This window comes from Corvus hawaiiensis, chromosome 3, assembly GCF_020740725.1.
Source record: "Corvus hawaiiensis isolate bCorHaw1 chromosome 3, bCorHaw1.pri.cur, whole genome shotgun sequence".
NCBI lineage: Eukaryota > Metazoa > Chordata > Aves > Passeriformes > Corvidae > Corvus > Corvus hawaiiensis.
Window position 1 is genome coordinate 38,420,667 of NC_063215.1, and position 267,921 is coordinate 38,688,587.

Genomic DNA, 267,921 nt, shown 5'->3' on the forward strand with positions numbered 1-267,921 from the left:
CACAAACAGTCCCCGCTAGACCCCATGTCCTGCTTGTGGTAATAGCATCCGAAGCTGTTGTAATTTCTTCTTTCCTTTCTGGCTTTTCTGCTAATGGTCCATGGCACAGGTTTCCTCTTTCAGAGAGGAACACTACAGAGATTTTTCAGCTATGTTTTGTTTCTACAGAAAACTCTCTAAGTTTCTCTCACGTTTTCCTTAAAGGGGAAACAAACCTCAGCCTCTTCCCTTACCTTCCAATAAGAACACTGGCTCTTCAGAAGACCAAAACAAAGACTGAGCAGAATTGCCTGAAGTCATGCACTAGGGGAATGCATATAGATACAGCTTATTTGATTTTCCAAAAAAACTTATTTCACGTTTGCAAAGGAACACCCTGGGCTGTTCCTGCAGATCAAAGGTAACTGGATCCCTGGATCAAAGACTACTAGTGAATTAGCAGTGGGACCACGTGAGTAGAAGTCTCTTCATCAGTCTAGAGATTCACCTGGCAGTAACAAGCACACCCAACCTACCCTCCTGAATCTCACCTACAATCTACGTGTTAGCCGAGCCCTGCAACATTGATTTCAGAGTCAAGATGAGGCGATTTACAATACATAATGATATGTCTTTATTTCATCAACAGAAATGGTGTCTAGACAAAATTCAGTTAACACTAGCAATTCAAATGAATGAAAAGGGTTGGGTGGTTTTTTTTCATTTTTGTTTTTTTGCACAATACTGTATTTACAATGAGTAAATGACATTTTAAATTCATTAGTTCATAGCAATGCTTTCTTCCAAAAAGGTAAAAATTCTTAGTAACAGAGAGTAAGCATCAACAGCCACCTCATTTATTTATACAATAAAAATCACAAGAAACCACAGTCACCTAGAAAAAAAAATAAAGACAAGCTTAAGAACTAGTACAATAAAATGATGCATTGAATTAAGTTACATTAATCGCATAGAATTTGTGTAAAAAGTATGTAGAAAAAACACCTGATGTAACCTGTTACAGTCATTGACCAGTTATGAGAGGTACAGAGGGTTATACAGGTAGATATGTGTGAAAACTGTCCATACTGTTTGACCTGGGGAGGAAGAGAAGAGGGGTTGCACCCCCTTGCATACACTGATAAAACCCTGTTTTGAATATGGCCTCTGAAGTTTGTAAGGCATATATAAGAGGTGCACTTGTAACCAACTGGTTCTGGAACAAACTCTTAGGGCATCCCCACCCTTGAAATCAAAGGTGATGCTTGGAACTTTGAGTAAACAACCACGCACCGAATATCACCAAAGTGTTTAGTATCATTCCTGCTGGTCTGAGGGATCCAGAGAGCTTCAGGCAGAGCGAACGCAGTAGTGGGAACAGGACATGCACATTTCTCTCGGGTACATCACAGATGCAGGGTACCACTGGCCTGGGCACGGGGTGCCAGCCACAGCTCCCAGCACGGGGCAGCTGCTCCCTCCTCTGCCCACATCCCAGAGTGTGGGCTCCTCTGGCTGCAGGGATGAGCCCACCGTCGACTGCAGCCCCTGCTTGGCTCCCTCCAAAACGGGGGGGAGTCATTTGGGTTTGTAGCCTGGGACGATCTCTGCTTCTAAGCAATCAATGAAATCAAACACTGCCAGTTGCCATTTCTATTTTGGGATGCTAGTTTTTTTCTGCATGCCCTTAATTAGCCAAAAGGGACAACAGTGGCACTGCATGAACCACACAGTGACTTTCACTTACGGCAAGGGCTCTGCCCACAGTCTCTTAAGTTTGTACAAGAACAGGAGTCATCTAACTGGCTTTTTAGCAGTTGTTTGGTTGGGGTAATGAGCTCATAAAAAGATATTTTTATTATTCTTTCCTGCCCAAAAGTGATTTTGTTTGCAAAAATGGCAATATTATCCGTGTAATACCTTAAAATGCATATCAATAATTGACTTCGATATAAATAATACCTATCTTGGTGGAGTGTAGGAAAATACTGTACACTTAGTCTTTGCAAGTAATGCCATTAAAATTTTGAGAGTAAAGGGAATAATTATTCTACAGACCACCAACAATAGATCTTTTAAATATACACACAGTATTTGAACATATGCATATACACATATATTGTATTCTACAGCATCAGACCTGATGCCTGAGTCATAAAATACTCCAGGGAGTATTATAAATATACATATATGTATTATAAACAGGAAAATACACAAACACACACTCTGACTAGAATTATAGATGTATGTATACATACATACACATATCTTATATATGGATGCAAAATTAACTTGGACTGTGTTGGCAGAGACAAAACTGAAATGAAGTAAAAATCTGTTGAGAAAATTTCTAACAGGAAAGAGAGCAGAAATTCTTTATGTTAATAGTTTTAGTTTCACCTCACTTCTGATAAAAATAAAACTGCTCCATACTTAGCAGATCCCCTCCTTATGCAAAGACGCTGCTCATACTGAGCTAAAACTTCTCAAGGCAGCCCTAAAATAGAGACTTTTAAAATGATGTAGCCATAGGCTACAACATTCACCCAGAGGCACCTTCAAAATCATCTCAGATCAGGAAAAAAAAAGGTGGAAGCAGCACTCCATGTTGCAATGGTAGAGGATGTGAAGTGGAGCAAAATGTAAGCCTGTGGAAACCTGGCAAAAGTTCACTTTATCTCACTGCAAAATTCACTGTGGGTCTCCTATTCTGCAAGTGCACCCCTTGCTCTCTCTTCACCATCACAGCAGTGGATTACAAGACACAGGTGAGGATGTGGTGTTGATTCTGGAATCGCAACACTTCACCATGCTTTCTCCGCGTGGATCAGTCTTCATTTTATTACAGGATTATAGTGAGTCCAGCATGCAGATTTGTTTTATTTACTAGGCAATCATGAAGTCACATATTAAAAAAATTAAACATATATCTAGGCATTTTAACTTCTATGTAAGCACTCTTTAGGATACAGACTTGACGAAGTGTCGCATTCCAGATTAACAACCACACTATCAGCATTAATCATTTCTCTGGCAGGACTTAATCCACTTAGCAAAGTTATGTATCTCGTTCCCACTCTCCTTTTTAAAGAGAAGTAGCAGTTAGCATACTAATCACTGTGGCTTGCTTTTGCAGCACATTTTACTTCCTTGGGAAAAAAATAATACAGGGATTAGATCCAAAAATATAGTGCATCTTAAAAGCAGCATATACCCTTAGAAAGACATTTAATAAATTACTTGTACAATATATAAAATAATAGTTTTATACTGCAGCATCAAACTCTTGACGCCTGAGTCATCACGTTAGGAAGTCAGTGATATAAATACTGGGATCTCCTGGTAACACAGCCAACATTTTTGCTTTTGTTTTGCTTGTTTTCTGTTTTGTTTTCCATTTTGATTTTCCTCTCTCTCTTTTTTTTTTTTTAAAATATATTTTTTCACTACCTTTTTGTTCCAGAATCAGCTTGCAATGAGCTTTAATTGTGTTCAAGGCACCCCCAGAGAACGCAGAGAAACAAACACATTATATAGTGTAGTACTCACCTGACAAAGCATAACAAGCCTAAATGAAATGAGGTTTCCTGGCAATACAAGTATAGCAATAGCAGAGGAAAAGGAGGACTAGATACAGACTGGACAGAGCTCCAAGGACTCACATGCCCATGGGAGCAGTACAGTGCTCAGCGGGGAGATGGGGTCTCACCACGCCATTCCCAAGCAACGCCCGGCAAGATGGATGCTGCATGTATCCTCTTGGACAAATGCAAAGAGATTCTTAAGATCACAGTGACCACTGGCCAAACTCTTAAAATTCTGCTGTCAGATTTTTTTCGCTCTTCCCAATGATATTTTGTGGTCACTTGGTTTGTCTTTGTGAGAAAAGAATGGTTGGGTATGTAAACTGGCGTCCAGGTCTGAAACTAATTCTCCCAGTATCTTCCTTTAATGTTAGCCCAGAAACTGCTTTGAAAGCCACATGGTTCAAAATAGCAAAAAAACCCCTCAAAACAAAATAGAAACAAACAGCAACCACCACCACCACCAAAAAAACCCCACTGAAAAACCATGATACATGTAAATATAGGAAGCAATGACACAAAATCAGCCACTTCTAATGGGAAAGAATGAAATCAAACATCCAGAAAAGCTTGCAGGGGAGGGAAAGAGAGAGACGAGCGAAAGGTTGAGGAAGAGACACTTATTTGAGCAGTGGTTTTAAATATCAGTTCCCAAGGTAGAGGAAATCAAGAGACCCAGCACCAGTATGAGGCCAGGTCAAACCTAAGAGCTGCAGCGCAATGGGTTGTGTGGGTGGGTTTTTTAAACCGTTGGAATGAGGTCAAGAGTACCAGTTGCACATGAGTTGTTAGTAGAGTAAATCTTCATGTCAGGAAGCAAGTTAAAACTTGGTTTTATACTCATAAAACATTCTATCTATTCATATATATAGGAGGTCACTTAAAAATAAAAAAGGCAACAGAAAAACATCTTTAAAATACTGTGTCAGTTGACCCTTCCCTCCCGCCCGCCCCCAGCCCCCCCAAGTAGCTATGACTCTATAATGTGATTCACATTTAGTTTTAAATTCTAGCTTTCAACATGGTCTCATAGAAACAAAACTTCTCTGCGAAGCACAGAACTGCTTTGCAACGTCAACGAATTCAAAGGAAAATCAAATCCCACCCCCCCGCCAAAGAGCTTCTCAGTGAAGTTACCTGCAAAGGATGGCTGGGAGGGGGTTCAGATATTTTTAGGTTAAGCTCTTCTAAAAAGATAGGACAACTCCTCCCCCTTTTTCAACCATGTGAACTAGGAGTTTATGGCATTTGTATATTTTTGAACATTTAAAGGTAAGGATTTTGTACAGTAATGATTAATACTTAAACATAAATATTTTCCTACATTATATACTAGTTTTTCTTTGTACATGCGGGGAAAAAAGTATTTTCAACAAACATGGCACATGCTATATGCATTTCCTCCTCAGTAGCTTGGCTACAATAGTTTGGATGAAGAGGATAAAAGCAAGACTTTGTGGCGAGTGGGCGACAGTCCATGAGCACAGTCTGAAGATGGAAGAAAGTGGAGAGAGGGAGCTGATTCCTCCTCCAGGGTTCAAGATGCTGATCTACTTGAGTGCCTCAAAAAACCACCAGCGCACACCTCTAGTGTAAACGTTAGCACAGAAGACCACATTATCATTTAGTGCTTCTGAGAAGCTGCTTCCCCACACTTCCTTTTTTTTTAACAGGTGTGAACAGCTGGTCATTTTTTTTTCAGCAAGAACAAACAATATCAGCCAATAAAGCACATGACAGTTGTCGTCGATAAAGCCACACAACCTGGCACACATAGGGCAAAGAACCACAAAATAAAAACTCAGTACACTTAGAATAGTAATAATTATTAAAAAAGCATTAGGAGGTTGTTCTTCTGTCTACACTGTACATACAGATGTTATGCTTGGAAAGCTGCTGTCTCACACAGTCATAACATGAGTCAACATTAAGATACAAGTCCAATACAGTTACAACTAAGCCAATTCACTGAGTAGTCTCCTTTGAGACAGCATTCTTTTAGCTGCAGCTTGTGCTGAGGGCAATGCTGCAGGATGAGAGGATCCTGGAACACAAGAATTTGATGGGTAAGTGACCAAATCGGGTGTTGGCAAACGTATGTTTTGCTCTTAGAGGATACAGTGCTAGCTGGACTTCCATAAGGAAGCCAAAGTTAACAACTAGGGGTGTGATCCTGCAACTCCGCCTACCTAGGCAGGGTCACAGATTTCACCAGACCCACCTCTGCAACTTGGGTCTGGTGGGGAGAACAGGTAATGTCTGAGGACAGCTGAGGTCAGGCTCTGGGGACTAGCCGGAGCAGCAGTTGCTTCCATGAGTAAAGGATGCAGAGTGGGGCTGGAGAAAAAGCCCCCAAGTATATTGATGAGATCTCTGTTTGCCTTACTTCGTGGAACATATGATGAATTGATCCAGTTGTCAAATACACTTTTCTCTAAAGAGTGAAATATACTTTCCCCTATAAGACTCCAAAAGCATCATTAACAGCACTTAAACTTGGCTTGTGAAACAGAAAGAAGTCTAAATATAAAAATAATTCAAGCAGATTCTCTTTACAAATTGTATAGTGAATTCAGTATTTGGCAAGACCGTTTTTACTACATAATGAGCTCCTGAGTGTTTGTCTATTAGCTAAAAATTTTCTATTTCCTTTAAGCCATAAAGCAAAGAAAACCATATACTCAAGTTATTCTGAAGTCGTGACTTCATTTATGAAAAGAGGTTTGACCAGAAACTCAGTGCAAGTGGCAAAGTTGACCATTACTGTACAGTATCTGCAAGAAAATAAAATAACTCCACATTGCTCAAGTGGCACAAAATGGCTGTGCCAAAAAAATTGTCTATAATAAAATCTCAAATAAGTTTCCAACATTAAAATTTTATAAATAAGTACAAATTGAATGCTATTGCTGAACTGCGAACTGAGGAAAAAATTATCATGTAACAAGTTACCAAACTAGTTCTAGCATCGAAGACAAAAAGGAATGTTGGAACTTGTTTATACAATAGAAATGAAAGCTTCCAGTTTGTAGGATGAGAAAAACTGAGGCATGCAGGGACTCTTGCATATGGATATATATATTTTATATATATTATATATAATATGTACAGTTTAGCTATAAAACTTTGATGTGTAAAGAAGCTGTCTTCAATGAAAAATTGAACATTCAGAGGAAATTCCTGAGTTAGGGTTTTGTGACATGGGCCACTGAGAAAAAAGCTGTGGTTGGGTCCTCAGAGGTGTTATGTCCATCCCTGTTAAGATTGAAATCAACATACAAAAACAGACAGTGTTGCCACTGCTTCGTTCCCTGCCTGAGCAAGGGATAGCACCATTGTGAAGAGAACTCCTGCTTGTAGAGAGGAGGGAATACTTAAAAACAGTATTGCTGCTAAGACCACTGTAGTGTGCACCAAATACGTTCTTCTAGACAACGAATGAACACTGCCACTGGCTGACTGAAGAACACCTGACCAGGTGTAATGTTAAGGTTACGAGTCACTAGGTGTAATCTTTCCTAGGCTGCTCATCTGTTGTACATTTATCAGTCATTTCCTGACAGAAGTCTACCGTGACCGTTTGGCTGCTCTGCTCTGGTGGAAGCTCTCTCTCGGGGTAAGTACCTGCGTCAGCTCCATCCAACCCCCCGCCAGCTGAACAATTTTCCGAGATGTTGTTGGGCAGCCAGGGTGCTCCCAGTTGCACTGAGCCTTGCTCCGAGCAGCACTGCATGCTCTCCCCGACGCACTGGGAGGTCACCAGGCTCTGCTCCACACCAGCTGGGGTGGGGCTGATGGTGGTGACTGGCTGTAGATCCATGGGTCTGAGAACGGGGCAGTATCGGTGGAGAGCTTGGATCTGTTCCGGGCTCTGCATGTCTCTACACACTTCTTGGGAAAGACACGAGAAGTTGTCTAACAATTCTCCCATGCTTGCTTTCAGCTGGTTCCTTTCGGAGAGCAATTTCTCTTTCTCACACACCTGAAAAAGAAAGAAGGCATCTTAGGCTGGGGAAGGTACATCCACTGCATGCTCATTCTGGGCATGTATGAACAGAACCCAAGAACACCAACATGTCACAGTTGTTTTCATATGGCCAGAAGAAAAGTCACAAATACATCAAGTATTTGACCACCACGAGGTCTGCGTGGACTGTAGTTTGGGAAGCATCTGGAGAAAAACATTTGAACTGGAAGAGGATAGAATCACAAGTTATTCCCACAGAACTGTTCCCCGTATAAACTAAGGCTGCCTGACAGATGATACAAAAGAACTCTGAAAAAACCATTTCGATGGAGAAGTGCCATTTCCCATCTAATCAGCAAGAACACAGGGGTTAATTCCTGAAGTGAGGATAAGCTGCCAATGTTTGGTTTACCCTTGAACTGCTGGGTTGGCTGCTTAGGCTGGGGTGCACCCCCTGGAGCCCTGTTACCACTGAGAGAGGTGCGTTTATTCAGAAGAGAGGACCTAAGTGTGCTCTGTGGACTGCACCACGGCTTGTTTTCTTACGTCCTGGTGCTCAATGGTTTGGGCTTGATCTAATACAGATATTTTTATGATCTAATACAGATATTTTTATGAACCCAGCCTAAGGTTTCACCTCTAAAAAATGGTGTTGACTCAGTGTAGACTGACTGGGATGGTCCTGCTGCGTCTCCTTCTGTCTCAGGCAGGTGGGCATACTGCTCAAGAGAGTCGATGAGATTTTGTAGAGTACCAGAACTATTTCCAGAGCTGAGCTGGCCCCAAAAGCAGCACAGCCACGTATCTCACCTAGTAACACTGCTAAACCCAAGATGTCTCGGCATCTGAGGTGTGAAAGCTCCACAACTCAGATAATCCAGCTCTGGGTAGTTGTTGACAGCTGATAGTATTGTCCTGGGTCCAGAGCCCACACTGGAAGCATACAGCTGTGCGAATGCGAAAGAGAGCAGTGCACATGAAAAGAACGAACTGCTAAAATATTGATAAATCTATCAAGAAAGCATAAAAATAATAAAAAAATAAACAGATGCTCAAGTACATCTTGAGATGATGAATTATGGAGGAGAATATGCTGTGAGTTTGCAGGGAAAAAAGGGAATGTGAGTGGGTAGATGAATGAGTGAGAGAAAGCAGGCAAAAAATATTACCTATCAAACTCTGAGGATACAACCATTTCACTCACTGTCTGCTGTGAAACCATCTGTGTCAAGAAGATGGGTGACTTACAGTAAGTAACTACAGGGGGAAAAGGGGTCTTTCATAAAAAAGACCCAGCCAAGTGAAAAACCCTTAAACCACAGCACCTTTATATAATTCACGAGACTGGAAACTGCTGATCACAAAGTGAACAGAAGATAACAAAGGAAATTCCAGTGATCACGTATTGTGTGTTTATTCTTCTCCCTGTCCCTGTCTTCCAGCTCAGGGGGCTGGGTACCCAGAGAACAACAGGTCTCACTATTGAGTAAGACGGAGGCAAGGAAGGCATTAAGCACCTCAGCCTTTTCCTCCTTCTTTGTCACTATGTTTCTCCTGCATTCAATAAAGGATGGAGATTCTCCTTGGCCTTCCTTTTGTTACTGGTCTGTTTTTAAAAACATTTTTATTGTCTTCTACAGCAGTAGTCAGATTAAGTTCTAGTTGGACTTCTACCCTTCTAATTTTCTCCCTGCATAACTTCATGACATCCTTGTAGTCCTCCTGAGTCGCTGCACCTTCTTCCAAAGACAATAAACTCTTTTTTTTCCTTGAGTTTCAGCCAAAACTCTCCGTTCATCCAGGCTGGTCTTCCCAGTGGCTCGTCTTTTGGCGCATGGGGTCAGCCCGCTCCCATGCCTGTAAGATTTCCTTCTTGAAGAATGTCCAGCCTTCCTCGACTCCTCTGCCCTTCAGTACTGCCTCCTTAGGGATTTAGCCTCCTAAACAGGCCAAAGTCTGCATTCTGGAAGTCCAAGGTGGCAGTTCTGCTGACCCTCCTCCTTAGCTCTCCAACAAGCAAAAACTCCATCATTTTGTGATCACTGTGCCCAAAAACGCCTCCAGCCATCACTTCACCCACCAGCCCTTCACTGTTTGCAAACATGTCCATTGGAGTGCCTTCCCTACTTGGCTCACTCACTGCATATTGCCACATATCCAAGTCCCTTTCGCTAAATAGAAAGTCAGTGTTTTTTTGGGAAAAATCCTGCACCTCCAATGGTTTTTGATTCCTCAAAAGCAGGGATCAAGCCCACAAGGCCTCTCATATGCCATTCATTCATTCATTCCCTGAGATGCGTGTTTGTGCTGGGGAGAGGACTTAAAATTTTTATTTTCTCTATCCACAGTTGATTACGTCAGACAATAAAGGCAATGTCACAGGATTGCATGAAATCAATGAACCCAAATTAATTTTCAAGTGAAGGCTACAGGTTAAAGGCTGAATCACCCCTTGCTGGTAGTCCAGCCCTGGGAGAGCTACTCCTGGGGCTCTGGAGAGTGAGAGATGGGAACTCTTCCCCATCACCAGCTCAGTGCAGAGGGACAGGCATGTGCAGCTAAGACTGGACCTGCTTCTTTTGACAACCTGATGAGAATCCATCTACTCTTTCACTGTGCAGAACCTCTGACTCATCCTGTACACACTGTGCATTATACTCAGCGCAGGAAGCAGTTGCTCACTATTTTGTTTATCTTTGTTATGTTGTTTGTTTTGCATCAGTGGAGCACTACTCTGAACAATGTTTTGATTTTTCTTTTTTCCCCCCAGGGCTTCAGCAGCACAGCATCTGAAGGCTTCACAAGCCTTGATGATTTAAGCCTTGCAACCATCTTGCGAGGTCAGTGTCATCTCCCTGTTACAGACAGGAAGCAGACAGGCACAAGGAGCAGTGAGTAACCCAAAGTCACGCGGCTTTCTGCCATTTGTGAGGTGATGGCAACTCAGCTTCTTCCAACAGATCCCTGCTTCTTTCACACTATGTTTGCTACAGCTTGTGCAGAGAACAAAGCACCACGAAGCACAAAAAACCACACCTGAGTTGTCCATACCATGATTGAGAGAGGAATTTTCTGAGCAGCCACTTGGCCTCACTCCAGTCACCTCACTCCCTTAAAATGTGGTAGCACTGTCTTACAGTACATTCTGCTTATGAATGTACAAACTGACTGAACCCACTGAAGTCTGGAGTGGAATTGCTGTCAATGACCTGCAGGCTGCAGTGGGTGGAGCTGGGCTGCGGCGAGAGCACGGAACTCACCAACTTGCGGATTTCACATTCGAGGTTCTGAATACAGTCCAGTTTCCTCTTGCGGCAGCGCTGAGCTGCAATCCGGTTCTTGCTGCGCCGACGGACATCGTGGATGAACTCGAGCTGCTCTGAGGTTAGCTTGTGCATCTTTATCATCATCTGGAAATCATTCCTTGGAAGATCTGTGATTTGATCAACAGGAAAAGGAAGTTTCACCTAAAACAAACAAACACAAGACAAGAACAAAGAGTCATATTTTGCTTGCTCAATGCAAGCTGAACAACAGTGAGCGGAAGGACGATCATCTTTGCTGCCACCCCCTCAATAAACAACAAACCAAGTTTTACATTGAGCAAGTTCTTAACACTCCCTTGTGGCACACTGTGGAGGTCCAGATGGTAAGGATAAGATGATAATTGTACTTAAAGCAGCAACATATACGAATCTCGGACAAAAATTTCATCTTTCAACAAAGACCTAATAACTGATGTCATTGCATTAAAAGAAGGTTCTGTCCACTAGGAGACATGGCCTTTTGGAAAGAGTGAAGTACCTTGCTGCTATTAAATTCAAACTAGTTTCAAGGAAGGGGCTATTACCACAGCAGGAAATGTGTCTCTGGTTGGACTGCAGGACTGGAAGTTTGATTAAGTGTGAGGTTAAAAATGCAACTGACACCTCAAGGGGATGAAAAATACTGTATTGCAATTAGGAAAGGTCACCTAAGCAGCATTTCAACTGAACAGTACACCACGTAAGAAGAAAGGGTCAGAGGAGTGTGATGCAGCGTATCCTACCCTGCTAAAATATATATATTTTAAAATAAACCAATATATGTTGACACTGTAATCTTGCAGATTTTAAGAGCACTGAAATTGTATTTCTTGAAAAAGTCAGGGTCTGGCTTCAGGAATTCTTCCAATTATGCATTAAAGCAGAGCAAAATACAAAGCTCCCAGCAGTCTGAAGCAATGAACACACACTGTGTCAAAAGCTGGAGAAGGGTGGATGTGCTCAAAGACTTTAGCTTTTTTTTCCCAAAATCTATCAGCTTGCTCAAATCAAGGTAAGCACCTCTCCTTAGAAACCTTGCTCGATGTAGATGATGTAGAGCCTCGGACTGATAACTATCAAAAAACTGATGTTCCTCGGCCAACTGTTATATTTGGTGGTCAAATAAGAATCAGCTGACAAAGCTGAAGGAGATGCAGAGTAATTCAATTGACCCCTTCTTTTTATGAGTCATACCCTCACTGCCCAAAAGATGGCAGTAAATATTTATGTTTCTGTCCCTGTTTGGTACAATCGAACCTCTGGAACAAGGAGACTATTCTGCACACGGGCTATCAAAGAAAGTAAAGTTGCTCCAGCCAAATGAAAGATATGGGTTGAAAATGTTCCTTTGATATTTAAAATGTGCATTGTCTTCAAATGGTGCACTTCAAAATTACTTGGAGATAAAGAAAGTACAATATGGATTATAAGTAAGTTATCTTTATCAAAGAGCTGAGTTGTTCAAGCAGAACAGTTTGCTGAGGACACACGTACACCAACACACAGCGGTGGCCTCTGGCATCGACAGTCATGGACCCTCACCAGGCACCTGAACCTGCCAGTAAGCAGCTCCTCACCTTGTCTATGAGTGTTCTTGGGTGTTTTCTTGTACCCTTTCTATCATTGCCCTGTGCATTGCCAAGCCTGAGGTATGTAAAGTTCCGTGCAAACACGTGCAAACACCTACCACATTCTTTCAGATGGCTTCATGCCCTGAATGTTCATTCATGCCCCTCTGCCCCATGTGTCCAGGCACTGCTTCATAACACACTACTTGACAGGTCAATTTATACCAGCAAGGAATGCCAAACACTGCCCAAACCCTCCCAAATTCTTGCTTGTACACACAAAGGCTGACCTTCGGCACAGTGATGTGGACTACCTTGTTTACAGACTGCCAGCTAATGACAAGAAACCTGTTTGATTTCCCCTCCTGAGCCTTTGGATGGTCAACATAAACTCAGTGTCACCTGCTTTTCTCTCAAGCTTCAACCAGGGTCTGAAAATGAAAACAGCCCATGCTTTCCTCTGAAAGACACCACAGTTTCACTGCAAAACCAGCCCTTTCATGTTTCCAGTTTTTCCTTATTTTTTTAAGACCAAAACAGAAAGCAGCATTACCTTTATTTCTCCCTACCTCTCCCTTTCAAAACATATTTACTTGCAAGGAGGAGATGTGCTTGCAGCTGGAATGGGAATGAAAGAGAAGCAACTTAAATATGTCAGGTAGAAGTTGCTGAAGGGAAATGGGAAAATAAATAAAACCAGATTCATTAAAAAAAAAAGGGATTGAAAATAAAACCATCTACACAGCAGACCAGAGACTGCTATCAGTAATCCCAGCATAATCCCACTCATGTCACAGGCAGCACTGCACAGGATTAAAAATGTGAAAGGGAAAGTGGAAGTGAGTCAGACTCATTTCCTTCACCATTCACAGCATTTTTATTGCCTGTCTCCCTCTTCGAAATCAGCTGTCAACTGAAAAAAAAATACCAACCCACCAAGCTTTTGGCACGGACACAGTGAATAACTGCACCAGGGTGTTGCTGCAGTGAGAGGCTAAAGTGTTTTACATCTGCACAGGGCAAGACTCTCAGCTGGTATTTATCATAACAGAGTGGTGAGTCATTTTGCAAGAGCCTGCAACTGTGCAGTGGGTGGGATTCATGTGACTCACCCAGAGCTGCCTGAAATGATGGGTTGGGACTACCTAGTATCTGGGTCCCTTCAGATGGCAATGCATCCTGCGCGGCTTCTCCCCGCTTCTGGCTGCAGAAGGAGTGGACTTAAGACTCAGAAAAGATTCTGCATCTTACATTATCTATAAGGAGGCGAGAGAAACCTTACCTGAGGTGTCTGAAAAAGACAGTCAATCTTTTCTAAGATGCAAAAGAAAATCCCAGCGAGTATACTTTCTCGAAAAGTTTTCTTTCTAATAACCATGACTTTTTGGTTCAAACTATTTCAAGTTAAAAATATAAGTGGGATCCCTGCTCCTTCCAGGAGTTACTCCAGCCAGAGCTAACCTCACAGAGCTCCAGAATCTTCCCTTATCAGCACAATTACTCTTTCCATGCATTTTTACACCAGCAGCACAAGCTCATTATCCACCACACAACAAACAACCTGGCACCTTCTACCACCACTGCAGACTCTATTGCCCCAACTCTGGCTGATGACACCCAATCCACCCTGGTGAAAAAGGAAATCTGGTTAGGATTTTGTGGCATTTTCCCCCCCATATCAATATTAGGATACCAGTGTAAATGTCAATGCTTTGAGTGGCTAAGTCAGAGCAGCGATGTAGACAGACAGGGACAGTGACTGACTCAGCACTTGCAAGGCCCATATATTACCAATTCCTTCAAGCTTCACTAGTTAGTGCCAGCTTGGATCATATGCTAGTTACTGCTGTCCTGCTCATCTACTGTACTAGTTACTGCTGCTGCTGCTGCTCTCCTGCCTCTCCTTTTTGTCTGGAATAAAGGAAGGAGTCTAGGACCTGTATTCACTCACATTAAAATATAAATGTCAACTGTTGGGAATTTCTTTATCCTATGCCTAACCTTAGCTTTTTCATTCTTCCTTTGTATCTATATTAAGACATCATCTTCCCTGAGCTGCTAAGTGCTAATAAAGGCAATGAACTTTCCAAGCCTGACTTTAACATCACAGAAACTAAAAGGACTAATATATTATCCATAAGAAAAAACAACCATTATGCAGTGGGTATGGGAAGGTGGAACTCATCATACCAGTTGGTCAGTTGCTCCAGAGCTATAAGAAAAAAACCTGCTGCCTTAGTGCCCTCAAATCCTGAAAGCCTCTGACACTTAAAATTGCTGTCCTTGGAAGGCTCTCAGGACCCACCCAAGCAACCCAGCACAGGGGCTCAATCATACTAATGCCTTTTTTATATGCAGAAATGGGTACTTTGCTTCACACAAAAGAGCCCAAGATATCAATGTTGTTTTTCCAAGTACTTTCCTTAGCATGCAAGTCTGTCTTCCACAAACACTCAAGAAGAAATTAATTCCAGGACAGGAGCTGAGGTACGTCCACCTGCATTAGGGGCTCAGTTGCCTACATGGTATTTCAGGCACCACTTGTGGTCCTACAGAATAGGGACCTATTCCTGTCCTGGTTTCACTTGGACAGAGACTATCTAAGAAGCACAAAGACAATGGGCCATCATTTGTGTAAGAGATAGCCAAGATGCCCTCCCACTCATTTTCTTATCCCACTGTCTACTGGCACAGGTAAAGCTTCAAAACACCTCCTTTTTCCAGGTGTCAACTACACCAAGATGGCAAAGGACTGCAAAAGGAGAATGGTGAGCCCAGGCAGTGAAGATCTACTATTCTGTCAATAAACCAGGCTCTAAATTGTCCCATTTCAGATCAGCAGGTCCCACTGCAGACAGTGAGTTCCATCTGACACAAGACACCTGATGGCCCTGTAGTGGCATGGGGTCAACTCCAGCCTCACCTTGTGAGGGCCATGAGAGGCATTTGGGTCAGCAAAAGCTGCCTGAGAGGGCACTGCAATGGACCTAGTGGAGGCAGCCTGGGTAACCTTTTGATTTGCTACCTGCCTCACAGACATAGGGGACGAGGCTAATCCCATGGCTGAGTGCTTTAATGCAACAATCAGGAGATGTGGATGGGGTTCTCATCCTTTAGCCCGTGACTTGGACTTGTATTCAGATCACACACTGCTGGTGCTCAGAATGCTGGGCTGACCTCTTCCCATTCACGTCTTGCAGTGTCCCCAGCTTTCAGCTCTTCAAAGGGCACAACAGTACGATACTTCTGCCCTTTAACAGGCTTCTCTGAGACCAGGGATAGCACAGAAACACAGACAGAAGCCACAGGTGCACTTAAGAATGGAAGATCAGGCAGTGAAATGAGAGGGGTTAAAGTACAGTATTTCTCTGAAAGGTTTGCTTTTGCAGCTCAAGAACTGGAGTCCTTTAAGAGCTCATGCAAGGTCTTCAGATCAGGGTATAAAAGAACTGGTTGTAGGGCTCCACGAAATAATACAGTGTTTAAAAGGACCCTCCTGAAATTTCAGGCTCTCGGTGTTGTTGTAATCCAGAAATTCTTTGCTACCAGTATGGAGACCATTCCTACTGAAGAGAGGAAAGAAAACAAAACTCCCATGAAGTTTATCTTACAAGACTGATGTTTGACAAACCCCATTTAAACAGACATTGAGAAACAATTCCCAGTGCTCTGCTGATGCCATCCTAGTCAGGAGAACATCTACCAGAAAATGATCTGGAGACCAATTTTTCTCACTTTCAAATTTGCAAACCTAGTAAAATCAGGAATGCTGGGGTGACTGCTCATCAAATTCTGGGGAGGTATCACATACCACAGCAAATTAAACCCTTCACATGTATTTTTCTTGGTTGCCCTTCTTTCCATGTAACATTCTTCACTGGGTAGGAATATTAAGCAGTGAAGCAGACTCAGATTAGGTAACTCAGCACAGTTCCAGTAGATTCCTGGTGGAGCAACATTGGTTTACTCTTTTCTGGGGCTCTGACTTGCAGTATTTTGCTAAGCACCAGCAGATGAACAGAGAAAGGGTGGCTGCCTGTCACGTAACATGGAGGGGTTTTGACTCTTGCTGAAGGTTATTTACCAACAATATCCTCAAAGGTCTAATTGCATTAGCTTTGCTTTTATGAAAATTTCCTTTGAAAAGTGACTCACTAACCCAGGCGGGAAATTCTTTTGAAATATGGATGAAAAGACATTGAATGCAATTCTCTAGATAGTTCTTGGAAAACTCCACCTCTTACCTCCTCTTGCCCTTGTTTATTTTTTTCCTCAGAAAACTCACTTATCAGATTAGACTGAGCTGAGATTTCTTTTTAACTGGTTTAGTAGTACAATATTTTTTACAAATTTTCTATCAGAAAATTAAGTACTCTTAAGTACTTGATGAAGAAAAAGAATACCAAGAAAAGTAGGTAGTGCAGAAGTTTCTGTTCCTAAGTAGGTTAACAGATTGACAGACTACTTCCTTCTCAACAATTCATTATTTCAGGGCTTATTGTTTTGTTGTTGCTATTTTAAGCAGGATTGTCAGAACCTGCCTGTAAGCACTGAGCTTTAAGTCTTCTCTCTAGTATTATATCTCAGTAATTGATTTTTCACAACCTGTGGAGGCCTGAGAGAGCTGAGTGAAAAGAGCAACACAAACTATTAAATATTTCTGTGAAGTCCCAATAGCTCAAGGAACAGCCCTGTTCCTGCAAGTCTGTACCATGGGTACACCCCACACTGCACTTGCTGCCTCTATCAGGAAGCCTTAACAAAGGGAGATTGCAGAAGAGTCTTGGTGGCTCCAGGAAGGGAAGCAATAGGCAAGCACATCCTGGAGAGGATTTACCAGTGGTGTTACAGGACTGCCACCTCCTCTGACAATTGTGACTGCCATCTGCACCCCCAATAAGACAGAGGCTCGTCACAAGGTGGGGTCACCTTCACCCACATGACATCATGCTGAGCCCTAGCACCCCATTTCTGGCACCAAACAACTTTGTCTATGTGCTCCTGAATGGCATCTGACTGTGGGAAAGCAGAATGCCTGAAAAAAGCAGAGAGAAGCCTTTTACCTAGTTCTCACACAATCAATACATCAGCAAATGATGGTTTGTGACATTAATTCTGGCAGCGACAGCACTCTGGGAGCCAAATTAAGACCAACTAGGTCCAAATTCCAGGGGAACTGAGCAGCCCTGTGAGATAACTGATGGTCAGAGTCCGCCAGGCTTATTCCCATCAGGCCATCCCACCCCGATGGAAGCTGACCTGCAGCAGAAGAACCTGCATGGCCACTCTCCAGAAGGGCAAGCATGTCACCCCCAGATATCTTATCAGGTGCTTTTTGAATAGAAGCCCAGAAAACACTGTGTGCTCTGATATGGAGGGGGAAAGGGACCCCATCTGTGAAGTCATCGGGACAGGAAGGGCAAAGCAACAATTTCAAGAATGGAGAAAGATTCCCATGCAGCTTGCAGAGAGGTGAAGAGCAGAAAGCTGTCCATTTCAGACAGCTGTGAGTCTCTCCTGCTGTTTTCATCACAGCCAAACTGCTAAAAGTAGGTAGAGCAAGTTATACAAGAACTTCCTGCTGCTGTTACATATTTTCTGGTGTCTGGTTTAAGATACCCTTTACTGAGGTTTCCACAGCAGCAGATCTTGCAGGATTGCAGGATACACACCCCAAGTCACTGTGTAAATACAGTATTGTTTAATGAGGCTGCAGTCTGTTCTTGTATTGGTAACAACCTTCAAAAGATCATTTTTGAGACAAAATCTCTACCAAAGTACTGGTGTGATCTGTTTACCCTTGGCTTGTTCAGGATAGTGCAGTGCAACCTCATGGAGCATTAATTCCTCACCACATTTTTAATGCCTAGCAGTCCTAATCAAAATGCCCTGGGTATAAAAAAAAAAAAAAAGCAAAAAAAAAAAAAGCGCCTTATCAGCAGTCCCAGGGAGAAAACTTGCTCAGCACAGTTCAGAAAATCTTCCCCAGAGGAAACCAGCAGCAAAACCAGGAGTGGCGCAAACCTCTCCTAGCACTGTCTCAGAGCCAGATGTCTGCCTGCCAGCAGCACACCCAGACGGCCTCCTGTAGCTGCCTGTTTGCTCCTTCTGTGTCCCCCCTCTCATCCATGGTCTCCTGCACATATTCACATACCTTTTTTCTGGGAAACCACCACCAGTCCCCTATAACCCTCTAATTTCACTCTTCCAGGCTCATTTCTGCTGCAGCATATCTCCGCACAATTAGGTAATTATGACAGCTAATTAATTATCAAACCTCAAAAGACTCACCTCTGCCCTCTGTGCTGCCTCATGCTGAGCAAGCAGCACACATGGGTGGAGATGGATGGTCCCCGGTCCCTGATGCCCTCTGCCCCTCGTAAAAGCAGGACTTCACTGAGAACCCAGCTGTGGCCAAACTGAGCTGCTGCAGAGCTTCCCAAATGAGATCTCCTGCACAGTATCCCAGGCAGCCTCCCAAAGAGACTCCTCTCCCTTCTGCATTGTCCCCTGCTTACGACATGGGGATGAAGAAGAACTGTCCTCTCAGAATCACTGGTCCAGTGTTACCAGGGTTTAGGACATCAGAGGCTCCCCAGGCTCTTCAGCCCTTCCTTAAAGCTAAGCAGCTAATTAAAGGAAGCACCCACATCCGTCGGAAAAAAGAAAGCCTGGAATGTAGCTGGAATAAAGACTGAGGGATAGAATTAAGTTCAGTCTTTTCATCCCTACTCCATAAGTAAGCCCACATGGCTCTGAACTGGGTGCTCTGAGAATATGAACCCCCCAAAGTTGCACTCGTTTCTCCCCACACTGAAGCACAAGCTCTCAGTGGAGTTTTTCAGCATTACTAGAGGAACCTGATATGTGATTTCACCCAGATGTTCTCTAGGTCATGCAGTTTCCTAATGAAACCCTGTGAATCAACAATAAACAGCCCAGCCACTTTCTGGGCTCCACAAAACGTCTCCTTGATTTAAGTCTGCCCTCTCACTAGTGACTTCACACAGACAGTTTATTTGGTTATGGTTAGCCAGTTATCACTGCAGCATCTTCAGCTGGCCCATCTCTAGCTTTAAAGAGGGCCCCTCTTTCTCCTGCCTCTCCTGGCAGAACGATATGGAAATTGACAGCTTGCTTTTCAGCCCCAGATCATTCTGTTGTCATTCCCTGAACAGTCCTGGAAATTAAAGGATAACTTCTCTCTGAAACCATTTGTGCCATGGCTGCTAGAGCTCACCACCAAACCAAATGTCACAGGCCGGGAACATGATCTCAAGCTGTCACATAATAGAGGCAAAACCCAGTACCTGAACATTCAACACACACACACACACACACACACACACACGGGAAGATGACTTGAATGCCATTCCCACAGCACAGGGTGGCCAGCTATGCAATTGTTTAAGTAATTTTACACCTCTGCTGGCAACATGCAGCATTGGCTCTTCGAGTAGGCTGCCCAACCCTCCGTGTCAGGAAAGGCACAGCTTGAGGTTGCTCCAACACACCCGCAGCAATAACGAGTGGAGCAGGAACCACCTCAGCAAATTAAGAATAAGGAGCAGTGCTTTGTGCCACGAAAGTAGGTGAGGGAGGGAGGAAGACAGAACATTGCTTGGAGACTTCTAAGCACATCAATGCACTCTCATCATTCAGCAGTTTGCTATTTTCCCATACCCAAATTTTTACAAGTGCAGAACATCTCAGAGGTCAAGCAGACCTATAAGTCAACCATGTGCACTCAGCTGATGAGGGAACAACCAGAAGTTACTCTTTGCCTTTATAAACAAACAAAGAAAGTGCTGGGAAAATGCAAAGTCATTTGAGAGAATCAAGGAGTGATTAATTGGGTCATAACAACTGTGATATATGTACTTATCTTAAATCCCTACCTCATGCCCTCTGTCTTGCACAGGACATGATTCACTGTCTGCTTCTGAGAATGACCCAGACTCATCGCTGGAGTTTGTTCCATAGGATGGCTCACATTTAATCTGGGCTCGGACTGGGTTGTACAATCCATCCCCCACCACGCCGGGCTCCTGGTGCTCGGGCGCCAGGAATCGAGGGCCTTGGGAACAAGGGGAAGAGGAGAGCTCACAAAGACGCAGACTGCAGGGAGAGCCGCCGCTGCCATCCTCTGCGTACGAGTATGAAGAGCATGAGCTGGAGGTCCTGGTTCTGGTTTCCAGAGGAGGAGAGCGAGGGCAAACTTTAATTGGCACTGGACAGCTGGTGTTCGGCCGCATCCTTCCCGGCAAGTGATCAGCTGTCAGACCGCTGTGCGAATAGGTCTGAGAGCTGGGGAGAGACTGGCTGCCACCAGCCCACAGACCCTTTGGCACAGTCTCAGTGAGGTCTTTGTCCAAGCTGCTCACACCAGAATATGAATGCACTGAAGTGTTTACTTGGTCACAAGCATTTGAAGAGAATATAACACTCCTCCTGTCCAGTTCCCCTTCTTGCTTACAGAGAGTTTCAAAGCCGGGCCCCCTGAGTGGTGATCCCACTGTGAAGCTGGAAGCATCCTTCTGCATGGCATGGGACTGTCCATAGTTCCCTGTGAAAGGGACATAATCAGTTTTGTGGTCACCCTGAGTTGTCCCTTTTTCAAAAGGGCATGCTGGACTCCTGCCAAAGTGCTGTTGGGAAGTGCTGGGGAAGCCAACCAAATCTATGCTTTTTGTTCTGTTGAAGAAAGACCGCAAGCAAGAAGGAGAAGACCCACTTTTTGGCCTGTCAACACAAGTGGGGCTTGGCTGTTTCCTGTCCATTTCAACATCCCCTTCTTTATCCCTGATGTCAGGTTCATCTCCAGACAGGCAAAGTGTGATGCTTTCTTCATCGTTCTCTTCATTCTGAGGCTCACTTTTTATCTGCCCCATAGCAAGTCCTGATTTGAGGCCATTTCCAGAGCTCTCTTCGCTGAATGTGCTTGCAAAACCTGAGGTACTGATGTGTGATGTGTTGTAGACATTCTTGGTACAAGCAAGCTGGTATTTCTTGTATCTGGGGTACCGTGTTACTGCATCTTTATCCAAATTGTCCTTGCTATCTCTCAGCATGTCAGAGTCAGGCAGCATCCCTTCGCCTTTTTCTGCTCCAGCAACAGTGGTTTCAAAATTGAAGGGCTCTTGGTGCATCCTCTCCCTTGGGCAAGATATTTTTGACGTCTCCGATTCCATCGTCTCCTCCTCGTCTCCATCGGAGTTCTCCTCATCGTGCATGCGCTGACAGGTGGTATCTTTCTTGCACAGAAACAGGCCATCTTCGTTGTTCAGCAGTTGTGTCTGAAGGAAGCTGAAGCAGGAGTCCTCCAGGTTGTGCATGCGCAGGAATTCAGCGCAGTGGATGACCTCCTGGATGTTTTCTCTGCTGAGTAACAGCTTAGCAGTGTAGGCGAACTGTAACAATGGACCAAATCCCCTGACAGTGACCTGCAAAAAGAGAGAGGGAAATTGCCAGCATTACCATCAGCTCTTGCTATCATCCCAAGTCCTTCATCATGTGGTTAGATAAACTAACAGATCTGGCATTCAGAAATAAATGCTGCTCAACACCAGCTGTTCTTCTGTCACACCAGCAATGATGCTACATCCAGCAACTAGCACTGCTCCCTTTATGTTGCTCCTGTACATCACGGCACAGGTTGAACAGAGCACTATTTTTCCCATGTATCTTGAGGACCTATGAACTAAGTCTCTGCCCTAATAAAAGACTGACAAAACCAGCCTGGTGTGGACACTGCTAAGTCTTACGTGGATCTCATTTTAACTGTGCTACAGCACCCTACCATGAAAGCACCACTTAAATTTTGATTCTTCTGCCCTGATGGAAAATCCAATGAACAGTGGTTTCAATCTTAAGACATCACTTAAATCCAAAAAGTGTTTTGGGAAGGAAACACTTAGTCTTACAGCAAAATTCAACAGAAAGCATCTTTCTGCCTCTTTCGAAAGCAAACCATTTCCTTTTTTTCTTCTCAAATTTTTTTGCAAGCCATTGCTGAATACATAATAGGTAAGTACTGACTGCATAGCTTTCCTCCATCCCATGGAGATTATTCTCCTCATACTGTTCCTGATTTTAGTGAGCCTGAGGTACAGCTAACAGAAAATAAATTAATATTTATAGTTCAAATGATAGAAATTATGCTGAGTCCCACCTCAGTACTTAATTTTCCACCGTTTTCTTTGTAGAAAGAGTAAAAACTATTTCCAGGAGAGTGATCTCCAGTCAGCTGTTCCAGGTCTGAGTTATGCACTGCTACTCATCTTGTTTTCTTACCATACCATCTATGTTTTACATTAATATGCCATATATTTAAAAATACGCACTTTCCCCCTCTCCCCATTTTTTCAGTGGTATCTTTACATACAGCTATTAAATAAGTTGCCACATGGTAAACTAAAGATATTGTCTGTCTTTGACAAAAATGCACTGCCACTAACTTCCGTTAAAATTTTTTCTCCCAATGGGCATGAAACAAGGGGATTGGAAAAACTCTACTCTTCATAAAGCAGCAAGAGGCTGCTTCAGAACCAGAACTCAGCAACAAGGATTAAGGTTTCTGCACAAGAAAATTCAGTGGTTTGGCCACAAGGTTGAGATTTGGAAGACCACAACTCAATTTCCCATTGCACCAACCATCTACTACATGACCCTGCTAAGTCACTTCAGTGTCAATTCACTGAGATGCTTTCTTGGCTTTCTTGCAAGTAGCACTCATTTATCCGAGTTCCCTGTGCTTTGCTTACCAGAGAAAGGCCTCTAGATGGGATTCAGCATGCCAACACCTGCATGCCTGTGTGAGGTTGGGATGCACGGCCTGCAACCTCCTTCTGGATGCAGAGGTCTCTGGCAGGCATCCCCAGCTCAGTTTCTTCTTTTAAAACAAACAGGAAGAGGAAGCACTGCTGTCTCCTTTTTTTGCAAAATGGCCTAAACACTAGCAAGTAGGAGACCAGGTCCCTTCCCCGGGCTGTGGGGACTGAAACTCCCATTTCCCAGCTCCTCAGAAGGGTGTATCTGGGATGGCATGGGATACGCTCAAGGTGAGTAGCTTTTTACTATTCTTCCAATTGAATTAATGCCACCGAGCAAAGAAGCTGCTCAAGAGGCTGGTGAGCCATGAGGCCACAAATTTGCGATGGTCTAATTCATGACTAGTGTGTATCTGAGTGAATAATTTGGTTCATCTCAATGAAAAGCCTATAAATCCCTATACTGCCTCAGGAACAGTGGTGGAGTTCCCAGATTTTTATAGAAAATCCTGACTTCCAGAAACAAGCCTTTGTTATTCATAGATCTGTACTTATGATGGCGGATTATGAAGACACCACAAGTGGTGCAGATTTTGATGGGGAGAAAAATATTTTAAAACACCTCTAAAATTGCTCCCAATAGCTATTCCATCCATAACATTACTCTCTATCTGCTATTTTAAGAAGCAGTGCATTTTCATGCACATACTTACACACTTGCACGTTCCTGTTTTACAATACGCCTCTGGTACAGAACTGCCAAGATTTACAGCTGGCTATTAAACCAATCTCTGCTTTATCTGTGTTACACTTTCTGCCTATTTGTTAGATTATCAGCTCACTAAAGGCCTATCTGCATTTTATCTATGCAGCATGATTAACAAAATTGCTCGGGAACTTAATGAGCTACTCGCAGGCTGATGGTAAGATCTTCAGTGTGGGGGCTTACATATTGCTGCATATCTTGTAAGCTCGGCAGCAGCATAGGTCTGCAGGGGCTCTGGAGCACAAACCCAGCTCTCCTGGCAGTGGTGTCACTTGGCCACTAGGTGGAATGGCTGGAAAGCAAATTAAAATAATTTCCTGTGCTGGGCCAGGGTTTCACCTGCCTGCCTGCCACCCCAGCGCAGGCACTCTGCACAGCCTCGGGCTGACTCATACAACCCCACAGCAAGGCTGTCTCCCACGCTGACACAGGCTTTTGCTCCAGGTAAATCACCACGATAACAAACAGCAGCAAGGCAGCTGTTGGAGCTGCTCTGCGCTGGATGTATCGGAAGCAGAGCCTGAGACTGTGCCGTGGGCTCCCCACGATGCCCAGCAGATGCCTCACGTGAAGGACAATGAAAACACCGAGCAAATGTGTGCCTTGACTTCCTTAGGAGATATTACCCAGTGACACAACCTTCACTCTCACAATCTTCAGATCCAAAGGGAGAAAGTTTCTTTTCAAGCACCCGGCGCTTGTCATTGCCCTCAGGCAGAAATCTCTCAAGTGCCAATTCTTGAAACTGCACAAACAATAACTTTGGAAACAAACGGGTGCAAAGCTTGTTGCCAAGTGTGAAAGCCAGCGCAAGCTCTGCAGCCTGAAGCTGTCTAAATATTGATTCGGCTCCCGTGGCAGGTTCCCTGCCTCGGCCCCACCAGTTTTGGGACTGCTTGCATCTGATGTATTCTGGCAGGAAGGCTGCAATAGAGCCGCTGGAGCGTGACTATGAACACCGCACACTGGGAAAGAAAAGGCTTTGAAGCTGCATGTACTACCACCACACAGGCATTTCTCTAGGAACAGATAAGGACAGTCTTTTAAAATTATTTAATCTGACTGATGCATCCCAGTGAAAAAAGCTAGTGAAAACAAGTTGATCTACATTTGCAGAAGGAAAGAGGTAATTTCTCTGATATAACAGTCTTCATTTACATGCGACAGAAACTTTTGTTGGATGTGTAAAACCCATGCCAGCAACAATCCCAGGGGTTTTTTTCCCCTATTGAAAGTAAGATGTCCAAAAGTTGTTTGCTTTAAAACCTTATTTTCTGTCTAACTGATGTTTAAGCAGGCAGGTCAGTTTGTGAGAGCCTCCACTGGGCACCCTGTCCAAGCTCATATGCCAAGTCACTGTCTTTCAATCCTTTACCTTATTCCAATTTCTACCCATCTCTATTGTCTAAATGGAATTGACTGGCTACTAGAAAACTGGGCAGAGAAAACGTAAAGCATACATATAAAACAATGCCCACACAGAGAGAAAAGCAAAGCAAAGATCACAGCTTCTTGGAGGTATGATTTCTTTCCCTTATATTTCAAGGCAGGGTAGGAGAGGACTTCTTCTGTGTTCTTGGAGCATGCCAAACAGTCCACCAAGACTAAGCATAAAGCACTTTATTTGTCTTGCTTCTGTCCCCAGCTGGTCTTGTAGGCATTAAAACCCGTCTAGTGCACAGAGAGCACGGGTACTGCAGCCCTACCTAAGGAACCTGGCACACCTCCTTGCTCTACAGCAATCCGAGACCAAGTCCATGTGCAGCTTCTGCCTCTGCTATGCTGCCATAGGTACACCGTGCTCAGTGTGCAGTAGGGAGGTCTGTGTCAATTCAGCTTTGTGGTGATAACAAGCCTGACCACTGCTAAGGTGAGAGAAAACAACTCCTGCCCTTTATCTCCTTGTCTTTCAGACTGAGCTAGCTGAGCTGGGGGATTTGTGTTTTGTATGGCCATGCCCTTGTGAGTTTGTGATATTGAGGAACAGGCTGGAAACAATGCAATGATATGATCACCATCAAGAGATGTTAATCAGCATTAGCCATATTGAATTTACCAGCAAAATACAGACAGCAGCCCTGCAGAAAATAAGCACGCAAAGTCTATTTTAGTTCAGTTCGACATTGCTTTTCTCCTTACAGACTCCCGGGGAGTGCAATGCTCTGGTTAGTCCTAATTGATTTAAGTGACCAGACTTCCACTACTTCCTTTGGGAGATCATTGCCAGACTCTACTTAAAACCTCCTTGTGAGGAAATATTTCCCTTATTTTCCTCCATCATCTCTCATTATATTTCCTTGATGCATTCCGGGTAATGTTTTTTCCTTTTGGAGAAATAGTTGTATTGTTTTTAGACTCTCTGCCTTCCCTTTTTGGTTGGTCATTACCGAAAAACTGGCTAATTCAAGGAAAAGAATATTGATCACTGTCGGATGGGAGAATAAGAAGCTGAGAAGACAGTCAGAAATAAATGCTAGTAAAGGAGGCAGCATTACAGATGCAAACAGAGCATGTTTAGCAAAGCATTCTTCTAGTTCTGTACTATTCTAAAATTAGGAGGAGGGTTAGCTCGCTTCCACATTGGGAACAGCATCTTTTTGTAAGGGACTTCTAGGTCAGAAATTCTATTTTAAATGTAGCTGTACACACACAGGCACCGTGGGAGACACAGTACCGTGGGTGAACTCCCTCTGGCTCCCCACTGTATCCGTGTCCTCAGTGAGGGCTGATCAGGCATGCCATGGAGGCCTCTGTGCTGTTCTGAACACACGGGATATGGCCTCGGAGCACACGCAGAGGGCTGACATTTCTGCCAATGGGCCGGACTCACTGTGCACCGCAGAGTTCATCAGTGCACGCTCATTAGTGAGCTGCCCAGACTTCCAGATGTCTCAAAATCCCAGACAAATAGACAAAATCCTCCAATTCTGCACAGACAGTATTTCTTATGGGGGGTGGGAGGGAAGGTTATTTCCAAAGGAAACACGGATGTCTGGTAACCCTGCTTGGAATGGCATCTGTATGAAAAGCTGCATCTGGAGCAGGGAAAGTCAACCCCTGCAAAATGCCAGCAAAGTCTGACTTCAATTTAAAGAGGGGAAGAGTGACTAAGGGCAAAAAAAGATCACTGTAAACATGTAGGAATGTAAAACTTGGCAAGGCAATATCTAAAATGAAGCAAGGGAATGTTTACAGTAATCTGATGCAAACTAACATCAAGAACAGAGAAGAACTGTCTAGTTTGCTATGGGACGCTACTGGCATTTGCAGTGAGAAGAAATTAAAATGTAGGGATTTTTTTCCTGACTCTTAACCTAACAGTCAATTCAGAGCGATCTTGGAAGGCTTTCCAGGGAAGATGATGGATACTTTATGTCTGAGTAGTGCAAAGGAAAACTAACAAAGCACAACCTTGTTCTGGAGAGCTGGGCTCTGGGCTTTAATTTAGTAGACTTTTCCAGGGCTAATTTCCGTGCTAATGAGGGCACAGTGCCAATGATCTGCTAGAAAAGAGCAATAAAGTTCAACAGCAAATGTACACGCAATTGTTCCTTTCCAAATAAAGCATACGTGGGGCACATGCAAAGAACAAGCTCATTGGTGGTGGTGTGAGAGGGCAGAACCCTCTCCTCCCCTCCAGGGATATAACAAAATCTGCAGCACATTAGTTGCTAAATCCTACTGAATTGGGGGTAATTTAGGTGGTGAGACCTTCAGACCCACTGAGAATGCACAAGTCCTGACAGAGCAGCGCAGGCACACGTTATTATCTTTACACATTTGAGTAGACTTCTTAAAACTCAGTAGAAGCACTGATAGGTTTGTTGTGAAGCACTCAAGCTGCTTGTAGGTTAATGGTTTATATTTTTAGTATTTTGGTTTTCAGGTTAAATTCATCATCAGGCACCTAAGAACAGTTAGAAACCCCTCATCTCTAATTTCCAATCATGGATTCAATTAAGCCATTTTGTGGGGAAGGAAGAAAGAAAAATTGAATCAAACCTCACATGCTGAATATCAAATCTCTTAAAAAAACTGGGTAGAAACATAGCAGAAATGTAACTGTTTCTTGCAGAACTCCAAATGAATCAGTTATTCGCACACTGTTTCATAGCAGGTCTACTGTGGCACCCCCTCTACTGGCCCTTTCAGCATTGCTACTGTAGTCTAAAGGCACGTGTAGAGCCTTTTAAATCCATCTCAGCCCTGACGTTGTCTAATATGCCCAAGCATGTAGCCAACAAACTACCAACTTCTCTCTCAGCCAGCATGTTCCCAGCACTACAAGTTATATAATCAAACACATGCTAGAAAAATAAGAGATAAGATTAGTGACAGTTAACTGCTGCTATTTTTTTTCCACAGCCTGAAGAAGGTCTCTGGGATTAAATATTATCTCTAATCTTATTTGCTAAAATTAGCACACGGTGTATTCTTTTTCTTCTACAGCCAATTGCAAGTATAGCACAGGAGTTTTTTTCAGAGTGCAATCTGATAACCAAAATCAGTTGCCAAAGCTGTTATTCCATTAAGAATTAAGAGACTTCCTGGTTATTTACTTGGTTATTTTTACCTGGGATGGTGAAGCCTGGCTTTTTCCTAGCTTGGGCTTACTTGGTTTTGGAAAACTCTCTGAAAGATTTAAGTATATTACTAGGCTCAAACAGGTCAGTCACACGTGCAAAACCAACAGTGTTAAGACATCACAGTTTGTTCCTATATATGCACACAGGCAGGAATTGTTTTGAAACCCTGATCCTTTTACATAAGGTGGGAACATGCAGGATGCAGGAAAAAATCAGAAGAGATGATAAACAGCAGAGTACTTTTGTAAGGCAATGCTACATCAATATTTTACTGTATTTCCCCTCTTTGATTTAACAGCATTTAAATGTTCTCTCGCCAACAGCTAATAGATGTATTTCCTTTGTTTGCTCATAAGGCTAAAGTGAGTGATCACTCTTTAAAAATTCCACTTGGGTGAGAAGCATCAGATGCTGGTATTTGTATTATGTAAGCTTTTAAACAACAAAGGAATGTACAAGTTGCTGATAGAGAAGACCAACAAAGAGAGGACTTTGTTTTCACCCTAAAAACACTTTTAAAATTAAGTGGATACCCTGCCAGCCCTAGTTTAACATCCTGCCTCTTCTGGTAGTGCATACAAATTTAGTGCAGGAGAGTAACCTGAAGTCCAAGTGGCAGTGTGGCCTCTCTCACATGGCATCACGTTGCAGGGGTGGGAGGCCACCACACCATCACCACGCATTCCCTGGGCATGAACCAGGGGAACAGAGAAACTGGACACACAGCTTCTTTCTTTAGGAGGCCCATTACCTAATCATTAATTTCAAAAGTCCCCCTGGAAAAATTGCCATCTGCAAAGCCACACCCTGAGTGGTCTAAGGGTATCCTGGTATCTTTCCAGCACATCTTCCACAACAGCCTCTTGAGGCTGTCAGACTGAGAGCTTCAAGAAGATGCTTACCTGCCCTTAGTGGTGCTTTTACAGAATATGTCACACTGGAAGTGCTTGTCCAGCTTTCGGTTTTGTGCTTTCAAAAGATAAAACCCTATGAGTGCCCCCCTCAGCCTTCCCCCCTGAAATCCCAGCTGCTGGCCAGACAACAAATTTACACTAGAAGCCCTGATTGCCTGTGTGAGTGTAGAGGGAAACCAAGTGACTTCTCATTTTCCTCTCTCTGGCATAATGAACACGTCCAGGGGCACCACGAGCACTTCAAAGAGCCTCCTCCCTCAGCACCCAAAAGGGCTGCAGAGACCAATATCCCTTAGTGCCCACAGAGCATTCCAATGTGGCAGGTGTGACTGCAGGAGGTGAGCCGGGGAGGAAGGAGAAGTCATTCATGCTAGACTCGCCTCGAGGATGGGAAGCAATAATTGCAAACTGTGTCCAGTGCTCCGTGAGAAGTGCGTCAGCGCTGATGGCGGGGCAAGTGGCTTGGAATTGATTGCCAAGGGCAAAGATGGTGTAAACAGCCGCTGGATCGATGACCATGTTATCGGTTATGTCAGCGTTCGGCCACACGTGATTCATGGGTGGAGTGTGAGAGTTGAGGCACCCACATACTTGGGCTTGTCTGAATCAAATTCACCGTGGCAATGGCCCCAGCTTTGAAGTATTCTCAAAACCCCAAGGCCTTAAGCCTGGGGCCAATAATGTCAGAGGAACCAAAGGGGAAGAGAGAATCAGAACATATTTAAGAAATTAAAAAAATAAACTAGAGTGTAATAGAAGTAAAAATAGTCTCTGATCCAAATGCAATGCTTATTTTAATCCACAACTTCTAGTTTTATTTCCTCTCAGAGTTACTGAAGCCAAATCGAAATTCTTTCAACCTTTCAAAAGTGAGACTGGTTTCAAATCAAAGCAAAGAATTTAGTTTTGGAAATTATGACAGTATCCCTGCACATATTCAGCACCTCTGAAAATTCTGAGGGGAAAGTAATTTTCTGAATTTGCCACACCTTTCAGAAAATACACTGTTTATTGAGAAGGAAGGTAGAAATCATCAGGCACAAGCCTCAATACTTTGCTGCAGACACATCTCAGTGCAGGAAACAGCAGGCGTCTTACAAAACATCGAGGAATACACTTGGAAAACTGAAAGGTTATGGGACTGGAAGATGCAGTGCTCTTCCATAGCAGGGATGCACTGCCTGCATCACATCTGCTCTGAACACTGGTCACTGCCAGATGCACCCACTGGGGAGCCCTAGGTTTTACCATTCACAGCAGTCTTCTGAGCAGAAGGGGACATTTGCCCGCATGGCTGGTCCTCTGGGCCACAGAGAAGCTCTGCCATGAGAAGCTGGGCAGCTAAGGGAGGCAGGTCTGTGCTTCACCTCCCTCTGCCACCTCACAGCAGCACAACACCTTCAGCAAAACAGCTCTTGGACTGGAGGGGGAAACCTCTTAAACTCCTGCAAGCAAACCTCCCACATGATACCTGTCAGAGTCCTTATTTTAAAATCTCACTTAGTAACCTGTTTTGAAGTCAAATACAATTTTGTTATTTTTTCCTAACTAATTCTGTGGCTTGGGGTATGTTGTTGATGTCAGAGGATGTCTGGAACATAACAAGAACACAGAAAATTCCAAGTTATGGCCAAGAGAGTACTTGCAGGCAAGCCTAGGTGAAAAGACTTTGGGAGAAGAACTTGGAGGCTGCTAAGGTGAGACTCTGGGTGAAGGTGTTAAAAAGAAAATTAGAGATGAGGATGTTTCAAACAACCGTTTCTCTAAAGGGACAACATAGCCACAACATTACTCAATCAACAAAGAGCATGTAAAGAAGTGGCACTAATTAGCAGTTTAAACACTCACTCATGAACTGGAAGATACAGAAAAGGGAGACATGGCTGTGATATCTGGCTGTTTCAAATACTTTTGTTTTTTCCAGTGCTACATGCATCTTAAGAAACCTAGAACACAGTAACAAAGGATGACACAAGAAGGTGGCTCAGCAGAAATGCTGCCTTCTCTCCCTGGGTGCCTGTGCAAGCCATGCTGAAACCAGTGGGGAAGAAACAAGCAGAAATGAACAGATTTTAACTGAAAAGAATCATCAGAATTAAAGTACAACTCTAATTTAAAATTAAAATTAGTTCCACATTTTTGCAAAAGGAAAATTAAACTGACCTCAAGATTAAAAAAGAAAAAAAAAAAAAAAAAAGAGAAAGTGTTAGCAGTAAGGAGGGGTGAGGAAGGAGTGGGAAAGCTTTCACAGAATATAAATTGTGAGAGAAGAGTCTGTGAAAGATCTGTTTAGGTGCATATCATGAGCCAAAGGGGTAGAAAAAGAGAAAACAAAAGCAGTTTAAGAACTTTTAGAATGAGGAAAGAATCTCTAAAAGCCTCCAAATTACATTAGGAAATATCAAAATAGGCAGAAAATGAAGATGCATGTAGAAATTTGCTAATTCAGAAGGTGCTTAGAGGAGTGGCTCAGAGTTTCTGAAGCTGTAATTAATACACAAGTAAACACAACAACACTGAAAAATTACCAAGATTTGTAAACTTACCAATACTCCTCTTTCCCAGGCATAGCAGAATGTATTTATTTATGCACACGAACTATGTAATAGTGTATTAAATACACAGTGCATTAAATACACTGTAATTACTTTATAAAAACAAGGAGTACTTCACAGCAAGCCACCTCACTACAAGCCCTACTATTATACTCCATGCAGTGTAGGAGAGGAAGAAGCACGCTCTGTCAGATATGATTTAAAAAACCACAAGGCTGCACTCTGAGGAAGAGCACTAAATCAGAAGACAAAGGAGCTAGAGGAGAAGCAGGCTCAGGAGACCGGGCTGGGTAACATCCGAAGCAGCTCGCGGATGCTCTGCCATGGTTTCCACGGGGCTGACAACACCCGTGCTTCTGGCACTGCCTGTCACCATGTGCTGGCATGGCACAGCAGATAAAATCACTGGCATCCTTACACTGGGGCAGCAGACAGTGCTGCCCAGCAAATACCATAATGCTTCAAATCCAGAGATGCTCTTGCTGGGCTGTGGATGGAAATGAATGTAAAAGGCTTTACTATTGCAATTCATGAGGTAACCAAGCAATTACAACTATTAACTGGTAGGCTGAAACCCTGTAAAAGTGACCCAGCTTCCTACAAGCACCTGATTTTTTAAAACCCTGCCAAATTCTGCATTCGTTCCAGTTTTCCTTCTCCTGCCCTGCCTTGCCATTTAATTTCCGGTATTCAGATGTGCAATTTTTCTGCCATCACCTTGTTTTTGTTCTTGCATGGCTACAACAGATCTGAGGATTATGGTGGCTTTTGTTCCACTGCTTGGTGTTCACATTTCATCAATGACATCTGCTCAGCTCAGCAATGCAGGTTTGCAAGGAGAACCAGCCACTGCTGAGCTGGCAAAGTTGGTCCCCTCCCATCCTCCACAAGGAGCAGTTAACTCTTCTCTCAGTGGCCCCAAAGGTTAACTAGGCTCTGTAAATCCCACCAGAAAAAATCATAGGCATTTGCCTTTTTGCTGAGATTTCATGTCTGCTATGAGCAAAAGGTAAATGGCTCTTTTAGTCCCTAAAGAGTGCAGGCTTAGCAGGAGTGACCCATAGTAAAGAGGTCAAAGGCAGGGAAAGATGGGAAGGTTGGGCAACAGCATCCCAGTGCAGCCACAACCTTGTGTCCAGCTCTAGGCTGTTCCTAAGGACAGGACTTTCCCCTTTCTGCTTCATACATGATATTTTTAAGATCTACCCAGAAACCGAGGGGTAGAAAATGCCATCTACCCTAGAAGCCCCAGAAAGACTCTTCACACAGAAAAATTATGGCATTTCCAGCATGACTTCCTCAGAGGGTGGAAGGTGGGACTTTACAGCTATTTGTGCGTGTGTGTGTGTGACTACATATGCTCACGTGCACCCACGCATGCTAGTGTGAGAAAGAGACTAGATAACGTGAATGTGTGTGAAAGGGATTGAATTAGCCCCATCTGCTCTGAAAAGATCGTTTTTTCCTTGGATTTCTATTACCATCGTATCATTGCCACACTGGAGTGATTCTAAAAGGCTACAGCTCTGGCAGCCAGCATCATTACAGCTGCTCAGATTATTAACAGCATAAATAAACTCTCAGAGACACTACTAAGAAAATATTAACTACAATTATCACTGTCTGATAAAATAATGAACAGCAAAGTGTTACTCTGCTGCCTCAGTCACCAGCGTGTATTTATGTGTGCTGTGAGCAACAAAAACCAGTTTATGTGCATACTGAAGCACTCTGGAATTGGTTCTTGCTATTTTATTTTATTTTACTTGTATTTTTCTAAAGATCAAGCAGCACAGGCTGAAGCTCTGTATTTGCAGGATTCGGTGTACCCCGCCTCCTTTCCCGCTGTATATAATCCCATTAATTCCAAGTGAACAGAAAGCCATGCCTGTAGCCATGCACACGTCTGTTGGAGGAGGGACATGGGCAGCGTGCAAGCTACCAGCAGCAACTCTAAAACCTCTTGATGGATTTTTACTCTTGGGCCTCGCCCTTTTTTTCCCTAGATGAGGAGCAAGGGCCCACACGATGTCAATGCTGTGTTTGGTGCATAGATACTCCTCACCTTCATCTTTTCCACTGGCCTGCACCACTTTGGCTTTGTGAGCTTGTTTTTCCTCCCATTCCTCAGTAATACTCTTGAGTCCTGTTCTTTCTTGAGTGCACTGGGGAGATTTGGCTTGGTTTCTAATTAATAGAAATTATTAATTCCCTGCAAGCACTGGGGAAAAAAGTTTTTAATCACATAGAGAGAAGGGCATGGGAGCAGGAGCCTCTTGCCCCATGTCCCCAGGCTGGCCTCCAGCCCCAGCGCCCAAGCAACACCCTCCTTAGCAGTCATCTCATCTTCTTCACTGTCTGTTGTTTGTTGGAGCTCACCAAAAAGAGGAGAAAGAAGCTACTTGGTCCTGAAACCAGTCACTGTGGGGCAGACAGGGTGCTGAAGCTCCAGCCTGGGCAGATGGTTCTCATGGCCCCAGGGCAGGAGAGGCTGCCCTCCTCTGAGTGGGATCCTGTGGGTCAGTGACCACCCTGCCCTCCGACAGCTTCCATGTCTTCCCAGGAAGGAAGGGTGATGGTGGCAGGGTGACACAGGAATAACAGGCATGTTACTGAGCTGAACATGCACACTGGGACCTTTCGGCCTGAGCATGTGAGGCCAGGCCAGGGTGAGAGCTTCTGTCAGACTCCTGGGAAAAGAGCCACATCCCTGCCTGGTGTGAAGGAAAATTAGGAAGATGATGGAGAGGGCAGCTGCAACTAAATACAGCTGGAAAGGAAGGCAAAACCGCTATGCTGGGTGAGAGAAAAGGGAAGGGGGAATTTTCTAAAACAGCTTCCCTCAATCTAAGACAAAAAAATCATGCACTGTACCTTTAGTGTTTTTATCCCACTGCCCTTTTTAATAATTTCTGCAGCATCTCACACTCCTTGCCTGCTCTCTTTTTCTCCTCTGCAAGCCTTTTGTTCCACCAACCCCCACTCCAGTGCTTACTGCCAGCTTCCAGCAGCCGCGGCGGGACCACCTTTTCATTTGTGCACCCCGGCGCTTTCCCTGCCTGCATTGCCACGATAGTGACAGATGAAGAAAAGTGGGGTGCAGAGGCAGGAGGAAACATCATCTTCGAGTGTCTCTCTGCCAGCTGTGAGGGAAGGACAGCAAGGAGGAGGTGGCCTTCTCCCTTCATAGAAATCACTGTGAGAATGAACCTTTGCTCCTGGGAGGGGAAGAGTCGAGCCACAGCCCTCCTCACTGTTTTCCCTCCAGCATCCTCCCTCTCTTCCTTCTCAGCAATCGGCCTCTTCTGGCCACTAAAGCAGGTTAGCTGTGGCTTGCCCTGAATAAGTGACCTACATTAATTTTTCCTCTGTAATTAAAGTAGTCTTCTGTGAAACAATTTATAAGAACTCTGGGAAAGAAAACAGTGTATTGTTCCATACACATTTTCAAAGACAAATTTGTTCTCTTCAAATGAACTTTGTCCCCCAAAAAGCCTCTATGGAAGGTAAAACACAGAGAATGGTAAAGGATTCGCTGAAGAAGAACTGAAGTTCATTTTAAATCAGTGTACCATGTACAAATGCTGTCTTACAAATAGGATTATTTAACTTAAACCTTAGATCTGTCAAGTTCCATTACTTCAAATGGAGCCTGTCATTTCTTGACTTCATTATAAATCAGGATTATATTACAATTTATGTTAGGTAAAGTCTCTGCTTCCATAGGAGACGGTGAAAAAAAAAAAAATTACACAGCAGTCAGTAAATAGAGCAAAGTCACTGCACTGTTCTTGAAAGGCAAAAAGTCATCTTGCTAAATGAGGGTCCGAGCTGTCCTGTACGAAGACTGTTCCTAATAAATAAAAGACCTCTGGGAAAAGTGCTGAGCATACGCTGGATCTATTTTCAGCTTGCATCAGCAGCTGCTGCCCCTGGGATCGCATCCTTGCTCATACCCTACACCATATGTAATCACTCCAGTGCTGCAACCAGTAAGATAATGAAAGAGCATGGCATAAATCTATACTTGAGTGGAATGCTAAATGAGAAAAATAATACAAAAAAGGGGGAAATAAACCACATTTTCAAGTCATTAGGAAGAAAGACTTTGACATATGAAGTGTTGCAACCATTAATAGCACTTATCATATAGAGTGGAGACAAAGAGACAAATTAATCAAACTGACAGAACTGGGACATTTTATGCTAATGCAGGCTCCTGGGTTTTCGTTTGTATTCCTCTGTGTCTGGAAAACTGATACCATTACAGGGCAGGAAATTGCATGAATAACATGCAACAGATCATAAAAATTCGCACACCAAGTGCAGAAACACTGCCAAAAGCACTGTAAAAACAAGGCTAGAGACCTCAACAGAGGAGCTCCCAACAGCTAATGAATGCAAATAAGTATAGGAATATTTCCCATCCATGCATAACAATGAGACATAGGCTGTGACTCCAGAGTCTCCAATAGTGTAGGTAAAATAAATCCTGGAGAGCAAACATGCAGATAGCTGGGGGGAACTGTTGGCCAAGCCAGGGTCTGAATGTGTTTGCAGTATTGCAGCCAGCAGTTTAAAGCCACCAGGGAACTGGCACAGCCAAGTGTCGCCTCCGTCTGAAAGTACTGCTATGTTAGATTTAATTTACTGTTTCAGGTACAAGAGAGAGGGAAGGAGGATGTAAGAGGAAATAAAACAGAGTCACAAAACAGCACATAATCACACAAACCAAAAATCCCCCTGCCCCTGTGCAAATGCACTGCACACTGTAAAACCCTCACAAATAAAGACATTTAAAACATTAGTTTAGGAAATACAGAATGTGCTTGCTGTCCAAAGCCACAGCCATGTTGTAAGAGGCAGGAAATAGAAAGAACTACAGGAATGCTGGGCAGGGCATGGTGTAATGCAGGATCTTGCCAAGCTTCCTTCATTTGCTGTAGAGGCTTCCCAGGGACCTTTAAAAACCCCTGGCAAAGCAGAGCACTGCTGAAGTGCAGAGAACTCCTCAGCCATATAAACTCCAAAGGACAAATGCTTTCACTTGATGGGCAACCATGGCATTTCTCATGGCTGTTCTCTAAAAAACTGATGTTTCCCCCTTGTACGGTAGCTACCGCACAAACCTAAAGCAAGGAACAACTCTGGGGGGTAAAAGGAGTAAAGCTGATACCTTTTGGAGCTGAGTCATTTCCAGCACTGCTTTCACCTTCCCCAGAATAGAATGATATGCAGCTGACAGGATTGAGCAAGAGCATTTATGTGCCAGTACTATGTGCATAAAGAGGGTGTGGAAATGCCAGCCTGTCCAGGGGTTGCTGCTTTCCCAAGTCCTTCCCACATTTGGTGCTGGAGAACCCCATGTTCAGAGGTGGCAGGGTAGCAGCTGGTTCACCTCAGCAGGGATGGGCATGGGGAGCACACAATACAGAGCCCAGCTCTCCATCACTCTCCAGCAGATCATTGTGGTGGATTTACAGAGTTTTAGCCATGTGAACAGGTTTATCCTCAAAACTCCTTCTGTTCCTTTGGTCACTACTAGAGCCCCAACAGGGTACTCAGCATTGTACCAAAAAAAGGGCACGCACACACCAAAGCAAGCTAGTCCAAAAGCTCCCTGAGGACAATGACAGAGTGACCTTTGTTTTAGCAGGAGAAATCAGAAACAGGCATTCATCTTGTAAATACACACCCATCTGACAGATGGACAAGGGCTGCAATCTGCAAATGGAATTACTTTCTCCCTTAAATGTAAAAAAAAAATGATAGCACAGACAACTAATTACAGAAAGGCCTCATGAAAACCTTGGCTTTAAGAAAACAGTAGCATTGGAAGGAAAACAGTTTGGTCAAATTGTTATAACCATTTATATTTCTTCTGCTTTTTACAATAGCAAAGACACCTTTGAAGTCTCCTGAGGACATATATGACACTGACCTTTTCTTTTCTTTTACCCATAATCAGAGCAGTTTGGGAAAAGAAAAGCCTAGATATGAGTAAAACATCCATTCCTGAAAGAGAATATTTAGAGAGGTCTTTATTACCACCTTATCATTCAACCAAGGGGTTGAAAGCACAGTGACAAGAAACAACCATAAATTCTCACAGCCTTTTAGCTAAGCAATTCCTCTGCAGAAAAGCAGTTCTAAAATCAAACTGTAACTTGGTCCAGTAATTCAGATTAAAACCATATCTGAGAACTAAGATGAGTGCAAGAGCAGATGATGCAAACAGTCTGGTTCTCCAAGGCTGGGATTGACTTGAAACCCCCTGAAGAGCAGTTTATGTGTGCAATGCCTGTCTGCCCTACAGAGATGCTTGCAGAGGTCCAGTGCAGCTCCTGCTAGGATCACCATACCTGAATAACACCAGATAAAGACAAAGGCCAGAAACACGATCAAACGTTTGTCTTTAACGATTTACCTGCATAGGCCCTCTCAACTGAGTTTTCCAATTGGATAGTTCATGCATAATAGTGAAATAAAACCTGAATAAAAGGGAATAAAAGGGAAGGATTAGGCTCACATTTGAAAAGGAAGCAAAACTAAACCAAGTCTGAGGTAGCCCTTACTGGGTGGTCTTCTCAGTCCTCCAACTGCAAGATACATTGAAGACAAGGAAAGAAGTAAAGGAGCTAGTGATTTAAAGGCTTCTGCCACTACTGAAAGCAATTCTTTCTGCTTTTTGAATGCTATGATGACTTTGTAAATGTGAACAAGTTTCTTTGTAGAATGCCCAGTGCTTATATATGTCAGGGACATCTCTTCATTCTTCACTTCCTTGGACAATGGTATAGATATTATGTGACCTCAATGGCTACTGCTTATATAAATGGAGCAAAAATGACAAGGGTAGATGGCTCTTACAAAAGTCAGGCAACTCTCCATTTTTTGTGCCTTGCATTTGACAAATCAATTCTGACATTTAAAACATACCCATTAAAACGTGGTTTGATGTGTTCAGTCTCCTGAAAACTAGCAAATTCAAGGAATAGACAGAAACTGCTTGATTTGGCTTTATGTCCAAATAAAAGTGCCATATGCAGAAAGCCATCCATGGTACAACAAGAAAATCTGCAGTCAGACAAAAATAAGGTTAAAAGATAGTTGAATTCAACAGGCAGATGGAATGGCTGCAGACCTATCTACCTCAAGTCCAGCTTCCCCTTCCAGAAACAGAAATGAGCACTAGTCCTCTACGGAGATCAGACGGGAAGTTGTCAGGTTTTGTGTCTCCACAGCTTTTTCCTGTCTTGAAAGGTTACTGGCTCCAACATCATCCTTTGAAGGAAACAGGAAACAACTCAAACCTTTTCTGTTTTTACTTGACCAGGAATCCTCTGACAGGCAAATTTTCTCTGAAGGCTGCCTGTGTATCTGGGGAGAGAGGTGGCTAGGCATGCTGTGTGGTCAGAGATGGAAAGATTTTTGCTTTCAGAGTTGTTTAAGACTTGTTTCTTACTAGCTGCAGGCCCTTGAAACAGAGAACCACAGGTCTGAATTTCAAAGGTAAGTGAAAACCCAAGACACTTCTCAGATGCAAAAGTTTTCTTTACACAGTCAGAAATGTACTCTCAGCCTCCTAGATGACAGTCTCACAAAAATCCAGGACCACTTCATCAAAAGTATTTTTTCCAGAAACTAAGAACTGTACTGGTAAAGTTTGCACGGACAATCCCTTTTTCTTTTTATCTGCTTTCTACACCTTGAAACATCAACACAAACTGCATTCCCATCCATTCTGGAAACATAAAGTAAGAGGTATATGCAGAGATGAGGAAATTTGGTCCTATCACAATTCAAAGCAAGCAAATTTCAAGCAGAGTATTACCATGTGTTTGAAGTACAATACAATGGATGCCCACATGTCTTCGAACTATTATCCCTGTTCAGGTCCCTTTCTGGGCCAATTCATTTATTTAGATGGTCTCCTTTCTCTTTTACTACCCTCATAAACCCACCTCAGCCCTGGCTTTGGGAAGCACATCTAACACTGCAGGAACAGAAGGAAGCACTGAGAACACAACAGTGCCCATGAATCCATCCTGGCTCACACTTGCCAAATCTCTCTGCTATCCTTACAGTAAGTCTGTACACTTCCATTTCTCTGAAGTGTTGCTCTGAAATGATGAGCAGATGCTGCAGGGAATGATGTGGACCAGGTGCAATATATACTCAACTAAATATGGTTCCTTCAACACTAAGAGAAAGATGCCTTGTTTTTGATGTCCTGAAAACCTACAGCTCCCATTTGCCAAGAATGATTAGCTCTTTTTGGAAGAGATTAAGTCTTGCTAGGAACCTGCTCACCTATTGTTTGGGATATATGGAATGGTCTGCAACTGCTGTGACTTAAGCAAAATTTCCTAATTAAGCATCCCCAAAGTGTCCCTGGTGAGGGACAAGAAGCCTGTAGCAATTCACAGGCTCTTTCTGATCTGCTCCATGCCTCCAAGTCTACTTTCTTCTTGGATGTGGTAATTTCAGCAGTTGTTGTCAATGGCAGTGCACAGGACCTCAGGAGTGATGCAAGAGGAACAGGCAGAGGACACAGAGCAGAGCCCATCTGTCACCCAGGACCAGTCACCCAGGTAAGGTGAGCAGCTCCATCCTATCCTGATCATCCTGAGAAATGCTGCAGCTAGTCCAACAAGATCCTCAATGCCTTGTACAGAGGGAAGGAAATAAAACTGAAGCTCTGGGTCAGGTGTGTGAGATGGTCTGGGACCAGCAGCTGTGCCAGCTGTGGGTCAGTCTGTTCACCTCCATGTGAGGTAATGTGAACCAGAGCATTTAGAGAGAGATAAACATTGCTGAGGGGTTCACACAAGGTGATTTAATCTTCACTGACCTGATGCACAGACCTGTGCTGTAATTCCCATCTGATGCATCAACTCCCACTCCAGCATGTGCAGAGAGGTGATGACAGTATTTTATTTGGTCACAAGAGACCTCAGAAATCTACATCTGAAGGTTTTATATTACCATTATTTAACTTCAGAGCTGATACCTCTCAATTCCAGCTGTTTGGTGACACCTTGTTTATATATTGGTTTTACTGAAAGCTTTTGTATTGCAGTTTTCTGCCATTCTGAGTTCAGCTATGATTATTTTGACTGTGGACCCGCAGCAAGGAGCAGGGTGCCATTTCAATTACAAATCAACCTTCTCCACAACATCTTTTAAAGGCTTCTAAATTAAAAAAAAAAAAAAAAAAAAGGAAATATTTCAACTACTTTTGTGTGCGGGAAACAGACAATTACACTTAAATGCACACTTTGATGCCATCAGCTCTTAGAAGGTCAGATTAAACAAAGCGAGAGAAGAAAGGTTTATTAGCAAATCTGATCCATCTTCTTCTAGGATATTAAATTCCACTGAACTACATCAGTACTGAGCACCAAATTTCTTAAAGGGGTGCCTAAATTTTGTCCCTCTCGAAGGCCATTTGCCTTACAGTTATGAAACAATGTGCAGTCATACATATCACTGAACAGTTTGTTGCTAAAAACCCATGCCAAATTTTTCAGTTGATTTTAATCTGGCTTCAAAACAACTGCCAGTGGCTCTCTTGATATCTTTCCCCAGTAAATTACAACACGCTTCCTAGAGATATGCCTGATACTTTCTTTTCATTTAAGTCTTTAAACAACCACACAAGCCTCCACTCAAATTCTTTCAGAGAAATTAAAACTCACTTTTTAAAAGAAACCAAGCCTGGGCTAGACAGAGCTGTAGTTTGACCAACTACAGCTGCTCCTATTTATTTATTTTATTAAAGTAAATAAAGTGCCCAAGGACAAAGCTTTGAGTAGTGTTAGACTGCACTGGGACTCAGAGGTGTTTGCTGGCTGTCTCTTGTCAAAATGGGATAGATGAAAATTCATTACAACACAAAAATCCTGGAATAAACCAACCATTTTGCTCTTCAGTTTCCATCAAATTTAACAGAATGTGTGTGTTTACTTCTTCCTCTAAAAAAACAACCCTGTAAAACTCACAAAGAGCACCTCATTCCCACATCCTAGTACCATTCAATTGCCTTCTGCTCACCTAAAACCCGTACTTCACTTCCAAACTGAACCATACTTCCTAGGCTTAATGTTTGTTGACTGCTGCAATGCATCATTTGAATACATAGCATATTCCACCCCATAACATGCTCAATTTCACTAGTAGCTGAGAAAAACAGTCAGTCTGACAATATTCACCAGGGAATCCTTGTCAGAAAGTGCTGTATGAAGAGTAAAAATTTTTTTTTTTTTGGGTCTTGGGAACAAAACTTGGTATTGGAATCAGAAAGTCTCTTGAAGGTTGTGGTGTCTGATACTGTGAAGCTGACAGGTGTCTTCACTTGACCTTACCTGTCTGTTTAGTCAAATGCTCAGCCTGTATTTCTGGACTCTTTAAAGAGCAGATACCTGGTTTGAAGTCATTAAAGAAATTGAAAGGGATTTTTAGAGAGAGAGAAAGCAAAGGTAAGAGAATTGTAAGTGTAGAGGGAGGAGAGGGAGAGATCTTTCAGTCTGCAGGGCCAGAGTGCTCAGAGAGCTGAGGCACAGTCATGGCTCATCCATCTCATTTTCATTAATATATATTTGAATACAGCAAATAAAACCAAAAAACTAAAAAATCCCAAACACAACAAACAAAACCAACCCACCTCCTGTTACACATCCTTATTGCTTCTTCTCATGCCCTTAACGTAGGACATACTATTCAAGATATCTTTTACAACTTAAATTATGTTTGTTATATTTGACCAAGAAAGTTTCCACGCTGCAAACTGCCTTTACACCAGCAAGTGCAATCACAGTCAATCAGGCCAATTGAACAGTAGAGGCAGGCAGGGGTCTAACAAAGTCCACTTATTGCAGCGGTGAATTTTGTTCTGCACATTCATCTCCCTATCTCCTTTGACAGTACACTTTTATATGCCTACTTGAATAAATAAATATATTGTACAGCTACTGCTGAAGGGGGGGAAAGGAGCTATTGCAAGATTTTCTCTACTTAACATGCATGTATACATGACTTCTGTTTTGCTTTTTGAAGCCTAGCTCTCACCACAACATAGAGGTATTTTGCTTTTCTCCACCTGAAAAGATCAGAGAATGTTATAAATAGCAAGACAGCCCTCATCAGAAAATAATGGAAGTTACATTATGCGGAATGAAAAGTATGGGGCTAGTTTCTTCACCACACTTGAGGCATGAAAAATTAAGCAGTGCTGGAAGCCTTTGCAGTGATACATGGATGGAATTTCATATCACATCTTGAAGATCTTGTTTCTATTTTATTGCTCACCTGCTAGAAACAAAGTACATCATTTGCACCTTGTACTGTGCTACATAAGCATCACACATAAAACAACATCCAATTCTGCCTCATGGTTTCCCCTGAATTAGTGTCCTGTCATGTCAGACTTCAAAGAGTACCCAAATGCTCAGTTTTAGTCTCACTACAGAGCTGCAGCCTCCAGTCATCCCTCTGTGTGGTCAGTGCTGGCACTGTGAGGCAGCATGAAAAATAACAAATTCCCTAGGAGGAATTTAGAGAACCAAAGACCCAACCTTCTATCCATATGGACTGACTGAAGTGGCATTACTGAGGTAAGGTTGAAGCATGACTAAGTTTGAAGTTCGACTTTATTAGAAGCCTGATGGATATAACCCTTTGCCACTACAAAAAGCTCTGCAGATGAAGGGAATAATGGCTTTCAGGTTCTTGCCACCTCCTGAGCCAAAGCAGAAATAATTCTGGCCAGTGCTGCAATCTGTGAGGAACATCAATGGCCAATACAGTCATATAAAGAGAAAACCACATTACTGCTTTCCATTCTCTAAGAGCTAGCCTTAGCTACTCCTAATATATCTCCAGGATGCCAATGAAAAAGGGTCTTTTGTTGTTCCCTACTGTGTTAAACATCCCTCCAGCTGGGAAAGAAACTTCTTGCCCTCTTGCTCCTCTTTTCCACATTTATCACCTCTTTCACTCTATGCTCCTGTGCAGAGCACTCCCAGCTCAGTCCCTATACTCTTCAAAGATATTATATTTATATATACAGAGAATACAAAGAAAGGAAAAAAGACAAAGTAAGAGAACACTGTTTATTTTTAGGGAGATTAAAAGGAATAGTAAGTGCCTTTATCCAGCAGAGTATATAATAGTTGACCTCCTGCATCCTGCCTTTGATTTTCTCCTCATCACAATCATCTCTCGTTGGCTAATTCCCAGCATTTTTCCCTCAGGCTGGCAGGTTGGCATGGATGGTTAGCAGCTGCCATTATTTCTCCTCCCTGTCAGCTACGAACCATGCTAATGTTAGATGCCTGGCTCAGTCCCACCCAGGGTGCTGCTGCATGCCTTCGCTTCCAACATACTCAGCTTTTGCCAGCCTTGAATCCCAAATCTGAGGTCCTGTCCTGCCTTTCTCCCTGCAAAGCTTAACCAACCGTGTGAGGGAGTTAACCCATGCCAACCAAAGAAGCAGATGACAAAATTCACAAGACTAGACCCTGTGGGGAAAAGGGAGGTTTTGCAGCAGTAAAGGTGATGCCTTAGGTTTTAACTTTTATATTTTTCAAATCCTGTACTAGTGTGTAACTCTGAAGTTTCTTGTAGCCTGTTAACTTCTCCTCTCTCATGCTGGTTAGACATAACAAAGCCTCTCCAAGCTTGCTCTCCAAGGACACCCAGATTGTCCTAGACCCAAAATGTGTAAACTAGCATCTTAAGAAGGGGAGTAAACTTGGGGAAATTGCATAATTAACTGAAGTTTTAATTGGAGAATTGATCCTGATATGCAAATGAACCAAACTAATAAAAGTGTGAAGCACTCGTGACGTGGGGTCCATCTTGGGTGTAGCCTTTTTGACTGCCCAGGGTGTACCTCTGAAGGCCCTTCAAATAAATACCTACCTCTGTTCCCTTATTCTTGTCTAGCCTCTGTTTTTAGGTGGCCACCCCAGGCATCAAAGGAGAGAGAACGTGGAGAAATTCAGCCTTTGGTGTGTGCTTACATCTACTTTGAACATCATTCTCTTAACAGCAAAGGAAAGAGCTGTGTGGATAAATCCCACAACCTCATCTTAAAAGAGATGCTGCTTCCTTTTGCCCCTTGGAAGGCTTGGACACCACAGATAGCTCAGTTTAATCCTTTTGGAAGAAAACATTTCCAGCAGACAGTTCATTGCACTAAGAAAAGGTCATCACTCTGAAACAGATTCATGAAATCTGTGCGCTACAGGTAAAATGAACCAACCTACTGGAGAAGCAAGTTTCTAAAACTTGAAACAGAAAGGCTGGTATCAGACCAGTGCTAAAGAAAGCTTGGTCTGCTGTTTCAGAAGACTTTTGATTAGCTTCATCTGAGAGGAAGGCATTTGGTGCTCTCATGGATGGTGAAAGTTCTTTTCAATTGTAAGCCCCCAAATCAAAAAAATGCAAGCAAGGTTGAGAATCTCTATTTCCAACCTGTAAGAATCTAATGCCACTGAGGAGTTTTACTTGTTGCTGTTTCTATTTCTGTCTTTTCACCATGTAACTGCACCCCCAGCTTTCAAAAGAGTGAGTGAATAAGGTATTTGAACAGAAGATGTTCCCCTGTTCGGTGCCCAGTTTTCAGCTTGCCCATGCAGACTCACCGTGCACTTCCATTAGCAGAGTTAGGCAGGTAATAATAGCAAATAAAATAATAGCAAATAAAAAGCCCATTCGATGAAGCACTGGCTCCTTCTCAAGTAAAGTTGAGTACCACTACAGCATGAATGACTCAATCATCTACTCGAGAGCTATTACTTGCAGCGATGAAGCAATGTTAATTGGATAACGGCCTGCTGCCAGCTAATATTGGCATGACCTACAAAACCCCTGGCTGACAGCCCTGTCTCTCTCCATCACACCTTTTTTTGTAGTCTGGATGGGAAGTGGAAACCATTAAAAAAGCCTCATAAGTGCCATTTAACTTCTTATCATAAATTAAAAACTTAATTAAGTGCCTTGTTAGAGGAAGGAAGACCAGTTTTTGTGATTAAATAAAACAAAACAACAGTTAGGGGTATGGAGTGAATAACAAACTTTACAGCTTCAAACTCAGTTCTTTGAAAGTATTAATTCTGGGTTGCATTTACCAGCACCTGCTAGAGGAAAACTGCATAATTGCTGAAAAATACCCCGGGTGAAAAGCAGGCAAGGTTCTAGTTGTTTGGCAAAATGCAAATGAAGAAAAAAGCATAGAAGTTAAGAGCTAATGGGGCCCTCTTTTATGAGCTGTAGGCAGCTGAAACACTCCATTCCTCTAACTGGATCTGAGGGTTGATAGTTCACACACCACTCTGAGTTCACATCAGATAGTTCACAAGGCCACATCTGAGCCCTTGCTATTATGCAGCTGCTCTGTGCAGCTTGTCTACACACTGAAATATGTTGCTTTAACAAAAGGTGTGGTATGAAATCAAATTACCAAGACCAGCACAGAAGGGTTTATGGAAACTCTTCAATCAGTGCAGAATTAGCTCCATCCTGACTTTGTTTAAGTTGATTAAGGAAAGGTTTGAACTGAGGCACATTAAGACATGCTTGAACTAACCTGAAATGTCTAACACAAGGTTTTGCAGTGGTTTAAAACCCTCTAAATCCAACTAGTCCCAATTCTGTGTGTGCACAATGTCTCCCTACTGAAATGACTGGTGTATTGGAAAGACTGCTCTCACTTGTAACTGGATATAAACAAGAAATAATGTAAAAAACATCTGTTCCCTGTTTAGCTAGACAAGAGTTAACAATGTCTGGATGCCAGATTAACGAAATGACCCCAACATGCTATGAAGTAAAAAAAAAGTCTGCAGTTTAGACTTCAGAGGCAGATTTACTGCTTTGAATAATCAGAAATAAGTTATTTTCTTTGATGTTAAGCTTCCTCACACCAACATAACATGAATGTAAAAGCTTTATATATAAAGCTTTATCCAGATCCAACATGAAACCTTTGAGAAATAATAGTAACAACAGTGCCCTTTCTCTGCAATGTACTTCAACAGTTTTCAAACTACGCCAGAATTTAAAATACAGTGTTTTTGTGGTTGACTTAAAAACAGCTCTGTGAATTTATGAACGATTGTCACCTTCAGAAAAGTTTTGAACAGTGAAGACTATATTTAAAAATTATTTTCAGTATCTGTTTTTCTATAATATTACACACCAACATAAATTGTCTCTAAGCACAAAAAAAAGTATTCACTCAGGATATTCACTTTCAACTTTTGTTTGAAATTTTTCCACTGGAAGAATAACCCCTACATTGACAGAGTAAGTCAGTTTTCACAGATACCTTAAGAAATAACTCACTGCTCCCAGAGGTCTGCAGACCACAGACTGAAAACAGTAGCCTTGGGAAGCGTCCTTAGCTTGTGAACCAAAGATGACCCTGCTAACTTCTTTAAATGCAGTATAACTAAGATGGTATTTCCTCTGCTTTTCAGCTCTAAAAACCAGGAGTGTTTCAGTTCCTCTTGCAGGGAGCTCTGACACTCTTGGAGGCACTTCCCGTATCTCTCCACAGGCACCTACCGAAGTGCCCAGCGCTGTGAAGCCAAGTAACACTAGAAGCAGAGATGTGCATCTTAACCAAGAAGTAACTGAGAAACAGCAAGGTGCATCAGGCAGCTTTCCTTATCCCAAGTGACTAGCTTTGTGAGGAAATTATTTAGCTGACCACCTCACACACAGCTGTTCAAGTAAAGTAGCCACCAAGAAAACTAAGATGCAATGCATTTAGCAGCAATTAATTTGCATGTGGAAAATATCTGTACAAGTAAGCATTGGTAACTGTCATTATCTTTTTTAATAGGCCAAGAGAGCTCTTTTCCAGGATGAGAAAGTTAAAGCCCTTGTACTCTGCAACTAATAGAAGCACATGGCAAAGTAGCAGTGGTGGTCTTAGGAGAGGCATAACAATTTCAGAGCTCTTGGAAAAACCATAAGAACTAGATTCACTACTTCTGCAACTCCATGAGCTTCACTGGAGCCATAAGAGCAGCCAGTGTAACCCTAAGTCACTAAAATGTTTTGATCTTTCATTGAGATGCATTCTAAAATGTAAAACTCCAATACTTCATTTATTCAAAGGGGATTTGCTTAAATAGAAATAATTTATGGTTGAACTGGAGGATTTTTTCTTAGACAGTATCTCATATAAAACACATAGAAAGACAAACCTTTGTATTTTAAATCTTTAGTGTCATATTAATATAGGACTGGGTGACCAAGTGCAGACACATCATGACCCCTCCACTAGCCAGCAGCTCAGCACCTCACTGCTGCTGAAATTAGAAATCTTCTAATTTTCAATCTACTTTTACTGAAAGCCAGTTGAAATCAATCAGTGCTTGAGTCAACAGTGTCTTTTAGCATTGAAGAGAAAATCTTCCATTCAGCTGTTTCAGCTCCTCTGCCTAACTAGAGCTGCAGCACACTCAGTTGTCATACCAGCAGTATGAACCTGCCATGGTCCTTTCTTCTCCTCCTTTAGGCCAGGCTCATTCTTCTGAACATCTCAGTCACTTTTCTACATGCTTATTTGAATTTCTATTATTTTTCTTTATGTAACAGGACCTGAATTATATACAGGTGTTTCACTAAGGCTTCGATAGTCTCCTGCCATTTCATACCTGTGTACCCTTGGGCATGTTTTGTCACCTCTCTGCTCCTACCCCTGCTTTGTGGCAAGAAAGCAATGTGACACTGACTGAGACTCAATTCTTCCACTGGAAATTATTAGCGGACAGTGCAGAATCAAAGTGTGCATCCTAGTGCGTCCTCTGCGATATCTCTAAACTCCTATGTCTGGGTTGAAGTGTCTTCATGAGTAATATCCAGTGTCAGGACTCATGAAGTCGCAGCCAGTGACCTACTTCTAATGCTCTCCAACTTGTGCTGTGACAACATCACGATGCTGCTGAAGTCTCTGGAGAACTAAACCAGAGGGGGAAAAATGATGTGTGACACTTTGGGACCTGTCATCATTTAAAAACCCACCATGCCTCTTCAAGGGCATTTAGCAAATGATGGTGAAAAACCTTCTGAATGCCAGAGTACCTTCCCACTGAGCAACTGCTGTGCTGTGCCCTGGGTACATTGCCGCTCTTCTCATGCCACCTTTCCCAGCCGGAGACACCAGGCAGGCAGTGCCGAGGCAGCAGGTGATGGCAGCCCTAGCCATCAGGCATGCACCTCCCCTCTGTGGGCAACAAAGCCACCAGCATGCCCTATGGTAGCTGTGCTGTCATGGCTGTATGGCTGTGAGGAAATTACAGTGGGGGTGGAAGCCAGCCAGTGAGATTCTGTGATAAAATAAACTTTCCAGTGAGGTATGTTTTCTACGTCCCTTGGCTTCCTGCTGTGGGAGTCACACTGCATGACAAAACCTCTGCTTTCTGACAGACTGTGTTCATGGTTTCTCAGTGGAAAACACAGTTAAATCCCAAACTCTTTATGAGGGGAGGTGTGAGGAAGCCAGTCTGAATAAGGTGCAGGAGAGCGTAAAGAAGTGGAATAAAGATATGAGCTGCCAGAGAGGGGTGGACAGCAATGAAACTCCCAATAACATGACAGCTCAAATGATTTTTCAACAATAACCTGCCATGTAGCTGTCGCATCACTCCTTTCAAATTTCCTGTCTAGAAGAGCAGAGGAATATCAGGGTCCTAATACTGCCCTGAATGAGGCTATGGTAATTAAACGTTTGGGTACAATTCCTTCAGCAGCAGTGACAAAGGCGAGCTGAAGCATCTTAAAGCTTTGCCTCCATAATAAGGCTGGCGTGGTGTGAACACGTCCATCCTTCAGCGATTCGCAACCCACCCAAACACAAAAAGCACATCCTGAGCCGTGCTGGGGCAGCCACCGACACCTGTGCCATGCTCCCTTTGGCCACCACGCGGGAAGAAGGGGCGCGTTGTTACGGCGGGGGCACGGCGACATACTGTACCTCTTCCGGCAGGCTGACCACCAGGTCATTTTCCGTCTGCCCTACCAAGGCCTGCAAGAAGTACTCGCTGCAGGCAGCCAGCACAGCCCGGTGGGCGCGGAACTCCTTCCCCTCCACAATCAGCGTCACGTCACAGAGAATGTCCTGCTTCCGCTGGTCATTTAAGCAGAGGAGAATATTGGTACAGTGCACCGTTGACTCATACACATACATGGGGGAGTCAGTCTTCTCATCCACAGACATGCCGTTCACACCCTGCAGGGGACAAGGGAGAAGAAAGCAGAAACAAGGCGGTGAGGAGCAGCACGGTCCCTGCATGAATGCGGTATGGTGAGATTCAGCCCAATATCGGGATAACTCAGGACCATGGCCAAGCAGCCCATTAATGCTTAAATCCAAGAAAATTCCTAGGGAAAGATATCGCGATTGATACTGGTTTGATGCCACCAGATTTCACCCTGTCATGCTTGGATTACCTACTTGCCCCACCAACTTCCCCCCTCAAAACCAAAATAGGGTTTGGATGGGCTGCAAAGTGCTTTTCTTCGACCACCTACTATGCGTCTCCAATTTCCAATTTAGTAATGGCAATAACATGGGGACATTGGAAATTTTAGAAGATTTTAGAAAAAAAAGATGCTAGAGTTACTGTTGGGTTTTCTAATGGTGAAAAAAAAGGGCTTTGCGCTTGCTTCTGATATTTTCAGATCAAAGGGAAAAAGCCCTCAACCCCCCCAGTCTACTCTCTGAAGACCTTGGCTCAAGTAAAAGGCAAGGTGGAACTGCACCTGATGAAGACAAGCCAAGACTAACTACAGCAACTTAATTTCTCAATCAGAATTTTAGGCCTTAAGAGGGAGAGATATTTAGCGGCTCCAGAAGAAATCTGTTTCCATGTATGGCTAAAGCAACACACCTTCATCAGTTGCTTAACGCCATTTACAGAAGAGTAGATGTTTCTGAATTCCACACCCACAGACCCAAGAAAATCCCTTGACCTGTATGGATGTCTGGCTCCAGGCAGCACATGGGTGCTGGGGCTACTTCTGCCTGCAGGTCTCCCCCTCCTTCTGACAGCAAAGCAGAGGTTGGAATGATGTAAGACACCCATTACACACCCATTACTACTGTCTGAGTCAGGGAAATTCTCTGCCTGATGTTCTGCAATTTCTGACACATGTAGAACTGGGAAAGCCTCTGAACACTGGGACTGGATTTGTGATGGTGGAAGGAAACACCTTCCCCCAATACCCCACACTGCATGAACCCCCTTTGCACCTGAACACATTGAAGTAATTAATTTACTCAAAACTTCTTCCCTAGTGTTAGACTGAATCCTCTTTTCATTATTTTCCCATTTCAACTTCTCTGAGTAGGAAGGTGTAAAAGCCTGTATTGTGACTGAACATACCATGTATCCCAAACCAAACCCTCTTGTTTTCAGGCTTACATGGGGAAAAGGATTATTTGTATGTATTACTCTATCTGTTGTTGAAGGGAAAGTTCTGCAAATGCACAAACCTGCATTTTTAAGGAATTATTTCTCCTTCTTGAGAATAACAACTGCCTTCTGAGAGGTAAAATTCAGAGGCATCAAGGGCTAAGGGTAAGATGATGGTATTTTGGTATAGTATTGCTGCATTGCAAATATCTGACTACTGTATCAAGTAAAAGCAAAATTCCTCTTCTGCTGCTTTCCAATGTGGATCATTGCAGCATTCTCCTTTGCTAGTGCAATATACAGGCACATTGCTAGACCCAACATGACTTCAAACTATTTCTCTTGCCGTGAGTTCAAACTAGGTTACCATTTTCCTACAGTGCCATTTGAAAGACACTAATCATCTAGACAAGAATGGACTTAAAAGGACGCACTTGTTACTTACATTTACTAGACTTCTCAATTGTAACTTCATCTTCCCACCTTTATACAAGTATTTTTAAGCCAGTGGCTACAATGACTCTGTACAAAACAGGTATTTTTGCCAACAGTGCAAAACTGTACTGTTACTGGAAGTCTTAATGGAATGCTTACAGATTCCCTTTTACTGGTATTTTCAATCTTTATGCTGACTCACGCTACACTTTTGAGCACTCAGCTGAAATGCTTACATGAACAGAAAAAACCCCACAACCAACCAGCACAGATTAGCCCTTCAACAACTTAACATCTAGACAGAAGATACATAGCTGCTAATTGATCTGCATACAGGCAGGGGAGGGAGACATTTCGGGGGGTGGGTTATACCAGCTGGATTTCTTGACTAGAAAAAAAAAATTTTTTTCTCTGTATAAATTGAGACTAATGAGGAGAATTGACAGCAATCATGTTATTAGCACTCCACCAAGGTAGAAAAGAAAATGACACTTAGCTCATCTCACTCACAGCTTTCTGTATAACTAAACCCCGATGCTAATGATAGCGCTATAATGATGTTCTAAGTGGTCACTCTTGCGTGCTATGAAATGAAAGAGTTTACAAGAACAATCTAGTGGGAAAACCTGAGAGTTGCAAATGACAATGCAAAGGGGAAAGCAGTAAGCTTTTTTTTTCCCTTTATTTTCCAGGCATGTCTTATGCCTGTAATATCTCAGATGACAAAAAAAAGGACAAGAAACCTGAAACCCAGCAGATAATGAATAGAACATCAATTATATTTTCAGTGCCTTAGAAAAATCCCACCAAACCCCAGCTAGCCTGAAATTGCAATCCTCTCTTACAGTAATAGTGCAATTTGTGTGAATCAAACCCTGAATTACTTGGTTACTAATTAGTAATTTCTCACTTTTTAACTACAGCTCTCATCAAGTGTATTTTTTTAAAAAATTTGCTGCATGGGCTGTGAAGTGCTGAAAATACCATGATGTATTTCCCCACTGGTGAGCAAGCCTGCCTTCTCTGCTAGGAAACCAGAGCGGTGCAGTCCTGGGCTGCTGGGGCTATAAACTGCACCATCCTCTCCAGCGGATCCCCACCTGCGCTCTTGGGAAGGACCTCCACCCAGCTGCCTATAACATCGTACTTTCCCAGGGCTACTGTTGTGACTCCAGGGGCTTCCTGAAGGTGGACCCATGCTGTTCCCCTTCCCACAGCCCCTGAGGATCCATGTGGATGCCCTGTCTGGCAGCTGCAATCTCAGCCTTCCACAGACTTCCCCCTGACCATGCCCCTGACCCCTTTAGGAAGCACCCCAAGCCCTGCATTGCGCACAGGGAAACTGGGTCTGGGCTACAGCTCAGGACCACCTATTTATCAGCTTTTAATGTTTCAACACAAGTGATTTACAGTCTTTCCTTTTCCACCATCTGCCATCGACCAAATGACCTCCAGACATGAGGTGTTTCCTCTCCAAGAGGGCTTTATCCTGCAGGAAAGGTGCAAGATGGTGAAACCCTTCACTGGGAAGTATATTGTTCATTTTCACAGGGAAAGGGTTTAGAGGGCAAAGAGAAAAGGTCACTGTAGGACTTTGGCATGTAGTAGCACGAAAATTAGCAGAATTCAACTCTTTTTTTTTCCCTCTCCTTGGAAGAAAAAGGCCCAGGGATCTGGTATTATCTCTGAACTCTGAGGCAAGCTGGGCTGCAAGCCTTTTACACAGTGTTAATTCAAACTGCATCATTTTTTGCTGAATTCAGTATTATGCTGAGTTTGCAGAACCTTATTCATGGAAATCATTGCTACACACTTGGTATTTCTTCAGACTGAAAAGAGAATGTCTTAGCAAGCCTTTCTCTGGCTCAAAAGAACATGCTGTGCATTTGTTTGCATATAGGTCACCATGCTGCCAGAAAAAGCCTCTATGAAACAAAAGTTTCCAGAAACTGGCATGAGCTACTGTGGGCAAGAAAAGCACCATTGAAACCTAGGCAGAAAAGTTGCTGGTAAAGGCCAGCAACTGCAGTGAAGTGAACTGAAAGGTTGCTTACACGTTCCTTCCATGGTGATGGGTGGAAGATCCCACCAAACCCTTCTGCACAGGCAGCATGGAGGAAGCATGCAAAACCTCAGGAGACCAAAAATGTTGCTCATGGAACATCCGAATCACTCTGTGCGCGCTGTCTGCACTGGCTGGCGCTCATCCAAAACTCTCCAGGAACTCATGAACACATTGACTGAGCTGCTACCAAAAATACATTACCTATCACAGAAAAACAGCTCCTGCCTCACAAGACTGGAGCACACGCAATGTGGTGTCTGTTTTTAAAGGGAAACGTGAGGGGAGAGAAAATCTTATCAAGACAGACCAGAAAGTCCTGCATCAGAACTGGGCTAATTATGTGAAAAGGTAAATCTCTATCATGGCAGAGCTACAGAGCACTTAACCAGGCAAATTATCATCGTGACAAAGCAGCATGGCTTCTTCAAGGGGAAGTCATGTCTCTGATGGGCTCTATTAGAATTCCTGAAGTGTGTCAAATTAGCAGTGAGGAACACTGGTAAGTGTAATTAGTGTTGACTTTCAGAAATCCTTTGAAAAAAACCTTTAAAAATGGCTGTTAGAGAAACTCAGTTGTCATAAGCTGAGAAGTTGCATCAGACTGGAAATCACTTAGGATAAACTGTATTCTACAGAGGAGGAATGCAGGGGCAATTTTCAGCAGGTTAGCAGTGAAATTTCTCCAGAAACTGGCTTACGTCTGGCTGTGGTCACACTGTTCAACATGCCCGAGTTCCTCTGATCTCTGGAGCTACAGCAAGGCTGGGCACACTTAGTTCTTGCATGGCAGACTGCCTGTATGTACAGGCAGGGTCCTCACAGCAGCCTGCCCACTCTTCCTGCAACGTCATTGATAAGGTTGAGCCAGACACTGGGAACAATTTGAAACAACAGAGGTTTAGACTGAACATAAGGAAAAACTGAGGAACAGGATGCCTGGACAGGCTGTGATTCCTGACTATTGAAATGAACCAAAATTGTACCCTGTCCTCATAGCAGGATGCTTGTTTAGTTTTCCTTGAGAGATTTCACAGTCACTGCAATAAACCGTATGTACAACTGACCACTGCTGCATGTTACTGGGCAAAGAACTCACTGCATATGTCAAAGGATGAGTTACTTCTAATAAAAATACCCAGAGCCACATTACTGAGAGTACAAGTTTACATGGGATGAATATTTACACGCTGCAGCATGTATATTCCACTGTCCAATATTCCACAGACAATATTCCACTGTCCAACAACAAATGTGCTTATATTATCCTTCCTGACCTACTAACCAGTGCCTCAGAAACAAATTATTTGATGGATGTCAACGCAGATAAAACTCCAAATCGATTGTTTCCTAGACCTCCTCAACCCCTGTGTCCCCAGCTGTGGGAGACAGCAATGGACATGCTGGCTGGTGCTCCCCTTTCTTGAACGGAAACTGAAGTTGTGTGGGACCAAGTTGCTGCAGGCAAGCAGTAGAAAACATCTGTCACTGATACCAGGGACTCCTGCTCCCACTGGTTCCAGCAGAGCAGCTGGTTTAGGACATGAGTAGCCACACAATGCTAAATTCAATTCATAAAAGGTGCATAAACTGCAGCAGAAGCATCTTTGTAGTCTGTCCACGGCAAACCACCAGCAAGGATGGGGGAAAAGAGGGACCCAACGGCACCATCTCATCCCCCTCCTTGTCCCCTAGGAGATGTTAACAGGAATCACATCTGCAACAGTGCACAGAGGACTCCCAACAACTTCACTGAGAAGGCCTAAAAAGGTTTATCAGTATCTCCTCATTATGCCTGTAATGCTACATTGTAATAAAGAAGCCAACAGATAACACTGTGATTCCTCATTTAGGAATTGCAGTACCTGACCTGTTGTAAAATGAACCACAGGTTTTGCTTGGAAGCATAAGCTGGAGATCACATTTTATATCCTACTACTCAAGGTGACTCCCGACTTTCTCCTTATTGCATTAAGAGAGGATCAATACTCAACTGGGACTATTTTTAGTTCCAGTTCACATTCTCTCAATCAGCTCCACTAACAGTAAAAGAAATATTCTTAGGAATAATTTGAAGTGGCCAGCTTGAACACATCTAAGGCTCTTTGGTCAGCAGTAGCTGGAGTCTGCATCACAGATTTGCACGTAAACATCTCACAGAATTTCTGTTCAACAGGATTCAGGCAGAGAAGGTGAAAAAATGCTCTTTTTTTCTGACATTTTCTATTGTTTTTTCCTCCTAACAATTTAGCAAAAGGTACTCAGAAAAAAAATGGGGAGAATGATGATAAAATAATGAAAAAAAGTTCAGAGCAACTTGTCCTTCTGACAAATGGCAGCAGAAGCACATCAGACTTGACAGTTTTTAGGGATAAACATGCACTGTTTTTAAGTGGCAAGTGGGAGGAAAATAATTTTCCAGGCTTCCTTCCCCATCTCCTAATATTTTTTCTACAAAAAGACTTGTTCTGTGTAATCAACACTTTGTTTTTAAAGAAAGTTATCAATAACTGACACTTCAGAGCTCCTAAAATGACCATGATTGTAATTGGTTATTACATTCTCTCAATTATAGCTATAACAACAAAGGATATGATTATATTGTCACTGCTTTCCTTTAAAAAGAAACTATTGAAAGGCCTAATGATTAATTCACCATTTTTGAGAGCTCATTGTAATGACAGCAGACTATATACAAAGGTCTCTTCAGTGAGCCCATTATTCAATTAATAAATGCTGAATACTGAGCAGTCATAGTCATATGAAACTCCCAAGAATTCTGTGAATTTTTAACCAATTAATTATCAATTACAACATCATAAAACACCAGCACAAAAATAGAAACAACGAAATTTAATTATAGCTTATTCTTCTTAGTTGCCGCAAATACTATACAAGACTGATTTTGATTAATAATTCATACAGCAATAAAGTATCAGGAAAGATAATTATACTGTGCCACAATTCTCACACTGATTTCTGTAATTACAGATTACAACAGTGTTAGCAATTTAAAAAGGTTAGGGAGCAGTAGTAATTTGCTATGTCATCCTCAGCAATATTAATGTCTTCTCCTCTGAGCACCCCAGATAATTGAAAATAGACTCGCAGGCCGCCAGGCTACATGGACTTTCCTCCTGCCAAACATACTGTGGGTGCCAGGGCCATTAGCAAGATTGTCCTAAGAAATGAGCTTTTCACATTGATCAAGTAGCTTCTGCTGTAAAGCAGAAGGTACATGGACAACTGGAAAAGACACTGTAGAGCATTCCTGGCTGGCAGCTGCAGACGTGTTGCTGCCAAGAGTGATGGCTGGTGCTCCTGACCATAGTGCCTTGAAGCACGACCTTCACTGGACTGTGAGTGGGAAAGGGGACAGCTAAGAGAAAGCCAAGGGAGAATTAAACCACAGGCCTTCTAGACAGGCAGGTCTGGCTGGGCACACAGCAGGGCCCTGCAGACATTTGCTAACATCTCCTAAAGGCAAGAATTCCTGCTGCTGAGGAGGCTGCATGGCTCCAACACATTGAGCGTCCACAGCCCAGGGAGTACCCTTGGAAATGCTGAGCAGCTGCACGTGGTTCAAGGGTCACAAACCAGTCCCCATTAGTTACACCACAGGCACTGAGCAGAAGCATCAGTGCCTGGGCTGGCTGCTGGGCTGGGCCTTGAGCCCCTTTTCTGGCAAGCTTCAGGTGGATTCCAAATGGAGATGAGAACACTGGAAATTCCTTCCTTAGCTAAACTGACAGGAACAGGGATGTATCCTGCAGACTGTTTTTGAACAGCTCATATGCCATCACAGCGCAGAGGCTTTGATGTTGGAATTAAGTCCCACTGCAAAGTCATTCACTGCTTTTGTTATACTGGACCTAGACCCTACAGCACAACTGGATAGATACTGGGCAAAAAAAAAAAAAAAAAAAAAAGAATAAAAAAAGAGGGACTCTGATCCTGCAGACCTTTAAAGAGAACTGCTGAATATAACTTCAATCTGTAGCATTTTGGTTACTCACAATGATTTTGCTATTGGCAGAATGCACACATGAGCAAAAATGTACCACAGCTTCATTTCTACAATGAAGGTTGTTTTTTTTAAAAGTACTGTCAGGATGCCCGTAGTCTCCATGATGAATGTTTATTTAAACCCCAGGTGTCTACTCTAAAGAAATTGTGCTTCAGGTTGTTCAGAGATCGGTACCACAAGGAGTCAGGGATTCCCAGTGGAGGTTGCTTTGAAGAGTCCAAACAGATTTATGCTCCACATAGAGATAAAACCTATTTCTTGACTTCAGAGGGTTGTGTTGCTATTGTTTCTTGAGAGAGTAACCCAGATGAACAAGGTAATGAGAGCTCACATTCTTTAGGGACTTTAGTTAACATGCAAATAATGTTTACACATGGCACATGCATTGACATATACATTCTATACAGGCCTACTAGGCAAAGAATACACATGAATATTTTTATGACTCAGTAAAAATTATATAATTATACTACTAATTTTCCACACTGAGTGAATCACGCTTAGTTTAACATGCATTTTCAATGTTCTGTAAATAAACTGATGATGGCCTCAGGAAAGAGGCATGGTAGATGCGTGAAGGAAGACAGATTCATAGAATGGTTTGGGTTGGAAGGGACCTTAAAAGTCATCTAGTTCCAACCCTCCTGCCATGGGCACGGACACCTTCTGCATAGACCAGGCAGGAAAACAGGAGGAGCAACAGAAAAACTGTCCTCTATCCTTATTTCTCAGGAGCTACTTAACTGACATATATGAACATGGAAAATAAGAAACACAGAACTCTTTCCTGACAAAATCTCCTCTCACAGTTTTCACATTGCTCTTTACAGTAGTTGGCTACGGTGAAGGGGACCGGAACTAAGTCTGCTACTCAAAATAGCTTATTCAAAGCAGAATGGGGAATGCCCAACACTGAAACACTGCCAGGAAACCACCAAGCACAACAAACAACATATTATGTTCTTCTGAAGCAGTCAATGGTTTCAGGACCTTTTGGATTGTTCTTGGGTGAGCTGGATTGCCGGATTAAAGAAACTGAGAGGGAAAAATGAAGTAGTAATTTACCTTTATTTTGCCTTCCAGCTTGGTAAACTCTCTGAGAAAGTTAAAGGTCTCCACACAAACAGGGGCTGGAAATTCTGGCAAAAGCCCACTACATTCCTTGCTTTAATTGAGTGTTTGGGGGGGGGGGGGGGGGGTTGCTTGAGGAATGATACAGTGTTATGGCTCCTCCCTTTTTCCTAAAACACTATATACTTTATGTGTACCTCTGCGGGCATATGTGTACATGATATTGCCCTAATGCCACCAATATTTGGAAGCTACAAATTATGAACAACAGCACTGTGCAGCTCCTTTTAGCAGCCTTTGAATGTCAAAGATTATGCTAACAAGTTATTTGAGTAAAAGCTATTAATTTCCTTTATGTTCTCTTCTCAACTTTAAAGCTCCAGTGGAATTCAGTGCTGAAGCTCTGTACTTGAAATTTTGATTGCTATCAAATGAGCATTGCTTTCACTTTTTAAAAAAAAGAAAGAAACACCAAACACACAAAAAACCCCCCCAAAAACCAACAAAGAAACAACCCCACAAAAAAAGCAGACAGGAAAGTTCTCTCTCAAAATTGTATTTTTTTTTCACTAAGCTGTACTAATTACTGCTTTTCCAGCCTATCTGCAGAACTGGTGGAAGCAGTTCTATCTGCTTGAGAGGCTATGGCCAAAACCATGCAAACATCTTTGACTACACAAATTGCAGAGGCTGCGAAAGCAACCCAATTCCATTTTCTCCTGTCATACTGCATAGCTGTTATGGGAAAAATCTGCTCTCTTTGTTTTACCCCCTAAAATGCAAGCTTTTCGTCTTTCCTGCAAGTTAGCAGGTGGTCAAAACATCCTTCATCTTTCCTTGGGACACAAACTGGCATGTCCTTTGGAACATGTCTGTTGTGATTAATGTGTGAAGAGCAGGGACGCATGCAGTAGGTCACTGGGTTAAATTTGGGACAGACTTGTGTAGGGTGTAACTTCGCACCTTCTGCTCTCGGGAAAGAATACAGGTGTTGCCTTCTCCTTGGAGAGTGGGACACTATCTGTCTGTGCAGCATTTTCCACAACCAAAGGGATACCAACAATAATGTTCTCCTTTGAAAACTGAAGGAAAAATGTTTCTTTACAGCTAGATCATAGATTTTGACTGATCTATAACTAAGTAACTAAACAAACGAATAAATAAATATATTCTAGTGACAACTGCATTATGACCCACAGATTTACACATCTGAATCTTGGAAGTACTATTAATACATGCAAAAAGCAATTTTCATGTGTTTTTCTAGTGATCAAATGATCAGAAGATCACTGGAACGACTATTTAGAAACTCAGAGCAAGTGTCAAGGGGATACCTGGATTACATCAAGGGATTCTGACTGTGGTTTTGATCCTGCAAAGATCTGAGAATTTCCCTTTTGTTATCAGAAGGTTTAAGCAGGAATTGCAAGCCTTTCCACTACTCTCAGAGTCTGACATATGCCTAGATGCCTATTTAAAGTCCCTTTATCCATGGACTGGCCCTTATTCTGGAACTTGACTGCCTTTCCTGTTGTAGACAATAAATCGTCCCATGGAGAAAGGTGCACGGAAAGCAATCAATTCTGCTGCCAACACCTACCAGACTACAGCCAAGGTAAGGAGAGGATGTGAGACAGAAATGGGCAGTTGGACTCAGTACAATTGCAGTCTGAAGGAGCCCAGAGAAAAAGAAAAGATTTGATGTATTTGGGTAGTGGTTCTGAGGACAAGTAAAACCAATGTAGCATTTGCATCTGTAGTGTCTTACAGGTCTGCAAAGACAGCAGAAGGCAAACACAAGCTTTCCTTCTCCTGTAAGATCCAGAGGAGCTTATGAAATCTTCTTTGCCATGGTAAAGAACAAGGGATTAAAGCTACAGAGACTGCTATAAGAAGAACTTGGATTTTATCTTTCTTTGAGAACACTTGTATTATTTGTTGAGCTTTTCATGAAGCTTTTCGAAGCTTGTTTTTTTCTTTACCCCCACAGAACTACAAGGTACTCAAACACACTTAAAGCTGCAAAAGCCATCAAATCAAATCAAATAGGAGATTAACGCCCCAAACTCAAAACTAAGCCATGCTTTATCCCAGGGAAACAGAGTGGTTTGATTATTTTTGTTTGAAACTCTGTCATGGGAGTTTTAATCTCAGGGCATTCCTTATATGGTTCACAAACCTGAAAGGCAGAAAGGACCACCTACTCTGGCCTCCTAAAGGCAAATCAACCACTGCCTTTATCACACAGACTTGCAATCCTGACAGAGCAATGAAATCCAGCGGGTTTTTTTTTTTGACAAGCTCTCTCTTCGACTGTTACTGGAATTATCTGTACCTTTAGCCTCCAAGTTCTCTTTTGACAGATTCTGAAATAGCTGTTCCACTATTTTACCCTGGACTGACATCAAGCAAAACCAGCCATCAGCTCCCCGGGACATCCCTTTTATCTTTTTGAAATATTGGAAATACAGTTGGCATCCCTCCAATTTTCTGGAATTTCCCATTTCCCAAGATTTATTATAAATTACCAGCCACTTAACAGAGTTTTTTGGCTACTTCCTTTAAAATTCCTGGATGTAAAATTAGTAGGATGTGAGAATGTTTAATTTCAACCACTCTTGCCTCTCAGATCCTCCTCTGCTATAAGCAGCAAACTTTCTCTTCTTTCCATATTACTGCACAGGATGGACATATCTTCTTCCACAGTTTCAAATACAAAAAACACCTGGGGAACACTTCTGCCTTTTCTATTTTCCCTTTTTGGATATTAAATTAGTAAATGTTTTATCATGACTTGTATTTCTTCGTTTAACCAGAATGGCTTCTCATTAGAGTAACTTTTTTGTTATTGATGGCAGTGTAAAATCATAATTTTGAGAGCTGGCAGAATATTCTTCAACAATTCCCAGTGCGTTCAACGCTTTTTACTTTAAATGCAATGTTATGCCAACACAACAGATTCTAACTTTGGAAAACATCTTTTTCAATTCTGAGTACAGCGTATGCATAAATTCATAATCTCCTAGTATATGATGTACCCTGATTGCACAAGGTCACTGTACGGGATTTGAGACCCCGTGATTCATGTTATTTAAGACTGTCCACAAATAATACTGTTTGACAAATTGCTTCCCTTCTTGCTTCATTTTCTCATGTATCAAGTCGCAAAGTTGTATTTTCCAGTCCATTTTTAAGAGAACCACTCCCACTGAAAATCCCACAGCTCATGTACCACTCTCTCCAATGCCTCTGCTATAATGCTAGAAACCTGGCTAATAAAACGCCAAACAGTGTGATTCTTGTGCAATCCTAATGGTTTAGACTTACATATACCGGTTTAGAGTTACACCAGACTTACGCAAGGCTGGTTGATGTGGTTGGGTATTCACTGATGTCACTCTCTACCTCTATGGTTATTTACAGCCCTCGTCTGCTCATTTGTCTTCAAGAGGAATGTACTGTTGGTAGAGAAAGAGGCCACTGAAACCAGACATTCCCACAGTCTCTGCAGATCTTAGCTTGGAGATCCACAAAATCCCAAGCCTTGTCCACCCTCAGCAGCATGGTGGGTGCCACCTGCTGCTACTTTCTCCCTTTCTTCTCCATTCACAAGGGGACAGACACTCCAGGACACCTTGGCTGTATCATATCTGAGGACAACACAAAAGAAATTAATGAGGTCCTTGTCTGCACAGTGGGAATCATCACTGCCACGCTACCTTCAGGACCATGGCACATTTGGTCAGGGCTGTATTTTGGGCAGCTGTGACCTGAGGAAGCTTTGCCTGGCTGATGAGATGTACGCCCATACCTACAGTCTGGACAATCTTTAAGAGAGAATGCTTTTTTTTCCTGAGAAGAAAAGTCTGTATGATTTTTCTGATGTGAATTGAGAAGCTATATTCTCCACAGATCTTGGAGACATGCAATTAAAGACTGTCAAATTTGCATGCACGCAGAATTCAATTGAAGGCTGAGCAGGCGATGTTATAACATTTCTCACTTGACTTGACAACCTTATATTCTTTTAACAGCTTTTGTGCATAATTTCCTTGCTTTAAACAAACTGAAGGTGCCATTGTATAACCTGACCCCTGAGCCCATGAGGGTGAGGATGAGGGTAGTAGCCAGGAGATTCCTGCTTCCCAAGCAGAACTGGCTGACAATCACTGGTCTGCAAAATCCCACCTGAACAGTCTGCAGAACCGCACCAAATGCAGATGGAGCAAGCAGAGCACAGCTCTGCAGGTCCCCCTGTTTTGTCAGAAACCTGACTTTCGAGGAAGAATTGAGCAGAAACTGCTAGCTGCCCTGGGCTTTCCTCAGCAAACTTTCTGGTTGGTCAGATGGATTTCCAGCAACGGCTGCAGCATGTCCCCAGCCCACTCTCCAGCTGAGATCTCATGTCTTTGCTCCACAGCATGAGGGCACCAGAGCTTTAGAGGAGCTCAAAAAAATGCTGAACGTTGGGAAATCAACACATAATTTCAAGCTTTATTTTCCTTTTTATTTCCCCCTTAGCTGAAACATTTCGGCGGTGGTTTTCCAACGACAGTCTGAGAAAACATCACAGCAAGAAAACTACGACTCTGTGCACCTGAAGTCTGGCAAACCTGCTGTGGTTCAAGATAAGTTTTCATAGAGGGAAATTAGAAGACACAAGACAGCCAGTCCTGTTTCTGCTGCGCACATAGAGTAAGAAGCATCAGGAGGTCTGCATGCAACGAGACGTAGCTTGCACATTCCAGCACTTACTTATGAAGGTGTTGAGTGCCATTAATCCACGCTCTTTAATTAGATTTGGGATCGCTTGCAACAAGTGGGATCAAGCCATAAAAGCATGAGGACAAGGAGATTAAACTACAGATTAATAATTATATAGTATAAACAATCTGGGATAAAATAAAACTCTTACACTCCACTGGAAATTGGCATATGTCCAGTTTAAGTATAAAGCGGGAGATCTATAAAGCTCATTGATTAGTATTTCAAACAAAACTAATCTAAAAGCATTACTAATTATTAACTGAAATATGTAATACAAACAGCATGCTAGCAAACAATCAATACTTCTCCGTGCTTGCAAACCCCTACAGCAATTTTTGTGCTATAAAGGGGACCAGACTAGATGGCAAGCTCTAGTGCTTGCCAGGGAGTTTGTCTCATGGAAAAGAGAACAGTCCGCAATGTAAAAACAAGCATGCTTTTTTCTTACTTCTTCCCCCTCAACTTCTGCCTAACCTAAATGTACCTAACCTATATTGTAGACTGCAATAAAAAAAATAAACTAGTTAAAAAATCACTCCACAAGTCTTTCTAACTAAATCAATGAACTTTGTTTCTTGGACTGTCATAAGAATGCAATCATTGTTATGCAGGACCCAATCCAATCTTTTTAGACAAACTTGACCACATAGAGACATAGCTTCAGAAAAGGAAGAGACAATTTTCAGCTATCAGACTAAATGAAGATTTTGCCATTAGGACAGTTCAAGTCTTGTAGAAATAGGCTCAGTTAATTTGTATTTATCAGAGGTCAAGATCAGGTAAGTCCATCCACAGATTCATGCCATTACCTCAAGAATTTAAAGTGCTAGTAAGACACAGTTTGGTTATATGTCCTAGGGAATGTCAAAATGCTTTAAATAAATACCTGTTGCTTGATGAAATACAGGACAGCCACCACTGGATTATGAATGACACGATGCTATTCCATCACAGCATACTGTTCTCCAATATAGTGTCTTTAAAGCAGACACATATGTGCATGTGCCTATAGTTATAAATGTGTGTAATGCATATACCCACACATATATATGTGCATATATATATGCACACACATAGACATGTATCTGTATACCTGTGCAAACATATGCACAACATTCAATTGCTATCTCTTAAAAAATATGTATTATTATCATTGTGTGCTTCATGTCACCTGGCATGAGCTTTTCAAACATTAAAAAATGACATGTCTCTGTTAAGAGTCCTATCAACAAAGCTACCCATCCTTACATCAAGAAAGAAATGCTCCTTTTACTCTACAAATTAGGTGTCTCAGTATTATTTGTAGCCTTTATACCATGCATTTCTCACCTGAAGTACATATGCACACATGCATTCTTCTCTGCTACACGTGGCAAGAATTTTTTCCAAAAAGAGTACAAGAAAGAGAAGAAATTAAAATCCTGAAAAAGATGTTTGTGCAAATGTTTTTAGTAATAATAAAGGAGGATAGAGGCATGAAAAAAACCCTCTGAAATGGGACAATGCAGAAGTGATGGTGAAAAGTTGAAAGGATAGGGAAGAGCCAGGAGCAACATCCACAAGGATGTTAAGAATTGTGTTATTATGGATGTATGGAAGGGTTCAAGAAAAAAGAAGAGAAAGGACCTGGGTTACTTTGGAGAAACAGAGTCCTGAAGAGGCTAGGGCTCATGGATCAAGAGCTGCTCAGATGGAAAGGCAGAGGAGGGATGGCTGGAGACGTTTCTAGGGAGAAAGGTCTGTAGTAAGGCGGCAGGAGCCCAGTCCTGGCTCCATTGCTTCCAGGGAGGCAGAGGGGCTGGAGTGAGAACAGGGAAATGAATGGTGAGAAAGAGTGGCTATTGTCCAGTGTTTTCAGTGAGCAAAAAGAAATTGAAGAAGCTGAAGATAAAGCATTGCATACTACAGTGAGTATGTAAGGCTGTTGGGAGGGAGCAGAAGAAAAGAGGGCGCAGGCGGCAGAGAGAGAAATGTTTCACTGCCCAGAACAGAGAGGGGAGCGACTGCCAAGGAGCTTGAAAGAACAGTGGGAATGAAGGCAATGCCGAGAAAGAAGATTCATGGAAATTGTCTGTTCTCCCTCTGGGAGGTAGGATGATGCTGGGAGGTGAGGGGAGAGAAAAGTCTCAGGCACTCAGAGAAGCAAACAGGGAGAAATGTCAGAGTGGAGAAGAGATGAGAGGGGAGAGGTAATCACTGGTGAGAGGCTAGAGAGTGGGTGAGGACACGGTGCCAAGAGATGATAATCCATCTGATTAGAGAATTAGGCACAAGAGATGTCAAGCAAAAGGCAGAGAGCAGAAGAGGCTATGGATGTGGCAAGAAGACCCTGAGCTTAAAATAAAACTGTCAAGCAGTCCAAATACACCAGCCATGCACTTCCCCTCTGCCTGCCCCCTTTCTCCATCGCACCATCAGGGATCAACTACCTTATTACTGCAGGGAACAAACAAAAATCCAGCTGCCCTCAGGCTGATCCTGGAGGAGCAACAGAATAGGAATGAGGAGAAATAAAAGCTGGCTGGCAGTAGCTGCCCGTGGATAAAAAGGAGACCTTTATCAGAGCTGTGCGGCTGTATTTGATTTATGAGGGCTTCTTCTTGCAAAACAGAGGCACAGCAGTGTAAATGGCTTCCTAAAGAAAGCCTTGTGGACAGCACCTCCCACAGATCAGAAAGAAAGGAAATGCGGATGTCCTGGGCTAGCCCGGGATGGCTTGGGAGCTGGGGCTCCTGGCTCAGGCATTCAGCACAAAGCTACTGGCACTGCGCCGTGCCCACGCAGGAACAGCTACGCCCCACGGCACCAGGATTCGGCTACATTGCGCCCCCAGCACTTTCTACGGTGGCTGTCACTATTTTGATTGTGAATGTAACATCCCCTTGTAATGAAAAGGCTCGGCTCCTCAGGAAAAGGACTACCAAGCACTGTAAAAATCCCTCTCTTTTTGACAAAGATGTCTGCTTCCAATTTAAGGAACAAAACACTGTAGTCTGGATTGCACACTACACATTTTTGTAAATGTTCTTTTGTAGTAGCAAGTAATTAATCTTGTGTTAGCACCCAAAAAGTGCCCACGAGTTTTTGAACTTGCAAACAGCTGGAAAATGCCTACTTAGGCTAGTGTGCACATCTTTGAGTAATTCCTATTTGTTAATTACTCTTCCAGAAGCTGCCAACAGCTATTCTAACATTTTTCTAACCAGGGAGGGATATCACATCACATAATCATGTGAATTAACAATGAGACAGTGGTGAAGCAATGGGATAAAAATCAGAGAGTTGAGAAAGAAATTAAAGCTTATTGATTTGCACCAAAAAAAATTGCAGTATATAAACACCATTTCAGAAACAAAGGACATGGCTGGGGAACAAATAAACAAAAGTGAAACCAGCATTTGCAGAAGTTGTCAGAGTAGATTCCTTCTCTCAGTGACAGATGAGATGAGACTTAAGCCCAGGACCCCTTACAAATGAGACTTGCTAGTACTCCACTAACCCACTGCAACCAAAGCAATATTCCCCTCTGCAACACAACAGATGTGATTCAAACTGGCAAGCCATGGCACATAAAAGCATGATGCCCTCCCCTGCTCAGTGCAGTTTTTTGCAATATTCATTGCAATGGCCCAGAGGGAATTCCAGCTCACAGTGTGCAGAAAGCTCGCTGATGCTCCTGCACAGCAGAGAGGACCCCCACATGGCTGAAGGGGCACCAAAGGGCAACAAGCAGCGCTGTTGGAGGAACCACCTCGAGATGGAGCTGCCGATGAGCCGATGGGGCTCCCTTGGGCCTGTGTGGGAGGCGGGGGGAGGCAGAAGAGGAAAATCAAAGAGGTACCTTTAGATATGTGTGTGCACATTTAACTGTGGCAAGCTAATGCAGGATTTGCAATAGAACGCCTGCTCTGAAAATGGCAAAGGCAAGTTATTACCAGGATGAACATCCTTATTCACCATCTCAGGGGAAGCTCTGGCCATCTTCAAGCAAATGTCTTTTTCTTGGAATGCTGTTAAGCTGTGGTCATCAATCCTATTTAAGGAATGGGAGGAATGGCTTCATATCACTGCTTCCCCTCCTCACTTGATGTGACATAAAATACCAGCACATTAGAACAGGCAAAAGAAATGGAGCTTGGCTGGTAATGGCCACACTCGTGTATTTATTAAGCTGCTCAGGGAAGGAGGCACCAGGCTCAGAAGGCACAGCTCCTTCATCGAATGCCTAGAGCAGCAGCTTCCTGCTACCAAGAGGTTTCCTTGAAATCCCTCCAGAATCACTCTGCAACCCAAGTGTAAAAGAAGCCACTTGCTGTGCTCTGATTGCCCACTTGAACTTTTTGAGAAGGTTGTGTGTATTTACTGTCAATCTTCAGCACTGTGTTGCCAACTGACTTGCAGTGGAAAGGCTGCAAAACCGGACGGTTGCACTTACACGACCCACACGCTGCTCTGCCCCTACGCCTCAGAAGGGCATGTAGAGAGATGGGGCAGCACCCTCATGTGCTGGTGGGCCACAGGGGCACAGGCAAACCCCCTGATTTAGGAGCTTGTGTTGCCACTGCTGCGGCAGTAAGAAGAAATGATTCCCCTGACTTGGCTGCTCAACCAGATTGGCAAAATCTGTTAAAAGACAAGGTGATTTTCCTAATCATTACAGCCTAGACAGGAGCTGGAATTTGGCTCACATTGGCTGTTCAAATGCTTCACTTCTGGGCACTGCTAGAGGGTTTAGCATCACCACCTTTGTTATCTCTCCCTGGCTTCATCTTGTCTGTGCTGTGTATACATAAGGACACATGGACCATGAGACTCCCAATGAACTCTTGTAATACCAGCTGTCAGCAGCCACCTCGGAGTCAGGAAAAACATGCTTCAGCAAGAGATTGTGTCTATAAACATGGCAAAACTAATCATCCCAAGAAGGGTTCCCCTTCCTCTTAAAATTAGTAGTGTATACAGTCAGATAGCTCAATGTAAACACATCACTCTGAATTTCACCAGCTTCACTATCAAGCACTGTTCCACTGCTATGGAAGGAAAAGTATGAATCCTGTAGGAAGTCTCTGCTATAACAGATACTAAATCTGACATGTGAAGAGTTTTATTGTAGTGTTTCTAAAGGAGTGAAAAGGGAGAGAAAACATGCGAAGACTAAAACCATCAACACACCAAAGGTTACAAGAGAACTGTTAAATGCGTGTCCCTGTGAGAAATGGAGAGGATAGCTGAAGCCCCTCCTGTGACTAAGGCAGTGGACAAGCTCCAGTGAAGAGTCCAGGAGAGAAAAGAGGAAGGTAGTCGTTAGATAGGACATCCCGGGTTCGAGAACAGGAAGGTTTTCCAGAAAAACTGCTCTAGGTAATTTAAGCAATCATTTGTAAAACACAGGACAAGAAAGAGCCCCCAGGACCAGCCATGGTCTGAGGACTATGCAAGCCACATCTCTCAAGCCAGAAGAGCTCAGATGGTTTGAAGTAAGTATTTCAATTCTTACAGATATTCTTAAATCTCATCTAGTTGTCCCTTTTTTCAGAGACAAAAGCAAAGTACTACATTCTGTTAAGTATGGTTGTTCCTCAAAACAGTGAACAGGATGCCTCCCGCAGCGCCCAGTGGTGCTGCACAGCTCAGCAGTAGCACCAGGATAATGGGATGCATACACCCTTGTATTCTATGAAGGAGCCTGTACAAAAGAGATGTCTTCAGTGACCACTGCAAGACTGGAGACCCCTGTAGCATGAAATAGGAGGGCGGAAAGAAGGGCTGAATGAATCATGAGCTAGGAAAAAAGGGTTGTGGCACACCCCCACACTTTTCCATTTCAGGTCTGTAAAATTCAGCTACATTGAGGTGATGCTGCTGACACCACTGCTCAGAGAGAAGCGAGTCTGAATCAATCAGAATCTGTCTAAGACCTGAGCAAAACCCTCCAGCACAACAGAGGACAGAGAAGTTGTCATCATTTACACAGGAATAACAAAGAGAGGTGAGTCCAGCAACCTTACCCTGAGCAAAGGAATCATCAGGAAAGCCTCGCCCAGTGCAGCTGCTGAGAGAAAAGGTCAGGAGGAACACAGCCAGATTTCGAGCAAAAAATCCACTCATCTTGCAAACCATTTCCATGTCCATGGGTGCAAAGGCACTGCAAGCTTCTGCAGACACAGCCTGCCCTGGAGCCCCACTGGAGCAGAGGGGGGACATGAAAAGTGCCACAGGCCAGTCTTTCAAGCAAAGGAGCAGCAACCATTTAACGGATGCAAAGCGACAGCCTCAAACGCTCGCGCAACAACGAAGCATCAGCAAAAGCCAAATGGAGATGAACAGAAACATGCTCTCGTATCCACAGCCATCTGTCCCTCTTTGCTCGTTGTTTTACAAATTGACCTACTGTTCCAAATCCCAGATTTTCAGAAATAGCTCTGGATGAAGGTATTACCAAGAAAAACGATCAGTGTCAGCTAACCAGTGTAACTGAGGAGTTCTTTCCAGGAGGCTGAGGCAGTGATGACAGAAGCTGGAAAACCAAAATCCCAGAGAGGGGGAAGCACAAGCCACTCAGATACATAGGCAAGGAGCAACAGCAGCAACATTTGACAGTGCAAGTGATGTTCTCTTCCGCCAAAGGCAGGTGAGAAGCTTAACAAAGACCTTTTCTGTTTTCTGGTGCAAATGATGCATCTCAGAGAACAACCAACCACACTGGCCTTGGAGTAAAGGAGACCAGAAAACCAAGGGGATTCCTAAAATCTATTACTGTACCAAATACACAGCTAGCATTCTCCCATGAACTGAAAATCCCTTCAACTACTCCCAAACAACTACTGCCTCCTCATTTTGTACAAAGATAAATTTCCTCTCCAATATAATTTTTAATACTATAAGTAGGCTTGGTAACGCAACCCCGTTAATTTAATATCCTCCGAGATCTTTACCATCTCTCCCTGTTGAGGTTTTCTGCAAAGCACCATCCTCATAATTTTTCAGTCTTTTGAGCCCTTAATTTCCTATTAACTTGGCATATTTGTACTGGCCTGACTGGTTTTATTGTGTGCTTTCACCAGTGGTAAGTGAATAACCTCCTCACATGGCTTTTGGGGGGGATTTCCTCCCAGCACTGCCAAGGGAGCCACGACTTGCCATGCGTCCTCCCCCACCTCAGCGCTCCCTCTCCCTCTGAAATGGGGAAAGATGAAAACTAGAAAACGCAACAGATGGTCTGAAATCCTCTTTCTGCGAAACCCATCACTACGGCACTGAGCTTAGGCAATATTTCAAATATTTCCGCATGTGCCAACAGCGGTATCCATGACTAGGGATGATGAGGAGACTGCTTGTGAAACTCCCCCATAGACATTGTTTGCAACAGCCTCTTGTTGAAGGCTCTCTTCCCTACTCCAAATCCAATGAGAAAACTAATCTCCAGATTTAAAGCTGACAGGTGGTACATGCATAATTAAAGATGACCTAACAGAGAATGCTCTCATTTCTGGCATATTATCAGACACTTAAGCAAAGCAATTATCAGTAGGCAATCTTTTCTGTCAACAGAGATTGGATGAAACATTTTGCCAGTCAGGAAGATATTATAACGATGATACATATGTATTTGCAGATACTCCAGCAATATAATATAGACTTAAATCTCTCCTGTCTCAGACAAATGTCTTCATCACCTATGGAGGACCACATCTTCTCACATTTTCATGTTCCCCTGTGCCATTTCCACAGACTCACCAGACAAAGTACACAGACTCCACCTTGCTCCTACTCATGTCAACCTTTTCCTTCAATCCATCTGGACTAGAGGCCCTGCCACTCCTCTCCACCAAGGGAAGGACAGTCTTACTGTCCTCTCTAGCTCCTGCACTTTTTCCACCTGCACTACCTGGTAGATGGTTGATCTGTGGGCCAGGAAACCTTGTTCTTCTGCCTTTTTTCCCCTCCCAAAGCAAGCAAAACCCCAGGAAATGTGTCCTCCCCCTTTCTTACTCAAACACCAACAAGAAGTCAGCTCCTCCAACACAACCCATCCAAGTCTCCCCCAAATACCTTCTTCTTCATCCACAGGTAGCAGTCACCTGTGGCACATCAGGGGCTGGGCATGATATTGCTCTTTTACTCCTTGTCATAACTTTTGTGACATAAACACCTGCAGGGAAGGATTAGGGCCCCCATACGTCATGATGGACTGTGTCTGTTGTGAACAACCATGCCTTACTCAGGACCACAAGCTGAGCATCTTTATCTTGGGAGCTGTGAAAGTGGAAGAGATGAGTGGCCTTGTTCTCCTTAGCTTATAGAGGGGGCAAACACAAGCGGAGATCAGTTGGGAATTTTATGTGGAATCAACCCAAAAATCTATACTAGAACTAGGAATATCTTCCCTGCTTTTTGGTTAACAAGCAGATGGTATGGTCTCCCAAAATAGCAGTGTCACCCATGTAGTTTGAAAGAAGCAGAAACTTTTTAACCTAAACTCTTAAAATGCTTCCTTCAAGCAGTGTTTTGCAATGAATCCAGAGAGCGTTCTGTGCCTTTTTTTTTTTTTTTTTCTCCTGAGCAGGGATTTTAAAAAAAGAATTTTTTGTGGAAGAAAGACAGGGAGAACAAAAAACAATTAGGAAAAGGAAAGCCTAAAAAGGTTAGTGGTTTTCTTAATTTTGGGAAAATTAGGGCTGTGAGAAGTATTATAAACCGCAATTACATACACACATGGGACTGCATTTTACCTTACGAAAGAGCTGCTCTTAGGGTATAAAATTGCTTTAATACTGCACTACGACAAACGTTTTTTTTTTAAAAAAGGCTTATGATAATGGATTTTCAAAGCAAAAGTAAAGCTGCTTTTCCCTGAGAACAGGGCTTTAGAGAAGGGAAACTTCACAATGCCAGTGGTGTGCGTTTTGCTGCATTTCACAAGATCTCTCATTATTTAAATTCCGATGTATTTATGTCATACATGGATAAACGATCTTATTGTTCAGAACATGTCTTTATATGAACATCTCCGCTGTTAGAACTAGTGTTATTTAGCTGGTTTTTTTCCTCTCTCCTTACCAAGTCAGAACAAAAGTGTCTTTTATTGCAGTTTTGTGAACTTCATGCAAATGGCAGTTTTTACACATCAATCGTCAGTTTAATAACACTAATGATAACAGGGGAATTGAAAGTAATAGGCTGATTTTTTGGCAAGCAAATCAGAATTTATAGAGAAGTTTCTACGATGTCAAATTTTATAGCCCTGTGTTATCAAAAGCACGAGGAGTGAGAATTAAGATTAAACCACTGACTTGTTAGCAAGCTACACTTACTAAACCACAGCCTTCCTGCACCAAGATTGATTATTCAGAAATCCACTGTACAAGATAGGAAGAGATAGGGATAGTCTTCTGGGACCTCAGGGAAACATTTATACAACAAAATACATTTGCCAGGGGGTACCGACCTGACTGAGCAGGCTCAATATTTCTCTCGGTTAAAGCAATACTGTTCAGTCTCCCAGTCTTCTCTAAGGCATAGTTTGGTCATTCCTTCTCCTGCTCTATCCCACTCTTGCAATCACAACACTTTGAGGCATTTAAAGTCCAGTTTTGCACCTATCACTCATCCAAGTGGCCCTGGTGACTTCACAGGTGCTGGTTATAGGCTTTCATGCCACAGGACCAAGCATGGGAAGAGGAAAAAAGCCTCATATGAGTAGCTAGAGCTGTGAGAACTAATGGACTTTCTGTGGATTGTGGATGGATGACTACAAAGAACCACATTTTGAAAACACAGCTTGATCATGATCACAGGAGTAACACTAAATATAAGAAAAAAGCATTTGCTTTCCCAACACGCAAAAAACCAGATGTGGCAAAATGCCAGTTTTTGACACAAAATACCACAGGAGAAGTGAGTGACAGTGGATTTTTAATACTACTACGAACAGGTGCTTAAGCAGGCATAGTAGTTTCCCATGACAGTGACGGTCTGAGGACAAATTTTATATCTCTAATGTCTGAATTCCCCTTTTAATCCAGACAGACAGACAGACACAGTCCTACACCCTGGACCACTCCGACCCAGTTCTAATGCAGGAGGTATAGACGGAAATTGCACTTTGCTTCCTCCCACTCACATTTGGCTATGATCAGGACCCACTGCTAAATTGCTCTACTATTGAATCCCATCCCACACAGGGCATCTTCTTTTCCACAGATGCCTGACTGCTTTTCCACATGGTCTGTGGGTTTGATGCTTTGGTTTCCAGCTACAGGCTCTAGGGGCTGAATCCTTTTCATGGGAGCATTTGAACTGCTACCTTCCTAGAGTCAGCACCCTTCAGTTTGGCCATATTTCCTGGTTAATGCTCCCACAACTTGAACCACCATTTCCACATGAAGAAGCCTGTTTCATGGACTGCTAAAACTGCGTTCCATGTCCATCCTCCTGCCTTGTGTGGGCTTTGCCAAAAATCAAGTTTTGGAGAGGAGGAATGAAGCCTGCTCCCTTATCATTACTTATAGCATGTACTCTCAGTGATGTTTTTTATCAGTAGACAAGTGGGAAAATATGTTTTAAGAAGGACAAAGACTGCTACCGTTTTACAAAAAGCCCCAAAACAAGCAGAGCTTATTATGTACCACAGGATGAAATGCAGCATCTTCGGGGAACAGATGTTTTATCATCAAGCAGCAGTTTGGGAGGACTGTGGGAGCTGGGCTGTCTCACCCATGAGCAAACTAGGAAATTACAGGAGCTTGTAGGTGTTGTCTGTGTGTGAGGTCAGAGACAGAGAAGCAGTTAAACCCCATCTCTAAGGTACTGTCCCTGTGCGGGTGGATGTAGTAGGTTGTTACAGAGAATAAAATGGTGGGAAATAACTATTTCACTCAACACCATCACTGTGGCTGGGACTGGCATTAGCAGTGGGGTTTGGTGGGCAAAAAGCAGAACAGTGTGAGGAACACACTGCGATGCATTAGTGCATGCATGTTGAAAGGGTAAATCTCTGGATTTTTGCTGTCTTGTCAGGATGACATCATGCTCCTACCTGCCCGCATCATGGACCTCACCACGCCTCTAAACGAGACCTTAAAGTTTGTGTCCCGTGATCTGCTGCTGCTCACCACAGTCCAGCCCCTCACTGCTAGTGAGAACAGTAACAACCCCTGTCTCCCTACAAATTTATGCTAGAATTACCCTGTAAGGAAAATCCAGGCCAAAAAGGAAGTCCTCAGTGAAATGAAGCAATGCATTAAAAAACAGTTTGAGCTTGGAACATGATTAGATTTTCCTCAAGTCTGAAGGAGTCCCAATTCCTAATGGAAAAATGGGAGCTGTGCATGCTAACACCTTTTGCTGCAGGTTGGTATCCACTCCAAACACCATCTCAAAAATACTTTCGCTTCATCAATACATTTCTAATTCAACCAAAAATAAATTAAAATAGCATCAGAAAAGCTTTGCATGGTAAACATCAGAAAAACACTGGTTTCCAAGCCTGCAGCCAGTTGTTCTATAATATCTTCTGCTTTGTGCTGACAACCTTTTTTCCCTCCAATCATTCAGACACAATGCCTTCAGGTCTGTCTAAGTAATGTAATTTACTGGAGTGGAATTCCCTTGATACCTTCTGCAGCACTCAGTGACAGTATCATTTATACTCTACACTGTCATGCCATGACACTGATACATTGGCTTTCATCCCTCATTCAGCACAGAGGGTGCAATTTCACCTTCCATTGTGCCCTTCTGCAGACTGCGTGTACAAATTCCCTCCATTCATTCCTAATTACAAACCTCTGCTGAAATACTCTCATTAGATTTATATTTCTCACTCCAAAGTGTCAATCTTATTTCAAAATTCCAATTTTCTGGGAGATTCATCCATTAGCAGCAACCTCCAAAGCATTCCTTAACCGAGTGCATTAAAAGTGAAGCTGGCAGAGCAGAGACGCACTTAAAATACACCATTACAGCAAATCTCCATTGCTAATGTTTTCACATTATTCGAGCAATGCAATAAGGAGCCTGTGACTAGCCAGCCTTGCTCCTCCAGCAGTGATGGGCCGAAGCCCCCAGTCTACTGCTGTGTCCAGCTCTGCTCGCACTGTGAGACTGCACCACATCCCAAAGCATCTGCTGCTGTCCCCGCCTCACAGGACCTCCTGTACAGCATGAGGTGGCTGTTCAAAGGACCCCAGAAGCTGAGAGCCACAGAAAGAGTCTATGACAACTGTAAAAAGGCCCGAGTACAGCTTGTTTTCTGTGGTAAAGTTAAAAAAAAACCCAACAAAAACAAGCTTGGGGTTTCCCAAGGTAGCAGTTCTGCTCTGCAACCCAAAAGGTTGCTAGAGGTCTTCAGCTGAAAATCTCAACCACATTGTTTGTGTCACTTACACTAATCCTAATTTAGTGGCCACATGTAGGACTGTTCCCTTCTAACTGTGTACAGGAAACACAACTTCACAGATTCCCCAGAGCAGCTCTACAAGTAGTTAAAAAAAATCAAAAGAGATCCTTCTACGTCTTCAAGAGAAAGTCAAACACCTTACAAACCTCATCACCATACAAGGGAAAAAAATGAAGAGCACAGCAGGGGTACTGATAGTTGCACAATGCGCCCGATGTGCCATCGCTAAAAATAGCCCGTGTGGCGATACCCCTGGAAGAGTCCAGCACGTCTCATCCCGCTGGAAAGAGCAGCAGCAGTGATCAGCGCAGGAGTGCTGCTGCCACATGACACACGTGTTGCACTCTCTCCTGTCATTATCTTCAAAGCCATCAGGTTTGAACTCACTTGCAGCTGGCACAGCAGTAGAAAAGAAGGCTGGGTGGGGAGAAAAAAACCACCTCTACAACTGTACTGAAAAAGGGAAAATTCCACAGAAAAATATTACAGCAAATGATTACGCTCCTTGTCAGCATCTGGGCACCTACAGGACTGAGGCATGCAGGTGATTATAACAGAGGTAATGTAATTCCCTGCAGCAACCACTGTGGGGGAAACTAATAATTGCTGAAGTTTTGCCCGTTCCCATCTGAAATATTTGAAGCCTCGATTACCGCATCAGCTCTCTTGCCATTTGTACTTTGTATCAAGGCAAGAGCTGGTCCAACAAGCAGGCACAGATGTAAGAGCAGAAAGGCACATTTCAGCAAAAAGGCAAAAGTAAGGCAGCAATGACAGGCATGAGCCCTCCTAGGAAGAGAGGGAGGACTACACCAAGCTAATTTAAAGGGATTTCATATTGCCTAATGAAAGACTCACCATTGACAGCGTGACTAGTCCATGGAACAAGCGCGTGTGCTTCTAAGTGCCCCCAGTACCGCACATCCTCCTCACCACGTGGTGTTAGTCAGAGTGAAAACGTATTGTCTTACAAAGCCCGATTTTCAAGACCAACACCTCTGCTACTCTGCCAAGCCTGGCAAAGCTGGGAAGGTCATGAAGTGACAAGAAAGCAGTGATGCTTAAGCTGCCACACAGCAGAAAGCAAGTTTTCAGCCTCTACCTCTGGTCCTGCAGCTCTTGGATAGATGCTCTCTCCTCTCATCCATCACAAGAATGACATCAGACCAAGAAGCCTGACATGCACAGGCACACTCATTCTCTGGAAATGCCACAGCTACTAATGAGTGAAGCTGGGACAGCACCAAAGCTGACACCATGAAGCTACAAATTTCCCTGCATATACTGACATCTCTCTTTAATATTTCTCTTGGCCACGAGCTGACATATCAATTAATGTGGTCAGAATACATTTAGTAGTTCAAGATACTGCAACTGGTTTAGTGGATTCCTAACCAGTGCAACTACCTGGAAAAGTATCAGACAGTGTATTTCAATAGTCACCCTAAAAAGCAAACCAAAAGGATTTTATCTGCCAAAAGTTAACCCTGAGAATTTGTTTCTCAAGCTCAGCAGATTTGTATAGATTTCCATTTTTTTTTCTCCTTCACTTTTTCTCTGCCAGAAGATGAAATTCCAGATCAACAACGCAAGGTACACCAGTGAAGTTTTGAAAGTTTTAACTTTAAAGATCTTCCCGTCCTCTCCAAAGCTGCTTTTTCCAGACAGCAGAATAATTCTGCTTCCAAAATTCTTTCATCACCACCTTTTACTTATGTACTATGCCTAACTACTTTTTCTTTTTTTTTTTTTCCAGTAAGAAGTTGATGAATTAACACAGCCAGACCACACCACAAGTAAGCTCTGACTCTCCTTTCAACACAGACCCATTTACAAGCATTAAAACCTAGGACTCACCCACCAGACAGAGCCGAAGCTGCAGGCAAGCCAGTCATCAGAGCTAAGAGAAATATTATGCTTGCTCTACAAATGCTGAAGCATTTGAATCTTATTTTTAGTTGTACACAAAGGGCAATAAATGGAAAATCTTATTGTAACCACTGCTTTTTCGTGGCCACCCACACTTCCAACACCTACAGCAAAAGTATATAAATGCAAAAGCCCCAAAACTCATGGCTCATCTTAACAAGGGATGTAAACTAGCTAGTTGCTGTTAACTTTTTTTCCAGTTTATATCTAGTGGGCCATTATATTCTGTTAAACTTTGAAGACAATTTTCACATGCTGTGCGTATCTACTGTCCAGGACTCTGTTGGATTTTCATACATTTTTCCCAGTACCAGCATGCCTGGTAAAGTCCTTCTCTAAGTTAGCTGACCACTGACTGATTTTCAAATTATGAAGTAGAGAAGGTGCTTCCCCCTAACTCTCAGTTTCTTCCCCTGCTGCCCAAACTACTGAGGTACAAGGAGTTAATGCTTCACTTACCTGTGAGAAATTATGCTGAATACTCTACCCAGAAACTGGCAATTAAAAAAAAAATCCCTTTACACTCATAACAGTAGAAGAACTTCAAACAAATTGCTGTCAAGGATGATTTCATTGTGTTTAAATCCACTTTATTTCAAGTCACTTTGCAAATTACTCTTTAATTTTATACCTAAAACTCTCAGGTCTACTATGATGCCAGTTTGCTCTCCTGTATGTCCTATGCCTGATTCTTTCAATTTACAGAAAGTAACACAAGCGTGAACCTAATTATCATTTGAAAACCCGCAGAAAACTAATTCAACTGACTGAGTAAAAAAGAAATAAAGGAAAAAAGGTCCGTCTCAAGACCAGACCCAACAGGAGGGTGATGCCAGGTCTGGAGATGATGAGAGTGAACAATCTCATGCCATTAATCATCTTGCTGTCACTGAATGTGCAGGTTATTATAGCAAGAAAACGATCCAATACAACGCTTTTACGTCTCAACTCTTTGTAAATCATAACAGGAAACATGTCCTACCAGCTAGCAATCAATATTTAACTAAATGATCGAAGACCAAGTGCTGGCTCCAGAAAAATGTACCTTTACCTGCCCTTGCTTATCAATTGCCCGCTAGACCCAAAAGCGCGTCACCTTCCTGCAGCTCCTGACAAGGCAAAGGCAGAGCCGGCTGCTCTCCACGCACGCTGCTGAAATCAGGTGTGTGCTTTCCTGCCAAGGATTTAGGTCGCAGGACCTGTGTGCTGAACGCCGCAGAAACACGGGTATCTAAGTATTATGAAAATAAATGGGTCATACACCGCTGAGCTAACAACCACACCACCCCCAAGCCGGGCACTGAATGACTGTGCAGAGCTCTGCCAGAGGGAGAGGAGAGGTTGAGCCAGCAGTGAAAACAAAACTGATGTGGTGAGATGGATTTTACTTTTCACTGGTTACAGAGAAAGTTAGTCTTGCTGTCACCATCTCTCAGGCTTTTCTGTGGAAAAAAAAAAATAAAGCAATGTGCAGGCTGGTAAGATGTCCTGTGGAGACAGGCTGGCATCTCACCCCACCGGGAAAGGGGAAGCGCCACTGGCCCCGGGCAGAGGGAGGGCTGTGACTCAGTCCCTGGGGCTGACACACACACACACACCCGCGCTGTCACCTGCCACGGCGAAAAATAAAAGTTCTCGCCACAACACGGCGGCCACATGGGAAACGCCGAGTAAACAGATCAATGACGCCGCGCGTCCACGCAGCCCGTGGCACCGCTGGGGTGACGAACAAACAAACCTTCGGCCAATGGCAACAGGCCGAGAGGTGTCACAGTAATTCGAGTTCATGTGGCACGCTACACTGCAACAAACACCGCTGTCCTTCGCTGCTGTTACCAGCTAAACATGAGCAGAGTGCTCTTCCTGGCCACACAGCCTGTGGTCATCGCGTGTGCCTGGGTGGGGATGCCTCCAACACCGGGGTCTTGGTCAGAAACCTCCAGGAAAGGACACTGGCTCACCACCCACACACATGTGCCCTGCCTGAAGCCACACCAGCGCTTTTCAGACCATACATTTGTCCAGATACATATTTTATTTTAGAAAACATACACATGCATATATATATAAGTTTTATAAATATTTAAGTTTCATTTATATATATATACACACATCTGCACATATAAATAAAATTATATTTAGTCATCAGATGTACTTGTATCAAAAGCTGTCCCCGGCCACTCAGCCTGGTTGAGGTACAGAGGCACTGATGATGCTGAGAAGCCCCTGATCACATTGAGGGACTGACACAGTGCTGCTGGCAGTGGTCAGTGGAAAGGATGCCATGGGAGGCTGTAAAGGTCCCCAAGGTGGAAGACACTCCACACCCTCTGGTGGCATGAGGTACAGAGTCCTGATACGCCAGTACCATAAAGTAGGTAACAAAGTGTCTTTGCCCCTGTTGAGAACAGCACTCCAACAGAAAAATGTACCAGAGAAATCATGAAATGCAGACATGGCCACATCTCTCATCCAGTAAGATAAACCTGCCAATGTCCTCATTGGTCCTGGCACTTGGGAAGAGGGTTTGGTACTGATAGTTAGGAGTGTTTGATAAGTCAATGTCCAAAGTGATACAATTTTGCCTTCAGAAATCTGATTTCCTTCTGAATTCTGTCAAGTTATCTGACCTTTAAGTGCAGATTTTAAAAAAGATACATTTTTCCCAGGCTGTGGTGGTAGGCAGGTGACAGACATTTAACCATCAATATCTGCATATTTAAAATTTTACATTATTTACATCTGCCTAGAGGTGGCCATAGGACAGATTTCAAGAAATCTTTCTAAAATTTTTTTTAATACTCCGAAGAACTCATACCTAGCAAATATGAAATTTTTGTACAGAAGTTTCTGACTTTTGAGTTGACTTATTTTTTCATCCTGTATAAAGCACTTATAGGCATTTGATAAGCAGTACAAATCTGGTCTTTTTATGAGATGCAGAAAGACATTAATTGGGATGTTATTTTTGCTGCTTTTAGAGGAAAACACACAGGGCTAAAACAAAGCAGGAAATGTGAGCAGAGTATGGACACTGCTAGGAATAGTCACCTGCCTCCTCTAGGATGCCAGCAGCCCTGCCCCAGGAGCTGCTCCAAGGCACAGCTCTGTACATTCTCTGTCATTCATGATTGTTTGGGATAACAAACGGAGAGAGCCTCTCAGCAGAGAGCATAGCTTCTCCCCAGCTGCTGTATTCCCACACTACAGTACACTCAGTCTAACCTAGCCAGGATTAATTCCCTGAGAACCTAGAGAAATGGGGTTTTTTTTTTACTATCCTGGCACATGCACCATAACAGTGTTTTGCAATATGCTTCATCAGAATGAGCAAGGGACTTTCTGCTCTGAACTCACATATCAGTATTTTTATGGAAATTTTATCAATCAGCATCCAAGTAGTATTATAAAAATGAAATAATAAATGCACGGGGGGGAAGGCATATTGCTTATCCCACTGTACCCTGGGAAAAGCAACAAGAACGCAGTTGTTGCAGCTGGGTCAACCCTGTGCAACTGCTTTTTCCAGCAGGGCTAATTAACAAGTGAAAGTCTGCTTCTTTCTATGGAAATTGCTATAACAAGGTAATTGTTACAAGCAGTCTGTCATCAAAAATAGCCAGACAGTGGGAAACACTGAGAAATCAAATAGGCAACGAGCAGCTTGCCCTCATGTCTACCTGTGCCGGCGTGGATCTGCACACACAGCGGGTGCAACCCCAGCCAACAGCCTGTGAGGTGGTGCATGGGTTTTCTAGGAGCTAGAGTACACACCATGTTTTAAAAATGATGCATAGCTCAAGCACATAACCACAGTTAAAAGAGAAAGAAGAAAGAAAAAAATGGAAAAGCACATATTTGATGATGGCTCCTATATCCTCACACTGGTTTTCAAGTTCATTTGGTCCTCAGACTTGATTTTGTTCCTTGAAAAGGAGACGTGATCATACGTAGCACAACAAGAAACAAGACAAAACTTCCTATTCACTTCTTGGAATGAGAGAGGCTTTTTCTCCCATTTCTGTCTGCTTTTTCAAGTCCCTCAACAAGGATGATATTTTTGAAGTTAGTTCCTCTGGAAGTGTTTTTAATAGTGAATTTGCAAGATGCCTAATGATGAGCTTTTTAAACATCATGAGAAAACCCTGCAAAAAATTGTGAATAAGCCTTCCAAACCTCATGGGAGTAGTGCTAAGTAGGACTAATGAAAAACAAGCTTTTTCTGCCTGCCTAGCTGTTACAACTCATATCAAGTCTTCTTCCCTTAAGACAAGCACTAAAAACAAATTTCAAGCCAGATCCAAAATTTTCCTGTAGTCAGACGATTCCTGCTAAAGGGGATTTGATTAATAACTGCACCAGATAATGCCAAACCCTAAAGGAAATGGCAACACTCTCCCTTTTTTTTTGGAAAATGAAATCAAACTCACACCCTGTAAGGCCTCTTTGACAGTGAATTCTGTTACTACCCAGACTGTCTCCACTGCATACGGCTTCACCATTGTTTTTTCTGATACTCATCACACCAGAAAAAAAAATTTCCTCTCTTTAAAAACTGAATTTCCATATGCATTAAAGAACACTGTCCTCCATTTGCAATAGACTTCTCTTGCTTTAAATAAATCTTCTAGTGTCACACAAGCAAATAAAGTACTTCAAAAAAAGGTATATTTCTAATGTAAAAGCTTTGGTTCCAAAACACTCATACTTTTTTAGAAGTAGTATTACAGATCAGTTTCTAAGATTAAAAATGGTGTTAGTAAGCATTCAAGAAAAACTGACCAGTAAGGAGTGCTGCTTCACTGACCTGTTCTGATTAAACTGCACCATATGCATTTGTCACTGCAGTGAACAAATACAGGCAGTAACATGCACAGTGCCACACTCTGAACCACAATTTTGTATTATCTCCTTTTGCCAAGCTGCTCTATACCACCATCTCAAAGATAAAAACCTCTAAACCACAAAAATATTTGGTTTTGTTTTAAAAATTAATGAAATTAGGTTGTGCTCTAGCCTTTCCCCAAACGCGTCATCTCTGGGGTGTCCCGTCCTCTGTAGAGCACGGGCCATCACATCCATGCCATCCTTACAATGGTCCAGAAGCTTCTCCTATCTCAGAACACAGAATTAGGGTTAGAACTGCTGACAAACTGCAAAGGGTTAAACAAGCTTCTCCCCGCTGATTCTATGTCAGGCTGTGCTACGGAATGTTTCACAGGAAGACTCAGCCATCACGAGATTAGGGATGAAATACATGCACAGCACCATAAGCTGCTCCCCCTCTTGGGAGAAAAATCAAAGCACTACAAGCGCTGGGAACTACTACCCAGGTTGAGGAGACAGGAAGGGGTCCCCTCAATCTGCCCCTAGTAGATGAGTGCACAGCTTTCTTTACCCTCCCACAGTCAGGCGGAGCACTTAATTCCACCTGGAAGGAGCTGGAGGTAGCCGTGAAGATCCTGCTGATGCTTACAGAGCCTTTTGGGGCAGCAGGCTGAAGGACAAAGCAGCACCAGGGCTCCTGCAAGGGAAATAGTCCAGGAACCCGAAAGGAGAAGGATGTGGATTTCATCATGTGAGAAATAGAAGGGTGCCTGCAGTCTTGTTGGGCAGGTGATGGCCTCCAAGCTCACACGGAGCACGTGCAGCTTTGGCAGAGCACACCAAGGTAAGCGTACACGCACGTAGCCAGGTGCCGAGGAAAACAAAGCGCAGTTGGAGCAGTGGGGCGAACAGAGCTATTTTAAGTACTTCTCGCTATGGTTTACTGTAGTAGCAGAACACTTAGGAAAGCCGTCAAAATGACAATCACTATTTAGGTTAAAAAAGCAAGTAACTACTTCAATAACAATTTATTCACCACCTAATGTTTGCAGTTGAATTACAGCTTTTACAGTGTTTTTCTAAAGTGTGATATTTACTGCCTCCACCTTGCCTCCCCAAGATCTTTTTTCTTCTTTTTTTCCTTTCGTTTTTTCTTTAAATAGAAAGGAATTGGAATAATAACTTACATGTAACTTTTCTAGGTTCTGTGCTGGCTAAAATGTTCTCACGATGCAGGGAACAGGATCAATGGAGAAATTAAGAGGCTGCAGCAATCCATTAAGAAGTGACCCTCCAAAATTCTGTAGGGCAGTGCTCAGGCAACTCAGTTGTAGCAACCTAAAACAAAATAAAGGCAAGAGTTAAAAAAAAAATGAAGCACTGAATCTTCACAAACAGCTCTTTGTTTATTCCTTTGAATTCTAAAAAAAAATTGGGGTGTCTTTTTTATTAAATATAGATGGTCTTTATGCCAAACATGACAATTACTTTATGCCCATTTCACACTTCCTCCAAGCTTTAAGCTGTAGATACCTTCCAACAAAGACCATGCTTTCCTTGCATTTGTATAGTATGAGGCCTCTGAGAAGAACTGTTGAGCAGATAAACTAACACTTCTGTGATTATTTTACCAGATCATACCACAGATAGGTGCATCCTTATGCATACATACTAAGGAATTCTTTACTGTGATGGTGGTGAGGCACTGGAGCAGGTTGCACAGAGAAACTGTGGATGCTCCATCCCTGGAAGTGTTCTAGGTCAAGGTTGGATGGCCCTTTGAGCAACCTGGTCTAGTGACAGCTGTCCCTGCCCACAGCAGATGGGTTGGAACCAGATTAGCTTTAAAGCTCAACCTAAACCACCCTGTGATTCTATGAAACTGCACACCACACCAGAAAGGAGTTCCAACAAAACCAGCAAATTTATCTAGTGAGATTTAAATAATAATTAATACTGGATTTTGTCAAAGCTTTGCACTGATTTTATCAAGGAATTAAAGTTAGGAACACAAAATTTGTTCCTTTGTTTCTCCTTTTCTCTGGGGAGCTTCAGAGAAGAACCACCGTCAGCGTAGTTTGGTATCCCTGGTTGACGTGGTGTGTGCCATAATCCTGCAGCCACCCTAAAGCAAAGCTACCTGTCACGCCAGTCCATGTCAAAAGAAAACTGGAGAGACAACAAAATGTTCAGCTGCCCACAGGAAATTCTTTGCGCTGTCACGTCTGTGCAAGGGGCTCAGTCCCTGGAGGGGAGGCACTCCAGGATGGGGACAGCTGGTGAGAGCAGGGCTGGGGCCAGGGGGCTGGAGGAGGTGAGATGAAACCCCCAGCACCCAAATCCCAGCATCGCCACACAGCCCAGATCCCACAGTGCACACAGGCCCAATCCCAGACTCCGGAAAAGGCTTCCCCCATCTACCAAGGAAGTGGTTACACTCTGAAGTGGATGAGGAGAAAATACTTGTGGAAAGAGAAGTAATTAGCTTCAAGCTACAGAGGTTCTCAAGTCGAGGTTTTCAGGTTGCCAGCACCCAACACTTTACTGTGTTCCTGGAAAAAAACGTTGGAATGCTTAACTACTATTTACTTGAGTAAAGTTGGCAACTGGGAGTGGAAAGGAAGATGGTTTTCTTTTGAACAGAAGGGGACAGCAACAGTACAAGCAGTGGCATGTATCTATCTTCATAGGATCACTGCAAAGGCTGTGTCTGCAGAATTACCACACACTAAAGCTAGATAAAGGGGGAGGTGAGAAAGAGGAAAATAAACCCTTGAAGTTTAGATTTTTTAAAAACGCCTCTTATTTTTTACAAACTTGCAAAATTAACTCTTCAGTAAAAAGATCTGGTTTCCCAAGAGATGTCTGCTATGTCTATTTGTGACCAATGACTGTTTATGACTCTGTAAAAAATGAAAAGAATAATAAAATGCAGTGAAAAGAAGAGAGATTTGGTGGTTATTTTTCTAAGTATGCTGTGCTGGTAAAAAAAGTTCAATATTTTCTGAGCACTGATCCTACTGCATTTTACTCCAAGTTTTGCAGAGAACTGGTTCACTTAAGAAAAGTAGGTTATTCCCTCTGGATGGCACCCTCCTAGATGGTTTACCAACAGAAGCTCAAACTCTTGCTACCTTTAAGGATTACCTAATTTGGTACTTGAAAAGAATCATGAGGCTATGCTAGGAACACAATGCTTGTGTCTCTTCAGTTTATACAGTTTTCTCCAATTGGGCATAACATTAATTGACAGACTGTAAGAGTACCAAATATTTAGGGTCCCAAATACACATTATCTAAATTGCCCATAAACCTGAAAATATACACTCTAAATCTGTTCAGTCATAAATCACTGGGAGAACAAAAATAACTGTTGCTTACTCAATGGCCAAAGGACTAAAACCAGGCAAGGCTCTGTGTTTTCAAGGATAAGTCAGTTTCCTGAGCAAAAATTGCACTTGCCACAATGTATCAGAAGAAAAAGAGAAGAAACAGAAGTTGCGAATAGAGAAATAAGAAAAAAAAAAAGGGGCGGGGGAGGGAAAAGAAGATTTTCAGCACCACTGAAGCTTTTCTGAGAAGGTCTGATTGATGTTCACTGCTGTAGAAAGCATGAGGCTGCATCCCAAACATTTCATTCCCTTCTGCAAATGTCTCACTCCATACCTCTCCCCATGTCCCCCAGATATTCTTGCCCTATGCGGGATGATCCAGCCAGCATCAGGTTTTACACATGATCTGAAAGACTAAAGCAGGAATCTCTCTGCCCAGGGGTCAGCTTAGGGTAGAATGAAACCTAACCCCTGTCCACGCTCAGCCCAAGGGCTTCTTCATGCTTTCCATTTGACAAATGACTTTCCCTAAAACAGGCAAATTATTAAAGGCAAAACTGTTACTACAGCTGCAAACTTACAGGAATACATAAAAATTGAGTTCATATGAAGAGCCAGCAGTGCACCTACTGAAGAGAAATTTCAGCAGTTTAACATGCTGATCAGCCAGGTTTACAGCATCGGGAAGAGCTGGATCTTAGGCAGGGGAAATGCACTCTCTGCTCCAAGGCTTGCTCACATCAAGGTCTCAGCTCTCAGCACAGACCTGCACACGCAGGACATCAGTTACAGGGTCATGGGAGGCCATAAAATCACTGTCCTACACCAGCTTGAAGACCCAGCTCCTGGAGTCTTGGAGGTTGCAAGAAAACCTTATATTTATTCTAAAAAAAGCATCCCCCTTAACAGATTGCAAAGAAATCTAGAAAAATAACAATACTTCAAACTGCACTTTGCAAATCTGTTTGATTTTTTTAAAACTTATATTGTTTCACAACCTCTTGTACATTTTTGAACCAGGTCAACTTTTTTCTCCCCCTTTCTGATGGCTTCCAGTACCGCCTGGCAGCTGAAATTAGCACTGAGGAACGCAAGTGTAAAGGAAGACACACCAGACACCCTAACTGGCAGAAGAATGCATGAAGTTGAAAAACCATTTGCTTCAATAAAACACCTTCCAGTTTGGATTTCTGTTGTACAGAGAGAGCATTCAAAGGAGAGGTTTTGTTTTTAATAGAACTTTAATGCTTAAGAGGAGGAAAATTGGCAAGTTCTTCTGTTTGCAACGAACAAAACAAGAAAGGTGAATTGAGAAGGGCATGATGAATGTACCTGGGTATTACTCCAGTTATCATGAAAGATGTTTCAGACTGAAAATCGTGTAGTTGTGCTCAAGAAAACTGGAGATGCTGGGTGGGCCCTGAGGGAGGTGAACAACAAATACACAAGTGCGACAAATACATAGTGGGTGGTTTACCCTGATGTTCAGCATGGGTGGGTAAAATGAAGGCTAAGTAAAAGGAGCCACACAAGGTGACAAGCTGGTGAACTTCTCTCAGATGTGGACAGGAGAAAAAATATTTAAGGAACTCTGTGCACCTGCGAGCCAGGAGAGGTGAGCACAGGTGTGCAAACAGAGATGGTGTTTTCTGAAGCAGTGCCTCACTTGGTGGAGTGCAATGATGCTACTTACACAAATACGTGCAGAAATTGATCCCAGTGAAGTCAAGGATCCCTCTTTGTCACATGCAATACCATCAGAGATTAGCAAATGTGTTTTGTTTACGTTTTGTGTGTAATTTCTTTCTGGTTGAAATAGCTTCATAGGAACATTTGTAGCTTGAAGGGTCGCCTGAGGCTGGGAAGGCATTTGCAGTGTTCCTGACATGTAGTGCATGATCTATCCCTGAAATCTGTAAATTAAACCCAAGATGATATGGATACCTATGTCACAAAAGACACATGGTCTGCTTCACCCTCAGTGCATTTAATTTCCTCATAATAACCTGCGTAGTTCTTCCGAAGGGAAAGAACATGCTCATCCATCACTCCTGCTTCTTCCCACACTCACTGTTTAACCAGGGGCAGCCAAAACAGGAGTCAGAAGGACACAGCAGCTTCTTCCCCAGTGCCCAGAGGTGGGATGCAGAAAACCAACACAACCAAGGAGGTGTGGACCAGAAACAGGGAGGTACTCACCCATCCCAGGGCTGCGATAACCAGCTCTGCAGTGCATCCCTATCTGGGTGAGCTGTGTCAACAGTCAGAGGAGATGAGATTGAGCTGTTCCCACAGATGTGGGAAAATGGCAAAACTATGTGAGGAACCACTCTGGCTAGAAACTATGACTGAAGTCACCAGGAGAACCATAAAGACAACCATGGCTGGCTGGCTGGCTGCAGGGGAAGGCAGCTGCTGCTGCCCTGTGCTGGCCAGGGGAGTGCTCTGGAGTCTGCAAACTGGATTTTTACCAGCTACACTTAACAAAACCAATCAGGCTTAAACAGAAAACCTTCAGAGTAGCTGGGGAATGTGCACAGGGAGAATTTTCCACCCCTCTTTGTCCTCTGGTTGCAGTTAGGTCTGTGACACACCAACCAGGCAGGACTAGGAGAGGCATAAGGCTGTAGTTCAAGAGTATTGCCACAGGAACTTATGAATCTTTTTATGTAAATCCTGAATGATTTTCTCATTGGAATATACTTGACTTAAAGCCACCACCGAAAATATTTTATCTTGGGGTTATGACTCATGAAAGAATGGCTAGGTGTGAAAGGAAAGTTAACACATTCTGTGAGAAAAAAACCCTCCCCAGTAACCTTATGACACGAATTGAATATTTATGTCCTATGCAGTAAAGCCAACAGCAAAAGCCGCAGACTAATATTTTGTGTCAGATCTGATGAAAATTCAGATACCTACCTTATTTCCCCTTAAGGGCTGGAAATTATGGTTAACACACATGCAAACAGGAGAAAATGAGATGGTGCAGTGATGAGGATGAAACTGCTGTCCCTTAGTCTGGCATGTTGGAAGATGATACCTGACTAGCCAGCGCTGGTTCTCTTGGACAAGGATGCTTCCCAGGTCATCATGAAATGACACCGCTCACTGGGTTAATGCTCCAGGACTCCTGACACAACACACATGACCCACAAAAACACACACTTGCCATGCAAAAAAGATGTTCCCGTGTTGAATGATTATCACAGTTAGACTTTTACTGCTAAATTCTTTTAAAAACTGCAAATTGAGAAACCAGTTAACATCCAGAATGAAAGAACAGGCCACAGTCAACCACAAAAACTGCCCATAAGGTTCAGCATGTGGGAAAGAGATAAGTAAATGCTGCAAAAGATGAACAATATTTAAGTATTAACACAAATGTTTGTTTTGGGAAGGTTTATCTGGCATCTCTACCGGTTTTCCTCCAAGCTCTAATACAAAAATAACTACGTCTAACTGCAACTGGGAAGAGATGGCAGCAGCTCAACATTGCTCCCTTTTTTTTCCTCTGTACTCAGAAAAAAACCCCAACTGTCTTACAATGTTACACAAACTAATTTTAAGGTGATTTAGGATGAAGTCAGTTGCACATTTGGAAGTTCAGAAAGTTCAGTCAGTGGTCTTGTTTTCATCAGCCCGTGGAATGAGGACATACGTGTGCAACATAAGGGCAGGAGAAACAGTCTTGCTCCAGCTGTACAGCTGGTCCCCCACGTTACAGCATGAAGTGAGGAAAATATCCTTTAGGTCGTATAAATTCTGGATGCAACAGTTGCTCACCAAACTATGAAGAGGTAGATGTGTACATCCATGTTGATGGAGGTACACACCTACCCTAAGCCTGTGAAAACTGATAGGGCTGAAAGTGGGCAAGTGCTGCATCTCCCATGAAAGACCTGCCTCTTAGCTTCTCTGTCTCCACCCCTTTCTCCAGGGGAAAGTCAAAAGACCCGAAATTGTTTTGTGGGTAACCTTCAGTGGTTGTTAAAAATACAAAAAGAGAAAGGCAGAATGGTGATGGGAAAGAGCTTCAAAAATGTGTTCCCTCTTGGGTGAACTCAGGTCTGTTTAACAAGAAAAGCCAGAGAGGCCACGCACAGTAATGTTGAGAAAAAGGAAATGGTGCTTCATTTTAGCCAGTCATAAATCTTACCAGTGAGTCTCTAACGGCAAACCGGCGAGCAGGGGAATTTTTATACAGATAATTAGTTGTGAGCTAATATCAGGTTTACTGTGCTGTACACTCTGTGTGTGCAACATGTTCTCAACCTGCAAAAACCCACACGAGGCTCTGGCTGCCTTGCTGCCGCTGACTTTGCCAGAAGGCGTGCAGCTGAAACTCCCAGAAACCCTTAGGAAAAAGAGGTGAAGATGGAAATGGATATTTCTGCTCCACAGAAATCTTGTCTGTAGCCCAGAAATATTCTTTTGATGGGGAAAAATGCACCATGTTTAAAAAACCACACCCCTCTGCTACAGGGGAGATGGACCAACAGGACACCTTGTGCCACCATTAGCACTCTCGTCTTCTGGGATACAGACACCATTCACAGATCCTGTAGAGCAGGCAGATGGGTCAGGAAAAAAGGTTTATCCATTGAAGTGAGTAACAAAACGTGGTGGAGGTAATTTATCAGCCAGAAAGAACCAGCTGTGAAGATGCCTCACAAGAACCAAAGTCAACGGGACATTCCCTCCGCCTGTGCTGGGAGCAAGACAGCCCATCCGCCAGTGCTTGTTCCTCGACATTTTGCTCTATTTCAGAGACAGCAAGAGACTTGCACTAGTGACTGACATAAGCGAGGACTCCACCACATCTAATAGTCAGACCGCACTTCCAGTCTAAGAGAAGCCACTTTTCAGTTTCTAGATGAGAGGGAGTCCAGGAGACACATGGCAGCAGCACGCCGGGTATGCTAGGTGCCAGCAAGCATCCTAGCACTTGGGAAGCTACTTTAGAAGAGACCAATTTGGTCTAGATGAGGGGGTCTGGAAGCCTTCATCCCCAAAAGATGCCCAAGCTAGGAAATGGCCCGGAGAGGCCAGACAACTTTCAAAGAGACAGCTCGATAAGAAAAGAGAGCCCACCCCAGCTGCACAAGGAGCTTTGAGGCTACTGGTCCTCACAGGCTACCTTGGTGCTCCCTACCTGCTTTCTGCCTGTCCTCTATTTTCTTTTTCAGCCCCAACCTAGTGCAACAGGACAGATACACCCATTGCTCGACCACACTCCTCTGCTAGCCCAAAATAGCTGGGGGCAGGTGGGGCTGGGGGAAGACCAGCTTTGTCTGCATGGGGTTAAAGCAGCGGGTCTTTTGTCAAAGGCTCAGTTCGCCTGCTACCGTATGTTAAACTGAAAGACCAATCTGTATCTACTGCGCTGCACTGCAATTATGGGGGTTTTTTAATCATTCAACCTAATGGTACACAGCTGTCACAAGAATCTTTGAACACATCACTGGCTCTCTTTGATCTGATTAACCAGATAAGGAACCACAGCCAAACGATATGAAAGGATGAGTCCAAATTTCAAACTCTCAGCCGAGCAAAGAATTTCATTCAAAGGAATGTGCAAAATGAGGAGGGAGGAGGCTCACAATGCAAATGAAGGTTTTATTTACTACTGATGTAAGAAGGTGAAATACTCTCCATTGTGTGGTTTAAGAATCAATGGACCCCAGCCTCAAAGTGGTGCAGATAGGTGTTACATCTGCTACACTAATCTGTGTGGATGCCAATATTTGTGTTATCCTTTTTCCAGACTGGAAATGAGGGGCTTTCTTCCACAGGGATGGCTTTTTATACTGAAGAAGCCTCCCTGTGATACTGAAGAGCTCCAAGGGCACGTCCCTCACATACCCAAACTGCTTCTGTTCAGCATGTTTCTTCAGATGGCATAGTATTTATTTTTTTTAAATTCAAGACAGCTTTGTTTATTTGCTTTTATTTCTAGCATAATGTTTACTATTCCAATCAGAACATTCTGTAATCTCATCTAAATGTTTTATTATTAATTGCTGCACCCCACACCCCGCCCTTAATAATTATCCTCGGGAGAGGTAAACATTTCAACATGACTTACTCTAGTTAAAGCCATGAATATGCATTATTTATTTATTTAGGTAAACAGTAATTAAGAAAAAATCACCAAACCGCCTTCTCTTTGAAATGAGCTCTACTTTACCAGCCTTGCCGTGGGAATTGCAAGTCTCTTAAACACATCTATTACTTTGTCCTCCTCCACCATGATTTACAATGATGGGCCTCAGACCACACTACAGCTGCCAGGAAAGCAGTCAGTCCTTACGCTGTCTGAGGCTGGGTGACAAGTCCAAAGCATCCAGACTCAGTCTCAAGGATAAGCAAGAGGTACCAAGATGTCAGCAGAGAAGAAAGGTGCAGGATGAGGAAAAGAATATTGCTATCTATCACTCAATACACTGATTTTTAAGTTTTTTCTCAGCAAGACAACCACTACTGACTTGAAAATGTTCATGACCCCCTTCTGCCCTCTCCCTATAGACAGAGGGCTATGTCCTGACAGAGGAGCTTGTGACCACTGAAGCTCCCCATGCTAAGCTGGGGAGCAGCCAGCCCCAAACCAAGGAGTTTTTGGTGCCAGAACAGTCAGATAGCCCCATGTGCCACATATATATACACAGCTTATGCACTGGGTAATAAGCAGCTGAGTGACTCCACTCAATTCCCCTGGTCTTCTTCCTCAGTATTACATTAACTCAAATATTACAACATCCCATCCTGCCTTATACTTCCACCACAAGCCATGACAGAATATGGCAGCACCACAGACAATGAAGACACTAACAGGGCACCCAATTCTTTAAACCAAAAAATTAAGACACACCAAGATAGTCCTGACATGGCAGATCATCCAGCCTAAGGATCGCACCAGCACTACAAGAGAGGAATCGAAATGTGTCCTAAAGACAAAGGGATTTTCACAGGTCTAAAACTGTTAGGTAAATAGATAAAACTGTGGTTGGGGCTTTGTTTCAGTTTTCAAAGCTAATTTCCGGCCACTGTTCAGAGAAATGCTTTGCATTTCCATTTCTGACTCACCTGCTTTAACAAGCGCACTCGCTGGAATTACTAAGCATGGGATCTCATGAAAACATTTCGCTTTCTGAATCAAAGTGCTTTTTTTACCGATGTGAACTTATCTATAAAGTTTACCTTGGTAACAACACTGGTGATGTGCAGGTACGAGTGCACAGTGCGATGGGTCAGAGGACCCTTCTCCCACTGGGCATCCCATCAAGGTACAGGAATGCCTCCCAAATTCTGCCCAGCCACTCGGAGCACGCTGACACCAGTGTCTCACATCCCCATCACAAAGTGATATGCGCTCCCAGAGACACATTCAAACAGCAGGTATCAATGAAAAGCATTCCTGAAAAGAACCTGTTATGAAACCGAAAATCGGAGATTGCCGCAGCGCTGTGCCCAAGTTGAGTCATCAGTTCCCTTTACAGCCTAATAATTGACACTGCCTTGATCAGAATGACTGATCTGAATGTTGCTTTGTGTTTGTGTGTTTTTGTTGGTTTTTCTTCTTTTTAATTAGAAAAAAAAGAAAAATTCTTATGTAAACAAGCCGTCTGTCACCTTGCAGGAGTATTTGTATTCTTCAGATCATGGGAAACATCTGTCAGAACCAGATTTTGCTCTCCTCAGTCAACTTGATACAGTCTTAATCAGACTGTACTACAAAGAAACTAAAAACTGGTCTTGTTACAGAAAAAATTCGCTACCAACTCTCAGTGGAAGCACTGATTTTATTGCGCTTTTTTGGGATTAAATGCTGCAAAGATTATTAAAAGAGTTCCCTCCTTCCCCTGCGGGATCTCTCCCCCAAAGGAAATCCTGGGAATTTACATGCTGCTTTTCTCCTCTCTTTGTGCACTTTTCCAAAATTAACTACCTTCCAGGAAGAGATAGCTAGGAGAAGAATCAAGGTAAAGTGAAACTTCAGAGCATGCCGATTTCCCACCTTTTGACATGGGTACTTGGATAACGGAGTGATTCCCCTTCTGATGCTTTCAACAAATAAACGCTCCCACGCGTCTGCATCCCGCAGGTCACACCTCCCCAAAATGATTCATTAAGTATTTTCACATCTTCTACATAGGGAAAGATCAAGTAAGGCTGCAACTGCCTCTAGCGGTGTTTTCTGAAGAAAAGGTGACACAAAATAGGGTGGCTGCTACTACCAGGATAAGGGTGATGTTAGACTGCCATGCTGCGAGTCTTCTGCCAGGGAATCTGCCCTGGAATAGCAAAGTCATTACAATGAAAGAAAAAAGAAGCCAATTCGAGAAACAATGTGAGATTATAACAGAGAGAGCAGGCTATTCCATTAGCAAGTAAATGAAGAGGAGATGACTGTAGCAGTGGGGATCCTGCAACACGCATATATCAAACCAGGAGTCCCGTGGAAAGGAAATATATATGGACAAACAGATTCTTGCTAGATGTTTCAGAGATGTTTATTCCTCCAGCCGCATGGCCGGAGCTCTGCCGAGGAACTGTTCCAGTCACGGGACCAAGGGTCCTTCTGCCCGCGCAGGGAACACAAACCAACCAACGGGAACGAGGCTGAGCAGGGGCAGGGAAGCCCCGTGTCTGTGCCCTCAGGGCCCCTCTCCCAGGGCTACACGGCAGGGGAGGGACCCCAACAGATGACTGTGGCAGGAGGACCAGGATCAGTGGGTACCAGGCAGGTGTCTGAGCTGGGACTGTATGCAGAGCCCTATTAAATGGACCAATAATTTATAGATTGAGGGGATAGTACCAGAAACATTCAATAGTGTATGCATGGTCTTAATTAGAAGTACGCCCCTGGAGGGGTGAGAAATTAATGGCTATGTCTGTATTAGCTTTTACCCTTAGACCTAAACCATTCCACTGGAACTGTGTTGCTGATATGATGCCCAATTTTTGTATTTTATCTGGCAGTAACTCCAGCCTGGTGCTGCAGACTGAGCACCCACCAGAAGCTGGAGTACATCACCAGCACAGCTGGAGGCACAACTCTCAACTTGTATCAGTAACTCATGGATTACACATCATGCCACTAATTCTTAAATACAAGGCATGAGATAGGAGAACCTTGGTATACTTTGGAGAAGGTGGAGGACGACCCATCTAAGCACTGTGTACTGAGAGTAATACAACAGCAGATTTTAAAACAAGAAGACAGACAAAATCCAAAGCTGTGCAGGAGGAGAAAAGCTAAAACAAATGGCATAAAAGAGGAAAAGGAAATGATCTACTGGCTGAAGAAGACATTAGATTTTATTTTCCTTAACTGTGGCAGATAGCTGGACATGAAACTAGTATAAGACATATCTGCAAAATACTGTACTCTTTTGAATGGAGTGGAACTGTTCTTGAAAGTCTTGCTTTAAAAAAATCTTCATGCATGCAATTTTTTTGAAATAAGAAATTACTGCAGAAACAATCCTATGACAATACTAAACAAGATGGAATTTCAACTGTAGTTTAGATATAATGTCCAGAAATCATATGGATTTAGCCCTGCTCAGCACAGAATCCAAGGAGTATCATCAACCTTGCAACATCTTGGGGAATCTTGCATTTTTCTGAAAAACACTTTTACCAGCTTCAGCTATTTTAGAGAGAAATGGACTGCCACATTCCCAAAATGTGAGGTGAAACACTATTTTGGCCAGATTTGAGAAGAGACTGGACCTAGTTAGCACTGGTTTCATCTACCTGACCTAAGATAACGCATGTTTTTGACTGTGACTTTCATAAACTCTTCCAAGTTTCATTTTATTATTCCAAGGTACGAGGGTGGCAATATAAAGACAGAGGAAGCAGAAAAAAACTGGATAGGAATTAAAAGCACTTTTCACTGTCGAGCCAGCAAGTGTAAGAATTGTATTTGGCTTCATGAGAGCACTGCCAACACTAACAAACCATTTGCTGTCTGCTGCTGCATACCAGCAGGTAATGTGCACAAGCTTACATTAGTATTTTGATGCATGCAAAGTGGACAAATTTTGAAGTGCCCCCTGCATTTGCTTCTTAGTTAATTTTGCACCAACTCTTGAATGTCCCAATGAAAAAAATAAAGGCGTGGGAAACAAAGAGAAACAGGGTTTATCACCTCATAAAGGTAACCAAAACAGCAAAGACTATTTCAATGTCTATCTAGTTCTCCCTGACAGTTCAACTCCAACTGAAAACTTAGATATGACATGAATTTCTTCTTCAGTTTCCTGTCACCTGAAAACAGAAGTTTAATATCAGTATTATCACCATCCCAGTTAACTATCACCTAAAGAAGTAGTAAGAACCAGCAATCATTAGGCCACAAGCAAAGCCAACTCCATAACAGAAAAAAAAAAAAAAAATTCTTATCAATCTCTCTTCTCTGCTCTCAAAATGTGACAGCAGCAGCTTCAGGGACATCCTGCATGGTCCATTCTCACCACTTGTTCCTGTAGAAAAGATGTTCTCTGCACTCAGTAATTATAGCTTAACATTGTCAGGTGAAAAGAGCTGCTTTCTACAGTTCACATGGCTTTCGGAGGTGGGGTTTTTTTTGTTTTGTTTTTAGCTTGTATGACAAAACCTACCTGTTCTGCCATTATTATCTTGTTTTATTACTCCCTGTAGTCCTGGCATCTGTTTAAAATGATGTAAAAAGTAGGCAGTTGCACAGAGAATGATTAGTACAGCACGTGCTGCAGCAAGCAATGTTACATATTTTATTGCTCATGAAGTCAGTGTACTGGAACTGGCCAAATGTGTTACTTCGGTCTGAAAGTACACTTTTCCTTTTCTGCTTGCACCAGGATAATTAATAACTGGAAGAAATAATAGTGAAAGTAAGCATGGTGTTAGGTAAGCACTAATGACACAAGCTTATGTTTGGATCAAGGATTGTTGTTTGGGATGTCTCTCTACAAGAGAACAACAAAGTTTGCACCTCATGTTTGTCACAAGGACACTTGCCACACCGTCTGCTCAGCCATCATCCCAAATTACTCGCTACCTGTGCCAGTGTCCTCATCCCACTTAAAAGTGCTTTTCCCTGAACCTCTGCAAGTGAAAAATTAAATCTAATGCTTCCCCATTTGTTCAGTGGCTGATGAAAACCTCATTAATGAATACTTGGGCAAAAAGGCTCTCTACAATTGCAGCACACCGTCATAAAGCCAATGCACGATGGCCAGCAAATGTTTCCCAGTAGCAATTGGCTTTACACAGCTTCTTACTTGGTAAATAGTGACAGGAAATACTGAAAAGATATTTGTTTTCCTGTATTTATTTCTACACCGGGTGAGGCAAGACAAAAGGATGTTTAGGCACTGAACTGATTTCAGGCCTCGTCCTCTGTGAATGACTTGGCCTGCAATGTTATAGGGCTTTTAATCTCACATACCTCATGGATCCTATTATCATCACCATCATAATGAAACCAGACATCGCTTACTTCCCGTTCCCCCAGCCTGCCTTAGGCTGGGCACATAGAAATGAGAGCATCACTCACACAGAGCTGACTGAAGAAGGCCACCCATCATTTCACCTGCTTGGCTTCACCTCCCCGTGCCAAACAGTGCCACCTCAAGCTGCTCCTGCCAGTGGGCAGGTCAAGGAACAGCGTAACCCAAACCATAAGGATCAGAAGACATCCAGCTCACCTTGTTCATGGGAAAGGCAGAAAGCAATCCCCAGGTGTTTCTATAATTCCTGTTGCTCTCAGCACAATTAGATTTTATTGAACTGTAATCCTAGGTAAGTGTATTGAATCTTACAGCTGAAGCCAATTACACTGTGTTAAATAGCCTTCCTGATTTGCAAGACGAAGAACACTTCTCTATAAAACTAAATTAGCTCAATAACTCATTATTTGTAGCTTGGGCAAAGGGCTGAAACAGCACTGGACAACTAAGCAGCTGCTGCATTTTCAGGCACTAATCCTTTAGAGCTGTAAGCAGACTGAATTCCCAGTTTGTTGGGGAAAGGGACAAGCACTGCAGGCAGAGAGGCGACATCCAATGTCAACAGCACTACATCTCAAACCGTCCCTGTTTCCTCATGGCAAAGGACTCTGAGCTGACCAGCCTCAGAGGGAACGAGACATTGCTTTTCCTGTACTGAGAAGTCCTCACACTTAGAGGTTTAACTCCCAACCCAAAGGAGATAAAAGGGCACATCAAAAGGCATGTGACTTGTCATTTCTGATTCCTTACTCAGAATTAGCATCAGCACCAAGTGAGAATATATAAAAATCCCTTAAATGAGTATTTCTGCTTATTAGGGATTGAGTGGAGGAGCAGAGGGGCTGAAGGCCAGTGGTGGTGATGGGCTATGTGGACATCTTTAGCAGCCACACCTTGGCAGGAGTCCATGAGTGTGGCATTCCACTGCCTCGCACCACCTTCCTCAGCTGCTAGGGTCACTTTTGGTGCCCCTCCAACCAGCCTCAAGCACTCTTTGGTTTCTTTCTTACACACAACCGTGTTTACGTGTTAGGAGATCTCCACGTAAGTTGGGAGACGACAGAAGCTGTGTTTCTGATCCCATTGGGTTGTGCCAGGTGCACGTATTGAGCAGACAGGAGTGACTCAAAGCCATAAGCAGACAGACTGAGCAGAGAAAGGTGAGAGACAGGGAATATTCCAAATGCCTGCTGCTGCACTGGGGCAGCCAAACTCCACAAAAAAATAGGCCTGAAAGACTTGGAAAGAAAAAAAATCAACCCTTTTGAGATCTAGAAATAATTTCCTTTACTCCTTAACACAAAAATGCAAGCAGCATGGGTGACTATCCCCTGTGAGGAAGCACACCTATCTCGCTCTGGTCTCCAGGGTGGCTCTTCCCATCGCAACATACATGTCCTTCAGCAACATCAGTAGTCTTTGTGCTCACAATGAACGTGAGGAAGATAATCTCCACTGCACAAATGAGGAAGTCAGTCATGGGGCAAATGAAGGAGGTTGCCTGAGAACACACAGGAAACCTGTGACTGAGGCAGGGAACTGAACCCAGACCATGAGTTCCAGTTGGGTGCCCAGTCCAAGCTGGGTGGCTGACAGACCACCTCTTCTTATGGGGCTTTGAAATTGAAGTTTGGTGGGTTTTATAATGAACATTTTCTTTTTTTTTCATTTGTCTAGTCACTACGTTTCATTACACTCACACTTCTGCTTTGTGAAGGCTTTTTATCCTGCTTCTTTTCTGTTTTGGCTTAAAAAACCAACACAGCTGAACATCAAATAGAATTTACCCTTGACGGTTTGGTCTTCTGCCCTACCAACATCGTCCTCTCCCTAGTGCTCAGTGTTGTGTCCTTTGTGCACCCTGTGGCTGCCTGTGGCTTCACCAAAACACACCAGTGATATTTAGAAGGAGATGTCTTACTCGTAGCTTCACAGACTTACAGCAACTGCTTATGCGAACTGCAGTGCTGTGAGGCAGCAGAGCAGACCTGGTGGGAAAACCAGAGAAAAGAGATGCACAAAAAAGGTCAGTTCCAAAGTGAGTGTTCTGACGCTGCTATGCATCATGTCAGTGTGAGCAATCATCTGAAGAACAGCTACCAGTAAGCCACAGTGTCAGACTGCATAGGATGTTTTACTGGCTTGGCTAATGAATCACTGGGAAAATGTGAGCCATGTGCTCACTGCCAGGGCAGTTGCCACAGCGGGTGAAAACAATGTCTCTTTCACTATCATCATGACCTGTGGTTTAATTGATAGTTTAAAATGTTTTAAGATCTTTCTGTGTAAGGCACATAATATGCACTTCCAAGACAAAATTCTTTGGTATTATACTATTTGCAAGGAGGTGCAACGAATCACACCACTATTTCATGAAATAATTCACACTGGCTGAATCCCTCACAGAATGTCTCAAGATCTTGAAAAGGAAAAAATAACTAATTTCCACCTGTGTAATAACAGTGGGAAAGAAAAAGATTTCACATTTTTGTGAGAAAATGTTGCAAAACCACAGACTTTTGAAAGTGCCCAATATGGTATTTTCAGCTTATCTGGATGAAGCCCAAACTATCCACAGCTAACCAAGGTGCATCAGAAGATTGTAATCATTCCACTCCCACCACAGGCTTTTTGTCCCACTGTGCATCCAAGGCTGTCAAGCCCTACAAAATAACATAGGACTTTCATGCTTAAAGCAGCCGAACAGCTGCAAAAATAACTCTGTAAAAATATTGAATAGTTGGTCCCACTCAGCAGCTGGAAAAACAATTACTGACTGAAAAATTCAGTGTTTGATATTACTTAATAGTTGGGGAAAAACTATTTGTGAATCATAATTAACGTTTATTTAACTATTTAAAAGCATGCATCTACTGTTTGAGGCTTCACAGAGAGCAAATATGTGGCCTTCTGGCATCATTAAACAGACTAATACAGTTGAAATGGAAGGACATGAGGCAGAAAACCACACTGGAATAGTGAATCCTTCAAGGAACTGGTGTAACTGTGATTGCCTCAGTAGTGTGCACACTACAACACCAGGTTTGAACCAAATCAGTAGCAACTACCCTGGGGTAAATTAAATGAATGCACAACTCTAGCTCCTGGTGCCAGAGCAATGCAAACATCATGATATAAACTGGATGAAAATCCATCACTAACAGTGACAGAGAAAACATTCCCCTTCAAACTGCCTCAGGGGTTGATGGGCAACTCTGTGGTGGCATCAGCCAAGGGCCAAGTGACAGAGGGGCTTCCTGCGAACAACTGCTGCAGAGCCCTGCAAGAAAGGACCAGAAGTGCTCATCACCCCCAGAGGAGCCAGGGGCCTGCTTCCCATGCTGAAAGTGTGGCCAGCGGGACTAAGGCAGCAATCATCCACCTGTATTCTGTACTGGTGAGGCCACACCTCAAATCCTGTGTTCAGTTTTGGGCCCCTCACTACGAGAAAGACACTGAGGTGCTGGAACATGTCCAGAGAAGGGCAATCACACTGGTGAGAGGTCTGGAGCACAAGTCTGATGAGGAGCAGCTGAGGGAGCTGGGTTTGTTTAGCCTGGAGAAAAGAGGGTTCAGGGAGGACCTTACCACTTTCTACAACTGCCTGAAAGGAGGCTGTAGCCAGGTGGGAGTCAGCCTCCTCTCCCAAGTGACAAGATCAGAGGCAGCAGCCTCAAGTTGCTCCAGGAGAGATTTATATTGGACACTAGGAAAAATTTCTTCACAGAAAGGATTGTCAAGCATTGAACAGGCTGCCCAGGGAAGTGGTTGGGTCCCCATCCCTGGAGGTATTTAAAAGCCACGTAGATATGGCACTTAGGGACATGGCTTAGTGGTGGACTTGCCAGTGCTGGGCTAGCAGTTGGATTTGATGGTCTTGAAGGTACTTTCCAACCTAAACAACTGTGCTTGTATGATTCTTAGTGATTTTATGGTTCCATGAAAGCAACAGTGGCTTAGGTCAGGATGTAAGTTACACAAGCAGATGAAACATTTACAGGCATTATGCTGAAAACAAACATTATGCCTTGTTTTAAACTTCTAATTGGAAAACTGCTTGAATTCGGACTTTTCGAAGTCCTAATTTCCCCCAAACAATTCCCTCACTTGTTCTCTGCACATATGACATGGCTGAAATGTCCCATCACTGACAGCAACCAGTCCTTTCTTCATCTCATTCAACTTCACCCATGCAGAATTGGGCTGAGCCCCTCATGGGTCCAGCAGGCATGAAGCAAGGACAAAAGAGCAGTTACTGTATCTGGCAGATAACTGCAAGCAGGGCCGAGCCAAAGATTCCTGTCCAGCACAACCTCACCTAGAGAGTGACCCAGGTGTGCCAGTTCACTGTACAGAGTAAAGATTCACAAAAAAGAAACCTATGGCAAAAAACTGACTTGGCCGCTGTGTTTGAAGGACTTGGCGACAGGTTTAGCATAAGTATATATATATTTTATACATAGTATATGTATGCAAATGTCACCTGTAGGGAATATTCTGTAAGGTGCTGAGGAATGTGAGCAGCCTGTATAAATAAATGTGCTTAACTAAGTGATTTGGACTCTAAGTCACCAACTCTCCCACCACTGCTCTCTCAAGTGACCATGGTATCAGAGGCCATTTCAAGGGAAATGCACTTATGTCATACAATACTTCTCATATCATACTTCTCATAACCAGCAGCAGCAGGAAAATGAAGGCAATATAAAAAAAAATAAAAGTTATAAAATTTCAGGAGACAAACATCCCTGAATGGATTATGCTTTCAAAACAAACTGCATAAATAGCATAATAAGGTTTTTTTGGTGTACATCTCAAAGTTTTCTAGGATGATATTATTTGTTCTAAATGTAAACACATTCTCAACGCCATATGCAATGCAATTGGCTTGCAACCTGAAATAGGGCCCTTTTCATTGAGACTCACTCATCACTAGGATGATCTCAATTTATCACTGTGGGTCCCCTTCAATTCAGGATGTTCTGTGATTCCATGATCACAGAAACAGATGCAGCTGACCAAATTCACCTCCATTCACAGCCTGCTGAGGTTTCCTAGCTATATCCCCTGCATGGTCAAAGGGACAAAGCAATGCTCTTTTTGGATCAGACAGGGCAACTATTCATGGACCATTTCAAACTGAGTTAGGCCAGACCACAGGTTACGAAAATCTCCACACAGCATTTGCTCTAGCAAGGCTACACCAGCATAGCTAAAATGCTGAAGTGCAGGCTGGGATGAACACTCAAAAAACATGTATGCCATAGAGCTAATGACAAAACAGACCAATATGTACTCGGTCAGATTTCTTTCTAGGCTTCTATGTAGCTGCCTGTTCTCAGAAGTGTTCAGGTAGTATGCTGGGGAGTTCTAGAGCAATGCAGCAAAAAGCCTTGAAAGGACCTTAGCTTTATGCTATGCACAGATACGGGGGTGCTTGAGTTCCCACATGCATTGCTAGTCTTACTAGATGTTAGAGTAAAAATGTGAAGTTAAAAGAAACAACCAAAACATCTCAAAACCACCCCAAACCTGAAGAAACCACTTGATGATGCTTTTGTAAAAACACTTACTTACAATGCAGTCCTGGAAGTGATTTCCAAGCAAGCCAACTGCTGCTCTAGTTTACTGGATGGTGTGGCTCAGCTCTTTCATACAGGCAGCACTTACAGTTGTATCTAGAAAAGGAAATATAACCAAAATTCTTTATGAGCAAATACACAAGTAAAGTCATCTTTCTCTTTAAAACTATGACCAGGTTAAAACTAGCTTTAGCAGGTCTCAATAGCTCTTGTGCCTAGCTTCACATGTGCTGCCTGCTCACAGGAACAAGCCCCAAGGTGCAGCCAAAGCCACCCTACAGTATGTAAGCCAAGAGCGACTGTGCCTGAGGAAAAAACCCCACACCGAGTGCATCAAAGCAGCAAACAAATGCTCCCAGCTGTTTTTCTCATCTAGTTCTACTTAAAACATTTGCAGGAAATGCAAGATGAATTAGTGCCAAAAAAATGTAGGTGATTTCAGTAAGGCCAGGAATTCCAGGCACCAACCTCTATTTTCTCTCTCTTGAGTGGGTGTTCACTTGTAAATTGTAGACATGTTAGCAATTCAACGACTGAGCGAATTAACATTCAACTTAACAGTCATTGTTAGGTTGGGAGGTTATTACTGCTTGTTCTGCTAAAGTGACAAGCTAAAATAGGTTTGTATCTGAAAAGTTGTTTTCTACAATACATATTCCCTGTCTTTTCGTACCAAATAATTTTCTTCCATCATGTCAACTCCTATTGTATGCACCACCACTGCCAGCTCCACCACAGCAGATGGGATAGGCAAGGAGAAACAGCAAGGGGACAGGTGAGGAGGAGAGAGCACTCAGCCCCCCCCATTTCTCTTTGGGCTGCCATATTAATTTTTTCCCAGGCATTTTATGTGGTTGATTCAAGATTTCTCAGCAAAAGAGCATACTTGCATTTGCAGGATATTCTGCTTTTAAAGCAAGCAAGCAAAGGCAAAACCCAAGAGCAAAGAGAGGGCTCTACTTCACCAAGTCATGAGCCTGAGAAAGCTGGTTGTTATCAGGCACTCTTTGGGGCACAGAATTGAGAGTTGTGATTTCCCAGCCTTGCAGGTGATTATTATTAATGGAAAAAATAAGTTTTCAAGGTTCAGTCAACATACCACCACATGTTTAATTTTTGCAGACTCAGATCCATTTTGTACTAGTAAACGAGCTTGCATCCTTTCCTCTGTGCTTTTTTTTTCTTTATTTTTTTATTTTAGGGTAGCTCACAAGCTGCTGACAACTCACACTGTACTAGGAGCTGTTCACACTGCACAAAGTGTTTACCACTCACAAGTGATGCTAAAAATTAATTTACAGTACCGCTACAGCAAGCTTTGACAAATTGTCATGTGTTGACACAGTCATAAGTTGTTGGTTAAAAAAAGTAACACTTCCCTCTTCTGCCACTTCATGTTTGAGATGGGCACATTATGCAAAGTTTGAGGGTTTGTAAGCTTCACAAATGTTTGGGCTTCACAAAACAAGCTTGGTTGTGAAAGTTTTTTCTCTTACAGTTAGGCATGTGTTTATTGCCAAAAAGACTCTAGTAAGAAAAAAAAATCCTTTCCCATCTACCAAGATCTGTGTGTTGTGCAAAACTAGAATAAAAGGCTGTAAAATAAATAACCTTGCACTATACTTGTTCTAGATAAGATCACAGCAGTGACAAATAGCCTGGATCAACTCCTCAGAGCTGCAAACACCACCCTCCTGTTGTAGAAAGGAAGGAAGAAAAATATAGCTACGAGTAAGAGTTTTAATTGTTCTCAGCTGTCACACAATGTTATCTTAAGTGAACGCATTTATTTCTCGATTCTCATATATAGCTCTATATGGAAAAGAAAGAACTCCAGCTGTGGCATTCATCAGACAAGGTTCAAATTGATTTCTGTGTACTCAAGATAGTAGGTGTTAGTCAGCACTCATGCCCACCAGTGGCAGCTCTTAAATTTTAACTCCTTCTCCTCAGGGCAGGACAAATAAACTATCTAGTTTACACTCTGGAATCAGTAATGGACAAAACAGTGCTGCCAGCTGACATGAGCAGTGTTTTGGTGGTGATGCAAACTTGAAACATTAACCCCAAACTAGCCTAAATCCAGGGAAAGAAACAAAGCCAAGCAAAATGAGCACTCACAGCACCTGCCAAATGGGCTTCACGAGGAGCATGTAAAAGCCACTGCTTTACATTGTGCACCAGTGACCTGGACAGCCAGTGCTCCAGTAGCTCTCCCTAGGATGACCAAATCTCAGAGCACAGACCACACAAGAAAGCAGAATAAATTCATTCCAAAAATTAGCTTGGCAATACAAGGAATTAATTTTCTCTTTTTTCCCCACTCCTTAACACCTGTACAAAGTAGAGATGCTTTGAGTGCTTCCAAAGTCCTGAGGAGAGGCAACGTTTTACCTTTGTAGAACTCACCCTATGCCTGCATCAGTGCAAGAATGACCCACCTAATTTCTCTACAAAAGTCACAACATGTTACTTCAAGCAAAAAGAGCTCCTGCAAAACATTAGGGAGGGATGAAATTTCATACAGACTCTTCACTTGCTCCCACTTTACACACCCTGTATAGAATTTCAACATCTGAGATGCTACTCTGATATACTCTCAGACAGATCTAAGGAAAGCAAAGGACATTTATATCATTATAGTCAGGATGGACATTGCCTTGTGCTGTTGACTGAAATTATATCATCCATGCTTAATTAGCATAGATCACTGTACATTCAGAAAAGCACTAAAGTGGCAACTCCTACTTTCCTCCCCCAAGTAACAAAAACTTATAAATATTTTCAGTGCATCATATGAAATGCATTATTTCACTAGACGCAGTTTAAGAGTCAGCAGGGTTGGAATAAAGATGATTCAACTATTAATTCAAAAACTTCAGCTGTTGAGTTAGCTAGAAGGCAAAACCAATTCTACTCCACCTTGGAAGAAAACAAATAAAATCTTAAGTTTTACTGTAAGTTATCTCAACTGCCAAAGCACGATTTCTCCTGTACCTTTTTACTTCTTTGCTGTATAGAAGGGAACAAACAACTTAAATTCCTGAAGTTCTAACTTTGGGATGGAAAAAGCCCAAGATATCCAAGTCACTAATCTAGTTAAGAATACTATGAGGGAAAAAGTGGGACCTGGGGTTTTCTGAAGTGTTTTTTAGTTGTTTTTGTTTGTTTGGGGGATTTTTTTTTATTTTGAGACAAAGTATCTGTTCACTTTTCGCAAGTTTTATCCTGATGGATTCAACTTGTGAGTGTGAAGAAACCACCCCCAAGCAGAAGGGCCATTCTTGCCAAAGTCCCTTGTGTGAGTTTGAGCTTGCTCTACCCAACACAGGGCCAATGCAGCAAGGTTCAGCATTGGGGAAATGCAGACCCAGGATCTCCCGTGGCCTCTGCATCACACCTCTCCACTCTGCCCTTCAGTTTCATCATAGGGAGGAAGGCAGAGTCTTGGCTGATCCCACAGCCACACTCCCTCACACTGCTATCTGCAGGGCATCAGAACAAAGCCATAGAGGTGACATTCATCCCAGGCAAGCCGTCACCAGGATTTCAAAAGCAAAAGGGAACATACAAAGGTGTCCTGATCCTTGATGATGCATGCACACAACTGAAGGGGTAAATTGATGTATTGAATAGTTATACCAAGTATGCACTGGGTAGTCACTGCTTGCATGGGATGCAGACCGTGAAACAAATTCCCCCGGCTAGAAATTAAAAAGAAAAGGAGGATTGCAGCTTCCTTATTCCATGGGGAGTGCTTTTCCAACCACTGAGACAGGACACTAGCCCAAAGGCAAGTGACACCTGTGAGTGCCTACACCATGGGCAATCTTCCTGTCCCAGTTCTACGCCTGTCTTCACTTTGCTGCAAAGGCCATGTCACCTCTGTTACACAGAGCTCTGCCACCTACGAGCAGTGGGGAAGCAGCTTAACTGCCCAACCTGGCAGGACCTCCTGTGAGCATTTGGGGGTGGGAGGAAACTTACCAGCTCCCCACTTTTGTGTGTGTGGGCACTTTAAAAGTGGTTCCAGTTCTTAAACCTTAAGAGATGCTCAAATTGCCTTGAACTGAAAGGATTTCAGTATTGGAATACTGGAGGTCATTAAAAGATGTATAGATATGGTGCTTAGGGACATGGTTTCAGGGTGGACTTGGCAGTCTTGGGTTAATGGTTGGACTCGATGATCTTAGAAGTCTAAAGTTGCTGTTTCCTTCCTGACTCCCTACCCCCAGTGCAGGAGGGAGCAAAGGGAAGCAGTATCTCTGCAAGCATGAAACACTGGGAAAAAGCATTAGATCTTTGTCTTCACCTGGAGCACACCTTGCACTTCCAGCCCTTTCAAGCAGAGGAAACCTGGTGGCCCCATGGACCCATCACCCAGGGCTCCATAGCAGGGGGAGGGACCCCAACACCTGGTGGCCCCATGGAGAGTATAATGACTTGAAAGCCAGCATCTGTGTCCCACTTTGTTGCTCCAGCAGAAAGGAAGCGCTAAGATCCCTCAGGAGGCAGTTCGGGAACTGCCTGCCCCACACAAAGTGCACTCACACACACGTACATGGGCACTCCTCTCCTTTGCCTTTTATTTTTTTTAACTGTATACACTAGTATATTTTTCACTACTCTCTTAGCATGACATCCATTGCATGGTATGTAACAATCAATGCCAACATTATGTCTATAGCATTAGCACAGAAACATGTAATTCATTGAAACAGGACTTTCTTCTTCCCCAGCTTCTCATAGCTGATTTTGTTATATAAATCCATATGACTTCTTGCTTGATTTGCATCTATTCAGATCAAATCTTTACTAAACCCAGAAGCATTTTGTTTTTAACAAATATATTCCCATCCTTCCAAATCAAATCTCTACTTCTAGCTGAGACAATGTCATCAAACTCTTACTGTAGTGTACTACTTCTAAGCAAATGAACTTAAAAATTCAGTTAAATGGCAATGTACAGCTAAAGGGCTCTGAAGGTTTATCTATCACGTGGCAAAAATCATTCTTTGTACAGCATCTGTATATATACCCATAGGATTCTCTAGATGTTTTTGAGCCACCTCAGGCCAGAAGAGTAACTAGGTAATGAAGAAAATCATGTCAAGTTTTATGAGATCCTTAGCAAAATGGTTTAAATTGAACCAGGTTGGCTAATACATCCTGAAATCCTCCTCTATATATTCCACATGGCAGTATCTTGTCTGTGCAACCTGGTTACAAGTCAGAAGGATACAGGTGAAAACCTTGCACGACCTTTTGATCCACAGTGATTTCCACAGGAGAAATCACTGCAGGAAAGGTACAAGCGAAACTAGTTAACTAGTGGTGTTCACTCCACCTTTAATACCTGCTGATAATGACAACTCAATGAAAAGATGAACGTATTCCCATGCCTTCTGAGGCAATTATTCTTTATGGGTTGTTCAAGGAACTACCACCCCATTTATACACACTTTGCTACTTCACCCAAAATTGCAAAACATCCCAGTTTCAGGAGCTGCTGGGCTGCAGTGAAGACGTGTTCAAAGTACTGTCTGTTCAGCAACATGGACACCAACACTGGCAACATAAACATTGAAGAGGCACGTGGGTATATGCAAAAATTTCATTCAGCACAAAGAAAAGCAACACTAGGACAGAAGGATCCGAAATTAATCCAGTTTCTGTCTTCCCACTGACTTCCCTCACTATTGGAAAGACTTTGGTTTGGATTTTAGTCAAGTCTGGTTTACAGTGCCCAACTTCGTGTGTCATAAAAAAACACCGACCCTGCTGGAACGCCTTACTCATTACACAGCCCTGCAAAAATTATTAGCTACGATATAAGGCATTTCCCTTTGGGGACCAGAAAGGGTGAAGAAAGGGGACGGAGAGTGACAGATTGTGGTTTCTAATGCAGCAGCAAAAAAATAAATAAGCAAGAGGAATTCAGGATATAACGTGTTTACATTTGTCAAAACAAGTTTCCTGGAGACATGGAGGGTCCACGCTGCTGAGCTGTCACTTCTGCTTGAAACTGCTGCCTCATGCTATCAGGAGGTCAGCCACTGACCTACTTTCTGATAGGACTGAATTAATTTGCTACTTCTGTACACAAACCTTTTTTGTTTTTTTTTAAAGGAATACTTAACAAACCCAGAAAAAGCTGCCTTTTATCCAACTTGGAGTTTCAACTGGTGCTGTGCAAGGCTATTACATACCCTGGCATGGGGCCCAGTGTGCTTGGGCTGCTTATTCTTTTGGAAAAATCTGTACAGAGTATTTTTAATGAGTTGACGCTGCAAATAACGTCTTTCCTTTTTGAACTCCTACACTACACTAATACCGGTGATTTAACCCCCTACACACAATAAGGGAGGCCAGCACTCGAATAGGCTGTGCTTTGTCTAGGCTGCTCCTGAAATAGATGCCTTCCACTACAAGATTAGCTCCCCAAATAGACAGATGCATGGCGCGATATACTTACAGGATTAAAACATAAAGTTATTAATAGAAACAAGACGAGTAGGTGAAACTTATGAACTAAACACCTACCAATCCAATCATTCCCTGCACAGAGCCAGCTAAGCAGTGCTCACCAGGAGATGATGGTATGCTAGGAGCCCATAAACTAAAAAGCATTCTTCTCAGAAAGGTTTATCAGGCAGAAGTAGCAGCAAAAGAGGTGCCACCTACTTCCCCTCTTTGCTTAATGGCTACCTACATGCACATAGCACTAATGTCCCTACACAAAGCCTTCCATTTAAATAAATCCATGGTGGAGGGTTTCACAGATCTTTCAAATACCTGGACTACCGAAATATGAGAAGTCAGCTCTTGAAATCCTCCTTAACAATGCCATCCGTTGAAAGCTTCACTGCTTGGGTGGGCTCCTCTTCCCAGGTCTCTCGTGGGTAGCAGCACTGCTGTTTGGAAACAGGACAGCCATGTACCAATCCGCTAAAGCAGAGCCATTCTGCTTTAAGGCTCTGGACTAACATTTGGAAGACGAGACCTCTTTAGCAGTTGGTCTCATACACTATGAGATACAGTATGGTCTCATACACTCACCTCACCCTCCATCTGCTAAGCAAAGATAAGGATCTTCTCCAAGTGCTTGGCTTGCTTAGTACCAAAACACTGTGGGTGAGACTCACACTTTCCTTTGCATTTCCTCAGGGTCCAATCTAATAATAGAGGAGGTAGTACTGACTACCGTAATACAAGACGACTATGGGTATCACAACAGATTTATGATCACTCGAGTTCCTGGACTTGATTAGGCTCACGTTGCCAAAGATAACTATGCCAAACCTAGCACTTGCAACTGCAAATGCATTCTTGTCAACCTTTTTAGCTTTCATCTGTGCATATTTACAAGCCCTGGATCTGATGTTCAAATAAATCCAGTAATTCACTCAAACCCACCAGGATTCGAACACATTAGGGAAGTGTCAAGATGTCATTGAGCTTGTTCAGCAGAAAAGAGTGCTTTATAGTTTCAGAAAGAAATAGAAAAGGGAGTTATTTAATGAGATGGTGGCATATTGAAACATGGATAGATAAGTAATTAATAGCTACCTTCTCTAAGTGAAAACTTTTCTGAGTGAAAAATCAGCTTATATGAAAAACTACAAGTCAACTGCTGCCATTTTTGGATGGATAAGAACTGTCATGCATGTTAGCATCTCCATTACCATGAAGGATTTTACTCCTTTAAGCAATTCACAAAGACTTTCACATAGAACAGCATGTGGGAAGCAAGGAACTAACAGAAGGAGACACCAAAGAAATGTTGATATTCGCAACTAGAATTCTAATGAAAAATGTTATCAGGAATACATGAAAACAGGAGAGAACTTCTGCCATGAGAAGCAGAAGCTTTAGTCCCTTAGGATCAAGAGTAACTACATAGTTGTATAGGTGCTATCATTAGTGTACAAAATATTGGCCAAATAGCCTCTTTATGTTGGTATCTCAAAACATTTTCTTATTTCAGAGGTCCAGTATTCAACTAGCAGATCACCTTGTTAAGAACTGTCTTAACCCTGGTGTGAAGGTTTCTTTAGCAAATTTCTATACAGCTTCAAGTGGAACATATGGCACCTTAAAGTAAACAAAACAGGAGAAGGGGAAAAGAGTCATGTTCCAAGAAATAGGAAGTATAAACCTATTAATTAAGCATTTAATTCCTTTTATCCCTCATGTCTGTCTTCACAGGCTCTCTCGGCAATCAACCAATTTTAGGATTCACTGCTGTCATGCCAATCGTGGCAGTACTTCAGCTAAAAAGGCGCTGTCAAACATAATGAAGTTTCCCTTCAGCTTGTTCCCACACTGGTGCTGCGTACAGCACACACGCTGCCTGGCGAGGGGAGGTGGGGGCAAGGCTTGATCTGTCCTAGTTCCCAAAAACTGCAGACCCGTCCTAGGTGGCAATGGCACAACAGAATCACACCAGTGGTTGAGATTATATGCTACAGAAACCACCTCACACCCTCCTATGCAACACACAAATAGCACCCAGTGGTGCATTTTTGTCCAACTTAGAGGTGGACTTGGCAGTGCTGAGCTAAAAATTGGACTTGATGATCTTAAAGGTCTTTTCCAACCTAAACAATTGTATGACTCTTCTCCAACCTGCACATGCCTTGGACTGAGGCATTCTATAAACATGAAAAAATTTCCCAGCATTTCACTATTACAGCTCAGTCTCTCACTTGAACCATGGACACCATCCCCTGTACTTCAGCCAGTGATGCTGCACACAGAGCACAGGGAAGAAGAATATGGCAGAGAGATTCCCCCTTGTGAAGGAGAATATACATGCCTCTGTTTCTAACAGTTTGTTTTCAGCATGGCACTGCGTTCCTGTGGGAACTGGTGTTGGCAGAGATCAAATTGTAGTTCAGGGCTTATAAGGCTTTGAAATCTATGAGGATAGTCACTGACAACGAGCTGTGTGTTTGTAGGTGCTGACTTGGGCAAAGAAGGTACTAGTGATGTCCTGACTATAAACTGCATTTAAAACGCACATTTGGCTGCCTCACCTGAATTATCCCTGCTTTCTGTCTCTAGTAAGCTCTGGCCTGGCAGCTGATGCTCCCAAGCAGCTTGTGGCAGTGGCCATCTGAAGCCAGTGACCCAGGCTACTGGCTCCTGGGGCAGGGACTGTCACCCAGCACACAGCGCAGTGGGGCCCTGACTCGCTCAGCCTCTGGGCATCACAGCAGCATAAATGAGGATAACCTAAATGCCACAGAAGGGCAGCTACTCAGCCCTGCAACAGCAGCACACTTTACAGCAAACACCTCATATCCCAGAGCTTGAAATAGAAATCTCTGTGAAAAAAACTGCACGACGTGAAAGTCTGTATTAAAAACCCAGCAAGCTGCACTGTTTGGCATCTTGTTTTTCCAACCCTTGTGAGAAGTCCAAATAGATCAAATGCAAATCTGTAATACTGCTCTCTGAGTAACAGCTATTTTAAACCAATTTTGGCAGACACTAAGAGTCGTAAGCAGGATGCCAGTTGTATGGTTCCTTGTGTCCTTCTCCCGGATCCAGCCAGCCAGCCAGCAGAGGTGAGGGGACCCTCCTGCTCTGCTAAGGAAGCTCTGACACCTTCACCTTCCTTTCAGCCCAAGTGTGCTGAGTTCCTGCAGAAAGGAGAGCTTGCCTTTGCTGCTCCAAGGATAGAGGAATATCACCAATAAAAATCAGAATTTTCCAAGTTTCAAAAGTTCCCTTTCCACAAAACAACCCTTAAAAAGAGAATAGATAATGAGCTGCAAAACATTTGTTCACAGGCACTCACTTGAGATGACCCACATAATTCACTTGGCCACTTCACATTTCCTAAGTTACAGCAATAAGTAGTATAAAAGCTTTTACAGTCATGCACAGTCATATCCCTTTTTTTGCTTTATGTATAAAAGTGCCTACTGTAGTTTGTCTTTTATCAGCAAAAATTAACATCCCCACATAAATACATGGACTGTGATATCCATTAACAGATACCTGAACATCTAACACTTGCTGCTGATCCTGGTCACTTCCCTGCTCCTCTTTACCTTTCCCAACAGCCTCCTCTGAAATCTCCCAGCATTCACCAGCCTTCCAAGCACCAGCCAACCCAGAAGTGCCACTGGTACACAACTTGCCATTTAGCAGAGTTTCCTTTCCCTGGATCTCCAGGTTGCATAAAGCTCCCATCCCAGACTCCTATCTGGGAATTCATGATGGGGGGTAAGATTATGCCTTGTGACCACACAGCACAAGCTACAGTGCATTAAAGTAAATATAACAAAATATAAGTAAAAATAAGGAAAGGTCTACAATAAGTAAATCCCACTTTTTCAGTGCACACCACAGGAACATACATATCCCACAAAAGGGATTAGGTACTACGTCCATGTTGGATGGAGGGAGGTGGAGAGGTCAAGCCAGAAAACCTGAGAAGTAAAAGCAGAAATATTCAACATAGCGATGGCACTGAAGAAAGAAGGAATTTTTTTTGCACAACTGCAGCAAGGCTTGCAGGGACAGGGGGAAGCAGTGGGGGTGGGAAGGGATGATGTTCAAACAGCAGTGCTGGCAGAGCGTGAGGTCAGTCAAAGGAGGTCATGCCATTTCAGCAGAAAACCCTGCTGGAATTATCCTACTGGGCAAGAATGATCATACTCACGGAAAGACTGCAACGCGCAGTCTTGGTCAAACTAAGTAACCCAGGATTCCAGCTATGGAAAAACAAATCCCAGGAAGCAAGGCCATTCCCAACAAACTGGACACAGACAGACTGCAGCTGCTGAAACACATAAGCGGAGTGACATAATATTAGAACATATTTTTATGCTTACTAGGACAACAACAAACCCAAGTCTGAAGCTGTATTTTGGGCACACTAGCTCAAACTATCTTTAGACAGGAAAAGTGTGTGTGTGTGTACAGATGTTCCAGCAGGCACGGAGACCAGAGAGCTGGAAAAAGCATTTGCTCACTTCCGAACCTTATAAAAATTGTCTGTTGCAAATAAGGGTGGGGATAAATACACCAGGCAATGCTGAAACAAAATAAAAACAAAAACCAGGCAAGAAGCCAGTAGTTGGTCAGGGATTGGTGCGGTATAGTGGCTCCATGCCTTCTCCAACTTTACTTCTCCCAACAGATGTTTCCAGGTGTTATCCCCTCCTGCAGTCCCCCCGCTATGTTTTACTCCTCCTGCCAGCTCCTTCATCCAGCTTTCTATCTATCTCACTTTCACAGCTGCTCTCTTGGAAGCACAATTGAAGCTATAAATTCACATCTGTAATAAAAATAGTTTTTCTAACAGCTATTCTTCTTCCCTATCGATGGTGACATAAATGATACAGAATCGCTGGCAATTCAGGGGTGTCACTGCAGCTTTAATCACTGATCAAAACAGAGAGCAATACTCTGTCTCACAAGGAAAACAGCAATAACTGAACTTTTAAATTTATTTATCTATCTATCTATACATATATCTTGGAATTATTTCTATTTGTGAAGAACTGAAAAATACAAGAAATGGCCTCAAAGCTCTTTTCCATAGAGCAGCTATTATTTTTTGAAGTAAAACATAATTATCACCTTGTTCCAGAAAACACATCTAGATGCCTTCTCCTTTGCCCTCTTGGATGTAAGGGAATCCTTGGGGCCACAACCAAAGCAAGCAATGCTTTCATGGTCTCTAAAGTGACTCAAGTGAGCCAACAATACAAAAGACTCTGCTCATCTCATAACCTCCAAATCTTTCTTAATCTTCAGCCTGTGGCAAAACAGAAACCCCAAACTTTGTGCTTTGGGCATGATACAGAAGTGACCATTCCTGCAAGCAGTGCTTGTACAAGAAAACTGTGATTTGCATGGAAGACACATCTCCTTTGCGCTCAACTTGCCTTTAAAGCAAATAAATCAGCCATGGGCAAGCATTGGGTTAATATTGGCAGGGCAAATTCCAGGCATGAAGCCCTAGGAGAAGAAGCATAGCTTTGGGTGATGGAGATTGGCCACCAGCCTGCTGTTGGTAGGGTAATGGAGGAACCAAATAAAGAAACACAAAATTGCACTGACAGGAGCAAAAAAAGATCACAAAGAGATTGATTAAAAAAATCCAAAAAAACGAGAAAGAGCCAAAGCAGGGAAGTTTGACAAACAGGGACAGTGTCTGTGCAAGAAGCTCTATATAGCATTTTTATAACAAGGGCAGGGTTTAGCACTGGACCTGGAGGGGACTGGTCCGCCCTGGTGACTGCCTCTGCCTCCAGGAAAGGCTGGGAGCTTTCCTAAGCTCCTTAGCGCTGTGTGTGACCAGCACAACAGGGCTCTGCCTGCAATGAGTGTGCTGTGCCACTGCTACTACAGCGTGACAGCAGCTTCCCAACAGGTAACGGGGTGCCCGTGATTCCAGTGCTGCAGTGGTATTTGCTGTAATTTTTGTTAAGGTTTTCATAGTTAGCCAAGCCACTATTGTTTTTATTGACATTCACACATGCACACAGTGCTTAAGAGAGAGAAGGGGGGCAAAAATAGAAGCTTAATTGAAAGTTCAGCTTCTTTCAACTTAATTTGTTAGTAGGTTCATCATCATTTTTTGACAGAATAATCTTTCCACGGTGAATTATTTTCACTGGAAAAAAAGAGGAGACCAACAAATTGCTGGATATAATTTGTGCTTTAAATAATGAAGCAATTAATGGCATTTTAGCAAGAACACATTCTTCTCCCCAGAAATAAAATCCCTATTTCATCTCATCTAAATTGCATGGTCAGCTTCAAATAAGCGCAATATAAATCTCCTTCCCATACTGCTGCTGTTATCTATGATAAAGGGAAGAGACAGAAAGTAATCTTGTGTTCTGTATTCACTGACACATCATTTTCATGCTACACTACACTGTAATTTATTTCTAATGGGATAAACCTCTTGTAGTCTCCCTGCATTGTTCAGCCACACACACATCCCCAACTGGTACCAAGATTGTGGGACTGGCAGGTGCAACACCCAGGGACCCCGCTTGGTGGATTTAGGATGTCTACTGCACATTTCAGCAAAGCTACAGCTGTGAAAATAAACAGAGAGACTGTATAATTAAGGTACGTTTTTCTTCTTTCCCACCCACTGCCTCCTGCAAGAAAGGCAGTCAAAGAGTATGACACTTTTCAGTACTTCTTGTAATTTCCAACTAAACTTTTCATTTTTTATTTAATCGGTTTGAGATGATGCAAAAAGACATGTGGAGCTGTGAGAGATTAAAGGGCATGGAAACCAGTTGAAAGTGAGAAGTCCTTATGGTTTAGCCACAGCAGAGGTATCGTTTCATACAAAGGAAAATATCTTTGAAGCTCTTTCTGCTGTCCTCATCAAGAGTTATACAACAAATGTATACCTCTTGCAATGTATGAAAATCAAGCTGGGGCCATGAAGAGCTACATGTATTATTTTTGTTTGCAATGTTTTCATAGGATTTTGCAGAAGAAGGTAAAACCTATGGCTCAAGGCTTACAAAAACTTCCTTCAAATTAAAAGTTTGGACTGAAGACCCAGTTACTCCTGATACAATCCTGAAATGGATAGGTGCAAACAGAAGGCTACCTATGATATTCCTGCAGAAATTAATATATTTTAGAGAACATCCCCATTAATTTGTACAACACTTTTCTCTGTCAAAATGTGCAAGACCACTACAGATACTTAAGCTTCTGCCAGTTAATAAACACGATCATCAAGCACCATGACTTAACAAGATAACAATCTCAGTTTTACTGCGCCTCTCACACCCACCTCTCCAGCTCTGCTGATTGCTACACTCACATACAGTGGACATCTTACAAAGTAAAATATTGTCTAATTAGCTGCCTACTATCTGGCTACTTCTGTGGCCCAATCACTCCAGCAGTCTACAGCAGGATTAATCCTGTCTGGTTCAGATGCAATGTAGAAACTTGCAGCTGTGACAGTCAACTCCCCCAATTCCCTTTACTGTCAATGCAAAGTGACAGTCCCTTCCAGGGCACATGTCACACCACTGCAGGTACCCATCTTTGAGGCAGTGAATGAACGCCTTGCTGCCTAGGGAAGGCACTAAGAGCTCCACTGTGGCCACCTCCACATGGACAAACTCCTGCTCAAAGCGGCCTGGCGGCAGGAGAGCTGGGTCTGGTCTCCTGAGCAAAGGTCACTCCAGATGCTTTGCCATCTCCATCTGGACTGGGGTCCTCAGTGCACCCCACGCCCCTGGGAAGGATGGTGACAACAACAGCCAGTCTGCAGAGAACGGGCAGGAGGAATGCAGTCCCAGGCACCAGCAGCAGGGCTGCAGCTGCTTTATATTGCTTCTTGCTGCAGATTATGAATGTTAGCTCTGGTTTACCAACAACTCATGCTTCAAAAATTTGATAAAATACCCCAAAGGCTAATTCCTGCTGAACTCCATCCCTGCTGCCACAATCAATTTGTACTATGACTTTGTTCTGGGGATATGTCTGCAACCACTTATGCGAGGAGCCCAAATGCCTTGATCCAGCCCAGCCTACGCAGGCAGTGCTGCTCACGTCCACGTTGGGTCACGGGTGAAGGGAAGCGGTCCCAACAAGGCTGGCTACTACTTTAACAGGGATTCCAGCTGAGATCCTGCGAGTGAAGCTCCTTGTGGAAACCACCAAGCAGCCCTGCCAGATGCTCCTGGGGCTCTGCAGAGCACTGGCCAAGGAAACCCTCAGGCAACCCCACAGCAAGGCCCAAGCTCTCACAACCGGCCTCTGCTGCATCCCAACCTACCTACAGTGTTTGCTACCAGTCTGTATTCTGATGTCTGCTGATGTCAAAATTGCAAATATAGCAGATCCTGGGTTCATTTACATTTTACTCGTCTGAAACTCCCTCTTAAATGCAATCCAGATGAGCTCCTTGGAGAGGACAGTGGCCCTTGCTGTCTCCAGCCCCACTTAGCAGACTGTTTTCAAAAGGGAGCAGAATCATTTTAGATAGACTGCCTTTCACTGTGGTTGGAAAGGGAATCCTTGATCATGCTCCTAAGGTCAGACCCTGCTTTCTGAGCATCTTTGGAGAGGGATGGCTGCATAACGCACAGCACCAGCTCAGGAAAGCACTATGTGCGACTTTACTGAGCTGCTTGTGATGCCTAGCAGTTCTTGAAGGCAAAATGCAAGGCTTAGCTCTCCCTGGCAAATAGGTGACTTTGTACTTTGTCACCTGGCCATAGACACAAAAAGATGGTATCATGTGAAGTGTGCAGGTGTGCCTGCACCTACTGCCATGGCTCACCCTGCTGCTGCAGAGGGGTCTGCTGCATGAAACAGGGCAGGCTGAAAGCAAACCCTCAAAAGAGATGCTTGGCCCCAGATTTGTAGTGCCTGGGAGCCACAGCTATCTTACAAGGCTACCGAGGAAGAATCGGAAGGGCTAAACCTGGCTAGCTAGGAAGTTCATGGTAAATGGTAAAAAATGCCTTTGAGGCAGGCGCAAGTAAAACAGCAAGCTTAAATCTGGGAGGAAGACATTGGGATTCTCACTCCAAACACAGCAGAAAGCTTTGGTTTGGATGCTAGAACAGTCTCCCTAGGCACAGGGCCGGGATCTTCTTGCCTCAACCTTTCAAAGCTAGGCTGAATGAAAAATAGTAAGAGTTTGGCTGGAAAAGCATGAGCAGATGATAGAATCAGTCTTTTTTGCTTTAAATTTTTAACTCTCTGAAAAATCAGCTTCTCATCCAATAGGCAGGTGACACTGCCACTAGGAATAATCATTTGACAGCTGTACCCCAGCACAGATGTCAAAAGAGAAGCAGCAGAAGTGATGTAGCACAACTGGCCTAGCAAGAGGGGTGCAAACTGCTTCAACCCTGACACACAAGGTGCTAAGATGCAGTGACAAAAGCAGGGAGAATGAATAGGGTCCGGTAACTTTTCTAAGAAAGCAGGGTTTTCATACAGGAACCAGAATTATAAAGAACAAACAACTGAAGATCTATTTGTACTATTGATTAAAAAATAGCATGGGATGTTACTTTTGTCCCTATGTTCTACAAACTGGTCTAAAATTCCAGAACCTAAACATTTTTTCTTTGCTCTGGTAACTGCCATCAGCTAAAACACCAGCTGAAATAAACTCATAAAACTGCATTAAGTCTAATGCACAGGCACTTTGTACATACAGTACAAAGGTAAGGGCTACCCTTCACCTCTGAAGACAATCTGTAGCTACACTTACACCATCTTAGGCCATTTATAGATAAAGCTACAAGCAACTTCTTTATTCTCAGTGCAGCGTGTGAAACGTGGGGGTTTTTTTCCATTTCCACAGAAATTTACTTCACCTACAAGCCCCTCAGGACAGCTTGTGAAACTAGAAAAGGTAGTGTACTGTCCACTGCTTCTAATTAAAATCTTAGTCCTGTGGTGAGGTCACGTGATTTCCTTGAGGTCAGACAGAAAAAGCCCACTAGACCAGAGACGACAGATATCTTGGCTCGTCCATGCAGTGCAGCCCTCCGCAGCCTGGGCCAGAAATGCTGTCATTGGGAAGCTCTGGCTCCTCTCAGTAACCTGACTTTAAATAGTCTAGATCTTTAAAGGAGAAAATGCCATGGAAAATCCCATGTAAAGTCCCATGCTCCGTCCCACCACTCCCCCGAGGGTACCAAGAGTAACTTTTTCCCCCAAAGCCTTCTTGCACCTGCAGATGTTGCTCTGGGAGTCAATGTGGCTCCAAAGCCTGTGCCAGTCTTCAGCTGCTCTCTGCAGTTTTTCTGTATCCTTGAGTGCCAGTAAGTGTTCACACTCCAAGTAATATCTGGTCTGACCATTTCCGTGTTCCTCCAGCTGCTTGAGAGCCCATCTGCTCAGACAGGCTTGCTGGCTTCACTCACTGCACACAACCCAATGTTTCCACCGCTTACCCTGGAGAACTTGGGGGACACACTGGTGAGGAAGTGACAGATCTTTGCATTTGTGACACATTCACTCCGTCTGTTACCTAGTATTTTCCCCAGGTATTTACCTCTGGAGGCATGAGATGTCTGTGCCTCTGGTGAGTTTCCAATACTCACATCCACATGTTAAAATGGAAATAACATCTGAGTGGAAGACTCCTAGTTTGGTCTTTACATTTGTATTTTCAATGACTAATTTTGTTTAAGTTGGTAAACGCAGCTGTTGCCTTGCCAGTTGGTGACATTTCCTTTTGGACTTCCCCCCCTGGTTGGTGTGTCTTTGCCAAGACATGAAAATTGACTCATTCCTTGTATTCCTTTGCCTGTTTATACAGATCTCTATACAGGTCTCTTGAGATTTGTTTCCTTAAATAATTATTAGCCCTGAAATGCCAGACAGTCTTTTCTTACATGTTTTCTGAATTGTCACTTAAGCATCCCAAGCTCAGGATGCTGGATTTAACTGATGTACCAGCTCATTATAATACATCCAGGTGTACTTTTTCTTACGGTGACTTGGTCATGTCACCATCTATTCAACAGCAACCGTAGAGAGGTGAAAGAATGCAGGTTGGTTTTACACCAGCATTATCCATGATGAACCATCCACTCAGCTTTCTACTTGGTTCAATGGCTTGAGCTTGTCAGTGACTTCATAGCCATTACAAATAACACATACTTGAAAAGAATAGATTAGTCTCCTGAAAAAGGTAATAAAAATATCCTCCCCAAGAGCTCCAAACAAACAACCGCATCAAACTGGCAGGTGATCTGCCTCAAGCCAGGGAGCAGGAGGCTATCCAAAATCTTGATAGCAGAGGCTATCCAAAAATCTGGCCATTGCTTTATCTCCTGAATTGAAATGTCTGAGCTGAAGCTGTAAGAGAAAAAAACCCAGAATCTCTGTTTTTCATTGTGGTTTGGGATTTTTTCATTTCTGATGATTGTACCAGTGAAAGGAACAGAACTTCTCTTCCACTCTTGCAATTGCTTGCATCACTTTCTAAAATACTTTATCTGGAATGCAATTTTTTTGTATCAGTTGGATTATTAATTTTTTCATATTCCTGGATTTCTTGAAGAGCGCAGCAACTGCTTATTCAATGATTTTTCAACAATGGTCTCTACCTCCAGCTACTCCAAATTGTGGTTTTAGAGAGCTTTTCACATCTGCCTTTTTACTATGAGACAGCATCTCTACTCTGGGATTTTCAGTTCCTTTGGCAAAGTCACAGCGCTCCTCCCACCGTCATCATCCTTCTCCTGTCACTAAATAGCTTTCACTTGCTAACCTCAGACAGGCCTACTGGGTGGTAGAACCCGGCCTGTTGAGCAAAGGAAATAGCTTTTTCAGGAACTAGACCAGCTTCTTGGACAAGGCTATCTTCTTTATTTCTCTTGGGGTCTCTATTCTTGTTCTGGAATTGATTTTCCTGCTGATTTTGCTGTGTGCATTCAAATGTCCAGTGTTGGCCTTGGTATTTCCATCCTTGGAAAGCCCACTATCTGGGATTGCTCAGCTGAAAACCAGTTACATTTTTAGCCACATATGGCATGTTCACTTCAGTAGTAAAACTAATTTACTAGCTCTTCTGCACTTTTTTCCCTTTTCTTTTTCTTTTTCATATTGTTACAAAAAAAGAATCGCTTCTATTGCCTGCTAAGATGTGCTAAAGATAAACACTGTGTTTGCCTCCAATATACTCAGACCACAACAATTCCACCGACTGCTGTGGGGACACCTTTACACTATGTCCAGGCATCACCAAGAGCCCAGAGAGCAGGCAGAGTTCTGCCAGGCCCCACGTTATTGCTTTGGAGACAGAAGATGACATTCGGCCATTGATTCCTCTGTTCTGTCATCAGCCTTAACCCCAAGAAAGAAGTCTCCCTTTTAGTAAGCAGATGTCAGGCTGAGAAATTTGGTCCAAGTCTGCTGACAGCTCTTATCTCATCGCAGTAGTTGTCTTTTGGTAATGCAGTGTAATTGTCATTTCATGTACTGTGTTTGAAATCTAGTTCAGAGCAATCGACCACTAATTGGTTCCCAGTCTACAAGCTATTTTTCTGCCTTGGAAGTCATAATTAATGCTACTCCCTCCGAGTTATCATCATCTTGCTTCATGAATATATTATAGCTTTGTTTTCATTCTTAAGATTGCTCTTCATCAATTCCTGGTCACAGACAGTTTGCTTACTCAAAGGATTTTACTTACTCTATTCCTCCATCTCTTTCACCTGCATCTCTTTTGTTGTTGCAGACTTTATTCCACTGTTCCAGAAACCTAGTTTCTGTGGTTAGATTTTTTTCCAAACCTTTCCCTAAAGAACTCTTCAGAGGCTTGCTTGGCTCATGGCTTTCACCAAAGCAGGTCGCATCATTTCACCCAAGACAGAATCTGCTGTTTACCTGGCAAGTACTTTGCTGGAACAGCTATCTTGCCATCTTCCTCTAATTTCCTCTTCCTTTTAGGCCTCTTTTCCAAGGACAGATTTTTTGCCTGTAGCTGAGCCCCAACCACAGAGTGTTCTACTACTGCTTTTCACCACAACCATGATGTTTGACCAGTTTGGTTTGGGCCATGAGACTCTGCAACCTTGCCCTCAGCGAGGTCAGCTTGAGCCTTGATTTGGCCTCTGGGTTCAAGTGGTAGTCGTGCACTGCCAGCTGCTAAAGGAACGCAGCAGTTTTCCTGTCACCTACATTCTACTTGATAAGGATGCCTCAAGATGAAAAGATTCCGAGTACTCACATTTTACAGTAACAGCAGCCATTTCAATACCTGGCTTAAAAAAGAAACCACATCTTTCATCTCAGAAACGGCCGTGCTCTGTCTCCAGAGCTGATGTAAATTCTTCATACCTTCTTCTGCATGACATTTTGCATTGCCTCCCTCCCTTGTCCCCAGCACACTAAATGTTAGTAGTTATCACCACCTGAATCTTACGCAGGTTCACATTAGGACTCCCTAAATACAGTGAAGCACAGAAACTTAACACCTACCAGAGCTGGGAGAAAAACATTCATAAAAATTTTTTTTTGGCTGCTGAACTAGCTCATATTCTTCTATACTTACAGTGCTATTTGGTTCAGCAGATGGAGAATGTAAAGGAAGGTCCCTTTTGCCAACAATTTCTACTACCTCACACGAGAAATGTTAGCTACACGTGGGCCCCATGTGACACAGTAATTTTGGACCTGACAGTGGGTAAACTGTTGGGAAGAGCAGACTTCGCGCTTGAATGGTCAAGCCACAGACCTGAAATATTAACATTCAAAAGTCAGGTTCAAGGGAGAGCCGAAATGGGCCAGCAGTGCTGAAAAGAACAGTTGGTCATCATTGCAAAAAGCCCAGTCTTTCAGGGAGACACACGCACAGAGGGGAAGGAAGTTTAACCCAGGGGGCCAGTACCTGGGACTTGCTAACTCACTTTCCCAGAGCAAAACTATAGTGGGTAACTATTGACCAAATGAGAGCTGAAGAAGCCAAATCAGGATTTATGGGACTGCTCTGAAAATCTACAGGATGGATAATGGATTAGGTCAGTGCACTGAGGTCACCTGCACTGACGTGTCACCTTTGGCACCAGCCACATTAGTGAATGGGGTGGGAGATGGGGTGGGGAGAGGGAAGAAGGAAAAACCATGGTTTGGGGTAAAAGAAAGTTTTCTGGCTAAAAAATGAGACCAAAAAAATGCTATTTCTGAGAAATTGGGAAACGAGTGTCACTCTTTTAATCATAACAGAAGACAGAAACAGGGAAGACAAAGAAGATATGTTCAGAAGAACATAAAACCCAGAGATGTCTTAATGCTTTTCACAGATAACAAGCTCTCAAGTAGTATAAATACAGTCTGAGCAAGTGTAATCAATATATAGCTTGCTTTAAAAAAGACAAACCATCTGCATTTCACCTCTTCATGTTAACACACTGTAATAAACAAACAGCTATGGAAAGCAAACAACAAGGGACCTGAGCTGTGTTAAAAACTTCCTTGTATAACCTCAAGCAACTACTTTGTGCCTCAGCTTATACACACAAAAAAGCTGTATATACTACAACTGGGTTTAATTAAAATTTGGTGGTTAAAGTACTGTTTTAGTGTATAACTTTTCTCAAAGTTATGCAATTTTTGCCATTTATGGTTATCTGGTACATCATTTCTCTCTAGAAAAAAAAAGTGTTTCTGAAACAGAAAGAGACTGGAATCCACTTGTTCAAATCCAGACTTTAAAATGACATAAGAGACATCCCTAGATGTTCTGGACCATCACACCATGGAGTTACCTCCCGGCGAGAAAGAGTGATCAGCAAGAGGATACACGAACTCCCTACACCAAGTCTCCAGCAAAGGACTTCCAGTGTAGTTTTTTACTAGCAAAAGGCAGGTGTCTGAATAAATACAGGTGTCTGAAAACCTGTAGCTAGTAGGTCTCAGAGGAAGCAAAGAGAAAGCTGAAGGAAGACGGAAATGACTATTTCAGATTCCCAAGGGGACAGCTAGCTTCTGTTGCCCTAAGTAATAAGAATGTTGCTTCATTTGCTTTGATTATGAATTTTAATTTTGTGATACCTGATTTTCTTTGCTTGACCTCCTAATGGCTAGACAACAATTCTGTGCATGACTGTACTTCAATTTTATTTCTACACCCTGACAATTAGCCCTCTTTGATGGAGCATGTTTTAATACAATCTGTAGATAAGTTGGGCTGCCATCAAACCCATTGAGATTGGGTTTGTTCTCAGCTTTTGATTTTATTAAGTGCAGGCATGGAAAGGCAAGAACTGAAGCATTAGTTCAAACAGGAATGAGCTCCAATCCCTGTTCTCAAAAGCAAGAACTTTGAGGCGCGTGGGAACCCCAGGGAACACACAGGGTCACCTTTGCCTTAGTTAAACTCCTCCACTTCTGTAACTCTCTTGCCTTCCATTTTGGCACCTGTTGAGCAGACAGAAGAAGAAATACTTGGGGAAAGAATGCCAAGGGAAGACTTCCTTGCAGAATTTTTGTTTCGTTGTTCATTAGCAGGTAGGCGACAGCCGTACATATCAACGTGGGTGAGCACATAGGGCTTTCATGGAAGAGAGAGCGCCAACGTTCATTCCCAGGAGACTCATCTCACTTACAAGACGCCCACGTTCACACTGCAATCACAGCTGCACCAGCTACAGTCGTCTTGGAGGCTCTGCTCTCAAGATGCTGGTGAAAGATATCCTAAATCGCAATGCTATCTCCCATTATTCCAAGTCTTCTGTCAGCAGACTCAAACTCAGGATCCTTTATAGTAATGGAGAGATTTACCAACACCTTTACCACTAATATAATCTGCCAAGAAAGCACTTTTCATTATCTGTTTTAAAATATATATAAGTCTTATGTATCACATATTCCTTATCAATTTTATGTAACAACAGCACTGAAGACCAGCGATACAGGAGCTCTTGATGTTTGCAACTTGCTTACAGGACCCAAATCTAAGAGACAGCATCACTGCATTTAGAAATGTCACATCAAGGCTTCCAGTAGCTTCAACATTTCCCATTTCGTTAAATGAAAGAAGAGGTGGAGAAAGGAGGAAACCGTATTTCTGCTCCACTTGACAAATGCAAGAAACTGCATATAGATCAACTGACACAACCTCTCTGAATCTTGCTGAAACACACAAACAAAGCAAGATCAACCCAGGCAACTGGGTTGCAAAAAGAATTTGCTGCCATGGTTTGGGCAAATGGTTTAAAACCCAGAACAGAAGGTTTTGGATACCTTGGTTGAATGCTACCAAATGAATAACTGCACACAAGTATACCGTGGATAGCAGGTTTCAGAAATCAGCACCTATCTATCTACCACTTCAGTGGTAATCAACAGATTAACTCTGTATGACAATTTAGCTACAAGTCTCAGCCTGGAAGCACTTCCCTCCCCCCTACACCTAAATCACAGTCAGAAATGCTCCGAAGGAGATTAGGGAGACGAGTTCGCCAAGCACAAAGTGCTGACCTAAATGTGTTCCTCTTTAAGTAGGTGGAGGTTCTAAATTTGACTGAAATGGCAATGTTCAGTCCAGCCCTTTTGTGTTTTTCAAGATTTGTATAAGCTTTTAAAGCCTCTCATTTCTTTTAAAGCAGGTTTCACTATCCCTAGAAATATTTTCTGCTCTTAGCCTTTTTGCTATAAACATACAAATTGCACATACACATATTCTGCTGAATCTAGAGAAATGACAGGGTTTGTGCTTCACCAGCTACATCTGAAAAAAGCTGCAGGTGATGCTCTGGCTTGTGCCAGCACTTGGTAGTGGTGTTCTAGTGTACAAGAGGGATGGCTGTTTCATCAAACCATGTGCTCTGTAAGCTTTTACACTGTAAGCAAGGAGATCCCAAAATATAGGCTGCTGCATTTCTTATTTTCATCCATACAACACTGTTAAATCAATGGGATTTACATGGATTAGCAAAGGACAAAATTAGTCTATTTTAGTAATGGTAAAATGACATTAAGATTATAACCCATCTCACAGTCCCAAGATTAATTACTTCCCCACTCAATATATCAAAAGGTTCTTTCCGCCTAACAGAGTCGTGTCAAATGAAAATAAAATAGTGGGTTTTTTTTCTTTTCTCTCTTTTAGACATGATGTATTTTAAAACTGAAAGAATTAATTGCTCATTTTCTTTAAAGAGTGAAAAAGGAGCACAGGCTGCTATGCTGCTTGGTTAGAAACATCAGACTGAGGCTGCTGACAACTCACTGAACCCTGAACTATGACATCAGAGCTGGCCACAATGTAAATCTTTTGGGAAGATAAAGCTCTTTTATACACCTGTGAGGTTGCTGTTGCCCCCCACCTGGCTGCTCCTGAGATTCTCACACGTGAATAACTGTGCCTGTATGGGAACATTAAGAGAAAATGTCACTGAGGTTTTGAAATGATAACCAGAAAACACACTGTGGTATTAGTTCTGCTAAACAGTATAAGAGCTTAAATTTTAGTTTTTATTAGCTTCTGCAAGGCTGAATTTCCCAGAATGATGTAATTGCCATCTCAAAATCATCTGAAAATGGTTTTTTCTGTCCTCACACTACAGCTCTACATCTCCCCTCTGCTGAGCTACGTCTAGAACAGCTAATCTGAGATCAACTCACACATTGGTTTCTAAGGGACACAAATATAAAATGGGCTGAAGGATACCTAGGATGATGCAGAGAAACATGTTTTGTACACACAGAGACACAACCACTTCAGCATGCTGTAAGGAATCATCAGCCACCAAAGGACATGTGGCAGCTGCCTGCCCGCACGCTGGTCCCGTGTGTGGCCTCTGTAAGCCAGCCCGGCCCGGCCCAGCCCAGCCGACAGCTACAGAGGGTGACTCCACTGGTAGCTGCGGACAAACAGAAGAGTTACTTGCTGCTAGTCCAGTGAAGAGTATTAAAGGCAACCAGTTCTTAACACAGAGCCCACAAGGACACTTGTTTGACAGCTGCCCCCCAGATATCCAGCCTCGAGTGCTGGTCGGGGGCTGTACCTGCGGCTGTGACAAAACCCGGGCAACTCAGGCTAAGGGAGTCCCGGTCCACACACGGATTCATGATCCCAGGGTGGGCAACTCTGACAGCATCCCGAGCTGAACTCCTGGGGGTCGTACACCTAGACATGGCATTTTCCTCCAGAAGGCAGTTTATTCTGGCTGCTTTGCTTTAAGCTGCTTGTACCCATCCCTCCATCAGCAAATGCAGGGCTGGTTTACAGCCCCTGTCCTGGGAGCTGCATCTCCGCAGGGCTGCATGTGTGCACTACAGTTTAAGCACTTTGGGACTGCTCAGAGTGAAATGCATAAAATGCTAATGTATTACTAGACTCCTACAATATTTTTAAATAGCATCTCTGGTATATAGAACTATTTTACAAGCAAGTCAGTGTTCCATGACACCAAAGATTTTTATTTTATCTTTTAAAGTTTAAATATCAGTGAAAAGTGGGTGTTGATAGGATCTGCCAGCAGCACAAACAAAATGTACGAATCCAGACTAGAAATGAAAAGATCTCTCCACAACAGGGAAAGTAAGGCAGCACAATGGAAAAATATTCCACAATACATAGCACCTTGAAAGTATTGAACAAGCAAGTAGAACAAAGATTTCAAAGCACATTTGGACGTGGTTCTTCATGCAACATGTCAAAACCACTACCTTCTCCTCCTCTTCTTCTTGACAGATGGTCTGACTGGGCCCGAAGCCACACCACCAAGCTGTGATCCTGGCAAAACCCACAAGGTAAATAAGGCTGGGCACAAAGTACAACTGGATAGGAGGCATGTGAGTGCTGAAGAATGAGATCCTGGCGATTCAGACAGCAGCACAAGCTCATCTGAAACAATGCTCCAGCACAGTGCCAAGAGTGCTCTAGAGGTAAACACTACATAGTCAGGGCTGTATCTATCTCCAGTTGAAGAGATGTTTAAAGGTTAAACACTTTTCTGTTTAAAAGGTTAAACACTTCAAATTTCCTGGGCAAATCCCAACTGTCTTCATTTTATTTCAAGCTACTGTGAAGAAAAAAACCCAAACAAAATCTCAACATTTATTGATTTTGGTTTTCTCCTGTGCTGCTAGAGTGGTGTAAAGATGCAAGAAAGTGCTACTATGCTCTTTTGCAAGACAGGATGTGTTTCATGGGTACCAAACCACCTCTATGTGTGCTTTGTAAGATCAACTGATTCCCTCAGAGCTAAGAAACACTGAGAAGATGCCAAGTCACATAATTTGGGGAATTGTTTTTGTTTAATATTGTATATGGAACCATCTGCATGAGAACAAATCAATAATCAAAGCCAGCCATGGCCAGACGACAAATCCCTCTGCTTCTGCAGGTTTCAATGTCACATTACCAGTGCCATTTGAATTCTGGTTCGTTTTTAACTTCCGATCAAAGCTAACATAGCTGGGAAGACAATGCTTTCCACGCTCCGCCTTCCCCCCTCCTCGCTGCTCTGAAATCATCTGTCTCAAAGCCAGAAGTCTAAATGGAGTGTAGGGCAAGTTCAAAACAGGGAGTGTTGCTGGGAGTCTACTGCCAATTCCACTCTGCAGTCACAGCTTGCTCCCACAGCTCCATTAGCTGCCTGCAATCAAGGGCGGACGACTCAGTCCTGCTTGCTGTCCAGGTTTAATAGCTTCAGCTAGTTAATGAGCAATGGCTAGATTGCATTCCAAGGCTTCACATCATTCACAAAGCAATTAAGTGTACACTTCTTGGGCTCCTCCAGGAGCCCAAGAGAAGTGCCTTGTTCTACTGAGACGATAACTGGAAGGCACAATTTTCAAAATGGAGTAGCGTGACACAATGGGAAACTGTCAGAATATTCACCTTCTCCAAGTATCACACTGAATGCATCATTCCTTTACCACAGACCTCTCAAGAGCTCACTTACCTGTACACCCCTGGATTATAGATTGCTCTTGCTACATGAAACCAAGAGCTGTAAGCCACTGGGAAGCATCTCAGTGCATGCTCAGTGCTGAAAAAGCAGGCTAAGGAGCCACTGAGTTAACAAAGCAGATCTTTACTCTGAAAGCCACTGCAAAGGCAGGGGTACTTTTTACATGTATACTTTTTACACATTCTCACCAGAGAATGTTTGCAAGGCACCTTGCAAACAACGAAACACTTACACCTAGATTTACAAAGCTCAGAAGCTAAGTGACTTGAGCCCTCTGGCATTCCTCACAAAACCAGGAGCATGTCCGTAGAGAACGAAGCTACCTCTGAAGGCAGAACTGGGGAAAAGCAAGCATTTCTATTGACTGACACATGCTCATTCACCCCCCATACTCTTGCACTACTTTACTGCTATTTATACAAGTACCATTACTGCTGCAATGCCCCTTCCACATGTTTGTGTATATTTAAACTCTCATTTCCAAGGCAAAGATCCTTCTGTTTGTTACGGGGAGGCAACTTCTCTGGCAGCACAAAGGTTATCCTGGACCAAAGCTGGATCTTCCACGGACTCTGAAAGTTCAACTTCTTACATCTGCGGGCTGTCTTTTCCATGCTGTTCAGCTGAACCTGAGGGAGAAAGGAGTCCTGCTGGCAAGGGCCTGTCTAAAAGACATGCTCTCAACAAAATGTTGAGAGCCAAGACCACAGAGCTAGTAAGTAAATGGCAGCCACACTGACAGAACATCCTTCTCATCCCATATACAGTGTTCACATATGAGACTTTTGAAAGCCTGGATACTTACTGGTTTATAACACCTTTACTAAAAAGGAAAGGACATCAAAAAAAAAAAAATCCCCAAACATTCAGGGTCCCTTCACAACCTATTTCTGTAAAACCAGGAATCACATTCCATTTCTCTGAGCATATCCAGTACCTAAACTGGAGATGAGTTTCAGGAGGAAAAAAGAAAAATACCACCTCTTTACTCATTTACCAAAAAACTCTTCACTAAACTTTCAAAAAAGACTTTTGCAACAACACAAGACTGGTCTTTTTACTTTAAATGCAAAATCTTAGTATGGAAGGGAAGCACAATTGAAGGATTATACAAGTTTTTTCTTCTATTATTCTCCATTTCCTTTGCACATGCCAGTCAAAACTATAAAATACTTGTGGGAGAAATGCAGAAGGCACGGTTTCACATTCCAAAAGATCTATTTCCATGTGCTGCATATGAGACAGTCGACCACCCAGGAAAGCCAGGCAAACACACTGTGGCCCACCAGTGCTGCAGTTGCTGATGAGCAGCCCTTCTCTATCAGGGCTTTGCCCTGTAGTTCCTATGAGAAATAAGCATCAAGCCTGACAAGCAGCCAAGCCTGTGGCTGCATCACCTCTAAGTCTGCCCTGAAACAGTACTGATGAGCAGACCTGCACTTTGTCCTCTCAAGAAGTGGTGCCAAGTGCTAAAATATTTTTAATAAACTGGCCACAAGAAAGAAAATAAAAAAGGAGTAGATAACCTTAATACAGAAGCCTGTAATATTATCACCTGTTTACTTGTCAAACCCTTCCATCCTATCTCTTTGCCCTCCATCACAACACTTTCACCTCAGTTTTATTAGAGAAATGAGAGTGAAGATGGGTCATCTGTAGTCTTGGGAAAGGGTATGACCAGCTATTTTCTCTCCCTAAGAGCCATGGACAATGTTACTTTCTTCTCATACATCAATCACAGAAAGGTTTGGTAGCTGTTTCAGAGTCACTAAAAATTAATCAGTCCCTGAGAGGCCAAACTGGTTGAGAAACTGCTGGCTGGAGCAACAGAAGCAGGCACGACTTGCCTTCAACAAAGCAGAAGGAATTTGGTTTTAGTTAATGGGGTAAAGGGCAGTAAAACTCGGCCAAGTATTTATTTATTGCACTGGAGTGCCTGCAGCAAGAGAGGAGGTGAGACGGTGTAAAGTTTTTGTAATCCCAGCCTTGAAAGAGAGGTAATTGAACTCTGGTTTCACTGCTGGAGTAAGATAGCACAGAAAATCTTTGGTATGTGCTGTAGAAATGATGATTTATAGAAGCAATGAGGTGTGGGTGTGTGTGTAAAACCAAAAAAGATCTAAAAGCTCTAAAAGCCCTAAAGTATTCCCAAGACAATACCTTTTCGTTGACCTGTTGGCCATTACTTTCTACCAGTTCAAGACAGTCAGGAACACGAGGAAGCAATAAACCACTAGTGAGATTGTTGCTTTGCAGAACGATGCTTTCAGTTCAGCAGTGGGGAATGCTGACTGTACCCTGGGCATCACTGAAGTGTACCCTTGGATCTCTCCAGCGTTACATAAATAAATTTAACAAAAGTTACAAGTATTAATGAAGCTTTATGTAGTCTTGTCCCAAACCTCCACTCAGTGGTGTTGCTACTGGATAATACTTCAGTACAGGCTGATATATGGACATACCAGCTGTGACTTATTTGGCTCTCAGTCATGTCCCCCCACTCGGTGCGAGGGTAACATAACAGGGGTGGGCAGTGAGAGATCCCCAAATCGGGATTCATTTCAACTCTGGTGAACACAACTGACTTTCAGTTCATGGCAGAGCAAAAAACCATGGAGATCCACCTGAGGATGCTACAGAGGCTCACTGGATGTGTAGCAGAGATCAAGAAAAAACAATGAAGAGGAAAAATGGGATGGCCTTGCAGTGTTTAGCTGGGACTGTCAGGCAACAGTTAATGCTGAGGAATCTTGCAATTCTGTTTATATTCTTTCACCACAAGCAGGTGTTGGGAAGCCCAGGATGGGAGGGGCATGCAGATAAAAAAAAAGAAAGAGGAACCACTTTTTTTTCTGGTGTGCATGATCTATTCAGATGAATCTTTTTTACCGACAGGCTCTCTTCCTGGAATTAGCACGGATGCCCAAACGTCACTCCATGGCTCTCTGATAAACACACAGCATAGCTCAAATGGCTAGATTGTGTTGCCTGTTTGTGGTGGAGGTTTTGATGGGAGTTCTGGCGTTATTAAGTAATTTTTAACAGAAATATTATTAAAACCTCCCACCTTTTTAAAATTTAGATTTTTTTGGTTGAAGTTTTGTTATTTCCATACTATTATAGTCGTGTGCTGTAATGCTTACCATCTGAAAAGTGAGACATAAAGGACACAAATCCATTGACACACATCTCACTTCTTCCCTTGGACACCTTGAATACAGCAGTGCACATGATTCTTACTGCGACAGATTTTGTACAGAGGAATGCTCTAATCTGTAGATTTCCCTCCAACTGCTGCTGTTCCTTGTCCAGTGCCACAGCCACTTCTCTCCCTTTTTCTGCAGCTCTTTGTTACTGAACGCCAGTGTCACTGGCTGACATGATTGTTGTGGCTGACATTATGCCACTACTCTAAAGGAAACAGGCAGAGGGCAAAGGAAAAAAAAAAAACTCAACCCAAAACCTGTAGCCACCTTAGGCAAAAGGAATCAGCCTCAAAGAGATATAACCAACCTCACTCTTTCCAGTTAAAGAGAAGGTCCTTGCACTGCAATAGACACGTGGCATCTCAATCAGCTCCTATGCTTGGAAAATGGGTACCCTTCTGCCTGCCCCAACACATATCCTGGAGTGCTTCAGTTCTCAGACATTAAAGGCAAAGATGGGGGGGGGGGCGGGGACAGAGGGGGATAAAATGGTTAAAACCAACCAAACAAACCAACACAAACAAAATAAAAAACAAACCACCAAAAAATCCAACCCAGCGTCAGACAGGAGATAAAGCCGGACCTGTGATTCAGCAGATTCAAATGCTCAGAAATACAACAGCCTGTGCACTACTGAAAGACAGCAGCAGTCCATTACACGTATGGATTTGCAGCACTTTGTCAGCACTAATGATGTTACCTCATTAAAAGAGATAAATGCCTTACTGTACTACCAAAAGCATCTGCTCCTTCCTTCTTCTCGCCTGTTCTCCATCAGGGCCATCAGCAGCAGCACAGTGAAAACAAATCCAAATACAACACTAAACTCACTTAGAGCCACTCGCTAAGGTTGCTTTTTGTTGTTTAAATGTTAACATTTTTATGGCATTTTTTTTAATGGGGTTATTCTGTGCTTCCTACCATGGGTACCTCTTCTCTTGATACTAAATCAGCATAGCAAAGAAAAACAAAGCCCTGTGAACCACCATGGCCCACCAGCTTTCAAAGCACTTCCAGAAAATAATTAATGTCTACCTCGAATAATTAATTCACCATTGAGTAAAATGATGCAACTTCAATCACAGCAGGTGAATTAGGCAAGGGGGTGACAATGACTTCTGTCTGTTAACACTCTCCAACATGTTGCCACACTCAACACAACAGTTTTCTTCCAACAGATTCCTCTCTACGTGCAAAGGTAGCAGTTTACTATAATGAATGTTTTATGCATTATTCCTTTGTGTATAGGGTCTCCCAAGTACACATTATTAAAGTCTATTAAACTCTCTATTTAGCAGAATTACCAATGTGCCTTTGGGGAAATTATTACAATGAAGCTGTACTGGTATTTAAACTCCAGTTGTTTAACAATGTTTTCCTAATCACCAATCCAGGTATCAACATTAAAATGCAGTCAGACTTCTTCCAGCGCAGCGTAAACCTGTCTATGAGCTGCTTATGGAAATTAATTTAAAAAAATGAGTATTTCAACTTGGCATGTTTTTCATAATTAGCCTCAGACAGCTTTTGCTTTAAAATAATAAGAATTCATTCCTGATCCTCTCCACCAAGCAGAGCCCTCCACAGTTAAACCTGGTTACAGAACCAACTAATTATTTGCAGCCATACAGTTTCTATCAGCATACCAGTCTCTGCAAGATACCAGCCCATTCAAGGAAAATCTGGCCAACAAGGCCCCATTCTTTACAAATGGCTTTTCTATGAAAAAAGGCCTATCCTGAGTGCAAGGGATGGAGAAGTCCAAAAGCTGCTTAAACCCAGTGTATGCCCAGATCCCTCCTCTGGTCCAGATAAAACTCAAAGAGTTGAGTATGTGAAGTAACAACAGAGCAGTTACTAACTGTTGTTTGTGCCCCTCAGATCAATTCCCCTTTTCATTCTGCACAATACAGCTGTAACTAGCTACTCTCTAAATGTGCCTGCTTTTGTGGAAATGAGTCAAACTTGGTTCCAAATTTGTAAATGTGTGTCTGTACCTGCCGTGACAAGAACAAATATTTTCCCAATGGGAAGTCTCATGTTTCTCAGGGGAAGAGGAAGTAAACTTCATCATACTAGAAATCAGAGGATTCAGCTTCCTGGGGTGGGGTAGAAGAGACGGAGGTCTCAACCTTTCAGGTTTCCTCCATGGCCTTCAATAAATCACTGGGTTCCTGCCTTCATTTTTCATCAGTATGAAGTGCTCAGGTTCTATCTATGGGGGAGTCAGGCTCTCCAGCAAAGACAAAAGATGTCTTGTCCTTGCTACTACATTACACTAGCAGTTTTACAACTTCAACACCAGTTCAGTTCTCAGTCATCTTCAGTGAAGAAAACAGCATTACTGTATTGAAAAAATGCAGACAACAATCCTACGAAACCAGTGGGCACAGAAACAGAACATAAATAACGGAGCTGAGAAACAGGGCTTGACATCTTATGAAGATGCAAAATTTAGGCCATCACACATGCATGTTTTGATATACCAGAATTCAAAGTTTATGTGCAAATACAGATAAAAGGAGGGCCAAAGTCATCACTGGAAGCTGGTATATATACTAAAGATTCCTCTGACAAGTAGGAGTCAAATACTGTCGGCTCTTTTTGTCTCTAAGTCAGGCCTGCACAATGAAGTTGTTTCCACCAGCACCAAAAGTCCTTCAGGGAACAATTCTTGGGAAAAAAGCACAGCAAACAGGTGGGCATATTTTAGCCATGCACTAATTTCCATAAAGATCAATGGACAAAAGCTCTTCCTTTCTCCAGTTACAAACCCAGAGCCAAAACACCTTCTCTGTTTTACAATCTCATTGATGTTGCTCAAGTTACACATGCTCCAGAGCAGGTTTTGTCCTTGGGGGCACTGGGAGACCAAATCTCCCGTAAATAAGAAAGGAAACAATCTGTTCACCTTAACTGAAATGGGATGAGGAATATCCCCTTTCACCTATAAAAGGAGACATATGTCTAAGAGACAAAGGGAAACCACCACTAATTTCACTTATTTAGTGTGCCTCTCCATCAGGAAAGACTCTTACATACTTAAAAAGTTTTTCCAGCTTTTAAGGCTATTTTATGCAACTGCAGATCAGAAGCCCTGAAGTATACCAGTTGTTCGCTTAGAGAAGTCTCTGGTGCCTACTTCACTGCCTTCCATCCTATTTGATAGGGTTGATCAAGGCTGCACTCTATACCTTGAATTTGCCAGTCCCTTTTCCTACTACTTATTTTACCTCAACACTAGTTTCACAACCGTGAGGTGAGATGCTGCTGCTGAGCTGCACAAAATCCAACCACATCTTCAGCTTAGTTAATTGTTGACTGGCATCACCCAATCAAGCATATTATGGTCAGCTTCACAAGCACCAACACTGGCACACGAGGGAATGGGGCAAGTCCTGGCCAAGGACAACGTAGCAAGAGAAAGACAATGAGCAGTCGTAACTGGGACTGGTGTAGGCTGCCAAAAAACCTCTAGTCCCTGACATGTACCAAAGACACCGTAGGAAAACACGAGTGCGCATTGTGGCATTTGACACAGGGACATTGCAATATGTGTGTCTAATGTTCCCATCCTGTTACGTCATTGTGTTGATCACACCATACGACAGACCTCACAAAAGCACCCGGCAATACAGTGTCACGTTTATTCCACAGTACTGGGCGTAGACCTTCATTTGTTACTGCGGCACATGGATCAGCAGCTATCCCAGCCAAGCTGTCACTTTGTCTCTCCTGCCACCTACTGTACTGAAAACCAAAATATGTGTCACCAACTCACGGGCATTTCCACTTCTGTTTGGAAATACCAACCTTTAGTTCTACTAGAAGTGGAACTACATGCATATGGGAACTCCCTGCTGTCACCACTCCTTCAGCAATACTATCCAGTGTTTCCTGATGAAGGCTAACTCCAGCACTTTGAGCTCTACTTAACTCACTGATCCTTCAGGGTTAAAATTAGCATTAAATACTAAAAATTTTCCAGAGTTTAGGGCACGAAATCCTCTCCCCCTTTGCCCCATGGGAATTAATCACAGAAGATTTATTCTAAATGGTGAACAGGCTATGATACCCCACAAACCTCTGCACCTTAACTGGTTACGTCCAATGTCAACTCTCACAGGGGGCAAAACCCAGCAGAAAAATAACTTCCCATTGGGCGTGTGATTGTCAGCCTGTGGGCTGGGGTGAAACTCTTGCTACACTTGAGCTGCGAAACCAAATGAGTGTCACCCAAGAACAGACCTGACAGAGGCAAGAGTCTGTTTCAGACCATGGTTTACCCTTGTCCTTTCAACCTCTCGCTCACACAGTGCCAGCTGAGCAGGTCTGGCTGTGCCACCCGTACCCTCAGCAGTGCAGTGCTACCCACGACATCCTCCCTATGTGGTCCCACTGCCTACAACATCACTGACTGCAAAAAGGGCTTCACTGATGCTTGTGTCCAAGCGGTGAATCCCAGGAGAAGAATTCTTTAATCATAATTATCTGGGTTCTGCCATCCCTCTGGACACCATTAACCACAGTGAACACCATGGAGAAGGGCAGCAACAAGTCTGAGCTGGTCCAGACTAGTCCAAGCCCACCACAGGGGCTTCAAACCTATTCACGGTACTATGTGGAAGCCAATTAGCAATCAACCCAAAACCAAATAGACAGATATCCCATGTTAATTACTTATGCCGTTCGCCCAGAATGCATGACAAGTTCATTTTCCAGTATTTTATTATTAATTTTGAAAAACTATTCAAATAGAAAACAACAAGCTGAATTTTCTAACATAAATCTCATTAGCTTCTACTAAGAAGATACCTTGTGGGTGCTGGTTTATTTTCCTATATATGGCATTCCCTTTTACCTAATCAACAGCTTGGGGCTCTATGACAGCAGCTGTCTTTGATACAAGGAGTGTTCTCATGAAGGAGGAAGGCATCCAACATTTGCATGATCCAGTAAGCAATCAAATATATTTATTTATGCTGTGACCACAGTAATCAAGACGTATTAAATGCGGAACAGAGCACCAGTTAAGTGCATTTTAAATCTGATTTTTCACTGGTTGCAGTAAAGAAATTGTTGACTAGAGGGACTCTTTAGGGTCTTTACAGGCTGCAATTAGCAAAGCAGATACAGAAGATAAATTACTCCACTCCTGCAAAAGCAAGTCTTACTTTTGCAAGTAATAGTGGGCCTTTCATCTTAGCACTTAGAATTTGATCCAGTGAGAAAAAACCATCAATATAATTCCACTCACTCCCAGATAAACTTCTCTGAAAAATGAGGACATCTCTTTTCCTTAAACAAATCTGACAAGGTTATTAAAAATATTTTTGTAACAGACAGAGTTCAGTATGAGCACAGGAAAACAATTGGCAAGAGCAACTGGAGTGTCTAATCCCAGCTATTTAGCCACCAAAATTCTTCAAGAGCTGTGATACATCCACTTAAAAGCCAAATATGGCTCATAAATAGCTATTAAACATGAATGAACTTATCAAGAAGCAATAGTATGTTCCAATTAATCATACAAAGGCTGCAAAGAGGTTAAAAAAAAAATATTTCTACAGTATCTGATCAGAAGCGGCTTTTGCTGACACCAATTTAATTTATAACAAAATCAAGGCAAAAAACGAAAAGATCACATTAGCGGTTAGTAATGCTACAGGAACTATCAGTGAAAAGCTAACTAAATGAACAGAGCCTTAAAACAACTTGGTATTTTTTAACACAGACTTGAAAACTTGCTACTGCAAAGGCAGTGGGAGAAGGGGCTTGGACATCCTCATTAGCATCTTTCAACTCTCAAGGTTCCCTAAGGATGCTCCAAGGGAATTCAAGATGGCAATTTTATACACAAAGTAATGTCTGGATTGATGTATCCCTTAAACAACCTGCAAAGTTTAATCTCCAAAAGAACTTTTACCTCTGCTGTGCTCGACCACATGGAAGGCTAAGAGATTTAAGCTTGTTTGGTCTATGGCTGACAGAGACTCTCTAACAGAAATGGAAGGTGGATGATAAGCAGATAACAAGCTGCTCCCAGAGTTTCCCTTGCTTTGAGAAGAGTGAAGCCACTGGGAGATTTTCGGAGCAGTTTCTACAAACAAGCTGTTAAGAAAAGCCGCTATCCAGAAGGCTTGACAGGAGGAAAAAGGAAGCAGGGAAATCACAGTAAATAGGATTTGGCCGCATCCAGAAAACAGCTAGGTTTCGAATACATTACAAACAGTCCTGCACTTCACTGCTGCACCAATTCATTGCTGGATGAGAAAAATTTACACAGATTTAAAGGTCCACAGAAATTTAGATTAATCTGTTTAGAACAAATCTTGCCTCTCCCTCTGAAATGCCCTCTAGATGAACACATGACAAAGAGGAAATTGCCACCACTACACTATAACTTCTATAATTTTCTGTTAGGAGGAAGGCAGGCTAGGGATTTATTTATTTTGAGGTTATTTCCCAGAGCATCTCTCCTTGGCACAACATAAGAAGGTTAAGCAACCTCAGCAGGAGATTCTCAGTGCCTCCCTTACCAAGCCCTGATGGGGACCTCCTGCTCATCCTCCAAACTAGGATGGAGAGAATTAGTAGTTTAAAGCTACTAAATGAAAGAAAAATTACCACAGACAATGTCCTCTACCTGTGCAAACTAATGCCAAACACAGGACATGATTCAACATGCATGAACTCCATACTTATCCCTCCTCAGATCCCAAAGGAGGCAGCGCCACAGTACGTGCGAGGAGGGAAGAGGCCAGCAGCGGCAGAGAAATTTCTAGTCTAATCATGAGACAGACAGAAGAATGGAAACGATAGGAGAAGTGAGATAAAAGAATTAGGGGGCTGATAGCATCAACACACTTTTAGAAGAAGGAGAGGAAGTTGAGCGGCTGTGAAAGAGGGGGAAGGAAGAGTAAGGCTGATTTTCCCGATAGACAGGTCATGAACAGTTCCCGAAACCTGCCTAGTCGGGCTGGTTGTCTGACGTAAAGATGCAAAAAGCAACACATGTGGCATCTTTGAAGCGGAAAAAGGAGACGTTGAGGAGTGGGGCACTCTGTAGGGGAATGAAAAACCTACAAGTCTTCTAAGTGCCATAAATAGAGACGAAGCTAGAGCTTTCAACCTATAATGAATGTGAATAGTTAAATAGGAGTTTTGCAGAATTGTCCTCTAAGACAAAAATCTTAAAAACTGGCTCTTCACAAATGCCTTTTCTTTTGGAAATCCCACACCCACTGCTGGGAGATTAGCTTTACAAAGTGAGAATTTAACTGGAATTGCAGCTCTGGGTAACAACAGGAAATGTTGCTCACAGCAACAGAAAATGTAGGATGATTAGGTTTTTGGGGAAGAAGGGAAAGAAAGTTACAGTAACTATGCAAACAGAATAAATAACAATGCTGTCCTTCTCCAGGACCTTTCCGAGGATCTGGGAGCAACCTACAGCCACTCCCCATTAAAGGCTGCTGTGCTACGGCCACAGCTTCTTGCACCATCTAGGTCCCAAGCCTGGCTGTACTCCTTATCTTTACACTTCTATCCCTCTGCAGATCCTCGCACCAGACATCAGCTGGTGGGCAGGGACCCATGGCAGGTTTGTGCAGTGCAGGACCCCAGCTGGGACTTGGGGTGTTGCCAAGTGCTCCTCGTACATAAGTAATGAGGCAGCCTCATCAAGAGACAGAAAACACAAAAGGTTTCCACCAAGTGCGAAAACCTGTAAGCGCGAGAAGGGAAGGCTCTCCCCACACCGAACGTGCTGTGCTCAGTGGCGCAGCCCAGCAGGGCAAGCAGGCTGGGAAAGCCAGCCGTCTTTCAGACAAAAGTGTAAAAAAAGAAGCAGGAGGAGAAAAAGGGAAAGACAAGGTCAAGTTAGAGGGAGGCAGGCTCCAGACAAACCCTCCCCAGAGGAAAGCACCTCAACAGACATTGCTGTGGAGACAGCAATGCAGAAGATACTACTCAGCAGGGGAGAGGGTCATGTTAAAATACAAACCCTTGTTTACATGCTCCCCCAAGTTCCTCAACAGTTGCTGAGAATTTTAGGAAATACTTTGCATTGGACTTGTTTTAGTGCATGTTTCCCAGCAATTTCCAGTTCCAGTTTCTACTTTTATTCTTTATTTTTAATCACCACTGGGACAAAACAGTAACATTCAGATACTGCCTTGCTAAGAAAACCGGAGTAACTGGGAGTTATATTAACAATACTTAAATACAGTCTATTTAAAGGTTTGAACGCATCTTGTTAGAACACTGCATAAATTAACCCAACCTAATTCTCTAGGATGTAACAAGATCTGAAAAGCTCCAAGTTTCATGTTCTCTCTTACCGCCCACTTAAAAAACCAAAACCCAACATGCTGAGGTTAGCTCAGGTTGCAAATGAAAACAAAATTCACATTCAACTGAACAAACGCAATTTACTCCTTGATGCAGTGAAGATGATGCACAACCAGCTCAAAACCAAAGCAAGAAGAGGTTCTCTCCCACCCCCTCCATGCATATCTCCCCTCGTTGTCACTGTTAATGATGCCCCCCCAGTCTGTCCGCCCAGGATTATTAACCGTTCCCTCCATCCCTCCCCACTGTCCGAAACCATCCCTGGATGGAGGGAAGCTCGCCCTGCTGCCGCTGGGCTCCCGGTCTCCCCCGCACCACTTGCACTGGCAGCCAGACAAAGCAAACTCCAGTTGCATCACGGAGCAAACTCATTTTCCAGCAACCTCCCAGCCCGGAGTTTACCGCTACTGTAATCCAGTGCTGTCAACAACGCCGCCTTTGTTGCGCGCCCGTGTGCGCCGCTTGCTTGCTGGTTGCATTGTTGTTTTGGTTTTTTTACTATTATTATTTTTTATTATTATTATTTATTTTAAGGAGGATTTTTGTTTTAAATGAGTAATCTGTTTTCGAGAGATTTCTCCTCCGTGCTGGCTCCACCCTGTACTGTAAACGAGACATTACCTTATACAAGAATGAATCTGCTGCATTCCTCTGTCTAGCTGCCTCGCAGCACATTTCCTACGCTCGCAGCAGCCCCGGCAGTGCACGCTCTCCCACCCCTTCCCCCCCACCTTTTTCTCTTTTTTCTTTCCCTTTTTTTTTTTCCTTTTCACTGCCTCGCTGTGTTTTTGTGTAAATGATCTCACATGACTCAACAAATCCATCTGCCTGGAGCAGGCCAAGTTTGGAGCCTTCCCAGGAGGGAGGAGAAGAATTGCTTTGTGGAAAGGACCTGGAGCTTTGCCCTTTCTCTGGCTCAAATTACCCGCCTGTCAGGCCTGACGGATTTGGCTAAAAATAAAAGGAAGCGGGCCGTGAAAAGGAGATGAATGAGCTCAGCAGTTCCTTAGATAACATGGGGTCTGGTGTCGCCCAAAGATCCCAGAGCAGGAACTTCGGATGCCGGACATGTAAGCGTGGTGCTGCAAGCCTCAGTGAATTCAGCTGCTTGAGGACCCCAAAAAAAAGGCTCAAGAAAAGGCAAAACCAACTATACCCTGTTGGAAATAAATGGTTTAAAGACACTCAGAACAGGAAAACTGCCTGCTGTAGGATTTGGGCTTGTAAATGGGGAGATTTACAGGGTTTCCAGAGGGGAAAGGGGGCGTGGGGGGGTGTGGCAGGGGGCCGTACGTGATGTCAGCTTCCCACCCTGACCGGGGAGCCTCTGCATCCTTCCTGCAAATGCCTGCCCAGCGCCCGCAGCGGGTATTAAGCACTTAGCTTGGCAATGTAATGACACACTGCAACAATCTGTAATGCGAGGCAGTCAGCAAAGCCCTGGCTCGAAAAGCTCTTTCTCCTAACCATTAACCATATGTTTGGCTCCGCCGCCGCCCAAGCGAGCGGGTGTTCCAGCGCACCATCTGGTTTCTATCCACACAAGCAACTGCAAAGCACAGAGTATTTCCCTCTGGAGCTGTGTCTTCCTCCGTGGCCCCCGATCCCCAGCCGGCTCCCCACTCCTCTGCTCCCCATCTTCCTCCTTCGTGCCTTTCCAGCGGCAACTTTGCCTCCCTGTCCCACTGATGGCTCGAGGCGGTGGAGACCACAGCCACCCCACCACAGGTTCACCAGAAGAGCAGGGATGCTGCGTTGTTCTGCCCTCCGTGAGCTGCACATGTGTACACAGACGGACTGCATCCCTCATCACCAATGTCTGGGGTATCACATTAAAAAATAAGTGTGTTCTTGAGTGGTCCAGGAGCTGCTGCAGTGACCATCACATCTCGCTCACGCACACATGCGCACAGGGAATGTTCAGTTTGGATTACATCAACTCCATGCCGACATTGCAAAAGGACCTCAGGAATGTACCTAACAACAGGAGGACCATTAGCAGTGTTATCTCCTGCTCTCATGTAGGGCTTTCTATGCACATTAGGTGTTGGTCCCCTGTCCCACCAAAATAAGAAGGCTCTGGGGAGAAAAAAAAGAAGTAAAAAAAGAAAAGGAGAAAGAGGAATGGAATGAGAGTGCGCTGAAGAAAAAGGAATGAAAATATTTACTTTTCCTGTGATAACTAAACAAGCTCTTTCTGAAATGATAAAAAAAGCTTTCAAGTGTTATATTTTAGAAGGCCTTGTACCATATGTTTGCTTTATGATTTTGTGAATTCTAATTACTATTTATGTTTTTAAAGCACTTCCATCATTCCGTTTGTTTCTGAAGTACCTATGGGACATCAGCAGTAATTTTCCCCTCAGGTTGGCCAATTTAAGATTAATCATGACCCATTACAAGTAAGTATTCAGGGATGCAAGCAATAGGATATTCAGCAAATCCAGCACTTGCTCCTTTAAAATAAGTTTATACTCCGCAATGACTCACACATACAGTGTTTATCCAAGTTACCAGTGCTACGAGGGAAAAAAAAAAGCCCATTACATTTGCAAATACATACAAATCACAGCTGTAAGCACCCGACTGCTTACACCAAGACTTGTTTCTATGACTGGATATTGATTTTTTTAATAATGTGTCATTATACCAATGTTGATACAGCAACTAGCTTCCTGGAGTATGCAATTTAATACTAAAAAGAAGCTGGCTTTAGGAAATATCAAATCCACACCCCCTCACATCCTTTTTGGTCATGACTACAGCAATGCAAAGCCACAACTGCTTTTTTCTCCACCTTGCACCTAATGAAGAAAATGCGCTTGCCAGTTAGAAACAGCTCAGTCTAAGGCAATGAGCTTCACTGATCTGTTTCTCAGTAAAATACTGCAGAACCTCTTCAACCGTTGCTGGAAACCAAGAGTCTGTGTTGGAAAAGATGCATATTTTTCAAACTTGCTCCATATGAGAAATCAGTGAACGAAAAAGCACACTGTAGGCCCTTATCCTAGAATCAAACAGGCGTGGGGAAAACCATATGCTTGTGAAAAGCCTGATGACTTCACTAGGATTGCCTAAGACGCTTGAGGATAGGATCTGCTCCCAATTACAAATGTGGAGTGCAATTAGCACTGTAAACTCCCCCTGCCTTCATTTTGCACTCCCCTTCAGTGAGGGAAATAAATAAAATGATTTAAACCATAAGAGATGCATTTTAGCTAGCAATTTACTTTTCCTACAAAAAGAGGATGTAAATATGTTAAAGTCCATTATTTTAAGATAATATGTTGCAAACATTAGTAGTATGCTCAAACATCACGCACCAGGTTTCCTACAACCATGCAATGAGAAATTGTCTTCATTCACACAGAAAACAACCAGCAGTAGTTCTCTAAAGGTCTATGTCTGGGTCTTTCAGCAGATAATGATCTGCTCTGATCCAGAAATCCTTTTAGAGGGGGAATTCAAGGGAAATATTCATAGATTCAGAGTTCTGCAGTCTGAAGGGACAGCTAATCATCTGACCTTCTTCCATGAAACAGGCATGGAGCTTCCCCACCTACATCGACGCAGCTGTAATGGGTTGAAGGAGATAATCTCCTAGGCTTAAAAACAAACCCATGAAAAAAACCCCAACAAAACAAAAAAACCCAGTCTCAGATTCACCAGCCTGACATAAAGAAGGAAGCTACTGCAGCCCCAGCATCACTCCCCTATTCACCAACCACCAGCACTATGGGAACACCCACACCCTCTCATCTAGTCTGAATGAATTAACAGCCAGCTACTGGGTCTTGTTATACCTTGTCACCTTCCTCTACTCCTCGGCCTCTGACAAAGGGCCACCGGCAGCCTGAAACCCAGCCAGTTTTTAAAGCAGAATAAAAAGTGGTGTCACATTATTACCTGAATCCACCGAGTCCTCCTGCCAACAACGATGTTTATGCAATCACATTTTTCTGTTTTTAAAAACTTCTCTCTTGCCTCATTGCTCTGTGTGAAAAACAACACAAAAGAGAAAACTGATTAACTGCAAGCCATTATCTATTATTTGCATTACAGCAGTTTCGCAGTAGATATTCAGGTCTTTTGTTTTCTGCCTCATCTCATAAAAACATTAAACAAGAAAAAGTGCTTCCCCAAAATCGCTCATTGATCAAATAGAAGCAACAGACGCCAGTTTGAAAAGGCAGATGAGATACCACAGCCCATCACTTGTAGAGCTACACAGGAGAACACAGCTCTCCTATGCCCACATCCTCTGCCCTCCTCCCAGGGCATCCTGCCTGGCAGCACCAGGACCAATGCCAAGCAGACAGTGCCACCAAAAGCAGAAATACGGAGGGAGAGAAAGCTAATTAAATTTCTTTCAGTGTCAACAGCAAATACATACCACTAATAACCACAGCAGTGATGTAAAAATAATACTCGCAAAATTGCATTGATGGTAGATTACTTAATCATAAAGTTTCCCCGTACTCTGTACCTACAACATTATTTAAGTAGTGATTCCACTTAAAATTCTCAGAAGGGTCTTTTAGTGTCTGTGTTTACTCTTTGCTTCCCATATTAGTAGCTTTAAGCTTTAGTGTCAAATTCTCCTGCCAATACACTTCATAGAAGACATTTCTACATTTAAATAAGGAAGAAAAAAGCCTATACCATAGAAATCCAACTGAAGACACAGCCTCAACCCCCCACCCCCAACCTCCCTGAATAGCCAGAAGACACATCATAAGTAAAGGAAACTGGATTTTCAGTACTGGAAATGCCATTAGTGTCAGTATTTCATTGCTTTCTTTGAAAGCAAACAAAACAAACCCCTTTACTTAAAGAGATGCAACTCAACCATGTGCACATGATCCCTTGCCTACTTTCACAAGGGCATACACAATGAAAGACACACAGCACAGGGTGGGGAATATGGCTGCGATAGCCTTCCTGCGTTTCAGGGCTCAGGCATTTGGCACACTCTGTCCATTGTTGACATGGATGACTGACAGAAAGTTTTGTCACAAGATTTTGGTCATGGTCATGTCTGATTGAGACATTCCCAAAAAAGTGGCTGGAAAGACCAAATTCTGGCAATCTCTGGAACAGAGTTTAAACCTGGTTTTAGCCTGATGCCACATAAAGCAAAGAACACAGTCTAGTCCAGGGCGGAGGAGAAAAGAGGCGACCTTTGCCTCTGGCATCTGCTGCCAACCACAGGGCAGGGCCAACTCTCAAGCAAGGAGGGTCTCCTGATCCAGGTGACCTCTCTCCTGCAGCCTGGAGTCACATATGCTCAAAACAGAGCAGCCAAGATCTGGGCCAGGGGACGGCATGGAAAAACATGTCAAAACAAGAAATTTCACTTAATGGGAACAGAAAATTGGAGGTAGGATGGGGAGAGAGCAAGAATTAGGGTGAGACAGGGAGGGCTGCATGGTGGCTGTGCAGCTGCAGCACTGCCAAAGAATCACATTCAAGATTCTATGATGCCAGTGGATGCTGCCATTTATTTTCTTCCTGCAAAAATCTTTGGTGTACCACAGGTATGTTGCAAGAGAGAACATGGATGAGTTCAAGCACTCATCCCTCAAAAGGGAGGCAAATGTGGCAGGTGAGTGCTGCCTGCTGTGGCTGCCATCACTCTTGGCACATGGGATATACCTGAGCTGAGCATCAGGGCTTCAGGATAAGAGTGCATGACAACTCTAACAGCTGTTGGCAGCAAGGATGGCAGCCACCCTGATACTCCCTGCCACCCTCTCAGCATCCAGGCACATGAGCTGTGCCTTGGAGAGCTGCCACGCAGCTCCAGTGAACCACTACACCAGTTATTTAAACTCAGTATCCCTCAAGTGGCCATTAACAGTGAATTCCTAACCAACCTGAAACCCTGGCTTCTCTCAACTAAAAGTAATGAACAGTCACAGCAGAAGGGAACTTTATTTCCAGTGCACAAAGTACTATACAGTACAGAGACATCTCAGCAGCAAGGCTGTAAGATCCTCAGGATGCTTTGTCCTCTTGTTTTAAGTCTCTTCCTGTAAAGAGAAGTGGCACTTCCCAAATCATTTGTCAAATCCTGAAGCCTGACACTGGTAAACAGAGTAAGATCGTGAAGAAATTACAAACTTCTTCAGTAGGATTTGAGTACTGTGCCATAAATAAAAATTTGGGCCAAACAGAGGACAGCAGGGAAAAAACAAGATGCTGAATAGAGAGTTTGCCCAGGGCTTGCAGCTACTGCTGGCAGTAGGCAGGCAACTTGCAGGAAGAGAAGAGTGTGATATACTCAAAAACTGTCTATGCATTTACAAGATCTGCAGAAATCCATTTTATATCAGAGCACCACTCTGAACTTAGAGAATCATAGAGTGCTTTGGGTTGGAAGGGACCCTAAAGATCAGCTGTAATGTTGCAATGTATTTGTGTATGAAAATAAAATTAACAGTAAATAGCTGAAACTGCCTTGGATATTAAGCTACCTTAGACATTCATAGCATATAACGGAACACAGGTCTACAGTCAACCAAATGCACAGCACAGGAAGACAGACCTTAAAGGTAAATAATTCAGGACTTGAATTCTTTAAGGTAAATAATTCAGGGCTCTAATGAATTCACTGACTGTAAATAGGGAGTTCCACTGTGAGGAACCCTCCAAACTGCCCTACATCCAATCCTCGGGAGTGCAGAGCAGAAAACCATCAGCAGAAATATGTCTCAAACATCCTTGGCTATGCCAGCAAGGACTTTAACACAAAAGGAGTCTTGGACAGGAAAAGATAGCTTCACAGACTGCTTCCAGTACTCCATACTGTGACCATGAGCTGCTGAAAAGGACATGCAGTTTCAGAAACACTACTTGGGCAAACAGTGAGGTGGCTGTGAAGCAAGGAAGCTGACCCATGTTGCATCCAACAGAAGCATTGGAAAAACCCTTCAAGGATAGCCAACTCAGCAGGTTGGTCTAGCGGTGCTAAAACCACACAAGACTATGGGTGAAGCTGTCAGCTCTTTGTTAAATATGACAGCCCATAGATGGAAAGAAACCAGACTACCCCTCGAGTCCTCCTCACTTCACTATCTCTCTTCTCTATCCTCTTCGATTGACTATTGCCAAGTGCTTTTATCAACACCTGGGAATTCCTGTGCATCCGTCAACACGCATTTCAGCCAGCCAAATCCCATCAACAAACCACAGAATAAATCCTCATAAATTCTTAAACTACCAGCAAGTGTCAGTCTTCCCAGCTTGCACCCTCTAGTTCCAAGGAGGTGTTTTACAAGCAGCAACTACTCCTGACCAAGCAAGGAAACTGTATCAAGTCAAGATGCAGCAAATTGTCAGTTATACAGTGTTGTTGCTGCAAAAAACCCAAACAAACCTACAAGGATTTTTATGCTGTCTCATACTCTAAAAGCAGTATTTAACAACACTAAAGTTGCCTCAGACCCTCTTACGAGACCTACATGAAACCAAACAGTGGAATGAAATCCCGCCTTTTGCCGCCAGACAAGGGCACGTCAGCAGCAATAGCCAAGGCGCTCTGAGGAGCCTGGAAACACTGTATGGGAACATGCCCGCGAATCAGCAGCCGAAAACACAACTGCTGTTCTCGCTCCGTGCCCAGCGGAGATAGAGATCTCATTGCCAGCAGAGATCTGGGTCACCACCAGGAAGCTGGAGTTATCCCAGCACCATCATCTTTTAGGTAATGTTCCCAAAAGGGGAAACAAGTATGTGGCAAGGTTTCATTTGACAAGATGCTGGTTATAAACAAAAACAACAACTGGGGGTTTCCTTGCTCCCTGGTGATATCATCCAAATGGAACAAAACCCCAACGAATATCGCCTGGTGTCTTGTATCCAAAGTGCTTTGCAGAAGGAGTTTTCTGCAAATGCAAGGTTCAGATTGCAGTTTCTCAAGAGCTGGCAAATGCACCTCGACTGCCAAAGTCTGCCTCCTCCTAAACACCAGGCTAAAATGTATTCATTTGCCTATCTTGTACTTCAAAACTGGGGAAGAAAAACACCAGAAAGACAACATTCTAAACATATGATGTTTATGAAAAACAAACATTCTGAGTCTCCACACAATCAAGTAGCTGACACTTATCCAGGTGCAGGACTGAAAACCAGATCAGCTTTCTAATCCCTGCTAACCAAAACTTTTGCAACCTTCCTGTATGCCGTTTCCTTGTTTACATCTCATGGTACGGGAGTTCAACTTTTGGAGAAACATGAATGGTAAACCTAGAAAGTGAAATGTGATATTATTTACAGAATAGGAGAGCATGCTGTTCACAAGAATTCTAGGCGCACACATCCCAACCCTGTTCCTCAGTTCAACACCCACTCCTGAAATCCTGTACCAACCAGATTAGCCAATGTGCACATGCCTGCACTCTTGTGGAAACAATAGTCTCTTTCAGTCCATACAATCTTCTGAAGAACCAGGCAAAAACGTCATGGGAGAAGTTAGGAAATATCTGCAGAAAACAGCACACAAGATGAAAGGCAGAACAAGCCTTTTAACTTGCACAAAGTACATAACATGGAGGATAAGCACAGAACTTGGTTACCTAGCCCCTCTTCCAAAGGGCTATTTTCTTCTCCCCCCCAGGATGGAAAAGGGGATTGTTGAAACAACTTTAAAAAGAAAAAAACCACTGGGACAGTGGAACAGCTCCCTTACAAACAGACCATTGCAAGCAAAATTCAGCTCCAGGAGCTGTGGCAGACCTGGGAGAAAATACACACTGCCCTTAAGTGCCAGGATCTCTGGCAGACACCAGGGATCCTGGCTGGCATGATGAGCCCTCCTGCCCCCAGTGCACAGCACTCCTTCCTCCATTCTCCTCTCAAACACTGTTGTTGCAGAAGGCACAGAACTACTTTTTAATTAATCCAGCACAAAGTTGGAGCTGCCTCAGGGTTAAGCTAAACATTTTCTGTCTTTAACCACTACGGCAGAACCAACTACAGTTAAAAACACTTCACCATAAGGCTAGGGAATTGAGGACAGAAAAGGAGCTGCAACAGAGTCACCCCTGACCTCTCAAAATTTTGCCTCCAGAGCATGCAAAAATAAGAAACTGAATTTTTAATCATCTGGGAAATGGAGCAGGGAGACACTCTTGGTAAAATTATTGTTGTGAATATCACATAAAAGGCCTTATGGAGTTTTACCATCCACCTTCTGTTCCAAACTGTAGGCCTCCAAATAACCTATCAGAAAAAATCCAACTACCCACACTATCAGGAAAGCACTAAGCACTCACAGACATTTAAAAAGACATACAGTTCTACAAATCCTTGTTTCTCCTCTCCTGCAGGAAACACATGCTCCCGTAACAAAGCAGGTATTCTCTGCATGTACTCACGCTGCCTATTTTTTTTTTTAATCATCTGGTATGCATCTTTCTAGGCATGCTTATGTTAGAGGAAATGCTAGCATTAGGTCTGCAAAAGAACATTGACTACCTGTTCTGCATGAACACTGTGAAGGCTAATCTCTGCCTTGTGCTGAGCAGTCCATACAACCACTGGCATCTTACCACACGTGTGCTTCCCCTCAACTCGTGCTCACTCTCCGCAGGATTTTACTACACAGTTCATCAGTACAGTATTTTTTCAAACTGTAGGAGCAAGTCAAAGCATATTTTGATGTGTCTGATTGCACAGAGACCATATGAAAACATGTAAATCGGTCACAGAAGAATACAAGTTACTTTTTCATTTCACAGCTCCAAGAGTCAGAAAGGGTGAGTAGGACCCTGATATATACCAGATGTTTTAAAGTAAGGAAAAACTGGTGTGGACACATTTGTCCATCATGAAAGCTTCCTGAAAGTTACCAACTGGCCTTACTACAGGGAGCAGGCTTGTTCTGCCTGTGGAAGATTACAAGCCTAATGCAATGGGAGTATTCACAGCCTTCATGCACATGTATAATCCTACTCTCTTTTCCTGAAAATAAATTTAACAAGTCCATCACTGTGATGTGAAAAAGGCCTCAAAACAGAATCATTTTGTTACCTACACAAAAAAGTTGGGGCTGGAGCATATCCATGGTTTTGCCAAGCACCACACTTAACCCAAGAAATCAAAGAGCAAATTTTTTTCATTTGTTTCTAGCAAGTATTGAGTCAGTTTCCTTTAGAAAATTTTCTTCTGAATTTGTGTTTGGATATTAAAAAAAGCAAATTAAAAAGGCTTTCACCTCAGCCACAACCCTCACTGCACTCTACAAATACATATGGAGACTTCACATCCTGAAAAGACAAGTTTCACCTTGTCGTTAAAAGATTGGAGGTTGTTTTCTTTTCTATTTCAATAAAAGGGAAACTTCATCATTAAAACAAAAGGAAAAGAGGAAGAAAAAAAAAAAGGCAGCCCTGCAGAAAAGCATCATTTCAGAGTAACAGGAATATGCATCTATCACTTAAATTGGCCCCTTGGGTAAAGCCCATTGCAGAGATCAAAAGTCTTTCCACAGACTTGGGAGAAAGCCTGGAGAGTTCAAAATACTGATGAGAGTGGACATCACTGTTCTTGACTGCAAGGTGTAGGGGTGCATGAAGGCAAAACTCCCACAACGGCCATAACACTTCCCAGTACGAGAAACCCCAGGGACTTTGGGTACCACAAAAGCACACACTCTCGAGAGCTTTCAGACAGCACAGTGATACAACTCACTGATGACATAGGGAGGCTGATAACATTTTTTGTTGGTGACTCTGCAGCTCCTATTTCCACAGCCCATGCTAGTTCAAAGAACATCACAGGACACACACGGCGGAAAAAGGAGTATCTCAGGCCAGGGTCAGATAAATACACACCAAAGTGAAGCAAGATGACAGCTGGGATTGCTAAGGAGTACATTCAGTGCAGGTAGCTCAGTCTGAAAGCTGCAGGCTGTGCCCTGGGTAGCAGGAGCACCAGGCAAGAGGCCACAAACTGGTGCTGTTGACCCCTTGTACAACAGAAGGCACAGGGACCAGTGGTGCCAGCCAGGTCACTGGCACTCAGAGACACAGCAGGAGCCAGTGAATCAGCAGGAAGACTCTAGACTATCTTGCACATAGACTGGAAGTGTAAGAAAGCCCAGGGTTTCCTTTGTTTCTGTGGGGCTCCTGTTTCTATGTTACTGCACCATGATTAAACTGCTTTAAAGATCCAGATGTCTGGGGAAACCTGGTGCTGAGTTAGTAAGGAAACCTCGTTGGACTGTGTGAGTGTGTTGTGTGTAGGGAGGCATGCAGGGCACTGGTCAGGTCACTGGAGCTGCCTGCTGCGAAGGGGCTTCAGTCCCAGCAGTGGTGGTGGGACTGTGCCTGCCACTGTGAACCCTGAATGATCCCACAGGAACATCTCTCGAGCCTCCCATATCCAACCTAAAGCAAGCTCTTCATGAACACTGCCTCAATTCTTTTTCTACATATTGTTTACTGTAATAAAAAGAGGTTTTGGATATTTACCTAGGGCTTGTGAGGTGACAGGATATTTTTCTCACAATACAGTTAAATAGCATTGATATCTGTTGTTTTCTTTTCATGTTCCCTTGTGAACATACACTCTCCCCTTCTTTCAGCCTGGCTCTGCCTGAGGTGTAAGCAGAATTGTCAGCTCCTCCAGCACTAGGAGGGAATCACTGCCTCAGGCTCACACTGAAATCATTCCTTTTCACACAGGACTGTGGAGATAATCCTTTGCCCAATAAATAGCCCACTTTCTTCCTTGTTGCTCCAGACAGATATGAATGAATGAATTGCACTTTTTCTGAACACCACCTTCTGCTTTTATTGAGTACTTCACTCACTGCCAGCTGCACCTCCTTGCCCTGTGAGGCATCAGTTAAGGTTGCTGGGTCTGATTTCCAAGTCCCCTGCTATAAGTCTCTTTGAGGGAAAAAAGGTTGGATGCTACTAGCCCTATGAGAAAACATGCATTTAGTCCATAACCAAGGCTCCTGAAACACAGCTGTTAAGCGCAAATCCCAGTTTCTGAAATTTTTTTTCTGCTGCCTCATTATCTTTACTACATGCCAGCAGAAACCAGAGTCCCTGTAGGCTGAGGGAGGAAGTCTTTATGCTTCCAGCTGCATCTAACTCTGGCTAGTCAACCAGATGCAAAATATTGCATCAACCTGATGTTTCACTTCAAAGTTTCAAAATTTTCCTCTTACAGCTGGGACTAGGTGCTTGTGGTTTCAGTTACCACTGGGGAAATGGAATCTCACAGCCAACACTTCAGATTACTTCCCAACACTGCTGGGCTGCCCTCAAAAGAAAAATGACCAGAAGATGTCAAACAGACACTTAGAAAAAAGTTAAGTGCAACTAATTGAAATAAAGATTGAAGCTCCCTGTAAATCATCATTTTTATCTTAAGAGTCGGACAGGATCCCTAAAAAGTAGCCCTGGCCAAGAAGTTCTGACCACTAAACCAAAGCCTGCAGGTGCTGACTTCATGCCATAATTGTCTTCCAGCCAGACTCATCCAGTTAAGCAGACATCAATATTTTCATCAGAATCCATAGACTGAAACTCCATTTTTTCAGTATAGTCATGCACAGGAAAAAAAAAAAATTCAACTTGCCAATGAAGAACAAAAATACCAGATCAATGCACATACAGTCTTAGAATAAAACTCTAATCCCTCACTTGCTAAGAAATCTCTTTCAAAGAAATGTTTATGTTAAAATTTAGAGTTGTGTTCAACATTAATCCTAGGGAATTTTACCACAGAATGTACCAATTTTAAAAGGATTCTACAGCCTTAACAAATTCCTGGAACCCATAGACAGAAATTAAATAGGGGGAACCTACAGTGTTGGCTAGACATATTTCAATATTTGTTACCATAGAAACAAGTCAGTAGATTTAGGGTTTGGAGTTATCCTTGCTATAAAATATTAAACTTCTTACAGTTTTTGCATATGTATATTATGGCAAGAACACTGTCAATCCTGATAAAGCCCAAAGCATCTTAATTATTTAACAGGATTTTAGCTTTTTTTCCCCCCTTTTTATTAACAGAGTATCTTTTAATTTATTTTCTCCTTGATACACTGTATTTTAACATCTTCCAATAGGAAACACTTCTGGCTGACAGAATAATATACAGGAAATGAAGACATGTTTTTCCTCAATGTTGTGGATAAACGGTAGATACAAGGAACACACACATAATCTAATAAACAAGATTCAACAGTAATTATAAAAATTACACCAGTTAGCACTTGTGTTACCAGCTAAAAGTATATTAAATTTTATACTTCTTTAGAAACACAGTTCATACTTCAGATTTGGTGGTTTTGTTTTCAATCTTAGCAACGGAGAAATGCTCAAGTACAAAAGTGATTGAGATAACATCTCGATATTTCAACAGTATCAAATATTTCAGGCAGATACCTGAGAAACAAAACAAATGCATTGTCCTTTCATGCTTCGGAAGAGCATCAACAGTTGCGTTCAACACAGTGCAACCTGTGGGCAAAAGGATCAGCAATTGCAACAAAGAGGAAGGAAAGATGCTTCCTCCAGCAACACTCCTTTAAAAAGTAAGAAGAGCACTCTTGTTTAGACAACTTGAATGGTGGAGGGGACCGACAGCTCAGGATACCATCCAGGCAGGAGCTCAGCCAGGAGCAGTGGGGAAGGTCAACACTTGGGCAAGCCCAAGCCCACTGCCCCTGGGACTGGATGAATGCAAGTGATTTTGACCCTGATGATTTCGCAGGCAAAAAAGGCTCCACATTGCAACCCTAGCTTTTTGTTTGGATTCAAGAAAATCTGTTTACAGAAGGCTCAACACAATGAAAAAATGAAAAACTTCGGAGTAAAAGCCATAAACCACAGAGTTGTTTCAGTACTTTATTCCAGCACTGAAGTGGACAAGGAAAAACACCAACAAAAGCAAAGCAAACCAGAACAAAGACAAAAACTGAGCAAGACTGAAACACCCTCTTCTTCCAAGAATTAAACAATACTTTTTATGAAGTGTAAATATAAGCAGTGGAACTGCCATTTCCTAATGCTTCTGAGGTCAGTCTTCTAGCACAGCTTCTCAAATAGCCAATTAAATGTACACAGTTCTCACACTTGCATGCATGCTATCATTTTTAAAAACCCTGCAGCTCAAGCCTTTAAAAAAAATAATGGAAAAACTTATTCTTGAAGGCCTGCAAGGCAACCCTTTAACTAATGGAAAATCTTCAACACTTCAGAAGAGGAAAATGGTAAGATGGCTTAATTTTAAATGAGTAAGAATTTAAATGTCACTTCCTGCACGTGACATCGATTTGAATAACCTTGCATTTTTGTTTTCTTTGGTGCGGTTAACAGTGGAATCTTTGTAGAGTACATTTCTATGGCACTTACAGTTGCATGTTTATGTTCAGCAGCTCCTTTGCATAATTCTGAACACAAATAATCAGAAAGTGATTTTTCCTCTGTAAAGAAAGAGATTGATCTAAAAAGTAGCATGCTATAGGACTTTCAAAGAAGGAAAGGCTGAAGAAAAATTATCCCAAAACTGAAGGGAAAAATGCACAACTTCCTTTAACTGACAGCTGCAGTGAGGTACAATGAATTTATTTTATCTGAGCAGTTTTGTACACACACTGAAGGTAGAGCAACACTATGTACTCTAAAGGAGTTCACTCAAGTCCACAAAGGGCACCACTGTCAACCTGCAGTTGAGAAGTGGGAAGTTATTCACATGTCTGAGTAAGTCATGGAACAATAAGAGATGCTGGCAGGACACGTTGCCAAAAATAAGGCATTGCATGCATGCATTCAACTCCAGAGCTATAAACCCCCTTGTCACACTCTCTTGTAGGCTCTACAGGCCAGGTTTGTACCATAGGAAGCCCTACTCCACTGGACACAGGAGCCTCAGGTCTTCCCAACTCATGCTGCACATGTCAACACCTCAGCACGCCCCCTCATCCTTTCCATGAAGTGTTTTTAAGCCAGGGGCTGGTTGGGAGAATCACTTAAAAGACCTGATGTGACTTTTATAAAGTTTTCTGTAGAATTCATAGATATAAGTAAAATAAAGCAATCTACATAGATGCTGCAGGTGCATCTTGGAACAAAAGAGCTCTTATTCAGAGATCATAGAATGGCTGGGGTTGGAAGAAACCTTAAAGATCACCTAGTTCCAAGTCCCCTGCTATGGACACTTTTCACTAGACCAGGTTGCTCAAAGCCCTATCCAACCTGGCCTTGACTATTTCCAGGAATGGGGCATCCACAGCTTCTCTGGGCAACCTGCTCCAGTGCCTCACCACCCTCATAGGAAAGAATTTCTTCCCAATATCTAATCTAAACCCATCCTCTTTCAGTTTAAAGCCATTACCCCTTGTCCTACCTCCATTCAAGAAGGCCACTCAGCTGATAGATATCTCTACCTTGTTTTGTCAAAAATCCCCCCAAAAAAACCCCAAAAAACAAACAAGAAATGCATCCACACGGTGGTGGCCTTTAAGTCATTTGACAAACACCTCTCCAATTTAAGCAGCAGTTTGTGGTGCCACCAGGGGTGGCATGGGTTGCCCTCCTGTGGTGGCAGGACAGCACAGGACCAGTGCCTGGCCAGCCCATACCAGGGCTCCAAAAAGGGGCATTCCAGCAATGCATGATCCAAAAAAGGGGAGACAGCAAAACCTATGCCCTAGTGCTGTTGAGAGGCAGGAAGGTGTGCTCCGGTTCTGGAGAGCATGCTTCATTTGGTCTGCTCAAAATACATGTTTTAGAAAATAAACTGGGATGATAAACCAGGAGATTGCGCTTCTTGTAACTCAAGAAGAAAATAAATTTCACCCAAATAAAAATTCAGTATGTGAAAAAAATGCTCTATACAACATGCAATTTACCCAAAAGTAATTCATTTCTCTTTATACCAGGCAGGACAAAAGCCCATCTGGATTAAAAAAGAGAATGGACATGAGTTTCTCATCTCAGCAAGACATGGAAAAGAACACAAACATCTCATGTCTCTCCAGTCTTGACCCAATAACTAAGGGATGAAAATACCACAGGCTGTCAGGATGTTGTATTTGCCATTCGAGGTGGGGCAGGAGTACTGCTCCTTCGTCTGGAGCATCTTGTTCCTGGTCACCCAAACAAAGAGAGGAAATTGGGGTATATGGACAGGGATCTGAACTGGCACAGAAATACATGCATCTCTTCCAATATTGGAAGATTAACGTGTGAGAGACTTGATGAATGGGAAGGACTAAATATAGAACCAAAAAATAAGTGAAATGATTAATTCCTAGGAAAGGAAACTCATGATTTATAGAAGAAAAAATTTAGTAAGTCTTGGGAAACCAAAGGGAATAAGCAGCAAGTGAGCTGCAGGGTGGGACCATCTGGTGCATAGTGCCACGGCAGCACAGGGCACATACCCACAGCTTCAGTGCCCCTCTCGCCTTCTCCCAGACTCAGTGCCTGCAGAGCAGACAAAGCAGAAATAGGCAGTGTTTAGAGGTTAGTGGATGAAAATAACTGATTTTAAAAACAAGCTGAAATTGGTTTTAAATAATATCTTATAATCTGAAATGAAAACGGTCTCTTAATTAAATGTTTCCATGTGGTCTTGCAGTGGCCTGGTAGCTGTCACACATGTCCTTGCATTCTAAGCTTTCTAGAAATTTCTAAAAATAACTGGATGCTTGTTTAACACTGTTTTAATTTATTTTATGAAGAAATGGAAGGCATTTTTAGCATATTTATTTTTTATTTCTGGGTTATAACATCTCAACAGTAACCCATTCTTTTGATCCTGTGCTTCTTTGTTTTGCGACTATTAAGATAAACGAACTCTTTCACAGTCAGCATGCAACCAACAGGCATCCCAAAACAGCATAAACCTGAGGAATAATCCAGCACCTTAAAGGTTATTATGATCAGTCATTTGCTTGGTGTGTTCAATTCACTTGCTTTTGTGGGGAACAATAACACAAAGGAAGAAAACAGATATGCTGTGAAACTGTAAAAGCACTACATGTTTCAGCATGGCACCTGCTTGATTTTTTTTTTTAACTTAATGCCATTTTAAAATAACTTACAAAAATACTTTTTTCAGTTAAAAAAAAAAAGATACAGCCAATTACATCCTCTTTGGGTTATGCCCATGAATGAGCTACTCACTGCATTAGAAACAAGCACCTGGACCAACTCATGGGCATCCAGCAAAGTCCACTGGTTTCCTTTCAAAACACTCATTTACAAAAGACAGTGTCAAATCCCAGCCTGTGAGTGGCCTTGTTATTAAATACAAAATCTCAAGAGTGGAAGTGATGAGTGCAGGATGCAGAGGAGCTGCTCACCACAGTGGAGCCTGAGGCTCCAGCCCAGAACAGCTGCGCACAGGCAGGAGACCACTCCCCGCTCTGGAGAGGGTATTAAGACACCAAGGCAAATACTTTTCATACTTTTCTGAAGGTCCATTACAACATACTGTACCACAACCCCATTAAGAAACTATTCCGTGCTATCTCTGGGAGATCTTGCATTTCCTCACACCAGTCTTTGTGTGTACATCCCCTTTACACCAAATACTTTCTGTACAGGGCAAACAGCAGGACCTGGATTTGCACAGCCAGCCAGCCAGGAAAGAAGTGATCTGAGACTGTGGGGAAGCATCAGCACCTCTCAGTCCTAGCACAGTTGTCTTATTAAATAAAATACCCTAACACTGCAGCAGGGACCCTTCCTGTCACCCTTCATTTCATCTGGTCTACTAGCTCCCACACATCCTAGGAAGAAGTTTTCCATCCTTCACTTTCCAGAGGGAAAGGACACGCTCAGAAGAGCTGTCACTCTGTCACCAACAGATCCAAGGGGAATTCAAGCTTTTGTAAGTGGGCTGAGATAAAACTTATCACCATCTATGCAGGTTTCTTTGCTGGCCGCTCCCTTCTCACAGTCCCCTGCAACTTCCAAACTTTGCTCTGTCCCCTACATCCCTCAGGAGTTGTCTTTGGGATGAGGACACTCAGCAGTGTTTCAGAAGGACTCCAGCAGCTCCCCCGTGCCACTGAAGAAAGCACCACACAAACTTCAGAGTCAGGGACACATCACCTTGATGCATTTTTCTTGCTGAGGTCCAGTTTCTCTCATTAGCCTTTTGAAGGAGAACATTTTCATACAACAAGAATATGAAGATGATTCTCTACCCTTTTCCCTATACAAAGGCTAAGATCTAGGGGAATAGCACATGTCATTTGCTGTGGTGAAATTCTGCGTGAAGAGCAGTAATAAAATTTTTTGAGAACCTGATATATAAAAAAGAATCAAAATACAAACTTCAATTTTCAAAAAATGCACCATTCTCAGTTTAATGCTGTAGGCTACAACAGTCTGTTTTACAATCAGTAATGCAACACAGCCTCCCTATTAACTAAATAAATTCCCATCTTTGATTCAGTGGGAATCTGTTGTTCTAAACAAAATATATAAGGCAAGAAGGTTTATTTAAAATGCCAAGTATTTAAATGAAATTGACAAGAAAAATAGGAACAGGCATTGCACATTTCACAAAAGGGCAGCTATAACAATAATTTACGCTGAAGTGGCCAAAAGATGAAGCAATAGAAAATTGGAAGCAATTAACATGTAACATTCAAGAAATATTAAATACATACTGAAGACTCAATACAACATTCACACAAAAAGATGTAGTGATGAAAAGCAGATGCTTTGCATAATAAGCAATGAGATATTTCAAATGTGGCCATAAAAACAGAGGAGACTTGTAATGCCACACTGAGAAGAGCTGGCTGCAGGACTGCAGTGCTGATAACATAAGCAGGGAGGGATGGGGCACAAGCGCATCACCCTCCCCACCAGGAGAGGAGGTAACAGCCCTGCAGCCCTGCTCGTGTGTCAACAGCACCTGCTTGCTACCAGCCCAGCTGGTACTTATGGCTTTGGTAAGTCCTACTCCTCTGAAGAAACAGCTCTGGGTAAAACCAGGAGAACCACAACCTGTGCAACCAGGAGAATCACAGCACCTGATCCATGCCCACTCTTGCTGCCCTGGGAAGCCAACTTCACCCTCTAGGTCTGTCTTGACCCAAGTAGGTATCAACACTGGTGTCTCTTCTGGCACCTCCTGAGGTCACGCTCTCCAATGGCTTCCCTCAAAACAGGATATCACAGTGCAGTTTCCCTCTCTCCACAGACCAGGACCATCCTCTCAGGCTGCCAGCAGCTTTAAACATACAAATGCTTAGCCAGAGTTCAGACCTAACTCCGTGTCCACAAGTTTAGTTCGTCCAAGGCACAGAAGAGGGACCCAGGCATATGGGTGGATTTTATGTAGGCTCTAGAAACCATCTTTTACTTCAATGAGTACGAGACTTGCATGCAGCCAGGCAAACCAGCAGTTCTGTCTACATGCTCCACCCTTTTTTTCAGCCGACACAGAGAAGGGCATAGTAAGCACTCTAAGGGCATCGCTTGTCTAGAATCACAGTGGTGATCCTCTGTATCAGGAACCAACTCCACCTGCCATCCAAGCCCTACTTCTTGCTGCAACAAGCCCCCAGGCCTAAGTGAGCCCATTTACAACAGAATCGCACCTCACAGCTCCTCTCTGCCCCTATGCAGCTCCTTGCGCATTCTTCCAGGATCTCTGTGAGCTGGAGGTTCCCTGTTTCATGGGGAAAGTAAGGAGCCTGCCAACTGCTCCAAAAAAAAGACAGCAAGAAGCCTAATGATAATGAAGTGCCAGGGTTTTCTGTCACAAGTTTAGGTAGAACTTCAAGATGACAAAGGAATCATCCACCCATCACAGATGCAGATGCCAAGAGAGGCTTTTCCTTTGCTTTTCTGCTATGCTAATATTTCAAGAGGATGACATTATTTAATTTTTTTTTAAACTGAGCTGTCATGGTCTTTGAAGTACCACCACACTTACAGCATGGGGCCTGGCAAACTCAGATGAAAATGGCTAATGAATTTCAGATTTTTTGTTTTGTTGCTCTTGTGTTTGATGTTGAAACCTAAAAATGTTGGAATGCAATTGTTATTCTTGCACGATAAAGGCTGTTTCTATCACAGCCCTGAAATACTGCAGGGGTTACACACAAAATGCACAATTCTATTACCTTATCATATCAAGACCATGAAGTTGTTACCTGCAGAAAATCAATTCCTACACAGTAGTTATTACAGACCATTAATTTGTACAAGGAGAAGTGTGTTCTCCCTGGATTTATAAAATTTTCTTCTAATATTACAGCCTTTTGTCTGCTTGGGAGGGATGAGGAGCATTAAAAAAAACCACCACCAAAAAGTTAATGTGAGAAGCCAGCTGATTTTTAGTGTACAGATCTGAAGTCCTCTGGAAGGCAGGAATGCACTTGGGCATCCCTTTGTTCTGCAGAGTGTGGGAGCTCACTGTACCCCAGTTTCAGACACTGCTTTATCTGTTGGGGATTATCCAGACCAACTACATGGAGTTAAATCCCCAAGGAGGCTGAAGGGAATAGGCAGGAAGGAGAACCAGTCATGGCAGGGGGGTGAAAGCCACCAGGACCCTTCAGCAGATGATGGGGAAGCTACTGATGAGGAGAGCAAACAGCATGGGGTTGCATCCCTTCAACAGAGTTCCCCTATGCTTGGCACCGGTGAGGCCACAGCTTGAGTGCTGTGTCCAGTTCTGGGACCCTCACGACAAGACAGACACTGAGGTGCAAAAGCAGGTCCAGAGAAGGGTAACAAAGCTGATGAAGAGTCTAGAGTGCAAGTCCTATGAGGAGGAGCTGAGAGAGCTTGAATTGCTTAGCTTGGAGAAAAGGAGTCTGAGGGATGACCTTATCACTCTCCACAATGGCCTGAAAGGAGATTGCAGCCAGGTGGGGGTCAGTCTCTTCTCCCGGGCAACCAGTGACAGGATTAGAGGACATAGTCTTAAACTGTGCCAGGGGAGGTCTGGGTTACAGAGATTGAAGAAATTCTTCACAGAAAGGGCAATCGGATATTGGAATGGGCTGCCCAGGGAGGTGGTGAAGTCACCATCCCTGAAGGCATTTAAGGAAAGACTTGGACGCAGCACTTAGTACCATGGCTTGGTGGTGTTTGGTCACAGGCTGGACTCAGTCTCAGAGGTCTTTTCCAACCTAATTGGTTCTGTGAACACAGAGGCAACAAGGACTAACAGGAATGGCACAGAGCTCACAAGAAAGAAACATGCTCAGCTGAGCAGGAAGAGCCAGGTGAACATTTTCTCTCCCAATTCTGCTACATAAGGTTAACTTGTCATGAATTAGGTTTTGACTTAGTCAAGCAGAACCCAAGCATGGTTTTCCAGGTAAACACCAAATTTGTGCAGGATCATGACAAGTGATGAGGCTTTCCTGACCTTGTAGGTTTTCTGGGGGAGGCCTGGGGCAGGGTGATGGAGTCTGAAGACAGCAACCCTCAGCCCACGGAAGGTGCAGGGACCTGCACACACCCATGCCAGAACCTGAGCTCACCCAGCAAGCCCAGCACATGCAGGTCCCAGGTACAGTTCATTTTGCATAAGCTGATTAAATCCAACAGGTTTGTGCTCGTAAGCACCAAAACACTGTGGGTATTTTGCCTCTGCCTGTCTCACTCTGCTTGCTTTAAAGAGCAGGCTGTGTATGTCCCAGCAGGGCCAACCAGCCTCAAGCAGCTCCGGTATCCCTGTGGCCACTAGTGGCCTTCCCTTCACCCCCATGCACCCACGCAGGGACTCTCCTGACCCTGTCCTCACCGGCTGATGCTCCTCCCTCTCCAGGAGCACCCTGGTGCCTTTCTGTCCCCATCTCCATCAGAGCAGTCATACGTCACACCACCCTGCTTAGTGCTTCTCCTCTCCAAAGCTGGCTGTAAGGAGTAAATAATCCTCTCTAAGCCCCGGGGAAGGCAGGTAGTGTCCATTTTACACATATAGAAACAGAGGAAGGGGTGAAGAGGTTCAGCCTGTTTCTATCAGTAGATCCCTGAAGATCAAACACGCCACTGGTAAGCGTTTTAACTTAAGCTCTTAGGCAACACAGGGTAACCTAACAAACAAACCTAACAAGCAGGTACTGAATGTTTATGATCTGTTTGTTTACGTGACACACAAAAAATTTACTCTGGGCAATTTCTCTGGGTATGTTCATTGTTCTGTAAGCTTGTGTGTGCATGTTTGTGGCTGTATCCTCTCCTCTAATCTTCAAGCTAATTTCAGCCAAAGAATTGACTGGAGGCAACAGGAACAATCTATGAGCTTCCTCCAGAAACATTTGAGTGGACTGCACGAGCCGTACTTCCCATTCTTCCAGCCTAACTGCTATACGAGAAAAGCAGGAGGACAAATGAAAGCTGAAGAAACCACAAGGTAGTCACTTGCAAACCTCTCCAGCACAAGCAGTTGCTAGTCCACTGCCAGCATCGCACTGGACATCCCACGGATTACCCACCCTCTGGGTTTCTCACGTGCGTGGTTATTATGTAAGGTCATATGATCTGACACATGTGTTCCTCGAAGTGATGGGCTTCCTGGACTCCATCCAGAGGATCAGTGAGGATTCTATGGTCACCAAGAGCTTTGAGAGAACTCTGCTGTTCAGTCAGTTGTACCCTGCTTGGACAGTTAAAGGGGATGCCTCTACTTTTCTAGGAGGTCCAAGACCTCAGTGGAATTAATTAACGTGGTAGAACTCCACACCCACATTACACGTTACAGAATTATTTCCAGTACCAATGCTGGTAGATATTACACAGATGGAATATAAAAGTTGCTTTAGAAAGACAAAAGCCTCTTACAACCACTTCATAATGTTAAGATTTTCAATTCTCTGCAATAAATGCTATCTGCTAACAACATTTAAAGTGGGCGGCAATCCTGGTTCCAGCATACTTAAGGCTTTGCATCAGAACAAAACTATCATAAATTGGTTAAAAACCACAGTGATACGCAGTTGACACCCGTGTATGTTACACTGGTTCCCAAGAACAAATGGTATGTGTATACCTCAGTATGCTCCATTTGTTATTGCTGTTAAGAATAATGCAAAGTACTTAAAATCTAAAGCAAAGTATAATGCAGTTGGAAAAAATATGCAAACTTCTCTTGTGCACATAATACAATTCCTCTACATTCTCTATGAAATCAATATTGTTTACTAAAGCATTCTTTGTATAGATAGCAGACGATCAACAAGAGATCAAACAGTGGTATATAAATGAAAGAATAGTTTAAACTATGTTCTCTCCAGTCCATTCCCCCGTTATGTCCTTATTGTAATACACATGCTGGAAAATTAAAAGAAACATTATTTATAATTATCATACATGAACATAAAAATGCCAACTGAAACACAAAGTATTAAGCTGACAGCAGTGGTCTCTGCATAACAGTAATTCCTTTGGATATTCAAGTAACTGCAGTAACAGGAAATCAGCTAACAAAACCACCATGGTCGGGAGCCACTGTCCTAAATGGCATTAAATACTACGAATGTGAAAGAGTGGTACATCATATAAATCTTTCCTCTGTTTTTACAAAGAATGAAGTGCCGTCTGACTCCTCACCTGGAGCTTCACAATACAGTTATTCTGACTGACAAACTCATCTGATTTCCAATCCAAAGTTTGCTTTATCTCCGTCTGAGGAACTGAACAGATGCTTCTACCACGAAAAATGACATCCAGCCTGCTGCTGACACTTTGCTAGTAATCCCAAAAGCAAGAACTAGGGACCCACTGCAGTTTAAAAAAAAAGATGTTTTTCTGCTGAAACCCAAGTATTGGTTCTGACAAAGTCCTACATGCAATCATCCCCCCCGCTCAAGGAAGAGAAGCTCTGCAGGCTTTACCCAGCCCATACCCCACAGAGCAGCCGAGCAGCTGCTTACCTGCTGGTGCATGGAATCTGCTCGGGGAAGGGTTCCCTGTTCTTACCTGCCTGCCAAGAGTTGGCAGAACATCACTTGCTTCTTTCAGTACTGGAGAACAGCCCCTCAGCAGAAGGTGCAAATAAACCCTAAACCCTCTTCATTATTTGTTTTTCTTTTGTAAAACACACTCCAGCAGGTGATGCTGCCACTAAATTTCTCAGCATTTGAATTATCTGAAAACACATTAGCAAAATAAATGAAGGTGAAATGGAATTTCAAATACCAGTTTCCCTGGTCTTTATTCTGCCACAGAGGAAAATTTCACTAGGGAAAAATACGTCAGTTTTGGAACTAAACATTTGGACTAAGGCTTGGAAATAAACTTGGACATGAAAAAAAAAATCTTTTCATTTAGGAAGGGAATTGATTATTAGCTTGTATAACCCCAAATTCTCTGGGTAACCAAGACATTCAAGACAGAGCATAGACAAAAACCAGTTACCTACATGGATTAAAAAAAAAAAAAAAACACAGGCAGGAAAAAGAAGCTTTTAGGAAGACCATATTAAATGCATATAAACCCCTTTTTCTCAAAGCCTAACACTAATTTTCCCTGCATTTATTTTCCCACACTTAGCAGCTAATTTCCCTAACACCCCTGAAAATACCAGCACTAATTCTAGGCATTATTAATGATCACAGGCTACATCTCCTAACTGCAATAATTCTAGGCTGAACTTCATGTACTAAACATTGCATTCCACAGACTGATGAGCCAGCTCTCAGATAAACATGCTTGGGTTAAGTATCAAGTATTAACACCCTATGGCAATCTGAGTCCATGCACAGTGACTCAGTGCAATTATTCCGAGTGTAACAATAAGTGGGCAGTCATGCGGATTTGCAACTTATTGGTTTAAGCATGAAATTAAACAAGCAAGAAAAATTAATGAAAACTATTCAATTTTAGACCAGACTGGGGACAAAATATGAGTAACTATTATAAACATGACATAATCTCATTTAAGGAGACTGTGTAACACATAGGTTTTACAAATAGTTACAGACATTAATCTTGTTAAGTTTATTTCCAGAGTTTTATTCAGTAACAGGATTGATTGGTTGAAGAAACACAGGCTCAGACAAAAAACTAGCTGAAAGCTCTATTTTTGTCAGAGTGATGGATTCTTTTCTTAAGTAACTTGTTTTGTTGTCTTTTGTTCCAGGACTATAAACATTATTAGCAGTTCTCCAACTGGCAAGAGAGGCTGAGATGTTTTGTCTTCACCATTCTGGATTGCTTTTTGTTCTCTTACACAATCCAAGAGCTGGAAAGAGGCAACAATTTTGATTTCCCTTCCCTGTAAGATCACCTTTCTTTTGCTCACAACTGGGTCTTTCCACTGAAGCAGTGAGGATAGAACTGCTCCATGGCTCACCCTTGCACTGGGAAGAGAAGGGTTGCAGATCCTGATAAGCAGAACTGTTGCAACCTATGAGCTTACATATCTGACAACCAACATTACCATCCAGTTCCCTGTTGTTAATTTGCTTCCTATCATCACTGACTTCCCACAACCAAGCCTCTGCATGGCTTTCATGTGGCTGCAGTTATTTCTGTTTGCACCAAGAGGTCATTTCATATGTTGCTAGCAGAAGGGATACTGCTTTCTTCTGTGACTTCAGGCAGCTTTTAGGAAACAAAGATTTCCTGCCCCCTTTCCAACTAGAGGCAAAGGTCAGGGAGTCTAACAATGAAGCACAGTGTTGCAGCTCAATATTTTAGTGCTAAAAAATTTACCCACAAAAGCAGAGAGGACAATTGCTATATAAAACTCCATGCACAAATACATCCCATCCAAAACACATGTTTGTAGCCCAAGCAAGGATTTGTGCCCTCTAAAACAATGCTATTATGTATAGATTTTCTGGGAAAGATGGTGTTACTAAGCAAAGGTCCAACACTTTAAAAGTGGTACGTCTGGGGTTTTGTAAGAAATGAAAAGCACAATCCATGAGGTATGAACAATACCTTCCTTGCTGAACTCAATTGCTAATGGTCACGTTCACACTTTGCCTCCATGCTGTGACCTGTTCCAGACTATGCCATCCCCTTGACCTACTGAAAGCATTTACAGCCAAAGGGTGATTTCTTTAAATCAACATTATCTTCCACATCTCACTAACAAGTACTGATGTACCATTCTACCCCTATGATATTTCTTGTATTCAGGATCCAAGAGGAAACATATTGGAACAGCTTTGCCATATATTTTTCAGAGCAGTATAATACTGCCCGGAGCACCAAGGCCTCACTACATATTTATGAGCTATCAATTTTCAAACAACATCCTTCCCAGGCAAAGGAAATAATCACCAAAAACCCACAGTGAAAACTGTTTCATTATTTGGATCACAGCTTGTAAGCATGATCTTTGCTGTCCCATACAGGGAATGGCTGCTTTTGTGTTAATGTTCACTACAGCTCTTCTATTCCATTTGGAGGAGCTGGGACCCTAAATCAGCACAGGTCAATGCGGCATCTCCCATCAACAGCTAGCCCTTTATCTATTTCACTGGATATTGGATAGTGGTCTGCTGGATGTAATACACTGATTTAGTTTTGCTCATTTTCATTTCTGTAGAAGCTAAGTGTTCCCCACAGAGTAGTACTTTTTGTTTACATTTTTTACAAGACTCCCAAATGCATCATTCAGAGGAAATACTGTCAGTATAATAGTTTATACTGTACACAAGAAAATGCCTTCTCAGATCACACTCATGGTCTACCTCACTATCAGCTTCAGGAAATAAAGCTACAGAAGCTTCAGGGCAAGGTGCAAAAAGACTAACACTAGTCAATCACAGGAAAAACTACCCCATCCTGTCTCTTCTGTTCCCCTTGCCACGCTGGAAACCAAGCTCTGAGGAGGATGCCTTTGCCCCAAAGCAGAGGGCTGTCAGCTAGCAACTTTTTCCAATAGCTTCTATCCTGGAATGCCTCACTCTTTTGGGTTACTCACCAGGATAGAGAAAAAGCTCATTCAAACCTCTAAGTCTTCCTCCATAAAAATGAAGCTGAGCCACTTTCTCTGCCCCAAACGTTCAGGCACACTTTCTTCTGCAGCCTCTGCGATGATCATCCAACCACTCATGCAGGTGACAGAACTCACCATTGAACGTGCTCATCACAGCACTTCCCAAACTAGTCAAGCATGGGATGGAATAAGGACATATGCAGAATAGAAATCCAGCTGCTTTTCCTGAATGGCTTCAAAGAAATTAAAATCCTCCATCTACTTGCTGACTTCCTGCATTTAAGACAATTAGTTAAATCAACACACATCTATCACTGTAAAAAGCAGGTGTGTTGTATCCAGGGTTTGGAGAAAGACAAAAAATATTTACTATGTAGATAGACTAGCTGTATGTGAACAAAACAAACTGGTATAGACTGAACTCACTCATGCATTGACAGCCAAGAAAAAAAGAAAACTTATGGTTGCCTCTTCAGCTGGGCAGAAGCAACAGGCAGGGCTTCTGACAGATTGATTAGATGACTTTTTTTTTTTACTACTCTGAGTAAGGAGACAGGCAGGAAAGGAAGTCTAAGTCCTACTTACAGAGAAGCAAAAGCATGCTCTTCTCATGCTCCAGTCCCTGGAGACCTATCGCCTGATCTGCAGCACACTCTTATTTTTCAGTAGTCCTCCATCTCCCTGCTCTCGCTCTACAGAGACACTGGCTCATGCTCCAGCCCTCTGTCCCCACATTTCCTGCCCAGCCCCTCCACACCTTGGTCAAAGTTGCAGAGGAAATGACATGGATGGTTTCAGAGTGGCTGTGAAGCACCCAAGACTTATTCAGTCTTGGACCTGACAACCAGGAGTCCCTTCTCCAGCCCAGGTGAGCCACCACAGAGTAGTAGCATGGGTTCCCTGAACCACTGGAGGGCCTGCCAGCCTCTGCTCCAGCACAGCATTCCTCTGCCCAAGGGAAATCATTTCCCCTACAGTGATTCACTGATTTACAGCTGGTTAGATACTACCCCCACCTCCTTGGTGAATGCAACATACACAAGCACATGGTCTGCAGCTGCAGGGACAAACCCCAGGGGAGACAGAGTGATTGATGTGCCATATACAGGCTGCCACCAGTTGAGAAAGCTCCCATCTGAAAGGATAAATTGCTTATCTTCAATGTCAGAAGTTCCTCACACTGTCTTAGAGGAAGGATCAGTCCCATGTCTAAGCCAAACCCCTCCCTATCCATAAAATTCACACAAATCCATAGAAGAAAAACTCCTTTCTCATGTGAGTACCAGCAACCATGTGCTTTTACGCGGTGTTTCTCCTTTTATGAGGGCAGAGAAAGGTAGGTGAAGGGCAGTTCTTCCTATGGGCCAGTGTTTCAGTGTGGGACAGGTCTGCACTGCCATCACGGCAGCTGTAGTGACTGGGACCACCAGCCTGGTGTGCAGGGGGGCCAGCCTGGGCTGAAATTCTGACTCCCCATGAGCAGCAAGTATTGTGGCCAGACTCCTGGTACCCAAATTAACCTCTTCTCGGTTAAGCCAAAAATTCCAGTATAAGGCTGCTCCCCATCATAACCAGATCCTGTTCACGAGGTGAGGATGACGGCTTTATGTGTTACAGGAATTGTTTTGTACCAAAGCAGAGAACAAAAGGAGGGATGGCAGGAATGGGACAGAAAAGCTACATGAGTGGTGGACTGCATCCTTGCAGCCAAGGAGAGACTGGCTGGTTGAGGGTAGATTCTCGCATCTCAGGAGAGACTACTGATGAGAATGCCAACAAGACAGAAATGTAGTAAAAAGCTAGGTCAGTGAGACTTCTAAATGCCAAGAGGCACAAAAAAAACATATGCAGAAAAGCTCATTAATCATAAAATACCCTCCTGTGCCTTGCATTGGGGATCCAAAATAAACACTGGAGTTTTAAACTCTTTTCAAGAAATTATACCAAATGACATGAATTTTGGATGTGTCCATGTTTGGGTTTCTAGGCAATAAGGCTTCAGTATAACTCTATTCCATGCCAGGTACTAGTTTTATAATGGAAGTCAGACCTTCTTGACATGTGATGGTGGGAGGTCTGAGATACTGCACATGACCAAATAAGCCTACTTCTCTGAAGACACTGTGGGATTCCCCCCCACACTTATATGAGAAGCAGCTGCTTCTTTTTGCTGGTGGTGTTGGTGTGTTTTTAATGTAAATGCATTTCCCCTTCTCCAGAAAACGGTCCCAGGGTATTGTGGCACCCTGACAGTAAGTCTTGCATGGCATCTTGCTTGAAAGGAAAAATGAATTTTTTTCCTGCAGAGAACTGAGGAGACCCCACAGCCAGGGTCCTCCCAGAGAAGAGGAGCAACACACTGCCAGAGGATAGCAGAGGCCAGGAGCTCAGAACTGACCTCAGATTTTCCAATCTTCTTACCTAATAACAATGCTACACTACCACAATACATCTCTTCAGGTTTGAGATGTAAAAACACGGTCCCTACAATTAGATGCTAAAGTAAGTTGTGGTGAATAATCTAAAAATTATGACCCAACTACATCAGATTTTCGGTAAACTGCTCAACAAGGACAGTTCAGGTCCAATTTTAAGGTACGACTGTCATATAAGGGTGCAAGAACAGTTTTCTCTCTCGCTTTTGCCATCAATGGAGACTCCATGTGGAAGGTCATTTTTGCTGAGGACCAAGTGACATTGCTGCAGACTAAGAAGAGTAAACAAAACTGGAGGATGGAGATCCTATTGTGTGTACGTGCAGCAACTCCAGCTCAACACGTGTCCATCCTCCTCTGTCTCCTTGACCTCCTCTACTGGAATTCACTGATCCCTTACTTTTACCACTTATGAGAAACACAGCTAAATGACTAAGTTTGAAATGTCTTTGAAGAAAGTTGTCTTTTTTCTTTTTTTTCTCTAACCTGAACATTTCATTGAGAAGGGTTTTACCAGATCACAGCATAGCTTAGGTTGGAAAAGACCTCTAAGATCATCAATTCCAAACACTAAACCAGCACTGAACAAGTCCAACACTAAATAATCATGCCCCCAAACGCCACAGATACATGTCTTTTAAATGCCTTAAGGGATAGAGCCCCCACTGCCCTGGGCAGCCTGTTCAATTCTTGATGACCCTTTCCATGAAGAAATTTTTCCAGTTATCCAATCTACACCTTCTCTGGTGCAATTTGAGGCCATTTCCTCTTGTTCTACTGCTTGTTACTTGGGAGAAGAGACTGACCCCCATCTCTCCACAATCTCCTTTCAAGTAGGTGTAAAGAGCAATAAGGTCCCTCCTGAGCCTCCAGGCTGAACAACTTCAGCTGCTCCTAAGATATGTATTTCAGACCAGCTTTGTTCACATCAGCCTTCTGTCGACACATTTCAGCCCCCCAACCAAGCCCTTCTTGTTGTGAGGGTCCCAAAACCAAACACAGTATTCAAGGTGTGGCCTTACCAGTGCCAAGCACAGGGAGACAATCACTTCCCCAGACCTGCCATTAAAAGCTATTCTGATGCAGATGGATGCATAGTAAATGTTTGTAGAGAGGAGAGGGTAAGCCAGTAGCCTTGAGATGAAAACTTGGCAGTCCTCTGGAGAAGCCCCATGTGAATCCATACTTTCAGCTCAAGTTACCAGCTATAGATGACTGCAGAGCCATGAGATTTTGGCTTAGCCAAACAGGAATGCAGCTGCCCTACCTATTGCTTTACAGCAGCAGGTATGATGGTGACACAGTCTAACACAAGGCATGCCACAGTGCCACCAGAAGAGCAATGTGTGTGATGCTCTTCCCTCCAGCTGCTGCGTAAGGCACGGACCAGTGTCCTCCGACCAAAGAAGTGCAGTGCAAAGAGGTGGACAGGCTTTTCTTTCCTTGCTGGAAACCAATCAGAACAATAACCACCTCACAAAGGGCACCACAAAACTTAGCATGCTCATTGCTGATGTCTGCAGTGCCACAGTTCTGGCTCCTAGTGCCTTGTCCATTCGTATTTCAGATCGGGCAAGGGGAATACCCTCATTTTAGTGACTAATTCCGTTACCATAACAGGCATGTTCTCTGTTCACCGTAAGCCTCCTTTGTATCCGATGAGTGCATCTGGGAGGAAAGGGAGTAAAGGGAGGAAGATATTCTGCATTTATGTTTCCATTAATTCAGCATGAGGAACAGATCAAATGTTCATTTATTCCGCGTTCCAGGACACTTCTTCCAGACACTATATATAGTTTCTCAGATACCAGCATCTCCCTCACCTACATATTCACACTAATCCATACAAAAATATGAGTCACTACACAAAGTTCCATCCAGAAGAGTAAGCCATTCATCCTTTGTGGGAGGAGAAGGAGAGGGGAAATTAAGAGCTGTTTCCAATTTAATTGGCAGACTTTACATTTTTGTTCTGCTTCCATTGGAAAGTGTGGTGCTAATTTTTCTGCCACAGCTTGCAACCATGGTGAGATCTCAATCTGCTTCATTTACATCTACCAGCAGGACTGCTAAAAAAATAAAATAAATCAGAACTGTATTTGCCATGCCTCTGGTCAGCATGCAAGTTCTATATGCTGAACTTCTGCTTGTGTTATTTCAGGGAGTCAAATGTTTTAAAGCTCCCTGAAACTGCTAAGCGCCTTTTTCAACTGCTCAAACCTTGGTGTGGTATTCTTGAGAGCACAATACCTTCTGAGCTCATTTTGAAAAAGAAAGAAAAGTACCATAGATTCACTCACAGTGCTCTGCAGCATACCCCTGACTTTAAGTTTTATACCATAAAGCACATTTATGCCCCACCCTGTCTTTTTACTGTACCTTCTAGTCAAAAACATGGTTTCCTGTAAGCAAGCAGCTCTTTTTTGGGCTAATTTTTAAGTGAGGTTACTTAGGAAGCAGCAAATTAGAACAGGTTTCTGTTCTGATAATTCCTACATTATCTACTTTGAAACAATTATGTCTTTCCCTTTCCAGTGTGACAGAGTACTGGACTTCGACTGTTTTCTCATTTTTACTCTTTGTATAATTCCTGATTTTTTTCTCAGATGCTTCTTGGCTTTGCATCTTTTTCTCTCTCATTTTCTAATCCAACAATTCCAGCCTGGCAGCTGCATATAACATTTATGACTATTTCAACTCAACCTCCCTCGTCTTGTTCCTTTTTGCAAACAGCCCTTAAATCACAGTCTTTGCCTCATGAGCAATTCAGGAGCCATTCCCACTGACTGTATTACCCGAGAGATGTGAGTGTTCCATTGGTGCAGGGACCATCCATCACCCTGCAGCGTTGAGTCGGGTTAATTCCACAGGCGTTGCTGAGCTCCGAGGACCATCAGCAAGGTAGCACTGAGCAGAAAATCCTCTGGCAGAGGACTGGAACCTTCTACTTGAGCTGCTTCTGGAGCTCCTGCAGTGCTCAAGGAGGGACATTTGGGACACCTATCTATACATGGATTTTGGCAAGAGGATTGTAGGATTACAAGGAATGGCAACCTGAAGTCCAAAGGAGATAATACACAAAAGACACCAAATCTGCAGCCTTTCTGCAGGAGATAAGCTAAAGCCACACTGCCATGGGATTTTCAGCACCTTTTTCCAAATTAAATTAATTTATTTCTGTGTGACTTTGGTAATGATTCACAGAGCTTGCTACGTCTTTGTGGAACATTAGATTTCCCTGCAGTTGCACCCTTTCAAAACATGTATCAAGCCTTAAGGCTTCTGCATCAACATACGTGGCTGTGTACAACAATTTCTAAAGTGTCAAACACACAGAAGAGAAATACTGTTGGGTCCTTCAGTAGCCACCTCAGTTGACAAGGAGACAGGATGTAGCACAAACATCAGAAAGACTGTTCTGCACCTCTGATACCTAATACCTACATTTGACAGTTCAGCTTGCTCAAGCTCCCCTGGAGCAGAGCATTTGGAGCTCCTGTCAACCAAGCTGATGCCAAATATTCCAGGTACCTTCATGGGAAAACCACATTTTTCTTCATAAAAAAAGAGGAGTACGTAAACTATATCCTGCTCCATGGCAGTACAGGACATGAAGAGAAAAAAAAAAGAAAAAAAATAAAAAAAAGGAATCACAGGCACTAAAGCAGCACAATCTGCTAAGAAAGAAGAATGTTACAACCAGCAAGGTGTGCATGTGTATGTCTGCTCCCTTCCATTTCCACCTCCTTCCCAACCTAGCACGTGCCATTTTATCCAGTGTAGCCTGCTGGGCTATAGCATTCCATCTGAAATGTAAGGGAATATGGGCCACATGCAATACATTCAACAAATATTCAAGGCATTAAGAGGCACCTGAACAGTTCAGGAAAATTACAAGCCCTCAAGTAAAGACTTCAAAATTAAAAGGAAACAAATCTGTACTTGCAACTGTTAACACCAAGCTTCTTGGGGTACGGCTGCAAAAAAAAGGCAACTCATCTACAGAGAGAGTGTTTCCTCACAGACTCCAGGTATTTAAGCTTTCTATTTCATTTTAAGGCTCTCCAACAGTTTGTGTTAGGCATTTAAAACTTACAAGCCATAAAATTATTTAGTCTCAAAAAGTGATCTTTGAAAGGCAAAAATGCTTACTCTTAGCTGATGAGTAATCAGGAAAAATTTCTTTTCTCTTTTAAAAATGAAGTTATGCTTGCCCTATAAAAATTACGGAAACTTTTAAAGGCAGAAGATGCCATGGAGGGGAAAAAAAAAAAAAAAAGAAAAAAGAAGAAATGCAACACTAGATAATTTTAAACACTTCGCATACCTAAAAAGGGCATATTAAACCACAACCTTAGTCATAAACCTCCAGTAAGTGCAAAGACAAAGTACCGCGGGCGCGACATGCAGCCGCTTGGCTGCCGGCGAGGAGCGGCTTCGAGTGCAAAACACACGCCAAAGGAAATGGGTGTCGTACCTCGCCTGCCTCCAGCATCTCCTCCTCCACCCCCACCTTCCCGACCACCTGTAGCACCCTCAGAGGAAGTAGACATGCTCCCACATACATTCCAGCTATGCTGTGCCAGCCGCACAGTACGCACGCAGCCAGCAGCACATGTGGGGAAGTACATGCATGGAGTACTGGCATCGGGTCTCTCTGCTATGATTAACCTCGTCTGCGGGCAAGCCGGAATTACTTTCTCATTTTTTAATTTAAAAAACAAACCAGAAAAGCAGCCCAAGGAGCAAAAGGGACCCCCTCCATCACATTCGTGCCCTTTCCCTTTCTCCCCCGCACGCACACCTACCCACACCTACATTGTGCTGGAAAAAGGCTGTAAGCATGGCATTACCACTATTGTGTCCTGGGTACAGGGAGCTGTGGTTTTGAGATTAAGCACCCAGTAAAGAAATTTTACCCTTTTGACCAGAATTTTCCATAAGCAATTGAACATTGGTTAGGAAAATAAAATAGAGAAATGTCTAAATTTCCTCTCATGCTCAGATGCGGCTATATGGTTGAGATCACTTCCCCGCGATGAGCTAAAATTAGGGCAAAAAGGACATACACCAAGTGCCTGAGAGAAGATGCCTGGCCATGGGGACCGTGCTACCGGGGACACTGGGAACTGGTGCCAGAGCAGCACCACCTGGTTTGGGGGCTCTCCTTGCAGGTGCCAGAAGGGCACCCTGAATCCACCAGCTTCAAATACACTGCTATAGGTATCTTTTCATCAGTGGTCAGTCTTAAAGGAAAAAAAAAAAAAAAAGAAATCATGTGATATCACCGCTGCCCTGAAAAACCCAGCAGCCACAGAGAAAGAAGTTTTACCCCTGTAAACCCCAAAGAAGAAAGGAGCAGAAAAAAGATGCAGGGAAAGCAACTTGTTTTCCAAAGGTCTTCTGGAAACTCTTGGGGTGCTTTTCCTATTCTGCTGCAACGATCTTCTCTCTGAGCCATTTCACGTTTGCCAATACACTGGGGGAGGGACCCATGGGTGGGGAGGGAGTTAAAAATAAAAACAAACACTGAAAACTATTTGTAAACTGTTTTACCCCAGCGAACCCTTCAACTCGCGGTTTCTCTAACCGACTGCACAGCACACCTGCAGAGTGAGTCGGGGCAGGAGACACCCCTCCATAAATACCGGGGAGATCCCTCGCCTGGCTGCGCCTCCTTGGGCGCCTCTCTGTGTGGGATGATGGCACCGGCTGCCCATCTTCCTGGGAATAGCCTGAACTTTACAGTCAAGTAACAAATGGTAAGTGGGCAGGGGACAATACCAAATAAATATATATATATATATATTTCCTCAGAAAAAAAATGCCCTGAATATAATTTCAGCTTTGCAACAGTCAACACTGCCCTTATCTGGGTTTCAACACATACAAGATCTCAGGCACCTGGTCATCTCTCCTTCACCCCACCATTTCTGACTAGCCAAAGAAAGCAGCTGTGCCAGGTGTTACCAAGTACAGCTGTAAATCCTGCAGTCTCCTCTGCCCCATCCAGGTGACCTGCAACCTGAAGTGGCAAATCTGGCAATTAAGTGATCCCCCAAACCCTGCAAAGTCCCATGAAAGCCAGATGCCCATCTCCTTCAGCATCAGTTCTGTGCTCCAGGTCTGTTGACCAACACTGACCACTGCACATCTGGAGCAAAATGCTAGGAGCAAAGACATTCCTCACAGTTCTGGTTTACTCATAGTCCAACAAAAGGACACTAATTCTCACCTCTGGGTGGACTCCTACTTTAAAGAAACAAACAAAAAACCACCAAGCAAATCCCAAGCCACCTTCAGGCGGTGAATCAGGCATTGCTTGAGTCACGCATGTACAGCGTGAACCAAACTCAACTGAGAGCTGCACCACCGACCTCAGCCTTTGCTCTTCTCTGCCTGCCCACCCCCGCCACCCCCACCTCCACCCCAAAACTAGCAAGCAGACAAGCTTGTTCACAATCCTCTGAAGGTTTAAATCAGAAATCTGCAAGCAATGCTAGTGTGGGCATCGACATCCTGTGTGTGGTGGGGAGTGCATTAACACTGCTGATGCTGGGAAATGTGCAAGTAACCAGGATGGGCAAATCCCAAAGGCTGGCACTCAAATAAGCATCCCCAGTATGGCTGTTTGTCCAAAGCTTAACCAAACTATCCAAACTTGCTGATGTGCAAAGTTAAGACTGGAAGGGAAAACCTTTCAGAAGCCCTTATTCTTCACACTAGAACATAGCTACAGGATATTTTCAGTATTTACATGGAATGGAATTAGATTCTAGGAATCCAGTCTGGGAAAATGAAGTTCTTCTATCTTTTCCTCAAGACCAAATCATGTTTGTCTTATTTTGACAACAGCTGAGCACAACAGAGCTCTTCTATGGCCCCATCACACTGCAGACCCTACAACCAAAGGCCATTCTGTCCTCTCTGCCAGCTTTTGCATTGCTTGTTTACAGAACTGTGGCACTAGGAAAACCCTGAAACCACCTATACCAAAGGACAGTCAGAGAGAGGACAACTTCACTGCAAGAAACGGACTCCAAATCGTGGGGGAGGAAAACAGGCACTTGGGGAAGGAGAAAGGAAAAGTGGGGGGCCAAGCAAACCACTTTTGGTATTCGTGTTTACCACTGCCACCTTGCCCTACCCCCCTGCACACCCTCTCCAGAGCACTCAAGTGTCATCTGCACTTCAAATTCCTTTGCTGCAGGGTGCAGTAGTCAGCCATTTCATGTTATTTTAGAGCAGACTGTAAAGACTTGGTCCTATAAAGTTCTCCTGTGACATTACTGACCTTGTTGCTCTTTATGCTACTCCAGTTTCCATAAGAAAGAAAAAAGTAGTTAAATTCTCAAGTGATTCAATCAAGTACTGTGTTCATCTTCAGAAATAACTGGCATCACTTTGAGATCAAAATATCTACCCCACTTCTATAGAAAGACTTTATAGCTTTAAGTTCTATATAGATAACACTTCAACAGCACAATAATTTTTTCTCTACCAAAACTAATCACGAAAAGCACCAGAAATATTTGTAGCAGGCAGCTAATACCAATTACTACTTTCCTTGCAAGCTATTTTGACTAAATTAGCCTTGATAGCATCACAATTTGTTGATGTAGGAAACAATAGAAATTAACAAGCCACGGCAGTCAGGGCAGGGAAAGAGAACCATGGAGGCAGCATTTACCCCTTGAAAATAGGATTTGCGAAGAAAAACTAGAAGCATTACACTGACTACATAACATGTGGGTTGCTGTACAACAGAACTTGTGCATTGCATTTGTAACCTTGTGTTTGGCTTTAGTAACTGCGGCTAGACAAAACAGCTGGACTGTAGCTGTACAACACCACATGGCAGACCTCACTTTGATCTTAGAAAACAGTAAAATATTTCTAGAGAAAGTTTGGAGACGATCTAAGTGATACTCACAGCTTTTTAAGCTTGGAATTTGCTGGTTGGTGCATAAAGCATTACTCACTTTCTGAACAAAGTGGAAAGTTAACACAAATTGGCAGATGACTAACTGTCCAAGAAAGAGATTACTGAATGAATCACTGACTCTACTTTTAGTCTAATAATAAGACAAATGAAGAGGACCAAGAAGGGGAAAAAGACAAACAAATAAATTTCCTTGCAAGTGTTTAAATTTGCATTGCCCATGATTTTCCAGCTATGACAAACTATGCATAGATTTCATAATTTACCATGAGTTTTACATTGGGGTTAGCTTACTGACATGCCTCATGATTATTTCACACCATCACTTAATTTGGATTTCTGTAAGAACTCTGCTCCACACTTTCCCTTGATACACATTTAATAAATTACAGGAACAAATTAAGGATTGGAAATGAAGTTAAATTGCCGAGTTGAGTCACAAGCACTTGGCAGGGTACAGATTCCACACACAGAAGTACCTCAGGCACAGCAGATACCTGAAGCTGACCTGAAGCAGAATTTAGGTTTCCCAGAAGAAGAAGGACCTTCAAAGTTTCCTGACATTTTCATCTTTACTACTCAGGTTCTGGTGAAAAGTTTGCCTAATGCACAACCAGCATTCAGCTTTGCAGAAAGTGACCCCAGGTGCTGCTCAAGAACAAAGGAAAGGGGCAGCAGTGCCGTCCCCCTCCCAAACAACAGCCATCCAGCTCTAGCAGCCTGGTGGAGTGAAGCTACAGACAGCAAATCTAGGAGATCTGTGTTTGCCCTCAGCAACCTGCCCACCCACTGCTTCCCCTGTCTTTCCCACATTAGCTCTGCTGCTCTTTGGACCTGTGGTCTTACTCATCAGATTGCCTATGAAAATTAGCCAGGGTAAATTGATGTGTACTAGGTTGAAAGGCTGAATCAGCTCAGCAAAGCACAAGCACGTGGCCAAGCAGGACCTCTTACTCTCACCCAGTGGCACAAGGCACTACCAGCTCCTAATTTCACCCTCTTGTTTTGAAGGATGAAGTTAGACTCCCTCCCTCACCTGAGTAAATTCAAGTCACTCGGGTCATCTGCTGAACTTGTTACTCAGCATTGCTTGCCATCATCCCCAGAGTGATAAAAGGTTGCGAGAAGACCCAAGGGTTTTGGATTGCAGCCACATGGTTCAGAAAATTCTCCACAGTCACCAGGTTTGCTCATCTCCTCCTATGCAACAGATTTAAAATTCTCAAGAGCTCATCACATCCGGGAGATCGGTGACATGACCACGTTGCATGAGGTCAGAAGCCAGAATCAGGTAGGAATTAGAATAGTTATAGAATCACAGAATAGTTTGGGTTGGAACGACCTTCCGGATTATCTAGTTCCAAACCCCCTGTCATGGGCAGGGATGCCTTCCAGAGGACCAGGTTGCTCTAAGTTCCATCCAATTTGGCCTTGAATACTTCCAGATTTGGGGTATCCACAGCTTCTCTGGGCAACCTGTTCCAGTGCCTCACCATCCTCACAGTAAAGAATTTCTTTCCAATATCTAATTTAAACCTACCCTCTTTCAGTTATTTGAACATTTGCAGGAGATAGTACTTCTGCATTTTGTTAACATCGAAGACTCAATCAAATGAGTTCTGCTTTCCTCTAACTTTTTTTCAATTGTCCGTTGCAGACACAAGATGGAAATATATATCCCAAACCTGTCATGCCCTGGGAAGCAAGTTCCTACTGCCAAGCTATAGGTTAGGCTAGGCACAGGCTGCTACTGGTTTTCTGCAGAGCCACACATTGCCGGAGGAAGACAAGAACAATCTCCAGGAGATGGGGCCTGGTGCAGTGATGGTCAGTGCACTTTGGGGACCAGATGTCCCATGGCCAGCTCTAAGTCTTTTAACAAGCTGTAGTTTAATTTGATGCATTATCCAGGTTCTTGACAGACTCCACAGCAAACTTAACATGCACAGAACTAACCCTACACATCGGCTGACTAATTTCCTGCCAATTTAATTCTCAGGGCTGGCCCACTGTGGGAAGAGACAGGTGCCAGGGCAAGCAAAGGCAAGGAGGAGATGCTGAGTAGAATCACAGTCCCAAATTTCAGCAGCAACACTGTCAGCTGCCCTTCACAGGTCCAGCCTTCAGTGATTTTGGACACAAATCCCATTTCAGAGTCAGCAGAGCTCAAAACATCAATGAGGTTTAGACGCATTATTCATTTGCCATGATCCAACCTTCACGACACTTCTGTCGGCATGATTTTCTAAAGACAAGTCAGAATCAGAGTGCTGGACCTATGTCCTCTTGAACTCTGAATGACCACTGACATCTTATTTTGCAGTCTTTACCAACTACTCTTCTGTGAACTTCAAGAAGAATTGTCCCTAAAATCCTTTAAGTTGGAATTTGGCCTTTTATGCTATATCCATCTGAAAATAATAAAACCTGTCTTATTGTTGCCATGTAACAAACAATTGGATTTCCACATGTTGCAAAGTTTTATTTCCACAGGCTTCTGTGCCTCTATTTTCAGTGTACCTCTCCCAGTAAGAGGCTACAAGACAAAGATTCTCCATCACAGTCTGGTGACACAAGAAACTGACAAACACATCCAAGGTATTTCAGCACAACCCAAACCAACTACATAAATATATTTAAATATTTAGTGGTAAAAGATGCCTGCTGACAATGAGGGAGCTGGGATGAGTCTAGATTTTGAGAATCTGCCCCTGAACAGATTTTTTAAAAAGCACACTCTGCTTTTAGAACAGAATAAGAAGAAACAAAGAACCATCACATCCTTACAAGGAATAACTTACTAGTATAAATATTGCAACAACAGAGAAAGTAATCATGGAGGCTTCATAAATGTGGGAATTTTCACTCTAACAGCAAAGAAAATACTAGCTCTGCCTCATGTATAGTCTTTAAACCTTGTAACAACACAGGCCACTTGAAAACAAATAGCAACACTAAATATTAATGCAGCAGATCAGGAGACACTGACTGGACTACCATTAAAGGTACTACACCTTGAACAAAAGAATTAAAATTTGATATACTGTAACACCATGAAGGGCATGATCTGCTTACATGGAAACAAAATAACCTTGCATTCTACAAGGCACGACTTCAAAAAAAAAAAAAAGCAGGATGTGCTAGAGGTTGCTTCACTGCACTGAACACAGCGCAGAATCTTTACAAAAAGATAAAAGGATTTGAAAACTATTACTTTTTAAGAGAGAAAGAAATAAAATAATTTAAAAGATCACTTTCTGATTTGCACTTTTTTCAGTATCACTTTCAGTACTGGAAGATGTGCGCTTCCTTCCAGGTAGCGACAGACACATCCTACCGTTGTCAGTTATGTTTCAACTCCTATTTTCTGTTTACTTTCCTCTCCAGATCCCCTGACCCCCAGCTGAAACAGCAATACAGGTCACTCAGCAGTCTTACTGCCCCTCTCTTTACCAGATTGGAAAAGAGGTAGAGAACAGCAGCTCAGCAAGAGGAGGTAGTGTGCCAAGTCTTCCCCCACTCGACATAAATACATTATATTTTCCAGATGTGCATCTGTGACATCGAGGCTAAGGATCAGCAATACTCTACGGTGAAATGCAAAATGCTGAGGAGACAGGAGAGGGGAAGACTTTCGCACTGCAAGCAGTGGTATAAGTAGGTTTTCTTTGGATGGTACAAGATCACAGCAAATCACTAAATCTTCCTAAGTTTAAAAAAAAAAAATCTCAAAGTAATATTTTCCAACCTTTCACTAAGAGTAGGGGCCAAAACCACACGTTTTAAAGGTCTTCCACAGTTTTATTATTAGAAGTAGAAACCCTACTGATACTGATGAGTCATTTGTATTGGCGGAAACCAAGAACACCCATTTTCTTCATGTGTTATAAAGCTCTCAGTGTGGTTTTCTATTCATTACTGGTCAAAGTAGTTGACTAAAAACAAAACAAGTGACAAGAACTCACCTTGTTATTAAACCCTGCTCTACAGCAGCTGATTTTATTTATCACACTTTCAAAGACCGCTTATTTTTCACCCTATTCCACAAGAAGAAGAAAAATACACAAAAGACAGCTACAAATCTAAACTCCCTGACAGTAAATCCTGAACTGCAGATGGCTAATTCACTCCACTTCTGCAAAGGCTTTTGTGATCAGCTGAGAAAGAAAGAAGAAAGGAAAAAAAACCAACCCACAACAAGAAGATCAGTTAAAAATCATCAGTCAGCAGCAGCTATCATTTTAGGATCCTTATGAGTAATCAGAATAGAGTCTGTAAATAAAGAAGCAGTTGTACAAGAGCGTGAGCAGATGAAGGAATCCTTTCATGCTAGCAGCCAGTGATACTGCCACACAGGAGGTAAAAACCAGACTAAGAAATAGCAAAATTCTGAAAATTAAACACAGGTAAACCAGGTTTTTTAAAGTTTAATCAGAATTCCTTGCTGGCTTTAAAGAAGATTTCTACCATAAAAAGGGGTGGAGAGTAGGAGACTCCACAGCACAGCCTGCATTTGGAAAGGGAAAACACAATTCATAGGCTAGACTCGCCATACCCAAATTTAGAAAGATACTCAGGGGAATTTTTTGGTAACATCCCAGTCACAAAAAACCCCAACCAACCAACCCCAAAGTAAACCAAAAAAACAACACCAACAAAAAAAAAAAAAAAAAAAAAAAAAAAAAAAAAAAAAAAAAAAAAGAAAGAAAGACAAAAAGTAAACCCCAGAGGTTTAGCCTGCTGAACATCAGTAGCGCCAGAATGCACTTGGAGCGCAACCTCTGCAGCGGCACAATGAACTTCCACTTTACCCTCCGCACCTAGAGGAATGGCAGCCTGGCAAAATGACAGTGTGTTTTGATGTTGCTGGGGAAGAAAACCACAGCAAAGCAGTGACCGGAGAACTGAAAATAACCTTTGAACAGCGGCTCGGCACTGCCGGTCTCTGCCCGCGCCTCCTATTGTGGATAGTTTATAGCCAGGGTAGCTCCAAGCTGCACCAGACACGTGAGTCAGCAAGAGCGGCTCGTAAGAAACTGCTGACATGTTCAATTGCTCTCACACACACCGAACACACCTACCCACTAAATAAAAAACAGCCTGCATGCAAATCGGGGTGAAGGAACACCTCCACACCTACAGTTCCTGTTTTCCTAGTTCAGGTTTAAATTTTAAAGCGATCAGTAAAGAAAGAAGGAAAAAAAAAAAAAAAAAAGAAAAAAAAAAACCCTCAGTGAATGTCAGCTATAATAAGTAGCTGTGATTAAGTCTCAAGGGTCATTTTGTTTATTTAAGCTGCTTTTCCTCTTTTCAAAAAACAAAATTGCTGCTCCACAGCCCAGAAGCCCTGTGTGGTGACAGGCAGCAAACAGTTCCTGTTTTTCTTAGTGGGGAGACTCCTCTTGAACCTGTGCACCAAACCCCATCTACCCATCACAGCCCAGCTGATTGTTTTCAACACTCAGGAAAAAAGGAAAAAAAAAAAAAAAAAGAAAAAAAAAGACAAAAAGGGAAAAAGGGAAAAAAAAAAAAGCTTCGGGCTTCTATTTCAATACCTTCTAGGGATGAACTGGAAATTCCCATGTCTTTTGTTCCTAATAGCTTTTCAAACATCTTGTTCAGTTGAGATAGCAGAGACAGTTGTATGCAAATGATAGGTCTTAGGAATAAATCTGGGAGGATCTGACCATCTTAGGTCACCTTTCAAACTAAAAAGAAGAAAAAGGCATAGCTCAGGTCCCTGTGCCTCTTGCCCCTGCAACCACCACCTCCTCCTTCTCCATTTCCTTTGAGGCACTGAATCCGAAATGCCCCAGCCGTCTCCGAGGGCAGGTTTCTACCAGCAGGTGTAAATAGCAAAGGGGGAGCAGACACGGAAGTCAGGGAGGGCCGAGAGGTTACACACAGAGGGGCTGCATGCCTGGCGGCCCCCTCACCCACACAGGAGCTGCAGTTCAGCCCCCACTGTACTAGGAGCTTTTACAGACAGTCTTTTTCAAGCTAAACGGGACCCATCTTTTGATCTGCTGAGATGCCAGTGCAGCACAGGTGGTGTTCTTCAGATTGTTGCTGTGGCTCCTTCTGCAGAAAGATCAATACAATCGAGCAGAGGAGTCTTCTGAGCCCAATTTTTGACAGATCAAAGTTCTGCCACACATGTAAACTTTTAGCATAAGGGTTTTCCTGAACTTATTCCCTCGTTCCTTTTTATTTGCCTGTTCTGAACACGTGGTTGCTCTTTGATCATTAGTTCTAGTAACTTAGAAGCTGCAAGTCCATCACTGGTCATAGAGGCATTTGTGTACATTCCTTTGCTTGCCTGCTTTAAAATTGTAATTCATAGTCAAAGAGCGGCATAGTATGCAGTGCTCTTTTCAATCCACTACAAAGATGTTTCTGCCTATCTGAAAAGCAAGAAGAGCACATTGCAACTCAGCTGGCTATATTCATACATTTTACATCTTCTTGATGCAAGCTTCAAATAAATGTAATATTCAGACAGCTGCCAAGGTTAGTATCTTTTGGCTGAATTTAAAGGAATGATGATCATTTTTTTTAACAACCTGAATGAGTACTTTGAGCACTATTCCGGAAATCCTGCAGGAGTTACTGGGAGTAGAACTCTACTGCCCATTCATCTACCACATCAAAATCATTTGGGCACCTACTCAAATATCAATAAAAAACTGCAGTATCAGAACAACACTCTCTACACATTCTCTTAAAGCATCTATAGTCCACAGGAACACTGAAAGCAGCAGGACTAACTCAGATTTAGAGAAAGCGTGAAGTTTAAATCTGAATTTTCTTCAACTCATCAATGGAATGATTAGTGTATTTCCCCTAACAGCTCAACTCAGAAAATGATGATATACAACTATCACACCCAAAATGAGCTGAGCTGAAAATTCAGACCCGAAGATGAAAGACAAAAGCATGCATGCCTTCAAATCTAAGTCAGACCTGTTCAACGCTACAGGTATGTTCTTAGTGTAAACTAAGAAGCCATTGAGAAAGTCTTCCTTTGAGTAAAAAGGCACATACATTTTGATTTGAATATATAAAACATGTTCATACCACCTAAATTAAAACCCCAAGAGACTCCTCACATCACACAAAAAATGCTATTCAATTTTACCAACTGTTTATTATGTAAAAATGTGATTACAACTGAAAAGATTACTTCACATATATTAATGTTACACATATAATTTTTCAGCATAGTACCATAAACCTCTCTTCACTATGGTCTGAGAGGTCTCCTCTTTATCTGTGCATATGTGAAGCCCTACCCATGAAGGGTCATTGTGTGCCTGTGTGCGTCACAGGCACACAATGACAAAACATCTATTTCTATTCTTAAAGAAAAAAAAAAACCACTTGATTTTTTTCCATAACACCTTTTTTTTCAGAAAACATGAAAGAAAATAACTAATTGGCAACCATACTGCAGCCTTATTAAGAAAAACAGCTATGGCACTTCAGAACTGAAAAATCAAGCAACGAAAGTTTTAAAATAAGCAAAGGCAAGCAACTTCAGCCACATATTCCACACTACACATCATCTCTACAGGGTTTTATTTTCAGGTCTCTTTGTCTATTATTATGCACTTGTAGAAAGAGATTTGTGAGATTTTATTATTTCAATGAGTATCTGAAGACTTTTACAATGTCAAAGATTTACCAAAATCTCCTCATAAACTCGGTTTTATGCCTAACTTTCCTTCCTGCCCAGCACAGAAGAGCAAACAGCCAATGTTTTGCTGCAAAATGAATGACTGAAAGGCAAGAGGAAAAGAGAGGAAGGCATCCCACCTGCATCACCAGAGCAATCTGCCAGCATGCACATTACCACCAACAGATGTTCCAGATGTACCTCTGGGTCAGAAAAAGACTAGGAATACCTGTCCTAGCACTGCTTCCCAGTGTGAGATACCTCAGCATAAACAATTGCTGTTGATTAACAACTCAGGATCTGTCGGCATGTGCATTAGTCATGTATTTGCTGCCTGCATCTTCCCCATCTACTCTCCACAATGGTAAAAGTTCAAAAAAATTTTAGCTGTTTAACCTCAAGTCTCACAGCAGAGTTGCCCAGGATTGCCCAGAAATGCACACTCTGCTTCTGTGGAACATTTCTACAAAAGATACCTAAATATCTTGAGAACCACCCTACCTGCAAAATCACTAGGGACCTTTCTTGTCCACTTGACAGCTGTGTACTGGCATACATCTGTTTGAGTGGTTCGCCCAGCATTACAGAGGAAACTAACAAGAAAACTAGACCTATGATCCTGATTTTTCAGTTCTCTACTTTTCCAATTAGTCACGGCTTCCTTCCATTCCTTGCAGAGCACCTTCAGAACAGCCTTTGAAGCTGGAGGGTCAAACGCGAAAAGCGATGCTGAAAGCACAGGTTCAGTACACTGCAGGGAAGCACAACGCCGATCCATTTTGCTGCACAGCTGCCCAGATCCCAGTGACAGGGGGCAAGCGGGTGGACACAAAAGCCAACAAGGCTTTTAAAAGAGCAAGCCCACATGAGAGGTGGAATTTTATTTCTACTTGTCAGATGTAAAGCTCCTAGAACAGTGGTTTAAAGCTGTTGTCTATGGGGCTGTTGCAGCAAAAGTCTAATACACCACCTTATCGTTTTATTCTACCCATCTCATCTCAGCAATTACCTCAAAATTCAGTATTTACACACCTGAAAAAGTCAATTTACCCAAGCATCACCACCCTCCCCAAACTGCAGAGCATTCCACCAGCTACAGCAGAATCTCAGACAATTCCCAGCTCAAAAAAACCCCAACTTGTTTTCAGCTCGAGCCTCAGAAGAAAAAATTAAAATATGCACAAGTTTAGCGACAGTTCCAAAGTCTCTGAAAACGGGCTTTCATCACGAAAACACTGACACACGGCTTCAACTAGAGCAAACAGGAACGCTGTAATTTCCCAATCTTTCCAACATCTTAAGGAGTATTTTTAATCAGACGTCGTCCCTGCCTCACGTTTATTATTAAAGACTGAAACACGGGGTTTACTCTGGAGCCTCCGGGGCTTCAATAACAAGGGCACAATGATCTCACTGCAACTGAAGCGATTTAAGCAAGACACCCGCTGCATGACCAAAATAGCCCGCTCCACAAAAGGAGAGGCACGGTTTCACACTTAGCCTCTTTCATGACAGCCAGCGTCTCCGCGGCGCGCTGCCTTGCCCGCACGCTGCGCCTTAATGATCCCAGAAACTGTTACCGGAGTTCGCATCCCGAACCGAACCGACGGCACCGGGGGCACCGGGAGGCACGGCGGGACGCGCTGCCCGCCTGTCCCGGGAGGCTGCAGGTGGCCGCGGCGGGGCCGGGCAAGGCGCGGGGCCGGCGCTTGGCGGAGGGGCTGCCCGGGGCTCCCGGCCGTGCGGAGCGGCGCGGAGGGGAGCGGGAGAGCGCGCACGGACACACGCGCACTTGGGCGCCCGCCGAACACTCCCCGTTACGCAACGTGCGTATTTCCCACTTTAAGGAATAAGCACTAAGCGCGCCTGCACAGCCCGCGGAGCTCCGGGGGCGGGGGTGCAGCCCCCCGCCTGACCCCGCGCAACAGCTGCTGTTCCTGAGAGGAGGAGGAGGAGGAGGAGGAGGAGGAGGAGAAGGAGGGGAGAAACCACGCTGCCCCCCGCCCGGCCAGCCTCCCCCCAAACTTCGCCCCCCCCGCCCGTTCCCCTTCCCCAGCGGGGCTGCCGAGCCGCGGAACAGGCGCACTCACCTCGCCTCCGCGCAACTTTCGGGGGTCGCCCCTCTCGCTGCAGCCTGGGCGGGAGGTGGGGGAGGCAATGGGGCGGGGTGGAGTGGGCCCGGGGCTGGGGGGGCTGTTACGGCTGAGGAGGTTTGGGGAAGGGGGAGGTTGTTCTTGTTGTTGCTGCTGCTGTTGTTTCGGAAATTCTTATTAGTATTTCTCTGCGGTCAGAAACCTGCACCCTCCCCCCCCCAAATGAAAAAAAAAAAACCCGACCCAGGCGATCATCACATGGCGATTGCTTTGAACCAGCTGTTTCCAGAGCCAAAGTCTTGCGGAGAAAAATAAAGGGGGAAGGGAGGGAAGGAGGGGAGGGCTGGCAGGGGGGCCGGAGGAGGAGAGAAAGCCGCAGCGGAGGGAGGGCGGGCGGCGGGGGGGAGGGGGAGCAGCACCGCGGCGGCTGTGTCGCTGCCGGAGCGGCACCCGGGGCCGGCGGCGGTGGCAGCCCGACCGGTGGAGGCGGAGGAGAGAAGGCGGCGCTGCTGTGCTGCTGCTGCTGCTGCCGCGGCCGCTGCTGCTGCCCGGCTCTGCCGCCCGCCCGCCGCCGCCTCCCGCGCCCTGGCCCAGCGCCGCCCCCGCCCCTCAATCGCTACATTGTTGACATTCGCAGGCTGACGTCACCCTCCCCGCCCCGCCGCGCGCTTCATTCACAACAACGCTACGCCAACGGCGCAGCGCCCGCCGCCGCGCCTACGCCCGCCTCGGCCCCTACGCACGGGCAGCGGCGTACGGCCGCTCCGCGAATAGCGGCGGCGGCGCCGCCGGCGCTCCGCCCGCCTCGCCCCTCCGCCAGCGGCCGGCGCATGCGCAGAGCGGGCTCGCTCGCTCCCTCCCGCGGCACTCTGTGTGTGTGTGTGTGTGTGTGTGTGTGCGCGGGGGGGGGAGAGTGGGTGCGTGCGTGCGCGCGTGCCGCCGGACCCCGCGCCGGGGCTCGCGCCGGCGGCCGCGAGGGGCTCTGGGAGCCGTAGTCCGCCGCGAGGGGCAGCCATGGCGGCGGGGCCGGCCCGAGGGGGCCCCGCGGCGACGGCTGTGGCGGTGGGGAGGCACGGGGCAGGGTGTGACGGGCAGGGCAAAGAACACCCACCCCGGTCACCCCTGGCTGCCGGCGGGGCCGCCTCGGTGTTGATGTCTGCGTTATTTTGCGCGCTCCGCCCCCCGGAGAAACCTCATCCTACTTAGAGTGCCGACCGCAAGAGCCCAACAGTCATGAGTCAGCCGTGCCGAACACCGCACGGGGAGATGAGCGCTCCCGGGACAGAAAACAAAAACAAAACCCCGACAAGTGTTCCCGGCGCGGGAGCGCTGATTGTTCTTCGCCTCCTCTCGGGCGTGTGTGTGTGTGTGTGTGTGTGTGTGTGTGTAAAGCGCCCGATTCCGAGCCCTTTTCCCACCCCAAGGCTTGGCGCCATGGTTCCTTTCGCCAAGTGGAAAGCTGTGATTCCTGCAAATTATCCTGGTGCCGGCAGCCGGTGCTTCTGAGCGAGACCCCAAATGTCAATGGACGTGAAACGCAGTTGGGAGAGCCGGAAAATGAATAAGCCGCATTCTGCAAGCCCGAGTTACTCAGCCGAGCTCGGACAGAAACACATAAAGATGAAAGACAGCTGATAAAAAGGAAAGTTGGAGAATAAATGATTCACAATAGGGGCCGTGAGTGAGATTATCTCTGGAGACATCTCTAATTAAAGGGCGTTGGATAACTAGAGGGTTGCATTTTCCTGGGTCAGTGGTCTTGAAAAAGAAATTGCAGTTGCAGTAAATGTCAATAAAGAATGATGGTGACCTACTGCTAACAAAAGCACGTTCAGTAATTAACGTGCATGTTTGTTATTTTTTCTGCGTTTGTCAGTTTTCATTGTACATTTTCATCCTCTGTTTCCCCTTTCACTACAGCCAGATGATATGCTGTGTTTTCTGTATCTTTTAGAGAGGAGTGAGCTATTCCAGTGAAATTTTCTCAATGATTTTTTCTCCTGAAATTGCAGCAGCTTCATCAGGCTACCTGCGTTTTCAAAGTCTGCTAAACTACAGAAAACTATGTTGTCAACCTAGGTTCAACTCTTTGTATGTCAGGGCAAGTATATAGTCGCTTTTCCAAAACGTGATCCTTCCCAGTTTGCATTTTGCACTATAGTCCGCTTGAGTAAAGTGGAAAGCCTTTAGTTCCTTATAGCATTTTGCCCCTACTTTTCCTAGCTACATGTGGCTGCAGAACAGCACCCCAGTGGAGATTTTGACTCATAAACTTCACTTTCTCTTTCCAAATAATGTTCATATAAAGCCTTGCTCACCAGTGCAATTTAGGTTCTGGTTCTGCAGACATATATGGTGTTAAGCACACGAAAAAAGTCCCACAGGGTGTAAGGAGACTCATCATGTTTATACACTGGTAGGGCTGAGTCTTCGTGTTGCCTTGTTTTTCCCTGAGACACAAAAATAATTTTGTATTGGCATGAGAGATAAAAATGCTATAATGAGAAGGACAGAGAGATAAAAATAAGCCATGCATCATTTGTAATGCTTTAGTTAGCACGCTACGTGCTCGTTATGCCACTGCATTCAAAGTGCACGTATTCTGTTGTTTACAGCACACTCCAGGAGATACGGCTCCAGGTAGTCAAAGCCGTCCAAATTGAGAACTCAATAAAGCACGCTGTGTACGCTCTGCCCATAGCACAATAATTGCCATTTACCTTACTGGCTGATGTTTTAAAATGAATGCTACTATTTGCCTAAAAGGAAGAGTAATGTGAAAATGTCCATTTTAGATTTTATTATTCAATTTACGCTGTGATAAAATTTGTAGTGGCTTCAGTGTGAATCAGGTCGCGCTTGTGCAGGACAGAGATATTGGCACAGAGTGAAAGAAGGTAGAGCTAAGCAGGGACTCTGCACAGAGGCTTTTTGAAAACTCACCAAGTAGCTCTATGCAGCTTTTGGTACCTAAATGCTTTTAATCATTTTGTGATCAGCTCATAATGCAAGACAGAATTCACATTCCTGTATGTCACTCAGATGATGATTTTGTTGTGGTTGTTGTACCTCTATGTAACACTAGAAAACTGGGAAAAACTGACAGAGTTGATTTCCGAATATGGAAGGAATATTATACTAACCAAATGAAGCCTACTGTTTAAAAATGCTATTTTTGTATCACATATTTTGCATTTTAATGCCTTGGCTTCCCAATTCATTTCCAAACTGCTTATATTCCAGCAACAAATCTATGTATTCCAGCAAAAAATCTGATCCTGTTTCCATTGCAGTCAACTATCTTCATGCCTAAATTTTTGTATATATAACTATTTCTGGACCATTTTTCTTGCAGTGAAGCCAAACATATATTCCAGACAAATATGAATTATTTGAAGAGGCATCATGTATGGTCTCTCAAAACAATCCCCAAATTGTCAAGCAAAGACAACAAAATAAGGTAAGAATGAATGTGAAGAGGTACAATTTAGAAGTTGACCCAAGAATAGTTAAAGGATGACTTGCCATGAATGCTGCAACGCATCCTCGAGAAAAGGCTGCATCCACACATTCAACAACATGCATTGGCTCAGTACTATGGACAAATATACTGGTTGTGTGTTACCTTTGCTAAGATATTAATTAGGTGGTTTCTCCACACTGCCATGACTTCATCTCTTTGGAGAGGACTGCCTGGTTGAGCTTATGGCACTTGACCTACTTTTCAGTGGTTCCTTTTTGGATAACACAAGACTTTCCAGAGTAGCTGAATTATGAATATATATTTCAATCATATTTCATATGTAAATTTAAAAGATTTTAAAGTGAATCCAATATTGTAAAACATGTCCCAACATCCCTTTCTGAGATCTCATTTGCATATCAATCTCATTACTTGAATAGTCTTAATAGTGCCACTTGTTGGAGAGCTCTGTGTATTGCAAGGTATTTCAGTCACGTATTTATAAAAACAAATGGCTTTTTCCTAGTGAGAGGCAATTCCTAATTTAAAGTGCTACGGGAAGACAAGTGCTGCAGTCTTGGCTTCAACCACGCTGACTCAAAGACTATGAATGAGCAACACGTTAGTGGATCTTGTGCAATTTGATCTTTACAATGGAAATGAAGGAGTGAAAAGGGAAAAATAAGGACAAATTTTGCAGGTTTTAATTCAGGAAGTTGTCATTTCCTTCTGAAGTACATTTTGCCCTGCAGCATTTGGGTTGAAAAATACCAGTTTTCCTGGGTAAGCCCTGGTCCTGTGCAGAGATCTAAGTCATTATTGGTAATTATGCACATATTCTCCTGGGTTGCGCAGGTAGAATTAATGACATTGCATCATTTTCTTTGCCGTGATTAAGAAATTCACAGTTGATTACTGATTATACTACAGGCACCATATGTCTTTTCGCAAGCAGAGCCTAACACACCCCAGGTACATTACGTTTCCTGGAGCACTGACAGTACTAACAGCACACCCTGAGTCAGTGGCGGTGACAGCTACGAAGGAGACATTGTCATGGTGCGCGGTATCAAAGATCCACAATGTAGTGTCTCCGGAGCGTGGCTTGACATCACATCAAAAGCTCCACAAAGGAACATTTGTCATGCACAGAGCTTCAGATCCCTGGCATGGTATTTTGAGGTTGTGATGGGATATAATATTGGAAATATATTGAAGTACCAATGAAGCACTGTTGCTGGGACTAAAATTATAGTGTCAGGAAGCAAGGTAGGAAAACATGGCAGGCACTGACCTTTAAAAAAATTGATGCAGATAACATAATAAAAAGGGAATATAAGGAACTCTATGTACGGCAAGAAACAAAAGGCCAGGAATCATTAAGGTTTGCACAATATGTCCAAAAACTGTTCTGTGTTCACTAAGTGGATTCTCTGGTTTTTGTCTTTAAAAAAAAAAAAAAGAAAAGAAGTAAACTGTTCATGTCACCTGCTTGCTGGGATCACCCGACTTAAGTTTGACATAGTTTAATTTGGCAAAAGTAATTGCAACACCTATGCTAGACAGGTAGGATGAATGAGCTAAAGATTATTTTTTCCAATGGTTTTACAGGAGATAAGAATTTGTCGGCCCCAAAGCAAACACAGTCCTAGCAGCCTGCTGGTGCTGTGAAGTTCAGTGCTGTGAAAAGCAGTGCAAATGCAGCCCACAGCAAGTCCTGGAGATGGCTAGCCAGGTTAAGTCTTTGTCCTTCCTCATTTTGTTTTAAATCAGTGCCATCTGCTGAGAATTTCCTCAGCTCTATTACTGCTTTCAGCTTTTTTTTACTTAGTGTGCTCATTATTATTTACAAATTGTGAGTTACATTTTAGAATTTGCATTTAGAGTGGTATTTAAAAATATAATATAAAACTTATTTTTTTAAGAGTTCTAAAGGTCAATTCTGTCAAATTCCATGATTTTGCAGGTCAGGATGATCCCAGAGTCTGCTTCCAAAAGCAAGGACATCTGAAATGACATACTTAAATCTCGGTTCACACGTTCTCCTATCACTAAGAATCAGCACAGTCAAATTGTTTGAGGGCAGTTGTGGACAAAACCTTGTTTTAGTTCTGCTTGCTCAAAAGCCTTGTAATCCATTTTTTCAACAGCACTTGGTCTTTATAATTATTGTATTAAGAGTATAGACATTTGGCAGAAATTAAGCCCTCTTGCTCTCCAGCTAGCCCTGAGATCAGAGGCGCTAGGTGTGGCTGAGTTTAATTTCTGATTAGAACCAGTTTGACACTGTAAATCCAGTTGCTTTCATTAAGGTCCCAGGTGCACAAATAGTTTGGGTTACACTGTTAGTCTGGTCTCCTTCACAATAAGATTCACAAATGGTGCAGTGTGCCAATTCAGCACTGTCGGGTTCAATAGAAACTTTCACAAACACGGTTTGGTTTTTTTTTTACAAATAGTGCTGTTTATTGGAGCTACGTGTTATAGGTTCTTCCTAGACTGCTGGTGATAAGTTCACTACACCTGCAAAATACTAGCATGTAGCACTATGTGTGAGCATTTCCAGGTATACTCTGATGCAGTCAGAAGTACAAATCTTACCAAAAATGCATCCCTGGCTTTGGGGAAAAGGGAGGAGAAAGCCCATTGACTTGTCTGCAATGTGAGGGATTTCAAATGCCAGTTTCCACTTTGGGGGAGAAGTGGAGGTAGTAAAATATTCTGTTACTGCTGTCATAATTGGGGGAGGAGGGCAGCCACTTCAAATGTAAATGGACAGTTACAAAGAGAGAGGGTGCAAAGACTGTGGGTCCTGTGCAAGGCCAGCACAGAACCGTGACACCTTGGTACCACTCCCTCTTCCACTTGGCCAATTGATAAGGGTCATCTGTCCTCCTGATAGGTTATTCCCCCATCAGCAGACCATCATGTCCATGGTAATTCCTTCACCACTGTCTCATGGAAATCCCTTCACCGTATCAGTTATGGCATAGCTCATGGCTGTAGGCCTCATTCCTAACCCTGTTATCCAGAAAAGTGAAAATATCTGCAGCAAACTGTGAGACAAGGCAAAACATCTGCTTTGTCCAGGCTGTCCTGCTGCAAATCAAGGGATGCACAAGAGGATTAGAAAAACACTTCTTTCTCTTGAACAGTGCCGAGGGAGGGAAAACATCTGGGGCTGGAGAACAAAGAGGGCACACAGAGGTTAATCTAGATATGACAGAGTGGTGTTTGTGTTCTACATATTAAATGTCAGGCTGGAGACTTTTTTCCATTCAAGAGCTCAGAGACATTTCTGAGCAGTCTAGGTCGCAGTTCTGACATGTCACAGGACACCAGTTATTTCGCAAGATTTAATTCAAAGTCATGATTTTGGGAAGGAACAGAGGATAAGTAAGAAGAAAAGCACTGTTCTGTGGAGAGAAATTGCTGTTTCTAAGGACTCTTGTACTCTACATAGTCTTCAACATCAATGAGAGTTTATACACATGAGCCAATGGCTGACTAGGCTTAAATCCACTTATTAAGAGTAAAAGCCTAGAGGTAATTATTACTCACAGAGGTACTGAGTTGGTAACAGTTGCGACCTTCTAGCACCCATGATTCTGCTTTCAGTGCATACTGTAACAGGGGCTTTTTCTTTCTTTCCTGGATGGGCTGTGCAGCCACAGCAGAGGATGTCTTCAGAAGTGGCAGTTCTGGTGGGATGTCTGACTGGATGCCTGGCTGCCTCCTGTGCCTCTGGCACTGTCTCTCTCGGTCTCTCTCCATCTGGGCTGCTGTCGTGGTGGCTGTGTGCTCTCTTTGCCTCTGCTGGAGAAGGAATACTGAGCACGCTGCTGCTGGAGAGGTATTTCTGGTGATGAGTCATGCAGGATGTAGCAGATGGAGCCATGGAGACAATGCAGTGCTGGTGTGACTGGGAGAGAAGCCTGGAGCACTGGGGGTGGGCAGTGGAGATGGAGGGGAGGACAAAGCAGAATGCAAAGCCACCAGCTTTGTCAGAGCCCAGCAGCAGTAGACACTACTGTGTCCTTCAGAGGGAGGGGTGGGAAGTGACACACAGCAACACTTGGGAATGTAAAATTTAAAAGGCAAGTCTGATCGTCATGTAGTTTAATTATAATGTGTGCTTCATGAAGCTGAAACATGACTGGAGCATAAGAAGGCTTGTGGAGGTTGGGATGGCTTCTGGGTGAGCAGAGACTGGAGAAGGACTGGTGGGAATGCTGGGGGCGAACATGGAGGATGCAGATGTACTGGCACTCAGCGGGCACACACTGGCCCTACTGGCATGGTGCCTCCCCCTGCTTCTGATGGCCTTAGAGAAGCCGTTGGAGTATTTTGGACTTGTTCTGAGAGGCTATGGGGGGGTTCTGAGAGGCTATGGGGGGGGTTGGAGTGCTTCAGTGCTACACTGACGGCTTTGGCTTTTGCAGGGTAGTTCATTTTGCTTTTAGCTTTAATACTAACCAAAGACTTTTGACCCCAGTGAAACTGTGAGTGTCCACTGACATATGTAATTATCTGTTTGATTAATTTACTTTTCACATTCATTTATTTTGCTTTTATCAAGAAGGTACCTTAAGCAAGGACCAGGACAGAAAATATATTTCTGTAAGGATGAAGATGGCTCTTTCCACGCAGAGGGATTTATAAGCTGCATTCAACTGTTTTTTGATTAATAGATAGTATTGCTGAAGTGTTAACACTTAAGGCAGAAGTCAAGTCTCTGTTATTTTTCTGTCTTAGAGGTGAAAGCAGAGTGTGTTGGCTTGCAGCATGTGGTGTTTTTTGGGATTTTTTTTGGTAGCTGCAGCAAATAATTGTGACCCCTGATTACGGGAGTGATTTGAAACTGCTCTTTGCTATGTTAACTTGAAGTTGTGAACTACAAAGGTTTGCAGCGAATAGCTTATGAATAGAAAAGGGACTCTGTTGGAACTCGCTATTATGTTTGAAGTTGGTAGAAACTAGAGATTGAAAAGACCCGCTGGTTCACTGAATTAATTCATTGCACATGCAAGACAGAAACTCCTGGCACACTGATATCCTTCCTATGTTTCTCAGGAAAAAGAAAACATATTGAGATGTTTCTGGACAAAATGCTTTGACACAAGGCAATCCATTAGGATGTCTACATTTTGACCCAGTCTGCCATCTAGTTAATTTTTACATTAAATTTTCAATGTCAGTTGCAGAATGACTAAAAAAAAAAAAGCTTCATGTAGAAGAATGATGATTTATTATGTATTTCTCTTTCTCGCAATGAAAGGAAATGCTATTCTGTAGCTGTTTCTGTTCTAGTTTTCTCTGAGAAGAATTGTCAGTTTAATCTAAATGTAGATGTTGTGAAAACATACATGAAACACGAGGCTGATAATGTTTTTATTTTTGTTGGGTTTTTTTTTAATATAAATCAGAACATTTTTTAATAACTGGCAACCTGTGAGTTTTGAAATCCAGTAAGGATACAGTAAAATCTTCTAAGCAGTAAGGAAACAAACTATTGGTGATATTTGGTGATTATGCCAAGCAAAAAGAAAAAATTAAACAAAGGCTGTAAAGAGTGATGAGCAAATTCCATGTGAAGAAATGTGACTTGTCTAATAATTGTACTTAATTTAATTTAACTAGACATGTAGGCCAAGAAACATTTTCCTTGTTTCTTTTTTTTTTTAATGGACTTTTATAGGATGTTGATAGAATTCCTCAAAGGAATAGACTTTCTAGCTTAAATTTTTCTATGGTACAGCCTACTTTTGTCTTTAGCTTATGAAATTTGGTCTATTTTGTCATGACTACTTTCTTTGTTAAAAGGTAAAATGCACATTGGGCAAGTGTTCTATGGCAATTTGCATAAAAAGTGATGACAAAGAGCAATTAATTCCTCATTATTATGCAGTGAAATGCTACTTTGCTCCTAAGTGACTGTAGAGGAAGGTTTCTTCCCTGCGTGTAAATCTGTTGCGGCATTGTTCTAAAAATAGTACTTAAGAGCCCTCTGCACTCTTTATAAATCAGGGTCTTTGACACTCCAGTCAGTTCTCCACAGAGAGATTTTTCTCACACATGCTGAACACTACAAGTATTGCCCCAAATATTCATCACTATAATAAGCATCAGAATTTTGTTAGATAAGGCAAGATAGAGTAATTTAGTATTTTGTCAAATTAGATCTCTATCCTTTTTATCTGGAGATCAGTATTCAAAGTACACTCAGATCACACACAAATAGAAACATATTCCTACCACACACAGTTAGTCTGTACAGAACAAAGACTCAAGATATCATTTTCTATGAAGGCTTGATTCTGAGTGCAGATTTCATTACCAGCTCACCATAGGATAATGAAATTCCTTCGGGGCAAAGATGAGGTACATCAAAGAGGCAGCATGGAGAGGCAGACTTTGTTAGTGCATGCTCTGTCACCTGCATTACTGGTCCTTGCCTGCCTTTAATTTGTAAGGAAATGCTAGTAATTCAAACCCCTTTATTGGAGCAACTTATATTTATATATGTATGCATAAAAGTATGTGTATACACACACACAGAGAAATATGTATTTTTTGACATACAAAACCTTCTGGAAGTTGTTTGGCTTTGCAACTGAAATGGAAAATGGAAAATAATTAATTTCTTGCTAGCAAAAAATTGCCCATTCAGGTCTTAAAAGCATCTTTGTATTTATTAAATAAATGCTGTCTGCACCATGTAGATAAATAACCCTTCCTGCAACTTTGCCTTTTTATTTCTCTAGCAATTCAGAGTGACTTTAGTGCCTATGGAAATGAGAGGACAATGTTCGGCAAGACTAGGACCTGCTGAAGACATGAATCACTAAAGCTTTCCCACAAAGCTTTGCCAATATGGGAACAAAAGGATTGCCCTACAGAAACACATCACGGGTCTATCTAGTCCAGCATCCCGCCTCTGGCAGCGGCCAGTAACTGATGCTTCAGAGCAAATCAAAACCACAGCAAGCACCTAGCTAATTATGAGATGCTATGCGTAGAGGGGGAAAAAAAAAAAGGTTGATCCTGACTCACAAGAGAGCAGTTTATGCCCTGAAGCGTGAGGTTTGATTTCCCTTGTATCCGTTTGCTTAACTCACACAGTTGCAAATACTATTTATGCTTAAAAGGGTTTCTAATCCTCTCTTGGATTCTAATCAACAATCTGCCTCAATAACCTGAGAGTTACCAGGAAGTTCTCGGGGCTGAGCACACACTGCGTGAAAGCTTTGTGCTTTGCTAGTTTAGGGAAAGTTTTCCAGCCTTGGCCTAACACCCACTGCCCGAGGATCAGACCTAATTGTCTAGATAAAAAATACCCAAGCTACCACTCCCTTCCCCTTGAGCCCTGCCTAACTGAAGCAGTTAATTCTTTCCCAGCCCCCACTTGCAAAACGATTGCTTTGGAGAGATTTCTTTTGTTGGCACTGGGCAGTGGCTCTCCCTTTCTATCCTTCTAGGAGGTTTGGACAGGTTCCTCTCTGTGTCTCACTTCTGTATGTGAGAGGTCTGCCAGCAGTCAGAGGATGCTGCCGGGCCACGCTGCCTCCCTCCCACTGTTTCAAAGGAGAGGGCAGTGGCAGGCAGAGGAACAGGGCATAGGAAAGGTTCACAGAGGGCAGCAGTGGTGCCAGTTTCTTTCTGCCCTTTCAGTATTTCCTCATGAAATAGTAGGAGTTCCGCTTGGGCTCCTCTGTGTAAACACACAGTGCCTCTGAGACTCCCTCTCCTTCCTAGCTTAGTCCAGATTTTCTTCTCTCCTGGGCAAGAATGCAAGAAATGCTTTCAAATAATTCTTTGATGACCTTGCATGACCTTGAGCATCATTGCAGTGTGATCCTGGCTCCATTACATCAGAGTGATAATCCTCTCTGCACTCTCTCCATTGCATATGGTTTTCTTCTATGTACATCGCAAAATGGTTATTCAAATCCAGCACATGGACCTTAACAGCAATCTCAGAAGGTAAAGGAGATCAAAAAAGGCTTAACTACTCCCCATGGGACCTAAGTGCTCAAGCCTAAAGGTGTGACCCTGAGCTCCTGAACAGAGGGGTGCCTCCTAAACAAAGAGGTGCCCAAACTCTGCAGGTTTTCATCCCAAAGTTTTGCCTTTACAGCCTGAGGCTGTCATTGCTGCACAGGTGAAGACCTCAGTTTTGAGGTGGCCAGCAGACTGGTGCCTAAGGGGGTGCTTCTGAGACAGCTCCAAACAGTTCTCATGGTGCTACTCTCATGACATCCTCACCTCTGGCTGTGTTTTCCCATCCCTCACCCACTACTTGCCCCTAAGTCAGGCACTGGTGTTACAGTATGCCAGTTTGGGACCTCAGGTGGCTGCACATTTCTTTGCAGAATTAGTTTTCTGCCAGCCTAACCTTCTGAACAAGCTGACAGGAGATAGATAAGACCAGGACACGCAAAGGGAGGAGAGGGAGTGGGAGGCTGGGGACAGGGCAGAGCACCCCACATCGATGTGAATCCACTGCCTCGAGAGTCCAGCAAAGAGGCACCCCCGCCCCAGCCTGGCACCCCACAAGAGGGTGATCTGCCTGCTTGATGCTCCCCAGCATGGAGGCTCCCCAGCATCTGACCAAGGGCACAGATGGCAGCACTTCTGTGTTTTAGCGAGGCACAGTGCTGTGAGTCCAAGGAGAGGGGCAGGTTGGTGCGGCGGGGAAGGGAGGAGGGGAGGGGACATGGGGTTCATGTAGTGGGCTCAGACAGTGAAGAAAAAATGATGGATCTGCTGGCCCATTGCATGCTTGGAATGGGGAACTCTTGAGCCTTGTGTGCCCCTTCCATGCGAGGCAGAGACACTGGGCGAGTTGGGAGTGCAGCAAGGGCTGGGAGCAAGCTGCCTGCATGAGCAGTGGGGGTGGGCATATGTGTATTTTGCTGGCTAATGTCCATTTTCCTTCATGTCTTCTCCATAGCTAAAGTCAGCCATGCTTCTGTTTCCACCAGCTTTCCCCAGGATCTCTTCAGCTGCTGCTTCAGCTATGGCAAACAGAACAAAACCCAAACCAGAGACCTTGTTCAGCAATGATCTCCACACAGAAGAAGCAGCCTGCCAAATAGAGAGGTCTGAAACTGCCTGCAGTGTGTTGGTCTGTTTACCTAGCATGGCTCATGCTATTTTATTTGGTTAAGTGTAGTTATGTGCATCCTGGGAGAGGTGGGAGGAATGCCTTCTGCAACCTGTACTGAATTTTTCTGAAACCACGATGTGGAGAGAATACCATTTCATGTCAAGAAACTTATTTCACCTAGGAGCATGTTATTTTGTATTCCTCAGACTACATTTTACATGCCTGGGGTGTATACGTGTGATCTACTGAAACCACTCACCATCTTCCATAATTTGTGCTGCTCTTCAGTCTTAGCAGCATGCATAAACTTCAGTGACACTTTGTCATTCCTCTCTAAATCATTTTGAAAAATCATTTGAGGAACAGCACCAGATCCATGGTGTTCTGTGTTTCTCCTGCTTCACTTTCCAGACCAGGTTCTGATGTGGCAGGATGACACAGCAGAAGAAAAATCACAGCCAGGAAGGTGTGAAATATTGTCCCAATAGTAAGAAATTGGAATGCATAACATGGTACCATGAACTTTGGCATAGCTATTCAACCTAGCAATGTCATCCCAGGGGTGGCGAAGGCAAGGAGAATCCAGCTGAAAGAAAACACTCCCCTTTTTCTTCAGGCAATCTCTTCATAAAACTTCACAATGAACAAATAAACATAACGGAAAAGGGAAGATGTGAGGGGTAACCTCTAAGACACTAGGGGTGTAGCATTCACTATTGTCTCACAGGACTGTACCAAGATTATTTGTTTCCTATTGCTTAATCTGTTCATAATGCAGTGTACTAATCCACAGTTTGTCATTTGACCCACTGCTCTGCCAGCAGTGCTGGAGCTCTGTCAAAGGATTTTGAGAACCTGCTGACACTTTCTGCTTCCTTAATTTAATGGGACTCTTTTGCAGGTTTGAGGGAGAGAGCAGCAGCTCACCTGGCCTGATCCTGTACCCCAAAGTAACAATGTCTGTGGTTGCACATAGTGAGCATCCTCGGTGCTGGGGTTGACGCTGCCTGCGTTCCTTTCTGTCTCATATTTTGGAAGAGAGAAATTCTTTTGTCTTGGAAAACACCATTGTTTTTGCACATGGCATGCTCTTGCCAGTCTCTCTGTTCTGAAGTTTAGCTTCTGAACACTCCTGAATTCTTTTAACTTCATCACCTTAGGTTTTCTTAACTTGCTCCAGTACCTCTTCTTCAGAAATATTTATCTTCATAATAGCACAATCATCATTTCAATAAATTTCAAAATCCCCCACTACAGTGAGAACAAATGTAAATAATAAATTCAGCTTCTTGAAAATGTCTTAATCCTTGTTAATTGTGTCCTTAATTCCATAATGACCCGGAGGGCTTACAGAGACATACATGCAGCTTTATTTTTGTTTAGTCTATTTGAATAATTATGTATTGTTTATCTTATTATCTTTGGTTGTTTGCTCCCTCTCCTCACTCTGAATTATTGTCTATTTACAGTTTACTTGTGCTGAGCTGGTTCAGTCAGAATTTCTAACATGTCTATGTGAAAGCTCCCCCAGTGCTGTCCTGGGGCCAATGTCTCTGAAGTTCACAGCACCACACTCTTCTACTACAGCAGCTCCTGTCTTGAAAGAGCCTTTAAGGCTCTGAAATTTTTTATAAAGGTTTGTTTGCCTCAGTTCAGTGTGATAAAGAAGTACAATGGGATGTTTCAGTGAGGCATTTGATTTTTTAAATATTGTTATCATTAACAATGATATTAGCCAGAAGAGCAACTTTAACTTAAGGTTGTCAGATACTTACCTCCTGTCAGCTGCTTATAAATCCCTCATTTTAACCATTGCAAGTGGTTTCTTCTAGGCTCTGTGTTGTCAATTTCATCTATTAAAACTGACTTATTTTGAGGAGTGAGCATTTTTGGAAGTGAGGTGGGCCAGGAGGTGAGGGAGGAAATGAGAGTGGAGCTGAATGAGGAGCTGGTAGGAAACTCGGAGACTACCTGACCCAAGGACCATGGCTGAAACACAGCACTTACACACACCCACCTCTCTTGGCTGCCTGTGGGGGTGATTTACAGCACTGCCCTCTTGGAGCTTGTGATTTGTACAAATGAGGCCCAGGATAGGACCACAAACTTAATTTGTATGTCTGATGTAAACTAGCAGTGAGGCAAACCTGTAAAGATGCACAGCTAGGTCACTACCTTACCCAGCTTCTAATTCCAAGTAATTTCCATTTTTACTTATCATTGAGAAGGTCACGAGAGAAAAACTTTTGACTGAGTAATCTTTGCTTTCTTTTTACAGCTTTGGCACAAAATGGATTAATTAAAAAGGAGAGGAAAATAATCTCTTCCTTTCTCTTGTCATGAGAACCACATGTGCTGTGTAAAGTAGAGAGTGAAAAGAAGCAAGTGCTCTAAGTAGAGGATTATTTTATGTATTTCATGGGAAAAAGTTGTTCAGCTCTTTTCAAAGCAAACGATGCCTGCAGTACTTTAAAGGGAAGTAGGAGGAAATGATAATAATTATATCTGAACTGGCTTAGGGCTAAATTCTGCAGATGAATATGGGTGTGACTGGGCAGAATGTTTCTTGATGTTAACCTGAAGGAAAAATGTACCTATCAAGCTCAGATTCATATGCAAGAAGTGTTATGTGTGTTATTGTCTATTCACAAAAATACATTTGATTTTTCCAATTTTTCTTATCTGAATGTGCAAATTAGCCTATTCTTTATTAGCCTTTGTAGGAGCATACTTGTATACAAAAGTGTGACAATTTAGTTTCAGTATTTCAGTCTTAAAGATCCCAAATAGCCAATGCAAATATTAGTGAAGAAAATAAAATTTTAAAAATTTGACAACTTGAGTATTTGTGGATTTTGCTCAGAAGTAGGTGGAAAAGTGAGTAAAGACCAAGGAAGGGAAAGACCTGTAAGGTCATCTTTATCTGTGGAGTTAGTGATCTCTGTAGGGCAGGTGGGATTATGTTATTGATCAAAGCCAATAGCCATGTTCATAATGAGTAATAAATAAGAAAATTATTAAAGGGAGCTTATGACAGGAAAACTTTAATAAGTGGGACATTATCAACAAATCAAGGAAGCACTAAAGGATAGAAGAGTCCAGTCCTCTGTGGTGGAAAAGAAAGCTCTGCTAAAAAGTGTCCAGTCCCATGTGGTGGAAAAGAGAGCTCTGCTGCAGCTCTTAAGTGCAGCAGTCCTGGTGTTAATGAAAAGCAATTTTTTTTCAGCATCCAGAAATGTATGGGTTAAAAATTCTTTCTCAAGTGATAAGAGCTCAGCTAAACAGATCAAAAAGAGAAGGAAAACCAAAACACAAGCTCAGAAGTTGCCTTTGCCTTGTACCTGGAGTCAGAAAGTGTCAAAGGATGTGTCATATCTTAAAAGGCTAAATGAAAAGTTATAGTTCCTCAGTACATGAAGAAAGGAAAGCTTTATTGAAATAGTTTCTTTGTCACATCCTATAAAAATATTATGAGGACAGCATGTATAAAAGAGTAAGAAAAACAGAGGTTACTGGAAATTCATGTAAAGACAAGTTTCTCTGTTTTATAGCATAACAAGAGAAAGCCATCACTCCCAGTACAAGTGTTTCTAATTATTTGGAGGTTTGGGGGTTTTTAACGTTTCTGGACTTTTCTGCTAAAAACCTATGGCACTTCCTGAAAACTGACTGTTACAGATGTTACCAGAATTAACAAAAAAGTATATTCATGTTCTCCAGAAATGTGTTTTCTGAAGTGAAAGGCTGAGGTTTTTGCTGATGGATTTTGACATAGCATCCACAAGTAGTGCCATACCAGGGGCTGTTCCTTCAGCAGTGCTGTGCAAAGCGCCCTGCCTTGCCACGGGATGTGGCTGTGGCTGCAGAGCTTTGTGGATGCTCATCCACACTGGGGCTGCCACTGCTGATTCTGGACCAGTTTTCTGTAGAGTCAGACCTTGAAAAGGCTGGAGAAAACCAGTACCTCTGGCACATACTGAAGTTTCAGTAGTTCCAGCCCTTTGTCTTTCAGTCCCATTCACTGAGCTGACTCCTCCTGCCAGGTCTGGATGAAAGTAGTTGACAGAGTTGACCTGTACACCATTTCTGTAAATCTGGGAGATTTTCTTATTCTACTCCTTGTTCCACTGGAAACACCTGAGTGGGACTGAAGGAGCTAAATGAAACTACTACTTTTTTCAGGGGCAAGCACTGTAATATTTCCCCCTAAGACACAAGTTGCAGGTGTGATCTAGAACATTTACCTGCAGCTGATGTGAAACTTAGTGGAACTTTGAATGTGGGCTAAACAAAGTAAGTGGGAACTATTTAATTCTAAATATCCCAGCTGAGTCTAGACCTTCCTTCAAGAAAATTTTGGATGCTGCTTGAGGCCTAAGTTGCTGAAGAACTCTGGTATTCACCCTGAAAATCGTGGTGAGATGAAAATTACAACGAGGGAATACTCGGGTGGGTTTCTGAGCCTGTTTAGGGCTGCGCTAATGATGGTGAGGAGAATGGCCATAGTCTTTGTGCCTGGTGTGACAGACTGTCCCCTGCCAGCAGCCTCCACATCCATGTGGCACAGTCAGAGCTGGGTGGATGAGAAGATTTACAGTGTTTCGTAGAAAGAGCCCAAGAGTGATACTAGAAGGACATGCAGACTTTGTAAATTGCAGCAGCCTAAGTTCAGATTGAATGCAAACACAGTAAGGATTTTGGGGAGTTAGAACGTGGGCATCCTCAAGAATCCCAGCTCAGATACGGAACAGACCTTTTTCCTGACCTATAGCCATGTTGAAAATTAAACACGGAGAAATTCCACCTTCAATTAGATGAATTCTACCTTCAAATTTTTCATGGCTTTTTTGCATGCTTACTCACTGATACCAGCATAAATCATCTGTTAGGTCACTTCTGAAATGGGAATGATTTGTATGAGCCATACACTGGAGAAATGGCTTTGCAGCCCACTGGATACCCTGTCCCATTGACTTCACCGGCAGTTACATGACTGTAGTTGGGACTGTTGCTGACTCCAGAGACCTTGATGAACACCATCCATTTCCCCATTGACCATTACAGTTTTTGCAGCAAGACTAGAAAATGGGATAGGCACTTGTAAGGATGTATCCAAAATGCTGTGTTTCTCCTCTTTTTCTAAGTGCTGCAAGCTCTCCTTCTCATCTTCTTCCCAGCCAAGGAAATATTGTTACGGTGCATAACTGAATCCAGGTATTTCTGACATTTATAGGCTGCTGACATGTACTCTGGGAGGAATTGCTACATATCCTTCTCCCAGCTGAAAGCCAAGTAAAAACAAACATTAACCATAATACTGATTAATAACTAGTTGTGATTTCTGTTAACAAAGCTTTTATACACACACAGTGGAGAAGCAGCAGACTGTGTGTTGTTAGCAATATATCATCTTTGCACTATTGTTAGAGAGGCATTTCATCACCTCATTTTATTTGTTCCATCTGTTTCATACTGACTTTGCTATAATGCTACTTCGAGAATACTGTGATTGTTTGCTTGCATTGATATCAGAAATAAATATAAAATGTTTTTGAAAGCACCATAAGGATGGAGAGTTTGATGGGATTACAGTAAAAGCAAGCAAGCTGTGAACAGAGACACAGACTGCTGCAAGAATCCCTGGAAGAAATGAGTTAGAGGTTATTAAGGGAGAAAGGAGAAGAAAGATGTTCTTGTGACTAGGGCACCCAACTGATATTAAAGAGGTCTGGTCTTTGTTCCTGGATACGTTATTGGATTCCTTTGCGACCTGTGACAAGTCACTTAGTCTCTCATTGCCTCAGTTCTTCACCACTAAAATTGAAGTAAATAAAATTTCTTTACCTCACCAATCTATTTCAGAGACAAATCCATTCAAAAGTTATGAAATGCTCAGCTGTTAAAGTGATGAGCACAGGGTAAAATGAGTAAATCAATGAATTCTAATTCTGCTTGTGATGAGTTTAGTGAGACATTTCTTCAGCTGAACTTGCTATGAAGACATACACTGGCTTTTTCCTAGTCAGAGAAATATCAGCGACCAGTTTTGTGTGAAGTCATAACAAAGTCTGAGATATTTTTAATGATAATATATCAGTAAAGGAAAAAAAAATGAAACCCCCTTTTTTCTTATTACATCAAGGAAGAAAAGATCCAAGAGAGGGAATGGTAGATGTCCTAACTGTATAAAATGAAAGCTTGAATAGAGAAAATGTACAACTTTTCTATCACTGGGAAACTTTTTAAAGATTAAAACATACATGAGCTTGACTTTTCACTTCCAGGCACGTTGCACAGTCAATTACACCCACTAATGGTGTGAATAAAGTGCTTCACATATGGCGGGTTGCATTTTATATTCCCCTTGCACCATGAGTGACCACACAAGGCTGTAGGCATGGAGAATCCATTTCCCATAGATTTCCAGTATATCACAACCTGAGGATGTTGCTTTATTCTTCAGTACCTTGTTTGTCACCAAAGCTAGAGAGATATGAGGTAAATTCTATCTGTGAATCACACCCAGAAAGCTTCCTAACCCAAGATAACTGCTACCTGATGCCATATGTGTTTGGAACTGATAAGGAAATCTTTTAAATTTCCTATTATCTTTGATTAGATATGGGTTTCGGTTTTGATTTAGTGTTGGGCACCTACTGTGAGGAACAAAGGAGGTGTCACAGATAACAGAGAGGTAATTGTTTTTAAAAGTGAGATCCCTAAGAGAATAAAAAGCAGGTTGTTGAATTTCTTCTCATTTTATTGATTATCCTTTCAGTATGATTATCCAGCTGTGGAAATATATGCTTTCAACGGAGATAATCTTATCTGTGAGATGACTAACATGCATCTAAATTTTCCATTGTTACATACCACTGACATATCTTTGAACTAGATCCTTCTCCTGAATGTGTCCAACACCAATGACACTGACTGGTTTTCCTTTAGGATGAGGACAAGCAATTTTCTTTGAATCACTGTGTTCTTCCTTCATGGCTCATGTGTTTGAAAATTATTTGCAGGCAGATGCTGACAATTTCCTGAAGAAACTTCATGGTTCATTACCTCCCTTTATGATAGCAGCAAAATAAATTGCTGTAAAGTCAGTTAATGTGATAGAAAATGTTCACATTTCCAATAATAATAATAATAAAATCTCAATCCTGCTTTCTAAACTCTCCCAAAATACTTTCTGAATCACCTCCCCTTCTGCTTTTGCACGCAGATACTGAGTGTTACTTTGTGCTAAGTAGAACAAAGGTTGTCTCAGCGATGCAAATACTGCTGGTTTATGATGCTGCTTAAAGAGATTCTTCAGGAAAAACAACGTGCATTATTTAGTGTGGCTGCTGGATGAGCGGAGGAGGAACAAGGAATGGGGCTTATTGCTTCTGCTGTGTGCTGCTTGCTAAGTCCCTAACATGGGCTGGAATTACAGCAGGCAATAGAATATTGGTTAAATACATGCTCACGTTTTCCCTAGAGAGGGATGGGTGTAATATAATGAGCATATAACTACTGTGTGTATTCTGGTGATCATAAAATGAGTACTGGTGGTACAGTAAATAAGAGAGAACAGACAATCAGGCTTTGCCAAGTTCCAGTGTCTTTGCTACACTTGACGTTAGCACTATTTGTAGTAGCTGTTCTGGTTGCTATTTTCCTGAATGGTCTGATGGCCAGGTTTTCAAAGAGGCTTTAACTGAGCTGACTCTCATGTTAAGAGGGAAATGATATTTGGGTGCTTTGGGGTTTGCTTCTGCCAGTCAGGAGAGGGATTTTCTCCAGGACCAAGCTTGGATTCTGGACTGTGTTGGCCCAGCCTTTGTGTATTATCATAGCTCATGACTCTCAAAATGGCAAAATGAAAGGAAGTGGATAAAAATATTTGCTGCAAGTGGGGGTGGGTGGATGGGGAACCTTAACTAAAGTGGATTCTCTTGATCAGCACGGAAGATGCTGCCCAAACAAAGGACAAAAGCGGTGTAGCCAAATGTGACCTGCCCCAATAAAAGAAAATTGTTTTGAAAAATCAGTGCTGAAGAGCTTGCATGGGAGTCAAACAGATGATATCTCTCTAATTTGAATAATAAAAAAACAGGTTCTGTGAGTAATTCTGGCTGCACCCAGGGTGGGCAGGTAGTTATGACCTCTGCAATTTATGTGTGTGTGGACAAAGCATGCAGGTAGCCAATCATAATCTCCTGGTGAGCAAATCATTCTAAAGAAGAGATTTGCATCCTAACAGCACGCCCTAAGACGAAAGATAAATCTTCCAAAGCCCATATTTACCCCATGTAGCACATGTTTAACTCTGGGTGATGTGATTTCACATAAGTTGAGACTAATAGCACAGCTCGGACTCCAGGGGTATGCAGACAAGAGCAGTGTTTCAAAGTGTGGATCGCTGGACTGGCTGACCATTTCAGATGGAAGAAAGAAATAGGGTTTCTGAGGATTGGATGAAGCCAGGGCTTGTGTCCTGTTTCTTATTTTTTCCATTAAGCCTGATCAGTACATAAAGGGATAGAATCGAAATGCAGACCTGTAAGTTCATCGCTGAGATGAAAAAAGACACTCAGCATGAAGGCACAAAGGCACAAGAAAGAAAGACAGGGAAGTAAAAGAGGAAGCAAAAGGCAAAACTTCAGCAGAAAAATCCAAAGCATCAGAATGGCTGATTTCAGCTTCAGAGAGTCGCCCTGAGCATATATTAAACTGGGTTCAGCTGCTGTATGTACCATCAAATATTTCATATTAATAATTAACTAGTCACTGGCTGTCAGAGCAAGATTCAAATGGATGGAAGGGGAGTTTGGGTCACCTTCCCTAGGACTGAGAGTTTTAATGAAGGGATAGCTTTACTACACTGTTGAGGAATGATGAAATACTAGGCAGAAGGATTAAGGGATATACATCTTGAAGGATCCTTCCATGCTCACTCCCCCATAGGACAGTATTTAATTTTCTCTTTTTATTCTTCTCCTTGATACACTGCCACTGTGTACACATAAAGGGCTTGGTCTCACCTGCCAAAGTGTGATGTACCCCAATTTACATGTCTGGAAAATCAGCTTACATATATGCAAAGTCAACAGCAAAGGCACTGTGTATCAGGAACATGACTGCATGCAATGACTGTTATAAATCAGAGTGCTTGGTGTGTCTTTGCTGGACACATTCTCATTTATCAAGGTGATTTTTAAACCTGTGCCTAATTCCCATGTGTGAGAAATGGGAATTCACTGAAATCTCTTGCAATGCCTTGTTCTGGCTTTAGATCTCCCCAACACCCCTGTTCACCTTCAAACCTACTTGAACATGAACATAAATGATTGACTACAAGGCGTTGGGTTTATTGCCTTCCCATCGATCACTGACGGGCAGTTACAACTCATGCCATCACATGAACAGCTCGAAATGGCACAGTCAAACCCCAGGCTTTCCTTGTTCCTCTCATGAAGGGGAGAACGAGTCCAAAGAGACACCAAAAGCCCTTTGCAGCCTTAGCTGCAGGACCCAAAGTGACCACGGCTTCAGAGAATTGCTCCACGGGAAGCAGCAAGCAGGACTTAAGAGAAAAACTGAAGAAACAACAGTTTCATCATATTCAACTGGAAAAGTTTATGAAGTCAGGCTGCCATTTGCATCTCTGGCTTGGGGTGAAGAATAAGCATAAAAGCTATGCAGAATTACCTTTTTTCCAGTCCTACAGAAGGACAGACAGACACAATGACAAACTCTGAAAGCCCAGAAGAAAAAGTGGCGCATTTCAAAGACCTAATTACAATTTCTTTCCCTTAGAGATTAATCCACTGACTGTAATTAAGCTCCCTCTATTTTTGAGATCTTGGCAAGATCTAAGAAAAGCGAGAGAAAATGAGAGAGTGCCCTTGCTAGCCAAGCAGATTTTTTTACTAAACTCTATCAGCCCTAATTAATGGACCTTTGTGTAAAACCAACGAGAAATCAGATTTCCAATAGAGCTGCATCAAATGGCCTTGGCTACCTCTGCGCACACAATTTGTTAGGAGCCTGGCCACAGCCAGGATTTACACATTCAGAGGATGGAAAGGAGGCATAGGGGGGAGGTAGGATGAACGAGCTCTGTCTGCACCTACTTCTTCTTCTCCTTTGCTGCCGCTTTGTTCTGTTTGTAATCTTACCAGATGGCTAAAGCAGCCTAGAGAAGAGATTGCCTGAAACAGGTAGGTGATGAGGCCGGCAGCAGGGACTCTGTCAGCAATTGAAGAAACTGATACCGCTCTCTAACCCTTGCTGCTAGCAAAAACCTTTGTTATTCTTTCGCTCACAGCTATGTTGCATTTTGGGCCTTTCTGACGGACAAGAAGGATGCCAGAAGCCAAATCCTCAGCTGGCACAGGCGAGGTAGCATCACTAACATCCCTGGAGCATGGCTGATCTGTGCTGGCTGCAGCTTTAGCCCTCAATTGCTGCACAGCCCAGCTCTACTCTTCTCCTTATGGCCTCTCCTATGAGTATGCAGGCGTGCTCCGCTCAGAGCAGGGAGGGCCTAGCCCTTTCTGACATCTGTACCTGGCAGACAACATGTTTTTCTTTCCACCCACACCAGGGAAATGCTATGGGCAAACAGCGGTGCAACAGAAACTGAACTGGGTCACAGAGAGCACTCAGAGGTCTCCAGAAATCTCTAGAGACAGTATTGACTATGCCAATATCAACCTCAAGAGCAGACTTGACTGTTTTCCATGATGGGAGTCTGTAAGCACAGTGTCTGCCTGGGCTCAAGGTGTGCTCTCTACAGCAGCTGCAGGGATTGTGCTTGCCTGAGCCTGCTCTGTGGGCTAGGATGCTCCCAGGTGCATCCAAACAGTCCAAGAGGAAACTGTTTGTGAGGCAGCTGTATGGACTGAAAGTGGGTGGGATGTGGGGCAAAATATGTTCACAGCCACTCTGGGGCTGGTTTCCAAAGCCACCAGGTCTCTTCATGTTCAGTGATCCTTTGTAATACAGATCAAAACCATGGCACTGCCTGTAAAGGTTGAAGCAACTCATTCTCCATTTCCACTGTAGCTCCCAGCAATTCAGTGTGAAGAGTTAGCCCTTTAAGAAAAAAAAAAAAGAAAACAACATCCAACTTGTCAGGTATTTAGTTCCGTGCAATATATTTTCTGACCTTATTCTCATAAAAGTTAACAGTGAAAATTGAATGGGAGCAGAATTAGGTCCTATTACTGCACTGATTAAGGCGTAAGAGCAGAACAGGGCCCACAGTGCTTTCCAGTTATTGTACAGTCAAAGACCCAGCTTTGTCAGTTCTTTGCTTTGTGGATCATAATGACATAAAGTACATTATGTGCTAAACAACAATAGAAACCTTGTCTTTGTAGGCAAAAAAACAAACTGAAAGCTACAGAACAAAAGCTGAAATACCATAAAAATAAGGTAGGCATATTTTTCATAGCTAAGCTTATATACAGTATAAATGTCTTTTGTCTGTTTTTGGTTTTTTTTTTTTCTTTTTGGAGAATTAGGCATTGAATTTAAAAAAAAAAAGTAGGAAAAATATTATTTCTTTTCTTAATCCTCGTTATAATTATCTTTTAATCCCTTTCAAAACTTTTTTTTAATAGGACCTTAATCGTATCCATTTCTCATTCTATATCATTGCCAAACACTGCTCAGACTTCTTGTATATCTTTTGCAAGTGGAAACACTTCTACTCGAAACGTAGAAGTGTTTATTTGAGCAAACAGCTCTTGAAAAAATATGAAGTTTGAGCTCAGGCATCTCATTTAGGAGATTCTTCTCTGGTAGTTTGAGAGCTTTCTTCTACAAATGCAGTGATCAGGATTAGAAGAGCACTACCAGTTCTTTTTACCTCTACCACATCATATTTGTTTCTTACCTGTGGTTGTCTTGAAGGGGGAGCTACAAGATCTACAGAGAGAAGTTAAAGGTCTTAAAAAAAGCTGATGATCTCACAAAAGGCCAGAAATACAAACACTCTTATAAAGTTTCCTTGATCTGGCCAGTATTATGGCAAATCTTTCAAGCTTTGGGAATGGAGATAAGTTGCGCAGGGAACATGAGAAACAAAGAAAGAGTTTGGCAATTTGTCATGATCAGAAGCAGAAGAACCGGAATCTTATCGTTGCATCAGGAGGCATCAAGTCACCACCAGGTGCTGAATCAGACATCTGCAAAGAACCTGCAAGAACCAAGAGGGGACATACAGGTGGTGGAGTGGGAAACTGAGGAATCCTGTTTGTCTAAAGCCAGAGGAATCTCAGAAAAGCCCATAAGGGCCTCCCAGCTGGTCCCAGTCAACACAAAAGATGCAGAGAGTCATCAATCCAAGGGGGCTGGCAGTGCATATGGCTCTTGGAGCAACAGGTGGATCCCACAGCAGTTTTCTGCTCTCCAGAAGTGAAGGACAATGTCACAATAATAAAGGACACTGATGTCGGGCATCCCAGGTTGATATATATGCTGAGGATCTGCACTAGTGACATTAGCCTCACCTAAGGCACTGTCCATTAAGAACATCAGTACTTTTTAGACCATTACAGATCCTAACCAGCCTCTCTGAAAGGTTATAGGCTGCACTTTCAAGCAATGAATTAAAGACATGTTGATGTTAGTGAACATTTATTAAAGTGCATCTAATCTTACGTGCTCCTAATCCTTCTATATAATGTGCAGTAAAACTGCATTATCACACACCCCTTTCTCTCAGGACACACTGACTAGACTCCCTTGGCCAGCAGCAACATTTCCTGAGTTTCCAGAAATGACGAATGATTTCTTAATGCAGAGGTGCTGTGGCTTCACTGCAGTCACAAAAGCAGATTAAATTAGTATTGACCTTGGTGCTGCAGTAGCCATGCGGATATCAGGAGAACATATGACAACTCCGCATACTGGTTCTCATTCTGCTTGAAGAAGATGAGATCATCACTGACCTAAAAATTGGCAGCTGTGCCTGCACCAGTGAAATCAGCCTGGTTTCATTGACCTTGTAAAGAAAGTACCAACATCTATCATGCATATTTTGAACTTCAAAAGGGAGAGTTTTCCAAAAACTCAAGCCTCTTGCTGACAGAACCGATTTGTAATTTGGGAACCATTACCTCAAGCTGAGCATTTGTTTCGTGCTGTCCTACTGGCATCCCTCAGCCTTGGTTCTGCTGTCACATGGGGAAGATGTGCTGCTGGAAAGATTTCCAGGCTGAAAGGGTGGATGAACAGTGAAGCTAAAAACTGTAAATAATGCCCAGTGATGGGGAGAGCTGAAGGAGTCACTCACGTAGCTTGGGTCTAAATGGCTAAAGTCAATAAGAAGGTGTTTTTGTCATATTAAGAAATAAATTTGTAGGTCAGCTAAGGCTCCACTGCTGCTTGCAGACGGTGGGTGTGTGAATTGGATCTCAAAAAGGCAGACATTTTCAGAGAGATTTTTGTGTTGTAGGTGGGGTGGAGCAGGAGAATATATCCAGCTCAGATGAAGTTAGAGCTGGGAGTAGAAACCTCTGAAGTACAGAAGAAGGTTCACGAAGCAGCATCTGCTAAAGATCAAAATTTTAAATCAGCCTATTCAGTTTACACATAGCCAAGAGGATGAAAGGAGTGAGTCAAGGTGCTCAGAGCTTGAGAAAACTGGATATGTAGGCAGGGGGCGAGCAGTGTAATTCAGGGAAATTTGACACCCTGGTCAAAATATTAGAAGACTGAATTCAGGAGTCTATAAACAATAAACCAATCTGTAGTTACATCAGAAATGATAGCAAATGTAAGTCAGTATGGTTTCAGGTGTGGCGTGTCTCATCACACAAACCTCTTGCCCTTTTATGATAGGATTACTGGCCCACAGAGCTGCATCAATATCTATGCTTATACTTCTCAAAGCCATTTGACTTCATACTGCATTATCTTCTGATTGAAAATCTTGCACAGAATGAAGAGGCCTTTCTTGGAAAGTGGTACTGAACAGAAGGACACGGGGGTCGTTGCAAATAATTACCAAACCACAAGCACTTAATGCCGTATGGTGGGAAAAATTGGCCAATGCAACCCATAGATGTATAATAAAGGAATATGAAGTAGAAGAAGGAAAGTGATTTTGAATTAATGACAGCTGTTACTACACTTTGTCCACTTCTCATTTTCATGCTTCAAGGAAGATGTGAAATAATGCAGGGAATTCAAACGACAGCTACGGAGATGACCCAAGTGGTGGAAGGCAAGTCCCAAAGACAAGGCTTATGTAGGCTGAGAGGTGACTTGATCTGTGTTTATAGGTATTTACACAGAGAAATGAGACCTAGGATGATATTTTAATGCCATATATAAAAATATAACAAGATCCAATATCTGTAAGCTGAAGTTAAATGAATTCAACCTTGAAATAGAAGCCCCTTCCTAGCAGTGTTGGTAAATAGATATTGAAACAGCTTACCACAATGGCGATGGCCTTGACACTGCTTCATGTCATTAGGATGAGATCAGTTGCCTTTCTGAATGATGCATCTTTGTCCCACTGCTCTCAGAATGCCTATGGTGATACAGTTGTTTCTGGCTTTGTGAGGGAGGAGGCTGAGCCCCACACCTGAGATCAAACAGAGCTCTGATGGAGGCAGGGTGAGGAGGGATGCAGGTCTTGGGTAGCATGAAGCGTTGAGTACCAGGTTGGTAACTCAGGGCTCTGCATCAGGTACAGAAGTTTGCTGTTAGGAACATCTGAACATTACCCCCTGATTGCTTTCTGTCTACAGTGGTGGCCACAGACATTGCAGGAAATAGGTATTTCTCCTCCACTGAGACTGTGCCTGGGAGTTCCAAGGCTTAATTTTAGTTTTTAGACCTTGTTTTGCTCACATTACTGAGGCTACCTAAGGTTTATATATGGGACAAAAATTATTCTTGTTATAAAGAAAGTTAAGGAGCAAAATGAAGGTAACTTCTAAGTGATGATAGTTTATGGGTGAAAGTTTAAGTGAATATAAAAAAAAGTTTGACAACTATCTGTAAAGAATGAACCTGTCTGATTCAGAGCAGAGAGCACAGTGGTTTTCACAGGCTGGCCTGAGGCTATGAAAGCCCAAACTCACAGCCAATATCTTAGGAATGCTGTCCTGTCTCTGGCTCTTTTTGGTCCCACAGCTTCCTTCACTGCCACCATCTGTGTTTGGCTGGCCTGGCCCTGCTGTGACCTGGCCAGGTCAGAAAGCCATAGGTAAACTAACCCCAGAAGAAAAGGTGTGTGGCTCCCTGGCTGGTTCAGCTACTGTACTGAAGAATCCTGACCTCATATGAATGCCTGGAGGAAAGAGGACAGGAGCAACTCATGGGGATGATGATGAGGTGAAGGACTGCTCATTTTGGTGATGGTTTGCCTTAGGTATGATGTCAGGTTATGCTCAAAAGCCACATGGGTTCCCCAAGCCACCTCCTAACCTCAGAAGAAGACCTTGCCATCACAGGAAACATTTAAAGGCCCACAGTTCAAGGAATCACAGAATGGATAAGGCTGGAAGGGACCACAGTGGGACATCTGGTTTAACCTCTCTGCTCACACAGGGTCATCCTAGAGCACATGACATAGGATTGCATCCAGACGATTCTTAAATGTCTCCAGTGAGGGAGACTCCACAACCTCTCTGGCCAATCTGTTCCAGTGTGTAGCCTTCTTGTTCCAGTGTGAGTTCTTTCTGATGTTCAGGTGGAACTTTCTGTACATCAGTTTCTGCCCATTGCCTCTTTTCCTGTTGTTTGGCATCACCAAGAAAAGCCTGGCTTCATCCTCTTGGCACCCGCTCTTCAGATCCCTATATACATTGATGAAGTCCCCTTTTAGTTGTCTCATATCAAGGCTGAACAGGCCCAGCTTCCCTTAGCCTTTCCTCATAAGAGAGATGCTCCAGTCTCTCAATCATGTTTGTTGCCCTCCACTGGACCTGCTCCAGGAGCTCCAGGTCTCTCTTGTACTGAGGAGCCCAGAACTGGGCACAGCACTCCAGGTGTGGCCTCACCAGGGCTGAGTAGAGGAGCAGGATCACCTCCCTTGACCTGCTGGCAATGCTCTTCCTGAAGCACCCAAGTTTGAGGAGAATTGAAGTAGGTGATATCATCCTATCCTTTCCAGTCCAACTTGGTGTGCTTCTGCAGTAATGATGGAAAAATGTCATCTGACAGGAGGACAATGAGAGCAGAGACAACAACATGTTATGTTGGTCTCACATCAAACATGGAAATGTTTAGCCCCAGCTCTAGGAAAAGGTACAAAATAGGGTTTGTCTTGGGCTCCATTGACTGGCACGTTGTGGACAGTGCTGGTGCAGCCAGCTGGGTTCTTCTGGGGTGTCTCTCAACAGCTCTGCTTTCTTCTAGGAATTCTGTGTTCACATAGACCAGGTCAGGAGAGAATCTGATGGTTCTAGCAGAGATACAGGCTATCAGACATAGCCACAGTTGGATCTGCTGTGTTTGTCAGCAGTGTTTATATGTACATAAATGCCCAAAGACATCTCACTTCGAGATTTTTCTACCAGGATCATACATTTATATTAGAGTACGTTTATTATAGTCTGCTTTTCTTGTCATGAAAATATCACAGTATAATTTAATCCTCCCCTCTTGCTGCCTCTCTTTTCTTTTTCTCTCCTGAAGAGAAGAAGCTTTCAGTAAATAGTGGCCAGAAGGTGCCCTGAGGAAAGCATGGGCCCCCATAAATAGGAAATGAAACAGAAAGCTGCAACCATGAAAGGAAGGGCTAGAAAAGATTTTAATAACATTCTTCAAAAGGTGTCTTGTGAACACTCACCACAGTGTAATCCTCGAGCATTTAAGTTCTCCTGAAACACTGGATCTTCTAAAGGCTAAAAGAAATATTGTTGTCCTGTAGTGTTTCTAAACCCCTGTGATTTTTTAGCAGCATGTTTTCTTATAAAGCTAGTACATGAGAAAGGGAAAACAGGTCAAAACCCTTGCAAAAGCGTACCAACACCAGCTGATATGGTTCACACCAACACCATCCCATGCAGCTGTTATTAACATTCCCCTCCTAAAGTCAGTGAGAGCAGCCCTCGGGCACTGACTGCTCTGATCCGAGGGGCTGACTGGGACACCAGCACAAGGCAAATGTTGCAGGTTTGGCTGTTCTACAGTTTGCTGGTAAAGCTGCATAGAACCACATGATGCCTGCAGCTATGACCAAAGTTGCTGAGCAAAGGCCTTCTGTCTGAAAAATTACCTTCTAACCCTCAGGTTGCCACTCTCCCAAGGACAGCACAGGCTGGATTTGAAGTGGGGGAGGCCAGTAGGCCACAGCACCTTTCTCAGCCCTGAGGCAGCCAGGAATCTTCAGCAGGAATTGCCCTGGAAACTGGACTCTGAGCTCCTCAGCACCCCTCTGGACTCCCAGCCCTGCAATGCTGGCCACTGCAGGAAAGAAAATCCCTGAACAAAAGGCACACGTTAAAACATCCTAGTGAAGAAAGACATTCTGCAGCACAGGAAGCAAGCATGTACTGGTCAAATAATTAGATTACTCAAGGTGGTGACTCACCCAGTAACTATTCAGTATTTGTGGTTGAAAGGGAAACCTTTGCCAGAAAATGACTAAAATCCATTGGCACACGCTCTAAAGGAATCATGACTGGGCCTAAATGACTGTGTACACAAGTGAGTTATTTTTCCACCCCTTTCCACCGAAGCAAGGCAGAGGATAAAAAAAAAGAAAAAACACCGTCCCTGTTTACGTAGGTTATTACAGTGCTGGAGTTGCCTCGGGGGGCCTTTCCAGCAGCCACTGTCGCTGGGGCCAGGTTCAGGCTTACATTTCCCTGTTCAGGCTGGGCTGTGATTTTTGTGTTCATTTTAAAGGCTTGAGTTGGCAGTGTACAGCTAGCTCGGGGGCATTAATTCTTGCTTCACTGAATGGTATATAGGAGGAGAAAGAACAAATTCCAGGATCTCGCAGTTTTGCCACAGAAATGGAAAACAGAATGACTGGCTTTTGCAGGCTGCGCTGAGATAATCTGGGACTAATCTCAGCTCGATCTCTGCAAACTGCTGAGTGTGGCTGTGGCTTGTTGTTCAGCATCTGGCAGGATCAAACCAAAGTCATCTCAAGTAACTTGGAGAAAGTACTGCGAATATATGCAAAAAAGCTAGGACACGATGTGATCAAGAGACAAATGAGATGCCTATTTTTCTTCCTACTGATCTCCAAAATTGTTTTCATGTTACCCTTTCCTTTGTTTAATTCTGAGATCCTCAATGCCCTGATTTTTTCCCTCCCTGCAGCCTAGCAAACCTTATTTACTGTCTTTGTCAAAGGTCAGTGAAATATTTCGGTGGCAAGGGCTGTCAGCAAACATGCTTAGAAAAACTTGAGTGTGTTTGGGTGCTTTTGTCAGGTTTTTGTAACTGTAAGGGAACTAAGCAGTAAGGCAATAGCCTGGCATGCACAGATGTGTGTTTGCCTCCAGTGAAGGTTAAAGCACAGCCCTGGCATCATTTAGAGAAGCCTTCCCGCACCTGCTTTTCATTTCCTTTTGCTATTTCTGGTAATGAAAATTGGAAGTGTTGCCATAGATTTGGGATCTAGAAGGCCCGCTACATGTTTTCTTGTTCCTTAAAGGCAAGCCTGGAATTAAATCAATGTTTAAGACTCAAAAAGATGAAACCAGGGAATTTCTGGAAGGAGAAGAAAAGGAAAAAAGCTTAGTATCCGCTATTATTTTTTACTGTAGTTGGGAAACTCAAGTTGCCTGTCGTTCTTTTCAAACCTCCACTGGTTTTGCACCAGAGAATCCACTGTGTGCTGAAGCTGCCCCTTTCTAGGGTTTAACATGGAAACAACAGAACTGCAGTCTGTTTTATGACAAACCATTGAGCTTCCTGTAGCAACAAATTCCTTTCCAGCACTTTCTTCCCCTGCTCACCAGTCTGCCTTTTGTTCTCTGTCTTTCAAAGCTTGGCTGTGCCGCTTGAAGGAAAGGGGCTGGCCCAGCCAGATGCACTTTTTTGCTGCTTCCACACTTCCCCCACCCTGACTGCTACTGAGAGATCCCCATAGATTCTGGCAGCAATTTGGGTGCTCAAAATCCTCAGGGAGATCCTTGATCATGTCTTCCCCTCCACTATCATCACCTGGCTTCGGCAGGATCTTTGGGTGTGTTCTGTTTTCCTGGGTGGGATTTCTCAAGCCCCTGAGGGAGAACAGTACCTAATTCCCACCAGCCCTGACAAAAGAAACTGCTGCTTTAATGTCTCTGTAAACAGTGCAGACAAAACCCTCAGAGCAGCACTGCATGTAAGCTCCTATCTCACCTGTGTGTTAAGAGTATTTCCCCAGCACACACAAAGCTCAAGCTTAACTCTTGTGCTGCCTCGTTTGGCACTTTGAAAGCTTGCATTCCATGGGATCCTAACTCTCTCAGCAGGATATGGGCCCTTACAAGTGGAATGTCCTCAAAAGAGGAAGTTCCTACCCATCCAAAGTGTTCATAGCTCGGCAGTGAGGGCAGCTCGTGTTCATGGGTGAGTGTCCTGCACTCACAACCTGCTCACACCAAGTGTATGGGGCTGTCAGCACAGCTGCTTTCCCAGCCAGTATTGTGTCTGTGGACTGATGGGCAGACAATGCTGGGACAGAGCAGGAAAGCTCTTTGCCTCCTATACGAAATGGCTCGGCAAGTTTTGGCAGCCAGCTCTAAGTGAGAATTCCAAATGGAGCAGAGAATGTAGCTGTCTTTGAGGGGCTTTGCCCAGTCTGCTCTGGGAGCTAATGGCCACCTACTTTCACTCCCTGCTCACCCTGCCAGTGTTTCAAGAGCTCACTATTTGGCTTTTCATCCTCTGCACACAGCCTGTGGGGAATGTGGGATTCTGCCCTGCGGCTATGATTCCTATAGATCCGAACTGCTAAGTCAGGCAGCACTGAGACTGGAGCAGACTTAGCCTCGGGTGTGCCAGCACTCTCAGGCATGTTTGCAGATCTCATCCCGTGATTCCAACCTCCTCTTTTCCGGACAATGCCTTTGGTCCTCCACGGTTTTTGGTCAAATGATAGTGATGTGATGTCCGTGTCCCATTTTAAATATATGCGAACGTGTAGATCGGAGTGTTTCATTTTAAGATATGGATGAGACAATCTCCAGAGGTTCCTGCCTACCTCAGCACCTCTGTGTTATTCGGGGTGTGGGATTTTATCTGTGAAGTGACATTACTGCTCTTCCCGCTCTCTCTGCTTTTAAATCCCTTTTGGTGTCTCTCTATGCTTTTGCACTCCATTAAGGTTATTAGCAGACACTTAGGAAGAGCATAGTTTGGCTTATCTGCTCTGAGAGCATCTCATCTAAATGAGAACTTTATAGGCAGGTTTCAAACCCCACAGGTCAGTGTAGTGTTTTCCAGACACTGCACGCTCCCTTTTAGCATTCACAAAGCAGACTCCATCACTATCTCACAGCTCGGGAAGGGATTCTCTCTGCTAGCTAATATCCTTATTTTAACATGTAGGACAGAATCCCAATTGCTGTATACAAAGAGTGAAACTGAAGATGACAGGCCTTGAAAAAATGAGCAGGATCTGATCCCCAGTTAAATACAGCACTGTGTTTAGCTCCAGGGAAAGCAGGAAGGATGCAGAAAAGAGATCTCCACTGAGGAATTCCTTTACTATGGGTTTTGTAGCTCATCTTTATTCTCTGCCAGGGTCTCCTCCACCTTCTTTAAACCACAGTGGATTGTGTGTGCTCCTTTGAAAGAAATATGCAATTGTTATTCAGTATTTCTGATGCATAAGGGAATGTAACAGCAGAAGCTTTTGACTTCAGCAGTATCAAATTGTCCCGATTTACTCATGGTCTTATTTTTTTTTGGTAATATACGCTGAAAGTGCTCTAACATCCCCCATCACCCTAAGGATTCAGACTTAAAACAACAACCTCATCCTTTCTGCCTTTGGTACTTTTTGATGCTTAATCATCTACTGTCACCAAAGTCATGGTGAGAATCATGTGCTCTGCAGTGCTGACTGAGCAGGTGACATTTGGCATTACCAAGCCACAGAAATACCCAAAGCAGTGTCCATACAAAGCCTGGAGCCCCAGACAGTCTATCTGTTGCAGGCTGGGCAGAAAGCTGAGGGAAGCACCAGGAACCCCAGGAACTGTGAAGGGCTCTGGTGATGGTGCCATTGTCCACCTTGTCTGTGCTTCCCAGATTAAATGTTTTCCTCATGAAGTGCCCCATGTGATTAGTCTTGCTTTGGTTCAAACCTCCTCAAGTGTTACTGGGATATGACATCATCTCCTGTGTTCAGCCTTTCAAACAAATGACATTCACAGGAAATAATTGCTGGGAATATAAGTGATGTGTTTTTTCTATCCTAATTTTTTAGGAGGAGAGATTACTGAGTAAATGGCACTTGGTCGAGAACACACATTTGTGCTGATGAAGAAGCAAAAGTTTGAAAAAGCTGTGTTTGAAAGAGAGCTGACCTCTTGCAGCAGAGTGTTGCAGCTCCTTTCCTTCAGGTGCTTGTTGATTTTCATTTGCTGTGGCACTCTTAACTCATTATTTTCCACAAGAAAATAACTGCCATTGACCTAATGATGGTAGTCGAGACAGAATAATAATAATAACAACATCACATCCAGCACACCATAATAATAGATTACATAAAGGCTTTCCATCAAAAAAGATCCCCAAAAAGAACATTTACCTACCCCTTTTTTTTTTTTTTCTGTTTAAATACCACACACTCAACTTTGAAGAATGCATCTGAGGGTGAGATATATGGATGTTTCACTTGGACACCTGCATTGGCTCACAGATAAGGAGGACAGAAATCTGCTCTGTACTGCTCTGGCAGAGTGCAGAGGACACCAACACCTCCTGACTCTGGGCAGGAGAAGTTTTTTCAATCCCAAATACATGACAAGAACATGGACCACACCTGGGTAGGGCTCCATTTCATCAATCTGCTCTGATACCAGTGGTCTCTCCTGCTGCAGGAGAGCTTATTAGGACAGCTTATTTAAACACCCATACTTCAAGACTAAAGGCTCTCCACCACTTTCTGCATGAGGCTGACTCGGGATGCAACTGGCTTTGGATGGAACCATGGCAGCAGTGTAATTATGTGCAGAAAAGCAATATAATAAACTGAGACTAGAAGGGAACACTTTCCCCATGCTTGAAATCACCATGAAAACTTTAGAAAAAAAAAGAGTAGCACCTTGTTGTTGGAAATCTGACTCAAGCTCAGCCTTTAACTCCCCTAGTGAAAGTGTATTGATGGCCCTTTTTCACTTTCTAGTTAGCTCTTAACAAGATGCCTTTTGCACTCGGGTCTCTATCTAAGTGATTGAGATCTTATCCCAAAAGCAAGAAAACAGAAAGAAAAGAAACCAGCAGTGCAATCCCAATAGGTGGAGAACATAAAAAATCTCCATGAAGTTTTTAGTTGGAGACAGAGCCCCAGAACATATGATGGGATGAGCAAATGCATGAGAAAAACTTAACACATTCCCTGAAGCTAAAAAAAGAAGCTCACAAATTTTAAACAGTCCTCCAGTACCCCCAGTGCTCCTATTTAGGATCAGTGTATTATTTTGCATTCTGGTTAAAAACCAGGCACGGCTGGGTAGCTGTAAGGAAGCCAAGCAGCAGGGACAGCTCCTGCATTACTATACAAAGTAGTTATTGCCATTAGGGGATAAAGAGACACAGCAATTGCCCTTAATTTAGGAACAAAGAGCAGAGAGATGACTAGCAGCTGAGGGAGTCCGCATGCACATGCACTAACACAGAATCTATAGCATGGGGGCAAGAGGATGCATTTCCAAGATGACATGGAAAGAACCCACTTTGAAGTTCCCAGACTGAGTAAAATCAATATCTAAATGTTTCAGTGAAATGTGTTTGATGTTGTCTACATGTAGAAACCCAATAGAGGCCACTTATTATTGAATAGTACTAGACTGAGCAAAGTAGGTCATATTACAGCTTTGTTTGAGAGGCAGCACTGTACCTGCCAGAACAGCATCCTTAATGCGTTGTATCTGGCACTGGAGAATAGGTAGGGTACGCACCCAAACCACCTGCAAGAATGAGTACAAAGATGAACAGATCTCATCTGTGATTGTTTTCTGAAATAATTACTGGTCAGATTGCCAGAGTCTGTCAAGTGGCTACTTGAAGCCATCTCACATACCAAGCATTTGCGAAGTCTATTTATAGAGCGACTGTGACTGTGGTGGTGCTGAAGGTCTGTCAGCATTTCCATTACAGGCTCTTATGACTTGGCAGTGCCATACCCACTCCAGGCTACAGCCTGATGTGAAGGATGGGCTCTTGTTTTAAAACAAAAAATACTTCTCCTTACCTTTGGGTTTATTTCCCTAAATGCATTAAAATTTGTTGGTATCCATTAGACTTTTTTGTTCCTGTTCCTTAAAAAAAAAAAAAAAAAAAAAAAAAAAAATATATATATATATATAATCCAGAGTTTTTAAGCAGGATGTCCAAAGATCAAACTATGTTTTCCTGTGGGGAAAACAGAGATGTCTACAGAATTGGAAATGGCAAGTGGCTGCCCCTGTGCATTATTAACACGGTTGCTGGCTGATGGCTGAATGTGACGTGGGGTTGTCATGTGGAATGTGTGTGACACCCTCCTCTAGCCATGTAGAGCACTGTCAGGTGTTCCTCACAAGCTATAGAAAGCTGCTTCACTGTTCTGCTTGACACCTTCTAACACCATCACATCTTTTGGGGCATAGATTTTCAAGCATATGTGAGTCTGCCCACACCTGAGTTTGGGCATGGCCCCTGCCACGATGGACACATCTGTTTCTGAGTTCAAGGAAAAGGCTTGCCATTTCTTCTCTCATTCCTCAAAATCCTTTGTATTTCACTTCAGGGAGAGCCTGGGAAGAAGACAACCCAGTCAGTTTGCACAGGGGTAACTCCACCTGTGTGTGCTGCCTGAATTGGGGGTGACCCCAGCTGGGGCACGAGTGCTGTGCTCACAGCCATGTTGCATGTGTGTCTGTACATCAAGTGTGGCTGGACACCCCTTCTTTACAAACAGGTGGTAGAATGGTGGGGCAGAGTGTGCAGGATGCCCAGGGAACTGCTTGTTTCCACAGGAGCTGTTTTGCTGGTGTGCCTTTCGTTGTTCACTGCCTCGCTCTTGTTGTCTGGCCCAAGAGGGATTGCAGTGCCTGGCAGCCCCAGCTCCTCGCCTCTCGCATGTGGAGTCTGGACGTGTATTGATTTTTCTGCTTTTCTCAGACTGCACTCATCCGTCATTTTATATTACTGGAGATACCATTAACAATAAAAAAAAGGATGAAAGGTACAGAACCCATTAGAGTGCTTACTTCATGTGTATGAGAAAGTGAGTGAAACAATTAAAAGCATATCAGCTTATAAACATGATGATACAGTTATTAGCACAGTGAATAACACTCAGAGCCTGATACCAGGGGATTGAGATGAAATCTCCCCTTTTCCTTCTCTTTCCCTTCTTGGGAAGAAGAGAGAGTGATCTGATATTCCATAACCACGCTGAATGTATTCAGCCATAGATATCATACATAAGCAAGATAAAAAGAAGATTAAATAATAAAATAAAGGGACATTACACAACCACCAGTCCACAGTTGGATTCTATGTCAATGAATTTCAGACCCACAGTAGTAAAACTAGAGTGACAGGAAGGTTAAATGTAAAAGGAAGACATAGCAATTCTGTGCTGGAACTTGTTTCTAGTAAGCAGGGAAAAGCTTTAGGAAAAAAATAACAAGCTTGATTATTCCCATTCATGGAATGATTTAACCAAAACCCTTCTAAGAGCTTGATACCCTGAAAGGATGATACAAGTGAAAATAAAATGTGTGAAAATATTAGATAATAAGCAGACACTTTATTTTCCTGAACACTCCAGTGTCATTTGCAAGGAAAAATATCTGCTGTGTGTGTTTTACAGCTTTTGTTTTTATTATCTGCCCTTTTCTCTCAGCAACCTCAGGTGACATGTATGGCATCTGGAGCCCCAGGTAACATCACTCCAATCACTAGGAGTGAGCACACCTTGTTGATGTTGTCAGGTCTCACACTGTGGGGTTTAGACCCACTTACTCCAAAGGGTTGGTGTAAGTTTGGTGTCTCTGTGGGCCAGTGGCCCAACTGCAGATAGTCTGCCGCTCCCAGATAGTGTCACAGACGGTGCCCCAGAAGGTTGGGCCAGGTTAAGACCAAGCCATTTTCCAGGCTGACAATGCTTGAGAACTTGTGTGGAACAGAAAGTTACCAGTTTCACTGCTATTTGGGATGGGAGCTTTTTTGAATGTTTTTTTTTACGAGGTCAGTGTCTGTTGGGGTTTTAGTTTAGTCTTAGGTTTTCCTGTTAAAGGAATTTTCTCCCATATGCATGTTGCTAGGGGACAAATAGCTGTACTTAAGAAAGACAAAAAGGGGAGTGGGGCGGGCCTGGCTACTCTTTTTGTCTACACCTGGGTGTGGGGACAGTTCGCTCTGAGCGTCCGGAGAGAGAAGCTGCAGAGAAAGGAGCTGCTGCTTCTTTCTTTTTGGCCGTTCTTTCTTCCTGCTGGAAACAACGCCGGGACCCCAAAAGCCGCTTTCCCTGCCCTGCTGGAGACCGAGCTGTGGCTGCCCTGCCCCGCTGCTGCTTCGAGCTTTCGCTACGCTGTAGCCCTGCTCGCCCTGCCTGCCTGGGCCTCCGTTTTCCCATCTGGATACATCTCGCCTGCCACCCGGGATTTGCGTTCGTCCCTGCCATTCCAGCCTGCTGTTCCTGAGAGCCCGGGATCAGCTGCCCAGCGGTTTGTGAAGCCTTTGTTCCATCCCTTCCCGGGATCCCAGGGCACCAGAGCCGCGGGTTTCCCGAGCTCGCTCCGGAGCGCCCCCTGCAGCCGCGGGGGAACCATCGCACCTGCCCTGCTCACCGGGAGCCGCCAGCGCCCCTGCCGGCTGCGAGCGGAACTGCACCCGAGGGGAAACAGCCTGACAGCCGAGAAGGCTGGCACTGGGTTTGTGATTGCTGTTACTGCCATAGTTGTTGTTGTTTTGTTTTACTGGTTATATACATATATATAGAGAGTAAAGAACTGTTATTCCTATTTCCCACATCTTTGCCTAAAGGCCCTTGATTTCAAAATATAATAACTTGGAGGGAAAAGGGGTTATATCTGCCACTTCAAGGGGGGCCTCTGCCTTCCTTAGCAGACACCTGTCTTTCAAAACCGAGACAGAGCTTGGCGCCCAACGTGGGGCCTGAGGGCATTAAGAGATAGAGGTGAAAAAGGAATAACAGTTCCTCGATAACTTTATTTTGTGTGCTGGATATTGGAACCTTGTTAGGCAGCACTATGTGGTCTAGTTTACCCTGGTTTGGGTGGCATGTAGCCGTGGCTATATTCTTCCCCTTTGCAGCTCCTTACTTGAATATGGGTCCTCTGACTAAGGCTACTATTGCTGTTATCCAGCTTGCGTTATGGGTCGAGAAGGTGAGGAATTCATGGGTTTTTAACTTCCTCCGGAATGTGGGCACATGGATAAACAGCTATCACACACTGAGCACATGTTTTTGGGGTTATGTTAACAATGGTACCTTCTGTGAGGAAATGACACCAGGGGAAGTTTTCTCCCAACCCCTCAACCAGTTCTTTGGGCCCACCCCATCAATTTTCGAAGGGTTTAAATTCCCTCTGAATACTAACCATCTGCTGCTGATAGGCCTACTCTATTTAGCATTCAAGGATAAGTTGAGATTGGCTTGGATATCTACCCGGACACCAGCCCCAGAGACTAGAGATCCTGCCCCAGAACCTGACATGGCCCCAGAGAGTAGAGTTCCTACCCCAGAGCCTGATCCTGCCCCAGAGCCTGCCACGGCCCCAGACACTAGAGATCCTACCCCAGAGCCAGAGCCTGCCACAGCCCCAGACACTAGAGATCCCGCCCCACAGACTGATACTGCCCAACAGTCCACCTCAGAAATGGACTACCCAAACTGGGTGGGGGTACTGGCAAAAGGGATGCAGGAGATGTGCCAAGAGATGGGTCAGGTGCGCCAGGGGATATGCCAGGAGATGGGTCAGGTGCGCCAGGAGATATGCCAGGAGATGGGCCAGGTGCGCAAGGAGATGTGCCAGGAGATGGGCCAGGTGCGCAAGGAGATGTGCCAGGAGATGGGCCAGGTGCGCCAGGAGATATGCCAATTGCTAAGGGAATACACCTCCTCAGCTAGTGAAAAACCCTCTCCCTGCCCCAAAGAGGGTGAGTCCGATGGTGCAGCAGTGGAACCCACGGATGTTACAACCGTCCAGGCTTCAGCTGAACCACAAGGACAACCACAGCCAGCAGCAGTCGCCCCTGTGCAAAGGAGGAAGTATAAGACCAAATCAGTACGACCAGTTAATGATGATGGGCAACCAGGGCCCTCACAACCAGCAGGAGAGCCAGAGCCAGAAGTCATCACTGAGTCCCTGTCGCACGACAGTCTCCGTGCTATGCGAAACGACATTGTGCAAAGGGGGCGTGAGCCTTATACCACCTGGCTGCTTCGGGTTTGGGACCTTATGGGCACAAGTGTGCAACTGGATAGTGGTGAGGCAAGGTATCTGGGATCGTTGACCCAGGACCCAGGTGTGGACCAGATATTTGTGAGGGAGCCAGGGCCTCTCTCTCTCTGGGAGCGGCTCTTAATGAGTGTGAGAGAAAGGTTCATTCACAAAGAAAGAATGCAGGAGTATCATCATAGAATGCAGTGGAAGACACTCGAGCAAGGGATCCAACAGCTAAGAGAGGTGGCAATATTAGAGGTACTCTTTGGGAAGGATGGACAGCATGATAATGACCCCGATAAGGTCAGGTGCACAGGACAGATGATGTGGAACCTGGCAAGGCTAGGGCCATCGCAATACACCACCTTCATTGCAACGATTGATGCTGACAATACCCGAGAAACAGTGGGCTCTGTTGCCAACAGGCTCAGGCATTATGACAGCATGATCAATGGCCCGCTGAAAGCTCATGTCTCTGCTGTGGTCCAGGACCTCAAAGAGGAGATGAAGGAGAAGATGGAGGAGATGAGGGAGGAGATGAGGAGGGTCAGTGTGGCACCAGTGCGAGTCACAGGCCCCCAAGTCAGAGCCCGTCGTCCCCCTGCTAGAGAGAGAGGGTACACCCCACGAGCTGAGCTGTGGTTTTTCCTGTGTGAGCATGGGGAAGACATGAGAAGGTGGGATGGGAAACCCACCTCTGCCCTGGCAGCACGGGTGCGTGAACTCAAGGAGGGAGGCACTAACCGAGGGGGTTCCGCTAAGGTGAAGGTAGCCTCAGCCTCCCGTGACCGAGCTGCCAGGCATTACAGAAGGGAGGATGATATGTCGGATCCCCTTGAAGGTACCTCGAGCATGTACGCCCAGGGAAAGAATGATAACCAGGGCTAGAGGGGCCCTGCCTCTAGCCAGGAAGAGGCACGGGAGAACCGAGTTTTCTGGACGGTGTGGATCCGATGGCCTGGCACATCAGAGCCACAAAAATATGATGCATTGGTTGATACTGGGGCACAGTGTACTTTAATGCCATCGGGACATGTGGGGGCAGAACCTGTATCCATCGCTGGGGTGACCGGGGGATCACAGCAGTTGACCCTTTTGGAAGCTGAGGTGAGCCTGACTGGGAAGGAGTGGCAAAAGCATCCGATTGTGACCGGCCCAGAGGCCCCGTGTATTCTGGGCATAGACTTCCTCCGGAATGGCTACTACAAAGACCCAAAAGGACTCAGGTGGGCATTTGGGATTGCTGCTGTGGAGGCAGAGGGCATTAGGCAATTGAACACCCTGCCTGGACTATCTGAGAATCCTTCTGCAGTTGGGCTCCTGAAAGTGGAAGAGCAACGAGTGCCAATTGCCACCTCGACAGTGCACCGCCGGCAGTATCGGACAAATCGAGATGCTGTGATCCCCATCCACAAGATGATCCGCGAGCTGGAGAGCCAAGGGGTGGTCAACAAGACCCACTCACCCTTCAACAGCCCCATCTGGCCTGTGCGCAAGTCTGACGGGGAATGGAGATTGACTGTGGACTATCGTGCCCTGAATGAAGTGACTCCACCGTTGAGCGCTGCCGTGCCAGACATGTTGGAGCTCCAGTACGAGCTGGAGTCCAGAGCAGCAAAGTGTTACGCCACTATTGACATTGCCAATGCATTCTTCTCCATTCCTCTGGCAGCAGAGTGCAGGCCTCAGTTTGCCTTCACCTGGAGGGGCGTGCAGTACACCTGGAACCGACTGCCCCAGGGGTGGAAGCACAGTCCCACCATCTGTCATGGACTGATCCAGACTGCACTAGAAAAGAGTGAGGCTCCAGAACATCTGCAGTACATTGATGACATCATTGTGTGGGGGAACACTGCAACCGAAGTGTTTGAGAAAGGAGAGAGAATAATTCAAATTCTCCTGCAAGCTGGTTTTGCCATCAAGAAGAGCAAGGTCAAGGGACCTGCCCGAGAGATCCAGTTCCTGGGAGTAAAGTGGCAAGATGGACGACGTCAGATTCCCACTGAGGTCATCAATAAGATCACAGCAATGTCTCCGCCGACCAACAAGAAGGAAACACAAGCTTTCCTAGGCGCTATAGGTTTCTGGAGGATGCACATTCCCGAGTACAGCCAGATCGTGAGTCCTCTCTACCTGGTTATCCGCAAGAAGAATGATTTCCACTGGGGCCCTGAACAGCAGCAAGCCTTCGCCCAGATCAAACAGGAAATTGCTCACGCGGTAGCCCTTGGCCCAGTCAGGACAGGACCAGAGGTGAAGAACGTGCTCTACTCTGCAGCCGGGAACAATGGTCTGTCCTGGAGCCTCTGGCAGAAGGTGCCTGGTGAGACTCGGGGCCGACCACTGGGATTCTGGAGCCGAAGCTACAGAGGGTCTGAAGCCAACTACACTCCCACAGAGAAGGAAATCCTGGCAGCTTATGAAGGAGTCCAGGCTGCCTCAGAAGTAATCGGCACAGAGGCACAACTCCTCCTGGCACCCCGACTACCGGTGCTGGGGTGGATGTTCAAAGGAAAGGTTCCCTCCACGCATCACGCCACCGACGCTACTTGGAGCAAATGGATTGCCCTCATCATGCAGCGCGCCCGAATTGGAAACCCAAGTCGCCCTGGGATCTTGGAAATAATTACAAACTGGCCAGAAGGTGAGACTTTTGGGTTATCTTCTGAAGAAGAAGAGGAGCAGGTGACACGTGCCGAAGAAGCCCCACCATATAACGAGCTACCAGAGAGTGAAAGACAATACGCCCTCTTCACTGATGGTTCCTGCCGAATTGTAGGCGCTAGCCGGAAATGGAAAGCCGCTGTATGGAGCCCCACACGACAAGTTGCACAGGCCACTGAAGGAGAAGGTGGATCGAGCCAATTTGCTGAGCTCAAAGCTGTCCAATTAGCTCTGGACATAGCTGAAAGAGAGAAGTGGCCAAAGCTCTACCTCTACACCGATTCATGGATGGTAGCCAATGCTCTGTGGGGTTGGCTGGAAAGGTGGAAGAAGGCAAACTGGCAGCGCAGAGGAAAACCAATCTGGGCTGCTGAAGAGTGGAAAGACATTGCCACTCGGGTAGAGAAGCTATCCGTGAAGGTCCGTCATGTAGATGCTCACATCCCCAAGAGCCGGGCTAATGAAGAACATCGTAACAACAAACAGGTAGATCAGGCTGCGAAAATAGAGGTGTCCCAGATAGACTTGGATTGGCAACATAAAGGAGAACTGTTCCTAGCTCGATGGGCCCATGATGCCTCAGGCCATCAGGGCAGAGATGCCACCTATAAGTGGGCACGAGACCGAGGGGTGGATCTAACCATGGACAGTATCTCCCAGGTTATCCATGACTGTGAGACATGCGCTGCGATCAAGCAGGCCAAGCGGGTGAAGCCTCTGTGGTATGGTGGGCGATGGTCCAAATACAAGTATGGGGAGGCCTGGCAGATTGATTACATCACACTGCCTCAAACCCGCCAAGGCAAGCGCTATGTGCTCACAATGGTAGAAGCCACCACTGGGTGGCTGGAGACCTACCCTGTGCCTCATGCTACTGCCCGGAACACCATCCTGGGCCTGGAAAAGCAAGTCCTTTGGAGGCATGGCACCCCTGAGAGAATCGAGTCTGACAATGGGACTCATTTCAAGAACAGCCTTATAAACACCTGGGCTAGAGAACATGGCATAGAGTGGGTGTACCACATCCCTTACCATGCACCAGCAGCTGGGAAGGTTGAGCGGTGTAATGGACTGCTTAAAACCACCTTGAAGGCACTGGGTGGGGGGACTTTCAAAAACTGGGAGATGCATTTAGCAAGAGCCACCTGGTTAGTTAACACTCGAGGTTCCACCAGCCGAGCAGGCCCTGCCCAATCCGAACCCCTACAAACAACAGATGGAGATAAGGTTCCAGTGGTGCACATGAGAGGTATGCTTGGAAAAACTGTTTGGGTAAAGTCTGCCTTGAGCAAAGACAAACCCATCCGTGGGGTTGTTTTTGCTCAGAGACCAGGTTGCACCTGGTGGGTGATGCAAAAGGATGGAGAGACCCGATGCTTACCTCAAGAGGACCTTGTTTTAGGGTGAACTACCCATGGCTCTGTACTTGTATCAATATCAGCATGTATATTTGTATATAATTTGGGTAATGCATAGATTTATATGGTTAAAAAAAAAAAAGTTAAGTTTCATGTAACATGTTAGTATGGGAAAAAATTCGGGGTGGATAATGTTGGGGTTTTAGTTTAGTCTTAGGTTTTCCTGTTAAAGGAATTTTCTCCCATATGCATGTTGCTAGGGGACAAATAGCTGTACTTAAGAAAGACAAAAAGGGGAGTGGGGCGGGCCTGGCTACTCTTTTTGTCTACACCTGGGTGTGGGGACAGTTCGCTCTGAGCGTCCGGAGAGAGAAGCTGCAGAGAAAGGAGCTGCTGCTGTTTTCTTTTTGGCCGTTCTTTCTTCCTGCTGGAAGCAACGCCGGGACCCCAAAAGCCGCTTTCCCTGCCCTGCTGGAGACCGAGCTGTGGCTGCCCTGCCCCGCTGCTGCTTCGAGCTTTCGCTACGCTGTAGCCCTGCTCGCCCTGCCTGCCTGGGCCTCCGTTTTCCCATCTGGATACATCTCGCCTGCCACCCGGGATTTGCGTTCGTCCCTGCCATTCCAGCCTGCTGTTCCTGAGAGCCCGGGATCAGCTGCCCAGCGGTTTGTGAAGCCTTTGTTCCATCCCTTCCCGGGATCCCAGGGCACCGGTGCCGCGGGTTTCCCGAGCTCGCTCCGGAGCGCCCCCTGCAGCCGCGGGGGATCCATCGCACCTGCCCTGCTCACCGGGAGCCGCCAGCGCCCCTGCCGGCTGCGAGCGGAACTGCACCCGAGGGGAAACAGCCTGACAGCCGAGAAGGCTGGCACTGGGTTTGTGATTGCTGTTACTGCCATAGTTGTTGTTGTTTTGTTTGACTGGTTATACACATATATATATATAGTAAAGAACTGTTATTCCTACTTCCCACATCTTTGCCTAAAGGCCCTTGATTTCAAAATATAATAACTTGGAGGGAAAAGGGGTTATATCTGCCACTTCAAGGGGGGCCTCTGCCTTCCTTAGCAGACACCTGTCTTTCAAAACCGAGACAGTGTCGAAAAAGCATGGACTTTCTGTATTTTTATGTTTCTTTTCCTCTTCTCTTTTTAGTCTGTGACACTGTGTAGAAAAGAGCTCCCACTGTGATGATGTCCTGGATGATAATGTATGGATGTGGGGTGGGTGAGTCAGGCACGACAGGGGTGCAGAGGTGACACGGTTAGCCCAGCTGACTGCGCCACGTGGTGGGTGAACCTGTCCACAGCTGCTGATGCACCTTCACCTTTGCACTTTCCCTGCCCTGGGGCACTCTCTCCTTGGTCAGAGCCTGCAACTCTTGGTCCTGTTGATCTCTGTTTCTGTGTTCGTGTGGCTCAGAGCTCATAAGAGCTGGCAAGCCAGCTGAACTCAGTAAAATATGAGTTTACAAGTTGTGTGGGCAGACGCTGGTGTCCACAAAGTGCTCTCTGGGGCAACCACCTTCAGTCTCTCTAGAAAAAGATACATATGAATATGGATCTCAACTCTGCAGAAAGCTGGTTGCTAGACATTCAGGAGTTTGTGCACACCCAAACTTCTATGAGTTCAATTGCATCAGCGCAAACCTCTCTGGGCTGACTTAGGATGTGGTTATAACCTCTTACCTTACTGTTCGTGTAGAAGCCTGAGTGAAGACCTGTAAGGGATATCCATGTACAAAAATCTACCCCAGCTTCAGTGAAAAGATGTATTCATGCTGATCAAAACCTGCTTAGTATCTCACCTAGAAGCTAAATGAAAACAACAGTGTGTTTACATCAGGCTTAATAACTCTCTATGGAGTAAAGTCGTGGTGTCCCAATGCGTGAGTGTGTGCTTGACAAGGATATGCATGGCAGAAGTTAAAGGGGTAATAGAAGAGAACAAAAATGCCCTCAAAGTTAAAGTTAATAGTTTGGTAACGGGGGATCTGCTGGGAAAAAAACCCCAAACTCAACAGCAAAACCCAATCTTGTGTAGTATTTTAATCCTGCTTTGAACAACAAGCACTGCAATCCTTTAGGCTCTGATTCAACAACATTTGGAGCAGAGTTAGGCAAGACAGTATGAATCCTGCAAGCCTGAGCGTGTTTTGAGAAGACGCCCAGTGTCAGGACATTTCCATGTCCCCGGGGCAGATGGCAGGGTTGCAGCACACTAGGAGTGGTGGGAAGGCTCTTGCTTCCTTGGTGAGCAGGAGACAAGCATGCACAGGGATGGCAAATCTCAGCCCTGGTACACACATACCTTGGTTCCTGTCATGGGATCAGGAAGGAAATGCTGACTAACAGAGGAGCTCTCAACAGGGGGGGGTTTGTCACTGATCCCCCAGCACAAAGCAACAGTGATTTTTCGATGACTGACTCATTTCAGATATCCCAAGAATGGAAAAATAACTGAAAGATCCTAAATCTGTCAGAAAGCTCCTTTTGATTCAGATATTTGCCTACCCAAATATTTATATAGATCACATCAGAACAGCTGCATGCCTCAGTTTTTGTTCTCAGGGAAACTGCCAAATGCAACTACAATTTCCCTTTCTTGTGTGAAGAAACAGCACCCAACTTTTTGGGTCATTAGGCTGTGAGGTTTACCATTGTGTTAGACAGAGGTGTGCTGTGCAATGCCTCCAGTTGTTTATGGCTCTGACAAGGTCCTGGAGGTACTGAGTGTGTTTCCCAGGGAAGGGGCTTTGGGAGCCAGCTGGGCTTGCCCAGAGAACTCATACAACAAGATCTGAAACAGCTGCTTTGCTGGGTGAGCAACTGGGTACTGGGTTGAGTCAGATAATTTGGGATGACAAGAACCTTTCGTGTCTCCTTGGGATGTTGGGATCCTTCTCTGCTCCAATGCCATGGCGTGTTACCCCATGGCTGTGCAAGGGCTGTGCACTCATGAGAAAGGGGGTGGCAGCAGCTGGCTGCTCTTGTCAGTGGATTTGGTCTGCTCCTTAGGATATCTCGGAAAGGGAGTGACTAGGCCACGGGATGCGTGATGAAGCTTGTGGTCAGTCATCAGGGTGTTGCTGATGAGTGGGCTGTGCAGAAAGGAACACACAGGTCCTGTTAAAATGATCTGCACAGATTCCCAGAGGGGATTTCTGTGGTGCCTAACTCCCAAGGGCTGAAATACCTTGTTTAACTGAAAAGATCCTTTATTTACATTCGCTTATTTTTCTTCAGAACAAGTAAGATTGTTGGAAATAGAAAACTGCTGAAAAAACCTTGTGAGTGAGAAAATACAGAATTAGAAACAATGAGAAGTATAAGAATAAGCCAAAGCCACTCAGTTCTTTGCTTTGCCTCAATTATTTCCTGACCTATTTATTGCAGTAAGTGCCCATTAATGGGCTGACTCGAGCTCTCAGATGTGTGAGCCTCTTCCCCAATAGTTATGTTGAGGTAAAACCAAAGTTTGAACAACAACTCCAAACCCTCCACAACCAGTTCTTGGCATTCAAAGAGTTAGCAAGTGCTAATGTAGTAATTAAATGTACCCAATGCTTTCTGACTTCACAGATGACATTCTGTGGTTTGCCTGCCCACCCAAAATGCGTGGGAGGGCAAACCCAAGTCTTAGAGCTCTAGCTGCACTAAGTGTCTCATCACTTTCCTTATCAAGATTTTCAAAGTCACTGGGAAAGGGTTGCACCCATCAGCAGGAGACATTCCAGTGCAGGAGACAAAATGACTTTCCTACAATTCAAGTTGCACAGGATTCCTGCATAATCATACTCCCTATCTCATCTTTTTCTGCTGTGCACCTTTTCCCTCCTGTGAAGTTCTGCATCATTTCTGCATCTGAATATCAAGGAAACTCAGGAGAAAGCAAAAGTTTAAAGCAAAAATAAAACACCACAAAACACTACTGCTCCATGGACTCCTTAGATACATGGCTGGGATTGTTCTACAGTGATCCTGAGTACCTGCACTTTCAGGAAGCCTTTGACAAAGTCCCTGACAAAAAGTTCGCAGAGGAGCTAGTTACAGGACCAGGGGTGTTGTATTCGATGGCTGGGAGGCGCAGGGCAGAAGTAGGCTGGCAATTCTCAGTGGCTAAGTGCTAACAGGGAGAAGCTTCCAGCACCTTATCTAGAGCAAGTGTTTGAATATGTCACTCTGGAAAGGAAGGGAAACCACTGCAGCCACAGATGTACACAAGCCGCCTTGGGTTCGTGACTCAAGAGAGGGCAGTGAAAGGCAGCAAAGAGGGCTGAGACGATAGAGCGAGATGGCTGCTGGCAGCAGTGGTGTAACACTTTTGGAGGCTTGGCACTGCTGGGATGCTTGCCCAGCAGCTGTATGGAAAGGTGAACTTTTCTTCTGCATGCCCTTAGCTTTTAGCAGTCAGGTAGTTTAAACAGTATTTCTGTCTTTGGGTAGGTGTATTTTGAAACAGGCGCATCCCAAACATCTTCCTGTCTTCTCCCTGGGGGTCCCCTGTTGGCTTGTATCTGCTGACAGATGCCATCTCATTCCTCTTCTCTCTCCTTCCTCCTCCTCTTGCTGCTGCTGCCAACTAGGACTCTTACCCTCTTTCTGACATGGTTTTTCAGGCTGACTGTGCAGCTGATCCAGCTATCTGATCCATCAGAAAGTGCCCTTTGTTTTTGATGTTCATTTCCCTCTCATTTCAGGAGTTGATTCAGCTCAGTGAGAGTTCCAAGAAACACTGGTGCTGCAGGATGGGAATAAGTGCAGCTGCATGATGGGAATGCAGAGGTGTCGTGAGGATGAAGTGGAGCATCACCTCCTGGCAGCAGTGATCCTGTCTGACTGCAGCTCAGTCAGGGCGCCCCACTAGAGCTCAACCTCCTCGGTGGCCCAGGACCAGGGAGAGGCTGGGCTGAGGGTCAGGTCACCAAGTGATCTAAGGCTCTAGCAAAACTGGAATTTAAAACAAAGCAACAACCAAACCAGAAGGATTTGTTAGTGTTTTTGTAAACAGGAACAATCAAGACACCACATGCTATACCATAGCTATCAGAAAACAAGCAACGTGCTTCAGCCAATTAATAAATGAGTGAGGTGGTACCATTTACATCTGCAAAATCATTGTAAGTCATGTAAGGTATGCTCACTGAGAGTTGAGACAGTCTTTCTAGAGACGCTACAGAAACTTGGTGATAAAACAACTAAAGAGATGGGAGATTTCTTGATGAAAGGTTGACTAGAAGGGCTTGCTCATGTTAGGTGGGAGGTGAACAGAAGGGGACAGAGCATCCTATGGCACACAAACAATGCATATAACACTGCCTGGGATAAAACAAAAGTGAAACTGAAAGATAACCACTTCCAGTAAAAGGTAAATACTTTTTCAACAATCTATCATGTTCATTGCTACAAGATATGAAGAAAGTAAAGGGAGTACTAGGCATTTAGACACATCAATGAAAGAATATGTATTGTTAGTTTATGTAAGATATCTGAAAAAATTAAGGCGATAAATACCTTGCAGATGATAAACTACTTTCTCTTCCTAGTGCAGGTGAATTGGAAACTGTTTTGAATATCACACTACTCCACAGCTGCTTAATAAGATTCTGGCACCTTTTCCCAAAACGTCTAGAATTGGCCAGTTTTATGTAGGACAAAAAATATTTTAACCTTCTATGGAAATCCTCCTATTCCTAGCACAATAATGAAATCCCATATGAGCACAAGTGCAGAGGATGTTGGGAGCTCATTTTTCTGACACTATGAACCAGGAATGTTTGAAGGAATGGGTAATGGTGTGACCCCAGATGCCCATCTCTGTCTCCAAAAACAGTGATTATGAGGTGCAGTGACAGCCTCTGAGCAGCCGTGTAAAGGCATTCAAGGCAGAGTGCAAGACCCATTCCCTCTTCTTCTCAGCTTTAACTCAAGAAATATTTAGCAAATGGTGTAACCCAGAATTGTAACAGACTTTCTCAACAAATGGCACTGTAGGCCTGTGTGATGTGAGTGTCTTCTTGCCACTGAGGCTAAGAGAAGAACAGCACTCACCTGTGAGCAGCATGTGCCAGGAAACTCAAATTAAGAAGCCTGTTCCATGTTAGATTAACATCTCTTAATGGCTTTCTGATCTGCCAGTCCATATGAATTTATAGTAAAGAACTAACTTGATTTGGATCCATAAATAAACAAATGTTGGACCAGATAATCTTGCTCCTCCATGGAGAGGAAGATTTTGCAAACCTTTCAAAAACATCATGTCTTGTTGAATTTGGGGAGAGAAGTTAAAGTTGCCTTGGGGCAGCTTTAACTTGTGTGACCGACACTTACAAAGTGAATCACAGTTGGTTTTGCTGACCTTGGCAAAATCAGAGGTCATATTTTCACAGATATGCCCTTTTAGACATATTCCCCTGACGTATTCACTGAGAAAAGGTTTCTTTTTGTACCTCTACAGACTGTAATGCATGTCCTCACTTTCGTTCTTCTCTCTTCAAAGTATTACTGAGGCTATCGAGAAGGAAATTAAGTTCCTTTTAGAATATTTCAGTACAATTATTCAGGGCAGGTTTCTCTGCCACGCTCTTGGGTATTTTTATATTTATGAGCTCTCTTTAAGGTTTTAATGGGGCAGCATCCACAGTAAGATGAACCAAACAGGGCTCTTATAGACGGAGTTGGTACATTAGGGGGAGATTTGCATTCTTATTAGCCTTGTAATTTTTAATCCTCTAAACAGTGGCAGTGATTGCGATGTGACCTGTATTTGAGTGATGTACAACTTAGGGTGAATCCAGTCTTCAGAATCTGTCCCTTCCTGATTCCATGAGAAAAGCTCAGACCAAAAGGCAGTAATTTGCTAATAAAAGAGCTGATGGACGAGAGAGGTTATTGGGTCAGCAGATCTTCATTTTCTCTATGACATTTCAGGTAAAATAAGGATGAAAACAAAGCATGGAAAAAGAATAAGGTCCATAGGGCTTGAAAAAGCCTAATACAGAATATTCGGCTTCCCTTCATGCTTTCTGTGAGTTGCCCCTTTTAGTTTGAAGTAAGAGAGCACACGATGCTGAGGCAGGATGGAATAGTACCATAACTGTGTGTGCTCTTGTAAATTTATGGTAAATCTGAAGCAGCTGATGGAGATTGGCTTTCAGTCAAAAGTGCTAAGCTCGGCCACATTTAGCAGAGCCTGAGATCAGTTCCTACAGCTCAGGTGATGCAGTATGAGGGGACTGTGACCACCCAGACCAAAGCCCCAGCTAACTCAGTATCCTGTCTCTGACATTGACTGACAGTGTATAGGAAAATGGTTTTGGGGTGCCAGTGATACAGGTATATTCCCATTTTCTGACAATCTCTAACCCAGAAACTTCCTGAGCTGGAGGTGGCATCTTTATGCAGAACAGCTCAGGATGGTCTTTTTCTATGACTTTGTTCAGCTGCTTTTTTGAACTCATGCAAATTTTTGGCAGTTACGGCATCCTGTGGAAATTAATTCCTCAGTGTATCCTTCTTGCTGTGAAAAATTGCCACCTTTGTTTCGAAACTACCGCCTTGTAGGTTCAATATGTGACGCTGTGTACTTCCCGTTGTATAGAAAGAGTGAATAATCATTCCCTATCCAACTAGTCCACGCCATTCAAGGTTACCTTCCATCTCCCTACTGACCTCTCTTGGCGTTAAGGCTCCTAGGTTGTTTACTTGCTTCGTGAGTATTTTCTTTCATACATTTAATCACTGGTGGTGTGTGACTATCCTTTTTGTAACTGTATCCTTTTTTTTTTTTTCAAGATTGATGAACTCCATAGGTGCTTCAAAATACAGGAATAACAAGGATTTTGGGTTCTGTTCCTTTCCTAAGAATTCCGGCTGTACCAGTTACTCCTTTGGTGCGGCTAAACCCTGAGCTAACGTGTTTGTAGAAAACGCTGTTGTAAGACCAGGATTACTTTTCTGAGGGTTAATACATAACTTATCTCTGAATTTAGGGTTGCTTTTCCTTATATGCATAGATGTTGTGTTCATGGGCACCACTTTTTGTCTGACATCTTATTGCCCTGTTGCTTTGTCTCATACACTGCATTGTGATTCTGCACAGTCATCACTCGTTTTTAGGGCTTCAGTGGCTTAGTATCATCAATAAACCTCATTAGCTTAGTCTCCATTGCCATTTTTTGGTGGTTAGTGAATGTGCTTAATGACACCAGCAGAACAGATCTTCACAGGACTTCCAGGTTTATTCTTCCTCTTTGTTTCTTTTAACTTTATTTCATGAGAGAACTTCCCCCCTAGTTTAGCATCTTTATGAGCCTTTGGTAAGGGATATTGTGAAACCCTGCTGTAAATCTGTTCCTACTTTATCAACCAAATGAGCTACATCTACATGTTTGTAAACTCCTTTAGAAAACTCTGCTGAATTTGTAAGACACTACTTCCCTGCACAACATCCTTCATGATTCTTCTCTGTCACATTTTTCCATGCATCTACTTGTTCTATGCTTTTAAAAAAGTTTCTACTGATTTTTTTTCAGGACAACTGACTGATACTGAGAAGGCAGCTCCCAGTTTGCCCTGTCTTTACTTCGTGAAGCCACATGCCAACCAGTGATGCCTGAAACATCATGAGGAGCAGCCTGGAAGACAGAGTCATTCTGAAATGTCCGAGGGATGCAATTATTGCTACAAAGACATTTTCAGGCCTCCTTCCTGGAACTGCCATCTGCTAGAAGATATGTGAGCATCAGTTGCTATGGTAGCACACAAAATACTATGTCCAAACCCTGGAAACATGGAGTACAGGTCTAGAGCTGGGCTGTGGACCAAGAATCTTTGCAAGGTCTGGAGGACGAACATTTTATCCCTTTCCTGGCCTTTGCAAAGAAATGGTTTTACTGCTGTATAGTCTCACAGCTGCCATGAATTCAGTGGCAGACTTTGTCGTCCTGGTTGGGGATGACAATATGTGGAGCTTCTTGTAAAACAAGCCTTACTTTTGTTTTGCAAATCTCCCAGTGGAGAGGCCTATAAGGACCAGCAATGTTCTGCAGTGAGACATTTTTGTGGCTGTTTCCCATTAAACTTATGCAACATCCATTGTGCTTGTGCAGCCTGTTGCAAAAAAAATGGATGCCATCCCCAGAATGTTGGCTGAATATTGATTTAGCAAATGGTGAGAAAAAAGGAATGAAATAAAAGCCTTTTGTAGCTGGTGCTGCATATAAATAGCTGGGAGGTTAATTTATGTTATTTATGGAAATCTGGAATAGTGGGAATGCTCTAATGCTTATCCCAGCTAGACTATTAGTGCTGTTCTTATACGCATGCATCACCATGTTATCTAAATGTCGCTAAGCCCTCTTTAAAAGCAGTCAGGCAAGGCTTTAGGCAGACTAGAAAGGGACTGTGAAAAAAGTATCATTTTCTGTAACTATTTATAAACCTAAAGGAATGCATGTAATACAAGTACACGTAAGAAATGCTTTTATTTACCAAACAGTAGATAAAAGCTGCAATAAAAGAAGAAAAAAAGAATCTCCCTCTCCCAAAAGAAAGACAGCTCAGGGTGATTTTTTTAAAAAAATCATATATATAGTTGACTTGTTTTTTAAAATTTTTTTTCTGCTGAAAGGGTGTGCATATGACTAGTGGAATCTCTCTGAACAAAAGAAAGCCCTTCAGACCAAACTGTGTTCAACGTGGATTTGCCTTGTACAAAACAGACTCCTCACTCTTTTGGCTATGCAAATAACATAAATTAAGGAAAATGCAAATGGAATATGTATCTCATCTCTTACTGCAATGATAACCACAGCACTTCTATGATGGGCACTGTGTTTTGCTCTCAAGCCTTCTCTTTTAAAGGCTTGTGGAAAAGGTGTGACAAGGAGATCCAATGGTGAAATCACTGTTCTACATCAGCTAAAAATACTCCCTGGTCAAAGCAAAGAGTGGATGGGAATGTGCCAGAGGTGGGGAGGGAGGCAAGCCTGAAATGTGTATAAACAAATGCCCCAGCGACAACTGGAATGTATACAAAGCCATTGTTGGAGATTTCCTTCACCTTCAGGGGCTCATTCTTCTGCTGAGATGCACAAACATAGATGCTTTTCTGACAGGGTATCTCAAAGAGTGTAAAAGCAAAAGCCACCGCTAAATATAGAAGGCTGTCACATGCTGCCTTTAGTCACATTTCAATTCATTGTAAACTGCAGCATGCCTCACACCGTGGTTCTTTTAACCTTGGCGACGTGTTTGAGGCATTTTTCATGTGGGCACATCCCTTTCTCCCCTCTAATTTGGAAATGCAAATGTAGATGTGCAGTGGATAATCAGGCAGTTTGGATGGTCCTGTTGAGCTTTAAAATGTACAGGCATGTTTGAAACAACATGGGAAGTGGTGGTGAAAGGGGGAGTGAGTGGATGAGTCACTTTTAAAGCAAAGCAGGCAAACTGGGGAAAAAATAAAAGAAAAGCAAAAGATCTGTGTCTTGACTCAGTGCCCAGACTCTTAAGATGATGCTTCACTGCAGACTCTGAAGTTCAGCTTATTTTTCCTCTCATTTGTTCTTTTATTTTTATGTCTTACATAATGGAGCTTTGATTCATAGAAATCTATTTATATAGTCTAGGATTTGGGCCAAACTCTGAAGTCCTAGCTCTGTCTTTCCTGAGGCAAAATGGCCATTGTGGTTAGTGATATGAATGAGGTTTGCTAGGATTGTGTGTTCAGGGCTGGACTCCTGGGGGGTTATTCTTGTTCACCCTGTAATTTCTTATATCCTCACTGGAAGAGTGATTTCATGTAATGAACTCTAGGCTGTATTGCAGCTGGGGAAAAAATTTCCTGAAACAGACAAAATATCCCAGCTCTCGCTGGTGAAGCCAGTAGGAGCCTGTGCTCCATCTGCATGCCCAAGAACTACCAGTCAGCACTTTGGGTCCCAGCTTTTGCCTTCTTCCCCTCTCTCCACATTAATCCTGCTAGAGGAGAAATGTGGAAGCCACATGCCAGCTGTTTGCTGGGAAAGCCCTGACATGAGGATGGGAGTGTTCTTCCCCTTCCCGGGGCTCCAGCTCGGGATATTTGCTGTGGAGGAGGAATGGCTGGACCAGGAGGCACTGGCATGGCCCTGCTGCAGTGTGTGCTTTTGAGGACTGCACTTGGCTTGTGTAATTGAGGACAGGCAACTGAATGGGATCGTGGAAGCGGAGAGCAGGAGCTGGCTTCCTCCAGGGCTGCTTTGCTTGGGGCAGTTGGGTGTGAGCAGAGGACCCAACAGGGTGGGTCTGTCCGAGGAGCTGGCAGAGCCAGCTGACCTTTTATCTGACAAGCTGGCAGCAAGGAGACTGCTGCCAGAGAGAGCGCTTCCCGCTGACATCAGAGTTATTCTTGAGGCTAGATGGAAAACAGCGAGAGATAATGCTCTTCGCTGTAATGATGAGGCTGATTTCAAATACTTTGCATGAAAATAGCAGCCCAAGCCCAACTAAGTAGGTCAGAGGAGCAGAACCGAGGGAGATTGCTTCGCTGTGGCACCATGACCAGGGGCTGGAGTTTTTCTCTAATAAAGTATGAACTCTAAAAGAAGTTCTTTCAGGGACCAGAAATGTCCAGGAATATTCTTAGTCATCTGCTAATACCTCAGCTCATTATCCAGCATCTCTTGCAGTGTAAATGGTCTTATAATCTTGTTTGTTTGTTGGGGTTTCCTGGTTTGTTTTTTGGTTTGTTTGTTTGTTTGTTTATGGCTGCTGGTAAGAATGCAATATCTATGATAGTACTACCTCTTGGTCATATTTGATGACACAATGTTCATATTTTTAGCCAAACTAAAAGAGATCACTGTAATGATTCAGGGAGAATCAGGGAAAACGCTTTCAGTGTATGTTGGAATACACACACACACACACACACATATTTATATATAGCTCGCTCTCTATATGAAAATTTTTGTCTTTTGACTGATTTGTCACAGTCCAGAATGCAAGAGCCACAGCAACAAGTATGCCAATTTTTGACAATACCAGAGTAATGAAATAGCCAAACAAGCACTCCTTAGCCCTTCACTTCCTCAGCTATTATTCTTTGAATGCTGGAGATAAATGTCATTTGTAAATCCCACTCCTTGCTAACATTAGTACTATGCATATGCACTTCCTCTGACAAGTAACCCTGCCAGTGAAATCTGTAAGGCAGCAAACTTTAAAGTTTTCTTTTAAGCATGGATAATTACTAATTGGGGGCATCTGTCTCTGCTGAACACCCACACTCACTCTTCTTTAAGTGTTCCAGGTTGGTGATTTACATCAAAGAGCCTTGAAACATTTGACATCCTTTCTCCTAAGTATGAACTTTGTTATCAACTTTCTCTGCTGGAGTGGCTTTTCCCTTCTTTCCTTTTCTCTTTCCTTTTGGAGCACTAGCTAAGCTTACAGTCCTTGGCTATGCCTCTTTTTGCTTACACCCCAGCTAACCGAGCTGGCCCACAGGGTACAGGACAAATCTGAAAGAGTCTGTTGGCTCAGCCACTGCTTGGGCTCCCACCAGCTCTCCAGCAGCACCACGCAGCAGAGAGCAGAGCCACTCTTGTACGATGCTGTCTCACGTCAGGCAATCTGAGGACCTCACTTGTGTGTGGGAAATCATCCCTTCTTCACAAGAAAGGTGCTGTTCCTCAGAAGCCTGTTTCCTCCAGATTGAACTTTGTGTCTGGTTATGTTGCCACAGGAGGTGCCTTGAGGGGTATAGCCTGTGGAGATAAATCATCCAGTCCAGTGGGCAGACCTGCTCAGTCCCTCAGCCCAGAAAGAAGAGCTGCATTTTCTCCCTGTGGTCCTCTCCCTGGCTTTACCATATCGAGAGGGGGGCTGATAAGCTACCTCAAGCCAGTGTCGCTTGTCTGCTGCTGTGCTGGAGCGAAAGGGCTCTGAGGACATTCCAGATCTGAAGTCTCTTAAGGTCCCATGGATTGTCTTCTGGAGTTGCCTGTATTTCTCCACTGACTACGGACAGGTCCTCGGCAAACTGGCCTCTGAAGTCAGCCTAGAGAGGAGGCAAAACCTGGTATTTGTGAATACCTCTGTCCCTTGTCCTTCCCAGGTATCCTGTCTTGAAGCCATTGATAGTGAGGAAGGGATGGAACCAGAGATTTTTGTGAAGCTGTGAATTAAGTTTTCTTACTCTATATGCTTTCCCCTTTTTCTTCCACTGCTGCTGCATTTTTGTTTTACCATGTTGTATTTGCTACAAGCTCATCTGTGTTCCTAGTAATTTTTTCCTAACAAGAAGTTGTTGGTACTACTAGGAGGAGAGAAGGTGCTAAGTTGTTTTTGAGGTAGGTAGAGAAATCCCTGCTGGGTATTTAACCTACATTTGTTTTCATTTACAGAAGTGTTCAGGTTTTAAGTCTGCTGTTAAAGATGAAATGAAGTAGCTCAAGTAGTTCAATAGGATTTAGCTGAATTACTGAAAGAGCTATACTGACAACATCTGTAGTGTCTTTTCACGGAGGTCACAAAGTCTTGAAACAGGGAGGAGATTACTGGACAAGTTAAATTTCCATGAAGCTGACAGCCATACCTTTCTCCAGATAGCAGCTCATTTTAATTGTAAAGGAAGATATTCTCTGTTCAAAGCTCAGCATTTGACTGACATATCCAACACCACACTGGCAACATTAGTCCCTGGCAGCCCTAGGCAGGTTGATGAGAGAAGCAAATTCTGCAAAACAGGGAAACAAAGGCAAGTGGCAAGCCACACAATGCATTTCTTGTCTGCATGTGTGTGAAGTTCATTGTCAGAAGCTATCCTTTCCTCCATCAGTAGGAGAAGGCTGCAATTGTGGAAATTCCCAACAACGGTTTTGAAGTAACAGAGGCTCTAGCGCGTTTAGGCAGAAGTACTGCATGTTCAAAGGGACAAAAGGGAAGGGCCATTAAAGCCCAAGAAACTGTAGCAAGAAAAGATATACACATTGTTTCTCTGTGTAAAGCCCTCAACCGAACAGCTTCCTTTGTAACTTCCAGCACTGTTCTGGCAGATCGGCTGTATCGTCATTCAGTGTTGTATCTCCTAACACGGAACTGGTTAAAGGCAGGGCAATCTTTTAAAGTCCTGCTAAAGGATTTTGCTTAGAACTTGCCTTGGAACATTTTTTTTTCATGATACAGTGCTGTTTGTGCTTTCGCTATGAGTCTGTAGTTTCACATCTAGTCTGCAAGTACAGAACCTCTGTAGGGCCATGTATAAACAGTCACATAAACAGCTGGCAGTGGACAGAGGAATCACTTTGTTGAAGCAGGTAATTGATGGGCAAGTTACCCAAAAGAAAAGCTGTCTCTTCTTCCCTGAGAAAGGCATAACAGGCCTTCTGGCATAAGGATTTTCAGATATTAGTGGAAGCATTTTTTTTCCCAACCTAAGTAATTAGTATTTTCTCTTAAAATAAACATGCCAAGTTTATGCCTCAAAGATTTCTTGTTAATACTCTATCTAGATATAATGTTTCCTGGCTGGCTGGCTGGCTTCATAGCATCTCAGCATCCAGCATCTTAACATTTTTATTGCAGCAGGAACTTTGCTGCAGTGGTCATTTCCTTCGCCCATTGCTTGGACTACTCAATCATCACTTTTTCTTTGCCGGCTCCTTTCTCTCTGTGGTGATCACATCCCTTTGCTGGCTCTCATCTCTCTGTGATATCAGGCAGAAATAATTTCTCTTTGCTTGCAAGCTCTAATAGCGCCTATCCCCACCCTGCCCATAAACCTCCATTCACTGTCAGGAGGCTGACTTCCACCTTCATCAGCCACAAGCAAGCACCTCTGCATTTTCTCCTCGGGCTTGGGTGGAGTTCCTGATTAAAAATGTGCAATGCTCTCTGCCTTTCTTTCAGCCCCTCTTTCCAGAAAGGCTCTCATTTGAACACTGCAGGCCAAAATCTTGCCCGTAATTTGCTGGACCTGCAGGGTGGCTAAAATTGTCCTACGCTTTGTTGTGTCTCTGGATCTAGCTTTTCATGTTTGTGTTGTAAGCAAGGACTGTGTTCTTGTGTACTGAATAGTGCAGTGGGGATCCCAAGTCTGTGACAACCAGCAGTGACTCATTGCTTGGGAGCGTGCATGGGCAGAAAGAGAGGAAGGGAGGGGAAGTTACACAGAGATTTTAAGAAGCTCCTTTCTCTCCCTTTAAACACTTTGATACACCTCAGCACCAACCCTCGGGGGGAATGCTGTGTAAACCTCACAGACCTTTACTTCAGTCTCTAGCTCTGGCCTGGCTTTCTCCAGGAATGCAGGGAGCTACACAGAATGCTTTCACATATTGCATTACAGTCTGAAACCAAGGCAGTGCTTTCGAGTGGAAAACCCAAGTCAGCCTCAAAGAATTGGGAATTTGGTCGGTAGCCAACTCCTTCTATGTAACTGCTTTTCACATCAACCCTGCCCTCCCTTTTCCTTTAGGATTGGTCCTGGGGAGAGTCAAGTTCTTCCTTTCTTCAGGAGTTTTGCTATTCTAAACAGTGCAGCATTTTACTGTCAGGTGCATCCTCCCTCTGCAGCTATCCCTGTGAGGAGAAGCAGCACATGCAAGACAGAAAAGAGTGTTGTGAAGGACTGTTTATAAATTACTCCAGTGAGGCAGAGTGATGTGTCATTCTGGCAGAGAGCCCATTAAAGAGGAAGCACTACTCTTGAATGCATTCAGCTGGAGTTTCTGAGAACTCCTTTATACCCACTCATTATTCGTTTCACATTCTAGAAGTGGATGGTCATGTTTGCCTATGTGACGCAGATCTTAATAGTTTTCTGCAGTACTACATCATTTAGCTCTCAGCTAATACAAGCCCAAGCTAGTAATTAACATTAAATGCTGAGAAATGGATCTGATGTGATGAATGCTCAGCACATAATGAAAATGCTGTGATTTCTTACTTGGAAGCCATCGTGGTCTTACAACATAACCAGTTGTTACAGATGCCCAAACAGAATTGGGATTAACAATAGGATCTGGTTACACTTGCAAACCTAATTGCTGCTAGTCTGGTAGAAGTTGCACTCTCGGGCTTCGCTTTGACAGATAACAGCTCTGGCATCTGTTGTCATCTCATAATGGTGTAATGCTATTTATGCCACCAAAATCCCAGCTGAGCCATGAATTACACGTAGATCAGGCACACCACAGAAAATGCAGCTGTGTTGGGGGACAAGGCTTGCAACTGCTTTGCAAGGCCAACGTGTACACCGTGGAGTGGGACAATGTAAATCAACTATAATAATTATTAATAAAATTATTAAAGGACCAGCAAAACTGTAACCTGAACATGCCAGACACTGCAAAAACAGCAGCCAGTTTCTGCTGGACAGATAGACTGCTAGAAAAAAAAAAAAAGCCTTAATAATGGGTAGGCTGGAAACTTTTTCCTTGATCACCCCTAAGAAGACAGGTGCTAAGAGGAGGTAAATATGCTGCAGCCCTTCTGTCTTCTGATGCTGTTGGGATACTGGTGGTGGTAGAGACTGTGAGGGCTCCTGTGGGACCATCATCTCCTCGGGGTTAAGGATGAGTGTACCAAATGTTCTGGGATGAGCCCTGAATGCATGTCCCCAGCATCCTCATTTCTCAGATGAAGCTGTAGAGGGGAAAGGCCCCAGTTTCTTGCCCGATGCAACACTGCTGCAGAGCTCCAACCTCTCCACACTGAGGGGTCCAGGCCCTTAAAAGCCACCCAGGGGAAGACATGTGATACAGAAATGCAGAGAAAACTGTCCCTTGCTGTAGGAGGACAACCTTACAGAGCACCCACCTTCCCTGATTTAGCTGCTGCTGCAGCCTCTGCTTTTCTCTGTAAGAGGGGAGAAACTCACTGGGGCAGTGGCAATGAGGGGACCTGCCCCCCAGCCCATGGGTTGCCCCATTTCCATGTGTCTTTCCAGCCTGGATGCTCAGTGCTTGTGGCAGGGGAGAAGGAGGGACACAAAACAATATTTTAAAAAAAAAAGGAGAGTAGGGTGTCCTCAGCTGCCAAAGTGTCTTTGTCTGTCTCTGGATCCAGGCAGAAATAGGATGCTATGTTTAAGCACAGCAAATAATGTGATGGCGGCAAACACGAGACTAACTGCATGCTTCTTGTGTGATTTGTGTCTTGGGTTTAGGTTTTGGGGGGTTCCTCTGTAGGGCTGTATCTCCACATGGAAAGCTGCAATGCAAGTGGAAATAAAAGACAAGTGGGAGAAAGGGTAAGGAATGAGAATAGGGGAGAAACCAGAGAAAAGCAGAGGGTGAACCCAAGGTGAACAGATCACAATTTGCAAAGATTTGAAACAAAGGTTTGATCAACCCATGCCAGAGAAAAGCCAGCCTGTACTGTGGAAAATTTTGAGTGCACTGTATCAGACTTTAGCCTCACCCTGACCAAAACATTCCACATCCATATCAGGCAGATAATAAAGAAAGTTCTCATGAAAGTTCTCACACAGCAGCAGATCGGAAAACACAGTGATGCGAATCCTAATAGTGTAAATACAGATAGAGCACTGAAAGGTATTCACTGAGTTTACCCTGGAAAAATTAAACATTGAATGGATTCTACTAAAATTGGAACTTGTCTCAAGCCCAAAGGCTGGATCACAAAACTCGTCTTCCTGGTGAGTGCACAGCAATTCCTTGCAAATGGCCATTAACCATGTGGCTTACCATGAAATCTTATTTTTCTTTTCCTTCCCTGTTAAAAATACATTGTTTAAACTGTTGTAAACTGAGCTGAATAGAAGCTTTTGTACCAGATACAGGATGATCGAATATACTACTTCAAAGCCATCTCTCTTGGGCTTATGGCTTTGCTTTGTGTATTTTTAAGATTTTGTTTGCTTAGAATAGCCTTCAGTTGAAACAGCAGGCATTATAATGTATCCACAGTCCCCTCCTTGACTAAATTAATCCCGAAAGACACAGAAACAGGTTCTCAAGGGGGAATTCTTCACGTACCCTTTCAGTCAGTCTTTCTTTTCTCCATGCTTTTATTTTTTAGTTTTTAGTGTAGAAATGTGACAGTCATGATTTGTCTTGTTTTTAGGCTGGTAATTCCATTTCCCAGCTTTGTTCAGTTTCCCTTGAGCTATTGGATCCAAAATGCACAAAGGAAAAATAAAAATGTTTGAGTCCAGTGGGGTAGCTAAGGTCAGCTTTGGGCCTGCAGTATGAATGGGGAAAGGATAATCTCTTGCAATGTGCCTTCATGAACATTCTACAATGGCATATATTAATTTTTAATCTATTAATTTTCTAAATTATTCATGCCAGAGAAATAGAATAAAAGGAGGAAAAGAAATGGCAGACAGTACCAAAAACCAGCATTCCTGAGCAGCTAATGATATCTTTCCTCTCTTGGTATGCTCTAATTCTCCTTTTCTCCACCCTGATCCTGCTGTGGATGCAGCTGTGAATGGACATATGTTACCTGGCAGCAGTGGGGGTGCCCAGACCTGATGTTTGTGAGGCTGAGCTTTGCAGACACCCCAGTGCTGGTGTCAATGCCAAATTAGGGACCTCCGCCTCACCTTCAGCCACTCTTTTCCCCCCTCCAGGGATTCTTCCCCGTGCTTGTGCTGACAGTGTTGCTTGTGTGTCCCTGCTGTAAATTAGGTCAGGAACCTCTTCTGTGTGAAGAAAGATGTAAATGTATATTTTTTGGGTTCCTAGGCCAAAATTAATTTAAAATCACTCTCAGAATGGATACAGTGCATGGGTGGATCTATGATTTGATGAATCAGATAGCTTTTCTTTGACACCACCTTGTTTAACAGTGTCAGTTCATGTGCCTGCAGGTGACACTGTACAGACCTGACCTCTGGCTCCTTCAGCCTCTGCTCATCTGTCTAGGGAGAGTTGCTGTTGCCCCACGGTGCCATACAGATCAAAAGCAGCTAGTTAAATATGTCTACAGATTTTCAGACCTGCATCTAGATCTCTCTGTGTATTTGGGTGACACACAGCACAACTGATGCTGATCTCGATTGCACCTTTTTTGCATTACCGTCAAACAAACAATGGAAGAGCCATGAGTGGAATCCTCTAAGGTATAGCTGTCTGCATGCCATCTCCCCGCTTGAGTTCTTCAGGTCGGGAAGACTGCAGGAGCAATCCTCTGCAGGAGCTTTTATTTTAAATTAAAGATGCTACAAGATTATTATGTCATGAGGCATCATGAAAAGTACCCATTCAGGAGATCAGATTGACACTTCCACCCTGCAAGTGCACAGTGCAACAGCTACACATATTGCTAATGTTTGTGTAGGCACTGTGTAAGGTCCTCGAGGGCAGGCAGGGAGGTACCGCTTTGTTCTCTCACCTGTGCTGAATAAAGAGTGTTGTTGGTGCGCAGATAAATCCTGCCACAGACCTTTGTTATGCTTGGAAGAAAAACAGAGTCATGTGTTACAAAGCCCAGTAGGTGATAAGAAAAAGTTTGCTTTGTTTTGTTTTGGGTTAAATAGGGGTTGCTTTGTGCTTAGGCATCTGCATAAGGGGATACACAGTGGCAAGGACAGACAGATGAGGAGATTGAGAGCTGTGTTTAGAGACCTGCACTTCAGCTTCTTACTCTGCACTTTTCTCCTGAGCCATTGTCAGCATCTATCTAACTCAATCCAACAAAAGTGGCCCTGCTGGAAAATTCAAGGCCAATTTTTTTCATTGCCTGGGCACCCAGCTGCCAAAGCCATGTGCACTTCAGTTAGCATCTCTAGGCATGAAATATGTAAGAAACTTGGCCTTATGTTTGCCCTCCACAGCATCCATGTTTGGAAAGATGGATAGTGTTCTGCAATACACTCTGGAGTTTGCTCTGAGTCCTTCGTGGAGCCCTGAAGCTGTGAGAAAACTGACAAACTGATCATATCCCATGCACCTTCTTGCAGTTGGCCTTCACAGAACCACTGGGGCATGGACACAAGATGTATTCCTGTGTATGGCCTGTCTGGAATCCTGGTCCTCCTTTTCACACTGGAAGAGTACGTATGGGATTGCTGCTATGGAAAAGCCACCACTGCATGGAGAAGGGGAGACCCTGAGGAGCAGAAAGGCAGGCAATCCTGAGGATGCTTGGCAGGAGGAATGTGACTGCCAGGTCTTGCCACTGTACCACCTCGTGCAAGACCACGGATGCACAAGCCACAGTTTTCCCCACACCTCCTCTGTGCATCAGAGATGGGTGATAGCAGCTGGTGTCACCACTGTGAGCCCAAGGGCTCCTACTAGGCAGCCCCATCTGTGGAACTTTGGCTTCTGAACCAGGCAAGTGAGCTGGCAGTGTTTCTCCAGGTTGGTAAAGGAAAGCATGAAAAATATGAACAGGACCCAGAGGAAGACCACCAGGATATTTTGTGGATTTTTCTACCCCTTTGATTTTTTTTTTTTTTTTTTTTTTTTTTTTTTTTTTTTTTTTTTTTTTTTGGGTATGGTAGGGTAAACTGTCCTGTCTCTGTTATTTTATAGATGAAGGAAAGAGATCCACTTTACCAAGAAGATGGATGGATACCTTATAATCTGGATTTGACACCTGACATAGTAAGTCAGAAAGGCCTAGTGGCTCTCATTCTTTATTTATTGAACTTCTTCAGACCACAAGAAAGTGCTAAAAGGGCAGACTTTATTTCTTACTTTTCTTTTAAGCTTTAAGTCACATTCCATTTTTTTGCTTTCTGTTTTTCTACCGTGGCCTATTCTAGTCATAAACCAGTGATGGCCTGGGTACATTTAGTCTGAGAGGATTCCAGATGGCTGTTGTAATAGAGAGTGACCAGTCTTTCAGTGTGTGGTCTGTGCTTTATCTGAGCTGGCCCCAATTTAAAAAAAAAGTGATATGAAAATACCTCTATTATCTGTGCATTCCCCAGTGAGGAAGTCTGGAACTTTTGTAAAAGTTTAGTGTTATTTTTAGTCGTTAATGGTGCAAAGCTATTAAATGTGGGCAGTTTTTGGGTTTACCCCTTGGCAGTAGCCTCTCTGCAGGGGATCACTATAATTTTCTTGCATTGGAGAACAGAAGTTTTTGCTTTTGACAATTGCAGAATAGTTTTGCACTCTACATCTGCTTATTATTTTGATTTAGGGCCTTGGGCAAACTCTTAGTTCATACACTGTCTTCCATCTCCTCTGAGCAAACAGAAGTGAGAGTCATGGTAGGTGCCCTGAGCTTGACAGGTCTGAGCTTGGTGGAAAGAGCCTCTACAAATTTTCAGAGCTCCTGGTGTAGGGGAGAGTAGTCTGCCTGGGGCTCTCTGTGTTTGGTCCCAACATGGGTGAAGATATCATACCCTTTCCAAAAGGTCCCTTTCTGCTCACCCATATCAGTCTATCATAGCACCACGGTCAGTGGGAAGCTGAAGGCCTGCAGGGATTTGGATACCTAATGTGTCTATACTTCCAAGGACTGGGATCAGAGGATGTAAACATGTCAGCTGTGGGGATAGTGTGAAGGTGACCCTTTGAGGTGGGTTACATGATCAACCATATCCCTGATCTGATGGTAGCTGGGGTGCCCTAACAGCTTGGACCATGGTGGTGGTCTTCAAGAGGATTCTCAACAAACCATAAGGGTATTGCCTGAAGTTCTGGGCCTCTGTTGTGAGCATAATGGAAGAAGACAAACCTTCCCTATCTCACAGAGACATTGCATTTGCACTTGTAAGGTTTTCTACAATGACAGATAAGTAATTATCTAAGTAAGGGAAACTAAGTTCCTAACATAAGTGCATGAATCTTCTCATTTGCTTTGACTCATCTCTAGCTGGACTAGCTCCAATCACCAACTGTAATTCCCCCTCTCCTTATAAAATCAATATTCCACTAAATCATTTTCTTTTTCTACTCCAAACATGAGCATTTTACTGCACAATGACATCTATCTCAAATCCAGGCAGTCTTTCACCCTGGATGCCCATAAATTTTAGGGACCAATATTCGATGATGTTGAGAGTAAGGTAAATGAGCTACATTAGATATTTTGTTCTATGGGCTCTGAAAAACACGGATAAACTTGAAAGAAATATTCTGTTAAATGCAGCACAGAGCATGCTCTAATGCAGCATGAGCACACCATCTACTCTCCCTGGAAATATGACGTGGTCATTTACTAGTCTAGCATGAGGTCCCTGCACACAGCCGGTCAGCCTGCACCATATGGGAGTCACTGCCCACGTCTTAATTACACCTCATAGTCTGGCACCAGAGCCGCCCTCACCAGGCACCAGCAAGCAGCCCATACTCTAGTGCTGTCAGACCTTATCTACAGAAAGGAGAGAAAGCCTTGGGAAGCAATTGTTATGTTCTGGCAGAAAGGCTATAAAACAGTGATGGGCACCTGTGGGTTTATCGCTGGCAAGTTTCCAGTGCTCAGGCTGGATGTACCTAAGTGTGCTCCCACCACTTCATGAGATGGGGCTGGGCAGGACACCACAGTGTTGCTGTGAGCACCAGAAATGCATCAGAGCTTGCAAGCTTGACCTGGGTTGTCATCTGCTCCCGTGTAGTCACCACAGCTGCTTTTGGCAGAGCGATCTGAGAATCACTGCAGGACTGCCGTGACTAAAGGTTTAAGCTCAGCAGCACTGATCAGTGCCAGGGCTGGTCTGGTGGCCCGCTTAGAGGCTGAACACAGTGTCCTGCCTAAAAGCTACGTGACATGTCAGGACAATGGCTTGTTTGCGTCTTTATCCATTTCTTTATGTGAAGATGGCAAGTTTATTGAGTCAAACTGTGAAGCTTTTGTTCGGAGTGGTGGTGTCTCTGCTTGACTTGAGGGGAGCTTTGCCAGAACAAATTCTAAATGAAAAAGGAGGCAGGGCTTCAGGTTTTGGTGCTTTAACTGACATTTTAAGTTGAAACACATTTGCAAGGGGACTCTGACTGAAACAAAGTTTTTGTGGTAAATATAGCAATTTGGGAATCAAAAGAAGTTGCACAATTGTTGCCACGCGTGCTGAATCTTACTCCATGCAGGAGTCCTTGAGATAGGCTTTAAGTAGTAGAATGGGTGAGATTAATAAGGATTTGAATTATTTGAAACACAGAAACATTATTGTGGGGGGTTTGCTCTTCCGAAAGATGTCTCAGTTGGACTTTTAGCCATGATGTCTAACAATCTTGAATACATGATTACAAATGCTTAAACTTATAACAAGTGTGTAAGGCTTTCGCATGCTATTCACCCATTACTAGGCATCCAGAATAGTAAAACCTGACTGGGGGCAAGGCCTCTTTTCATGAGATCTCCTGTGCCAGTATCTTCTGAATACAAAGGCATAATGAAGGTATAATTGTTTTCTCTTCTCATCACTTGCACATCCCACAGAGACGGAAAGGAGGAAAATTTTACCAAGTGAGGAAGAAAGGAAAATTTTAAGTGGGTCCTGAGTGGGATTCTTTTCCAAAGGGAGCTTATTTGTCACGGCCTTAACACTGAAAGAGAGCAAAGACAAGATCTTGGGGCAACCCTGCCTCTAGGCATGTCTCAAATTAAAACTTCCACATTACAGCTTTGTGACTATGCATAGAGTGACAGGGGTGAAAGATGTTGCACCTGCAAGACACGGCCTGGAAAGGTGAGGAGAAAGCCTGACTCACCTGCTGGCACTGCAATGTCCCCTGATAACCCACTTGGTGGCATCACGTCGGTGTTGTGGGTCACACACTCATTTCTCTGGCCTCTTGCTCACAGAAAACTGTCACTGTCTGCATCCTCACATGCCTGCCGTGTTTGTGTTACTGCCCATTAGATCTTTGAAAGCCTGATATTCTGTTTGCTGCTACAGGGGCGTAGTGTCTCATCATGTTGTGTCGTGGTTCTCATTGAGGCTTATAAATTTAGCTGTAATATGAGTATTACGGCTGCCAATAAGAACACTAGCAGTGAATTTGGAGTTGAAAGGCAAAGGTGCATAAGTGATGTTTCAGACATCAGAGAAGACCTAGGCATGCGAAGCCTCCTGCATCCTTGTGAGAGAGCCCTTGTTTCTTGCTGTCATCTCTGTGTATTGGCAAGACCACAAGGAAGAGCGGAGTGAAAATGAGCAGACGTCATTAAAATTATCCAATGGACCTCAGTAAAAATGTACTGAGTGGTCTTGACTGAGAGGAACATTTTTCACGCTGTAATGGCTGCTCTGCTCCCTAAGTGGGAGAAGGAAGGTCATTTATTTCACAGAAGGAAAAAATAAAAAGTCTATGAGATCATTTATAACATTACTCACAACCATTATCTTTCCCAAATCATTCTTATGCCTTCTCTGTGATACTGGCTGCCTTGCAGTGCTCTTCACATAAAACCCTTTCTTATTCCTTAATGGCAGACCAGCTGAAATATTTAAAGCGTTTGCAGACAAATGTATCTAATTGTATGCTAGATGCAGGAAGGCCCTGGGGAATGCTAACTGCTGGCGCAGTCACATTTACCTGCCTGGGGGAGGCTGTTGTTTCGGTAAAAACCCTGTCAAATACAGGTTGGTTAATAAGAAAATGCTTTTCCACAAATAGAATATCTTTAGGCTCATATTCTGCACTGACACACTCCTCTGAGTGATAAAATCTTCTTGAGCCATCCCACAGCTCGCTGGTCTATGGCAGCCTGGTGAAAGGGCTTCACTGGCTGGAGGGCTGTCAGCACCCACCTCACTTCCCACCCATACCAAGGTCCCCCTTCACCTGAAGAAAAGGGGGGTTGTGCACTGGGTCTGCATTCAAAACTGGTCTTGAGTGTGGGATTAAACACAGGTGCAGAAAGAAAGACCAAGAAACTCGTTTAGGGCAATGAAAGATTCTTGCTTGATTTGTGTTCTAGTCCTGTTTCCCATCCCCATGTGGGACCCTGCTGTGTGTGGCAATGGTTTTTCTGCATGACCCTAGCAGATACGTCCAAGATGCAGCCCATTGTGATGGCTGATCGAGTATCTTGAATAGTTTCTTGTATGGTTTTTAGTGGCTTCTTTGCTTAGTAGCAATTACAGGATGATGTCCTGTCAATTACATGAAGGACTGGTAAGGATCATTCACAATCTCCTGAATATTTTTTTTCTCACTCACAGTCTTTATTTGTCTGTGAGTCCCACCCTGCACTTTTCGAAAACATGGGTTTTGGCTCTCCATGCTGCAGAGCTGCATTGATGCACTGCAGGACCCTGGGGGAGTATCTGGGGCCTCCCTACAAACCATCATCATGTTTTCTTCAAGGATGTGGTGCACTTTTTTCCTCTGCCTGGGGCTAGTGAATGAGTCCTATTTACTGCTGCCAGAAAAGTTAGAAATGGTGATGTGCCTTAGTGAGGCAGGCAGGTAGGTCATCCAAAAAGAAAAACACTCTTTGTTTACCCCAGTGCTGAAGAAATCACAGCCATTGCTAAAGATATCTGCAAACAACCTGTGAACCCTGCCTATTCCCTAACACAATGAAAATTATCATCCCTCTAGTAAGACATTATTTGAATAGCAGACAACTGTGGAAACATTTGGCAAGAAAATGTGTGGGAAATAACAAAGCAATTGTAAACTTGGACTGTTGTGGAGTGTTTGAAAATCCTGCCCAGAAAGTCCTGAAGGGAAAATGTTACATGTGGTGCCCCAGATTATTTCGTATGAGACATTAATATTTGTGCTGGTAATGACTATCACTTTTCCCATGCTACTGGTGGTGCCCTAAACGAAATCAAGGGCAAAAATAAATTGTCTTGCCCAGATCTTTCAACTGCAAAAAGCATGCCCTATTTCCCAGGGTAAAAGTGGTTGAATGATCTACTCTGAGAAACATGACTCCAGCTATTTAGTGGCTTCTATCTCAGGTCACCGTGGTGCAGCTCCAATGAAAAAAAGAAAAGTTGAGAGGTGGGAGAGCAGCTAAGAACACCCTGAATGAGCATGGATTAGTCCTAAACCTGGGTTAAGACTTTCAGCCAAAGAATAAAAGAGCTGGTGAGACAAGGAACATGTTGTTCTCATTATCTGCCAGTGGTTGCGCATCTGCACTAAAAGTCAACAAAAGGGCATTTTTTTTGTACAATTGTACATTGTGTAATAAGATAAGAATAAAACTAATTCACATTTATCTAGAATTTCTCAGAATGGTTGCAGTCCCGGTAGACATAACTGACTTTATAAAATGTGAAAGTCTGAGTCACACCAGCAGATTGCACATGGCAGGGAAACTAATCTGATGTAATAGAAATGTTTACAAGCCCAGTAACCCTTCTCCCTCCACCCTCCTCCGCTTTAAAAAGCCACGTAAGGCCACGGATCAAAGCGGTGCAGCAGCAGCAGCATGCTGAACACTGAAACAATAACAGCCCTGACTTCCTCAGACGTCAGTAGTACCAGTTACCAGTGGATTTTTGCATTCACTGAAGGAGGAGGTAATATAATCATATGCATCAAAGGCTGGAAGTGGAGCTATCACTTATCACTAAAATATTGCTAAACATGATTAAACATGGTTCAGTGGAAATATCAGAAACTGACTACCCGGTGGGATCAAAAAGGCAGCAAACAGTTCAGAAATGTATGCTCAGTTAATGCTTACCAGATGCAATCAATTTAGTTAGTCAGTTCCAGTACTTAATTCGTGTCTTTATGAAATGAGTACAGATACACTCCTCCTATGTCTAATACTTTTCCTGCCTTTATATTTCTCTTTCTTTTCCAAGCAACACACCAGCTTTTTTTCCCCCAAACTCTTTGTCACTCTCTAAGAGAGCTGCAGGTTCCTTCCACATAGCAGGTTTGCTATTGCTTCCTGAGCAGATCCCAGGTTTGGTAAGGGTAAATGAGATGACACAACACTTTTAGGGTTTTGTAAGAAGTGATTTCACTGTGCTGTGCACGGTGCTGTAAAATAAATGAGAACTTCAAAGTCAAAAGGGCCCATCCTGAAGAGATTAAATATTGCCTGTAAATGAGAGTCTGTGGCCCTGGGTTCCTTGCAGGGTCCCACAGGTTTTCTTTCTGGTCTTGGGGGAAGATCTGGAGATAACAAAAAACTGGTGAAGAAGCATTAGGGATAGGTCAGCTAGAAAAATTGATCTGGATTACTTGTTAAAGGAAGATCAGTTAAACAGTACATGTTTTGACAGCCAAATGAAAGACCATGAAGCTAGGGATAAATAAAGGCAGCTTACCTATAGGAATAGGGGCTTTATCCTAGAAAGTGGTGGTTTAGCAAAGGATTTAGGTGAATAGGCTGGTAACCAAGCTTATGGGAGCTCTGGGGATAATTCATAGCATAAAGACCGATTTGAATCTCAAAGAAGAGCAGTGATATATTTAGCTGCCCTACTAACATGCTGGAGAAAGCTCAGACAAAAGCAACAAGAGTGATTAGAGGTCTAGTAAATGTGAACTCAGGGGAAAAATTGAAAAATGAGACTGTATCTACTCCGGAAAAAAGGAAACAGTCTTCAAATATGTAAAATGTAGCTGTGAGGAAGACTGTGATAAAATGTCCATACCTAGTGGCAACAGCACAACATATAACAAGCCTAATGTGCAGCAAGGAAGATTTATTTTAGCCATCAGAAACACTTTCTAATGATAAGGACCATGGAGCACTGCAGCATATTGCAGACTACCACAGGATTAAGAACTGGTTATGCTAGTGGTTTCCAATATTTATTTTGCACCGAACTTCAACTGAGAAAACTGACAGGGTTCTGCCTCCCTTTGTTAAGTGGCAAAATTGTTTTGGCATAAAGCAAAGAACATTAAAGGCTTTTGAATACCGGAAAAAATGATGGAGATGATGATAACATGCAAAAGTTATCACACAGGGAACTCACCATCTCTATTAAAAACAAATGCAAAGTTAGTTTTGGAGTTACTCATCTGTTTGTAGTGGTCTTTAGGAGTGGGAGAGTGCTAGAAAACTGACTGGGATGTGACTGGGGTGTGAAGAAGATGACACGGTGGTAGAAGTTGGGGGGCTGTGCAAGAAAAATCATTACAGACAACTATTATGGGTCCATCTTCAAGCAAGCAAGAAATAAACGGGTTTGGGATGAGAGGTGATGAAGGGAAACTGAGGACTCCTGTGGGTGGCCATGGGATTACTGGCATGACACTGTAGGTCTGGGAGCAGAGAGGACTGATGCGAGAGACATGACATGAGAGCAAGGCAAGGGGCACAGCTGGGGGCATTTGTGGCTGGGTTGCAGCAGCTTTTCCAGAGCTGCTGTGACCCCATGGTGCACACCTCACTGGAGAGACTCCCAGCAGAAGCAGCTGTGCTTCTCTGAGCGAGGCTCAGACCCTGTCTCGAGGTAACGCTGTTCAAGCAGACCTTTTTGTGATTGCAAATACTGTCTGAGTAGACTTTGTCAGATATATTGCCCTTGCCAAGTACACAACTTTGACAGCAGAGCTGCTGTCAAAGGAAAGAGGGGCATCTTTCTGTTCCTCTGTGCTTCTTGTGCTGTTTAAACTGTACGTTTCTGAAGCCTAAGGAAATGTATACTGATGTAAATATGCACTGGAAAATGAGGAGGTCCTGCTCTGTTGACCATTGAGGATCTGAGCAGATGATGCCCTCAGTTATCCCTTTCCTGAAGTGCTCTTGCACCGTTTCACTCCCACCTCCCCAGCTGAAATCCCGTATTGCTCATATTTGGGAACTGGAGTCACGATCTCAAATGTCGTCACTATAGCTGAGTAGAGAAATGCCAAGCCTCCCACTATGTTCGTGTGGGTAGAACCTTTTCTTTGATTAGCTCAGAATACTTTCTAATAGGAGTTAACCTTCATGACATCCTTGAGGGACTGGCCCACTGTGATTAATCTTAAGATCTCTATCTTACAAATAGGAAAATTAGTACCAAAACTTGCCTAATATCATCCTCTAAATCATTGCTTAAGCCTGGGAAAGACTCTGCTATCTCTCCTTTATTTATTTATTTATTTAATTATTTATTTGTCTTCTCCATGAGTTGCTTTAGCAATTAAAATGCACTACTATAGGATACAGGGAAGAAGCCAATCTGGAAATGCAACTCCTTAACAACATTTGTATGTTAAAGAAGGCCTTACTGCTATTGTAAACCCTGTCTGGACGGACCTCTACATCTGCTCAGTTCCTGACCAACAAGGACTTGAAACGAGTCTGGCTGAAGCCACAAGCCTCCACTGATGTCCCAGCACTGTATATCCTGTGATTCCTCTTGCAGGGAGTACCGGCCCCATGCCCAGCATCCTGAGAATAAGAAAAGCTCAGAACTGCTAAAACACAAATCACAAAACAAGTTTGGTGAAGTTTGAAGAGCAGTTTTTGAATACCCCAGTGTGGACGGTAAACCACAACAACAGTAACAGGAAAAGCAGCACCACAAACGAAAACCCAGTACTCCATTTGAACCTAAATTAATTTAATAAACTAAAAGAAATTGCTCAGAAATGAAAATCTCCAGCACCACCACCCTGACCACATAAGATACATGAGAATAAACAGACTTGTGGGCACACCTCAAGAAAGCTTAAAACAGCAACCTCCTCTGAAACAGTCTCCACACTTGCAAGGGGATCTCACTGTCTGGTAGAAATAATTCTTGTCAGCTAACTGTAATCAATCTATTTCACAGGAGTGCTTGCTATATATAAAAATTGTGGTTGGTAACACGGGCAGGACGTTTGTGCCAGACCTATTTTCAGACCTCAATGAAAAACCAAACTGAAAGTATTTCTCACGGAAACCAGTTTTAGGTTACAGATCGGGTAATAATTTGGGAACTTCAGCAAAGGACAAGTCACAGTGCAGCAAAGTCTCCAGAAAACATTTGCAGTTATTTTAGATTTGGTACCAGAACACCACTTGTGTTCTGCTTTTGCAGAGGTTTCCAGGAAATTTTGCACTGGCAAAAAAACCCCCCAAACCTTTGGAGTGTGAGTGATCCACGCTGGAGAGACAGGTCTTAAAAGGCATGAATATTTACTTGCTGTAGTGGGTGGCAGGTAACCAGGAGACCCTTTCTCATGCTCAGGCACAGGACCAGATGACTGAGCAGGGGAGACACCAAACTTCTCTGATCATGAGCAAGACTGTATGTGTGGACACACGAGTGTTGAATCAGATAAAGGTAAAACACAACATTTCTTAGAACTAATAGTTCCATTATTAGTGTCAAGGAGTTGATGGGTGGAAGTGGAAAATCAATAAGAGGTACACAAATCAGACATTTAACCAATATTTTCTATTAATAAACAAAACCCCAACTGTTTCAAATGTACCTGGTGCTTTGTGGGGAAGGTTGAATAGGCAAGGCAACAAAACAAGTTTTGTACCTACATCTAAAGGATGTGTTGAATAAGGGAAGTAGTAACTGTGCTTTAATGAATGGACAGCCTGCTACTGGTGACAGTGAACTAGATATTTAAAGACATATAAGTCCTTAGAGATGAGTTCTCTGTGGCATTTTCCAAAGTATCTCACTGGAAATTAGTGACAGTTGTGTGAAGTGGGAACGGTACCTCCCTGAGCTGCAGTTTGGAAAGTCTCACCCACATCCTTTATGTTTCTAAAACGAGCATGTCTTGACCTTGCCCACCTGCTTCTAGTCACAGGCTGGAAGAGGAAATAAGCTTTACTGCTTCTTCCACTCCCAACTGATTTCTTAACTGTGAATGAATGAGTCCAAATGAAGAAAGTGCTCTTTTTCACACCCATTAGCTAAATTGAAATCAAAAGTCACTCCACTAAACATGTTTCTGCATAACAGAAAACTAAAGTCTTTGCATTTAAAAAGGACAAATGCCAAACAGAAAAAATATCAACGATACATCATGGTTCAAAACAACCTTAAGAATTAAAATTAGGTTCCTTTTTTCCTGTGACTTTGCATCTTGACTTGAAACTGGCAAATCAAGGGCAACAACTGGCACAGCTGAAAAGAATGGTTTGTCTGAAACCTCTTGCATCTCTGCATGACCTCTTCCCCTAGGCAGCCTGGACCATCTCCACAAAAGAGCAGGGCCTGATGGCACTAGGCCTCCTCCTGCACAAGATGTAGTGGAGGAGATTGCAGATGGAAAGGACAAAAAGGAATGGAGAAAAGGAATGAGGTGGGAGCCTGGGGGCATTGTCTGAAGCCACACAAGAAATTTGTGGTGTTCAAGTGAGTCAGCCATTGGCACCTGTGGAGGGGGTGTTCTGATTTCAGTGACTCTTCCCTGAGAAGCTGCCAAGTCAATGATATGTAAATTATCAGCTGTCACCCAAGTGTCCCTTCACAGTGACACTATCATTCATCAGCTCCTGGTAGAGTGTGTCCACAGTGGCTTTGCAAGGAAAAAAAACCTGATCTTTTGTGCTAAACAGTATTCTGCTGTATTTTGCCCAAAGTAGGAGGTATCAGAGCATCTAGAAAAAAGGGAAGTGACTGAAAACCACTTGGTAATACTGTCAGGATACATTTGATACCTAGCAAACCCCATTTCTCTCAGGTTATTGACTAATTCAGCCCAACCCAAGCACACAGGAGCTGCTGGGCTGCATCAGCATGTTTGGGGCTGGCACTTACCATGGTAGGCAACTTAGCATTCATGGTGGAGGTCATTTGGCAGAAGAGAGTGTAAACCACTGTATTTCATGGCAGCCAGGGAGGAAGGATTCTCTATTTTGACAGCAGCTCTGCTACCAGGAGAGGACACAATTAATACCAATGCAAGCACAGATTACAACAAATAAATTGTCCTGAAGGAGTTTCACTTCGTATTCCTGGGAAATTATTACCATTAGCTGGGGAAAATGAGAAAGACTTTCCTGCCTTTGCTAAGGCCACAGAGGTAGGTAACAATCTAACCAAATTCCTATGCCTTGTTTGCAGAGATTCCCCTGGGCCTCTTTGTATCCTCTTCACATATACTCCACAATACTTACGGGTCCTATAGGTGAAATTTGCAAACTAGTGAGCATCAGGTATTACTTAGTTAAATTCTATCAGGTTGGGGAAGGAGAAACAGGGAATGGAAGAAAAACACTATATGCTTTCATCAAGAGTGGTAGGGCAATGACTACAAATGGAAAATGGTGAATTTTCTTTTGCAACATCCATAAATCTGGACTCCCTTCCTTTACTCCCCGCACCCTCCTGGGAGCATCTGCTGAATTGTAGCTCCCTTGACATGGCCTTCAGAGCAGTGTGTGGCTTTCAGCCATGGTGTTTCTAGCTCTCTTTGGGATACAAGCTTTGGGCTTCATTCAAGAAAGCACTTAGGCATGTGTAATTCTTTAAATTTCAATGTGACTATTCATGAGCATAGAGTTAGCACATATTTAATTGCCTTCCTGAATATGAGCCAAAATAGAGAGTATCCCAGGAGTGCATGGGAAAGAAACTTAGTTTTCATTGCTTTAATAGAGATAGTTGCTCCACTTAGAAGCATTTGCAAATGGTTTGGGAAGGTTTGGGACTTCTAGCAGGCACATCTCTAGAGGGTAAAGCAGGCAACCAACCCTACTGCAAATGTGATGAGGATTGCTGGTGTCTGCAACTGCCCCGAAGGGGAGGACTCACATGAGAATTGATGCTTTTTCTCATTTTCTGTATGTCTGCCCAACAAGCGCTCATCTCCGATGCTCTCCCTACCCATTTTTGAATTTGTCAGTTTTTATTAATGTCCTTTGGGAAGAAGCTCTGGATTTAAAGTGTTCAATTGTGCAGGTAAAAATAGAAGAGAAAACTTTTTAAGTGCTTCATTTCTAAGACTCTGCTTTCCTTTTTAAAAATAACTAGAAAATGAACAGAAGAAAACCATTCTCTTTATGTTAACTCAAACACGGTAACAAAACAGAGGTACAACACCAGTAAGGACAGTACATTTCTTCCTAAATCCCACAGACCTCCTCTGCATTCAAACGAAATAGTTATTGAGTGGGAAAACCCATCAAAATCTTCAGTATTTACCACCAGTTCTTGGCCAAATACCCTTTCTACTTTTCAAAAACAGCTCTAAAACCTGATGTGGGTCATCAGTGAATAGCAAGAGTTTCCATTTGTCTTTTCAATTGTAAATAGTGAATATCTGAAACTGTGATGAAATTTTAAAAATGAAGCATTTTCCCCAAGATCTACATGAATTTATCCACCTATTGTGGTGGATGCCTCCACATCTAAGATGAGGTTAGTCTAGTCTTAAAATAGATGTTTCTTAGATGACTAATTGAGGCTGAGAAATTGTTGCTTAATTTTCGGACTCCAGCTTGCAATACTGGCAGCTAGCAAGAAAAACCTCCTTTCCTCAGGATCACTGAGTGATAGCTTGGCCTAGGACAGCCATGACCCACATACGCCCGCGCCAGGCCGCTGAGCCATGCCGGAGATGAGCACAGTGGCTGCTGCTGCAGGCTCTCAGGGTTTGGGGTGGAGTCACGTGTGGTGTGTGGGGGCAAGGCTTTCCCCTTCACCACCAGTCTCGTTTTCACTGTCTCCCTGGGCGAGGCGGTGGAGGAAGGAGGTTAATCAGGACACACTGCACGTGTGTCCTGCTTGTGGCAGCATCAGATGTGACTGCTCAGCACTTTGGGGTGGAGGGTGGGTGTGTGGCCTCTGCAGGGGGCTGGAGAGGGCATGTGGTTGATGCCTCCTGGGGTGCAAAAAACTCCTCTTTCTGTGGAGAGAGGCACAGCTTGGGATAGGGCTGCCTCACTCATGGCACTGCAGAGTACTGGAGGGGACAACAATGTGGAATGGCTGGGGAGTGACGGGGTCTTGGCATGGTGCCTGTGTATCCCACCTCTCCTGCCTTCTGTGCGGATGTGCTGCTCTTCATAATGTAAAGGCTCCTTCACCTAGAGGATCCTGGGCCATTCCCAATTTTGCAATGGGCAGAGCTCTTTGGGCCATAAGGGTGAAAGCTGATTAAGCTGTGGTCCTTTCCTGTCCTGTAGGAAACGGGGTCAGTGTGCACAGGAGCGTGGGGCTGATGATGCTGTGCAGCAAAGGACATTGCTGATATTGCAATGCACTTCTCTGCCTGAGGTGACATGGGAATGTCTCCCTGACAGAAGCCAGAAGAGTGCTTTTGAAAGACGCATGAAAGAATGCCAAAGGTAATTTCTACTTTAGCTGTTCCTGAGAAGGATGGCCCAGGAAGGGCAAAACACAGAGGTGTACTCACATTTACACACAAGTACATTTTGGTATGTTGTATGTGAGGATGGTGATCATGATGGAGAGAGGTAACAGAAAGTTTGCCCAGGAAATGGCAATTCTAAAGCAAAGCTGTCCTGTACAAAGGAAATGCACTACAACTGAAGGCACTGTTTTCCAATTAGCAAACCTTGACCGTTCACTTTGGTTTTTTTAAAAAAAAATCTTATTTCTAAATATAAGGCCATGCTTATAGTGGCACCTAGCGGCTATTGTGGTTATGGAGTTCTCCCCAAGACGGCTGGGAGGGTAGGGCCGTTTGCAACACCAACCTTTGTGTCCAAGATCGACTTTACAGCGTTTTTCTTGTGCCGACACTTTTTATTAGGGTATTGTCTGATGGACCAATGCAAAGATCAACACTGAAGTCAGGGGAGTCCCAGACTTCAGGGTGAAGGTTGGGTTAGAGAATCTTTAAAAAGTAGGTGAAGCTCTGGACTCAGACCTTCACTTTATTTAAGAATTGCAGCGGACAACTTTGAAAAGGCAAAAATTTAGAGTAGTTCAAATTGATGAAAGCTGGAGGCAGCTCAGATCCAAGTTCCTGTTTCATGCGAACTTTTAATGTGTAAGGAAAGGGAAATCCACATGGACAGATTTACTAAAGGATATGTGAGCTGGCTTCTGGCTGTGCTCCTCCTCATGCTCCCAGGGGACACTCCATCCAGTGGAGTGGGACAGTGTCAGCGCATTTGGTGAGAGATGGGCTGTGCCTTCTCCTGCTAGTGGACACACTAAGCAGGACACTGACAGCCAGGCTGCTGATAAAATCACTCAGTAAATGCTCTCAATAGACTAAACTTGTAGAAGAAATCTTCCCACAAGACAGCAAAAAGAAAGAGGGAGGTCAGTGTGACCCCATGCCTGTGGCCTAGCTGCCTGTCTCCTGCTCCTGTCCTCCATCTGCAGCCACCCGACATGGAGGGGACACACTCCTGCCTCTCCTCTTGGCTGTCTGCTGGCCTTGCTTCCAGGGCAGCCTTCCCCTGACCCTTCTCAGGGCTTCACCAGAGACCCCAACTTCCCTGCTCCTGTCACCCCAGCTCTCCTCAGACCTCCAGACTGCCAGCTCCTAACTGCTCACAGTGCTCCTGGCGTTTCTTTATTCCCCTCTCAACCTACTCCCCAGCTGTGTTTTTCTCTTTCCAGTTGTGTGGACATCAGAAATATTAGGGTGCTGCTGAGTTTTCCCAGTTTTC

The 267,921-nt window shown here is 43.5% G+C and overlaps 1 protein-coding gene across 6 annotated transcripts; it reads right to left on the bottom strand.

Annotated features, from left to right (window-relative positions):
- Positions 1-589: 589 nt before the first annotated feature.
- Positions 590-188,762, bottom strand: BACH2 (BTB domain and CNC homolog 2). 6 transcript variants are annotated; one of them, XM_048296923.1, is made up of 9 exons: positions 188,372-188,762; positions 145,232-145,318; positions 103,355-103,455; positions 99,565-99,765; positions 84,132-84,282; positions 49,986-50,240; positions 20,302-21,846; positions 10,791-10,997; positions 590-7,545 (listed from the first exon to the last, which is right to left on the bottom strand). In XM_048296923.1, the coding sequence occupies exons 6-9, from the start codon at positions 50,226-50,228 to the stop codon at positions 7,066-7,068; spliced, it is 2,475 nt and encodes an 824-aa protein (XP_048152880.1). In that variant the 5' UTR covers positions 50,229-50,240; positions 84,132-84,282; positions 99,565-99,765; positions 103,355-103,455; positions 145,232-145,318; positions 188,372-188,762; the 3' UTR covers positions 590-7,065. The 6 variants fall into 6 exon arrangements, with proteins under 6 accessions (XP_048152880.1, XP_048152878.1, XP_048152879.1 ...); XM_048296921.1 differs by lacking the exon at positions 99,565-99,765 and adding an exon at positions 62,380-62,479 and having other exon boundaries at positions 103,351-103,455; XM_048296922.1 differs by lacking the exon at positions 99,565-99,765 and adding an exon at positions 110,155-110,273 and having other exon boundaries at positions 103,351-103,455.
- Positions 188,763-267,921: the final 79,159 nt, after the last annotated feature.

What these genes read in the sequence shown, in the direction of transcription:
- BACH2 (XM_048296920.1), bottom strand. Translation starts at nt 50,228, where the DNA reads ATGTCTGTGGATGAGAAGACTGACTCCCCCATGTATGTGTATGAGTCA. An exon ending in TGCAAGACAGAGGGCATGAG is followed by an intron (nt 10,998 to 20,301) that starts GTAGGGATTTAA and finishes TGTTTGTTTTAG; the next exon opens with GTGAAACTTCCTTTTCCTGT. An exon ending in AATGTGAAATCCGCAAGTTG is followed by an intron (nt 7,546 to 10,790) that starts GTGAGTTCCGTG and finishes TTTCTTTTTCAG; the next exon opens with GTGTGTGAGAAAGAGAAATT.